This window comes from Aricia agestis, chromosome 6 (genome assembly GCF_905147365.1).
Source record: "Aricia agestis chromosome 6, ilAriAges1.1, whole genome shotgun sequence".
Classification (NCBI taxonomy): domain Eukaryota; kingdom Metazoa; phylum Arthropoda; class Insecta; order Lepidoptera; family Lycaenidae; genus Aricia; species Aricia agestis.
This window is the reverse complement of record NC_056411.1, coordinates 11397060-11684662: the sequence shown is the minus strand read 5'-3', so window position 1 is coordinate 11684662 and position 287603 is coordinate 11397060. Positions and strand designations below refer to the sequence as shown.

Below are 287603 nucleotides of genomic sequence, written 5' to 3'. Positions count from 1 at the left end.
TCAATTGTCGCTTGAGAACCGTACTTACTTTCTGGGATAAAAAGTATCCTATGTCCTTTCCCGGGACTTCAATTTCGATAAACTTTGATATGGAGATATCTATACCAAATTATTATTGTACTTACATAATTATTTTTGAGAAATAAAGTCGTTAACCGTAAATTGTATCAAAATCGGTTCAGCGGTTTGGGCCGTGAAGAGGTAACAGACAGACAGGCAGATACACTTTCACATTTATAATATTGGTTTGTATGGATTTTGTAGAAAACAATAGACAATCAGCTGCAATATTAATTGGCTCGCGCGACTCAGCTCCGTTATGAAAATATTGAAATTTTATCGAACTCCCAGCTATATTCAATTGTGGAATCGTGACTAAAATCGCCAACTCCGCTATTATCTACAAAGGGGAGTGTCAGTGTTTGTTGTTACTTGTTGTTATGTGTAAGTATTATAGTGTACTTACCCCGTTTTATTCTTAGAAACATAAATAAAACAAACTTTGTCGGACACTTTTTTACAAGCGTTTATTAATACTTCCGACTATAGATATAAAGTCAGAAGTATTAATAAACTAATATACTAGTATAAAAATAATAAATAACTGAACTTTTTTGGAAATGACTACTCAAAAAAAGTTAAAAAAAAAAACTAAAGAACACGCTTTTTTCATCTTTTCTAAAAATTATTCATATTTTTCAAATATATGGAAAATTGTGCTAAAAGATTCCGTTACAAGCTCAAAATATATAAGTATGTCAGAAAAGTTAAGGTATTAATTGTTGTCGAATATCAGGAGCCAATCGGCTTCTGAGTCCTAATATTGGACACAAGGTAGCAAGCAGCTGAAAAAGTTCGCTCAGCTTCCACGCTGGTTAGTACAATTGTCATTTAAAGTGAATTATAGGTACATTGAAGGTAAATTATTTAGTGGGCTGCCTGTAGGCAGTTCAACAACCCCGGCGCGCAGTGTTACACGTATAAATCATGTTTTTTTGTAATCCCGCCAGTCCCGCTGGATCCCGCTAAATTTTCGACCGGGATTAGTCCCGCAAAATGCATGCAGGATCCCGGTACCCCGGTATTGCATTCCCTAATCAGTACTGATTTAACCAATCGCCGCTACTAATGTATAAAGATAGGAACTAAGAGTGAGTAACGCTTTAGGCATCTTACTTAGTAAGTTACTAATATCACAGACCCTTAGCGGCTGTTTCACCACTTTCTGATAAAGTGCCGAATAGGCTATTCACAAATTTTTCGACAGATTCCCCATACTTGATCTGTCAAGTTAACTGGTGGATAGCCTATTCGTCACTTATCAGGAAGACGTGAAACAGGCCCTTAGTCTACGCTAAATGTTGTTGATATTTCCGACCATGTTATCCACTATCCAGGCACACATTATTACTAAATACCACGCAAATCCAGGTGAAATACAATAGTCAGTCCTTTTTTTTTTGTTTGTACATAGGGAAATGCTTTGCGCATCGCCCGCGCCGGCGGTTGGGGCATCGGCCGGGGTATGTGGGACTCTCCGAGGATCTACCCACTATAACCCCTGATGCTCCACTCCCCGCCTAGGCACAGTCACGGGCACGATTAAGCCACCGCAACTCTACCAGCGGTTGTCCGCGTCTCGTAGACTCATAATAATTATAATCAGTCTCACGTTTAATTGATGAAGATAAAACAATTTTAGGTATTTTCTTTGTTATTTGTATTTTTATTTACTTTTTTCCAATTCAATTTTATTCCCAAATTTACTGCTTAATATAAAGACAAGAAACTTAAGCATGACGAAAACTAACCGTGTATACAATAATATTAGCTCTCTATCTTTACGCTAACTGCATTTAAGAGCTCACCTGACTCTAAAAATCAAACATCGTCCTTCTCTCTTCACACTCACGCCCGTCTTTCATATGCCAGGTGAAAAAGGACGGCGCGGAATCATCGCCGAGTTAGTTTTACTTGAATAAAAGACGAACTATAATGATTATGAAAAAAGTGTTTTGAGCAAATTTAGGTTTTATCAATACCTTTTTAGATATTAAAAAATATTAAAGAAAAGACAGCAAACTTCGAAGATCCAAGCAAAAATGTGTCTAAAACAAGGTTTTTTGTAAAAAAGAAACTATCGAGCATTTTTTGAGTAATCGTGTTTTCGTCTTGAGCATTTAATCTTTATGAACTAAAGTTACTTGTGTCAAAAAATCAGTTTTCTAGACCTTACAGATTTTGAGATCTAGGTTAAACTATGTAGTCAAGTTAGGGTCATATGGGCTCTTAACCTCGCAAATTCACAAAAAATGTTTCATTATCCCAACGTTTTTAATAAACTGATACTACTTTGAATGGTTTAAAATAATTAAATTGTAATATAATTAAAGCTACTACTTTTCAATGCTAGTTTCGTTATTAAGTATTTAATTTATTGATAGAAAATATCGCAATCCAATTGTAGACCAGACAAAGCGAAACAAATTAAATTACCAATCTAGTACTAACAATAGACACGTTTATTTTCGAGTATGATACATTTTTCTTCTTATCTACAATATAAGAATAGAAATATCCTTGAGTGGATTTATTTTAGACGACTTTTACTACGTAGAAATCCAAGGTTGCATTATTTTGAAAATATAGCGCAAATAGCAACGAAACACGAAATATCTGCTCGTTAAAATAGTACGATACTTTTAAAATAAAGTTTACAAGCATTATTATCTGCAATGTAATATTTTATTCATATGAATTTCAAATGAAAATTGGTAGCGCTTCATGCTACATCAAATGTTTCCAACAATCGCCTTTCAAATAATATTGTTAGTAGTTTTTAGGGGTCCGTACCCAAAGGGTAAAAACGGGACCCTATTACTGAGACTTCGATGTCTGCCCGTCTATCTGTCTGTCTGTCTGTCTGACTGACTGTCTCCAGGCTGTAACTTAATAACCCCTATAGCTAGACTTCTGAAATTTTCGCAGATTGTGTAATTCTGTTGCCGCTATAACCACAAAATATACTTATAAAAAAAAAACAAAATAAAATTAATATTTAAGGGTCATCAACAAACGTTATTTTTTGACCTTTTTTGCTCGTAAGCAATAATGGCAACAGCTAGGCCAATTGAAATTTTCATAAATGCCTTAGTTATATGTCTACTTTGATAATTAATAATAATATTCAAATAAAATAAAAATTTAAGGGCATTCATACAAAAACACAATTTTTGGCCTATTTTTCGTCTATAACGGTACAGAACCCTTCGTGCGCGAGTCTGACTCGCACTTGGCCGATTTTTTATTTAAAATTTACCTTTGTTAGGTAAATTAAGAAAAAAAAGTGTTAGTGACATCGGCCGCGTGAAACAGTATTCATAGAGATCCCTAAGTTAAACCTCTTTTAGGTGTGGTGTGTTTTTTAGTGATTGCTGGCATTAAGAGCTCACCTGACTCTAAAAATCAAACATCGTCCTTCTCTCTTCGCACTCACGCTCGTCTTTCATATGCCAGGTGAAAAAGGACGGCGCGGAATCATCGCCGAGTTAGTTTTACTTGAATAAAAGACGAACTATAATGATTATGAAAAAAGTGTTTTGAGCAAATTTAGGTTTTATCAATACCTTTTTAGATATTAAAAAATATTAAAGAAAAGACAGCAAACTTCGAAGATCCAAGCATAAAATGTGTCTAAAACAAGGTTTTTGTAAAAAAGAAACTATCGAGCATTTTTTGAGTAATCGTGTTTTCGTCATGAGCATTTAATCTTTATGAACTGAAGTTACTTGTGTCAAAATATCAGTTTTCTAGACCTTACAGATTTTGAGATCTAGGTTAAAGTATGTAGTCAAGTTAGGGTCATATGGGCTCTTAAAGAGGAAGTGTACCTACATATTTTATATGTCGCTATTTGACTGAATGACTAGCGAATTCTTTAAATGATACCATTTTATGTACAGTCAAAGACTTGACGAATTTTCCAGTCATTCAATTAATTAATGATTGCAATCATTTCTCTAAGGTTGCAATAATAAATGAAAGCGCTACTCTTTCATTCAAATAGCAGATTCAACCAGATTGAGATGACTACGACACATACATAACTCTATCTGTCATTTGCTTTGTATACTACATTATATCGAATACATATGTCAGTAGAGACTAGAGAGGTATACCTGTTTACCTACCTTATAAATAAGTTTAACACCTGTCGAAGACACGTTTTAAGATACCACGTTTTACATTTTTAAATTCCTCAATAATGAAGCTTAGATTTTGTTATTTTGTGATGGCACTTTGTTCTTTTGATCCATTTACATGAATAATAAATCTTTCAAGGCACTCTCTTTAGAATGGCCGGCGACAAAGGCTGGTGTAATGTTGTTACAGGTATGCTTTTAATACAGTAAGGGCCAACGTACACCAGTCCCAGGATTAAAGTTAACCCTGGGCTAAATCTTGTATCTTTCGTTCCTCTTACGTAGGATTAACTTATATAACTCGGATTGGCGCAAGTGGGCCTAAAAGCTATCTTTTAGGCCCACTTGCGCCAATCCGAGTAAAAAGTTGCGGTTAGTCTATACTAACCGCAACTTTTTAGGTGTTAGTATGTAGTAAATAGTAATTTGCGTTAATAGCTTTATTTTCAATCGCAGTCGCCAAGCTTACTGATAAGTGCAATACTTTACCGTACTAAGTATATTTTATTGACTCTGGGATTTCCATCGTAAATTAGACATTATAATGATATTATTTATTTTAATTTTAAAACTACTTAATTAAGTAAGTATAGTGAACATTTATCGATATTATTTTGTCACTAAAAATGATACTTAACAATATTTTGCCCTCAATTTCTCCTCTTACATTGTTTATCTGCGTCATCAAAATTTTGTTTATTAAAACGTCCACTTAGCCGCGATAAAAACTATTATATTATGCAATATCTCGGGTCTCAAAATATAGCTGTACCAAATATCATCAAAATCGGTTAAGCGGTTTAATGACACCGGACACGAATAATAAACCACTAACATTAAGTTTTTAAGTTGAATAGAATAAAATCTTCAAGAAGAATTAAGTACTTACCTTATTCTTTTAGATTTGATCCTTATTAAGCTTACCCTTATTATTTTAAATGTGATTCTATTAGCTCAAGACCTATTGTACCTAGCACCTAACTATCAAAGGGCATCACTCTCATTGCCCTATTGTAGGGCTCCACCTTCTCATCAACCTGATGACGCTTTTGTTCCTCGAGACACCCTTTTTGCGTTACAGTGCAATCCTAATGTGAGTATGCTAGTAGCTGGTAGTACATTTTTTGCTGGTAGGAAGTTTAAATAGGAAAGGAAAGAAGTGGACACTGGACAGATGTAGGCCTCGCAAACTTTGAGATTGCTCGACAAATTTGGAAGGAGCGGTTCTATTTTTGGGTCCTATTAGGGTGGGTTGCACCAACTTACTTTAACTATAACGTTAACCATAACAAAATGTCAAATGAACTGTCAAATCCCTAGTAAAAGTCCATAATGGACGCCATATTTGACGATAACCTTAACCTTAACTATAACTACGACTCTGGTGCAACCCACCCTTAGTACTTAGTAGTTAAAGGAGTTGAAGCAGTGTGTTGGAAGTGCAGGGCTACTTATTGCTATTGTACCCCCATAAAAATTGATTCATTGGCAGTCGACCTACAAATTATTTGCTCCGGTTATATCATGTCAAAGTAATACTAATCTGCAACTCTCTATTTATGGACCTCTAGTTTAATCAAAGTCACTTCAAGTGCGAGTATTCAAATTTCCAAGAAATTTATTTCGAAAAAATACAGTTACGACGACCATCGTGCTTTGCAGGCCACAAAAAGAGCAAAAACTAAAAATTTATTTGAGAGTCATGTTTAAAATAGCAACAACGTTGGCGGCGTAAATAATATTTTTTAAAAGGAGCCCTAGAGATATAACGCGTCTTTTCAGTAGTACTATGTTGATTAAAAGCCTTTAAACAAACTTTTTGAGCGAAAACTTTTTGAAGCAATATTATAAATTCATATTTTAGACACATTCAAATAAAAGGGTAGCCGGAAGCGATTGAATGCTAAAGAAATTTCATTTTCGCAAAAATTACAACTACGGACAGCCTTTGTGGATGTTTGCGGAATGCCGGTTTGTGTTTTTAGACAAGAATTTAAACCTAAATTAATACCAAACGATTATATTTAATTAGATGACGCCCGCAACTCCGTTGCGCCAAATTTCGTTTAACGTGGGTGCACCGCATAATATTTTTCGGAATAAAAAGTATCCTATGTCCTTTCCACACCATATATTATGTATACCATATAGGTATATCCATACCAAATTTCATCAAAATCGGTTCAGTATTTAAGCGTGAAGAGGTAACAGGCAGACAGACAGACACACTTTCGCATTTATAATATAACTAGCTGTCCCGGTGAACTTCGCGTCACTTTAAAACCTTCCCTGGACTTCTACGAATATTTTAAGACTAAAATCAGCCCAATCCGTCCAGCCGTTTTCGAGTTTTAGCGCGACTAACACATTTGAAAATCCATTTTTATATATATAGATAGTAAGTATGGATTTTCGCCCGTATTTTGTAAATATTAAAACAATATTGTTTTAGTACACACGAGAAGGTTCGCTCTTCTCAGTGGTCCAGAAAATTGAACATTAATCTGATAAAAAGGTTCAAAAGTTTACGACCTCTGTGGCTCAGTTGGTGAGCTGTTGGTAGCTCAAGCCGGGTGTCGCGGGTTCGAATCCCGCCGACGGAACAAAAAGTTTTCAAAGTTCCTGGGTCATGGATGGGTATTATATATGTGTATCATATAATAAAAACCTTAAATATGTGTATAGTATAAAAGTATTAAATATATTTCCGTTGTCTGGTACCCGTAACACAAGTCCTTCAGGTACTTAGCACGGGGCCAGACTTACGGGGTGTGAAGCGTCCATAGACATTATTATTATTATTATTATTATTATTATTATATTTTAAGTTTATCATAATATTCTGCTTCGGTGTTCTTATGTTACAATTAAATTTTATGCAACTTCGTTACGAGACGATTCCCTTTATGCGCCGAAACCATACTTTTTTTTTGTGTGATCGAGTCTGCGGCTTACATACAAAATCGATCACACAAAAAGTGTGACGTTAAAATTCAAATCATAAAATCTATCTTTTTATGGGAATTAATTTAGTATTGGAAGAATAAGGGTTTATTAAAAGGTATTATTAAAGGTCCAAGAAATCCTTAATCACATTTATTGTTTAATAGTAATTCTTCCGTCGGTATGAATGTCTAATGGCGAATTTTTTCTTATGAAGGCTTCTAGAATTTTCTGCTCCCGGCCTATAAATTCGACATTTCGTTTGCCGTCTTTAAACATCTGCAACAAAGAAAGCAAATATTATAAAAATATTTATTATTTGTATCGTAGTTTGTATTAAGTAAGTAATAATAATATTATATTGTCATATATAAACACACCGGCAAAATTAGAGGAACATAACATTTTTAAATTTTTTTAAAATTGTTCACTGATTTTTATATATTTATTCATTTATTTATTTACTAATTGATTATTAAAAAATAAATTTTATATAAATTTAGGGCATAAAAACGTGAAAAATAGAAAAAATCAGCAAAAATCAAAAAATTAAGAAAAACTTTGAAATTTCAGTAGTAAGTTTTTAAGATAAATTCTCCATTTTTATTAAAGAAATGCCATGTTAAAAGCGTGTAATGCCTTCTATGGATCTGAAGAGGGCCTGGATACGCCATTCCATGTTTGCATTTTAATTGTCAATCATTTCTTGTGGGATATTCTCCTACTCCTCCACTAGCGCCAACTCGAGCTCCTGGACACATTTTGGAGCTGGAGTTTTAACTCGTACCGTTCACCCATTGATGTGCCACACGTCTTCAATCGGATCCACATCCGTAGACCGCGCTGGCCTCTCCACCTGGGCTACGCCAGCATCGTTTAGGTAATAATGCCCGATTTTCTTACTCTATGGACCCACATAAAATTTAAATTACTACCTAAAACTGTGTAAAAGGCACACCATGCAGTTCCAGGATGTCGGTGCTATAGCCCTGTAATGTCAAAGTACCATCATCTATAATCATCAGCTCCATGCGGGCTCCAAATCATATGCAACTCCAAACCATTACGAAGCCTGCATCATAGGCCACTGTTTCCGGTAAGTTTGATGGCCTGTAGCTTTCCTTATGATTTATCCACATTCTTTATCGCCTGTCAATACAATGTACACAGAATTTGCTCCCATCACTGTACAACACAAGATTTCACTCACTTGTCTAATTTTGATGTTCATGCGCAAATCTTAGCCTGGCTCTTCGGTGTCCTGTCTCAAGTTTTGGTGCCCTTGCTGGCACTTTTGTGTTTAATTTAACTTCTTTGAATCTTCTTCTTACTGTACAATCACTTACACGTTCATCTTGGACCTGTTCCGACAGGTTTCGTGTCTGCATAGCAGTTTGAGGTCGATTTCTTAAGTTTTGTTTCCTTACAAAATGGTCATCCTGAACCATTGTCACCCGATATCTACCTTGTTCTCGTCTCCGAACGTAATATCCAGTCTCTCTGAAGCGTTGAAAGTTACGATGAACCACGGAAGCCGACACACCTAAGGCCTGACTGACCGAACGGTAGGTGTGACCTTTCTCTATCGTGGTTACAGCTCTAGCTGTCGCAGACGCTGGGAAATCACAAATTTTGTATCTAAGCAATGTGTTCTTCCAAAAACCAAACAATCAAATGAGCTAAGCATACCTTGCACCCCGCTAAAACGCCATTCTTATCAGGAACACTTACAACGTCAATAATCGAAAAACACTTATTAGGGCATAATTGCTATAAAAACCTGTCAACTTGCCAGTTTTGTTCAATATTTTATTTCTTGAATGAGCTTAGAAGCTATAAAAAAGGCTTTCAGACAGCCCGACCCACTTGAGTTCAAGTTTTGGCCCTTTTTACCTATGTTCCGCTAATTTTGCCAGTGTATAATATACTAAATAAAATATTGGAGACCTGCAAGACAGGCTGCGTCTATACGTCTAGTGCAGAAACCAATTTTCCTTAGTTTTTATTATTCGTAGCACAAAACTGATTTAATAATTTTAAAAATAGTTCCTCAGTTTTGTGCCTATGTTTTAAATTACATTATTACTGCCCAATGTATCGTAGCCACTATGTACTGTCATAGTGAACTCCATAAGGGATACACAAACACGCCTCTTAAGAGGATACACCAGGGGCGAGAGAAATTTAAAATAGGTATTTGAAAATGTATTGCTGTCTCACCAATCTCAAGTCTCCCGCCGCAGAGCGCGATAGAGACAACACGACAAAAGTTTTAATAAAAGAACAGAAAATCTTCGATTCGTTGTCCGCTGATTCCTTCTCCAAAACTTAACCGATTTAAGTTTTTTTTTTATGAAATAAGGGGACAAACGAGCAAACGGGTCACCTGATGGAAAGCAACTTCCGTCGCCCATGGACACTTGCAGCATCAGAAGAGCTGCAGGTGCGTTGCCAGCCCTTTAAGAGGGAATAGGGTAATAGGGGAGGGTAGGGATAGGAAGGGAAGGGAATAGGGGAGGGTAGGGAAGGGAATAGGGAAGGGTAGGGAAGGGAATAGAGTAGGGGATTGGGCCTCCGGTAAACTCACTCACTCGGCGAAACACAGCGCAAGCGCTGTTTCACGCCGGTTTTCTGTGAGAACGTGGTATTTCTCCGGTCGAGCCGGCCCATTCGTGCCGAAGCATGGCTCTCCCCCGTATATTCATTAAGAATTAAAGCAAGGATTGAGCTGTGTTCATATGTTTTATTTTTTTTGTATATTCTAACCAGTTTTGTTTTCTGGGTGTTTGAACACAGAGGAAAATCTGGCCATTTTTTTGGGACAACGTTTGTATGGAAAAACGGCGGTGTGGACTCCTCTTAAGGCGACGCCTGCAGCGATATCGATTTTTCTTAACAATGACTAAAGCTAAGAAATTAAAGTTCATTGTCAGTATTCATCATGTCTTTATTTTTGACCCATAGCATAACACGATTGGTCAACTTTTATAACACAGAATAATTAATCAAAAAGACCTCTATATAAACAGGGATTCCAATTTTAACAACAGAGGAGAGTGATTTGAGCTTCGAAATTTTGTACATAGATTAGTTCAAGCATACACTATAATTTGCCCATAGCTAATATGAAATATATTTATGGTTTTTAAATTACGCGACAAAAACCATTTTGTCGCTTACGCCCTTTCCATTTCTTGCTTTGTTTTGAGGCCGGGCCGGCCTCTCATAGATAACAAGCGAACTAAAACATATCCAAAACGATTTTTTACTTAAACGCCGCGTCACCTTAAAGCATAACTTACCGTGAAACCATCTCCTCCATCAGCCAAATACGCTGGGGCAGTAACGGGGTAGTACTTGTCGGTCTCTAGCGGCGCGTTGTTGCTGCCCACTGTCACCGACGTCACACGACTGCCCTCCGCCTTGGCGAGGTCATATGACACCTTTATACCTGAAATGGCCATACTAAATGTAGGTTCTGGGAAGTGACTTAGGTCATATTAGGCAATGTGTAACAAAACTAAGTGAAAATATTTTAGGGTGTGTATGTGTCTCTTACAAAGAGTAACTTTTTTTACTTTTGTATCGGCAAACTCCTGATACTGAAGCGCTTGCCCATACAAATCACAAAAATAAGTTTACTCTTTCAGCGCTACTACTTTCACAGTGAACTCTATGTAAGGGACACATACACCCCCTAAAGTATTATCACTTTGTTTTGTTACACCTTGTATACTAAAAAACATACGACTATCACTTATCACTTTAATCAGAGAAATAATTGATTCATTTAGTTTAATAATAAATTTTCAACGAATTTAGTTGGGTTATAATATAATCCAGTAATCTGATAGATCAAGGCTAACAATAATATTTTAATAATATCATAATAATAATGTAATTACTACGGTAGTTACTACGCCATCAGCTTATTAAATGCCTATTACTTAATCAATTTCTTTAATTCTACATTATAAAGGAAAATATATTATGCTTTCATTGTAATTATACTATGACATAGAATATTTTTATAAGCGATTCTAGGCTCTAGCGGAAAATGTTTTCATAAAAGCCATACAAAAATAAATACGCGAACTAGAATCACTTACAATGTTATTATAACAACGAAAGTATATTCAAAGTAGACAAATATTATCTATACAATAAAAATCACTACATAGTATCAATAAGTAAAAAGCATTGTATCACTATTTGTATGTGCTTAAACTTTTTTAGATAAGTAGAGATTTAAGATAAGTAGAGGATTCTTATCCATACTAATATTATAAATGCGAAAGTATCTCTGTCTGTCTGTCTGTCTGTCTGTCTCGCTTTCACGCCAAAACTACTGAACCGATTGCAATGAAATTTTGTACACAGTTATTCTAGAGTCTGAGAAAGGACATAGGCTACATTTTGATGTGGGAAAATATCTTATTTCCATGAAAATATCGATGAAAATGAATTCGCATTGCGCGTGGCCAGCGCTCATCCCGGGGGTCCTGGGTTCGAGTCCCGCAGGCGGAACAAAAGGTTTTCAATGTTCCTGGGTCTTGGATGTGTATTAAAATAAAATTTCAAAAATCTTAAATATATTTTATGTATAATATTATAAAAAATCCAGAAATATATCGATGCAATGAACATTTTAGTTCTAAATACGATTCAACAGATGGCGTTTTATTTTTTACTTCATTGTAACATAGAACTAATCATACTTATTAGTTATTATGTTTTTGTTTATAGTTTTTAATACGTTAGAATATTATGTTTAATAATATTATCACTTGGTATAATAATAATCAATCTAAGATAGATTGATTAAGTATTATTATACCAAGTGATAATATTATTAAATATAATATTCTAACGTATTAAAAACTATAAACAAAAACATAATAACTAATAAGTATGATTAGTTCTATGTTATCTTATAGCACTCCTACTGCATTTCTAATATATGTGACAAGTTGACAACAGAAGGCGCTCTAAAATGAAGGAGTGTGTACCGTGTTGGCCTATATTCCATCCAGAAAATATATCAATGCAATCAACATTTAATTCTAATATATGAAAACAGATGACGTTTTATTTTTTACTTAAATATATTTTATGTAAGTATAATATTATAAAAAATCCAGAAATATATCGATGCAATGATAATTTTAGTTCTAATACGATTCAACAGATGGCGTTTTATTTTTTACTTCATTGTAACATAGAACTAATCATACTTATTAGTTACTAGCTGTTGCCCGCGACTTCGTCCGCGTGGACTTCAGTTTATAAAGCGCGATGTCAACAAAATTGGTGTCAAAAGCTTTTATAAAAAAAACCCTGGTACCCCTTAAATCAATACAGCTGTGTAGTATGTAACTATGCAGTAGCACAATAAGTATGTAATTTTTTTATATTTAACTTAATATTTTATGCCAAATTTTAAAGCTTATTTAGCCCCCCAATAACACAACTTTACCCATAAACTATTTATCATTGATAGGTTTAAGGTCACGTCACTGCACAGATAAAGTACTGAGTTATTTAATACCGTAGAATAGATATAACAATCGAAAAAAATCGAAACTTAAATGTAAGATGATACCACCTCTTATAGAAAGACTTTTGAGCAAGCGTCAGCGCGATGTAGAAGACGCACGGCGCCATCTATTATGAATTTTTGGAACTTACTTAATTTGAACAAATTTACGCATTTCCACCCCCTGACAACCCTTTTTTCCAGTAAAAAAGTAGCCTATGTCCTTTCTCAGGCTTTAGACAAAATTTCATTACAATCGGTTCGGTAGTTTTGGCGTTTGGCGTGAAAGCGAGACTGACAGACAGACAGACAGACAGAGATACTTTCGCATTTATAATATTAGTATAGATTATGTGCACACTGCACAGCTGTTTTTGGGTATTTTGATTAATTAAGGGCCGCGCTACACCGGAATGGCAGCGGCGAGGCGAGCACTTTCAGCGCTGCCATTCCGGTGTAGCGCGGCCCTAAGAGGGGTACCACTTACCAGGGTTTTAAAAAGTTTTTAAATTTGACACAAATTTTGTTGACACCGCACCCTATAAATTAAAGTCCACGCGGACGAAGTCGCAGGCAACAGCTAGTATTTTTATAAGAAGATACATAGCGTAATAGAGAAACACTAATAAATTTTAGAAATAACTTTTTTACTTGCGAAAACGCTAAATAGCAAATGTTTATCATTCAATGGACACATTCTGTAGTGAAAAGGCTATTAATTATTATTTAAGACGTACTTTATGGCGGCGCGGCGCAAGCAGTCGCTTCTACCATAAACTTCGAGGAGTTCCCTCGATTACTCATGGTTCCCATCATCAGGTCACCACTTTTGTGAAAATGGGACCAAATTGGAGTGAAACCTCATACAACAAAACAAAAATTTCGAAAATCGGTTCACAAACGGCGGAGTAATCGTTGAACATACACAAATAAATATATATATATATATATATATATATATATATATATATATATATATATATATATATATATATATATATATATATATATATATATATATATATATATATATATATATATATATATATATATATATATATATATATATATATATATATATATATATATCCACAGCCGAACATATAACCTCCTCCATTTTGGAAGTCGGTTAAAAATATAGAGACCATAACCAAACGGACATGGTCACCTGCATAACCAAAAATGTCAAACAAAGTAAGTATCAAAACGGTACCCTTGCAAAACAGTGGCGCTAACTTATAACAGCCATAGTCAACCTGCGGCCCGTGAAGTTAAACCATTTTGCCCATCGGCAAAATAGTGCAGTCGTCATGAACATCGTAAAATTATTCTACTTTTACCCGACGGCGAAACAAAAATTAGGGATAAAGCGCTAATTTTAAGAAATTATTTTTTTATCCTAAAAGAATGGTTGCAGCCTGTAACACCTAGACCAAAACATATTTGTGGTCCTTATAAAAAGGTTGAGTATCACTGTGCGCTAGTAAAACAAAAAAAATACCTGAAACTTGTAAAACGTATGGTCCTTTGAAAGGGTTGAGGCTCCAGGCGTCTGAGAATCCTCTCTCCAGCGCCTTTACGATGTCAGCACCCTTTAGCTCGAAAGCTTCGATCCGGTCGTTGTATGGAATCAGTTCGAATATCGTTCCCATGGTGATGTCTGGAAATGAGGTTTAATTTTTTAAATATTTTTTTGTGTTCTTTGCATAGATTTAAATCTATGGTTCTTACTTCTTAGGTCCTTCAGGCCAGGTAAATTAAATGGTCTGAAATCCAGCATGGGATTGGAAAACTGTACAAAGAAAGATTTAACACACGAGTAAGGGCCCTTCCACACGACGTATTTTATGCGCAGTGACGCCGCGCGTTTTTGATGTGCTCGTCTTCTGCGCGTTTTCATCGCGTTTTGGCAGATATAAAGTTTCAAATGTGTCCGCTTGCGTTTGTTTCGATACAAACGAGCGTAAAAAACGTCGTGTGTTAAATATTTCTTTATACAGTTTTCCAATCCAATGCTGGATTTCAGAGCATTTCATTTATAGATGGCGCACAACTTAAAATCGTTCGGAAGAATTGGAAAGGGGGTGAAAATGATTTTTTTTTAATGAAATAAGGGGGCAAACGAGCAAACGGGTCACCTGATGGAAAGCAACTTCCGTCGCCCATAGACACTCGCAGCATCAGAAGAGCTGCAGGTGCGTTGCCGGCCTTTCAAGAGGGAATAGGGTAATAGGGAAGGGTAGAGATGGGAAGGGAAGGGAAGGGAAGGGAATAGAGGAGGGTAGGAAAGGGAATGGGATTGGGCCTCTGGTAAACTCACTCACTCGGCGAAACACAGCGCAAGCGCTGTTTCACGCCGGTTTTCTGTGAGAACGTGGTATTTCTGCGGTCGAGCCGGCCCATTCGTGCCGAAGCATGGCTCTCCCACATATAAGGTCTTATGAGTGGAACAAGGACTGAGGTGAGTGAAGCGGGACGAAGGCAGTGGTGGTAGATCATTATAGATGTCGTATACATAATACCCCCATAAAATACAATCAGTTTTAAGTTCACTGAGTATTGCGCGTGGTCTATAACACCTACCTCCAACAGGCACTGATGATTTGATACTTCCTCTCTGTGTGAACGCTATGTAATTGTCGACAGATTTCAGACGGTTTGCCTGCAAAAACATTTTTTTCGGTATTTCAATAGTCATACCTACATATTACACAACTAACTATACAATAGTTTTGAAGGTAATCTTTAAGCGTAACAGTTACGCTCTCATAAATTTACATCGTGTCAATAATATTTGAATTAAAACAGTACTCAAATTCTACTATTATAATTTACTAGCTGTCCCAGCAAACGTTGTTTTGCCATATAAAGTATTTCGCCTATATTATTTTATTGAAGTGACTAATAATTAATATGAACCATGGCAACGTCCATCGCTATCCCGTCGCACAAACAATGGTCGCCGTCAGTCTCGAGTTCTAATTATTTACTATTATTTATTCAACAAGGTGTCAATATAAAAATTAGCCAGTAGCCGATTCTCAGACCTACTGAATATGCATATAAAATTTGATAAGGAATGAGTAAAGGCGTTTCGGAGGAGTACGGTAACTAACACTGTGATACGAGAATGTTATATATTACTAGCGACCCGCCCCGGCTTCGCACGGGTAAAAAATATATAGCCTATGTCACTAACTGAATAAAATGATTAAAATCGATTCAGTAGTTTTTAATCTTTACTAATATTATAAAGAGGTAAACTTTGTTTGTTTACTCATAGATCTTCTACTACTACTCGACTAAGAGCTTACGACCAAATCAGTCATGTAGCTTCAGCTGTGTTAAAACTCCGTTAGCTACTTCCCTGAACAACCCTTTCTGATAATCTGCGTGCTGGCAGGCCGTGGGCGGTGGGTGTGGGAGTGGTGGGGTGGGGAAAAATAACCCGCCTTGGTAGCAGCGCCCACTTCGAAACGGGCGTAAATCGCAATATTTTAATTTCGCCATAACTTCTAAACCAAACGTCCAATTTTAATCAATCAAAGACCAAATATTGTCTACATAAACTGTTCTTAGAGATGAAATAATTTATTTTGATAAGGATTATTAGCATGAGTAAATTAAATGCGTTTAAATGTAGTCCAAAAACATCAAGATTTTTAAATAAAAAAATGGTTGTTGTGCCTCACTTGACATAGACAGACAGACGTCCGTCTGTCCGTCTGTCTGGCCGCGGACAGACCGAAACTACAAGGGTTCCTTGCTGACTACGAAACCCTAAAAATGAAGGAATTAAAGGAAAAATCAGTTTCACCGTATTACTATCTTCAAGGGCCTTCTATCGCATTCAAGAATTTGCTATGCTAATATAGCACCATTAAAACAATTGCATTTGCTAATGAATAAACATCTTCTGAACACACGAATGAATAGGTAAAAACTATTGACACTAAACAGTTACTTAAGCACTAACTATTTTGTGTGAAAATAATATTTGCAATGTAAGTAAGAATTTAATTTGTGTTCATTCAATTAACATTCTCCTTGCAAATCAAGGAATTGCACTTCTATGGAATAATGAAGACGCTTTTGCATTTCGCTGACACAGTGATTCGCTTCAGTCATACTTTGAATAATTTTTAAAATACATTTTAAAATTCATTTTGATTAAGAAAAACTTTTTTTTTAAATACTACAGAGTAAAATTAGCTCTTATTCTGAGAAAAATGCTCTTCAAGCATCTTCGGTAGGATGCGGAAAGCTGAGGTAAAATGTCGTCAAAGAATTGCATGCTAAAATATTTAAATTTTAACTTCACATAATGTAACCTTAAGAGAATACACCAAGGGCGAAAGAAATTGAAAATAGGTATTTGAAAATGTATTGATGTCTCACTAATCTCAAGTCACCCACCGCAGAGCGCGATAGAGACAACACGATAAAAGTTCTAATAAAAGAACAGAAAATCTTCGATTCGTTGTTCGCTGATTCCTTCTCCAAAACTTAACCGATTTAAGTACTTTTTTCATTAATAATTAAAGCAAGGCTTAAGCTGTGTTCCTATGTTTTATTTTTTTTATATATTTTAGCCAGTTTTGTTTTCTGGGTGTTTGAACACAGAGGAAAATCTGGCCATTTTTTTGGGTTTTTGGACGATCTTATCTTTTTTAATAATAAAATTATAAAAAAAAAAAGAAAACATAGAAACATGCTAATAGTGGCCATAGATATTCAGGAAAAAAAACATAACTCTACCGACATTATCCAGGGATGAAACAGGGGACAACGTTTGTATGGAAAAACGGCGGTGTGGACTCCTCTTAATGGACTCCCATTACATTATATTAAATTATATTTTACATAATCTTATAGGGAATGGCGGGCCAAAATGGGTTGCCTTAAGATCAGAGTTTATGGTAAAACATGACAACAACAAAAGTTATAATGCTCTGTACCAGACTACCTCTACTATTACTACATTAGCATTAGGAATCTGAGGAGATTGAACAAGACAAGCAACATTTTTTTTTGGTTAGCCTATATTATCCCACTGCTGGGCAAAGGCCTCCCCCAGGGTCTTCCACTTGTCCAGCGCCACCGTTGGCCAGCCCGGCTGGTACGCCTCCAGCTCATCGCGCCATCTTTTCCTAGGCCGGCCACGGTTGCGTCTTCCATCTTCAGGTACCCACTCTGTCGATATCTTTGCCCAGCGGTCTTGACTCTTGAATCTTGATGCATACGGCTAACGTGGCCAGCCCAATCCCACTTTAGTTTAGCCGCCTTAACTCCTACGTCCGTGATTTTTGTTTGTGAGCGCAGTATTAATGTTACTTGGAAATAGTAGAATTTAAGTAAGTACAAAAAAAATACCCGTGGCACTCGGAGTCTGCCGCGAAGCTATTGCATAGCATTATCTTTATCAACTTATGCAATTTAAATTCGCATACGTCTAGTCGCTCGCACACAAATATCATGCCATGTTAGACGAATGTTAGGTGTTTTTCGTTACTGAATTGATTCGGTCGCCGCCCTCAAAACCCGCGATAGAAGCTTTGCAATAGCATCAAATATCAAACTGCTACTACTTACATTATTAGTCAAGTTACTATCAAACTACTACAAAGTACTTACATTATTAGCCAAGTTATCAACCAGTAGATCACCCAGAATACACTCGCCGCTCACGCAGTCGTCTAGCTGCATCAACACTTTGGTCTCCCCTATCACCTCAGACTCAGCATCATGCACCAGCTTCGCGTATGGAGCTAGCCTTTCCTTTATTTCTGGATCTAAAATCGACATGAGAAATTGATAAGTGACATTTGAAGAATCGAAAAGTTGCACAATAAATTAGGTACTATCAGAGATGTTGTTTCATAAGCAGCTGGATCCTAGATGGTAGCACGTAAAATTAGCTGTCAATTAAATAGTTATTATTATTCATTGTAAAATTAAAACCCAGCTGGCAGGTCACGAATTACCATAAAGTTAATATACCTTCCGTTAGCTATATTAATTATTAACTTTATGCGAATTACATTGAATTGACAATAAAGTGGGTCCGTCAACTACATGAATCAATTCCTTAGATGGTAAGTAAGTACATACATCCATACTTCCATACTAATATTAAATAAATGTGAAAGTGTGTCTGTCTGTCTGTCTGTTACCTCTTCACGCTCAAACCGCTGAACCGATTTTGCTGAAATTTGGCATGGAGATACTTTGAGTCTCGGGAAAGGACATAGGATACTTTTTATCCCGGAAAAATGTACGGTTTCCGCGCGATAAACGAATTTTGGCGCAACGGAGTTGCGGGCGTCGTCTAGTTGCATTATATTTTGTCTTGAACTGGCAGAGGAGCATAAAAAAGTTAAAATGTTGTATAGAGTTTCCATTGTATAAATATTTTTATTATGATTATTATGATTATGGAACATTTTATAAGTGTGCCTCAAATGTACTTATATCTGTTCACCTTTTTAACAAGGTGACCAAAAGATTGTACCTTCAGGGATAGACCTGTTCAGGAATATCGGTCCGCCATTCCACTTGATGTACTCCCCCCGAATGTCGAAGTAAACTGACAGGTTGCCCATGTATTTAGTGAAGGCTGAAGCTTGTACTATTAGAACCTAAAAATAGATTGTCTTACTACAATAGATTTAAACACCCGTTAAACAGTTGATTAGGAAAAAATTCAGTACAAAATGGTCTCAAAACAATTGTTCAACAGATGTTTAATCTTTTGTGGTAAGACCGAGAGTATTTAGTAGAATTACCACCGTACTAAGAGACGTTGAATTATGATTAACCTTCAATTTAATGAATTTAAGTAATTAATGTTCCACTCTGAGTGCGGCAGTTAGTTTTGTTAAATTTAGAAAAGGAATTCTCTATATCAGTTCCGCAATTTTTTTTATTTAATATTTATCACTGATACACCGAAAAATTGTTGTAATTTTGTCGTATGCCTATTATCTTTGCAAAGCTATGCCACTCTAAGTTCAAGATTAATTTAACAAAACCTCTTAAGAAACAAACTGAAATATGACAAGTTGCTCATCCTCCTTCTGTCAGAATCAGGTAGGTAAATAATAAATATGATTCCCTCAATCTATTTGTGGGTTTCCTTTTCGTTTTGTCCCCTTAAAACAACCATATAATATTATCGGGGTCAAAAATGGAATATTCCGCACAAATTCAGTTACCTCGTGTTTCCTATTTTTGTTCGGTTCGATAAACACCGGGTAAGGCCCCGCCACTTCCTCGCCGCTGGGGGCGGGACCGTCCCATAATAAAGAATGGGAATGTCCGCCCACGATGATGTCAACATGCTCACCGTACTCCCGCGCCAGCTCTCTATAAACAAGTTAATAATATAATTTTGTCTAGGTATAAAATAGGCGCCATTAATTACGGCCGATTGTCGATGAAGGATTCTCATTTATCAAACTTGTAAAATGTGACAACATCAGGGAGACAGAGCTCCGTCCAAGACGAATTTTGTTAGGATACGATGAAAATGATTTTAGTTTTTATCAATTTAAAACTAAGGACCCTGAGCCATGTAAGGCCAATCTAACGGGAAAGTGCTTGTTATTCGTTTATTAACTAAATAAATTAAGAAAACAAATGATCAAGTAATGCTCTGTTTCATAAGGTATCATATTATAAATCTCTTTTTAACCTAGCTTCAATAGCCATTCAATAAACTTAAGTTTTGCTAAGCTCCTCCAAATGGCCTTGCAAGAAACACAGCTCCAAACAAGGCCAATGTTATACATCAGTCGCTTAACTTGAAAATAGAGTTACAGTTATTTATGTATTTGCTTTTACTAAAACGACATCATAATTTCTTTCAATTAAGCAACACATTAAATGCTCAATATATTTATATTATCGAAAAAGACTATAACGAACATTGCTTGAACATCATCTTATAACTAAGAATATATAAATGGAAATTCTTTAAAAATAGTAGCAATGAGTATCACATTGACACCTTATAACTAATTGCCAATGCGTTTTATAATACAATCAAATTTTTTTTTTAATCTAAAATGGCCTTCTTATGGGCCCGTTCTTTCATAATAAGTAGAGATGTTTTAAAAAACAACATTATTTTAATTGTTACGGTACGCATTTATAACTAAAAATAACTGTTTATATGTTAATGATGTTTAGATGTTCCTTGTAAAGGTTACGTTCCCTAGCAAGGCCAACTGTCAAATTTTTGGTTGGGCCTTATAAGGAACCACCGGCCTTCCTAGGAACATTACCAATATTTTAACGTAAATCGAGGCAAAAGTAGATTTTCTTTTATTAGTACCATACATAATATATCCCTATACGATAATCCCCTGCAATAAAATTTGAGATAGATATAGGTTATGTAACTAAAAACTAAAGTTTTTCAGGGTGCGGAAATTACAATTGTAGCCTCGACAACCAAAGCCTACAAACAGTGAGATCTCACTGCCACAATTGCGGCGCGACCGACTCGCCGCCGCGTTTGTGGCCATAAGTTTGATGGATCTAAGTTTGTAGTAGAAGGAAAATATCTTTACATGACGATAACTGCGACTTTTTGATAGTTGGCCTTCAAAGGAACATGGCCTTACATGGCTCAGGGTCCTTAGATAGATATAAGGAGTCATAAGTTATGATTTAAACTATAAATTATGTTTAATAGAACCAAAGTAGGTAGGTTTTATTTAATAGATTTTTATTTAATGGTTTGAAATGTTTATTGATTATTATTATTAGCAATTATAAAACTCTACCAGTTTAAACTCTTCCATTATTAAAGAGCGAATATTTGCAGAGGAAAGAAAAAAACCCAAGGTCCAAAGCATAAAAACTCTTGACTTCTTATCGACAAGCACTGTTATGCCTGATAGCTATGTCCACACTGTGCACTTTCATCTTCAATTTTCGTCATAAACTTTCATATTGGCGCATTCAATAATTGAATGCGTCATGGAACGCAACGCCAATATTGTCATTTTTGAAGTTTTGGATACGGTCAGAGGGCATGCGTCGCGGGCATGCCTCACGTTCGCTGTTGACTGCGCTATAATGCATGCCCTTGACGAACAGAAAAAGGCACAGTGTGGACAAAGCTTATACATTATACAAAGTGTAACAAAACTAAGCCATAATACTTTAGGAGGATAATACTTTACGTGTTTCACTGTGAAAGTAGCTGTGCTGAAAGAGCAATTTTTTTTTATTTGTATGAGCAAGCTCCCGCGAGTCATGAATTGTTGTCATACAAAAGTAAAAAAATAAAGTTACTTTTTCAGGGCTACTATTTTCACAGCAAACTCGATATGGGGTTATATACACCCTAAAGTATTATCACTTAGTTTCTTACACGATGTATTTTAAATATTTCCATTGTTTAAGAGAGAATATTAATTTGAAGAACAGATGAGAAAAGAAAAACCAATGTCCAAAGACGCTTTGATAATTTGGCTGTAGCGATATCGCTAAGAAATTAAAGTTCATTGTCAGTATTCATCATGTTTTTGTCTTTGAATTACCCATAGCATAACACGATTAGTCAACTTTTATAACACAGAATAATCAATCAAAAAGACCTCAGTTAAAAAAGGGATTCCTATTTTGCCAACAGAGGAGAGTGATTTAAGCTTCCAAAATTAATACATATATTGGTTCAAGCATACATTTTAACTCCCATAGCTTATATGAAATTTATTTATGGTTTTTAAATTACGCGACAGAAACCATTTTGTCGTTTACGCCCTTTCCATTTTTTGCTGTTCCATTGCTTGTTTTCTATGAGGAGCCGGGCCGGCCTCTCGTAGAAAACAAGCAATCTAAAACATATCCAACACGGTTTTTTACTTTAACGCGGCGTCACCGCTCCTGATGTATCGACAAGCGCTATATTGCCTTATTACCCTATTAGCTAGCACCCTACGTACTTATCAACTTCGAGTCCACAATGCGACAGCACGACGATGATGTCGACTCCCTTCTCGTGCAGTATCTTGGCCTCGCGCCGCATCGCCGCGCGCGGGTCCGTGAACTCCACCTTGCCCGCAGACGACAGTATCTGGAAATTTCAACTCCAATAATGACGTAACTGGGAATTGTAACTGGAAGACGACGTCTATGAGTTAGATTAACGAGTAACGACGTATCTAAATTTTACTGTAAAAATGACGTAACTAAGGTTCTGTTAAAATACTTTTTCGATCGATCCATTTTTGTCTATAGTATATTATTCAGAGTGTAACAAAAATAAGTGATAATACTTAAGGGTGTGTACGTGTTTCTTGTAGAGAGTTCACTGTGAAAGTAGCAAGCGCTGAAAGACAAACTCTCTATAGGGAACACGTACACACCCTAAAGTATTATCACTAATTATTTTTGTTACACACTGTATAATATTATACATACTTACATTATTTATAAATTGTACCTAGTAAAGTTGTGCAGTATATCATAATATTATAGATCACATTTAAATTAAGAAAGTAAAGTATACCTATTAGCTAAAAACAAAATATGAATATTATTACAACTGATTTGTATGTTTCCATCTAATATTACCATTATATTATTTAATATTAATTAATTATACAGGGTGTAACAAAAATAAGTGATAATACTTTAGGATGTGTAGGTACATGTTCCTTGTAGAGAGTTCACTGTGAAAGTAGCAGCCCTGCTCTCTACAAGGAACACGTACACACCCTAAAGTATTATCACTTATTTTTGTTACACACTATATTATATTAATAATTCTGCATTAAATACGGACTTCTAAATAAACATAATTAGTTTAGCGTTAGAGATTATTTGACCTTTGGGCTTTAGTTAGAAAGTCAATAGAGGGATAAAAGATACCAATTTTCTCAAACGATACTTCGTCTGGGTCTTATCTGGACCTATTATATTATCAACAAGGTTATCAAAAGTGCCTCTTGATGTATCATTTCCGACATCTTTGTGAGAAAAAAGAATACTCTACTAGAGGAAACCAAAGATTATAATAATATGAATATTAGATTTAACACCGTATTACTACCGACACGTTTATAATAAATAATGATAATAAGCACTTGTTATAATAATAATGAGATTAGTATTAATAGAATTATGTAAAAGAAAATTTTATAAAAGAAAACTTTGATTATACTTGATAAAAAATTTCATTTTCTTTGTGTGGTTAAAACTTAAATTTTCTGGGATAATATTATACGGTTAAGTGTTTATTTATACAGATTTCTTAAGGCTACCTAGGTAGTAGGTATCCAATTTACCATTTTTCCAAACGGACTGGATCGAATATCGATTAAAAATGTAGTAACGGACAGTGACGGATTAAGATGCCCTAAGAAATCCATGCCTGTGTCTCCCCTATCCGTATGTCAACAAGAATCAAATCAAATAATTTTTATTCAAAGTTAATATTTTACTTTTTTTCTTCTGAACGTCGGAACTATGGTGCCTACCACCAATAAGGGCCCTTACACACGGCGCCTCCGCGGCCTTTAAGCACCGGGAACTAGTCCGGCGAGAAGAACCTCCACCATTCTAGCTGTATTCGGCCTTTGATCCTTTGCTCTTCTGGTTCCCCCTCAGATGTGATGCCCTCGGCAATTGCTTAATTTGATTAAGGGTTAATCCGTCACTGGTAACAGCTGGTACAGCACCCTGAACCTTTCGAATTCTCTTACCTTTGTGTCCGGAGTGATGAGACCTATTAACCCAATCTTCCGTCCCATTCTCTCGATGATCACGTGGTTCTTGTACAGGCCCTGTAGGACGGGTTCCTTCGAAGAGTCCATGTTAGCCGCGATGACGGGAGCCGTCAGCGCGGACAAGTACGGCGCCAGACCCTCCGGACCATCGTCGAACTCGTGGTTGCCTATTGCCTGGAAGAAATTAAACAAATTAGTCTCTTTAACGGGCGCAGTCCCAACAGTCCGACTCCATTTGCAAGGATCGAAAGCTTAACCGCAAAAACCTATTTATAATATTATGATCAGGAAGCCCGAGGGACAAGTAGCTGTCATTGTCCTGGGTTTTGGAATCAGTGAGGAATCAATCAGAAGAAATTTAAATTTTCTTCCGCATGCACAGGGGTCACATAGAATCATATTTATATTATGTAAAAGTGTTTTTCTGCTGTCTCTACTACTGAAAAGATAGAGCTTTTTTGTCACGGACAAAATAATATTATGATCAAGTTCTTTCGAAACTTTTTACTACTATAATCGTACATATTACAATCAGAGAAGTTGATTAATAGGCAGACGACTAACGTACGTAATTTGGTAGCGTTATGTCAAAGTCAGCCTACACCAGCGTTGCCGGATTTTTTTTGTGCCAAGTCGGGACTTTTGAACTTTTTGAGTGAAAAAGCGGGATTTTTCGGTCAAAAGCGGGACAAAGTAAAAAAAGATATATTATTATTTTTAACAAAAAATTAACGACTTCCAGGGTAAAAACAATAATAATTTATAATGAACCAAAAAGTGTTAAATAATTCTTACTCTTTAATGTGCCTAATGCATAACTCTCCTACAGCTCAACTATTTCTATGTACACAATCTTCATTGTTTTGAAGACGGTACCAGCTAAGAATGCTGAGTTCTATGACAAAATATTTTTAATATTTAAGACTGGTACCGACTTCAAAATAATGAAGATTGTGTACATAGAAATAGTTGAGCTTTAGGAGAGTTATGCATTAGGCACATTAAAGAGTAAGAATTATTTAACACTTTTTGGTTCATTATAAATTATTATTGTTTTTACCCTGGAAGTCGGTTTTAATATTTTGTTAAAAATAATAATTTCACTCTTTTTAGTCATAACTCATATTTAATAAGCTGGTTTTTTGTACAGACCAATGTGTTATGCTTAGTGACTTTGGATCCGACAGCTCGCTCTTAATCAAGCAATGATAAAATTAATGTTCATACGCCTGTCTTTAAAAGCTCTAAAGTACTGTTCAGTGAATTTATTTCTATCATTACACTCATGGAAACTCATCAGCTCAACATAATATAATATTATGCTCAAATATAACTATAATCGTCCTTATAAATTTTAAGGAGAATAACATACCTCATAGATCTTATGATTAAATTGCTAACTTGGTAACCTAAACACCAAGATCGAATAATTTACATTGAAATAACATTATAATTTTGTAAATCGTTCGACAAATTCGGGTTTCATTCATAAAGACGATTAAAAGTACCAATAATAAGGGTTATAATTAGATAATTCATGGTGTGGTGACTGGTGGTAGTGATAATGATGATGATGAATGTAACTTGCATAGTAGCATATGCTTTCAGTTCTTAAACCAACTCCGAAACCCCCAAACTTGTATTTATAAGGAATCCGGAGTTCTCTTAGCGCCTTTGGAACCATGGTATATCTTATTGCAAAATCTTGCTTTTTGGCAGCATATGCTTAGGATACTTCTTAAAAAATTGAAATCATTATATGTTTCCATATAAATTTTGAGGAGTTCCCTCGATTACTCATTGATGTATGGTGGAATGGTGGCGATGATGATGATGATTAATGAAATTTGCACAGTAGTATATGCTTTCAGTTCTTAAGACAACGCCGAAACCCCCAAACATGTATCTATAAGGAGTAAGGAGTTCTGTTCACCGCCTTCGAACCATGGTATATCTTGGTGCAAAATCTTACTTTTTGGTAACATATGCCAGGAATACTTCATATGAAATCAAAAAAATCATATGTTTCCATTTGAATTTTGAGGAGTTCCCTCGATTACTCATGGATCCCATCATCAGGTACCACTTTTCTGAACATGGTACCAAATTGAAGTAATACCCTATACAACAAAATAAAATTTTTGAAAATCAGTTCACAAACGGCGGAGTAATTGTTGAACATACATTAAAAAAAAAAAAAAAAAAAACATATCCACAGCCGAACGTATAACCTCCTCGTTTTTGGAAGTCGGTTAAAAATCAAAAGTTTTTTGAATTTTTATCTTTTTATTTGCGTTAAAATAACGTTTACGTGACAATAAATAGCTAAAGTAGCCAAAGAAAATGCACTCCTCTACCTCCCACACTCTAATCTCCATTACTCACCTTTCTTTCTCAGCACGCTGCACATACGTTCGGGCTTTCCCCGAAAAGCGGGACTGAGCCTGTCCCGCGCGGGACATTTAATTTTGATGGAAAAATCGGGACGTCCCGCCAAAGTCGGGACGTCTGGCAACGCTGGCCTACACTCTACAGCAATTCTGTGCTTCCTTATGGCTAATAAGAATAAAAGAAATCAATTAATAATGCTCTATTGGATAATGGATTTTAAATATTCAGAAGTGACCTCATCCCTGATTCCCTGCAGATTAAAATGAATGTTTCCCGTCTCACGAGGAACGGGAAGTTGGATTGTTAAATCATTATGATTCAATATTATTTAATTAATTGGTTTGTCAAGTTACGTGGTACTGGGTCAATAATTTTTACGGTGTTTAATTTATACTAGCTATTTGACCGAGCTTTGCTCGGTATTCGATAAAACACAATTAAAATGACATTTTCCAATAATGATTCCTAGCTAGATCGATTTATCGCCCCCGAAACCCCCTATATACTAAATTTCATGAAAATCGTTGGAGCCGATTCCGAGATTCCAAATATATATTTATATACAAGAATTGCTCATTTAAAGATATAAGATAGTGCGGGAGCCCTAGAACAATTTTTTTGTGATTACTAACAAGCAAATTTTTTGTGAGTAGCTACATTTTGATAAGACGAACAATATTTTTATTTTCGAAAAATCTCGAAAGTGGTAGCTAACAGAGATAGGAAGGATTTCATACTTTGACTTGATGGTCCTAAAATATGGATTGTTTTATTTGTAGGATAATGTTACTCTTAAATAAAATGACTATTAATCTATCAATATACAAAAAATCTGCTCGGTAGGGTTCCGTTATAGGGTTCTGTAATCAACAAAACTTGGTTGACTACTGAACCCTAAAACGGAACCCTAACAAACTGATTTTTTGTATATAGTTATATAATTTAAGAGTAATATTGTCCTACAAATAGAACAATCTTATCAAAGTCTTATCAAAATGTAGCTACTCACAAAAAATTAGCTTGTAAGTAATCAGAAAAAAATTTGTTCTAGGGCTCCCGTACCAATATTGTAATCCAGGGTTGATTACTTTTGTTTGGCGTGAATGTAAATAAATAAAACTATTCGTACTTTGCCCAGCGCGGCGTCTCTATTAAAGAACATAGTACTTAGTCATGTTGCATTCGCTAGTTTAAATAGAGATTTTTTAAGAGTCTATGCTGTCCATCTGCTGGGCAAAGGCTTACTCTTAGGCCAGTCTGGCTCGTTATATATATATAGCTCATTGTGCTGGAAATTATATCCTGTAACCGGCCGCCTAGAGTCTAGACGAGCAATTTTATTGTTAATATAATATTGCGTACTTAATAGTTAGTATTGACCGTCTACTGTCTAGGGTTGATATTGAACATCGCGATTCGCGCACCTTCAGTCTAATTGTCAAATAAACTGTTCAATCAAATTGAAGCACGTTAGCACGTTATTGACAATAAAATTGCTCGTCTAGGCGGCTGGATGTAAAAAGACTAGACTGAATGAAAAGTCATGTTTTTTACGAAAAATATTGTTGATGATAAAAAAGTATTTATTTTGGGGCAAATTTCCTCCACTAACAATACTTATAATCCATACTAATATTATAAATGCGAAAGTATCTCTGTCTGTCTGTCTGTCTGTCTGTCTCGCTTTCACGCCAAAACTACTGAACCGATTGCAATGAAATTTTGTACACAGTTATTCTAGAGTCTGAGAAAGGACATAGGCTACATTTTGATGTGGGAAAATATCTTAATTCCATGAAAATATCGATGAAAATTAATTCGCATTGCGCGTGGCCAGCGCTCATCACGGGGGTCCTGGGTTCGAGTCCCGCAGGCGGAACAAAAAGTTTTCAATGTTCCTGGGTCTTGGATGTGTATTAAAATAATATTTCAAAAATCTTAAATATATTTTATGTATAATATTATAAAAAATCCAGAAATATATCGATGCAATGAACATTTTAGTTCTAATACGACTCAACAGATGGCGTTTTATTTTTTACTTCATTGTAACATAGAACTAATCATACTTATAATTAGTTATTATGTTTTTGTTTATAGTTTTTAATACGTTAGAATAATATGTTTAATAATATTATCACTTGGTATAATAATAATCAATCTATCTTATCTTATAGAACTCATACTGCATTTCTAATATAATATATTAGAAATGCATGCATTATGAATGAATGAATGAATGAATATACTTTATTGCGCACATCACAGTTACAAACACACACATAAAATAAAGAACATATAAAATGAAGAGTTGACAACAGAAGGCGCTAAATAAAGGAGTTCGAGTGTACCGTGTTGGCCTGTATTCCATCCAGAAAATATATCAATGCAATCAACATTTTAATTCTAATATATGAAAACAGATGTCGTTTTATTTTTTACTTCATTATTGTAACAGAACTAATCATACCTACTTTATTATATATTGTTTTTATTCATAACTAGCTGTTGCCCGCGACTTCGTCCGCGTGGACTTTAGTTTATAGAGCGCGGTGTCAACAAAATTTGTGTTAAATTTAAAAACTTTTTAAAACTCTGGTAACTGGTACCCCTCTTAGGGCCGCGCTACACCGGAATGGCAGCGCTGAAAGTGCTCGCCTCGCCGCTGCCATTCCGGTGTAGCGCGGCCCTTAATTAATCAAAATACACAAAAACAGCTGTGCAGTGTGCACATAATCTATACTAATATACTAGCTGTTGCCCGCGACTTCGTCCGCGTGGACTTCAGTTTATAGCGCGCGATGTCAACAAAATTGGTGTCAAATGCTTTTATAAAAAAACCCTGGTACCCCTTAAATCAATACAGCTGTCCAGTGTGCACACAATAAGTATTTCATTTTTTTATATTAAACTTTATATTTTATGCCAAATTTTAAAGCTTATTTAGCCCCCCAATTACACAACTTTACCCATTAACTATTTATCATTGATAGGTTTAAGGTTACGTCACTGCACAGATAAAGTACTGAGTTATTTAATACCTACCGTAGAATAGATCAACAATCGAAAAAAATCGAAACTTAGATGGAAGATGATACCACCTCTTATATAAAGACTTTTGAGCAAGCGTCAGCGCGATGTAGAAGACGCACGGCTCCATCTATTATGAATTTTTGGAACTAACTTAATTTGAACAAATTTACGCATTTTCACCCCCTTACAACCCTTTTTTTCAGTAAAAAAGTAGCCTATGTCCTTTCTCAGGCTTTAGACTATCTGTATACAAAATTTCATTACTATCGGTTCGGTAGTTTTGGCGTTTGGCGTGAAAGCGAGACTGACAGACAGACAGACAGAGATACTTTCGCATTTATAATATTAGTATAGATTATGTGCACACTGCACAGCTGTTTTTGGGTATTTTGATTAATTAAGGGCCGCGCTACACCGGAATGGCAGCGGCGAGGCGAGCACTTTCAGCGCTGCCATTCCGGTGTAGCGCGGCCCTAAGAGGGGTACCAGTTACCAGGGTTTTAAAAAGTTTTTAAATTTAACACAAATTTTGTTGTCACCGCGCGCTATAAACTAAAGTCCACGCGGACGAAGTCGCGGGCAACAGCTAGTATAATATAATAATATAATATCTATGGACGCTTCACACCACGTCAGTCTGGCCCCGTGCTAAGTACCTAAAGGACTTGTGTTACAGGTACCAGACAACGGAAATATATTTAATACTTTTATACCATACATATATTTAAGATTTTTATTATATCATACACATATTTAATATACATCCAGACCCGGGAACATTGAAAACTTTTTTGTTCCGTCGGCGGGATTCGAACCCGCGACCCCCGGCTTGAGCTACCAACGCGCTCACCACTGAGCCACAGAGGTCGTCATATGTAATGGTCTTCATATGACGACCTACTTATGTAATGGTCTGCTAAACACTGAATCATTATGACCAGACCGTAACCAAAAATATCCTGTCAATAAAACGTTATGAGTGATGCAGAGCAATGAGAAGCAGATTTTGTAATTGCGTCATGAATGTTTCTGATTGTGCCCGTATATTATGTCCCAAAGGCCCCATGACACAGAGGAAACCTTTGTGTTTATTGATATACTTATTGATACATTTTTCAATATTAATGTTTTTCATATTATGGTCAAGCAGGAACTTACATGAGCATCATGCGGCAGTAGGTTCATAAACTCCTGGGTGACGTTCCACTTGAGCAGGGAGTACCAGTACGTCCCCTGAAAACTGTCGCCGGCGTTGAGCAGGATGAAGTTGGGCTTCTGCCGCGTGAGGCTCATGATCTCCGCGTACAGGCGCGGAAACCCGCCTAAGCAGGAGTTGTTGTTGAACCTACATGTCGGCGTCTCTACGGACGTCTCCTCGAATCTGCCGGATAATAAACAAAATACTCAAAATGTGCTCCTGGGGCTCCTCAAAGCCCCTGTGATATGTGAATCGTCGATTATAATATATGAATCGTATTTAATAATAAATCAGACACTCATGCAGGAGTCCCTTAACACTTTACAAAACAAAGCAACTCAATGATTTTTGGTTGGTTGGCAGAATCCATGATAAATGTCTACTTCTTGTCAAACTCTAGTAGTCGTGAAGTTTTTCTTTTATTTTTGGGTTCGTTAAAATTGTTGTATTTTAAAAGGATTCCGTCATCAAAAAATGTTGAGAACCGCTGAGCCCTAAGGCAGTCTCGTAGATATAGGAATTCTCATGATTTTATACATTTTATTTTGTTATTATTATTATTCATGAGTGAAAACAAACTATAACAATATTTTGGAGTGTTACCATCAGGTGATCCGACTGCTCGATCCTCAAAGAAATAAAAATATGATTTCAAATAATTAGTTTGCATTTCTGTGCCTGAATATTTAAATTACTTAGGTACATAATAAAATAATATCTAAGAGCTCTATATCTTGTAGGTAAATATTAAAAACTGTTGTCACAGTTATTTTGAGTATTTCATGCCCACCTAAACAAACAGGTTACGTTTATTATATCTTTTGAATAAATACCTAATTTTTTTTAATGTTGATGTTTTCCTTGTTTTTTTTTTTGTTTTTTTATAGAAAGGTGGTTCCGTCTTAAAAAATAACCAGTTCCAATATTTAATTACCTACTTCAGTAAGTAAGTACTTACATAATATTTTATATTAAATTCGTTTTAACCTTTTTAGGGTTCCGTAGCCAAATGGCAAAAAACGGAACCCTTATAGATTCGTCACGTCTGTCTGTCTGTCTGTTCGTCCGTATGTCACAGCCACTTTTCTCCGAAACTATAAGAGCTTAAACTATTGAAACTTGGTAAAGTACATGTAGCATGTGACCCGCATTAAGATTTTGATACAAAAATGGAAAAATTATTAAAAATTTTAGGAGTCCCCATAGGTATAACTGAAACAAAAAAAAATAGCTAACCTGCGTGTGGGGTATCTTTGGATAGGTCTTCAAAAATCATATTGAGGTTTCTAGTATCATTTTTTTCTAACCTTGCGAGAGAGTTTCCAAAGTAATAAAATGTGTGTCCCCCAGGCGCGGTCCGAAGGGGGGGGTCACAGGGGACATGACCCCCCCAAAATCTAAGGTTAAATTGAAAAATCTTAAAATCTTGCCAAATAATAAAAGTAAACTATTATAGCTATCCCCTAATCACCACTGCGTCCGACCTTAGACAGCTGTCAACCCAGAACCGTCCGAGGGCGCAGATAAAAAAAATATATAAGTGTAGTGACTAGAACTAGTGAGCCCCCCCAAAATTGCAGGCTGCGACCGCGCCTGGTGTCCCCCCCTCTAACTTGTAATGTAGGGGCATGATAAGTCTAAAACAAAATATATGATGTACATTACTATAAAAAATTGGTCAAGTGCGAGTCGGACTCGCGCACGAAGGGTTCCGTACCGTTAAAGAGCCGAAGTAGGTAAAAAATGTGTTTTTGTATGGGAGCCCCCTTAAATATGAAATAAAGTCACTCAAACTTACCAATAAGTGGTTATTAAGTATTAACTCTGTTTAGGTCTCATTTAATCTGCACTTAAACAAAATTTAGATTACGGTACTAAAGTTTTCCTTGTTAAATAATAAAGAATTACACAATACCTACCTAGGTACCATCGAAAAAATTGATTCATAGGCAACTGACAGGTCTACGTCATTTGGTCAAATTAAGTCAATGTAAGTCTTGATCTGTCGGCTGGGTTTGACGTAACGCGACCAAAATAAGTAGGTCCGCCATCTGCCTAGGAATCAACTTCTCTGATAGTACATCCTGATTCCTGATCACGGATGTGAGGCGACACATCAAAATATTAACACTTGATTAAGTTCTACGTGTCTTTACACTTAACGTCGGTTCTTAACGGGTGGTCCACGGACCACTGGTGGTCCCTGGAGGCATTCCAAGTGGTCCGCGAAGCCATCCTAATAATATATATATTATTGAGAATTCAGAAGTTAGTAAAGAGTATGGACTATGCAGTCACAAAAATCACATTTAATTAAAATCTGTAACTTTAAGATTTTTGCCTAATAAAAAAATGAGTGTAGAGAGTGATTAAAAACCCTTTGTTTATATAAACCAACCGGGTGGTCCCCGGCTAGACAAACATATTTTGGTAAAATGGTCCCTCATGAGTCATGACTAAAAGGTTAAGAACCACTGCTTTACAAGAAAATAATATCATTGTCACATCAAAATTATTTTTATTTATTAAATAATGTAGCCAAGACCGCTGTCAAAAAGTTATAGCCACATGTTGAGCCAAACTTCTGAATCGAAAGAATACCAAAACATTGCTTTCCATGTATGGGCCATGATGGATAACCACGATGATTGCGAAGCTATGTAAAGCATGTGAAAACGATATCAGACGAATATTCGGTGAGACATTCGTAGTCTTGTATATTGGTCCATCATAGGCCTATTCACATTTCACATTCAATACCATATTCAATAACAAAATAGTGCTTACCTCGCATGGAAATCGTTATAATGTATTATGTCCAATCGGTACAGTCCCTCGAAGGGTAGAGCTAAGGAAAACGCACAACCGACGAATGCACTGTGCAGTATATGTCGAAGAAAAGTTAACATTTTCACATGCTACGCGATCCGCGACTAAAGACACACTGACTGTCAGCGGTAGTCGTGTTATTGCTGCGATAAACTTCATCCGTAGTCAGTTGCTGATTACTACATAGTCGCTACGTGTATATACTACGTGTATAGTCGCGGACTGTTAAATTGTTATTACGTGTTATAATGGCAGATATTATGCTCACATAAACTTAATTTCAATTCATGCTGTATTTACGCACAGTTAATAAAAAAGTCCACCAAATTAATTTAAACATCAGCCGCGCTTGCTGATATTCATTTACGTTTAAATTAAGTACTTACATAATTCTAATGAAGTGCCAGCCGGCAGTCAACAGATAACTTGATATTATTTGATACTAGATAACGCCCGCAACTCCGTTGCGCCAAAATTCGTTTATCGCGCGGGAACCGTACATTATTCTGGGATGAAAAGTATCCTATGTCCTTTCCCGGGACTCAAAGTATCTCCATGCCAAATTTCAGCAAAATCGGTTTAGCGGTTTGGGCGTGAAGAGGTAACGGACGGACGGACGGACGGACGGACGGACGGACGGACGGACGGACAGACGGACAGACAGACAGACAGACAGACAGACGGAAGTATGGATTATAGGAAGTCATTTCCCCACCATTTCTTTTGTAATGATCATGATGATTGTGAAAGCAAATAAGGTCAGCCGGAAAACACTTAACCGAATATTCAATAGGTATTTTTAATGAGGAAAATCTATGGTTTAAAATCGAAATTTTTCGTAAAAACTTCGATCACTAATATACAAGATACATGACAGTCCGCGGCAAAAAACGACCTCACTAAAAGAGCACCAAACGCAACATTCTGGTGGACTTTCGATATGATATTAGTGATCGAAGCGTAAAAAGCATTTAATTTTCCAAATAAACCCACAGCAAAGAAAGTCCTACATAGTTTTCCGAAATTTTCAGCGTTCACGTCACAAGCTTAATGTTTTGCTTAGAACAATAATATTCTTTGTAGCTATTTCAGCGAATAGTAGACTTCGTGTGACGTCTCTGCTAATAGTTATGCTCTTGATAGAGTCGTTAAAATAATATAAGCGAGCAGACAGACTGAAAGGAAACTATAAATAAAGATACTATAATAGATCTATACGTGGGAGAGCCATGCTTCGGCACGAATGGGCCGGCTCGACCAGAGAGATGCCACGTTCTCACAGAAAACCGGCGTGAAACAGCGCTTGCTGTGTTTCGCCGAGTGAGTGAGTTTACCGGATGCCCAATCCCCTACCCTATTTCCTTCCCTACCCTCCCCTATTCCTTTCCCTTCCCATCGCTACCCTCCCCTATTACCCTATTCCCTCTTAAAAGGCCGGCAACGCACCTGCAGCTCTTCTGATGCTGCGAGTGTCCATGGGCGACGGAAGTTGCTTTCTATCAGGTGACCCGTTTGCTCGTTTGCCCCCTTATTTCATAAAAAAAAAGATACGGAAGAATAAAACTACAATAGGCTCTACTACACGTGTACTGAGTTATACTGAGTTTGGTACTACTAATATACAGGGTGTAACAAAAATAACAAAAATAAGTGATAATACTTTAGGATGTGTACGTGTACCTTGTAGAGAGTTCACTGTGAAAGTAGCAGCGCTGAAAGACAAAAAAAAAATTCACTTTTGTATGGGGAAACTCGTGACGCTCGGGCCCTTGCCCCTACAAAAGTGAAAAAAATTTTTCTCTCATCTCTGAAAGGTACCAATACCAACACTCAGCTCACCTTACGAACTTGATTCATAAGCGTCGCTTCCTTAATTTTAATCTTTTTTAATTGTGTGGAGTGGTGTTTTAAATTTTAAATGTAGGTACTTTGTGTAATGTCCGAATAATAATAATAATAATATCTATGGACGGTTCACACCACGTCAGTCTGGCCCCGTGCTAAGTACCTGAAGGAGTTGTGTTACGGGTACCAGACAACGGAAATATATTTAATACTTTTATACTATACATAATATATTTAAGATTTTTATTATATGATACACATATTTAATACACATCCATGACCCAGGAACTTTGAAAACTTTTTGTTCCGTCGGCGGGATTCGAACCCGCGACCCCTGCCTTGAGCTACCAACAGGCTGTTGGTAGCTCAAGCCGGGGGTCGCGCACAACTCCTTTAGGTACTTAGCACGGGGCCACACTGACGTGGTGTGAAGCGTCCCTAGGGTTGCCATCACCCAAATTTCCTTCGCCGGTCAGGCGCGACAAAATTCCCGGACATTTGGCCGAAATGTGGTTATTTCCCCGGACACCTCTTAAACAGTATTTACGAATAACGTCTTGCCAATTTTTGCTTTTCCAACAAGAATTTGTAAAAATCTGACTAACTCAAGTCCGTTCTAGAAACCGTGTGTATGCTTAGCGAGTTTTTATCTTTCGTTTATTGCTGCATGACTTAAAAGTTAAACTCACATCAAAAGTGTCTGGATTTCAACCGGACACTTTTCAAAAACCCAGCCGGACACACCCCGGACGCCCTTTAAACTAGGACAAATCCGGGGAAATCCGGACGGGCGGCAAGTGGCAACCCTACCGACAGCCCACCAACTGAGCCACAGAGGTCGTCTAATTACTGAATAAACGTTTATTTACTTATTTATTTAATCCTATATTTCCTACAATTACAAACCTACACAAGATATAAGCAGGCCAACCTTCATACACGCTATTATTTTCTTTATTTTTGATACAGTACACTGTAAGTTTCCCTCCGTAATTATTGTTACTTATCTTACGAATGAACATAAACACTTTTGAAGAGGTATAAATAATTGTTTATCTGTAAATTGTAATGTAAAGTACTCATGTTATAGCCCTTATTATCGCATTATATTATAATTTTTTTGGCCAATAAATATTTGTATTTGTATTTATTTTATTTGTCTTCTTATCTCAGAATTACAATGGCGTGGTGTCGCTTCAGTTCACGAGGTCACGATGTTTTTCTTTATTTTATTATTATTTAACCCTGACGAGTAATATAATTATTTTTTAACCCTAACAAATGTTAGTTGCGGCCTGCGACACCAAGACCAAAACGTGTTTGCGGCCCGTAGAAAAAAAGGTTGAATACCCCTGGCCTGTTATTGAATCAATATAGCTGCCTATCCACAAATTTGTTTACATTTAAGTAATTCAAAACGAAGTGAAACGGAGGATCAACCAATATTAATATAATATACTAGCTGTTGCCCGCGACTTCATCCGCGTTAACATAGTATAATAACAAAGATGGATAGTTTTCTCCTTTTTGTTTTTGTGGTTCCTTATACTAAGGGTAAAAACGGACCCTATTTAAGCAAACGTCAAACGCAAACGTCAATAAACTTTCATGTTTCTAACTCAAGAAATGACGGACTTTCATTGAAACTTTCTACCCCAATTTCACCCCCTTGGGGGTAGAATTACCAGAAACACTTAAATACGTATCCATTCATTATAATCAGTAGCACAAAAATAAAGTTTCATGTTTCTAACTCAAGAAATGACGGACTTTCATTCAAACTTTCAACTCCAATTTCACCCTCTTGGGGGTAGAATTTCTAAAAACGCTTAAATACCTATCCATTCATTTTTAATCAGCAGTCCAAAAATAAACTTTCATGTTTCTAACTTAAGAAATGACGGACTTTCATTTAAACTTTCAACCCCTATTTCACCCCCTTGGGGGTAGAATTTTCAGAAACGCTTAAACACGTATCCAATCATTTTTAATTAGTAACCCAAACATAAAATTTCATGTTTCTAACTCAAGAAATAACGGAGTTTCATTCAAACTTTCAACCCCAATTTCACCCCCTTGGGGGTAGAATTTCCAAAAACGCTTAAATACGTATCCATTCATTTTTAATCAGTAACCCAAAAATAAAGTTTCATGTTTCTAACTCAAGAAATGACGGACTTTCATTAAAACTTTCAACCCTTATTTCACCCCCTTCGTGGTAAAATTTTCAAAATTCCTTCCTTAGTGGGTGTCTACTTAATAAAACAACCCTACTCACCAAATTTCGTGGCTGTAACTTTTACAGTTTTTGCTCAGCGATGATGACTCAGTCAGTCAGTCAGTCAGTCAGGACATGTAATTTTATAAGTATAGACTAAAATACATTGATTGCGCGTATACTTGATTATTAATAAGTACACAGTCATTTATTTTAGCTTTCTTATCACCAACTATATAATATGGCTGCTGTTAAGCATTAGTGTTTCATTCCACATAAAATCGGATTTTGAGTTAATAATGCAGTTTTGTTCTTTATAACATAAGGTTTACGACAGTGAAATCCATTTTTTTGAAAACCAACTGTAGCATATTCTAGAGTACAAAAATGGTTAATGCTTATTCCTGTAAGTGAGGTTTTGTATATAGCATTTATGTACTATGTTTCTAAAATGATTTGCGCTTAAACCGCTGAACCGATTTTGATAAAATTTTGTATGCAGATACTTTGAATCAATTAAAATGACATTAGATACTTTTTTCCCGGAAAATGTACGGTTCCTGCGCAGTCAAAAAAAATGAATTTGGCTTATGATATTGATATAGAGTACATGTAGATATTACGTAAGGTTTTGGAGAAGGACATAAGATAATATGTTTTATCATGGAAAATGTTCGGTTTTCACGCAATAAACTTTATTAATTTGCGTTTAAACTGCTGAATCGATTTTGATTAAATTTAGTTAATGTAGAAATAATTAGTTTAGCACGTGCAGAGTTGGGCAAAAAGTAATTAGTAATTTAATGAGATTACAAATTAATCAGATTGATGAAGTAATTGTTGTGCGTCTGAAATTACCCGTAAGTTAATTAGTTAATAATATGTATAAAATGTATTCTAATTTTAGTTTGCAATAAGATTAATAATTTAATTAGACTAACGAGTATTTCAATAATTATGCCCAATGTCCAATGCTGGTAATTATAATAAATAAAAACCGGCCAAGTGCGAGTTGGACTCGCCCATGAAGGGTTCCGCAGCAGCAATAAGGTTAATTTCTATGAAATAAAAAGGTTTTTGATTTATTTTTATATTTCAGTTGATTTAATGAAAGGTAAATTAAGGTTTACCATTTATGACGTAAAAAAAACTACTTGCTAGATCTCATTCAAACCAATTTTCGTTGGTAGTTTTTATAGTAATGAACATCATATATTTTTTTTAGAATTATCATGCCCCTACTTTAGAAGTTAGAGGGGGGGGCCTACTTTAGAAGTTAGAGGGGGGGGGGGGGGGGGGGGCACACATTTTACCATATTGGAAGAGTCTCTCTCGCAAACTATTCAGGTTAAGAAATTATATTAGAAACCTCAATATGATTTTTGAAGACCTATCCATACATACCCCACACGAATACGTGGGAGAGCCATGCTTCGGCACGAATGGGCCGGCTCGACCGGATAAATACCACGTTCTCACAGAAAACCGGCGTGAAACAGCGCTTGCGCTGTGTTTCGCCGAGTGAGTGAGTTTACCGGAGGCCCAATCCCCTAAAACCTACCCTATTCCCTTCCCTACCCTCAACTATTCCCTTCCCTTCCCTTCCCTCCCCTATTGCCCTGTTCCCTCTTAAAAGGCCGGCAACGCACTTGCAGCTCTTCTGATGCTGCGAGTGTCCATGGGCGACGGAAGTTGCTTTCCATCAGGTGACCCGTTTGCTCGTTTGCCCCCTTATTTCATAAAAAAAAAAAAAAAAAAAAAAAAAAGAATAGGTTAGACAAAAAAAATAATTGTTTCAGTTGTACCTAGGGGAATCCCTAAAATTTTTGATAATTTTCAATTTTTGTATCAAAATCTTAATGCGGTTCACAGACTACATCTACTTACCAAGTTTCAATAGTATAGCTCTTATGGTTTCGGAGAAAAGTGGCTGTGACATACGGACGGACAGACAGACAGACAGACATGACGAATCTATAAGGGTTCCGTTTTTTGCCATTTGGCTACGGAACCCTAAAAACTCCCACACCGGTTTCGGTGGCGGTGGCCGGTTTCAATAAAACCAGGCCAGTTACGCAGGAGTAATATCATAGTGCCCAAGTGTGTGCGCAATACATAAGAGCTCTCTGCGGGAAGTGCGGGAAGGGAAGAAGAAGCGGGAACTCTCTGTCTTTTCCCGAGACATAACGTATATCTGCATACCAAATATCATCAAAATCCATTGTAGCGGTATAAGCAGAAATCATTTTATTTAACGCCTGGGAACCGTACATTTTCCGACATAAAAAGGATCCTATGGCCTTTTCCGGGACTCAAGTATCTCCATACCAAGTTTCATCAAAATTTGTTCAGCGGCTTAGGCGCAAAATAGGAAACTTTATAACGCGGTAACCGTACATTTTTCAAGACAATAATTATCTTATATCCTTTCACGAGAGTCAAATTTTCATCAAATTTTCGTCAAATTTTCACCAATTTTCGTCAAAATCGGTTCAGCGGTTTAGGCGCAAATCATTTTTGTTTATCATACGGGTACAGTGATCAGCTGTCTTCCGCTGAGATTGGTCGCTTGTCTAACGCTCTCTTGCGCGTACGTGCCGCGCGCCGTGCTGACGCAGCAGATACCGCGATGGCCCAGATACCGATAGTGAATCACGCAAACTTGTGTTGTTCAAGTAATGTAAACAATTGTTAAGGAGCAGTTACATTAGTTTATTATAATGGCTACCCACGAGCTAAAGATTGAAACAGCAAAAGAGAAATTCATATACAACCACTATCTAGAAGAGAAGGCGGCACGTGAAAAACTGCAACGCCTAGTAAAGGATCTCCAGGATCAAATAGAAAATCTTCAGGAACAACTGAAAAAAGTTCAAGAAGAAAAAGACACATCTCCAAGCCAACGTCGTGTCATCAAGGCTCCTCCTGTCGATGTTGATTATGAGACGGATGAAGAGGAGCTAGCTAAAGAAACTGAGTGGGTCCGACAAAAAAGCAGGAAGAAACGAAAGCTTAACGCTTCACTCTCCCCACTACAACAGCTAGAATCAGAGTCTAGTAAAGAGCCAAAACAAGAAAAAGTTAAGAAGGTGCCACAACCACCACCTATAATTATTGAAAATGTCAAGAGCTACCAAGAATTTTATGACTTACTCATGACGAGCATACCTAACATTACGTTTACTGCAAAAATGCTGAATGGCGAAAGCCTGAAAATAAATGCCATTAATGAAGACTCATATAGAGCTATTACTAAGTTGCTTCGGCAAAATGGGCTCTTATGGTACTCATATGAGAATAAGCAAGACAGACCAATACGAGTCGTTGCGAAAAACTTACATTCCTCTTGTTTGCCAGAGAGAATAGTAGAGGACCTAAAATCAAAAGGTTATAAGATCCAGGAAGCGGTTAATAAACTGAGCTGGAGAAATAAATCACCATTAAATATGTTCGTGCTTTCGTTTGAGAAGGACGAGGACATAAATAAAATATATAACATAAAATCAGTGCTAGGTTGCAGAGTGGATATCCAACCACTGAAGACCACAAAACTGATACCACAATGCAAGAGATGTCAGGCTTATGGCCACACACAAAAATACTGCTCGAAAGAACCCAGATGCGTAAAGTGCACGGGTAAACATTTAACTAAGGATTGCCAGAAACCAGCTGAGGCAAAACCAAAATGTGTTCACTGTGGCGAAGCTCATCCTGCCAACTACAGGGGCTGTGTTGTGGCTAAAGAGCTTCAAAACATGAAATCCAAAGCGATGAAGAAGAAGGGGCCGACAACTGGAACAACCTCTAATCGATCAGCAGGTAAAACTGAAACTTCAAAATTTAGTAAAAATAATAATAACAAAGTAGTTAAAAATATTACTTTTGCGCAAATGGCTAAAGCAAATAAGAATCATCAACCACAGCCTGAGGTTAGCGCAAATACGGATGAAAAAATAAACAAAATTCTCGATTTAATGACCTCATTTGATAACAGACTAAAAAAACTGGAAAGTAGCGCTAACGTAGCTACTCACCCGCAGAAATCAAAATGATTAACTCATTAAAGATTATGACTTGGAATGCAAATGGACTACAGAAACATCAAACTGAGTTGCAAGTGGTCCTAAACACAGAGAATATCGACGTGTGTCTTATATCTGAGACTCATTTCACAACAGAAACATATATTCAAATAAAGGGCTATAAAACATATCATGCCTTACACCCTGACAATACTGCCCGAGGTGGTAGTGCTGTCATCATAAAAGAAAATATTTGTCACTATGAAGTACACAAATATGAGCAACAAGAAATACAGGCAGTGGCTGTATGTGTGAAAACAAAATCATTTCCGGTTACTCTAGCCTCTATATACTCTCCACCGAGGTATTCTATAAAAAAAGATGTTTACAAGAACTTATTAGAAAAACTTGGCAATAGATTTATACTCGGTGGTGATTTCAATGCTAAAAACACATACTGGGGATCCAGACTTACTACTACAAAAGGAAAGGAGCTATTAAACGCTATAAACGAGATAAATTGCAAAGTTATATCAACAGGAAAGCCTACATACTGGCCTACAGATCCCAATAAAATTCCTGACTTAATTGATTTCTTCATATACAAAAATATATCATCCAATTTCCTACGAATCGAGGAAGGCTTTGATATGAGTTCGGATCACTCATCCATAATTCTGACGTTTAGTGAGAAAATCATAATGACAGAACGCCCTCTCACGCTTGTAAATAAAAACACGGACTGGGACAGCTTTAAGTTAGATCTAGAACATACCATAAACCTTAAGGTTCCCCTTAAAACTCCAGAACAATTGGATCTAGATGTAAGAGAATTTGTAAAAAATATACAAAATTGTGCGTGGAATAATACACCCATTACTAGCAGAAAAATAAAAGGAAATTGCTACCCAATAGAAATAAGGCAACTTATAGCAGAGAAAAGGAAAACGAGAAAGAAGTGGCAAGTGTCTAGATGCCCTACTATAAAAAAAGAGCTTAATAATCTCACAAAAAAACTCAGGCGGGAAATCACGAACTTCAACGAAAACAGCATAAACACATACCTCTCTCAACTAACTAACGATCGTTCAACAGAATACTCGTTATGGAAAGCAACAAAAGGACTTAAAAAGCCCATTGCCCAAATACCTCCCATCAAAACAGCAAATGGGAACTGGGCTATAAGCAGCGAACAGAAAGCAGCTACGTTTGCAGAACATCTAGAGGAAATCTTTCAACCAAATATAGAATTAGATCAACAACCTATCTTAGAAGAAAATTTAGAAGATTTATCGTCAGATGAGCCTAATATAAAACTTGTCACCCAAGGGAAGTTAAAAGTGAGATAAAAAAGCTAAGCCTGAAAAAAACTCCTGGATTCGATCTTATCACAGGAGAAGTTTTGCGAAACTTGCCACCAAAGGCAATAGTAAAACTAACTACGCACATAAATGCCGCATTAAGACTCAAATACGTACCTGATATGTGGAAAGTAGCAGAAGTCATAATGCTGCCAAAACCTGGGAAACCACCACACGAAACAAAATCCTATAGGCCAATCTCTCTATTACCTATTATGTCAAAACTATTCGAGAAGCTTCTTCTTAAACGCTTAAAACCTGTACTAGAAGAAAGAAAATTAATTCCAGACTATCAATTTGGCTTTAGAGAAAAACACTCTACGACTGACCAAGTTCACAGAATAACTGCAATAATAGAAAAAGCACTAGAGGAAAACAAAGTCTGCACGACAGTGTTTTTGGACGTCGCGCAGGCTTTTGATAAGGTTTGGCATGAGGGACTAATTAAAAAAATACGGAAACTGCTCCCAAAACAGTTTGCAGATATCTTAGAGTCTTACCTATTTCAAAGAATGTTTATGGTGAGACAAGATGAAGCATACTCAGAGCTGAAACATATAAAAGCTGGAGTACCTCAAGGAAGTGTCTTAGGCCCGGTCCTGTACCTACTTTACACTTCAGATATTCCAAAAATAGAAAACAGCACCATTGCGACCTTTGCAGATGACACAGCAATAATGGCTACAGGTGACACTCAAGCAGAAGCAGTGAAAAAAGTTCAGAAAGCTATTAACACCATATATGACTGGACAAAAAAGTGGCGAATAAAGCTAAATGAAACAAAATCAGTACATGTTGATTTTACGAATAAAAGACCAAACTATAACCCGGTATACATTAACAATACTGCTATACCGCACGAAAGCACCGCCAAATATCTCGGCATGACACTGGACTCCAAGCTTCGCTGGAAAGCTCATGTTAAAAAGAAGCGCGATGACTTGGAGCTTCGCTACAGGAAAATGCATTGGCTGATTGGGAAAGAGTCATCCCTATCCATTAGTAACAAAATACTCTTGTATAAACAAGTCCTTGGGCAATTTCAGAAAAACGTGTACAGGGTATAAAATTTCATTTTAATTTTTATGTCAATTTTTTCTTTTTTTCTATAATTTTTTTCTTTAATGTAATAGGAAATATAGTTTATTAAACAAAAAAACAAAAAAGAACGCGGAATTTAAGGCATTTTCCTGATAATATCAAAAATGACCGTAGAAAAAGTCACCCAACGGAGGTCACGTAATGCTACCTGCTTGTTGTTTTAAATTGTTTAAAAATTAACCATCTTATTTAGCACAAATACATTTTTGGTATCAAATACTATACAAGTTTTGCAATGTGTAAACAATAACAATAATCAAAGAAAAGTGATTAATAACAGTAAAACTTGGTCACATACCTGAACAAAGAAATTGAAACACCTGCACTTCAACAACATTTCCGCGCTTTTCACTAGTTAGTTTGCCAGTAAAAACAAAAAGACGTACCTATCGATGAAGAACATACGTTGTTTTGCCAGATCGTGCCGAATAATTTCTAGTATTAGAAGAATATTTGCAAAAACGAGCGGTCACAAAGCGGAATCTTCCGGAAGACTAAAATTTTCGTTTTAAATTCAAATTAATTTTTAAAAGAAATTACATATAAAAATATATAATTGATACTTTCAGCTGATACATTTGACTTTTGAGATTTCAAATTATGTATAGAAATCACTTCAAATACTGGATATTTTTTAAAATCAATCATTATCTCATCTTAGTTAGGAAGGGGACAGGTATATTTGATGGTTTTCAATACTTTAAAACCTTCGTATTTTTTTTTATTTAGTAAAGTAACAACAAGACGACAATTTATATATGTATTTAAACATATACTTTTTTCACTTAAATTAATATATTCTGTTAAAAGTTATTTATCTCAACAAAATAAATTAACAAAGTCGAGGGACAAGGCAAAATCAGGGGGTACACATTTTTTTGAAAATGCCCCCTTATGCCCGTATGGACTTATGGTATTCAGCTATGGGGATGTACCAAAAAGACTAATACCATGATGATACAAAGATTTCAAAACAAAGTACTTAGATGCATTGTAAATGCACCCTGGTACATTAGAAACGAAGACCTACACCGGGACCTTAACGTGGACATGGTCTCTACAGTTATAAAAAGATACGCCGAAGCTCACGAAAAGAGACTTCACCATCACGTGAATGTCGAGGCCATCCAGCTCCTCGACAACACGGACTTAGTTAGAAGACTGAAAAGGACAAAACCTCTTGAGTTAGTGTATTAGTGTTAAAATCAGTGTAAAAGACCTAAAGTGACTGTGATGAACACAAACAATAGTGTGTATTCTCCTTTATAGAGACTTTAAGAAAGTGTTGATGGACACAATCTTAGTTAACTCTACTTAGCAGATTAAGTCAATGTAAAATTACTTATTAGTCTTAGTTAGGCTAGATTGTAATAATTATGAAATACCTATACAGGTATTTTATGTATAAAAAAAAAAAAAATACGGGTACCGTACATTTTCCCGGATGTAAAGTATCCTATGTCCTTTCCCGACACATAACGTAGGTACCTACATACCAAATATCATTGAAATCCATGTAGCGGTATAAGCTGAAATAATTTTGATTGAATGCCTGGGAACCGTACATTTTTTCGGAATAAAAAGGATCCTATGTCCTTTTCAGGGACTCAAAGTATCTCCATACTAAATTTCGGAAAAATCGGTTCAGCGGTGTGGGCGTGACGAGGTAATTTTATATAATAGGACATTAATGTTATATGTAATAAGCCCTATAGCAATATAGCATTAACCATTTTATACTTTTTCTCTTAAAAACGAATGTAAAATTAATTTCTTTTTTCATAATCATAATCTACGCATTTCAACAAAAAAAATGATACCGCACAATAACATTTTTTTGCTTAAAATAAGCAGAAAATAAAGATTATTCCAAAAAAACTTAAAACGCCGATTACTCAAAACTAGTCCGATGTGGGATGACACACCAATGCTTAAACAGCATCCAATTTATTATAGCAATATCTTATTATAACAATAACAATATCATTCAATGACAAAGTAATTATAGCAACAAACAACCCCAATTTTCGTATGTATTTCATTAAGACATAATAATATTATAATTAAAAATAATAATTAATCGTCTTATCACAAAATGAATTTTCGTGTTTAAGACTATTTTACTGTTCGAATATGTCGAGAGTACAAAATTTATGCATAGAAATCTGAAATGTGGCGTTTATTACTTTACTTTTTTGAACGAAGTTCCTTATTGCGCGTTGTGAAAGGGGGCTACTGACGGAAAAAGTTGTAAAGACACTTTTTGACCGACACTTATTTTAGTACCTGTTAGTAGGGGCAGAGGGCGTTGATGTGGCGATGACGTCAACAACGAAATTTAAAATTCTACCATTCCTCTAAGGCGAGAAATTTGATTTTTTTAGCTGGGTGGGGTGGCGGTACTCTTCATTTTTTTTATGACTTCGTTCCATCCGGGTGTCCCTTGACACCTCTTAAGTTTTTTTGTTTTCTATAGTAGTAGCTTGGGGTTTCTACGATTCTCTCTTAACTCTTACCTTTTGATGATGTCATCCAAATCCCTTTGATACAGGCTACAACTTTTATGCGAGGAAGAGTCAGCCAGTTTAATGCTTTTCCACTGTTTCCAATACTTGTATCTGATAATATCGATATCGAGGTGCACATAAAAAGGCTTATAAAAATATAATATAAGTTTATTTCGTTAATTATTATTATTTACATTAAATATGACTATTTACAAGGAGGCCAATACAGTGATATCTCATTGTGTGTAGAATCCGGTACCCACTTAAGATATTCATCGAGTAAATCTGAAAAGAAAAACAGTTTAAATATTCGTAAAACAATGGCGAATTTATATTATTACTTAAAAAGTTTTCGAATGACTGTAGTCGAGTTTGGCTATTTTCTAGTTGCAGTAGAAATTGTATTTATATAACAGACATAACTACTCCTCTCATCGAAAGCCGTGTTATTATTATCGTGCTTAGCAAAATTATCAATTTAGGGCCAACGTTAAAACTCGCGCGGGCGCACGCTCGCGTGTGTATAATGAAAAATAGTATGAGCAGCGCAGGCGGAGCGACGGAGCGCGGACGCGGGGACGAACTGTCACACGCTCGACGGACGGGCGGGCGCACGCTTTTCGCAATCGACGTTGTTTCTGTTGACGTCTTTTTGCCAAATAATTAATTAGTAAATAATCCATGGTAATGTACTTAACACGACTGTACACGCTCGACATAAAAATTATACTAGCAGCCAATGATGAAAAACTCAAAGCAGATATTATGTTACTACCGCGCGCGTTGTGAAGATTCAAATACGGCCCAATTGGGCCGTCTGTTGTTTAGTCTGCATCGAGCGCGGTCACGAACGTGCTGCGTTTTGTCTTACCTAAATAAATTGAAAATGACGTCGTGCGTGTATCGAAAATGTACCAATTATGAAAACAAAACACATGGAATCTCTTACCACATGTCTTGATTGCAATAAATACCTCGATTATTTACATTTTCAATTATTTTTTCGAACAATCTGGAAAAAATCTAATTTTCGTCATAGCTCAGGCGAAGAAAGAGACAGCGATACGATTCGACGTTTAAAAATAGAACTGTCTCTTTTATGTAAATGGTTTTTCGTATCTTTTGTTTCACTTATCTGTCAAATTTGTCAATGTTTGCAATGAAGGAGGGGCACTTCGTACCCACCAATGTAGCACGTTGAGACATATACCAAATTAAAGGGCTTGAAAAGTTGAACATTTTATTGTATGACGAAAAATCTCTAAACCATGGGAGAAAAAAATCAATGAGGGTAGAAGGTAAGAAAAAATCACAAAAAAAACACCCTATATCATTGCATCAATTTATAGTGTTGCTGGTAAGAAATAATTTCTAGAAAGTAATCATATATGACAAACTTAAGGAAAGTGTTTATTTTAGTATATTCTTTCATATTTTAAAGAAATGTATGGGAAAACAATAAAACCTTAAAAATCTAACCTTTCCTGGATTTTACCGTATATTGTTACCTTGGAGAAATTGTTTATAATAAGCAATACTAGCGAATGGTGCAATAATACAGGGGGTTTTATTTTTTCCTAAGAAATAAAAAAAACATCCTTTATTATTGCACCATTCGCTAGTATTGCTAATTATAAAACATTCCTCCAAAGTGATTATATACGATAAAATCCAGGAAAGGTTAGAATTTAAAGGTTTTATTGTTTTCTCATACATTTCTTTAAAATATAAAAGAATATACTAAAATACAACACTTTTCTCAAGTTTGTCACTTACGATTATTTTCTAGAAATGATTCCTTACCAGCAACACTATAAATTGATGCAATAATACAGGATGTTTTTTTGTGATTTTTTCTTACCTTCTACCCTCGTTAACTTTTTTCTCCCATGGTTTAGAGGTTTTATGTCGTACAAGAAAATGTACAACTTTTCAAGCCCTTTCATTTGATATATGTCTCAACGTGCTACAGCTTGGGTACGGGTCCCATACAAAAATGCCCCTTCTTCTTTGAATTTGAAAATTGTTCGGAAGAGATTTAAGCCGGAAAATAGTATGGACGTAACATATCTGTATAAGTAGAATAATATCATTGCTAGCAGCGCTAAATGAGATGGGCGCACGCGACGGTCTTGCGACGCGTGCGCCCTCGCCCGCATCCGCCCGTGTTTTAGCGTTGGCCCTAATGTCAATACTAAATGGAATTTATCTATTTATCTCAAGCTATTCAATTTGCTCACATCGGGATTCGACACAAATTGAATAGCTTGATATTAAAATAGTGATACGAGTAATACGAGAATTAGGTTTTTGATGAGAGGAGTAGTGTCCGTCAAACCGGCAACGCACCTGCAGCTCTTCTGATGTTGCGAGTGTCCATTGGCGACGGTAGTCGCTTTCCATCAGGTGACCCGTTTGCTCGTTTGCCCCCTTATTTTATTTTAAAAAATATCCAGAAAACAACTTACACTTAGGTTTCTCCTGCCACACCTTCAGCAGCTGGTGTTTACTCCCGGCTCGCTGGGCTACCAGCGCCTTCAATAGCGACTCAGTTCTCAGCTGCAGGTTCGCCCAGCTCTTGACCATCGTGGACGGCGGGGACAACAGGGAGCTCGCGTACTTTTTCAGCTTCGGGAAAACTACGCCCTGTAGTAAGAACCTCGCGAACCATCTGCGAAATTATACGATTAAGGGCCTGTTTCACCACTTTATGATAAGTGCCAGATAGGCTATCCACAGTTTATGTGACAGATAGAGTACGGAATATCTGTCAGATAAGTTGTGGATAGCCTATCCGGCAATTATCAGGGAGTGGTGAAACAGGCCTTAAATAATATTTAAAACTTAGTCATTACTCATTAGTCATTACATAGCATAAAACAATGTAGCTTCCGCTGTCTGTCTCTACATATACGCTAAGATCTTTAAAAGTACGTAACGGATTTTGGTGCGATTTTTAGTAGATGAAATGATTCGAGAAGGTAATTTTAGATGTCATTTTGATGTTCACGCGGAAAAAGCCCGATTTAGCTTGTATTTAATATACAATATTTCAATAAATGTAATATTATAATATGAGATAACATATTTAAGTTTTTTTACAAAAGGGGATAAGTTCCATACATGCTACACAGTACTTTTTTGCTCGCATATATTACGGTTCAGTACTCCATAAACTATGAAGTAATTATTAATACCAACCTATATCTTTCAATCTTGTCAGGATAATCAATTTCCACCGTAGGTAGCTCCCAACAAGCCTTCCCAAATGTGCCCTTGAAGTGGCACTTGACTCGACCCGAGGATTCATCGTACCGAGGCTCAGGATCCGAAAGAGGATCGCCTATAAAGAGATACGAAAATTAAATTTCAATTATTGTGAAGAAAAATGTACTGAGACTTTTGGTAGATAAATATCTCTTGTCAACCAAACTATAAGAAATATTAATATTCTCAGGAGGCCTACAACGAAACCGTTTTCAGACTCAAACGATCGAATCGGAATGCCGCGCCCTACTCACAATATAATATGGACTTCCCACTTACTTAACATTATTATTGGTACTTAAACCTTTAGTAACAAGTCAACGAAAAAAACCATTGCTAGGCAGTACAGAAAATACTTTGTATAATATTCATTTTGAATAATAAAATATGAGAAAAAAGAAATTTTTTCAATTCAAACAAGACACAATTATAATATCAACAACATAGAGTAAACAAACTAGTGTAATATTATAGGGAGTGCCTCCGCTGCCGGCGCCGGCTACCAAAAATATCAGTAATGAGAACCGGCGGTATATATACTGCCGGGATATAAAACAACGGCTGCCGGCGCTGGGACTCAAAATGGAAACCGGTGAAAATACGTAAAACGCTAGGTTGTTCCAGTGCCGATAAACAAATTTTAAAAAGAAATAATTATAATCTCAAATATTCGACTTCTTAACCGACTTCCAAAGGTGGAGGTTATGTGTTCAGCTGTGGATATTTTAGTTTTTTGTGATGCATTATAATGCTTTACTACATTTTTTCAGCTACCAAAAAGTAAGATTTTGCACACATATACCCCGTGGTATACTTTCGAAAGCATAGAATTAGAACGTTAGAAAAGGCATTCCATACAATCGTCAGCGCGAAAATGTGTCACCCTCGAAATGAGTGAGCTCACTCATCTGAGAGCAGTGTGCCTTAGGACGCGGTGAGAGCCGGACGTATTTAATTCATTGATTACCGCGTTGTTTTTCGCTACATTTCGCTCCAGAATGCCGTCGTGTGCCTTCCGACAGTGCAGTAACAACACGAGGAATACAAATAAAGCCAAAGGTGTAATATTTTACACGTAATTACTAAGATTTTATTAATATTTAAATTATTGTCTTCCATTTTAAGAGAAAAATTAAAGCGAAGCGTAAAATGAGCGTAAGAGAAAGTAGTATATGCTATTACTGTAAGACAAAAAGGACGACAATAGTTTCTCGATTCGATTAAAGCGTAAAATGAGCGAAAGAGAAAGTAGTATATGCTACTACTGTAAGACAAAAAAGGACGACAATATTTTCTCGATACACATTTTGCATGCAAAAACATGCTACAGTTTTGACGGCATACGTCGTATCTAAGTATTTTGATATCGTTGTTCGAAAGTACTGAACAGAACTTCGGACTACATGTTAGACTTTAGAGAGTTTAATTATTGTTTAAAGAAGCTAAGGTACATAATATTATGATAATATTATGCTACTATGCAGATCACATTTATCATCATCATCATCACTACCATTAAAATATGCATCCTCACATTATGACCTTATTATTTGTACTTTTCATAGAACTTTAGCTCAAGACTGATGTTTTTGATCATTATTCTGTCATTTGACAAGCGATGTTTGCGAATAGGCGCCGGCAGCCTATTCGGCAAACATCGCGTGACTTCGGCAAACTTCGGAAAACGGCGCCGGCAGCCATTTCGGCTAATTGGTCACATCTAGGCACAAACAAATTGTGCCTAGATGTGACCAAAAAAGGGTCCAATTCGGCTTAAGCCATGTATGTCGACATTGTTACTTCAGTTCTGTCTACTCTGCCTAATATCTGAGTAGAGTAAGTTTATAGCACAATCACTCACCAAGGTTACACATCTGCGGCACATACACGGGCAGCCACTCCGGTTCTATAGCGGCCACATTCCTCATCACCATCTTGCGTCTGTCCTCCGCCCCGGTCTCGTATATCTCCTGGTAGACCACCCACTCGGGAATGGTCTTGCGGAGGATGGACTCCGAGTGTAAGTGCACCGGTTCCTCCAACTCGCCGCAGTGGTACGCGTACTTGTATTTGCGCTTGTCTTCGCCTGTGACATTAGGTAATTAAAGGTTAATGGTATAGTTCTTGCAATCTACGAGCGCGCGTAGCCTTTATTTGTAGTTGTAATTGTAAATAGACATTTTCGTGAGTGTGCATACCTAACGGAGCAGTCAGTAACGAGCGAGCCATGTACGCGTGTATAGATATGGTCACTCACACAACTAAGGGCGCCGCGCGCTCGTAGATTGCAAGATCTGTATTTATTAACCCTTTACAAATTTAAATATTAATACGTTGGACACGATAAACAACTTTTTTCCTAATTTCTGATAAAAAGGAAAGGCACTTTGATACGCTACACAATATTTTCTCCTTGTCTGATAATAATAATTAAGAAAAGTTCTTACTTTACAGACAAGAACAAAACAATGTGCAGCTTCTCAAATGTGTAACATACAAGTATCCAAAGATTGAACAATTTTCTAGTTTTGTTTAATCTTTGGATACTTGTAAGATTGGTGCTCGGTTAAAGAGCTATTCAAAATCAATTATCTACCTTCCTTGACCTCCTGCAAGCCTATCTTCCTGCCGACCTGGTCTCCCAAACCGCTCAACAGAAGCTGCCGTAACAGCCTCGCCTGTTTGTCGTCCGGCGGTTTCATCTGCGGATCTATCCGCGCATCTACACCCGATACGCTGAGGTTTATCTCGGAGGTAAGCTGTTTGCGGAGCTTCCGGATTTCCTTTATGGCCTGTAAATATCAATATTATGTTCTAATGTTGTTACAATAACATTATTTGCTTTTTTAGGTGCACTCAATTTGTGGGGCGACAGAGGCGAGCAGTATATTTAGTAGCATATAATCCGATGTCTACTAATAACTATAGCCCAGCAGCAGAGCCGCTACCTTATCACGTAAAAATAGCGATCAACAATCCACTAGCAATAATCGCGCGAGTGATTGCTGGGTGTCATGAATGTCACAAACAATGGTGTCATCATTCATGTATAGTGATTTGATTAGTGATCGATTGCAATTGTATTGTTTTGGCTGATACGTGATACGAAATTGCGATTTTGGAGCAATTATCGCGCAATAATTGCTATCGCATTGCTCTCGCAAGATACGTGATACAGGTGCCGGTCATCGGCCAGCTATCTCACTCGCACATACGTGGACGTCCGAGTGGAATGACAAATGTGAAAGAGAGATGGAGATATCTACCTTCTCTCTCAGGCCGTATTTGGCGCAGAACAGCTCCTCTTCGCCGTTCTGGTATGCGAACTCGGCGGCGCCCACCGCGCGTAACAACACGCCCGGGTCGCCCAACAGCAACGTGTTGCCGGTCGCCGGCCAGCTGTCGCACTTGCCTTTCATTACCTTGAAAACATACGAAATAAAAAAAAATGTAAAAAAATATTTTACTACCGCTTACCTTGTTTTGATATTTCTAATACATTATACAGCGGGTATTAGAAACATCAAAACCACCGGTAACCTTACCGGTGGTGCGAACACAACCAGTGGTTTTGATATTGCGTAGCTGCCTGACCCCGACAACCCGAGATTGTCGTGTTACATTGCAACGCATCGCGAATCGAAATCGGTAAAAGCGCTTCTTCATTAATTCATTTATGCACCCTCCCTTTTAATCTCCAATCCGTCGTTTTTCAAAACACCGCGTCCGACGACGCAATACAATATTATGATGTCAGATCACAGACATAGATCAAGATGGATACCGCATGTCGCTCTATTTGTATGAAAACGAGCGTGCCACTTTTTTCCTGCCTACTGTGACGTACCGATGATAAGAATCGTGTCCATTATCTAGGCCAACGTTTCTATTTGAATTTCTACAGCTCAATACGGCACTTTTAGGCATTTAGGCATTTTTAAATTCCGATTGACGTCCGATTCCGATACCAGACTAAAGAACAGACTCGAAAGACGAGCATTGCTCGTCGTTTGGGAACGCGATATGGCACGCGAAGTACATACACATGCGGTATCTATCTTGATCTATGTCTGCGTATCAGATGTATATTGTATTTAAAATGTGGGACTTTGGAGCGTTTCTCAACTAACGTAACCCAAGCAACGTAGCCTCACTCTGACAATAATACCAAACTGTTGTTGAATTGTCGAAATTATTAGACCATTACACGGAATCATTGTCATAGCAGATTAGAGCTTATTGTAATAAATAAATACAGATTTAAAAAACTTTTACCTCCTGTACAGTGAGCGCGGAGACTAACGCCACAGTATACGGCAGTAGGTCGAACTGATGACTGAGAGCCAACATCTTGCCGTATCGCGGGAGGAGGGGAAATGCTGAGACCGCCTTACCCAGTGCCGTCACTTTCAGGATCTAAAAATGTTTTAATATTCATAACATTATGATGGTAAATACATTTATTCGGTACTATTGATTATTGAGTTCAATACATTTAAAGAAGAAGCAAGATAGTATTCGTATTCTTGTAGAATTAAAGTTAGCTACAGGTTTTCACGGAGCCATCAGCTAACTATATGTCGCGTTTTTTTTTTTGCGGCAAAAAGTAAGTATTGTATAAGTATTTACATTAATTATTTCTTACCTCCTCATCATCAGTTCTTCGTTTATTATTTTCAACCTCCTCCAGTATTCCTAGTGTTTCCAGTCTCTTCTCAGCCAAGCGCAGTTTCAATCTGTCTGGCGGAGTTGGATAAGGAAAATTGACCACCTGCAAGTTAATGTTTATTTAAAAGCACTACAATATTATAATAATCTATAACACTTCATAGAACTTATAAAAATACATTATTGGCGTCTCGAATTTTACATGTAGCTATCTCGCTCGCACACTATCTCTCACCATGTCTATGCCCATGCACTTCATAGTGAGCACGAGGTGGTCTACGGGGCGGCGGTACTGGGTCAGGCGGATGGTTCGGTACTGTTTATCGTGGGTTAGCTATCTCGCTAGCACACTATATCTTACCATGTCCATGCCCATACACTTCATAGTGAGCACGAGGTGGTCTACCGGTTGGCCGCAGAGGTCGGGCGGGAGGTGCGGTACTGTTTATTGTGGGTTAGCTATCTCGCTCGCACACTATCTCTCACCTTGTCTATGCCCATACACTTCATAGTGAGCACGAGGTGGTCGACTGGTCGGCGGCAGAGGTCTGGCGGGTGGTGCGGGGGGTGGTCGTGCGCGAAAACCGCACTGCTGTAGAGGCGGTAGGCGTGGCCGGCGCCGACACGCCCCGCGCGCCCCGCCCGCTGCCCCGCGCTCGCCTGCGACGTCCATACGACGCGCCACGCGCTCGCGCCCGTCGTCTCGTCGTATACACTGAAAACGATTTTTAAGTTATGCTATTATACTATACCAAAATTGGGTTGTGCAACAAGGTTACAAAAGTAAGCTAAGGTGGCTACCTAGCTGCTAATATTATAATTTCAATTTTTCACTAATTCCTTTGACAAGTTTGAAATTAATATTATGTTTATTTTTCAGTTACGTACTTGCTTTACTTTTTTATTTATTATTTTTTTTATTTAACCGTTTATTGCACACAAAAAACATGTAACAAGTTATACTTATAAAGAAAGACGACACAACAGGTACAATCTCTAAAGAGATTTCTTCCAGCAGACCTAAGAAGAGAAATTTGATCAGAAAACATCAGATAGGGCGTGCACAGATAAAAACAAATGAAATATACAACTAAATTATTACTATGTTATACAGTATTATATAATGTACCATCGAGGAAGTTGATTCCTATGCAATTGACAGACCAACGTTATTTGGTCGAATATGTCAATTCAATATTAATTGTGATCTGTCAGTTGGGTTTGACGTAACGCAACCAAACTACTTAGGTCCCCGATTTGCATAGGAATCAACTTCTCTGATAGTACAACAAAAAAAATAACTAAATTAAAATAATAATAATAACATACTTAAACAAGGTTTCGGCCTTTGTCCGTCAAGTGACTTTCATAAAGTATCAGAAGAAAGAAATCATAAACATTTACGTAGCAAGTGGATGCTGCGTAAATATTTTAGTGGCCAAGTTTTGAGACTAAAAACAATAAACTATAATTAATAACCCACCGCATTTTCTTCTTCCCCGTATCAACCACGTATTTGATGGCCGGTATAGTGAGCGAGGTCTCAGCTACGTCGGTACTGACGACGCATAACCGCGCGCCGACGGGCGGCGGCTCGAACACGCGCGCCTGCTTCGATGAGCTCAGCATAGAGTATAGAGGCAACACCCATAGAGGCTGCCTACAGGACTTGATCTCTGGTGTCAGACCGTCGTCTTCTGCGTCTGAAATAAAAAAAATAGTTTTAGTAAACACTACAAATAATAAAACTAAGGAAGAGTAACTGTGTCAAAAATTTGATCCGCGAGTCTACAAAATATCCGAATACATGCATACTTTATTTATGCATGTATTCGGTACACAATTTTGTGTATTTATAGAAGTGACAATTATTGTCAACGGCTTTATTTCGTCAATTTCACACGCATTTAGGCACTATGGTAACTACCGAGTGTCTTTCAGTCAAACGTCCCAACGACAGTAAAAGTCGGCGCGGGAACGTTCTGTTTTTATTATTACTAGCTATTTCACCGAGCTTAGTTAACTAACTAAACTAACGAGGTAAGTTATTTACTTTTGTTTCAATTCACAGAATATTCAGAAACGAAGCCTATAGACATGTTTTACGTGGAAAATTAAGATGGCTTTGTTCAGAGTAGAACCTTCTAAAGAATAATTTGAGGGAGATACAATCGTTTTATAAATGGCACGGCTCTCGTGTCATACGCCACGCGTTAAAAAAATATATCACACGGCTGCCGTGTCATCCGCAATGAATCGGTTAACTAGTATGTGTGGAAACGGTCTCAAAAGAATGACGATTGGTATGATCGGTTTCTTACATGTATGATGTGTGTATATTATGTGAATTAGATTATTATTATTCACAAATTAGTTGTCTTTATATTCGTACCGGAGTCACTAAGATGTCCCTCGCTGTCGTCGTCGCTCACCAACTCCGCCTGGCCGTCGTCCTCCGGCATGTTGTAGTCATCGAGATTGATCTTAGGCAAGGTTCTCGTTTTCTGTCGGGCTTTTCTCCTAGCTTTCCGCATTCTTTTCATTTCTTTTTCGACCTATAAAATATAATAATTTTTATAATATTTTTTTTTATCTAAATAATGATTAACAGATAGAATAAGAAATAGCACGCTGCGCTCCAAAACTGGTGTAACAGACATAGGCATAAATGCTGCTCTGAAATGGGATTGGGTGGGACATATTAGCCGCATGCATCCTGACCGCTGGGCAAAGATCACCACAGACTGGGTACCTGATGATGGACGACGCCGCCGTGGCCGATCTCGAAAAAGGTGGCGCGATAAACTTGACACATACAAGCCAGGTTGGCCGACGGTCGCGTTGAAGCGGGATGAATGGAAGGACTTGGGGGAGGCCTTTGCCCAGCAGTGGGACAGCATAGGTTCTTAAAAAAATGATAATAAGTGTGAAAGTGTGTCTGTCAGCTGTCTATTTGCCTGTAGATGTAGTTCGAAATAATACTTTCGAGTCCCGCCCCCCGGGCATTTCCCGAAACAAAGGATTGTTCACAACTTATTTAGCATGTATAAGTTGCGAGCAATATAATATTTTCTATTTAGAGTCTTACCTCGTCATCATCAGACTCGATGTCGTCTGGCTCGGAGTCCAAAGCCGGGTCCACAAGCGCTGTATTCTTTTTGGTTATCAACTTGGAGTAGTCAACGTCTTTTCGATACGGAAATGCTGCTTTTAGTTTACGAATGAGATAGCTAATCTGAAAAGTAATCATGTCTTATTTTAAACATCTTTCAGATGTTATGTTACGACTTACGATGTTGTTTCCATGTTAAGCCTTCACCTTCTTCACCTTTTTTCATCTCTGGAACTCAAAGTATCTAAGAGCACCCACACGAAACTGCGAATTCGCTACAGATGGGTAATGGAAAAATTTCCGAAAGAAAAGAAAAGAAAAAAGAAAAATTTCCATTATATTTTTCCAATTTTTCAAATATTTTTCCAAGTTGAAATGTCAACCAAGATTAGAAAATAAAACAAGGTAACTGCAGGATAACATTTTATTTATTCTTTTTCTTGGAAACTTCTACGATTTGTTGCATAAGCCGGCACTTAGACGATCAATTGTATTGTGCAATATCACGCTTCAATTTTATTAAACAGTTTATTTGACAATTATTAGATTGAAGGTGCGCGATGTTCAATATCAACCCTAGACGTTCAATAATATACGTGATAAGGCGCAATAAAATTGCTCGTCTAGGCCGCTAAGATTATAGCGTTCATCACCGGTATTACTAATGTCGCGTAAGATTTTTTCTGAAATTAATAATTATACTTACTTACTTACTGCGGCGCAGCGACCCAAATTGAGTCTTGGCCTCTGACACAAGCACACGCCATTTATTTCGATCCTGTGCGACATCTTGCCATGATCCGGCTCGTAACGCCTTCAGGTCCTTTTCTACCTCATCCCTCCAGCAGTATCTGGGACGGCCTACCGGTCGTTTGCCAGTCATTTGCCCCACATACGCTTTTTTAGCCGCTCGGTCATCATTCATTCTTTCTACGTGACCGAGCCAGCGGATTCGGTGAGATTTGTATTCCCCGATAATATTGGGCGTTGCCACGAGTTCTTCAATCTCAAGGTTTTTCCGTGGCCTCCAACTGCCATCTTCATCCCTCGACGGTCCGAGAATCTTGCGCAGTATTTTTCTCTCAGCTACTAACAGCTTTGTTTCCTCCTTTTGAGTTAGGGTCCAAGTTTCACTGCCGTATAAGAGTATAGGTCGAATTACAGTTTTATATATTCGTATCTTCGTACCTCTACTTAGGATCTTGGACACTAAAATTCTATGGAGTGCCGCACTACACCGAAGAGCACTTTGGATTCGGATGTCGATCTCATCTACTCTAGAATTTGTGTCGGTTATAGTGCAACCTAGGTACTTAAACTTAGCTGTTCCTGTGTATGAGATGTTATCTACTACAAGATCTTCAGGTGGTCGTCGTTTATCTTTGTATCTCCGCATGTGCAAGTATTCAGTTTTGCCATGATTGATTTTAAGTCCGACTTTATTGGCTTCCTTCTCAAGGGTCCTTACTATATCCACGACATCAGACTTTTTCTGACTCATGAGAGCCAGATCATCTGCATAGCCTATTACTTGATGTTACTTTCCTTATTATGTATTCTAACGCAAGGTTAAATAACATTGGTGAGAGAGCATCCCCCTGTTTTAGTCCAGTCTCTATGTTAAATAAATTACCCACCACCCGGGGGACCCGGCGTCCCCCGGGTGGCGGATGGGGGGAAGGTCGGTAGCACAGCCTAGCTAGCTACACGGCTAAATCCGATGGATTCGCCGACCAACGTAGGATGTGGTCCTCCGGCATTTTGGGGGTTGTGCGGCGGGTTAACACCCCTCCCACGTAAAAAATCTATAAGTTACGGAATTAATAATTATAGAAAGTTTTTTTTACGCTAGTGTTTAGAAGAAGTCAAAAATAGCTTAAGGGGGCGACTAACCCTAATTTTCGTTTTAATAGTCGATTTTATAATTCTATTTTATACTTGAAAAGAAGCCCCGAATTGTTTCATTTTCTAAAATAAGATACTACAATATATTTCCGAGAATTCGATCTGAGCAAAAACACGATATCTTAAAATTTTCTCGATAGAAAAAAATCACAAAGATGCATCTAATTTTCAGGAATTCTTCATTTATTGCCATAACCGTGCATTGAACTAACTTAATATTTTAACACATTGTATAAAATTCTATCTTTGAAAGATCGACCTAGCGGATTTTTAAAATGTTGTATATTTATCGAGTTATTGAGAAAAACCATAGCCATATTGGTTTGAAGGTGCCTATTTTTGACCACATCTTCATTATTTTTCATTATTTTTTTCACGAAAATGATAAGAATGTTGCAAATGTAATTCTATACAAGTTTGATTCTTATACATTTTTACGGAAGTAATTGCAAAAAACAAGTCAAAGTAAAAATATAATTTCGCCTCTATGACCTGTATGTCGATTATCACCAAAAGAAAAAATTACAAAATCATTATCATTCTGCAATTTCCTCCAACTTTGATTCTTATGATTTTTTTCAGTAATGGGTTTGTACCAGGCACCGTTCTTTTACGTGGTATCCCTAACATGACCAATTATTTTTTTTGTCAGAGCAGGACAGTTACCTACAGAATTTTTATGAATAATTATACATACAAAACAATAATTATATATTATTATTATTAACTTTACTATAATATTATAAAGCGAGTAGTAGAGTAGTGCCTTCTTCATTATATGACTCTGGAAGTTCAAAATTTTTTTCGCGAGAATGAGCTACAATTTTGACAGATAACAGAAACTTTCAGTTTGACGATATCCGCACATTCTACTACAATAATTATTGTCCTTGCATGATTTACAAGAAATCATTTTAGGGTTCCGTAAATAAGTGGCCAGTACGAGTCGGACTCGCGCACGGAGGGTTCCGTACAGTTTATGAGCAAAATTAGGCAAAAAAATGTATTTTATATGGGATATTAATGTAATTAAATATTTAATTTTATTTTAATTTTATTATCAACTTAATAGTTGATAATAAAATTAAATGAGTACTTTAATAAGTACTGATACCATTAAGTATATTTTGTAAATATTTCAAGTGCCTACGTGTAGCCATTATTGATATAGAGCATTATACGTGGGGAGCCATGCTTCGGCACGAATGGGCCGGCTCGACCGGAGAAATACCACGTTCTCCCAGAAAACCGGCGTGAAACAGCGTTTGCGCTGTGTTTCGCCGAGTGAGTGAGTTTACCGGATGCCCAATCCCCTACCCTATTTCCCTTCCCTACCCTCCCCTATAATTCCCTTCCCTTCCCATCCCTACCCTCCCCTATTACCCTATTCCCTCTTAAAAGGTCGGCAACGCACCTGCAGCTCTTCTGATGCGGTCTAATCCATGAGCAGAAATATCCAGTTTTATCCAGTTGCTTGGATCCCGGACTCCTGGTACATTTACCATAGGCGTAGAAAAAATCATAAGGATCGTATTGTATCGATCGATCGCCTCACTGATTGGTTCACACTCGGTTTTGCCGGCCGGAAACACCGAGTGTGAACCAATCAGTGAGGCCCATTCACTGCAGGACTGCCGTGCAGTCTTGCCGTGAATGGGCCCTTTTAATAATCTATCATCTACAACTTTTTTTTTTTTTTAATAATAATATACTTAATAATATTTTATTTATTTTTTTCCTCACAAAAAGTCTTAACATAACATTTTTAATCAGCATAGTACATACATAGGTCTGTGAGGAGTTGGTGTTTGTGTTAGGCCAAAGCCTGTGGTACAAATCACCAGGTCCCCAACCTCGGACAATACAGTGAGACAAATCAATGTTTTTTGTTTCTTTCTTTGTTTCTTCAATTATTTGCGCTAAATTTGATTGCGATACAGGCGAAATTATACTTTGACTTGTTTTTTGCAGTTATTTCCGTAACTACTGATTTTACAATGAAAATTATAAGGACTAAAGTTGTAGAATATCAAATTTGTGATAGCTTTGGTCCTTACCATTTTCGTAAAAAATAAAAAATAAAGGAGATATGGCTAAAAAAAGATAATGTTTTTTTAAACAACACCTAAAGTCATTCAAGCCTTTGAATTTCAACTTAATATGAACCATATTTGATATTCCATTTCATTTTTACTATTTACTATTTCATTTAAGCTAATAATTTCAATAAAAAATATTTTTCCATTATTTTTCCAATTTTTCCGTTTTTCAGAAAAATAAATGGAAAAATTTCCGAGCTTTGAAATTTTTCGGAAAATTACTCATCACTAGAATTCGCATCGCATCACAAAAATACTAAAAATGACATTGCGGTGCGATTCGATACGAATTTGCAGTTTTGTGTGAGAGCCCTTAGATACTTTGAGTTCCAGAGATGGAAAAAGGTGAGATTGGGATCCCGAAAAAATGTACGGTGCTTGCGCGATAAACGAATATTGGCGCAACGAAGTAACGGACAGTCATTCAATAGATAAAAGCATTCTCTAAATTAGAATAACATAACAATAGTGTTGTAGACATTTTTTTATGATATTACTTGATATCACTTACTTCTTGCTGTCCAGTGACAAAAATAAGGATACCTCCATCGGGTAGACGAGTGTGTATCTTGACTGTCTTCTTGTATGCCTCCTTCAAATAGTCGCTGTATGTGTGCTTGTTGAAATGTATCGTTACAGGATACTGACGTGAATCTACCTGATTTTTTTTATATTTTAAGTACCTTTGATATTTTAAAAATGCGCATGCGATATTATACTATATTCATGTTACTTTTTTAGTCTGATTTTATATTTCAGACGAAAACGGCAATATGAATTAGCATAAACGTGAATGAGTGTATACCACAGACATACATCAAGATAGATACAGCATGTGTATGTACTTCGCGTGCCATGTCGCGTTCCCAAACGACAAACAATACTCGTCTTTCGAAAGTCTGTTCCATAGTCTGCTATCGGAATCGGACGTCAATCGAAATTATAAAATGCCTAAATGCCTAATTGTGCCGTATGGAGCTGTAGAACTTCGAATAGAAACGTTGGCCTAGATAATATACACGTTTCTTATCGTCGGTACGTCACAGTAGGTAGGAAAAAAGTGGCACGCTCATTTTCATACAAATGGAGGGTGCGGTATCTTGACATATGTCTGTGGTGTATACATACAAATATTGCGAATGCGCACGCAAGTTTGAGAGCATAAACGTACATACATAATATTATATATTCTAAAAAACAAATTAATAGGATGAGTATAATATTATTTTACTTATAACATACAAATAATATACCTTAACAACTGGAGGAGGAGTTTTAAACAGCCTCGTATTTTCTGTAAAGTCCTCAATTCTGAGTGTAGCCGACATCACAACTAGTCGCAAAGGGTTGCCCCTTTTCCGCCTCAGGGGTACTATTCTTGACAATAAGCCCAGAAGTATATCTGTATACACACTCCTTTCGTGTGCTTCATCAATGATGACCACTGAATACTTACTCAATAGAAAGTCAGTTTGGATTTCTTTTAGGAGAACACCTAAAATATTCATGCACACTTTTACTTACAATCTTTCGCAGGTTAAAAAAATATGTAACTCGGAAAAACTTTAGAGAAAATGGCCAAAGAATTGCTGTTAATTTCGGCAACTTGGAGCTGTAATTCATAAAAAGAAAACCACAGAAATAATCTATAGATAAATTCTATCCAATTCGAGAAAAAAGAAAAAAAAAAGAAAAGCAAATTGTGCCAAAAACACGATTCAAAACAACCTAAATCTCACGTTAGCGTTGCGGCGAGTAATATAATGTAAGATTTAGGTTGTTTTGAATCGTGTTTTTTGGCACAATTTGTTTTTTGTTTTCTTTTTTCTCGAATTGGATAGAATTTTATCTATATAGATTATTTCTGTCGTTTTCTTCAAAATTTCGGCAAAATTTCGTATACGGACTCTTAAGCATTTAAAATTTCTGAACTGCAAAAACCGTTTTTTATAAGTAGACTAGCTGTTGCCCGCGACTTCGTCCGCGTGGACTTCAGTTTATAGCGCGCGATGTCAACAAAATTGGTGTCAAAAGCTTTTATAAAAAAACCCTGGTACCCCTTAAATCAATACAGCTGTGCAGTGTGCACACAATAAGTATTTCATTTTTTTATATTAAACTTTATATTTTATGCCAAATTTTAAAGCTTATTTAGCCCTCCAATTACACAACTTTACCCATAAACTATTTATCATTGATAGATTTAAGGTTACGTCACTGCACAGATAAAGTACTGAGTTATTTAATACCGTAGAATAGATATAACAATCGAAAAAAATCGAAACTTAAAAAGATGATACCACGTCTTATAGAAAGACTCAAAAGCAAGCGTCAGCGCGATGTAGAAGACGCACGGCGCCATCTATTATGAATTGTTGGAACTAACTTAATTTGAACAAATTTACGCATTTTCACCCCCTCACAACCCTTTTTTCCAGTAAAAAAGTAGCCTATGTCCTTTCTCAGGCTTTAGACTATCTGTATACAAAATTTCATTACAATCGGTTCGGAAGTTTTGGCGTTTGGCGTGAAAGCGAGACTGACAGACAGACAGACAGACAGAGATACTTTTGGCGTTTGGCGTGAAAGCGAGACTGACAGACAGACAGACAGACAGAGATACTTTCGCATTTATAATATTAGTATAGATTATGTGCACACTGCATAGCTGTTTTTGGGTATTTTGATTAATTAAGGGCCGCGCTACACCGGAAGCACTTACCAGGGTTTTAAAAAGTTTTTAAATTTGACACAAATTTTGTTGACACCGCGCGCTATAAACTAAAGTCCACGCGGACGAAGTCGCGGGCAACAGCTAGTATTATACATAAAATATGTTTAAGATTTTTGAAATTTTATTTTAATACACATCCAAGACCCAGGAACATTGAAAACTTTTTGTTCCGCCTGCGGGACTCGAACCCAGGACCACCGGGATGAGCGCTGGCCACGCGCAATGCGAATTCATTTTCATCGAAATTTTCATGGAAATAAGATATTTTCCCACATCAAAATGTAGCCTATGTCCTTTCTCAGACTCTAGAATAACTGTATACAAAATTTCATTGCAATCGGTTCAGTAGTTTTGGCGTGAAAGCAAGACAGACAGACAGACAGAGATACTTTCGCATTTATAATATTAGTATGGATAGTATGGATTAGAAATGCAGTAGGAGTTCTACATAAGATAAGATAGATTGATTATTATTATACCAAGTGATAATATTATTAAACATAATATTCTAACGTATTAAAAACTATAAACAAAAACATACTAACTAATAAGTATGATTAGTTCTATGTTACAATAAAGTAAAAAATAAAACGCCATCTGTTGAATCGTATTAGAACTAAAATGTTCATTCCATCGATATATTTCTGGATTTTTTATAATATTATACATAAAATATGTTTAAGATTTTTGAAATTTTATTTTAATACACATCCAAGACCCAGGAACATTGAAAACTTTTTGTTCCGCCTGCGGGACTCGAACCCAGGACCCCCGGGATGAGCGCTGGCCACGCGCAATGCGAATTCATTTTCATCGAAATTTTCATGGAAATAAGATATTTTCCCACATCAAAATGTAGCCTATGTCCTTTCTCAGACTCTAGAATAACTGTATACAAAATTTCATTGCAATCGGTTCAGTAGTTTTGGCGTGAAAGCAAGACAGACAGACAGACAGACAGACAGACAGAGATACTTTCGCATTTATAATATTAGTATGGATAATTTTTGTCGACTTGCTTGTCTTGGGAAAGGACGCAGGCTAGTTATAACCACGAAAAATGTATGGTTTCCGTGAAATACGGTACACCAAATTTAAAATCAATTATTTCATGTATATTTATTTGAAAATTAAGTATTAAGGTATATTTTACTTTACCATCAGTCATGAATTTGATCTTCGTATCCTTTGTGACATTTCCTTCAAATCTCATCAGATATGACACTTCTTTACTAGACAGGCCCAGCTCGTAGCCAACACGCTGGGACATAGCTACAGTCGCCACTCTGCGAGGCTCCGTCACTGCTATCATTTTGTGTTCCGCATAGCCAGCTTCATATAGAAACTGTGGTATTTGAGTAGTTTTACCACTGCCTGAAATTTTTATTAAAATATAAGTGATGTTTAAGCATGTTTCTTCACTGCACTAAGTAAAAAAATATTTAGCTATCACATACACAATAAAGGTATTATTAGACGTAAATAATAAAAGTAGAATGATTGTTGAATTTCTGTGTTTGGTGGCCAGACTAAGCACAGTTACAGTTTAGCTATAGTTTTATTTTACCATTTTGTGTATACTGTGTACCCTTAACAAAACTACTTACCAGTTTCTCCGGCTACAATGAGAATTTCATTTTCATTAATCAACTCCATTATTCTCTGTTCCTCGCCCAAAATCGGTAATTTTAACCTTGCGACTTGAATTTTTGGGTCTCTTTTGACTTCTATGTGTATTGTGGGATGACTTAACAATGGTTTTTTTATTTCTACTACTTCAGTAACTTTTGCACTATTATTGCATACACTTGTTTCGATTTTCGCTGCTTTGGAATTGCTCAAGTCTTTTTCTGTTGATTCTGGTGGATCTGTTTGTGTGTTGTCCTCAATTTGCAAAACCTCATCTTTATTGACTCCATTGCTGATTTCTTCTACTTGAGAATCTTCATCGCTTTCAGAGTCTGATGTCTCTTCATCTGAGGATTCATCCAAATCCACAACATTTGGATCATATTTTCTCTTCTTGACATCCATTTTGTCCATCCTTAGTAGTCTCAGGCGCTTTTTGGCCCCTGCAGATGTAAATATAAAACATTATTTTTAGAAAGTTTAGAAACCTGGTATACATCTAAACTTTCATTATATGCATAATTTTCATTTTGTTTCTTAAATCTTTGATTTTTTCTATAAGCCACAGACATAGATCAGGATAGATACCGCATGTGTATGTACTTCGCGTGCCATATCGCGCTCCCAAACGACGAGCAATGTTCGTCTTTCGAAAGTCTGTTCTTTAGTCTGCTATCGGAATCGGAAGTCAATAGGAATTTTAAAAATGCCTAAATGCCTAAAAGTACCGTATTGAAATTCAAATAGAAACGTTGGCCTAGATAATGGGCACTTTTCTTATCATTGGTACGTCACAGTAGCTATAAAAAAGTGGCACGCTCGTTTTCATACAAATAGAGCGACATGCGGTATCTATCTTGACCTATGTCTGTGATATAAGCAGACAGTATACAGTTCGACAAGGTTTTATTTGAACTTGGCGAGAAAAGGAACTAAACGCTTCTATTATAGAAAAACGTCATTTTTGACATGTGTTTGACAGTTCTCCTTTACCAGCAGAAATAGAAATAGAAATCATTTATTTGCAGAAATAAGGTACAATATGATGTTATAGTTAGGTGTTAAAACTCTCTTATTTTGCCTTTGGGTGGCGTGCAAATTTTATACAGTCTTTCAATCTTATACTTTATCTAATACTTATACATAAACAGCTATGTCTTATAATTTATATACTTATCTTATTAAATTTTCTTATTATCCTTTTTTTAATAATTAATAATTATTATAAATAATTTCTACATGTCAATTTGTGTTTTTCTAACATAAACGATCTTAATTATTAGCAATTAGATCTTAATTATTAAGCAGCGCTCCCGTCAATGTCACCCACGTTCAAATAAAGCCTTGTCGAACTGTACAACAACATAGCTGCTGAGTAAACACACCTGCAATACTGCTAAACTTTTTTTGTTCTGTAACAACATTATTTTGTAATGGCTCCTCTTTCTTATATTCTGCCAACCTCCTTAGGCCCAGAGTCTGCATGGCTGATATTGTAGTCAACTGGTTTACTTCATCGGGACTTGCTTGCACTTCTGCTAAGGATTGCAGCAAAGCAGATCTCTGAAATATTTATTTAAGTACCAATTAAAACTGCAAACATTTATTTTAAGAGCCTAATATACTGAATAATAATAATTATTATTATATTTGCTGAATATTACGGGTACTTATAATTATTATAAGTACCCTTAATATTCAGCAAAGATCCCAAAAATAATTGAAATAAATTACAAGAAAGCTAGATGTCATAATAAGAACTTTTTATCTCAGTTCCAATAAAGGACCTAAGCTTTAATTATCTTAACTGAAAAAACAATAATAGGCTAATTGACCTACTTTTTTTCTTCATGATAATCGCTTTTTAATAATTCATTTTCACGTATATATGCGATCAAAGATTTTCACCAAATAAACGAATATTTTAATATTTTAAACAGTAGAAACCCATAAAAATTTTGATTGAAAAATATGCCTTTTAAATGGCGCCGAAAACACTGTCCGCCATAGTATGACGTCATATTTTTTTTATTTTATACGTCTCTCTTTATTGAACATTTTTTATGTGCAAAACGTACAAGTCTAAAAGTGAAAAAAATTAGAAAAGAATTAAATAAGAAATGAGAAATCATTTGTAATGTTAAAAACTTTTGGAAAAAGTTGACCATTTCATTTACCAACTACAATAAATGGAGATAATATATAAAACTGATGTTCCATTTGAATTATTCAAGAAAACATATTTTAAAAATATTTCTAGGCTTATTCTTATTATTTATGTACAAATAAACTTACATTTATCGAGCACGCTAAATAAAAGATATTAAATTATTAGTGTGATGACATCACATCCAAATCGGAAGTACAGCAATAGCATTTTTGTCAGTACAAATTAATGATAAAAATCGTATTTTCAAATCAACTTTATTTATCAATCATAAGCTTTTATTTGATGAGGGTGAAATACGGATTCCTAGGCCAAGTTCTACTAGAAATATGCATTTGTTCAAGGAAATTGAATATAGGTCAAGTAGCCTATTACATAATTACTTATTCAAATCTTTAAACATTATTTTACTTACATTTTCTTTTTTCTTCTTTTTGTCTACAATTTTTTGTAACTGCTTTCTTTGAGCCTTAGAAAGAAATCGGGTCTTCTCTTTCTTTTCGGAAATAACTTTAGTTGACCTTTTCTTTGATGGCAATGCCAATATATTGCTAGTGTCATTGTTTCCATATTCATTAGATTTGAATTCAAGTTTTATCTGTAAAAAAAATTATTGAAGGATTCTTCCATTATTATTACTTTACTTGCTGCTTACATTTTCTGCAAAACAAGATTGTTCTCATCCAGATAGTTTTTGAATAAGGTAGACTTTTTTTGGTTCATGTAAACTCAACATTCTAATAGGTACCTACTTACTATAACTGAAGTCAAGTTTATGACTTAAATATTTGATTAATACCAAATAAGGATAGCTATTAACTATTAAGGTTATTTCTTATTTTACTAATTTGTAACCTTTTAATTTAAATTAAAAGGAATTATGACTAAAAATAAAAACAGAAGAGTATAATAGTTTCAAAATTTTACCTCATTTGTTTCACGATTATCAACGTTCGTTTTAACAACTTGCCGAGCTTTAGCATTGTGCCGTCGTTTCCACATTTTATTCTTAAAACATTACACAATTGAAATAATAACGTATAATCGCAATTTTCATTAAATTTATAAAATAAAGGCATCAAAAATTACAACCACAACCAAACGCTGTCAAGTGCATGTGCTTTTATTATGACAGCTGACTGCTGAGTGCTGAGTGCTGAGGTGCTTGTGACATTGACATTTCAATTTTTTTTCTTATAATGGCACTTCGGCTATAACCATGGCCAGTGTCGAGTATAATATTATATAATATTATGGCGCCATGGGCCATGGCGGGAAAACAATATTCTTTTACAATTTTTCTGTATCGTCAGGTCAGTCAGGTCTAAAGTCTAGTATAAGTCTAAGTACCTATAAAGTCAATACAGTAAAGAAACGTGTTTTTTGTGTTCCCTCCAAAACTCCGTCGAAAGTTGCAATAAAAAGAGTCTACCACTTTATTGAATCAACCGACTTGAATCCTTGACTGTATTGACTTTTACTCAGACTTTGACTAAACTTTAAAAATTTGACCTGACAATATAAAGAAAGGACATGGTTATAAAGCCGAAGTACCTTAATAAGAAAAAATAAAAAGAGTCGAGACTACTCAAGACTTGACTTAAGAGTCTTGACTCTTGACCTTGAGTAGTCTTGCTTGAGTTTTGAGTTGACTGATGAGTGATGACTCATTTAGTCGTAAACTCGTAACTCGTAACCATTGTAGTCTAAAGTATTTGCTATTAGCTATATTAAAAAACAAACTAAATGTCAGTGTCACTGTCAAGTATCATAATCAAGACCGAAGTTTGGCAACTCACCAAGGAGCCATTATTAAAAAGAAGAAGAAGAAGAAGACTTGTCACATGTGTAATTTGTAGGTTATTAATTTCAAAACAAACAAAAAGAAGAAATAAGTTTTCCAAAACCTTTTTATTCAAGATTTCGTGCAACAATGTCAATATGTTGCTTTATGAAATATCTAGAAGGTTTATATATTTAAGTAAACAAGAGGAACCAAGTTTTTCTTGGCAAAACTCTGTGCTATGTATTGCGGTAAACAAACACTTATCATTTTTTGATTTTTCGTACAACATACAGTCGACGGAAAAGAACCTGGATTTGAAAGAAAATGTTGTAAGGTTGCCAAATGATAGCCCAGTGTCTACACAAGTTTTTCAGAATCATGTCCAGAAAGGAATGAAACATTTCGAGCTGACGGAAATGGTTACGAACCCATTGTTTTGGCCTCATAGCAAATATCTGAAAAACGAAATGGAAGGCATGAAATCTTTGAAGTGCTCCCCAGATAATTTCTTTAACAACTCCCAGTGTCTCGTTGCGGTACTCAACAACTTCGGCAATATTAATTTCTTATCAAAGAATAGGTGCACATACACAGTTAACCTAAACTTTACACAAATTATATTAGATACACAAGCACCATTTTCTCTTAAAGAAGCAAAGAATATTGAGAAAGTTAAGGAGTTCACATATAAAACAGCCACAGGTGCAATGTGCTGGGCTCCAAACTTAAATGAGGATAGATCCTGCTATTTTGTGACAGTGCAAAGTTCCGGTGACATATTGTTTTGGTCCCTCACCTGTGAGAATGTGATAAAAAGTAAATTTTGTGGCAAATTCCAAGTCATCTCAGTTGAGGATATAGAAGATATAACTTGGATACCTTTTAGTGATAAACAAATACTGCTAGCCTGTTCCGATCGAAGTGGACAGGTTATTTTGTATGAATTTTATGTCACTGAACATTTTAAATTTATAAAAGAGCATGTTATTTGGCAACATCAAGATAAAATGGCAGCGAGATGTGTACACTCTTTTAAATTTAAAGACAAACTAGTTATACTGTATATTAAAAACAGACATGTAGTAGTACAGTTTTTAGATAAAGAATTTAATGTTATTACCCAAAATATTTTGCCAGTCAATGATCATAAAATTGTTTCTCTTGTAAATTTAAATAATGAGTTTTATGTAGGCACAATGAATACCAAATTATATCAATTAAATATAAGCATTAGGTTTAACGATTTGAATGTTTCTTTGAATGCAATAGACATAAAGGAAAATTTGCAACATTATGAGCTTGCAGGTATGGGTCTATCACAAAATAAAGCCTTTTTTGGTTTAGTTGTTAAAGATCGAAGACTATATCACAGAAAGGAGAGCATAAAAATTGACTTGGTTTTCTTGTCTACTAGTAATGATTCGATATATTATCTTGATAAATTAACGAATAACCCATCACAGTCTTTGTCTAATTATTGGGATTGTATAGAACCTGTTAGATGTTTATTTTTCAAATATAAAAATATTCCAGAATATGATTATAACGGTTTACTGGTAGAAGGTGAAAGCAATGTATACAAACTGAAAGTATATTACTTTATATTATTGTTTTATATTAGTCTGAGGAGATCCAAAATTGCTTCTCTACCATGTTTACCTAACACCAATGTAGAGGAAATTCAAGAAAAAATTCTAGTCGCTCATGCTGTAAACTTATTGAATAAATTAAAATTTGAATTAGAAAATAGCCAGTTGAATACCGATAGCTTTAAATTAGAAAGTTTTGTTGGATTGAATAACTTTTTAGTATATTTTTGCACTAAGTATAAGAAATCTGTAACTGATTTTATAGATCAACAAACCTTAGATTTAGTCAGCCTGAAATTTGAGTATACTTGCCAAAGTTGTAATGGTGAGATGAAAGGATTTTCATGTCCTGAAAATTCTGCACATTTGAATATGTTTTGTTCGGTTACATTTACACCAATAGAGAGTGGTGATTATCTAGTATGTGAAGCTTGCGGGGTCACCGCCCGATCAGAACTCTATGATGAAATGCCATTATGTGTTTTTTGTGATAAAAGGTTTGTTCGTTTCGAAATGATAATATAAAATTTTATATACCTACTCTTGTTGTATTTTTATTTTTGTGTATTGACTAGCTGTCCCGGTGAACTTCGTGTCACTTTAAAACCTTCCCTGGACTTCTACGAATATTTTTAGACTAAAATCAGCCCAACCCATTCAGCCATTTTCGAGTTTTAGCGCGACTGACACATTAGAAAATCCATTTTTATATATAAGAAGAAGATATGAATATGGCAATACAATTTTCTTAAAATCATGTTTAGATAAAGCATGAGTGAGTCATGACTAAGTACCTATACTTAATATTTTCTTTTATTATTAGATTTTTTAAACATAAAATAAGGGAAAAAGAATAAAGAAATTAAAAGGGGTTTGGGTAATATTGGCGTCATTTTCAAATTTCGCGGCCACTCACCAAACCGGCATATTATGAAAGAACATATCAAGGGGAGTAAACTTTATTATGGAGGACACATAGCTAAACTATATCGGAGCCGAGATATTAGGCATTTTCAGTTCGTATTTTCAACTAAAAGTAAATTCAATCATGACATGAATACTCAGGAAAATAAAAAAAAAACGACATTATTTATTAGCTTAAAGCCTTCCTCGATATATGGGCTATCCAATACAAAAATAATTTTTCAAATCGAACAAGCAGTTCCTGAGATTAGCACTTTCAAACACACAAACTCTTCAGCTTCATAATATTAGTATACAGGGTATAACAAAACTAAGTGATAATACTTTAGGGTGTGTACTGTGTATGAGTCTCGTGTATAGAGTTAGTGTAAAAGTAGTAGCGCTGAAAGAGAACATTTTTTTTTTTCACTTTTTGTATACTCTTTACGCCAGGGCGCTTGCCCATGCAAATCACAAAAAAATGTATTTCAGCGTTGCTTCTTTCACAGTGAACTCTATAAAAGAGACACATAATATTATATAATCTATTAACACTTAGTTTTGTTACAGCCTGTAGATATAGATAAAGTACAATTCATTTCATCATTTATTTTTATTTTTAGTTATGACTTAACCGAAATACAACTACGCGCGTCATTTAGTGAGTTTTTAGGGTTCCGTACCCAAAGGGTAAAAACGGGACCCTATTACTGAGACTTCGATCTCTGTCCGTCTGTCCGTCTGTCTGTCTCCAGGCTGTAACTCAAGAACCGCTATAGCTAGATATCTGAAATCTTCACAGATTATGTATATCTGTTGCCGCTATAACAACAAATACTAAAAACAAAATAATAGTAATATTAAAGGGGGGGTCAAACAAACGTGATTTTTTGGCCCTTTTTTCTCTTTATCAATAATGGCAACAGGTAAGTTATTTTTTTATTTTTTATGAAATAAGGGGGCAAACGAGCAAACGGGTCACCTGATGGAAAGCAACTTCCGTCGCCCATGGACCCTCGCAGCATCAGAAGAGCTGCAGGTGCGTTGCCGGCCTTTTAAGAGGGATAGGGTAATAGGGGAGGGTAGGGAAGGAAATAGCATAGGGAATTGGGCCTCCGGTAAACTCACTCACTCGGTGAAACACAGCGCAAGCGCTGTTTCACGCCGGTTTTCTGTGAGAACGTGGTATTTCTCCGGTCGAGCCGGCCCATTCATGCCGAAGCATGGCTCTCCCACGTGTGTACTTGATTGTTTCTCAAAGTCCTTAGTTATATTGTGTATTCTTTAATATTTAATAATAATATTTAAATAAAATAAAAAATTATTTTGTATTAATAAAATAAATACAAAAAACACAATTTTTGGCCTAATTTTGCTCTATAATGGTACGGAATCCTTCGTGCGCGAGTCCGACTCACCGATTTACCGACCGATTATTTAACTATTTATTTTTCTTTTGTAAAAAAATAACTCATACGATATATGGCCAAAATGCGCTAAATAGTGGAAATAATCGACATTATATTAAGGGAATAATACCCTAGAGTCATTTTACCTACAACACATTAATACACAAGAACAATAATTATAATTGCCTTATATTGCATCCGGCCCTTTGAAAACCACTGTCTAGTGAAATATAGTCTCAAGTCTGGCTATATTTTAGTCGGGCGAGAGAACCCAGTGTGAAAATACCTATGTATGAAAAATTATTCATATATTTGACGCGGACGAAGTCGTGGGCGATAGCTAGTGAAAAATATATATCCAACAGATTAATATACCCTTTCTATACCTGTTTGTTAAGGATAGCTCCATAAAGTAACGTTAATTACTATTGATTTTGTGAAAATAAGGCGCAAAAATAAATATAAGTACTAAAATAATCGTAGCTCAGCTCCGATATTACTTAGAACAATTTTTATTACTAATATATGTTTCTCTAATGTAGTGCTACAAAATAGTATTGGTTTAATCCCTGGCCGCTGGAAAAAAAAATGACGCCACAGGTCCATACAAAGTTACCCAATGCCCTTTGAATGGAAGTTTAAAAAATGTTGATAATTCTTGAAAAATATTAATTTTCTTTTACAAACTATAACCATAATAATATAGATGCGTTTCCCCAACTACATCTCTAAGTCAAAAACTCAAAACTCAAAACCAAATCGATCCTGAAATACAATAAAGAAAAGTACTTTATAATTTAGTAAAAAAGTTTAATAATAAATTAAATTAAAATTAAGCAGCTACATAGTGGCGGTAAGCGACTCCGTCCCAGAAGCTGGATTTGAGAGTCTGTAACAAAAACAAAAATATAAAAGTAAGTAAGTAGGTACCTACGTCTATTTAAGAGGGAACGCGGGTGCAGAAGAATTATTTTATTAAGAAACGGATAAATACCACGGGCTCACAGAAAACCGGCGTGAAACAGCGTTTGAGCTGTGTTTCGCCGAGTGGGTGAGTTTGTTGAGTTTACCCAATCCCCTACCCTTTTCCCTTCCCTACCCTCTCCTGTTTCCTTCCCTACCCTCCCCTATTCCCTTTCCTACCCTTTTCCCTTCCCTACCCTATTACCCTATTCCCTCTTAAAAGGCCGGCAACGCACCTGCACCTCTTCTGATGCTGCTAGTGTCCATGGGCGACGGAAGTTGCTTTCCATCAGTTGACCCGTTTGCTCGTTTGCCCTCTTATTTCATAAAAAAAAAATTGTTTTAAGGTCGCGTCGGTGGATTGGCGGGGTCCGGGGCATTCATTTTTTGCGATTTTTGAAGGGTCATATTTTTATATATAGGTAATAGTAAATTAAAAAAAATCGAACGTAGAGGCATCTGGCATAGCTTTTACAGATTTTATACAATATTGTATAAAAATCATTTGTCTAGACCGGGGTACCCAAACTGTGCGCCGCGGCGCCTAGGCAAAAGGGGCGCTGTGACCTGTGAGCTGTGAGTCGACCCTCTAGAGCAGTGGTCCCCAACATTTTTTTTTCATGTTTTGATCTTGGTGTCGCGGGCCGCTACAAAAAATTTTAGACTTAAAAAATAACATTATTCAAAATTAACGATTTAAAAGTGGAAAAATTTAACGACTATCACGTAGACTTTACGTTATTTTGCCGGTGGGCATGAATTTTAAAATTGTTTAACATCACGCGGGCCACAAATAAAGTCCCAGCGGGCCGCGGGTTGGGGATAGCGGCTCTAGCCTATTTGATAGTTGAAGAGCTTCTTGCCTAACGCGTACAGGCGAAGGCAAATTAGGTCAATAATGCCACTTTATGTCGGCTGCACTAAGCACTTGCTCTTTTTGCTCATTTCAATTCTCAGTCCCTACCTATTTTACGGCTAGCACCTAATGCGCTAGGAAGCAAGCAGAAGAATGCGCTGAAGAAACAGCATTTGCCACTGTTGGATACAAAGTACAAAGTGTAGTTAACTTACCACAAGTAAGGTGTTGTCGGTGAATTTGCGATCGATGAAGAGTGATCTACCATCAGGGAATTTCTGCACCTGTTTCAAAACGTCTCCGTCGATTGTGAAGGTCGTTTTGGCCTGAAATTGTACAGTTATTGTAACAAAACGAAAATAGGTAAGTAATATTGTAGTTACATGGTAACAACAAAAATAATAGCGGGCAGATGAAACGTTCTTCGTGTCGCGACGATACTCGATGGCCATTTTCGTTATGAGTGTAGGTATATTGTGCTACCGTTAGAATATATTATAAGTAATCTGCAGATTCTCTGATGCCATCCGTTAAAGTGTGAAATTTTTAAATAAAAAAGCTTATATTTGCACTTTACCTAGTTAGTTTGCATTCTCTTTCTTCGTAAATTAAGCCCTAAAAACTTTAGCTCAAGCTTGTCAACCTATCATTAATGTTTTTGTTTTGGTTGTTTTTTTCGAGTTGATACGATTTGTTATATTTTATTAGTGCACCAGAGTAACATTTTACTTAAAATTTAATTACTTATTCATTCTTTTGTTTATGAAATAGGTCCAAAACATTATATAAAATAACTTGATGTTCCGCGCGGCTTCGCCCGCGTAATTTAGGAATGTCACGGAAACCGTAAATTTTTCCGCAAAAAAAGAAACCTATATCGGCTATATCCTTTCACGTGGTCGATTCTTCATGTGTGCCAAATAACATAATTTCTCCAGTAGTTTCATAAGGCAATAAGTAATTTTAAATAACTTCCTCCGTTTTTTCCACATTTTCTTCTATTTCTTCGCTCCTATTAGTCTTAGCGTAATAAAATATAACCTATAGCCTTCCTCCATAAATGGCCTACCTAACACTGAAATAATTTTTCAAATCGGACCAGTAGTTCCTGAGATTAGCGGGTTTAATTAAGCCCTTTCAAATAATTTCCCCATTTTTTTCACAATTTCCTCTATTTCTTCGCTCCTATTAGTATTAGCGTATAAAAAAATATAGCCTAGCATTCCTCGATTAATGGGCTATCTAGCACTGAAAGATTTTTTCAAATCGGTCCAGTAGTTACTGAGATTAGCGCGTTCAAACAAACAAACAAACTCTTCTGCTTTATTAATATTAGTATTAGTATAGATTATCTACAACTAAATAACATGTTTTATTCAAACAAGAATATGTTTTATGTAATTTAATGAGAATAAAAATAATTTTTAGCACTTTAACTGACTGACCCAGATAATCTGCAGAATACCTTGTTAATCTGCAGTCTAACTGGTTTACGCACATTAACGACAACATAATATGCACTGGGCAGGGTAGTGGGCAATCTCTTTACTTAGGTTCTCGATCGAACTCATTTTTAGGGTTCCGTAGCCAAAGGGTAAAAACGGGCCCTCGTGTATATTTCTCTATGGAATAACTTGAGTAGTGATATTATATAGATACTGACGGTAACATTTTCAGTGACATTTTCTTCGAACTCAACGCCGTTTTTGAATGTCAACTCCTTGGATTTTTTACAGTCGCTCGTGGTCAAGACGTAATCGTCCCCGTTCTTGTCCAGTTTTTGGGATGGGCAGGTGTCCAGGATAGCCTGAACTTTGACATCTCCGATGCCTGAAAGAAAGAGATAACAATCACTACATAGTATATATCATAGTGTATACCATACATAGTATATACCAAAACAAAAACAAACACAATCCAGAAAGTCCAAGAGTAGGTTAAGTTAGGTTAGAACTTAGACCACAACACAGAGGGAGCCGAGCGAGCGAAGCGAGCGTGCTGCGACCGTCTTACTTTCCCTCCATGGGCGAGTTCGACTCGCACTTGGCCGATTTTATTATATTTTACCACCTCATTGTTTAAATAACTGCTTAGAATGGAATTTCTAACTGACAAATTCCGATTCGTTACTGCCCACGCGTAACCGCTCATTCATTTAATTATTTTACTGTTCAATAATGTTTTCAATGATCCATTTCATTATTTTTTACAACTCATTTTTGTTTACTTTACTGCTTAGTTTTAACTGCTTAACTAGTTATTAAACGTGCCATTTTAGCAGAATCGGTTCAGCCGTTATCGAGTTATAGCGTTACTAAGTAACACAATTGGAAATCCATTTTTATATATACAATGTGTCCCGACACCGGTATCCGATCCTTTAATGTCATAATCTATGGCATATTTTATCGACAAATTGGCTCTCAAATTTTTCTCTCTCTCACGGTTGTAAAATGGCAGCCATTTTAGTTTTTCCCAGGCTTTCACACTAATCTGACCAGTACTTCTCATGTAAATATCCTATGAAGATAAAAAAGGTCTCATTTGATAGCTTAACTTGTGGACTACGCTTACACAGGCAATATGTTATAAATTTTGTGGAATTAAACATAAAAAAATCAAAGTTTAAGAAAAAAAATGTGTATTTTTTAATTAATGGCTTTTTGTGAAAAATCTAGCGCATTAAACTGGTTCTTTTTTGTTTTAAAAAGATAGAAGAGGTTTTCATCTTACATAAATTCTTTATTTGAATGCTATAGACGTGGGAGAGCCATGCTTCGGCACGAATGGGCCGGTTCGACCGGAGAAATACCACGTTCTCACAGAAAACCGGCGTGAAACAGCGCTTGCGCTGTGTTTCACCGAGTGAGTGAGTCACTCGGCCCAATCCCCTACCCTATTCTACCCTCCCCTATTCCCTTGCCTTCCCATCCCTACCCTCCCCTATTACCTTGTTCCCTCTTAAAAGGCCGGCAACGCACCTGCAGCTCCTCTGATGCTGCGAGTGTCCATGGGCGACGGAAGTTGCTTTCCATCAGGTGACCCGTTTGCTCGTTTGCCCCCTTATTTCATAAAAAAAAGATACCTTAGTATGCAACCGCCCGCGCCATAGACCACGCGCACCTAGGCCACAATTCTCAGGATGTGAGAAAAGTTCATCTTCGAATAAAATACCGAAATATGAGATTTTTACGAGCGTAACACAGTTTGTGTATTCTCAAAACTTCACATTCAAAATATTTCGTGCAAAGATCGCTCGAGTCGAACGAGTGGGACCAGTTATAGATGTCTGAATTCGTACACCACATGTGGCCGCTTGGGAGTTGAAGCGTTCGAGACCGGTTTCCTGCACGATATAATTTGTTGCTAATAGTTTGTGTATTCTCAAAACACTCGAAATATTTCGTGTAAAGATCGCTCGAGTCATACAACTTACAAGTGCTAGGGACCGGTAGATGTCCGAATTCGTACACAAATTCACCCTCCTATTAGTGGATATGTAGCAAAGTAGTTGTCAAATAAATAAATTACGAACAAATATTCGTGCTTGTTTCTTTCAAGTTTCACGATATAATTCCCTACTTATAAGTTAATGTGTTTAAAAGGAACTATTTATAATTTCGTTGAATTAGAGTAGCTTGTACTAAATGTGTATTCTGTGGAGTTGCTGAATTAGACTATTAAAATTTTATCAGAACTTTTGTTCTATTATGTAGTTTATATACGTTTTAGGATTTAAATATATGAGATGTTATTAATTATTATGATTAGTTTAAAAAAATATTGAGCAGTTATTTAATTTTATGGCGGTTGATTAATTATTGCGACTGTAAAACATGGACAGTAATAAAAAAATAATTGAGCAGTCCAATAACTGAATGAGAGATAAAAATGATGGAATGGGCGGTGCGATAACGACTTTACAGGAGGCCTACTTAACCACAGATACCGTAGAGGGGGGACGGGGTGGTTCGGGGGGCGCAGCCCCCCGCCAAAACAAAAACAAACACAATCCAGAAAGTCCAAGAGTAGGTTAGGTTAGAACTTAGACCGCAACACAGAGGGAGCCCAGCGAGCGTGCTGCGGCAGCAGCCAGTGACCGTTTTACTTTCGCTTTATAACGGTACGGAACCCTCCATGGGCGAGTTCGACTCGCACTTGGCCGATTTTATTATATTTTACCACCTCATTGTTTAAAAAACTGCTTAGAATAAGATTTCTTACTGACAAATTCCGATTCGTTACTGCCCACACGTAACCGCTCAATCATTAATTTTTACCGCTCATTTAATAATTATTTTACTGTTCAATAATGTTTTCAATGATCCATTTCATTATTTTTTACAACTCATTTTTGTTTATTTTACTGCTTAGTTTTAACTGCTAAACTAGTTACTCATTACACGTGCCATTTATAATTTTTAACTGACCAAAACTGCGATTTACAACTGCCCCTTTAAATAAGTGCCTTATAATATTAATATTTAATACAATAAATAAGTACATCTTCTTATCTTCATAAATTATTTAAAATTCTCGTGTCCTTACTCCTCCGAAACGGTTTTACTGATTATACTCCTATTAATCCTTCGATCGTGGATTCTTGGAAATCTATTGTTAATCTATTGTGTCTCGCTCACCGGTGAGCTTGTAATAAGATACGTATAATAATATAGTGTATTAATTATTCTACGTATAGTACGCGATAGTATACTAGGTAACTAAAAAGAGTGAAGTTATTATTTTTAACAAAAAATTAAAACCGACTTCCAAGGTAAAAACAATAATAACATCCTTATAATATGAACTAAAAAGTATTAAATAATTTTTCTTATCTAATAGTGCCTTTTTCCGTATTCGGCTAAAACTACTATTTCTGTACTCAATCTTCATCATTTTGAAGTCGGTACCAGATAAAGCTGAATCTTCAGTCTGCCAGAATATTTGAATATTCTGGCAGACTACATATATATAGAATAGATACTATTGGGTGGGAAAAAATATTTAATACTTTTTAGTTCATATTATAAGGATGTTATTATTGTTTTTACCTTGGAAGTCGGTTTTAATTTTTTGTTAAAAATAATAATTTCACTCCTTTTAGTTACCATCGCGTCATATCGTACTATATTAGCTTCATGACTATACTACAGAACTCTACGGCCGCCCGTGGCCGCTCGTGGCCGCTCCTGGCCGCTGGCGGCTGCAATTTCTCAAGCGATACTATGTATTACAATAATGAAGATAAAGTTTAAAATCATAATATGACACTGAAAGTGCTCGCCTCGCCGCTGCCATTCCGGTGTGGCGCGGCTCTTAATTTATGTGTCTAAACACACTAGGCTGTATTACGCCGGCGTAAATTCTGCCGCGTTTACGCTGCGTTTCAAACGCATACCAAATACGGACGGAACGCGATGGACGCAGGACGACACACTATGCCGAAATTCCGTCGAGCCGAGTCGAGCGTAAATTTCGGCAGCGATTCGGCGCTAATGTTTTATTTTATTTAGAAACTCCTCCTTTTTGGAAGTCGGTTAAAAATAGTTTTGTCACTAGTGGTTTATCGTAGTTTGGAAATAATTTCCATTAAAATATTATACAGCTGTACCTATATTCCAAAATAGAATATAGGTACAGCTTATTATATAATATTTTAAGGAATATTCCCACTACCTACCTACGCGCAATAAAGTGAATGATAAGAAAACGTTTGGAATCAGGTCGCCGAACCTTATCTAATATCTAAATCTCTATCAGAAAGCTATTAAGACCACTTTATTTACAATCAATTTTAATCTTGTTTTATTGGTATGTAACGCCGAATTTATATTTTTATGAGAGTAGGATACTTTATTTCTGCCGACCCATGTAAGTTTACGTAATCTCTAGGGCCTCTATGGACGTCGATATTGATCACTGCGTTTCTCAATTCCTGACCGGTCATGGAAATTTTAAGGCCAAACTTTAAACGGATTTAAACTAGTAGCATCACCAATGTGCGAGTGCTTGACCGAAGACAACATGTTTGAACAAACCGCTCATCATGTTCTCTGGGAGTGCAGTCTCTGGCAGGACGAAAGAACTATAATGCTAAACAGTAAACAACCCATTCTGTACATCTGGAGTCGCATACTACGGTGATGTCGTGGACAGCGCTAGGAACTTCCGTCCTTTTTGTCACAATTATTATTGGCAACAATCTAACACAATAAATTCATTTAGCTCTACCGTAGTAGTCACTATTATGATTAATGTTTATTCCCGTGGTGCTTCCCCTTCAGATCTTTGACTTTCGGTCACTGCAACTTTGTGCTGTCTCCCGCTTTATATGGGGATATGGAATTCTTCCTACTCCTCCTATTTTCTTCTGATTAATTTCGTTGTGAGTCCCAAGACAGCTGTAGCATGTCCCTCGGTCTCCCTGAGATCATATCAAAGGGTTTTCGTGGTTGGATACCGCTGTCGATCCTGGCGACACAGGAGATACAGTGGTGGAAATGTGTAGTGGCAGGCCTGTCCCACTCGCGCGCTTAGGTATCGAACTGTAAGTACCCCTTTAAAGGGGTAGATCACAAGGAACTCACAAGCGAGCGGTGACGCGCGCGCAAGATTTTTTCGTCGCATATATCTACGTACTGATTTAACCGCTGTGACAGAATCGTTATTAATCTGATAAATATGAACAATTGAAAAAAGTCAAAGATCTATTTCAATAAAGTAATGACTTTGAAATACAAAAAAAGATAAAAAAAATATTCATAGATCGTGTATATGTCGCAGTCCACTGATTCAAAAAGCTGTTCAATCAAACAGCTAGCCCTTTGACTGAACAACGCCATTCAATCACACGGCTATACGTCGTTTAGCCGACTTGTTGACTGCAACGTTCAACGGTTCAACACTACACCTAGACGACGCTTAGCTAACTTGTTAAATGGCAAATTAACTAAGGTGACCATTAGTTTAGTGTTATTATTACACAAATGTAATGATATCAAGAAGAATAAATTATTGTATTCTAACTCATTTTGAACAAAATTGCAATAAATACCTTGGTGATGCTTTTCATAATCCCGTAATTTCTCCTTGAATAATTTGTTTAAATTATGATTCACTCGTATGCGCTCCCATAATTTCTGTCACTTTAATAACACTTGTAATGTATAATTACGAAAAATATCTTAATACAATCACAAGATACCGGCTAGCTGACGCCATATTTTAAACAAAATGCACCTAGCGCCGCGGTGGTGAGCGCTGAACTAATTCAATCAAACGGCTGCTTTTGAATCAGCTGTAGTGTTGAACGTTTTGAGCGACTGAAATATTCAATTAAAAAGATAGACGTGTGATTCAATGAAGTTGTTTAGTTAAAGGGCTAGCTGTTTGATTGAACGGCTATTTAAACCAGTTGGCTGCGACATATACATAATATGTTGCCGCTATAACAACAAATACTAAAAACAAAATAAAATTAATATTTAAGGGGGGCTCCGATACAACAAACGTGATTTTATTTGGCCTTTTTTGCTCTATACCAATAATAGCAATAGGTACTAGGTACTTGAATTTTTCACACAATCCTTAGTTTTATGTGTACTTTAATATTTGATAATAATATTAATATTTAATAAAAAATTAAGAGGGGCTCCCATACAAAAAACAAAAATTTGGCCCAATTTTGCTCTATAATTGTACGGAACCCTTCGTGCGCGAGTCCGATTCGCACTTGGCCGATTATTTTTAATTGTGCCCATTACTCTGTAAAATTATTCTGTAATATTAACTAAAAACCCATACCCATTAGTTACTTATATTTTTAGTAGTATTTTTATAGAAAACTAGCTGTTGCCCGCGACTTCGTCCGCGTTAACATAGTAGACCACGTCCCAAGTATTATTGTACAAAAATATTCAATATACAGAATTGACCTTCCTTATAATATTTAGATGTTACGCGCGGCTTCACCCGCGTAATTTAGGAATTTCACGCAACCGTACATTTTTGCGCAAAAAAATAACCTTGCACCTGTGACGAAACAATATAAACATTATTAATTCCTTAAAAAATACGAATACAGTTGGTTATGATGAAATTTCCACAAAGGTAATCAAAGAATGTAAATATATAGTTGCCCCCATCTTAACTGAACTGATAAACAAGTCTTTCGTAGAAGGTTGTTTTCCAGACAAGTTAAAAGTTTCAATAATAAAACCAATATTCAAAAAAGGTGACAGAAAGCAATTAAGTAATTATAGGCCAATTGCGCTAGTTCCAATTCTATCAAAAATATTTGAAAAAGCAATGCATAAAAGACTAACTTCATTCATAAATAAATTTAATATCTTGAAACATGAACAATTTGGCTTTCAAAAGAACAAATCAACTCAACAAGCATGTTTCAACGTTACTAACCAAATTGTAAACTGCATTGATGAAAAGAACCACTGCATAACTGTTTTCATTGACATGACTAAAGCTTTTGATTTTGTTTCACATAAATTACTACTGAAGAAATTAAGCAAAATGGGAATAAGGGGACCAGCTTTAAATTGGATTAAGGCCTTCCTTGAAAATAGAACGCAATACACAATAATAGAAAACATTAACGGAGATAATGAATTAGTCAATACTGAATCTGCAGTCTTACTTAATGAATATGGAGTTCCACAAGGCTCTGTACTAGGTCCTCAGCTATTCTTGTTTTACATAAATGACATTCCCATTGAAATTAATAATCCAATAATCATGAATAATTATAAATTTACATTATTTGCTGATGACATATCTATAATATTTACATATAATAAATCGGACGTGAATAAAATCGAAAATGACATAAACTTGACACTTAGATATTTAATTGAATGGCTGACATGTAATAACCTTAAAATTAATGTTAATAAAACTAGGTATATACAATTTAGAACTTATAACAAAAAACCCGTTGACTTAAAATTAACACACAATAATGAAAAAATAGAGGAAGTTGAGGAAAACTTGTTTTTAGGCGTACAAATTGACAAACACTGTAATTGGCATGCACACATAGATAAAGTTTGTTCAAAACTGAACAAATTTGTTTTTGTCTTGCGCAGGTTAGCATGGACAGTTAGTATCCAAACCTCAATTACAGCCTATCACGGCTACGTGTCCTCAGTCCTGCGATATGGTCTAGTTGTCTGGGGAAACTCAACGCATATAGACAAAGCATTCATTGTGCAAAAGAAATGTATTCGTGCTATAGCTAAGATTCCACCGTATGAGTCATGTAAGCCTTTCTTTAAAAAATTCAACATATTGACTCTACCTAGCATGTACATTTTAGAAATATTTAAATTCGTTACACACAATAAGGACATTTTTACACAATTGATTGACACAAACCCAACTAAATATTTTAGAAATTCAAATAGATTAATTATAAATAAAAAACCAAAAACAACTCTTTTTCTAAATAATGCATATACAATGTGTGTAAAGATTTATAACAAAATACCAGATCACATAAAACACTTGTCTAAAAAACAGTCTATTAGAGAACTAAAAAGAATGCTAATAAATGAATCTTATTATGATGTAAAGGAATTCTTAAACAGTTGACATTAACTTATTTTATTTTATGACAATAGTTTTTAAATTAATTGACATTTTTACTTTATTTAATTTCTTGACATAAATTAGATTTCTCATTACTCTCATGACATGTTTAATTATTACTAAGTATGTAAAAATTGATTTGAATAGGTATTGTTAGCGTAAAATATATTTTGTATGATTATAATTACTTATATTATAACTTTATGATAATATGTTTAATTATTACTATTATTAATGATGATTGATAACTTATGTATAAAATTGATTTGAATATTTTTAGTGTAAAACATATTTTTGTACATGATTATAATTTAAATATATATTTGCATGCTATTTTATACATAGCTAAAAGTGTTAGATCTTAAGAAAATAATCATTACCACCTACTGTATTCACCACTTTTATGGCAAATAAACGAATTGAATTGAATTGAATTGAATTGAATTGAATAGCCTATGTCCCTTCACGTGGTCTATTCGTCATGTTTGCCAAATAATATAAAAATTGTTCCAGTAGTTCTTAAGATAATAAGCAATTTCATATAATTTTCCCCGTTTTTTCCACATTTTCCTCTATTTCTTCACTACTATTAGTCTTAGCGTGATAAAATATAGCCTATAGCCTTCTTCGATAAATGGGCTATCTAACACTGAAAGAATTTTTCAAATCGGACCAGTAGTTCCTGAGATTAGCGCGTTCAAATAAGACCTTTCAAATAATTTCTCCCCGTTTCTTCCACTATTTCCTCTATTTCTTCGCTCCTATTAGTCTTAGTGTAATAAAATAAAGCCTATAGCCTTTCCCGATAAATAAGCTATCTAACACTGAAAGAATTTTTCAAATCAAACCAGTAGTTCCTGAGATTAGCGCGTTCAAATAAGCCCTTTCAAATAATTTCCCTCGTTTTTTCCACTCTTTTCTCTATTTCTTAGCACCTATTAATATTAGCGTGATAAAATATAGCCTATAGCCTTCCTCAATAAATGGGCTATCTAGCACTGAAAGAATTTTCTAAATCAGACCAGTAGTTCCTGAGATTAGCGCGTTCAAATAAGCCCTTTCAAATAATTTACCCCGTTTTTTCCACATTTTCCTCTATTTCTTCGCTCCTATTAGTTATAGCGTGATAAAATATAGCCTATAGCCTTTCTCGATAAATGGGCTATGTAACACTGGAAGAATTTTTCAAATCGGACCAGTAGTTCCTGAGATTAGCGCGTTCAAACAAACAAACTCCGCTTTATAATATTAGTATAGATATATGTCTAACCTTAGTTTGACCTTCAATGACGTCATTACTGAAAACGATAACGATAAATTATTTGCTCTATAATGTAGGGCATCGAAACCCGGACCCAATTTTCAAAACCCGGGTTATCGGGTTTTTTAAACGAAAACCCGGGTAGCCGGGTTTTTCAGGTTTTTTCGGGTTTACATTATCAGTAAAATACTATTTAAATATCATTGTGTGCAGTCACATACTTTTAAGAAAGCGACTATTTACCTCTCCTATTATATATATTGGATCTTATCAAAGCTAGGGATTAAGATTTTCGGGCCATGATTAAGACGTATTACAACAAGCTTCACCTCCAAATTACATAATTACACTGTGTTATATATATTGGATCTTATCAAAGCTAGGGATTTAGATTTTCGGGCCAAGATTAAGTATTACAACAAGCTTCACCTCCAAATTACATAATTATACTATTAAATGTATTTGTATTTTATAAAAATATATAAAAATCTATCAAGAATTTTTGAAGACAGTAAATGGAAGAATAACCTTAAATATAAAACGTATGCCAACAAATCTTTATTAATTAATCTTTTACATTTTTATTGCTGATTGTCACGTTATTAATAATTATTTGGTCCTAATTGATGATATACCTGTAATTAAATTTTCGTGCCTTTTTTTACTTGAAATTGCCTTTTGTCTGCCTTGCTACGGTATGAAGCCGAATGTTCTTTGCAATTTAAGGTAACTTTTCTGTTATCCAACAAACTGGAAAATCTTACATTACTTACTGAAAAATCTTACATTACACTACACCTCAAAGCTTTTTGTAGTCATTACTTCTAATTACAATAGACAAAATTCATGTCAGATTACCATATAATTGATCAGAACAGACCATAATATGCGGAATATATATGGCAAATGCGGAATGTTGCTTTGCATAATATGGCAAATGCGGAATGTTTCTTTTAATGAATTTGGAAGATTAACCATGGTGGCATGCTGTTACAGACAAGAAATTGTCTCTGGCGCTGGAGCAGATAAAAACTCTGCTTGTTATATTTCATCTCGATTCACTAAAATCACGTGTTTTAATAATTCCGCGGTGAGTATGACATCCACGGCCGGCTAAAGAAAGCCACCATTCGTCCTATTATGTGTTACCAACATCAGTCTCTCAACCAATAAAAAGCAATCTGCCGCATTTGTCAGACCTCAATACAAAAATATGGATTCAAAATATACTTGATGGAAACTCCTCGGCATGGTTTTGTCAGTTTTTAAAGGCTGGTTGCCCTCCTGGAACTTTTTTACTGATTGCATTGTCTTAATATTGTCGCTTTTTGTTATGTTGTGAATAACAAATAATGACAAAAAGCATAACGACAAACAAAGGTTTTTGTTTACGTGTTTTGTTTACGTTGTAAGTTAGGCGACTGAAAATAATGACTTTAAATTGCAAAGAAGACTGGGTTTCATACCGCAGCAGGACACAATAAATATTTTTTTGTAAAAATACTGTATGCAGCCAAACATCAATCAGTATAAATTATTACTATTAATTTGACAATCAGCAATAAAAATATCTCATTCGAATAAAATTTTCAATGAAACGAAATAAAGATTTGTTGACTTATCATTGATTTTTTGTGACTGTAGATACCTGTGATTGCTTTATAAACGATAAAATTCGGAAAAGTGTTTTAATAATATGTTTTATTAAATATTAAAAAATAGGCTATCATTGTTCCATACACTGTCTTCAAAAATGCCTGACAGGTTTTTAGATATTCCAAAAATACAAATATCCCGAAGACTTCGTTGATGGGTGTATTTTATCACCAACGGTCCATACAAGTTTCATCGTTTTGTCACCTAGTGGCTGACTTGCCCATCATCAAAAGTCTACGGTACTTTCAGCAGACTTAAAAGTTAGAACCCTTTGAAGCTGTCCACACTTTATTTTGTAAGCCTTTGATCTAATAAACAAAACTGTAGTCAATCACTGAATGTTGATTGAAAACTATAAAATAAGTTTAAGAGGATTCCACACCGCCATTTTTTCCATACAAACGTTGTCCCCTGTTTCCTCCCTGGATAATGCTAGTAGAGTTATAATTTTTTTCCTGAATATCTACGGCCACTAATACAATGTCCCTATGTTTTCTTTTTTTTCATAATTTAATTATTAAATAAGATATGAACGTTCAAAAACCTAAAAAAATGGCCAGATTTTCCGCTGTGTTCAAACGTCCAGAAAACAGATTTGGCTAGATTATACAAAAAAAATCAAAACATAGGAACACAGCTCAAGCCTTTTTTTAATCTTTAATGAAAAAAGTACTTAAATCGGTTAAGTTTTGGAGAAGGAATCAGGGGACAACGAATCGTTGATTTTCTGGATTTTCTGCAGTTGTCTCTATCGCGTTCTGCGGTATAGGCTTGAGGTAAGGGAGACAGCTATAGATATTACACGTACTTTTTTTTTCATTTCTCTAGCCCCTGGTGTATCCTCTTAACAAGACTTGGCTTCTATGAAATTTGAAAACTTTTTCGAAGGATAGATTGTTCGAAGAGACTTGGCTTTTTTACATTGAATAGTTTTGGTAGGTTTTTTAAAATATGTATTATTAATTATTATTAGAAATATTTTTATGACAATTAGTCTTCATTGCTCCTAAAACGAAACTTTTCCTTAAAAATGTAATATTTTGTTTATTATGACCAATATAAATAATTAAACCTATACAATATGTTATAAAAATAAATAATTTATATGTTAGTTTGTTATAAATACCATTAAATCAGGTCTGGCCTTTAATATTTATCAAAAAAACGAAAAACCCGAAAAGCTCGAAAAACCCGGGTTCCATTTTTGAAACCCGGGTTTTTTCATGATCCCCAAAACCCGGGTTTTCCCGGGTTTTCGGGTTTCGGGAAAACCCGGTCTCGATGCCCTACTATAATGGAACGGATTACGTAACCCTTCGTGCGCGAGTCCAACTCGCACTTGGCCGATTTATTCCATCTCAATAACCTACGGTTGCTGTGAGATTCTTGTGCGTACGACATCAAAGGAGTCATTGAGTCGATTTGCGGACTGAGTACTTAAGGGCCTTCCCCTACGGAGATTCCGTAATTTAAAGTATTTAGAACCTTATAAACTCATAATTTGAAAGCTACAAAGTTATAATAAAAATACAGAAATAATCTTCAGTATATCAACATTCCTTTCCCCGTTATAAATTTTCTATTTTTGTTTATCAAACTCATGATATTAGCTTCCAAAGTAATACCAATTTATTAAATTGAAGCATACTTTCAGCATCTCCTTAGTATTTACAAATTACGTTTTAAATTTGAAACTAATTGAAACACACGCCAATAGATCGACAATTTCATGAACTACATTCTCCCCGTTTTAAATTATTGTTAGATCGATTTTGAACTACTTAAGATAAGTAAAAAAATAGGATTTTTGTGCGATCTCGGCAGCGCGTCAAATGTACGGTCAAGGCCGTTTGCTCGGGGGATGCCCTTAATACTTAAATACAAAATGTCTTAAGTAGGTACTTATAGGTAATAAGAATACAAGTACTAAGTAGGTGGCAGTGGCGGTGGCGAACAGGGCAACCCCGGGGGCCGGGGCCTCGATCTTGCAGGGGCCTCGCAAATCCAAGGTATTTTTTCGTAAAACACAGGGCACCGCAAAGACCGCCTTACATTTTTTTAACCCATTTTTATGAAAATCGATTTTTAAAAAATCGATTTTTTTAATTAGTCGAAAGTCGAAACCCTTACAATCGATAAAAAAATAAAGACCATCGAAAAAAAACAATCGATTGTTCGATTACTCGATTTTGATGTTACAACACTACTCTCCAACCGTCTTACGGTTTTTCGATCAGCATGAGAATCTGAAGCGAATTTCACAGTTTTTACCCAACGCCAAAAAGTGCTCAACGCCGCTAAAGAAGTTTTCACTTCAAAAATTCTAACCTCACGGCCTCTTGGGCCGGGCCCTTTTGGGTTGGGGCCCGTGGCATTTTGCCAGCCCTGCCACCCTATAGTTACGCCACAGATGCCAACCGGTCTAGTCAGATAAAAATGCAGGTTCCATACCTAGGCTGTCCAAGAACTCCTTGAAGTTCTCATCTGTTTTGTGCTTGAAGGTTATTCCGTACATTTTGAGTGTGACTTAGCCGGCTACTGATTCGAAAGTAAATAATTCGTTAGACTGTAGTCCTTATATTGGTGTGTCGTATGATAGAGATAATCGCGAACTTTGCACGTTTTATCACTTAATTATTGTACTATCAGAGAAGTTAATTCCTAGGCAGCTGGCGGACCTAAGTAATTTGGTCGCGTTACGTCAAACACAGCCGACAGATCACAATTAACATATTGAGTTGACAAGATCCGACCAAATGACGTAGATCCGTCGACTGCCTAGGGATCAATTTCCTCGATGGTAACCATAATATTGTACATTTACTATCTATTGCACCTTAAGGTGTGCCGAAATTAGGTATTATCGCTTTGTCACCGTTAATTTGAAAATAGATTGTATTAGCAAAAAGTATTAATGACATCATGCATGCAGCAAATCAAGCTTGCTTAATTATTTTTGAAGTAAAAACTTCTTTAGCGGCGTTGAGCACTTTTGTGGGATGGCCTTTTTTTGTTTTTTATTAAATAAGGGGGCAAACGAGCAAACGGGTCACCTGATGGTAAGCAACTACCGTCGCCCATGGATACTCGCAACATCAGAAGAGCTGCAGATGCGTTGCCGGCCTTTTAAGAGGGAATACGCTCTTTTCTTGAAGGTTTGCAGGTCGGTCGTATAGGTCCGGAAATACTGCTGGTGACAGTTCGATCCAGAGTTTTACAGTGCGCGGCAGGAAGTGGAAGACTGTCACTCATCAAGGTGATGAGGATGGTATGTTTTTCGCGTGGGACGATAGCGAAAAGTTGCAGGTGGTATGATTCCGAACAATTCCTCAGAGCACTCCCCGTGATACAACCGATAGAGGATGCAGAGTGAAGCTACATCTCGGCGTAATTCCAAGGGGTCCAAGCTGTTTGAAACACTATGGCAGTCAACAATTCGAGCGGCCCTTCGTTGGATACGATCCAACCTGGGTAAAAGCTGTAAAACTCGCGTCAGATTCTCGTGCTGATCGAAAAACCGTAAGACGGTTGGAGAGTAGTGTTGTAACATCGAAATCGATTAATCGAACAATCGATTGTTTTTTTTCGATTGTCAATATTTTTTAATCGATTGTAAGGGTTTCGATTAATTAAAAAAAACGATTTTTTAAAAATTGATTTTCATAAAAAATGGGTTAAAAATTTAATCGATTGTAAGGGTTTCGATTAATTAAAAAAATCGATTTTTAAAATTGATTTTTTGGGTTAAAAAAATAATGCACAACGTTAATAATCAAGTTTTCACTTCTGCCGGCACTCCCGGAGTGCAATCCGTCTTTTTTTTATTTTTTATTATGTAATTTGGGATTTTGGGGCCGTCTATTACCTGCCGTATTACACGCATGACGCATCAATATTATCATGATTCTAGTATCACGCGATTCACAAGTGTACTGTGATCAGTGATACTACGATTCGGTCTATTACACCATCAATATTACGAGGGCGGGATGAAAAGTAACTAGCCTATAGTATGTCAAGAAAGTCATGACAGGCGAGAATTTTTTTAAATGAAATAAAAAATATGAAAACTTTATTTAGGTATTCGAAATAAAAATGTGCAAGGTGACAATATTAAAAATGTAATAAGCGTTCTCTGTGAAAATACAAAGAAAAAAATACACCTTTTATGCGTGATTACGTTTAGAAAATTTTCCCGCCTGTCATTACTTTCTTGACGGACTATAATTACTTCTACACTTAAATTTCCGTGATAAAATTATTTTTTTTATTCGATATAGTATCTGTGAACCTCTATGCACTTACTCTATCTTAATTCTAAGACCTTCTATAAAATGATTTTTTTCGAGGGTGCGGGAGGAGGCTACGCTCTATTGTGTCCAAACCCTACGTCTCCTCCTCGTGTTTATTTATATTTGTCTAGTAAACTTTCCTTTCAATCTTATTTGTAACTAGCTGTCCCGGTGAACTTCGTGCCACTTTAAAACCTTCCCTGGACTTCTACGAATATTTTAAGACTAAAATTAGCTCAATCCGTTCAGCCGTTTTCGAGTTTTAGCTAACGCTAAAACTCGAACTTTCAATTGTGTTAGTAACCTAACACAATTGAATCCATTTTTATTTAAATAGATTACAGAATAACGATCACTGACCTTATTCCTCGAAATGTTTTTGTAATGGGCACAATTAAAAAAAATGACAATCCCAATTGTCCCTTCTATCTTTTTTAAATAATTTATTATTTTAATTATAAATTTAATTATAATTTTAATTTAATATTAATTTATAATTTTGATTTAATAAGTATACCGTATGGTTTAATATATTGTGTTTCGTATGGGCAAGCGCCCGAGCGCGCGTTACGAATTTCCCCATACAAAAAATAAAAAAGTTTTTTTTTTGTTTTTTTTTTCAAAATTCTCAAACCTGTAGCACGGCCACCAGTAGAAATGCGAAAGTATGGACAAACTGTGGAGATGAACTTAAGGTAGCGTTCCGATCTTTTTTCGTTCCCAAAAATTCAATTAAAATGCCACTTTATGACAGACTATAGTTCTAAAAATTCAAATAATATCCTACTCTATGACATATACTATAGTCTGTCATAAAGTGGCATTTTAATTGAATTTTTGTCGGTCGCGATTGGCCGCGGTAAAGATCGGAACGGCACCTTTAGTTTATGTCCACAGTTTGTCCATACTTTCGTATTTCTGCTAAGGCTACAGGTTTCTAAAAAACGTACTTTGATATGCAATCGCTTTGTAGGTCATATTTCGAATATCAATGTCAATTTATCGATCGCAAAGATATTAATAAATTGTTATCATTAAGCGTCTATAAAATTGTAAGTGGATAATTCCAAGGAAAATAAATTAGATAATATTGACTTTAGATTAAAATTTCTGGGAGGGGTAAAGGGGTTATACGGTCTTATTGTCTTTAAAACTTGGATAACCAAGCAGAGCAAATACAAAAAATCGGCCAAGTGCGAGTTGGACTCGCGTACGAAGGGTTCCGTACCATTATAGAGCAAAAATAGCCAAAACTTGTGTTTTTGTGTCGGAGCCACCTTAATTATATTTATTTAATTTTATTGTGAATTACTAAAGTATAAAAAGTCGCAGCCGACTGGTTTAAATAGCCGTTCAATCAAATTTTTCTAGCCCTTTGACTGAACAACGCCATTCAATCACACGACTTTACGTCGTTTGGTCGACTTGTTGACTACAACGTTCAACACTACAGCTAGACGACGCTTAGCCAACTGGTTTAATGGCAAATTAACCATTAGTTTAATATGTAATTTGGGAGAATAGGAAAACTTTTTGTATTTTATTGAAAGATTATTCTCGGATTAAGTTCAAGGGGTGACCAAAAGTTTAATGCAATAAGTAAAAATAAAGAATTCTGAGGCGTGCAGTTTTGTGACAGACAGTCACAGTTCTAACCTAACCTACTTTTGGACTTTCTGGATTTTGTTTGTTTTTGTTTTGGCGGGCTGCGCCCCCCGAGCCCCCCTTTTATTTGATGACGGTCGCCGGCTGCTGCCGCAGCACGCTCGCTGCGCTCGCTGGGCTCCCTCTGTGTTATGGTCTAAGTTCTAACCTAACCTAACCAACTTTTGGACTTTCTGGATTGTGTTTGTTTTTGTTTTTGCGGGGGGCTGTGCCGTGCTGAAAAAGCTGTATTCTAACTAATTTTGAACATATTTAGCACATACAATAATTATAGCTGATTTATTATTTATGGAATTGCAATAAATACCTTGGTGATGTATTTCATAATCCCGTTATTTCTTCTCGAATATTTGTTGAAATTTTGATTCACTCTTATGTACCTCCATAATTTTTGTCTCTTTAATAACAATTGTAACTTTTATTAACTACTTTCTTTCCGAAAAACGACCACAAACACCAAAAAACACCTGCTAGTTGACGCCATATTGTAAATAAAACGCACCTAGCGCCGCAGCGGTGCGCGCTGAACTACTTCAATTAGACGGCGGCTTTTGAATCAGCTGTAGTGTTGAACGTTTTGAGCGACTAAAATATTCAATCTAAAAGCTAGACGTGAGATTGAATGGCGTTGTTCAGTCAAAGGGCTAGCTGTTTGATTGAACGGCTATTTAAACCAGTCGGCTGCGACATATACATAAAACTTACTAATATATTTTGTGAACATTCCAGTGGCCTTTACCTGTTGCCAACATTGATATCGAGCAAAAAAATGGCAAAAAGCACCTACATATTTTGTTGTATGAGAATTGAACTTAAATATTGAATTTGTTTTGTTTTTAGTATTTAGGTAGTTGTTCTTACGAGGGTATACTAGAGCCGTATTTCCATACAAACGTTGTCCCCTGTTTCCTCCCTGGATAATGCCGGTCAGCGACCACATAAATGCCGGTAGAGTTATATTTTTTTTCCTGAATATCTATGGCCACTATAATTGGCATGTCCCTATGTTTTCTTTTTTAGGGTTCCGTACCCAAAGGGTGAAAACGAGACCCTATTACTAAGACTTCGATGTCTGTCCGTCTGTCTGTCCGTCCGTCCGTCCGGCAACAGGTAGGTACTTGAATTTTTCACAAAGTCCTTTATTATATGTGTAATTAAAATAAAGGGGGACTCCCATATAAAAACACAATTTTTGGCCTATTTTTCCTCTATAACGGTACATAACCCTACGTGCGCGAGTTCGACTCGCACTTGGCCGATTATTCAAAATTAATTTTTTAAAAAAGATATGAACGTTCAAAAACCCAAAAAAATGGCCAGAGTTTCCGCTGTGTTCAAAGTTTGAACTTTGAACTTCAAACATTCCGAAAACAAAGACGAACACCCAAAAAAGCCCAAGCTCCGGCACAAAAGTAAGATATCGCAGTTTTTTATATATTTTAAAGGTAAAAGAAATGTACTTACTTATATGTGTCATTACCGCAAAAAGTGGCTTAAGTAAAAAAAATTGCTATTTTATTATTTTCAGGCGTACCTAACAATTTTAGTTTAAATTACTTTTATGAAATGTTTTAAACAATCACTAAACATACAAAAACACTTAATTTTTCCTTTTGCATTTTCAGGAACCAATATTCATGAGTCATAAGCATAACTCATAAGCGTCATTGTATAGATATAATACCTATATATACGCTCATGACTCATGAATATTGGTTCCTGAAAATGCAAAAGGAAAAAGTAAGTGTTTTTGTATGTTTAGTGATTGTTTATATAGTCAAAAAAATATCCGTTTGATGCGAGACGTCCGTTTCGTACGATACCGACCTGTGGACGCTTACCGTGCGTCACAACTGCAAGCGTGATAAACTGTCGACGGCTGCCGCCGACACGTGCCGCCGATTGCCGTCGACTGCCGCCGACACGTGCCGTCGGTTGCTGTTGACTGCCGCCGACTCGTGCCACCGACACGTGCCGTTCGTCTGTAAGCGCTCGTGATATTTCCGGTGTCGATGTATGCTATTTACTGTAACTATAACTACTAGAGATCGCCTAATGGTCGAAATTCGACCTTAGTTTCAACGACATTAGGACTAGGTACTACCTATATTTTGTAAAAAATATTGACTTTATAATTTTTTTTCAATTCTTGTCTCTCTGTGACTTAGCTGATCTCAGACTGGCCGTGTAAGCATTGTCTAATAGTATCTTAGATTCAATAATCGGCCAAGTGCGAGTCGGACTCGCCCATGAAGGGTTCCGCAGCAGTAATAAGGTTTATTTTAATGAAATTAAAAGGTTTTTGATTTATTTTTATATTTCAGTTGATTTAATGAAAATTAATTTAAGGTTTACCATTTATGACGTATAAAAAAAAAAACTACTTGCTAGATCTCGTTCAAACCAATTTTCGTTGGTAGTTTTTATAGTAATGTACATCATATATTATTTTTAGACTTATCATGCCCCTACTTTAGAAGTTAGAGGGGGGGCGACACAAATTTTTCCACTTTGGAAGAGTCTCTCTCGCAAACTATTCAGGTTACAAAAACATTATAGATGAAACTTTAATATGATTTTTAAAGACCTATCCATAGAACGCATTGGTTAGATGAAAAAAAAATTTTTTTTATTGGTTTAAGGTTTACCATACCTATATGACGTATAAAAAAAACTACTTGCTAGATATCGTTCAAACCAATTTTCGTTGGTAGTTTTTATAGTGATGTACATCATATATTATTTTTAGACTTATCATGAACCCTACTTTAGAAGTTAGAGGGGGGAGACACACATTTTAGCACTTTGGAAGAGTCTCTTTCGCAAACTATTCAAGTTAGAAAAAAATGACATGAGAAACCTCAATATGATTTTTGAAGACCTATCCATAGATACCCCACACGTATAGGTTAGATGAAAATTTTTTTTTTGTTTCAGTTGTACCTATGGGGACTCCTAAAATTTTTAATATTTTTTTCATTTTTGTATCAAAATCTTAATGCGGTTTACAGACTACATCTACTTACCAATTTTCAATAGTATAGCTCTTATGGTTTCGGAGGAAAGTGGCTGTGACATACGGACGGACAGACAGACAGACAGACAGACTGACATGACGAATCTATAAGGGTTCCGTTTTTTGCCATTTGGCTACGGAACCCTAAAAACTATAATCCATTTTCAATTTGTCAACTTGTTGTCAAAAGACTGCAACCATAAATAAAAGAGTATAATTCGTATTCGGGCTTGTCACTCAAAAATCTGTAATTTCTCATGTGTGTGTGTTGTAGTGTGTGTAATGTTTTATTTGTTAAAAAAATTTATGATAAAAGCATAATTTCAAAATAATATTAATTCGATGCACTCCTTCACCATATAAACTATAACTGTGCAAAATTTCATGCACCTACGTTTCCCCATTTTTCGTAAAAAGGGTTAAAAAGTTTTTCGTTAGCGTATTAATATTATGATGATGTGCATACTGCATAATAGCGCCCTCTGTCCCGACTCCCGACCTTTGCGTAATATTTTCTATATAATATTAGATTGTTACAAAGGCGCTAGCGCTACACATCTTTTTGCTATTAGTTGTAACATATTTTTACACACATTAATTAATGTCTGAGTAAATAATATGTTATTATTTCTTAGATAATCGCACTGTATCTTTAGCTAGCTACAAGACAAAAATATATTATTTATTCTTTTTTTATTTTTTTTATTTAGAAAAAATGTGATGTGAAAGGCTAAAGTCTACACGACGATAAATTTAAGGTCACTCGCTCGGATAACGTCTAAGAAGGAAAAGAAATAAAACCTTGTCTCTACTATTTTTAGTTTTTTATTACAGAACTTAATTACTAGATCATTATAAAATTAACTATAATAATAATTATTGTTGTAAGCAGAAGTCAGGCAACGTTTGTCCTTGTTACCAACTTCCTTTAACTAAGAGGCACTATTAAATCAGACCTTAATTTCTTTTTTAAATTAATCTATCAGTTCATAAACTCTTACGCAGGTCCCATTCCAGCCATCAGCTGTTGTAGTCTGAAAAAAAAACATAATGCTAATTATTCTGATTTCAGCGACCTTGTACTCCAGGAAAAACAAACATTCGACCTGGGAAAAATTCGCACAGTCCTGAAAATTGGTAGTAACATTAAATACATTATTCCGAACACTTCAAAAGTAGCGTAGCATTTATTAGGGCATAAACTGCGTTAAGCGGGCACCCGCGCGGTTTCATACAAAAGTGACCCGTCGCGGGAAGCCGCGCGGCAAACCGTCGCGGGCAGGCGGGCCCAGCGCCCGCGCAACGGAGCCCGTCTCCCCGCGCGACGGTTCCCGTTGCGGGGGCAGGCGCGGGGCGCGCCGAAAGGAGCACGCGCGGGCTAGTTCAGTTAATGACGCTATGTGTTACGCCTACGGGCGGCACGCGCTTAGTAACATATTATGCTTTCAGTTCTTAAAACAACACCGAAACCCCCAAACATGTATCTTCAAGGAGGTTGGAGTTCTGTTCACCGCCTTCGGACTATGGTATAATAAATCTTGGTGCAAAATCTTACTTTTTGGTAAGATTTACTTGGAATACTTCATTATTTATCCAAAATCACTATAAGTTTCCTTTTGAAATACTTACTTCAGATTATGAATCGAAATCACAATATCAGCCAGATAAATATGCGGTTTTAGTAAAGATAGCGAGGAATTCCCTCAATTACTTATGGATCCCATCATGAAGTCACCTTTTTTATGAACATAGTACCAAATTCGCGTTAAACCCGATACAAAAGCGAAAAAATCTTGAAAATCGGTCCACAATCGGCGAAGTGATCGTTGAACATACAAAAAAATATATAAACAGACGAATATATAAACAGACGAACATATAACCTCCTCCTCCTTTATGGAAGTCGGTTAAAAAAATGCAAATAAATAATCGGCCAAGTGCGAGTCGGACTCGCGCACGAAGTGTTCAGTATCGCTACATAGCAAAAATATGCCAAAAATTGTGATTTTTGTATGGGAGCCCCCCTTAGTTTTTTATTTTATTATAATATTATTATTAATTAATTAAGTACACATATAATTAAGGTCTTGGTGAAAATTTCAAGTGCCTACCTGTTGCCATTATTGAGATAGAGCAAAAAAAGCCAAAAAATCACGTTTATTGTATGGGGCCCGCGCGGCGCAGTTGTGATATGAGTTATGACGTCACAGCGTAACCGGGCGCCTGCGTCGTACAGTTACAACGTTACAACTTATTTTGCTTATAAATCGGAAACTAATTAACGTATCCAAGTAATTCTTTCACTATATAATATTCTTTATTTTTGACAGAGAATGTGGACTGCTAATAATCAAAATTAGGTAACATTCTCCATTGACTAAACTTTACAACAAATTCCCCGCATAGCAACCTAGATTCAACGAAAGAGCTCACTGGTTGTCTTTTTTTTTGCTAGTCGTCGTTTTGCTAAGTAATAATATATTAAGTTCTCCATCGATACGACTGTACATGCACAATGTTAAAATTAAACTGGAGACACTGCGTAAGTCGGGTCTCCGCGACGGGTCCCGCGACGGGGACCGCTGCGTGTTCACGCGCGTGCTCAAGCGACGTGCGCCCGTCGCGGGTGCCCGCTTAACGCAGTTTATGCCCTTACAGCCTTATTAATAAACACAGACTAGAGCAAGAATAACTTTACTCCTAGGCTTAAGGTAAGAGTAATAAAATTCAGTATTAATAAACATGGAGTAAGGAAGGAGTAAACTAATCCGAATCTACTCTCGGAATAAAAGTTAGTCCTTCACACTACCTAGTTTAAGGAGAGATTAAGTATAGAACAAAGGTGTATTTTGACATTTGAAAAAAAAACATTGGAACAAAAAATAACACGACCCAACATTTTATAGGTACCAGATGTCTAACGCGAATGTTCGTAAAAACTTACTTTTTCATCTTCATCCCAATTACTGGAACAAATTCGTTTTGTTTATTCGCTCATTGTATTTCATAATTTATAATAATAAATATTGTCGTATTTAAAATATGATCAATGGAATATAAATATATAAATATGGAATATTTAATTATAAATTATCAAATTATTATAATAATATTTAATTATAAATTATCAAATAAATATAATAATATTTATTACTATTATAAATTATTAAATACAATGAGCGAACAAAAAAAAGTTTATCCCAATTACTGGGACAAATACGTTGTTTATTTGCTCATTGTATTCGATAATTTATATATTATTTTATTTGTTTTCAACACAGATTCGAAGTACAAAACTTCAAAGAAGTAACGTTGCAAACTTGCACAAAACAACAGTACTAACAAAACCAAAGAACAAAACAGTAAACACCTTAGCACCACATGCACGGCATGCACCACAAAACCCGCACATATTTTGAATTTCGAAATAATAACTGGCAAAGTATGTTGACTGTCAGTGTCATAAATGTCATTTCTGACGTTAGTTTATTCCCTCAGTGACACTATTTACTTTTAAATTCGAAGGGTTGCCATAATGCACTCTTTAATCCCGATGTAAGGAATGTATTGTTACTCCAAGCTTACTCCACGTTTATAAATAAGAATTTATTACCAGAGCTAAGTCGGCCTTACTCCTAGATTAACAACTCCGAGTGTAAGGTCGGATTATGATGGGTGTAGGCCATTTTTATCAATAAGACCGTTAAGGGTTCCATGCCCAAAGGGTAAAAACTACTACTAAGATTTCGATGTCTGTCCGCTTGTCTGTCTCCAGTAGCCCTAGCACGGTAACCAGTGGAAATGCGAAAGTATAGACAAACTGTGGAGAATGGAGATAATATTATGGTGGAGATAAACTACTACTAAGATTTCGATGTCTGTCCGCTTGTCTGTCTCCAGTAGCCCTAGCACGGTAACCAGTGGAAATGCGAAAGTATAGACAAACTGTGGAGAATGGAGATAATATTATGGTGGAGATAAACTTAAGGTGTCGTTCCAAACTTTTTCGTTTCGAAAAATTAAATTATAATGTCACTTTATGACAGACTATAGTCACAAACTGTGGAGATAAACTTAAAGTGCCTTTCCGATCTTTTTTCGTTCCGAAAAATTCAATTCAAATGCCACTTTATGACAGAATACAGTCCTAAAAATTCAAATAATATCTTACTTTATGACATATTACGAGGGCTGCTATTTATGTATCCGGAATTAAAAAAAGAAACAAACATATATCATTTAATATGGTTTTATTGCTTTTCAAAATATTCGCCGCGATGATCGACACTTTTTTGCATACGCTGGAACCAATTTTCATAGCACTTTTTCCATTCTGATTGAGGTATCTCCAAAACGTGCATTTTGAACGCATCAACAGTCTCTTCGCGGCTCGAAAAACGTTGACCACGTAATTTGTTCTTCGCGTATGGAAATGAAAAGAAATCGTTAGGTGCCAAATCAGGGCTGTACGGCGGATGACCAGTCAATTCGATCTTTTGACCCTCCAAAAACTGAGTTGTTTCAGCTGAGGTGTGACAGCTAGCATTGTCGTGATGTAATATGATTCTGCGTTGTCGGTTGTCCTTTCTTATTTCTTCAAAGACTTCTGGTAAACAAATGGTCGTATACCATTCAGAATTAACCGTTTTACGATTCTCTAATGGCACTGTAGCCACATGTCCATTAATTCCAAAAAAAACAGGCGACCATTTGCTTCAAAGTACTTTTTGCACGAGTAACTTTTGTTGGTTTCGGCTCATCTTGGAACACCCACACCGTTGACTGTTGTTTAGTTTCGGGGCCATATGCATAGATCCAAAATTCATCACCTGTGTAGATATTATAAACGGCTTTTGACGTACCACGGTTGTATTTTTTTATCATTTTTTTGCACCAATCGACACGAGCCCGTTTTTGATCGATTGTCAAGTTGTGCGGAATCCAACGCGAACATATTTTTTTTACAGCCAAATGTTCGTGTAATATCTTATGTATGCTCGTCATACTTATGCCTAAGGACGCCTCTATCTCGCGATATGTAACATGACGATCACGCATTATTAGTTCCCGCACAGCATCTATATTTTGTGGGACAACAGCTGTTTTTGGGCGACCTTCTTTATTTTCATCCGTGAGCATAGACCGCCCACGATTAAACTCACTGTACCAGTGATAAGCAGTGGTTTTTGATGGTGCTTCATCTCCAAAAGTTGCGGTGAGTTGAATAAAGCACTGTTGTTGATTTAGCCCACGCCGAAAATCGTAGTAAATCATTGCACGAAAATGTTCACGCGTTAAATCCATGGCAAATGAAGACACGCAATTTTCAAAATGACGCCACAATGGAAAAATAATTGACAGTCACATGAAACAAAATGTATTCTTCAACCAAAGAGTTCTATTTTCAAATGTTGTAATTACTTTTTAAATATTGTTCTTGTAAGTGGCCAGTTCCGGATACATAAATAGCAGCCCTCGTATATACTATAGTCTGTCATAAAGTGGCATTTTAATTGAATTTTTGTCGGTCGCGATTAGCCGCGGTAAAGATCGGAACGGCACCTTAAGTTTATGTCCACAATTCGACTATACTTTCGCATTTCTACTTTTCGCCGTGCTAGCACTACTGGATGTATCTCACGAACGGCGATAGCTAGAGTTTCGAATTTTTCACATAATATTAGGTATGTATTTTGGTTGCCGCTATAACAACAAATACTTAAAGCAAAATAAATAAAAAAATACTTAAGGGGGCACGTCTGGGCTCCCATATCTTTGCCCTTAAATGGTATCGAACCGTTCGTGCACGGTCCGACTCGCACTTGGCCGATTTATTTTACAGTTGGTATCATTTTGAGTGATATCGATTTACCCAGACACGCCAAAATATTTGTAGATCTGTATAATAAAATCTTTGTGGTAATTATGCAGTTAAACAAGCTAGTAGTAAGAATTACAAATGGTTTACTTACAACGGTTAATGTCGTAGGTGAAAATTTTCTAATGTGCGTAGATTTTCTGCCGCTTTTCTTCGTCTGCGTTTGTATTAGTTCCGTCCCTTTCCAAATCATCAATGACTGCACCTGAAATTAACCACAATGTACTTTAATAGAAGATAAATCATGAGCCATTGAAGCCTTTGCTTGGTGAAATTTGGCATTTCAATTCTGTTTCTACATTACAATATTGTTTTTGCTTCAGCTACCTGTGGGAATAGTTATACAATATTCGCGCATAGTGCATAGTTAAGTGAAAGAGACGAAGTGGTAACGGTAGTATAGTTTTCACAGAGCCAGTACTAGCTGCCAATAAGACTGGCAGCCAGTATTGGCTTGGTATATGCCGCGTGTGAACAGTTTTTCAAGCCAGGCCAAACTGTTCACACGCGGCATATACCAAGCCAATACTGGCTGCCAGTCTTATTGGCAGCCAGTACTGGCATCTGGCTCTGTGAAAACTATACTTAAGTCAAGGGACTAAATTTGCCGTCACTCAAGTCTCGACTATAGCCTTTAAAAATGTTAAATATGCATAACAAAATCACAAGTCATTAATCATAATAATATCATTTACAGACTAGTTAGGTTCTAATGGCATAATTGCTACATTATATGTACCATAGACTTAATATATACTGTCGTATAGGTTTATGATACGTACCGTACTTGACTTACTTGCATGCCTTGTAATTTTAAATGACAGGAAATTATTGATTAATGCCTTCAATTAAGTTAAGTATTCTAAGATCCGACCGTAAAATTCTGCATGAATCGTTTTTTTCGATCAAATATATTTTAAAATAATCTTTAAAACGTATAGAATGGATTAATGTTTTGTTGCCTTGTTAAAAGTAGCCGCAAGTACCTCTAATTGAGCAAAATGAAAGCCCGTAATACAAACTTGCGTGTATTCAATAGAAAAGTAAGAGAATTAAGAAGGAACACATAAAAATAAAAACGCCTGTTAAATAAAAATAGCAATCTTGCGAGTTCTCGACGTCCTCAAATAATGCCAGGAATAATAATTGTAGGCCTGAACATTTGTCATATACAAAAGTGATGGCAACCCCAGTTTGCGGCTATCGTGCAAATGACGACCTCTGTGGCTCAGTGGTGAGCGCGTCGGTAGCTCAAGCCGGAGGTCGCGGGTTCGAATCCCGCCGACGGAACAAAGAGTTTTCAAAGTTCCCGGGTCTGGATGTGTATTAAATATGTGTATGATATAATAAAAATCTTAAATATATGTATAGTATAAAAGTATTAAATATATTTCCGTTGTCTGGTACCTGTAACACAAGTCCTTTAGGTACTTAGCACGGGGCCAGACTGACGTGGTGTGAAGCGTCCATAGATATTATTATTATTATTATTAACCATGGATATTCATGTACAAAATGCATAAAACTTTAATTTGATATCAAAATTATTAAAAAAATCGATGCTTCAATTTTGATGAAGAACTACGTCTGTTTACGGGCTGGCAACCCTAGGTTGCGGCCGACTTAGGGCTGGCAACCATTTATACCTTATTTTCTCACGTCATTTTCTTTCAAATGATGTAAAATTTACTGAAAAAAAATATACATGCAAATTATGCATTTATCTCATGAACATTCAACTTAATTAGAGGTACTTGCTGCTACTTTTGACAAGGCAACCCAACACTAATCCATTCTATACGTTCTAAAGATTATTTTAAAATATATTTGATCGAAAAAAACGATGCCTGCAGGATTTTACGGTCGGATCCAATACTATAATGGTTTAAGCCATCTTAACTTTACCTGCTTAGCCTGCTTTGCTTATTTTATATCTACAGACTATTGCAGTTTCGATCCAGTCTAACAACATCTATATAGTATTTTTACAGGAATGCCCTTTATTACACCAGCAGGCTTAGCATACCTACCATAAAAAGGTTTATAATTTTTCATTTTTAGTAAAAGATGGCCCCGTGCACGGTGCGACTTGCGAGTTTCTTACACCGGTTCTTCTCGCCCGGATAGTTCCCGAACCGGTGGTAGGGACCAGTAGTACCGGACGACGTTCAGAGAATATTTAAAAAAAAAATCTTAAAAAATTAGGGAAAGGAAGTCTGTCAGCTTGTCCGCAAAAACTGACAGTGTTTTTATTCTTTTGAAATTTTACTGTCGCCATGCTAAGCCTTCAGAGGCGAGATTGCATCGAAACCTTATCAAAGGTGCATCAGTCATGGATTGAAAATAACATAATCGGAGTACATAATATAAGCTTACTTTAGTTCCATCCGGTCTCTCCTCAGAGAACTCCTCGCCGAGCGTGAAGGTCAGGATCATGTTCCGTACTGTGGTGGTCATGGCCAGATTGTAGGAGCCGTCGTCGTTCTTTGTCAGGACACACACCGGTGACACGGTCGTCGCCAACTTGCGGGACACCAGACCGACACCTGAAAGTGTTCAATCGATATTATACTCTTTTTTTATGAAATAAGGGGCGAACGAGCAAACGGGTCACCTGATGGAAAGCAACATCCATCGCCCATGGACACTCGCACCATCAGAAGAGCTGCAGGTGCGTTGCCGGCCTTTCAAGAGGGAATAGGGTGGGTAAGGAAGGGAATAGGGAAGGGTAGAGAAGGGATAGGGTAGGGGATTGGGCCTCCGGTAAACTCACTCACTCGGCGAAACACAGCGCAAGCGCTGTTTCACGCCGGTTTTCTGTGAGCCCGTGGTATTTCCCGGTCAATCCGGCCCATTCGTGCCGAAGCATGGCTCTACCACGTAACTCTTAAAAAACTAGCTAAAACCTGCTAAAACCGAGCTTTGTGAGAGCTCGCATCGTTTTTTCTGCTGGTAATAATTTAAGGCAGATATTTTGTTTACATTTTAATAGTAACCAAACCTTGACTGACCAGTGACCAACGATAACAAAAATTACCATGTTAAAGCACAAATCAACAGGCGTGATAGTTTTTCCGTAAAATGTACCACAAAATGCTTGTGGGATAATATACCTACCTACTAGGACTTGCTTCGCTCGCCCTGATAATGTGCAAAAGTGTTTTCAATCTGTCTGTCTGTCTCTCTGTCTAAAGAAAACACTGCCGCTACATCCAGGTATGGCAATACCTAAATAAATGTCGGCGTAAGAAAATTGCGGGCAACGTCTAGTATGTTCAATAATATTATTAAGAGCCCATATGACCCTAACTTGACTACATACTTTAACCTAGATCTCAAAATCTGTAAGGTCTAGAAAACTGATTTTTTGACACAAGTAACTTCAGTTCATAAAGATTAAATGCTCAAGACGAAAACACGATTACTCAAAAAATGCTCGATAGTTTCTTTTTTACAAAAAACCTTGTTTTAGACACATTTCTGCTTGGATCTTCGAAGTTTGCTGTCTTTTCTTTAATATTTTTTAATATCTAAAAAGGTATTGATAAAACCTAAATTTGCTCAAAACACTTTTTTCATAATCATTATAAGTAGTTCGTCTTTTATTCAAGTAAAACTAACTCGGCGATAATTCCGCGCCGTCCTTTTTCACCTGGCATATGAAAGACGGGCGTGAGTGTGAAGAGAGAAGGACGATGTTTGATTTTTAGAGTCAGGTGAGTTATTTGTTTTACTATTCAATGGGTAGCTATAGGATTGTGGCAAAAATATAATATGGCTAGGACTATTACAAAGGTAGAAATAAATAACTTAAAGATCTATTTTTATCAAATCCGTGCTGTGCCTCTATTTTTTTACAAACAAAAACGCTTACATACTAGAAAATATGAATAATTTAAGGGCATAACTTATATTATTTCGTAGAACATTAGTTAATCTATTATTATATACCATATTTTATTATATAATTAACGATTATAGTTACTTAGAGGCACAAATGTACTTGTACTGAGAATTTTCCCCATATCGCTGGATAAAAGAAATTTGAGCATTACTTTTCATCGACGAGTCGGACAGTCTCACCACCCCAATTTTTAACCGACTTCCAAAAAGGAGGAGATATTATGTTCGGCTGTGGAGTATTTTTTTTTTATTTTTTTTTTTATTTTTTTTTGTATGTTCAACAATTACTCCGCCGTTTGTGAACCGATTTTCAAAATTTTTGTTTTGTTGTATTAGGTTTCACTCCAATTTGGTACCATGTTCATAAAAATGGTGACCTGATGATGGGATCCAGGAGTAATCGAGGGAACTCCTCAAAGTTTATAAGGAAACATATGGTGATTTTGGTTTTATGAGAAGTATCCTAAGCATATGCTACCAAAACGTAAGATTTGGCACCAAGGTATACTATGGTTCCGAAGATACTAAGAGAACTCCAGATTCCTAATAGATACAAGTTTGGTGGTTTCGGCGTTGTTTTAAGAACTGAATGCATATGCTACTATGCAAATTACATTCATCATCATCATCATCATTACCACGTCAGGGTCACCATCACCAATGTCACCAAAATTGAACATAACAAATTCAATCTTAACTCCAGAGCGTAAGGCACACATTTAACATTCCTTCTGAGAAGTAAGCTGCTTCGATAATACACTAATTGCACTAGTATAAACTGAAAGGAAACTGAAAAACAATCTACATCGTAATAGGAATAAGAAACATAATCGCATTTATGAGTAAAAAAAATACTTCGTAATTGTATTTTATTTATATTTACACGATTTTGCACCTTATTACCATACATATACAGATTGAATTCCTAATGTAAGTTTAATGTTTATACAATTTTAATCTGTTAGTGTCTAAACACACTAGGCTGAATTCCGCCGGCGTAAATTCCGCCGCGTTTAAAACGCATACAAAATACGGACGGAACGCGATGTACGACATACTATGCCGAAATTCCGTCGCGAGCCGAACTTTCGTTAAGCCGAGTCGAGCGTAAAGTTCGGCAGCGATTAGTTTGGATGTATGTATGGATGTATGTATGTATGGATGTTTGTTACTCTTTCACGCAAAAACTACTGAACGGATTTTAATAAAACAATACAATAATATAGATTATAGCTTAAACATCAGAATAACACATAGGCTACAATTTTAACCGACATTCGAAATAGGGAGGTGTTATGTTCGTTTTTTTTATGTTCAAAGATTACGGGTCAATTTTTATTAGCGCAGAAGCGAAGTATCAAAACCGAACATAGCAAATCCAACCTTAACTCTAAAGCGTTAACGCACGTACGTCATTATAAAATAATAATAAATAAATTTTTAAATTCTCAGATGCAATGTGTGCGTAGGTACTGCGTTAACGCTTTGGAGTTAAGGTTGGATTTGCTATGACACATAGATTAAGAGCCGCGTCACACCGGAATGGCAGCGGCGAGGCGAGCACTTTCAGTGTCATATTATGATTTTAAACTTTATTTTCATTATTCTAATACATAGTAGGTATCGCTTGAGAAATCGCGGCCGCCAGCGGCCGCCAGCGGCCACGAGCGGCCACGGGCGGCCGTAGAGTTCTGTGGTATAGTACGCGATATGACGCGATGGTTTACTAAGTAACTAAAAAGAGTGAAATTATTATTTTTAACAAAAAAATTAAAACCGACTTCCAAGGTAAAAACAATAAAAAAAAATGTTTATTTCAGACTGGAGTCCATAAGTTGTTAGTAAATACAATAATAACATCCTTATAATATGAACTAAAAAGTATTAAATAATGTTTCCTATCTAATAGTGCCTTTTTCCGAATTCGGCTAAAACTCTACTATTTCTGTACTCAATCTTCATCATTTTGAAGTCCAAATATTCTGGCAGACTGAAGATTCAGCTATCTGGTACCGACTTCAAAATTATGAAGATTGAGTACAGAAATAGTAGAGTTTTAGCCGAATTCGGAAAAAGGCACTATTAGATAGGAAACATTATTTAATACTTTTTAGTGCATATTATAAGGATGTTATTATTGTATTTACTAACAACTTATGGACTCCAGTCTGAAATAAACATTTTTTTTATTGTTTTTACCTTGGAAGTCGGTTTTAATTTTTTTGTTAAAAATAATAATAATTTACTCCTTAGTGTGTGCTTCCACGCAGTCAAGACAGATTTGCATCGAACCGCTGCATATTCGTGCCAACAATACGAGTATAAGTATGCCATTAAAATGCTCTCGGGCAATTATTTTATAATATCGGTGATTTAATTTTTTAAATGTAATTAATAGTTTTAAAATTGTTGGTTGGTTCTAATGAATGTATTAAGTGATTAAGCTTCATTTATGGTACAGCTAAATTTATCTTAGATATAATACATTTTTTATAATTTCCTAAAAAGTGCGTTTTTTCTCACGTCGCTGTTCTCATATCGGTGTAATCGGTGGTCATTTTAACCACCGATATGATAATTTACACCGAAATTATAAGAAAAAACGAATCGGTGTCTTAAATCTAATCTCGGTGTTTGGAATCATGACCAACGCACAGTTTTGTCACATCGGTGGATTGTTTTATCATATCGGTTGATCTAGTGGCATTTCGTTAAGTATACAAAGAAATTACAAATGCGCATGATAGTAAAAACGAATGGATGTAACGATGTATGGGTCATTTAAAGTTTTTACTTTATTTTTATTTTCACATCTAGTTCATTTTAATAAAGACAACGATGATAAATTTTATTATTTTTTTATTCTATATACCAAAATCAAATAACTGGATTTCCCAAACCGCTTTTTTGCGCGGCAATGCTGAAAACTATATATATATATATATATATATATATATATATATATATATATATATATCGTTTTCATTTTTGATTTTAAAAGTAATTTGGGCCTATGTTTATTTTTTTAAAATAATTATTATTTTCCAAGAAAATAAACATAAATAGGCGATTTCCAATTTTGGTGGCTTGTCGCCGAACTATTTTACTCAATATCTAGACCGATTAACAGAAAACTTGATACTGGATTAGATTTTTATTTTTATGTAGTCATTTTATATAGTTATAATATTATATAAATTTTATTGTGCTAACTTCTGTAGTTGAGTTTTTATGACACAGTTTAGGTCTGTCGCGGAGAATTTTTAAATTTTGGTGGGATATACAAAACGTTGTTTCTAAAAAATACCATTGATCCCTTAAGCAAAAAAAAATACGCCATTTGCTTCATTCAGCCACACGCTAAGCCGTTTAGGAGGTGGCTGTGGGCTTGGTCGTACCAGTTTCCAGCCAGAAATGAAAGAAAACCGTTTTATCACAAAACCCCCGATTTTATGCAATTTTGGTGTACTTAAATTATCCTACTTGTGGCAATAATATCATGTTGTTATTTTAAATATCGGTAGAGATTTGGTCTGTTTATAGTTAAGTTAATGTGATGTAACTTTAGTGCACGTAGTTTCTTTTAATTATTATTTTTCTCGCAAATTCCAATTTTGGTGGGTAAGAGGGTGTGTAAAACATTATTTTTACAAAATACCATTGATTCTTGAAGCATAAAAATACGCCATTCACTTCATTCTGTCATAAGCTAACTCGTCTAGGTGGTGGTTGTTGTACCAGTTACCCGTGAACACCTAATCTCCAATTTTGGTGGAAACAAAAATGTCCACCAAAATTGCATAAAAAATGCAAGTTGTTGAAATCCACTCAAATATTGTAAAACATTTTAAAAATATTTTTATTTTATTTTAAGTACTCTATTCTTGATCAAAATAAATACATAAATATAATATTATAAAGATAATATTATCATATCGCTGGAATAGTATGTCATTTCGGTGGTTAAGCTTATCATATCGGTGCACAGAAATATAAATCGGTGCCGGTTTATCATATCGGTGGAAACCAGAATTCAAACTGAATTTTCTCCTTAGTCTTAAATTATACGTTAATGATATTAAATTTGGGAACATTTTGTATCCTAAAGAATACATACAACCTGAAAAGTATATAAAATATGTATAAATAAAAAAGTTCACCGATATGATAAAAAAATGGTCATTTGTTGAAATTCACCCAAGTATTAAATTTACGATACAGCTGGTTAATAAAGAAGTTTAAGAAGTTCTAAAGTTCCTATTAGGAGGCGGCGGAAGTCTTTATTTTGGGACTTTGGTCAAGCCAAAAAATACGGCTATAAAAATCGGTAAAAAACAACCGGTACGGTAATGAAATAAACGAAATATAATGTAGAGTCATGATGAATCAAGGCGAAGGCGCAGTAATCGAGAGCAACGACAGTTAAAGTTTGAACACTTTGTTACTTGGTAGAGCTTTAAGAGGATACACCAGGTGCGAGAGAAATTGAAAATAGGTATTTGAAAATGTATTCATGCTGTCTCACCAATCTCAAGTCTCCCACCGCAGAGCGCGGTAGAGACAACACGACAAAAGTTCTAATAAAAGAACAGAAAATCTTCGATTCGTTGTCCGCTGATTCCTTCTCCAAAACTTAACCGATTTAAGTACTTTTTTCATGAAAAATTAAAGCAAGGCTTGAGCTGTATTCCTATGTTTTTTTTTTTTTTTATATATTTTAGCCAGTTTTGTTTTCTGGGTGTTTGAACACAGAGGAAAATCTGGCCATTTTTTTTTGGGTTTTTGGATGTTCTTATCTTTTTTAATTATAAAATTATGAAAAAAACGAAAACATAGAGACATGCTAATTGTGGCCATAGATATTCAGGAAAAAAATCCTAACTCTACCGGCATTATCCAGGGAGGAAACAGGGGACAACGTTTGTATGGAAAAACGGCGGTGTGGACTCCTCTTAAGTATTTTTTTTTTTCAGAATATTATAAGGAAAGGTCGTGAATGTCGTCACTGATTTTGTGTGCAAGTGTGGCTTACGATGCTAGTACACATTGATGTAATTTGTCATGAGCATTTGAGCCCAGGGCGAAGATGAGAGTATTTATCTCCGACAAATGCACAGCAGCGTACTTATACGTGGGAGAGCCATGCTTCGGCACGAATGGGCCGGCTCGGCCGGAAGACCAGAGAAATACCACGTTCTCACAGAAAACCGGCGTGAAACAGCGCTTGCGCTGTGTTTCGCCGAGTGAGTGAGTTTACCGGAGGCCCAATTCCCTTCCCTTCCCATCCCTACCCTCCCCTATTACCCTATTCCCTCTTAAAATGCCGGCAACGCACCTGCAGCTCTTCTGCTGCTGCGAATGTCCATGGGCGACGGAAGTTGCTTTCCATCAGGTGACCCGTTTGCTCGTTTGCCCCCTTCTTTCATAAAAAAAAAGTAGCGGGCAAGATCTAGCCTTTTCTAATATTCGCAGACTTGTTTGTAGATAAGTAGGTATAATAAAAAGCAGAGACCTCGCTTGAAAAGTCTATGTGTGCGAATCTCGCGAATGACGTCTGGACTCTACAATCTTTATAACCCAAGAAGCAGCAACTGCCAGAGTTTCGTACATTTTATAAAGACTGAAACTTTACCTGTTTACAAAGTGTTTTAACACTAAGTTTTTTTTTTATGAAATAAGGGGGCAAACGAGCAAACGGGTTACCTGATGGAAAGCGACTTCCGTCGCCCATGGACACTCGCAACATCAGAAGAGCTACAGGTGCGTTGCCTTTTAAGAGGGAATAGGTGAGGGTAAGGAAGGCAATAGGGAAGGATAGGGAAGGGAATAGGGTAGGGGATTGGGCCTCCGGTAAACTCACTCACTCGGCGAAACACAGCGCAAGCGCTGTTTCACGCCGGGTTTCTGTGAGCCCGTGGTATTTCTCCTGTCGAGCCTGCCCATTCATGCCGAAGCATGGCTCTACCACGTTATAAGTGATAATATTTTAGAGTGTGTATATACTAGAGTTCACTTTGAAAGTAGCAGCGCTGCAGCGATGAAAAAGCTTTTTTTTGTGATTTTTATGGGCAAGCGCCCCCGGGTCATGAAAAGTTACTCTTTCAGCGCTGCTACTTTCACTGTGAACTCTATATAGGGAGCCCATATACACCCTAAGTATTATCACTTAGTTTTGTTACATGTAGAGGGAACGACCAGCAACTATGGAGTTTCGCGTCGCGGATACTAAATTAACAGATATACTAAAGTATAGTCTGTCAAGAACGTGAAGAAATTAAAAGTGGCAACATCGTAGTGTCATCCCTTTCAAATCAATCTAAGAAAAAAAAGATTACACTATGATGTTGCCACTTTTTAATTTCTTCACTTTCTTGACGGACTATATATCTGTTAATTTAATATCTAGTTCTGAAGGTCTACCTGACTTTCGATAAAGAATTAACCTCAATTTTTTATCTTTGTTTCTTCTGGACAACCGTAGGAATTTCGTCTTCCACTGCCGGATATTTTGTCTGGTTGTAGTCAGAATGTTGATACCATCAAAGGCATTTTTATTATTAAATAAGGGGGCAAACGAGCAAACGGGTCGCCTGATGGAAAGCAACTTCCGTCGCCCATGGACACTCGCAGCATCAGAAGAGCTGCATGTGCATTGCCGGCCTTATAAGAGGGAATAGGGTAATAGGGGAGGGTAGGGAAGGGAATAGGGTAGGGGATTGGGCCTCCGGTAAACTCACTCACTCGGCGAAACACAGCGCAAGCGCTATTTCACGCCGGTTTTCTGTGAGAACGTGGTATTTCTTTGGTCGAGCCGGCCCATTCGTGCCGAAGCATGGCTCTCCCACGTATAAAATTATACGTGGGACGTCCCACGTATAAAATATTAGCTAAGGCTTTTTTATAATCATAAACATTTTCGAAACGATTTTTTTTCATAGGTTCAAAGTTAGAAAGAAGATTTCCTTGGTCGGTTTACATTATTTCAATCCAGTGATCCAATCCAGCGCTGGATTGAATGCAAGCCGGCCATAAATAAGTTTTTGGTCCAAATTCGAAATAAGAAATTGGTCTCTCAGATACATTCATTATAGAATAATATCGAACATGATCATGGGAGTTCGTATAGGCACAGAATAGATAATAGTACTTACAAGGTATCGGTAGGTGCTAATTAATATGGCGCGAAACCAATAAAACTTATTCCAATGGCTTATATTACAATATGTGAAATAAGAAAACCTCATAAATAATACTCAAGGTTTTTAGGGTTCCGTAAAGAGATTTACTAAGACGGCATTGTCGGTCCGTCTGTCTGTCTCCAGGCTGTATCTCAAGAACCGCTATAGCTAGACTTCTGAAATTTTTACAGATAGTGTATATATCTGTTGCCTCTATAACAACAAATACTAAAACAAAATAATATTAAGATTTAGGGGGGCTCCCATACAACAAACGTGATTTTTTCGGCCTTTTTCGCTCTACATAGTGGTAAGAGGTAGGCACTAGAATTTTTCACACATTCTTTTGTTATATATTATGTGTAATTTAATTATTATTATTAATAATAAAATAAAAATTTAAGGGGGCTCCCATACCAAAACCACAATTTTTAGCCTATTTTGTGCTCTGTATTGCTACGGAACCCTTCGTGCGCGAGTTCGACTCGCACTTGGCCGATTTTTTACTTTTTAAGAGATACGAACGTAATAACTTATGATGAATGAAAGTAAACTATATATTTTGAATAATTTTGCGCTCTATAAAATATTTGGGCAAGTACTTCTCTATAAATTATTTTAAAATAATTACACGAACATTCTACACGTCTTTAAAACAATATTAATAACTCTACGTCCATCTGCTAACAATGTTTCCACTAAGTTTCCACTGTATATAATAGCTAAGTACTTTATAATTACTCCATATAAAGAGATAACATTATTGTACTCTACAACTTACACCATTGTGAGTTGTGACTGAGCAAAAAATTCCTTTGATGGATATTGTTTACGGAACAAGGGGCATTACAGACGACGAAAACGTTCTAATAATTTATCTTATAAGATTCTTGTATTATCATAATATTATCTATTCTGGTTTCAAAGATATTATCTTCGACATCTTTGATAAACTGCCTCTATATTGCCTTGCTAAATGTAGAGAAAACTAATAGATATAATAATTATTATAACTGTAAGATACTGCATGAATTACCTAGATTATAATGCTCAGCAATTAATTCAGATTTCACTCAATTTCATTGAATATTATCGTAAGTTTCACAGCTTCAAATCCCCAAAAACTCCAGGTAATTAAATAAAAAAAAACTTACCAATAAATTTCAAATACTCCTCGAAGTTTTCGGAACTTTTCAATTTATATTTTTTGCCGAGAAACTCATCCATTATTGGTTTGTGGTCGTAAATGTACGTGCGTAACGGAGCGCGTAGCTTCGGTTCAAGGCAGACCACTGTACTGTCTACTGACACAGTATCCACTGCCATCCACTACACTATTGCAATGGCATAATAGCTGGCCATGAGCTGGCCATTACACTGTTGCTAATGTTGGTAGTAGAACTAGAATACAGCTGATTTTATAATCCTGATATTTGACCCGGCAAAGAAAAATACATGTGACTGATTCTCGGGCCTACCCGATAAGCACAAAAAAGGTTATCAAAATAATTTGTCCAGCCGCTTCAGAAGAATGTAGCAAACGCGACCCGAGTATTTTATATAATACAATAATTTAAATCCTGAATCATCTAAATAAACTTGATATGTCTACAGGTACCGTACGCAAAAATAATTTTAAAGAGAAAATTCCCGATCAGTCACGAATTCTCAAAATTATGTCATTCGGTGATTCAAAACGTGACTGTTTTTTTTACACTATATTTTTTAAAGAGGATTATACTTACAAGGAAATGGCACCAGATAGCATTTATTACTCACTCGAATTATAGATCGATAACTTAGATTTCTCGATAAATATTTGACAAATTTTATTAGAAAATCAAAATACTGACTTTCATAATATTATTCTGGAAAGCACAACGAAGCATGTTCTTGGCAAATGGCATGATTGTGCATACTAGGATGAAAATGAGTATATTCTTCTAGTTCTAATACTTAATGTAATTAAAAAGTATTAAAAAGGAATAGTGTAATAAAAAACACAGATTACTAGTATATATTTGTAGAATAAAAAATAATTTAAAATTTTATGACATTGATTATTATAAAAAGTAATAAATTTAAATATTATCTCATTACATTATACATATTCCATTATAAATAAGTAATAATCTATGATTCCATTTCATTAAATTATTAAGAATTATACAAGGTGTAACAAAAATAAGTGATAATAGTTTAGGGTGTGTATGTGTTCCTTATAGAGAGTTTACTGTGAAAGTAGCAGCGCTGAAAGACCAAAAATTTTTTTCACTTTTGTATGGGGAAACTCGTGACGCTCGGGTCCTTGCCCATACAAAAGTGAAAAAAATTTTTCGTCTTTCAGCGCTGCTACTTTCACAGTGAACTCTCTACAAGGAACACGTACACACCCTAAAGTATTATCACTTATTTTTGTTACACACTGTATAAAAGCATTACATGAAATAAATTAAAAAAGAAGAATTAAAAAAATGTCAGCATATAAGAGCTATACCTACTATTGAAACTCGGTAAGTAGATGAAGTCTGTAAACCGCATTAAGATTTTGATACAAAAATGGAAAAATTATTTATAATTTTTAGTAGTGGTAGGTACAACTGAAACAAAAAATTTTTTTTTTTCACCTAACCTATGCGTGTGGGGTATCTATGGATAGGTCTTCAAAAATCATATTGAGGTTTCTAATATCATTTTTTTCTAACCTGAATAGTTTGTGAGAGAGACTTTTCCAAAGTGGTAAAATGTGTACCCCCCCCCCCCCCCCCCCCCCCCTCTAACTTCTAAAGTAGGGGCATGATAATTCTAAAAAAAATATATGATGTACGTTACTATAAAAACTACCAACGAAAATTGGTTTGAACGAGATCTAGCAAGTAGTTTTTTTATACGTCATAAATAGTAAACCTTAATTTAACTTTCATTAAATCAACTGAAATATAAAAATAAATCGAAAACCTTTTGATTTCATAGAAATAAATCTTATTGCTGCTGCGGAACCCTTCATGGGCGAGTCCAACTCGCACTTGGCCGGTTTTTAAAACTTTTGGTTCCGTGGGCGGAATTCGAACCCGCGACCCTTGGCTTGAGCTACCAACAGCCCAACAGCAACTGAGCCACAGAGGTCGTCATATTTTTTAATCCTAATAAATATAAATTACGAGCATTAAATGTGGCTATTGTAATTATTTGTATGGGGCCAAATTAAAATGCAATTTAAACTATCCAAACGGAAACTAACACAGGCCAAGCGTAGGTCAAGGTAAAGCTATTGAAACATCAACTAATGAATTTTTTCGGTAGTTCTTACAAAGAAATAAATTATAAATTGCCATATTCATGAATATTGTTCATCAATACTAAGTACCTGGATGACCGAGCTTTGCTTGGTATAGCAAACACTCATTGACTTCCTGTTACTTAACAACGCCATCTGCTGGAACAGCTTAAGCTGTTGTTGTGTCGTTAAAGCAATTAGTTGCTCACAAAATAGTATTATTATTCGCCAATAGATGTCCGGAAGAGTCATATTTTTCAGTTTATCGATTATCGATAAAACACGAATAAAAAGACATTTTCTAAACATGATTCCTAGCTAGATCGATTTATCGCCCCCGAAACCCCCTATATACTAAATTTCATGAAAATCGTTGGAGCCGATTCCGAGATTCCAATTATATATATACATATATACAAGAATTGCTCGTTTAAAGATATAAGATATAAATGCGATTCTTAAAGCGCAAATTTTCTTAGTGTGCTTACTATTTAGGCTGCTAATGAACAGATAGTTTTGTCTCAGAAAAATGAATTTTGGCACAACGAAGTTGCGGGCAACGTTGGGACTTGGGAAGTATAGATAGCACCATCGAAGAAATTGATTCCTAGGCAGTTGACGGACCTACGCCCTTTGGTCGGCTTATGTCAATTCGATGTTAGCTGTGGCCTGGGAGGATGGGTTTGACGTAACGCGACTAAATAACTAGGTACTAACGTCCTCTACCTACCTAAAATTCAACTCGTCTGACAGTACATACACAATATTAAAACTATATCTTAATATTAAAAAAAAATCATAACTGCATATTATGCCAACTCTCAGAATTTACACTTCAGAGTAGCTCGGAAAAGAAAAAAAAAACAACAAATTGTTTAACATTTATATATTAAAACCTACAAATAAGGATAGTAACAACAAAACAATTCTAATTCTAACTACAATTCCATTATTTGTTTCATCCACGGCTGGCGTTGCGTCTTCTCCATCTGTTTCATAAACTCTACCCCAAATTCCAAAAGCGTATAAACCTGTATCGAAATTCTTCAGTTTGTATTCATATATATTTATGGTGCTTGTATGTTTCTCCTCGAAGGTGTATTCTGAAATCTCCAGCGGCATGATGGCTGTGTCTAAAGAGACGGGGAAGTATGCCGAGTCGGTCGTTTCTACGGCCTCATCAATAATGGGTTTGGGCACTTCTGCGATTATCTCTAACTCTTCAAAAACAGATGTAGCGTTCTCTACATACTTTGGGAATCTGAAAAATAAAATCATTCAGTCTTAGCAAAGCTTTTATTATCCGATGTATCATTTTACTCTATGGCTTTTATGTGCTAAACTTTAAAGCATTAACCCTCAAAACAACTGCCTCTTTTGCCGTAAAAAAGTGGGGATCCAGTATATTCCTGCTTATATATTATTACATATGGTTTGCATGGAATAAAAATACTAATATTTTTGGAACGTTGAATACTTTTGTCGATCGTGGGCAACTCAATAACGCTAGAAAGTAATGAATGATCTATGAAACGAAGTGATTTTCATATCCATACACATAAATACGAATATAATACATAATATTGTATTATATTCGTAAATGCGACTGTCTCTCCGTCTCCCTCTTTACGTCAAAACTGCTGAACCGATTTTGCTGAAATTAGGTATGCAGATACTTTGAGTCCCGTCAAAGGACATAGGATACTTTTTATCCCGGAATAATGTACGGTTCCTGCGCGGTAAAAAAGTAAATCTTCTATTAGACTGGCCATAGACGGACCGCAAGTTGCAGGTGGGACTGACTCCTCGAGCAGTCCGTGTATTGCAGATATGAATTTAGTATGAAGGGGGTGGCAGACGTGCGAGTAAGTACGCGGACTTATGGCTTGACGATCTTAATCGCGTGTGTGTCAGCAAAGAGCCGCGAGCCGCGAGCCGCGAGCCTGAGGGCATGGTAATCCAGTGTGAGCCATTCTCGTGTGTCACCGACGCGAGCCAAGTTCGCGACCTTAAAACCCGCGTACTTTAAGTTCGTACGTCTATCCAGGGCTGTAGCTAGAGTCAAATTTGAGGTAGGGCAGCGTCGGTTACAGGTAGGGCGGAAGCAAAAAAAATCGGTCAAGTGCGAGTCGGATTCGTGCACAAAGGGTTTCGTACCGTTATAGATAAAAAATAGGCCAAAATTGTGTTTTTTGTAATTGAGCCCCCTTTAAATATAAATGTTATTTTAATTGTATTATTAATTAATTAAGTGATTTCGCAAAAATGTCCAGTGCCTACTGTTGCCATTAATATCACTATGCAGCAAAAAAGTCCAAAAAACACGAATCCTTAAATATTGATTTTATTTTGTTTTTAGTATTTGTTGTTTTGATTTATCTCTAGGTCAATGATGTATTCAATTCATTCAATAGTTATTCTTAGATAAGTACTTAAAAAAATTCTGTGACAAAGCATGAGCACTATATCTAAGAACTACATATTATTAAATCCTCAATTACGAAGAACAAGCGAACAATATGGTTAAACTTCTGGATGTAGTGATCCACGAGTAGCGATTGTATTTTGCCCTTTCACCTGTTTTGAGCAGTGAGGTTTTTCGTCGTCAATTTGCTCTTCAACCTTCCGTTTTTTTCCAAAGAAAGCCCGTATATCCATCGCGAAATCAAAGAATATTCAATTTAATATTATGTCAATACAAAAAAGAACTGTATTTATTTTTGAATAAAACACTCTTTACTTTACTTCACTTGAACCAAACAACCAACAATCATAAACAACCTTTCGGTAATGTAAAATGTTTATTAACTGGGATTCCCCGTATGAAAGATTGCCGATATTGCAATCTATGGTATTCACAGATACTATTATAATTAAATGGACGCATCGCTTCATGTAATCGTGATTCAAATGCCATCTATACACAGAACAAAGAATTATTATCGACGACTTCTGTGGCCCAATGGTTGGGCGTGTGGCAGTTTAATCCGGGGGTCGCGGGTTCGAATCCTGCCAACGGAACAAAAAGTTTTTAAAGGTATAATAAAAATCTTAACTATATAATGTATAGTTTATATAAGAATAAAGTATATTTCTGTCTAATACCTGTAATGCAAGTTCTTTAGGTCTTCCTTTTTAGGGTTCCGTACCCAAAGGGTAAAAACGGGACCCTATTACTGAGACTTCGATGTCTGTCCGTCTGTCCGTCTGTTTCCAGGCTGTAACTCAAGAACGGTAATAGCTAGAGAAATGAACTTTTCACAGATTATGTATTTCTGTTGCCGCTATAACAACAAATACTAAAAACAAAATAAATTAAATATTTAAGGAGGGCTCCCATACAACAAACGTGATTTTTCTAACATTTTTTGCTTAACTATCAATGATGACAACAGGTAGGCACTTGAAATTTTCACAAAGGCCTTAATAATATATGTAATTTAATAAATACCTAATAATGAAAGTAAAGAAAAAAAATTAAGGGTTAGGTAGGTAGGTAGGTCCCATACTATTTTTGCTCTATAACGGTACGTGCGCGGTATAACCCTTGGTGCGCGGGTCCGACTCGCACTTGACTGATTATTGGTATTTTTAAGGTAGGGCATTGTGATTTTAAGGTAGGGCATTGCCCCACTATGCCCCCCCCCCTAGCTACGGCCCTGCGTCTATCAGGCACTTGAAAACTGCAGATCGCTTCGACTGCAAGATGCGGTCCGTCTATGGCCGGCCTTACATCCTAACATACCTATGGCCACAGGACTGAATAGTGTCGTTGGTGCATGCGACCACCGAGCACAGCCTGGACCCGCCCGTGGCAACGCCGCTGAAACTCCTCACACCGCTGAAGGCAGCCGCTCTATATCTGTAATACTACATTGAACATTTAAAACGATATTGAAAAGCATAATATATTTTATTATTTAATAATAACCAAATATAGAACATCTTTCTTCTTTGATGTCGGTTAAAAATACCACGTATCGTGATTCGTGATAATATTTTTCACATTCATTTAGGAACTAGAATATAATATTGTAATCCTTCGCGGAACTATTTTTAGAATATTATGCAACATGGAGTTGCTAATAAATAGTCTCCAAGTCCCAAGTTCATGTTGGACTATATTATAATAAAGGTTATGCAAGATATTAGCATCATGTTAATATTAATTTAAACCATGGACTGTTTGAATGTAGAGTTCCGCTAAAATCAATCGTGTTAAGTGTTAACAAAGAAAAAGAGTCGGATTAAATTGATATTTTATTGTTATCTCATCAATCAAGTATCATCTGAAATATAAAAATTTAAATTAGTCATTTGATTTCGGAACTCAGATTTTCAGTTCATATCCCACTCTCTTTCTCGTTTAATGAGCAACAGTTGAAAATTTGTTGTAAAGAATTAAGTTGTGTTATACACATTGTGACGTTGGACACATTGTGACGTCCACTTTGAAAGACGACACTGATATCGAAAGGGAGCGAAGGGCGCTGTCGGTTAGGGCGAACATGGTTGTCAGGAGGTTTGCGAGATGCTCGTTAGAAGTAAAAATGACGTTGTTTAGAGCCTTTTGTACATCCTTCTACACTTGCAGTCTCTGGGCAGCATATACGCAAAGGGCCTACAGCGCCCTTCGCGTCCAATATAATAACGCGTTCAGGATGCTGGTGGGGCTCCCCCGCTGGTGCAGCGCTTCGGCGATGTTCGCGTGCGCACGAGTGGACTGTTTCTTTGCCACAATGCGCAGGCGAACGTCGTCACTGATGCGGCGCATGCGGGGGGGCTCCAACGGCATGCTGGCCGCGCCCTGATAACCCGTATATCAGTCACTGCTGTCGCATGCATGCAGAATACAGACCAAAATAATTATTATTTAAATATTATGTAAGTATGCTTATGTGACTTTTGTTTGTAATTTTTTGATCTTGTACGTATATGAGTCTGGGATACTTGAAATACTTAAATGAAAAAAAAAAAAAAAAAAAAAAAAAAAACTTATAAAGTATCATCGTAGAAATTGATTCTTGCAGTTGACGCACCTACGTCATTTGGTCCGATTATGTCAATTTACAAGAATAGATAACTATCATAAAGTTAATATACCTAGCGGAATAGAGAAACAAAAGCCTGAGCAAGCGAGATGTCACTATCAGTAACACTGCGTGGTAAAATGAGACACGTGTGATACATGACTGCAGCACTCTTTTTTTGAAGACCAGTCGGCACGTGCCGCACGTTGACTATTTAATCTCATAGAATTCATGTTCAATCATGCTTATGTAAGTGTATACGTACACATATTTTTCACACAGATGAAAACCAATTTCGGTTACGTTTGACAGCTCGAGATTGTTGCTCTATTCCGCTAGGTATATTAACTTTATGATAACTATCAGCTAGGAATAACGCGACCAAATTACGCAAGTCCGCCATCTGCCTATGAATCAACTTCTATGATAGTATTGTAGGTACATTTAACTTCTTATCTGGTTAATGCGAATATTTATTAAACATCTTTCGAGATTGCTAAATAATTTTATTTTGGTCAGTCTTATTTTACGATGCTTAATTACTTAATTAAATTTTTGTATGCAAATACAAAACTCTATGCATAAATATCTACATCACAGCTTTTTACATTAAATCAGCATCAAATAAAAACAGTAATTTTAATCTAAAATGTTGAATTTAAATTAATCTTAATTAGAAGTCTTACTATTTGTAATTTAAGTCTTACTACTTCTTATTAAAGTTTTAAATTGCCAATTTAAATTTCAGGCTAATCATCTAACAAAATCTTGTCCTAGTTAGACGAGTTGCCTGCCAATTTTTGTTTTATCAGCAAATTAAGTTTTGATTTTTCCTTCGTATATAACTTCTTCCAGTTCAATATAATTAGCAACATCGTCCTCTCTCTTTTCCCCGGGTCCTCCGTCTCTGTTGTACAATCGTCCCCAAACTCCGAATGCAACGATGTCGTTTTGCGGTTTACTCATTTTAAAGGAAAGATTTGTAAACCCGCCCTTCACTTCACTAATCGAATTCATCTTCTCCGTTCCAGTAAATGTAAAGTTCTTTGGGCTCAGTGGAAACTTATTGTTTCTCAGTGATACAGGATAATATTCGATGTCGCTGCAATGAAGACTGGTGTTATAATGGTCCCTGTACGTCGTCATTGATATTTCCAGCTCATCGATTTCATAATTTTCCTCATTGTGTTTAAACCTGCAATGTAAAGGAATATGTCATAGTTGTTAATAGATTGTAAATTCTGATATTCAAATGATTTATGATTGAATTAAAATACGCAGAATCACTCTTAGCAGTCATCTGTCATACCACTGTTTAAAGTACAAAATATAAGGTTAAAGGTCCAAACAATACTATGACAAGTAAAATTTAATCATTTAGTATTTATAAGCATGCATCATCTAAGAAATAATAGGCTTTAATGAATGGAAATTACTAGATTACCTGTATGGGCAACTTTTTTTGTCGTCAGTTTTGCAGGCAACGACCAAGCACGCGGCGACACCCAGAGGTCGTCGGGAATACGTCGTAGTACCGTCTTGTACAAATGCTCTATAATGATAGCCCTAAAAAATAGAATAAAATTATAAATAGAATTAAAGACAGTGGTGCATGAGGATAAGAATGGTGTAAAGAAAGAAACGACATAAAATTCGTAGGTAGTATAAAATGATTTTTATAAAAAAACATCCTTAGTGGTAAAATACTATTTGTAGAAATAAGGTTAGTGCTTGTTAATAGCGTTTTTAAATTTTAATAAAGAAGCAAAGCAATCATAATAGCAAGCATAAAAAAATAAAATACATAAGAGCTAAGCCAGTTATTGTTAAAAAAATATACAAGTTAGTTATTTTTAATTCTGAATATTGTACAAATAACACATATGGACATTGGACAGGCACTACTATTCAAATATTAGATACTTACCTTGTGAAAAATAATTGTAATACTAAAATAACTTTTTAATTTTCATGCAAATGGATATTAAACACATTCAAAGGCATGCGCATGCAGACTAAATGTGACTGGAAAATTGTATTTGTATTTTAATCAAATTAAATCTCGATTGTAGAAGAAAAATTAAAAAAATCCGTTGTAAGCTTGAAGAATTTAAAACTTATAGTAGTACCTACGCATTATTCCACTACATTGATCAAAATAATAGCTTCTTCGGCCCGCTTGCTGCAGTCCGAGTTAAAGTTAATTCTGTGTTAAAGTGCCTCTTCTGTTATAAATACGAGAAACGAGAGAAATGACTTATACCAGAGTTAACTTTAACATAGACTAGAGTTACACGGTCAGTTTGGCATCAGTTCAGTCCATCAGTCTCAGGCTGTCGCCAGAATGATGGCCGTGAAAGTATACATAATAAAAAATTATCTGTCCCTGAATCAAACGGTTACACGATCATTCTCCCGTCAGTCTGGATCAGACTGATGGACTGAATTGATGCGAGACTGATCGTGTAACCTATGTCTTTTGTTGCCTCAGTCCTTAGACTATAATATGATTTCTATTTTTCAGTTGCATCAGTTTGCCACTCACCGTGTCAGTGTTCCTTTTATTCAGGCGAACTTTAAAGTGGCAAGTGACATCTTTATCTGTCAGGGTTATTTCTTGGAAGCCTGGTGTCAACGTCCTGGTGATGTGAGACGGCAGCGAGGGGTCTGAAATGAGGACGAGGTCGTCCTGAGTGCTGGGGTCATCGTAGATCGGGCCCGGGTATGTACCGCTCACCTTGAATGAGGAAGTATAATGGGTAAAAAACCGGTTTTTAGGTTTTTATTTAGGTACCTTAAAATTGCGATATTTAGGGCCTGTAGGAATCTGTCAAAAAAGTTGTGGATATCCTATGCGGCACTTTATCAGGGAGTGGTGAAACAGGCCCTTAATGAAAAACTTTTGTCGAACAAAGAAGAATTAGAGCAATCAGTGATTTTAATGCTCGTAAGCTTCGATCACTAATATACACTGATCGAAGCTCGTAAGGGAATTAATGGTCAGTTCATAGAAGAAAATAATGTATATAGGTTCAACTGAAACATTAAATTCTGTACTTAGTGCTTTTATATTCGTGATTTCGTGCCTCGTTTAATTTCAGTGTAAACTGTGAATGAGTGTAGGAATGGTAGGTAATGTATTCATAACCCAATTTATTTACTTGGTGGCTCAGTAGGTTTTTGACCTGCAAGTCTAAAACGACAACATTAAGTTAGTCGTAGAGTACAATTAAATAACTATTTACTAATGATTTACACATTTAAGCAAAAACAGTCTATACTAATATTATAATTGGGAAGAGTTTGTTTGTTTGTTTGTTTGTTTGAACGCGCTAATCTCAGGAACTACTGGTCCGATTTGAAAAATTCTTTCAGTGTTAGATAGCCCATTTATCGGGAAAGGTTATAGGCTATATTTTATCACGCTAATAATAATAGGAGCGAAGAAATAGAGGAAAGTGTGGGAAAAACGGGGAAAAATTATTTCAAAGGGCTTATTTAAACGCGCTAATCTCAGGAACTACTAGTTTTATGATAAACGCGTTTTCCGCAACTCCAATCTCCATAATATTTGAAGGTCTTTTTTCGGGAAACGTATGTTTTCTCGTAGTAAATTTCCCTTTCCCTTTCACCAACGTCTGTTAATTTTAGTGGCTTGTTAAAATGGCACGTCTTCTCTTTCATTAGCATGAAAAACGAGAGAACGTGATACTAATTCGAGCATTAATTTTAACAGGCGTAGGTGAAATTGGCCCTAAATGTTTATAGAATTATTATCATTTAAAAATTCGAATCAGAAGTTGTTACCTTTCCTGGTACTTTCGGGACTTTAGCGACCAATAACCGCGTTGTTGGGACGCCTGGCATAGTGCTGACTAGTGCCCCAGCTTTGCCCGAGTATATCCCTGAACCTGAAATTATTATTGACAGTATATTGTTACTTTTCACGCTCAAACAGTATAATATTATATCTCTAGGCAAGTAGTGAAATTTCGAATAATCGGCCAACTGCGAGTCGTACAAAGGGTTCCGTACCGTTATAGAGCAAAAATAGGCCAAAATTGTGTTTTTTATGGGGCCCTTAAATCTTTATTTTATTTTAATATTATTATTAATTATTAAAGTACACATAATTATAACCTTAGCTTTGTGAAAATTTCAAGTGTCTACTTGTTGCCATTGTTGATTACGAGCAAAAAAGGCCAAAAAATCACGTTTGTTGTATGGAAGCCCCCCTTAAATATTAATTTTGTTTTATTTTTAGTATTTTTTGTTATAGCGGCAACAGAAATACACAATTTCAGAAGTCTAGCTATAGCGGTTTTTGAGATACAGCCTGGTGACAAACAGACGGACAGACATCGAAGTCTCAGTAATAGGGTCCCGTTTTTACCCTTTGGCTACGGAACCCTAAAAATGGATTCAGAGAGTTGTGAATTTTATTATCTGCTAATACAGTGACTCTACTGTTAGCGTCGAACTGTTATGTATGTTTAAAAACAGATTCGGTTAACCACTTGTCTTCAACAGCTGTAAACCAAAAAGCATCTCTCTTAAATCCTAATACATATAACATTAGGGGAGCTGTTAATATTGACTTTTACCTGCACTTCCAACACGGACGTTGTTAGCCCCAGCTCCTAGGAAGTTGACGTTCATAGAATAGGCGTACGCCTCTTGTATTTGCACAGCTGAAAACAAGACAATGTCTGTTATAAGGAAATCTTCGAGCAACGAAATTGTACTGGCTGCTCATTGGGATTGGTACATTTTGGTGGCAAAAACTATTCTATGACTCAAAATATTTCCTAATCGATTCAGTGATTTAAACGTGGAGAAGCTACTAACAGACAAACAGAGAAATAGACAGAAGAGTGCGAAAGTTAACAATAAGTATATTTTAAAATGTTAGTATAGATCATAAATGTCTTCGGAGAAAACCAATCATATTATTTTTAAAGTAATTAGTACATTTACAGTACAAGATGACGACTCCGTTGCGCCAAAATTTGTTAATCGTGCGGGAACCGTACATTTTTCCAGGACAAAAAGTATCCTATGCCCTTTCCCGGGAATTTCCATGAAAACTTCAGCAAAATCGGTTAAGCGGTTTGGACGTGTGAAGATGTAACAGATAGACATACAAACAGACAGGCAAACACTTTCCCGTTTATAATATTAATAAGTGAGTAAGCATGGATAAAAAATTACCAGTAAGATAAGGCATTTCCGAGAACCACATGGTAGGGAAGATGATGTCGGTCAGGTTATACTTGTCCACCAACTGTACCGCTGGCACCTGGAACATGAGGTCGAAGCAGACGAAGTGGCCAAACTTCACGCCGAAGTCCGTGCTGAATACACCCAGGTCGGGCTGCAGGGCTGGCATGCGAGTGTACTCCCCGAACAGGTTGATCTTGCGGTACCTGGGAAGGCGCCATGAGAGATATTGGTTCATATGCAGATGACGGATAGCTATGTAATTTGGTCGGGTTACGCTAACGTTATTTTAGTTCTTAGTTAGATCACGACGTACATTCAAGGGCTCCCACACAAAACTGCGAATTCGCATCGCATCGTAAAAATCTGCATCAAAACTCACACTAAAATGACTTTTTTTTATATAAAAAAAATGCGATGCGAGGCGATGCTAATTCGCAATTTTGTGTGGGAGCCCTGCATGAAACGTACAGCGTGATCGAGAATACAGTTTTGGAATTAGTTTCGTTAATGTTCGTTGCTCCGAAAGTCTACTTGTTGTGATAAAGAATAGAGCGTATTTGGCTACTCTGGTCAATATCAAGTGTGGATTGATTTTGTGTCTGAAGAACGTGTTTACAGCTATTAAGCTCATCTAAATTTTTGTACCTTTCTATAAAGTCTCCTGTTATTTTTGTACCTATTTATAACTGCTCTTATAAAGTACCTGTCAATAACAGCTCCTGTCCTGTCGAACACTACGTTGGTGTTGAACAAATATCTCTCAGGCTCGGGGCAGTACTCGCTGTTGTCGTGAGTGCAGTCGACCAGCTCTTCTATGTTTATCACCACGTATATTGCGTTCTGTCTGGCTGCTGAGGATATGGTTACCAACACCTGTAAATAAGGGTGTTTCGTGGTAAGTTTGGTATAAAACCTCCTTTGTAATAAAAATATTTATAATGTGTGTTTATACTGTTAGACCCAAGAAAAGGTGGCGCGACGAACTAGACGCTGTTGATAAAGAGTGACCAAACACAGCAAAGGATATAGACGTGTGGAAGGAAAGAGGGGAGGCCTTTGCCCAGCAGTGGGATACAAACGGCTAATTAGAATAGAATACTGTGTATGAACATTATATTGTATATATTTCGAATATATAAAATTCTCGTGTCACAGTTTTCGTGCGCGAACTCCTCCAAAACGGCGCTCTACCGATTTTAATATTTTGTATATGTTCATTCGTTAGGCCTCAGAATAGGTTTTTATCTACTTTTTATATTGATACAAGAAATAATTTATCAGCTGGTTAATATTATAATATTACGTCTCTATAACATGGATCGAAACATGATACTATGCTCTTTTAACCAAAAAAACTATTAAATGTCATTCATAATATTCAATATTCATATTATTCGTTTATTTGTAGTGTATAAGTAGAGAATTGTAAGTTCTATCTCTAGATAACCATAGATTTTATCTGAAAAAAGTAAAGTGTTTTGATGTGATTCTGAAGTTATTATGATTCGCTCACCTCATCATACAAATCTGGTCGAAGTGCGGGTACTGGATAATCCTTCAGTATCCCATGTATGGGAACAACGACGCTTCGCCCTCTAGATAGAGTTAGTTCAGGGAACACGATGATATCTGCATTCTGTAATTATAAAAAATATTGTTAAAAAAACAGCCGTAGTTGTTTACAAATACTCCGAATGATTTCTAACGTGACTGGAGCCCTGACCTTATTTCTAGAGAATTTAGATAGTGGAAAAATGCGTGTTAAGCTTTTAAAATCCTTTTCTCTTGAAAAGGATTTTAAATGTTAGCGTTTAGGTTAGTACCTAGAAAATAATACTCTTGTATTATTTTCTAGGTTTATGCTATATGCTTCGATGTAAAAACGAAAAATGGATTAAACAGGTAACAACCTGGATCCCGAGAGACGGTTTCAGGAGCCGAGGCCGTAAAGTACATAGATGGGAGGATGACCTAAAGCTAACCTTGGGCCCGCTTTGGCTAAGAACTGCATCCGATAGAAAGCAGAGGAAGGATCATTAGCGTTAGCACGGCGACCAGCGGAAATGCGAAAGTATGGACAAACTGTGGAAATGAACCTAAGGTGCCGTTCCGATCTTTTTTCGTTCCGAAAAATTCAATTAAAATGCCACTTTATGACACACTATAGTATATGTCATAATGTAGGATATTATTTGAATTTTTGGAACTATAGTCTGTCATAAAGTGGCTTTTTAATTGAATTATTCGGAACTAAAAAAGATCGGAACGGCACCTTAAGTTCATCTCCACAGTTTGTGACTATAGTCTGTCATAAAGTGGCATTTTAATTGAATTTTTCGGAACGAAAAAAGATCGGAACGGCACCTTAGGTTTATTTCCACAGTTTGTCCATACTTTCGCATTTCCGCTGGTCGCCGTGCTAGCACTAGGAGGAGGCCTTTGTCGTGAGACACGCCGACCGTCGCGATATGTTATAAATAGTTTTTAAATAATGTATAACCGAAACTTGTAGCTGGTCTTGAAATAAAGGCTTTATTTATTTATTTAACCTAAACGCTTACATTTTAAACAATATGATTTGTGTTTGAAAATGTAGCATAATAGCTTCCAAGCTCGCTCTACATTTCAAAATGTAGAGCGAGCTTCACAAGACTCTAGAGTCTAGACATTTAGCCACAGAATGCTCTACTCTTTTAGACAAGCTTCTAAATCCGAAAGTAACCGTGTCTGTCTGTCGCTTGCCTCTACAGTAGCTCTACAATGAGTTTAAAGCTATAGTTTTTATCGATACTCGATACCGACTACGTAAATTTTTAGTAAGTATGGAAAATTTTACAGCGCCTTTAGCGGTCACTTGCAGAACTAAAATGGTTATACTTAAAATTTACGTAGTCGGTATCGAGTATCGACAAATATAGCTTTATACTCATGGTAGAGCTACAGGCGTAAAAGTGTTAAGTATTGGTAAAGGACATATAATATTACAGACAAATGCAAAGTTATAACGCGATGAATAAAATCCTTCGTCAATAAAGTTGAGGGCATCTTTTACCTGGCCACTAGCGTCTTTTATGAGATTCGCATAGTTCTGAAGGTTCGCTGACACATCATTTGAGACTTGATACTCCACCACCGCGGCTACGTAGTGGTCGTCTGCCGGGGTCGATCTCTGGAAACAAAACGACAGAAAGATTTTAACCTTACTATCAAGATAAAATTATTTTGAAATACTTATTAGAATTATCTTATATCTTTAAACGACCAATTCTTGTATCTTTCTTCTATATATTAATACGTGAGAGAAAAACTTTGTAACCCTTTTCACGAAAAATGGGGAAACGTAGGTGCATGAAATTTCGCACAGTTATCTATATCTATACTATCTATACTAATATTATAAATGCGAAAGTATCTCTGTCTGTCTGTCTGTCTGTCTCGCTTTCACGGCAAAACTACTGAACCGATTGTAATGAAATTTTGTACACAGATAGTCTAAAGCCTGAGAAAGGACATAGGCTACTTTTTAACTGGAAAAAGGGGTTATAAGGGGGTGAAAATGCGTAAATTTGGTCAAATTAAGTTAGTTCCAAAAACTCAAAATAGATGGCGCCAAGAGTCCCCTAGATCGCGCTATCATCGCTTGCTCATGAGTATTTCTATAAGAGGTGGTACCCTGTTAAGATACGTTTTTCGATTCTTTCGATTGTTATAAATACACGTTATTAACTAATAAGTAATAACTCACCTAACCAAGTTAGATATCAAATTCAAAAACAACAGCGCCAAAACTACTGAACCGATTGTAATGAAATTTTGTACACAAGCCTGAGAAAGGACATAGGCTACTTCTTACTGGAAAAAGGGGTTGTAAGGGGGTGTTTATGCGTAAATTTGTTCAAATTAAGTTAGTTCCAAAAACTGGAACAGATGGCGCCAAGAGTCGCCTAGATCGCGCTATCGCTTGCTCATATGTATTTCTATAAGAGGTGGTACCATGTTGAGTTAATATTTGCGATTCTTTCGATTGTTATACATGTTATTAAATAACTTACCTACCAACATAGATATCAGAAACAGTCTGTCTACCAATAATAAATAGTTTATGGGCATTGGGCAAAGCTAAGGTTGTGTAATGCATTATGCAGCTAAGTTGTGTAACGCTATATAAGCTTTAAAATTTGGTATAAAAAAGTTTAATTAAGTAAAAAAAAAAACATATTATGTGCACACTACACGGCTGTTTTGGGTATTTTGATTTAAGGGGTACCAGGGTTTTAAAAAGCTTTTGACACCAATTTTGTTGACACCGCGCGCTATAAACTGAAGTCCACGCGGACGAAGTCGCGGGCAACAGCTAGTAGTTTATATGGTGAAGGAGTGCATCAAGCTAATATTATTTTAAAATTATGCTTTTATCTTATATATTTTTAACAAATAAAACGTTACACACACAACGACACCACTACTAGGAAAAATGACAGATTTTTGAGTGACAAGCCTATACACACGAATTATACTCTTTTATTTATGGTTGAAGTCTGTTGACAACAAGTTGACAAATTGAAAATGGATTATTGTTTTAAGCGGCCAGTCTGAGTTCAGGTGAGTCCCAGAGACAAGAATTGAAAAAAACTATGATGAAGTCAATATTTTTTACAAAATATAGGTAGTAGCACAGAATAGATAATAGTACACATAGACTTAATATATACTGTAGTACAAGTAGTAGTTGTCCTAATGTCGTTGCAAGTAAGGTCGAATTTCGACCATTGGGCGATCTCTAGTATATATAAATATATAATTGATATCTCGGAATCGGCTCCAACGATTTTCATGAAATTTAGTATATAGGGGGTTTCGGGGGCGATAAATCGATCTAGCTAGGAATAATTTTTAGAAAATGATATTTTATTCGTGTTTTATCGAATACCGAACAAAGCTCGGTCAAATAGCTAGTGTAATACTTAAGTAGTAAGTTCAAAGGTTTTAGCATAGAGAAAATATTATGTATAAGTAATGTATATAGCATATATTATGCATGTCTAGTCTCTGGTTTTAGTAATTCAAGGTGCATAAATTGGATATGTTATTGGCCGCTAGCGTCACCGGACACTGAAATTATAGTACTGTATCAAATTATCAATCATAGCATATCCTAGCAGCATGTATGTGTCAATTCATATTTAGTCCAGTTCATCTGATGCTGGCTACTGGATTCTGGCGCTGAATCTGTACGGTGTCAGTTATAAAACTGACACCGTACAGATTCAGCGCCAGAATAACTAGATAACTACTTAGTTTAATACTATACTTGTATTTGTTACTACAAAACGACAAAATAATTAAATCCAGTCCACTATCTTGTATTTCTCTCACGTGGGAGAGCCATGCTTCGGCACGAATGGGCCGGCTCGACTGGAGAAATACCACGTTCTCATAGAAAACCGGCGTGAAACAGCGCTTGCGCTGTGTTTCGCCGAGTGAGTGAGTTCACCGGAGGCCCAATCCCCTACCCCATTCCCTTCCCTATCCTCCCCTATTCCATTCCCTTCCCTTCCCTTCCCTACCCTCTCCTATTAACCCTATGCCCTCTTAAAAGGCCGGCAACGCACGCACTTGCAGCTCTTCTGATGCTGCGAGTGTCCATGGGCGACGGAAGTTGCTTTCCATCAGGTGACCCGTTTGCTCGTTTGCCCCCTTATTTCATAAAAAAAAAAAAAAAAAAAAATGCGTGCTACGGACTACGGTGACGACGTAAATCAACACAAAGAGTTAATACCTAGGTGGGTATTAACTCTTTGTGTCAAAATTTATTCGTACCTAGGTAGGTACGGATGAATTTTGCAACCTACCTTCTTCAAAAAATTTAATAATTAACGGCCGCACTCAGAGCCAGATGATTAAACTTAAATTAATGAAGAGTTTGTCAGATAATGTATGAGACTTATGTCAAAATCTTAATTGAATTACAATTAAGTAATTAATATTCGTCTCTGCTTAAGAGAACGGCAGTTAGTTTTAACTTTTAACAGATACCGTTCTAATAAACGCCTGTGCAAATTGTGTTCGTTTTGATGATATGCGAATTACGAACACAAATACTGTGCGTTTGGCACAAACGGGCAATATAGAAATTAGAATAACAATTTTACAACTTATAATCGTACGAGTATTACTCATACGTTGACAAACAACATAAACAATGCAATGGGATGGTTTAATGTACTTATGTATAAAGATAATAATTATAAACGGCGTTGATAAAGGAGTTATTATTGTCATGCAAAAAATTATAAGTAATTAAAATGTTTAATATAATTATAGTATAGTACTAATATTATCATAATACTTATATTATTTAATTTTTTTGTGAAATCTTCGGTTTAAGAAACAATTTAAGAAACAAAGGCCCATACAAAAGTTATTTTAGGATTTTGTGACTGGAAAAAATTGAATAACTTCGTTCCGAGTCATTTCGATGTAAACAAACATTTCAGTTCGCCCATTTATATTGTGTTATATTATTTGACTATGTCATTTAAATTCTAGGTCACACAGATTTGTTCACACTTGTTCAAAATTGAAAGGGAAAATAAATGAAATATCAACTTACTTGCGTGGAAGCGTGTAGGACGCACAGTAGGACGGATAGCGTGGTAAGACGCGACATCGCGCGCGGGGAAGTACAGTTATTCTGGCTGAGGCCACGAGACCACTGGCTTTTATGTTTGACGTGTGACGTCGCGTGCGAGACGACATTATCTGTTTATAATATTTGTTTTGGCTGTTTATCACACTATCACACAGCTGCTCAGTTATGATTTTCCTTGGGCACATCTATCGGCGTACCCAGGTTCTGGGCCTCGGGGGGGGGGGGGGGGGGCTAATCAGATTTTTCATAAGTATTTATAAAGAGTAAAAAATTAATAATTTTTAGTTGTAAAAATATTGTATTGCAAACAAATAACAAAAATTCGTTTTCTTAATTTTTAATTTTTATAGATAAAGTACTAGATAATGTACTTAGTAGGGACGTCAACATGATCCAGGGGGGGCAGCCGCAGCAGCTGCCCCCCCCTGCTTTTTGCTAGATGACGCCCGCAAGTCCGTTGCGCCAATATTAGTTTATGGTGCGGGAACCGTGCATTTTTCCGGGATAAAAAGTATCCTATGTCATTTCCCGAGACTCAAAGTATGTCTGTACCACATTTCAGCCAAATCGGTTCAGCGGTTTGGGCGTGAAGAGGTAAGACAGGCAGATACACTTTCGCATTTATAATATTAGTAAGTATAGATTTTTATTAAGTGCATAAAATATTCTACATATTATATGACGAGCTTTTGCCCGCGGCTTCGCTTGCGTTAAGAAGTATTATTTATTATATACAAACTTTCATCCCCTATTTAAACCCCTTGGGGTTGGAATTTATCAAAATCCTTTCTTAGCGGATGCCTACGTCATAACATCTACCTGCATGCCAAATTTCAGCCCGATCCGTCCAGTGGTTTGGGCTGTGCGTTGATAGATCACTATGTCAATCAGTCAGTCAGTCACCTTTGAGTTTTATCTATACTTATAAAATTACATGTCCTGACTGACTGACTGACTGACTGATTCATCATCGCTGAGCAAAAACTGTAAAAGTTACAGCCACAAAATTTGGTGAATAGGGTTGTTTTATTAAGTAGACACCCACTAAGGAAGGAATTTTGAAAATTTTACCCCGGAGGGGGTGAAATAAGGGTTGAAAGTTTTAATGAAAGTCCGTCATTTCTTGAGTTAGAAACATGAAACTTTATTTTTGGGTTACTGATTAAAAATGAATGGATACGTATTTAAGCGTTTTTGGAAATTCTACCCCTAAGGGGGTGAAATTGGGGTTGAAAGTTTGAATGAAACTCCGTTATTTCTTGAGTTAGAAACATGAAATTTTATGTTTGGGTTACTGATTAAAAATGTTTGGATACGTGTTTAAGCGTTTCTGAAAATTCTACCCCCAAGGGGTGAAATAGGGGTTGAAAGTTTAAATGAAAGTCCGTCATTTCTTAAGTTAGAAACATGAAAGTTTATTTTTGGACTGCTGATTAAAAATGAATGGATATATATTTAAGGGTTTTTAGAAATTCTACCCCCAAGGGGGTGAAATTGGAGTTGAAAGTTTAAATGAAAGTCCGTCATTTCTTGAGTTAGAAACATGAAACTTTATTTTTGTGCTACTGATTAAAAATGAATGGATACGTATTTAAGTGTTTCTGGTAATTCTACCCCCAAGGGGGTGAAATTGGGGTAGAAAGTTTGAATGAAAGTCCGTCATTTCTTGAGTTAGAAACATGAAAGTTTATTGATGTTTGCGTTTGACGTTTGCTTAAATAGGGTCCGTTTTTACCCTTTGTATAAGGAACCACAAAAACAAAAAGGAGAAAACTATCCATCTTTGTTATTATACTATGTTAACGCGGATGAAGTCGCGAGCAACAGCTAGTATAATATATAGACTTACTATCATATTGTGATCGTAAATACGACACTTAACATAATATTTCAAGAAAGAAGAGACATTACAATTTACATTGCATTTAGTAGACTAAAATCTAAATAACAATATTCGCCCATGACTATTAACAATGTCGGATATGCAAAATCGTCATTTTTGTTTTATTTCATAAAATATGTCCTTATAACCAAGGCTATCATGAGCTGAAAAGAAAAAATCTATATTATGCGTAGTTTCTGAAATAGCCACATTAAAAATGTTGTTTATTACTAAGATAGCCCGCTAACAATGTCGGATAGTCACTACCTACGTTATTAACGGAACGCCGAAGCGAGCAAGAGCGCACGATGTGCCACATCCGACTATGTTAACGGAGGGAATGGACGTCGCGCTGTCACTTAATTTTTAGCTACCGTAGTTATATTTTTTTACTTTTCGACGCCATTTTCAATGTCTACAAGATCAGCACAGCCAATTAAAACTTGGTACTCAACGAAATTAAGAAAAATATAGTAAACGGCAAAAATGCTGATGGTAATATTATGTCTAAAGCTAACGCTAGTGCGGAAAATGATACTTACTATTCTTTATAATCTTTTTAAATATTTTTAACAGTATAGCTTATGTTTTATTGCTTTAGATTTGATTATGAGATGAATTCTTAACTTCATCAACATTAATTTATCGTAGGTAACTTAAAATTGTAGGATGTACCACATCCAACGTTCTTTACCGGTTTTTCAAATGTGTAAAATGTCGGTGGTACCACATACGACATTTTTAATCGGTTTTATAAATGGTTAAATTGTCGGGAGTGCCACTTCTGGCATTATTATGTGGATTTAGAAATTGGTAAAATGTCGGTAGTACTAAATCATAATCATTTCATTTACTTTTCTTATTGATTAAATGGCGCTTGTAGTTTGTACCATATCTGTCGTTGCTTACCGACTTTTAAGAAATTTCAGAAGGCTTTAAAATTGGTAATTTTTGTGCGAAAATTAGGTTTTTGTTGGCACATGTCATACATAATGAATTAATATATTTTTTTATTTATTAATCGTATTTTTCATGGTTTTGCGATTTGGTGACTAGTAGCCGCAATAAAGCCAGACTTTCTTGGCATTTTGCTATTAAGCATTACTTTGTCGGTACCAGTCCCAAAAGCTTCAGATATTCTGACATTGACTGAACTCACGATAAAATTAGCTGGTACCGACTTCGAATAATGAAGACTGTAGTATGTACAGAAATAGTTGAGATTTAGACGAATTCTGAAAAAGGCACTATTATAGAGTAAGAGTTATTTAATACTTTTTAGTTCATATTATTATTGTTTTTACCTTGGAAGTCGGTTTTAATTTTTTGTTAAAAATAATAATTCACATCCGACATTGTTAATAGATATGGGCGATATGTCTTGTATTTTCTTTCCGCTTGATACAATTATCGCCCAGCCCTGGGTAATGGGTTACAACTTTACAAGTACAACTTACATAATTCACATCATATTAAAATGTGTTATGGCATAATGACTTGAGTTATGAATCATGCTTGGATGCGGGGACGTCCCTTATAGAGTTCGAGGTGACATAAGGGTATCTCTACAACTTTTTATAACCGTTATCTATAATTTACTATTTTATACGGTAGGTATATTTTCAAAAGCATTTTATCAGCGACGTGATAGCTATAATGATTATATTGTGAATGAAAATCCTTTTGATTTGGTTTTATCGGTTAATCCCGATGTTCGTTCCCCGATGTTTTCGCGATTTTCTCAACAAAAACCCGAAAAATACAAAAAAACACAGCGCCGATAAGGTTTGTGTGATTCGAATTAACGAAATTTGTGAACAAAGTGTTATTTTACAGGAGTTTTAAGATTGCTCAATTAAATTTTAATATATTTACGCAGAGATAACGACATCAATAAAGATAAATAATATTTAATATATTAAGTATATTATTACTTTGTGTTATCTTCCGATAAGGAACTAGGTTTCTTATCAAAATTAACATAACCTAATCCCCTATGTTCCAAAGATTTTTCTCAAAATCTCTAATATGAACCTTCAAAAATGTTTACTTATTTCATCGATAAGCTCTTTAAAATCCGAGCTTTTTTCCCATATAACTGTTATTAACATTACTTTAATTTAAAATCTAGGTATATCAAAATTGATGACTTAATGCATGATTAGCTCAGGTATTTTTGTTGCTGTGCAAGTGTTTTTTTAATCCAAATAAATGGCCGTCATAAAACATAGACCGTACGTAAGGATGTGAAATGGCAGAATTAATTATAATCATAATATTGCTAGTCAGTGAACCGCCAAAGCGATTTTATAGCTAACGAGACTTCATCAAAATTGACTCATTTTAAATGTTACCATAAACCTAGTTAGTAATAAAAAATCGGCTAAGTGCGAGTCGGACTCGCGCACTAAGGGTTCCATACCATTATAGAGCAAAATTAGGCCAAAAATTGTGTTTTTTGCCAAAAATTAAGGGGGGCTCTCATGCCCCCCTTAATTTATTATTTTATTTTAATATTATTATTTATTATTAAATATTAAAGCACACATATAACTAAGGATTTTGAGAAAAATTCAAGTACCTACCCACCTGTTGCCATTATTGATATAGAGCAAAAAAGGTACAAAAAATCACGTTTGTTGTATGGGAGCCCCCCTTAAATATTAATTTTATTTTGTTTTTAGTATTTGTTAATATAGCAGCAACAGATATACACAATCTGTGAAAATTTCAGAAAACTAGCTGTAGCGGTTCTTGAGTTACAGCCTGGAGACAGACGGACAGACATCGAAGTCTCAGTAATAGGGTCCCGTTTTTACCCTTTGGGTACGGAACCCTAAAAAAATATATTATAGTCTATGTGGCAGAGCTGCAGCCAAGATATTTTTTGTAACTATGTAACATAGAAAACTTTACAGCAAATAATGTAATTATCTTTACTCTAAATCTAGTGGTAAGTACTAAATGCATAGCGAACTTTGTGTCGTTGTATGAACATAATTGATATGAAATCATACAGTAGCTTGAAATTATATCTAAGTATTAGAAAATCAATATTTTTAATGATAAAATGCATTTTAAGCTTAAAAGTATGGTATGTATTTGGTGTAACAGCTTTAATATTAATTTTTGTTTTGGGCTTCTTACCGCCACTATGTAAGGCTAATCAGGGTAAATCCAGACCCAGGGTAAGTCCGGATAATTTAACTTATCAATAAATTAGTCGGTGTTTTTTTTTGCCTGGCGCTACAGGCATATACACCATATTGCACTGCAACCGCAAACTGTAATATCGTACCGTAACCGTAGTTTAATTTAGCGTTAACTTCAATCATCCGGACTTACCCTGTATCCGAACTTGCCCTGATTACTATGCATCACACCTTTGTCCGAGATCAGAGGGCATGCCAGTTTTCTCACTTATATCTCACCACTGAAAGTGTGGAAGAAACGGGAGAAATTATTTGAAAGGGCTTATTTGCACGTACTGGAGCAATTTTTATGTTATTTGGTACACATGAAGAATAGACCACGTGAAAAGACATAGGTTTCTTTTTTTGCGGATTAATGTACGGTTTCCGTGACATTCGTAAATTACGCGGGCGAAGCCGCGCGAAACATCTAGTAGCTTTATAATTATGTCCAACTTCGGTCCTGTAAAAAACCAAGTCTGCGTCATTACACCACAAGCCAACTAGTGAACGTACACCACGTTTCGTAGTTATTTGAATAACATGCTCGGAGTTACTTTTAAAGATCCACTTTGGTGGTCTCTGCAGATGTTGCGGGTTTCTGGCTTCGCTCCTTTTACTACCAAACGAGGTTTTCAAGTGTCTACAATTCTGACGGTTTACGGGTGGCTGCTGAATTTGACGATCAGTAAGAATCCATAATAATATTGTAAGTCATGTTGAATGTTTGTCTGCTCAAATACCTCTTCACGCTGTATAAATTCAGATGAAATTTTGCATAAAGGTAATTTGAGTTCCGTAAAAATGGATGAGAAAGGAGTTCCTATCCATTTTCGTTTAGCAATATTAAATTCGTGCAGTATACTCACCTGAATGTCTAATAATGTTATATTTTTCAGGTGTCCGCATATTATTTTTCTCTACCGTTCCTCGTCATAGTTTGTATTTAGCATCGTATGGGTCCAAAGTGTGCCTCATAATGATAATTCTGTCCACAACATTTCAGGCGGGATTTCGTTTGAATGCATTAAGACGATGCTTAAGCACATTGCAGGAGGTAATTATAAAAAAAAATGTATCAGCCGCTAGCTAACACCACTTGAATTTTTGGCAAACACTTGTAAATTATTTCTTAGTAACGAGTCGTTACTAAGAAATAATTTACAAGTGTTTACAAGTCTAACGACAAAGCATAGCGTATACTGTGTAGTTAGGTGATGCTGAGTAGTGGAGCGACTATTGGGTACTGCCGTGTGGTTAAGCCTTAACTCTACAATAATGTACTTTATTTGAACGCCTCCGTGGTCCAGTGGTTCAGAGCTCGGCTCTTGACTCGGAGGTCGTGGGTTCGATTCCCGCGTTGGAAACATGTTATTTCCAAGTTTGGTTAGGATAATGCAGGCTGATCACCTGATTGTCTGACAAGTAAGATGATCCATGCGTCGGATGGGCATGTAAAAAGTCGGTCCTGCGCCTGATCTCTCGCCAGTCGTGTCGGTCTGCCGTCCCACTGGGTTATGAGAGTAAAGGAATAGAGAGTGCTCTTGTGTACTGCGCACACACTTGGGCACTATAAAATTACTCCTGCGTAGCTGGCCTGGTTTCAACGAAACCGGCCACCGTCTCCGAAACCGGTGTGGGAGCTATTATTATTATTATTATTAATGTACTTTTGTAGAGTTAAAGCTTAGCCAAACGGCACAGTACCCAATAGCTCTCAAAACTCTACAATAAGGCACTATTGTAGAGTTAAGGCTCAACTCTACTGCGATTCGAGGTTCCAGTGCGATACATAATATAATTATAATGATTCCTATTGATTCCTACCGGGTAGTGATAGTTCGTAGGGGATATTTTAATACTGTAAGTTTATTAAATGTTTGCGATGAATTAAGAAGTGAGCACACTGAGACGGGCCGTGCCGGAACTCAGCGTGCCGGGGCTCATCGCAAAAATCCGCCTCTATACAATTTGTATGGAAGCCGAAATCCGCTGCGCCCCGACACAGTGTGCGATACGCGTATCCGCTTCCATACAAATTGTATGGAGGCGGATTTTTGCGATGAGCCCCGGCACGGCCCGTCTCAGTGTGCTCACTCCTTTAACGTGCGTGCCCTATTTAAAGTTTTGCTCGGTGTGACTTTAATAATATTATTAATATTTTCAGATACATTTAAAGGTTGGACAGTCGAATATAGATAAGAGAGATATCCGCAGTAGACTGCTGTTGTTATTCGTGTGGTTTACGCTCGTTACCTCAATTTATTTAAAATTCAGCACGGTTTACAAGATTGGTAAAGAATACTATTCGTCCCTTTTATAATTATTTATAAGCAATAGATTGTTTGCCTCTGACAATTATATAAATACTAGCTATCCCGGCAAACGTCGTTTTGCCATAAGTATAAAGACGTATTTTATTGAAGACTGAAGTGACTAAATAAGTATGTTACCATGGCAACGTCCATCGCTATCCCGTCGCACAAACAATGGTCGCCGTCAGTCTCGGTTTGTAATAATTTACTATTATTTATTCAACAAATAACTTAACAATATAAAAAGAAGATGTTGTCCGATTCTCCACCCTAGCCGATATGTTCGCTAAGATTCACTAGAATCGGTCGAGCCGTTTTAGAGGCATTCAACAACGTACACCGTGACACGAGAATTTTATATATTAGACAAATAAAAATAATAACGCAGTGAATGACTGCATAAGGTTTGTTTGTCACTAGAAAGGTTACATGAGAGACAGAGAAAGCGACGGATAAAGGAGTGAGCACACTGAGACGGGCCGTGCCGGGGCTCAGCGTGCCGGGGCTCATCGCAAAAATCCGCCTCCATACAATTTGTATGGAAGCGGATGCGCGTATCGCACACTGTGTCGAGGCGCAGCGGATTTCCGCTTCCATACAAATTGTATGGAGGCGGATTTTTGCGATGAGCCCCGGCACGCTGAGCCCCGGCACGGCCCGTCTCAGTGTGCTCACTCCTTAAGCAGTAGTGGAGGCCCAGGGTGCCTGATAAAAAGGGACGCTGCTAATATGCCCCTCTAGACGCTTAGCACCTATTATGAAATGTAAGATAAATTATAATTTTACTATAAAGATTTTAATAACGTGTTCAATCTTTCTCAGGCGTATTTCAAAATGCAATATATTTAGTGGAGCTTTGTTTAGCACACTTCATAAGCCTTGAACTCCACTGCGTCTTACAGAACTTTTATTCCAGACTTGTTGAGATTTACAAGTATATTATGACTGAGTTGAAAACTGAAAACAATGTAAACGGTAAATAACAAAATAATATAATGATAGTTTGTCTAAAAGACTTTCAATTATGTGTACTTCTAGTTGATAATAATTATCAACTAGAAGTACGTTTATAGTAAGAACAATTATTGTTAATAGAGAAAATCATTTTATCATGAGTTCGAAAGTCGAAAGACTTCAAACCTACAGTAAATTTTGGTTGAAGACTCTCTTTATAACCTTGACCACAAATTAATAATAACAATAATTATTAGGTATTAGTTATAACTGTTTCTACAAGCACAAAGCCTGCAGAATACTTTGACTTTAGTGCTAGGCCTTAGGGCCGCGCTACACCGGAATGGCAGCGGCGCGGCGAGCACTTTCAGAGTCATATGATTTTAAACTTTATCTTCATTAATGTCACGGCCGCCGGCGGCCACGAGCGTCCATGGGCGGCCGCGATTTATCAAGCGATACTATGTATTACAATAATGAAGATAAAGTTTAAAATCATATGACACTGAATGTGCTCGCCGCGCCGCTGCCATTCCGGTATAGCGCGGCCCTTAGGGTCAAATCAGACCGCAACGCAACGCGTAGACGCAATTCTAAAGTATAGATTTGACAGATTTGCAAGGCATCTCACGCAATCAAAATCTATCAATTCAGTACAAATTTAGAAATGCATCTATACGTTGCGTTGCTGTCTGAATTTACCCCTACACTTTTACCTACCGATTTGGTACGACGCGCGACGCGACGGTAAAAGATCAGAAATTATTTTTATAGATGACGCCTTGGAAATGACACCGGAGTGCAAAGTCCGCCTTATCTCAGTATCGTATCTGAAAATAGCAGACACATTTCGCTTGATTGATAAGATGTACAGTACTGTAATGCCGTCAATCGTCTGCCTCACAGTGTTTGAAATGATCAATAATACAAAGATTATATCATCAGTCAGTTCGGTAGATGGTATGTTACGCCTGCTGATATAAAATAGACATGTTATTAGGTACCATCGAGATTCGAGGAAATTGATTCCTAGGCAGTTGATACTTGATAGACCAACGTCCTTTGGTCAGATCATGTCAATTTAATGTAATAATTGTGATCTGTCGGCTGGGTTTTACGTAACGCGACCAAACGTAGGTCCGCCAACTGCCTAGGAATCAACTTCCTCGATAGTACATGGTTAGGTACCATCGAGGAAGTTGATTCCTATGCACAGATTTATTGACAGACCAACGTTATTTGGTCGAATATGTCAATTCAATGTTAATTGTGATCTGGCAGCTGGGTTTGACGTAACGCGACCAAACTACTTAGGTCCCCGATTTGTATAGGAATCAACTTCTCTGATAGTACATATTCGAAGAAATTTATTCATAGGCAGATGACGGACCTGCGTCATTTGGTCGGTTTATATCAATTCAATAGATAAACCGTGATCTGTTAGTTACGCAACCGAAATAAGTAAGCCCTCCATCTGCTATTCGCAATAAACTTCTCTGATAGTACCTACATTGTTTTGTTGGGTTATGTGAAGTCACTGTTAGGCCCAATTCACACCGGATCGGCAGCAGCCGGCAGCGGCGCGAAGAGCACTTTTAGTGTGAAATAATTTTAAACTTTATTAACATACTTATAACTACTAGTATCGCTTGAGAACTTCAAAAGTGCTCGAGGCGCCGCGGGCTGCCGCGTCGTCGCGAGGCGCCTCGAGGCGCCTCGAAGCGTCGCGAGGTGCCGCGAGCACTTTCCGCCGAAGGACGCGCGGTGCACAGTGGATCGAAAATCGAGTATCATAGACATAAGAACTTGAATTTCCAGATGTCATTTTTTTGGGCTGAAATATGGTCTCCTAGTGGCGGCTTCCCGCGACCGCGCGCGTCATCGCGAGGCGCCTCTAGGCGCCTCGAGGTGTCGCGAAGTGCCGCGAACACTTTCCGCCGAAGGACGCGCGGTGCACAGTGGATCGAAAATCGAGTATCATAGACATAAGAACTTGAATTTCCAGATGTCATTTTTTTGGGCTGAAATATGGTCTCCTAGTTGTTATTACATAATAAAATGTAAAAAGACGCAGCTACGTGTAATAATAAGGGAGTAATAATTTTTTAAAGAAATTTTAGTATGGAGCGGACATGAAAAATGAGCATAATATCTCTGGAATCGCATGGTTGGCCGTCAAAAAAGACATGTGGAAATTCAAGTTCCTATGTCTATAAAACTCGGTTTTCGATCCACTGTGCGGCGCTCTGAAGGTAGCGCGCGGCCGCCAGCGGCCACGAGCGTCCACAAGCGGCCGCCCGCGGCGACGCGAGCCGCCTCTGCCGGCCTCGCCGCGCCTCTTTGCGCCGCCGCCGGCCTCGCCGCGCCTCTTCGCGCCGCTGCCGGCCGCTGCCGATCCGGTGTGAATTGGCCCTAAGTCGTGATATCCTGTCAGCAGCTGCCAGCTGGGCTTGACATAATCCGACCTAATTACGGTCGGTACTTTTGCTACCGGGGTTTTATCTGATTAGGCTATTGCTTTATGTTTAATGTTGTGTTATGTTTAACGAGGCAGTTACTTTTTTTTCAGATGCTTTCTTTATAAGCTTAATAATCATAGGCACAGTCTGGAGCAACTTTTTTAATTTTAATATATTCCACAAGATTAATATGAAGGTAAGATTTTTAGTTTTGCGATTTTAGTACTAAGTATATAATAATTAACTATATTATATTATAGATAAAGCGTTGTTTGAGTATCCAGAGTACGTAAGGCGCGAACTCTTAATTTTTTTCAGGCGTTTCGTTTACGATATTTTATTTTTTAATTGAATAATTTGAAATTATTGCATTCTCATTTATTTTTAAAACAGGTAAATCAAATTATCAAAGACTTAAATGAAATAGAGTACTACGTACAAGATGAGCGATTAATCAGTGAACTGGAGTTGTTTAAGAAGATAGTCGCTCTAAACAGTTTGAAGTTTTCACCGCTCGGACTTTTCACGATCACACGAGAATTCGTCATTCAGGTAAAATAATTAGGTGGCCTCTCTTATTCTAGCCAAGACGTGGGAGAGCCATGCTTCGGCACGAATGGGCCGGCTCGACCGGAGAAATACCACGTTCTCACAAAAAAACGGCGTGAAACAGCGCTTGCCCTGTGTTTCGCCGAGTGAGTGAGTTTACCGGAGGCCCAATCCCCTATTCCCTACCCTACCCTATTCCCGTCCCTTACCATCCCTACCCTTCCCTATTCCCTCTTAAAAGGCCGGCAACGCACCTGCAGCTCTTCTGATGCTGCGAGTGTCCATGGGCGACGGAAGTTGCTTTCCATCAGGTGACCCGTTTGCTCGTTTGCCCCCTTATCTCATTAAAAAAAAACACATCGTTTAGTTTCGAAAAAATCGGTAAAGTAGAAATAGTAAATACGACAAAAAAAATAACCAACCAACTAACTCCGCTGGCTCAGCGACCCGAAGTGGATCCTGGCCTCCGAAATGGGCTTCCAGCATTGAGCCCTGTCCTGCGCTACCTCCTGCCAGTTACTGATTTGAAGGTCACGCGGGTCAGCCTCAACAGCATCTCTCCAGAGATACCTGGGGCATCCAACAGGACGACGTCCTGTTGGACGGTCCTTATATTATTATGCTCTTTTTACCCCGCTATCCTCTCCCATTCTTTCTACGTGGCCCAGCCAGGCGTCGGTGAGCCTTTGTTTCTCCGACTATATTCTGTTGGGCCACCAGTCCGGATTCGCCAATAACCGTCATATGTTTAGGCCCGGACCAGGATTTAAAAAAAATTGGTCCTAGCTGAATGCACTTACACTTTCGTTGCGCCGTTTCCATACGGTTCCTATTTGCCCCGTCTCACTGTATCAGATGAAGGTAGGATTTGAAGATAGAACTTCAAGTTCGCCCGGTTAGATATAAAACGCGAATTGCTAAAAATGCAAAATGCACTTTGCTATTGGAACTACCGACCTACAAAGATCTTGTGGCAATATGCCACAACGCTGATGTAATTTTGAGAAATAGCCCTCACTTAAAATTACATCGTTAAGCTGCATATTATTGAGCTTGCATGTCGACCATATGCAAGATTTAACATTATACAGGGTGTAACAAAAATAAGTGATAATACTTTAGGGTGTGTATGTGTTCCTTGTAGAGAGTTCACTGTGAAAGTAGCAGCGCTGAAAGACCAAATTTTTTTTTCACTTTTGTATGGGGAAACTCGTCACGCTCTGGCCCTTGCCCATACAAAAGTGAAAAAAAAAATTCGTCTTTCAGAGCTGCTACTTTCACAGTGAACTATCTACAAGGAACACGTACACGCCCTAAAGTATTATCACTTATTTTTGTTACACACTGTACATAGAATATGGATGACATAGACTGGGGTGGAGAGATTCACATAGACAGTGAGTGTAAAATAGCTTGATATAATCGCGAATGAAATTAGTGACTCTATCATGGTTTGAATTTTATTGGTGTAGTAACTATGGAATAAATGGATAAATATAGAGTTGGTAGAAATTCAATCACTGATCACTTTTTCCAGATCTTCAGCTGTGCCTTCACAATTCTGGTCATATTATACACGCTTGACGATGATGATTCCTAGAAAAGTCGAGTAGAAGAAGTTGAAGAGTAGACTAGTAGAGAGTAGTACATTGCGACAAGGCTTTATATGAACGTGGGCGGGAGCGCTGCTGGTAAAGGAGAACTGTCAAAAATGACGTTTTTGTATGATGGCAGCATTAGTTCCGTATTTCGCCACGTTCATTTAAAGCCTTGTCGAGCTGCATAAGAGTATTTACTATTTAATTATTATTTTTTTGTTTTGTAGTATTTTTTAGGTATAACGTACCTGAGGTACATTAAAGTAAAACAGAAAATGTAACTTATTAGGTCTAATAAGTTACAGTTTCTGCCACACATGAAAAAATGTTTAATTTTTGTACATCTTTATAAAAAAACACAGTTAATTCTTTATATTATGCCAAAAACTGAAAAAAGCTAATGGAAAATCTCATGGAAAATACATTAGAATTGTCGAGATTTATGAGCTGTGGCAGACGTTTATGTTAATGAAAAATTATTCATTACCGGACATTAAGAGGATACACCAGGGGCTAGAGAAATGAAAAAAAAGTACTTGTAATATCTATAGCTGTCTCCCTTACCTCAAGCCTATACCGCAGAACGCGATAGAGACAACTGCAGAAAATCCAGAAAATCAACGATTCGTTGTTCCCTGATTCCTTCTCCAAAACTTAACCGATTTAAGTAGTTTTTTCATTAAAGATTTAAAAAAGGATTGAGCTGTGTTCCTATGTTTTGCTTTTTTTTGTATAATCTAGCCAAATCTGTTTTCTGGACGTTTGAACACAGCGGAAAATCTGGCCATTTTTTTTTGGGTTTTTGAACGTTCATATCTTATTTAATAATTAAATTATGAAAAAAAAGAAAACATAGGGACATTGTATTAGTGGCCGTAGATATTCAGGAAAAAAATTATAACTCTACTAGCATTATCCAGGGAGGAAACAGGGGACAACGTTTGTATGGAAAAAAGGGCGGTGTGGACTCCTCTTAAAATTATTATGATAAGTTTGCGATAAATAAATTTAACGTACTTTGTATTAATCGTTAAAATCCGAATTAGATTATCGGATATAAAATTCATGGTCCTATATAGACACAGTGCAGTGTTAAACTTGTAACACGATTTGTGACAGTCAGACAGACAAAACATGACGTAGTTAGGTACATTTTATAGTAGATTAGAGTATTATGGTAGCTTAACTTATCTAAAACTTTTGTAAGCACGATGCCCAACTAAAATTAGCCTAAATCTATACATATAATAAAATCGTTAAAAAAGTCAATTCTGTATATTGAATATTTTTGAAAATAATACTTGGGACGTGAATCGTGATCTACTATGCAAACGCGGACGAAGTCGCGGGCAACAGCTAGTAAATAATATTATAGTAAGTGTGGACAAGTGCGCCTGTTTCCATACAAATTTCAAGGAGTCTCCTCGATTCCTCCAGGATCCCATCATCAGATCACCACTTTTGTGAACATGGTACCAAATTCGAGTTAAACCCTATACAACACAAAAAGAATTTTGAAAATCGGATCACAAACGGCTAAGTTATCGTTAAACATACAAAAAAAAAAAAGATACATACAGCCGAACATACCTTCTCCTTTTTGGAAGTCGGTAAAAACTGGACCCTATTACTGAGACTTCGATGTCTGTCCGTCTGTCTCCAGGCTGTAACTCAAGAACGGTAATAGCTAGAGAGTTGAAATTTTTACAGATTATGTATTTCTGTTGCCGCTATAACTACAAATACTAAAAACAAAAAAAAAAATATTTAAGGGGGGCTGCCATACAATAAACGTGAATTTTCAAACATTTTTTGCTCGGTATCAATGATGACAACAGGTAGGCACTTGAAATGTACACAATTTATTTAACTGTATTTATACTTTAATAATTACATAATAATAAAATTTAAAAAAAAAAATTAAGGGGGCTCCCATACAAAAAACACAATTTTTTGCTATTTTTGCTCTATAATGGCACGGAACCCTTCCTGCGCGAGTCCAACTCGCACTTGGCCAATTTTTAGATATCTATAAGGCTTTTTATAAGGAGTAATGTATTCTGCTTAGTGACTTTGGATCCAGGATACACCTTCATAATATTATGAAAACTCATTATCTGAATTCTGAGTTCACAAACGCTTACTAAACGTTACAAGTTTTAACACTAACGTGTACCTTAAGAGGATTCCACACCGCCCTTTTTTCCATACAAACGTTGTCCCCTGTTTCCTCCCTGGATAATGCTAGTAGAGTTATAATTTTTTTCCTGAATATCCACGGCCACTAATACAATGTTCCTATGTTTTCTTTTTTTTCATAATTTAATTATTAAATAAGATATGAACGTTCAAAAACCCAAAAAAATGGCCAGATTTTCCACTGTGTTCAAACGTCCAGAAAACAGATTTGGCTAGACTATACAAAAAAAGCAAAACATAGGAACACAGCTCAAGCCTTTTTTTAATCTTTAATGAAAAAAGTACTTAAATCGGTTAAGTTTTGGAGAAGGAATCAGGGGACAACGAATCGTTGATTTTCTGGATTTTCTGCAGTTGTCTCTATCGCGTTCTGCGGTATAGGCTTGAGGTAAGGGAGACAGCTATAGATATTACACGTACTTTTTTTTCATTTCTCTAGCCCCTGTTGTATCCTCTTAATAACAAACAATAATTAATCAAACAAATTCAATGGGATCCTCAAAGCTTTGGATGGTTTTAGAAAGTTTGGATAAAACTACGAATAATAAAAGCATAAAGGCTCAAAAATTGTTGTTTTCAGTTGAAATTATATTTAAATATACTTAATTAAGTATTTTTTAAACTGAAAACCACAATGATAATATGAATAGGGTATGAACCTATCGGTTACTAACATCTACCTATACCTACTATAATAGGAAGATATTAATTACTAAGGGGGCGTCTACAAATTACGTGAGGTGTTTTTTTTTTTAACCCCCCCCCCCCCCCTCCCCTCCTGGTGAGATTTCGTGAGATTTTATTCAATCCCCCCTCAACCCCAAAACTCACGTGAGATTTTTCATAATGTGGGTTTCTTATAAGTATAAACGTTTGGTTTGACAGTCAGTACTCAGTAGATTTTCTTTCGAACGAATTTGTGAATGATCTTAATCGTATAACGATACCGCTTACGATTACATCTTAAGCATACGTACAATCTGGATAAAATGGACCAAAATAGTATTATTTTGTTGAGAAAAAACGTGAGATTTTCCAAGACCCCCCCTCTCCCCAACGTGAGATGAGATGAGATTTGACTCGACCCCCTCCCCCCTCTGTTTAGAGGGGGGAGGGGGTCGTACCTTACGTAATTTGTGGACGCCCCCTAACCCATCTTTACGCACAATATTGTTACTCATAAAATATTAAGTTAAATAAAAATATGAATGCAAATTATAATAATTAATCCCACGTTAGCGTGTTCGAGTATAAAAAGCGGATTCAAAATGTACTGAAGCATTCGTAATCCGAACGTTTTGCGATGGAGTCGATTCCGAAGAATTCTGTACTGGAATTTCATCCGGACACTTTACAGTATATCAGGAAACAGTACGACCTGGATGAACGAAAAATCAACGAATCTATTGACATCTTGGAGGAGTGGATGAAGAAACAGGAGCATTTCGTGAAGAAAAGTTTTCGTAAGTTTTTAAGGCGCTTGTTCAATTTAAATAGGCTAGTAAAATTTATAAGAGACAGATAACACTCATTTGAAATTGATAATCTAAATTCTAAGTAAGTAAATAAAAGTTATAATCAAAAAACTTTTTGAAAAAAAAGCTTTTACTTAAATACTCTAAAAAGAAGTAAATAAATCTCCTTAATTATTTTAACCTCAATATAATATTATAGTTTATACAATTAACATGATAATAAAAGCTTGTCAAGATTTGTAAATAAACTAGTACCAATTTAACTGAGTCAACAGCTAATATTACATTTATTAGATAGTTATTTTAATAAATTTATTAAATACTGACAAATTCTCTCTCGCGACAAGCTTTTATTATCATGTAAATTGTATAATATATTGAGGTTATAACTTAATAGTAAAATTATTTAAGGAGAAATTTATTTTCTTCTTTTTAGAGTAATTAAATAAATTAAAAAATATATATATAATATTTTTTTTAGTTATCTCTGTCTAGAATTCGTGATGGCTGAACTGATTTGGCTAATTTTAGTCTTGAAATATTCGTGGTAGTCCAGGAAAGGTTTATATTAGGAGAACAGAAATACGACGTTTACGGGTCCATGTAAAGGGTTTACTAATATTATAAAATATTGTGAAAGTATATCTATCTATCGGTCTGTGTCTGTCTGCTCTTAACGATAAAAGCGCTGAAGCGATTTCAATGAAAATTTCTACGGAGACATTTTTGAGTCCTGAAGAAGGACAAAGTATTATATTATTATAAAATAAAAGATATAGGGCAGGGGTCACCAAATGGCGGACCGCGGTCCGCATCCGGACCCATTGTGTCTGGACCAAGCATGTTCGAAGATGAATTTCGTAATAAAAATAAATTTAGGTCTCAACTTACTGATCTCCAGGATTTAATGTCAATAGCTTGCACCAATTTCACTCCAAACAAGCAACAAATATTGTCACATTTCTCGTTGATAATATGTAAATAAGTACCTTTGTAATTTCCGTAATTACATTGTTTTTTTATGTGTGGACCGTGAGGGTCATTTCATTTCTTAAAATGGACCCCGAGCGAAACTAATTGGTCACCCCTGATATAGGGTATCCGTGCTATAAATTGTCGGTGAAATGAAGTTAAGGCCAAACCTAGTCTATACTATCTATATCTATACTCTATACTATAATATTATAAATGCGAAAGTATCTCTGTCTGTCTGTCTGTCTGTATGTCTGTCTCGCTTTCACGCCAAAACTACCGAACCGATTGTAATGAAATTTTGTATACAGATAGTCTAAAGCCTGAGAAAGGACATAGGCTACTTTTTAACTGAAAAAAAGGGTTGTAAGGGGGTGAAAATGCGTAAATTTGTTCAAATTAAGTTGGTTCCAAAAATTCATAATAGATGGCGCCGTGCGTCTCCTACGTGGTATCATCTTATATTCAGGTTTCGATTTTTTTCGATTGTTATATCTATTCTACGGTATTAAATAAATCAGTACTTTATCTATGCAGTGACGTAACCTTAAACCTATTAATGATAAATAGTTATGGGTAAAGTTGTGTAATTGGGGGGCTAAATAAGCTTTAAAATTTGGCATAAAATATGAAGTTTAATTAAAAAAATGAAATATTATGTGCACACTGCTCAGCTGTTTTGATTTAAGGGGTACCAGGGTTTTTTTATAAAAGCTTTTGACACCAATTTTGTTGACATCGCGCGCTATAAACTGAAGTCCACGCGGACGAAGTCACGGGCAACAGCTAGTACTTAATAAATCTTATGAAAACAATAAAAAGAACGTCATAATATCAAGGAAACCACTAACACTAACTTTTTCCTGTCTCATACTTTTCTAGCCCGTGAATATTTAGAACGTATGCTGGTTCATAATAAGGGGTCCGTGGAAAAATGCAAGAGGAAACTGGACAGGCTGTGCACGCTCCGGACTTTGCTGCCAGAGTTCTTCCAAAATATCAATGCGCGTGACATCAAACAGGATGTCAGGTAAGTGCGGTATTTCATACGTATATTTAAAGCTGATCGGCAAAAATTAAGACATTATATAGTTATTGTAAAATAAAATTAATATTTTCCTGATAAAAAAATTAATGGACGTATAGCGTATGGCGTCAGTTTTTAGGGTTCCGTACTCACGTAAAAACTTGATCCTATTACTAAGACTTCGATGTCTGTCCGTCTGTCCGTCTATCTGTATGTCTCCAGGCTGTAACTCGAGAAGGAGGTAATAGCTAGAGAGTTGACATTTTCACAGATTATGTATTTCTGTTGCCGCTATAACAACAAAATACTAAAAACAAAATAAATTAAATATTTATGGGGGCTCCCATACAACAAAAGTGATTTTTCAAACATGTTTTGCTCGGTATCAATTATGACAACAGATTGGCACTTGAAATGTTCACAAAGTACTCAGTTGTATTTATACTTTAATAATTAATAACAAAATTTAAATAAAATTAATAATTAAGGGGGGTCACATACAAAAATCACATTTTTTTACTATTTTTGCTCTATATTGGTACGGAACCCTTCGTGCGCGAGTCCAACTCGCACTTGGCCGATTTTTATAATTACGGCGACAGCGGTAACAAATAACATAATTTACATATTTGGGTCATTAATATTTAATTAATAATTATATAATGCGAAGTTCTTAATTACTATCTATTGAAGTTTGATTTACGCAGTAATTATGAGTAGTATTATATTAGTATATTTTAATAAACTGTGGTGTGGTAGTCGTTTTAGCTGGCTCTCCTTACCAAGGAGTACGTACTCACTTGGTAACTTTCTCTACTGGTAGTAGCTCAGTGTTATTCGCCGCGGGCAACACCTAATTAATTATTATTATTCAGTGCACCACGAAACTCTTTACTCTCTTCTTTTTCGGGATAAAATAGAGTGTAACTATTACTATGCCAAATTAAAGAAAAAAACCGTTTATTTATTTTTAGTGTTCATGTGACGAACATAAATACACACTTGCAAACTTCTGCCTGTAATATTTGGGTAAGGTTTGATATATTATATGTTAATTGCTCAAATATTTAACGACTTTTGACAGAGGAGAGCCCGGGCGCGCACTAGCGGCCAAGCCGCAGCTGCCAGGCCGCGGCGGCCATGGAGAGAGCTACCTCAGTATAAAACCGCCATAGACCACGCGCACCTGGCCGCAACGCGGTCAGCGGCAACACCATACGTTTTCGATGGCCGCTGCACCTAGCCGCCGCGGCCTGACCGCTAGTGCGCGCCCGGGCGGTTTATTACAGACACGGCACTTGTTGACGGCACGCGTCGACGGCAGTCGCTTGATTTCTTTTGACACTTGTCGACGGCTGTCGGTGACTGCTGTCGACGCGTGCCGTCGACAAGTGCCGCTCGACTGTAAGGGCACTTAAGATTACTTCAGATGCAGTTTTCCTTTTCAGCTACGACCATCTGCTGCCAAAGATGACGCCTGACTACTGCCGAGTCGAAGTGTTCAAGCTTCGAGACTCCAAATACAATTTACAAGACATAAAGCAGCATTTGAACCTTTTCGTTCTTGTAAGTAGCCTTCTAGAGCAGGGGTCACCAATCAGTTTTGCTCGGGGTCCATTTTAAGGAATAAAATGACCTTCGCAGTCCACACATTAAAAAAATTACTATGCAAAGTTTACAAATCAATGAAAAGTGTCAATTTCTGTAGCTAATTATCTCTCTGATGTTAGGAGTGAAATTGGTGTAAGCTATTGGAATTTAATCCGGAGATGTTCATCGAGACCGAAATTTATTTTAAAAAGTTATAATCTTTGAAAATGCTTGGTCTGCACACAATGGGTCGGCGGTCCGGATGCGGACTGCGGTCCGCCATTTGGTGACCCCTGTTCTAGAGGATTTGCGAATTGCGATACATTCTAAGTATGGAGTGTAGATGGAGGAGAACTATCTCTGTATGTAAAAAGTGTCCGCTGAATTAGGGTGGCGCTACCGTAGCAACAGGGTAAATTTTAAATCATTTAGCAGCTTTTATTTCAGCTTTTTAAGGTTATATTTTTCAAAATATATTGGTATTAACCCAGTAATTCTGTGACTCGGCTATTCAGCTAACTTCAAGTTATATTTTGTCAGCAACGGCTACATTCATTCCATAAATCCATACCCTTTGCTGCAGCTAGCGCCACTTTTGTAGGATTTTTCAACTGTTATTTACTGCATACAGCTGGACACTTTTTCAAATATCCCCATATAAGATAGTTCTCCTTCATCTACCCTCCATAATTCTAAGCTATTGCAAAGCTTTTATCGCGGGCTTCGGGCGCGGCAACGTTGTGCCGGTCGGTGCGACGTTGCTAGACTTCGGCACGGTGTTTGTGTGCATGCGACCAGACGTAAGCGTAAAAAGCGGCCAAGTGCGAGTTGGACTCGCCCATGAAGGGTTCCGCAGCAGTAATAAGGTTTATTTTAATGAAATTAAAAGGTTTTTGATTTATTTTTATATTATAGTTGATTTAATGAAAATTAATTTAAGGTTTACCATTTATGACGTATAAAAAAACTACTTGCTAGATATCGTTCAAACCAATTTTTGTTGGTAGTTTTTATAGTAATGTACGTCATATATTATTTTTAGACTTATCATGCACCTACTTTGGAAGTTAGAGGGGGGGGGGGGGGGGACACAATTTTTTTCCACTTTGGAAGAGTCTCTCTCGCAAACTATTCAGGTTACAAAAACATTATAGAAGAAACTTCAATATGATTTTTAAAGACCTATCCATAGATACCCCACACGCATAGCTTAGATGAAAAAAAAAATGTTTTTATTGGTTTAAGGTTTACCATTTATGACGTATAAAAAAAACTACTCGCTAGATATCGTTCAAACCAATTTTCTTTGGTAGTTTTTATAGTAATGTACATCATGTATTATTTTTAGACTTATCATGCCCCTACTTTAGAAGTTAGAAGGGGGGGGGGGGGCACACATTTTACCACTTTGGAAGAGTCTCTCTCGCAAACTATTCAGTTTAGAAAAAAATTACACGAGAAACCTCAATATGATTTTTGAAGATCTATCCATATATACCCCACACGTATAGGTTAGATGAAAAAAAATTTAACTAGACGGAAAAGGTTGTAACGACACTTTGAGATTTTATTTTTTTTAAGATTTATATACCATTTTGTAGGCATCATTAATATGTGCATTCATGCCGAATTACAGCATTGTAGGTCCTATCGTCTCTGAACAAAACCGCGGACAGACAGACAGATGAACAGACAGACCGAAACTATAAGGGTTCCTTGTTGACGGAACCCTAAAATTCATCACATCTTGTTGCCGCCTCATACTCAAATGTGACCTTCAATAGTTACACTTTATTTCTATTAAAAATCTTAGTTTGCGTGTCCACTCTAAGCCCTAAGTGGGCAAATATATAACATAAAGCAACAATTAACACTTACCTTGTAACAACCATTGTAATTAAATTCTATTTATGTTATGAGGAAAACCGTGATCTTTTTTCTAGCCATTTATCGGCTCGATCTGACCTTTTGAGTCAAAATGAATCTAGTAACAAAACACGTGCGCAAAACATGTGTTTTAACAAATTTGATTAGAATTTAATGCAAACTTAATTTATTTAACGCAACTTAACGCAAACTTAATTTATTTAAACGTTTGAATAAAGTTTGCGTAGTGTGCGTTAACTTTGTTGTAAACCGACTGTAGAGTTCTCTATTTAACCGACTTCCAAAAAACGAGAAGGTTATATATTCGGCTGTGGATATATATTTTTTTTGTATGTTCGACCACTACTCCGCCGTTTGTGAACCGATTTTCAAAATTTTTGTTTTGTTATATTAGGTTTCACTCCAGTTTTCACAAAAGTGGTGATCTGACTATGGGATCCATGAGTAATCGAGGAAACTCCTCAAAATTTATATGGAAACATATGGTGATTTTGGTTTTATGAGAAGCATCCTAAGCATAATATGCTACCAAAACGCAAGATTTTGTACCAAGGTATACTATGGTTCCGAAGAAGAGCCCCCGGCCAAAACAATAACAAACCCAATCCTGAAAGTCCAAAAGTAGGTTAGGTTAGGTTGGAACTTGCCAGTTCCAAAAGTTTCAAATATTCTGTCAGAGAACTAAAGATTCAGCTATCTGGTACCGACTTCAAAATGATGAAGATTGAGTACAGAAATAGTTGAAGTTTAGCCGAATTCGGAAAAAGGCACTATTAGATAGGAAAAATTATTTAATACTTTTTAGTTCATATTATAAGGATGTTATTATTGTTTTTACCTTGGAAGTCGGTTTTAATTTTTTGTTAAAAATAATAATTATTATAGACTATTTAGTGTAGACTTACTACCGGACCGGAATCGGAGCGTACGGAGCGAATTTGTTACTTCGTATTGATTTGTATGGTACTGCGTGCACTGGATCGGCATTTCTGAGTCTGATAACGGTATTTGTGCTGATGACGTCATCCGCAGTGAACGCTTCATTCGATCTTCGAACTTTTTAAGTTCTGACGTGTTTGCGATGTGTGATAGGCGATGACAGTTGCTTCACAAAACCCTAAATTACCGATGCTGAATCCGAATGCAGTGGACGCACCCCACCACCATCACACCACCATTTTGCAAATGACGACGCTCCGTCCGCGGCTCCGATTCCGATCCAGTGGACGTGCAGCTTTTCTTTGTAAACCAGCCTTGCTTTGTTTCATTTTCATTCAATTTATACGTTTTATTCGTTCTAAGGATCCATTTTATCGTTCTAGATCTCAGACTACCTACAAGTGTACGACTATTGCAATGGCGTAATTTACTTCGGAGACTGGAGGGATGCGAATCCAATAGAATATGCCATGTCCGTGAATTTCTCAGACTTTCGTAAAGCTTTAGACATTGCTTTTGTAAGTATACATCCGTTGTTCCGTACTATATGCGCGTAATGTCTGCTGTTACAATGATGTTTTATTAAAGATGGCGTATGCTCATACAAAGCGGTCCTCAGAATTTGTTCCTGTACGACATATAAATACCTACCTCTGGTATATCTATAAATTACAACAATGAATGCGACAGATAATACGTTACGAATGATATAGAAAAGGATTGCTATATATTTTGAGTTGTACATCGGCACGCATGCGCGATTATTCTGTCACACGATTATCTGTCCTTATCACGCTGCAGTTGTCGTCCGTATTTTCTATCCTTTTTTAGTTTAATTTTTTGCATTAAATAATTTGTCGATAATGTTGGAAAATATCCAAATAAAAATTAATTACTAGATGTTTTCATGTACTTACTTACTTGTGGTACGTAACTTTTTCATCCTTTTTTACCTTATAACTATAATTTTTGCATTTCCTAAAAACGCAGCTTGGCATTTTAAGTCAAAAACTATGAATCAGTCCCTTCTTTTGAATTAGTTGCATGTTGGCAGCGAGTGAGCGACGAGGTGTCATGTTAGAATATCATTGGTGACACAATGATATTCTAACGTGACACCTCGTCGCTCACTCGCTGCCAACATGCAACTAATTCAAAAGAAGGGACTTAGCTTCATTTGGCCGTATCAGACTGTACGCGCTAGTGCGATATCTAACTTTTTTTTATAATAGAATATCATAGGCTGGTTAGCATAGAAAAGTCTTTGGAATTACTGGAGCAATTTCGGTGAATTTTGTCACAGATATAATAATCGGCAACCCTTTAGTGGTTTAGAGCGTGGCCCTTAAGTGGAGGTCGTGGGTTCGATTCCCGCGTTGGAAACATGTATTATTTCCATGTTTGGTTAAGACAATGCAGGCTGATCACCTGATTGTCTGACAAGTAAGATATACCATGCGTCGGATTGCCATGTAAAAATCTATCCTGCGCCTGATCTATTGCCATTCGTGTCGGTCGTCCGTCGCCATCCCACTGGGTTATGAAAGTAAAGGAATAGAGAGTGATTTTGTGATTATTTTAACGTTATATGAAGTTCTGCGTGATGGAAGTCGCGGACATAATCTAGTATTTAAATCATTGTTTAGACTCTAGGCCTTAGAACTAAATAACTCCCCTTATCATATGCCTCTTTCCTAAGCATAATATTTAACTTAGCGAATGCATTTTAGGAAGGATACAGCATGAGGATACGAGCGATCCACCTGTTGACTGGATCCAAGGCGCTCGACGCATTTGTAGCACTGTTCAAACAGGTGGTCAGCCCCAAAATTGGCAGTAGAATAATGACGCATAAGAGTATGGAGACGGTATACCAACATATACCCAAAGATATACTGCCTGCTGAATACGGCGGAACGGCGAAGCCGATCATAGAGCTGCACGGTGAGTCTGCAATACAATATAATCCACAACACCATATAAAATATTTATCATGTTCCAAGAAATTGATTCATAGGCAGTTGATAGACCCACGTAATTTAGTCGGATTGTGCCAATTCAATATTAATCGTGATAAGACGGCTGGGTTTGAATTTACGCGACCAAATTATGTAGGTCCGCTATCTGCATGGGAATCAACTTCTCTGATAGTATTAATATTGCTTTCAGAGTAAGGTAAGAGTTACTAGTATTAGACCGAGAGAGAGAGGGAGCCAAAAGCTGTGGTCACATTGGTCTAGCATTTTTGAAAAAACGACCCTATATTCAATTGATTTTTAGTAGAGATGTTCCGATCATGACTTTGGCCGACTAGCCGACTAGCCGATTAGTCGGTTGCAAAGAAGCCGACTAATCGGCCGACTAGTCGGCCAAGCCGATCATGGTTTCGGATGTTTCCGCAAGGCTTCGCTTACTGCTGATTCACGGGTAAGTCGCATATGCCGCCTGCGAACGTGTCGGATCGTGTTTAGGTTATGTTAACGTCATGATACAGTTGATGGTTTGCAGGATATATTTTTACTGCAATCACTAATCATGTGTAACATAATAATTACCTATTTCGTTAGCCCATCAACTCCCAAGTGGCGCCCGGGTGCCGCATAACAATTGAAAATCTATTGTGTCTGCAATTCCCACGATCGAGGTATTAATACAAAATGCGTGTATTTTATTTGAATGAGAATAAGTTTTAAGCTATTGCATAGCTTTTATCGCGAGCTTTAAGCGCGGCAACCGAATCTAGTTAATTTCAAAATAATCAAGTTTTTTCTTAAATGTATTATCAATAACAGTAAAATAATAGGAAGCCGGATAGTCGGCGGTTTTTGCCGACTATTCGCCGACTACAAAAGTGGCCGGATAGTCGGCTTTACCGACTAGTCGGCACATCTCTAATTTTTAGTAAAGATTGGGAACAATATTAATTTTGGCCTCTAAAACTATTTCAATTGAAAAAATTAACCAGGCAAAAAATTTTCATTCCTTGTGTGAAAAAACTACCTAGCTTTTAACTTTTTTTAATTTATTTACTAAGTCAAACATAGATGTAAATATACAATTTTACTTAATATTTAAACATCATTTAAAACCAAAGAAAAGATGTACCATTTTACCATCACTTCCAAGTTCCATTCTTCTTATATTAGGGTTTTCAATGTACTATCAGAGAAGTTGATTCCTATGCAGATGGGGGACATAAGTAATTTGGTCGCGTTAAATCAAACCCATACGACCGATCACAGCTTACATTGAATTGACGTAAGCCGACCATATTATATGACGTAGGTCTGTCAACTGCCTAGGCATCAATTTCCTACATGGTACTATGTGCTCTTATTCTCTGGGGCTAATGGGCTATGCTACATATGAATTATTTTTTATAATATTATCTTTGTGTTTAATATGCTTGGAAATTAATATAATCCGTTCTAATCATACCTAATTAAATAGAGGATGTAAATAAAATAAAATTTATTTTATTGCGCAAATGACAATACATAAATTAAATAAATATTAAATTATGTAAATTCGGCACTTAAATGGTGTTTAATTGTTTATTTCAGAGAATATAATAAACGGTTTGGCCGACGAAGAGTTCATAAAGTATAGACAAAGCATCAACGAAGCTCGCACGGACGAGAATTATCGACCGAAGGATATTTTCAACGAGTACATGGGGATGCCCGGGACCTTTAGAAATTTGACTGTCGATTAAATATTTGGAGTTTGGACATAAAATTAGTTTGGTGTCTAAAAACTGTTTGGGAGTAGACAAGTGTTTCGCCCTAAAATAAATTGGGTTTCGGCAATGATATTCTATGTTACTAACGTAACTAGATTGGAAGTTTACGGTAGCAACGCGTCGCCACTTCGAAGATGCCTGCAGGCATATCTCCCATACATAATGACATAACGAATATATGACTTGACATTGTCTTTTGAACAAAAAAGTGGTTACGCATTTCTGAGAATCTTTTGTAAGACATTGCTACTCTAGTATTTTAGAAACTCATTGGGTTTCGGAAAACATTCAGCTTTAAAATTCTATACTTTTAAATGAGGATAAATTATTATTATTGGGATTACCATAGAGTTTGGTGATGTTTTGTGCACTGCTGCACTTAGAAATATTTAATGATAACTCAACTATAATAAAGAGTGGATTTTGTTTTGTGATATCAAAATATTCATTAAAATTGAGTAATTATTAAATATCTCCGAGAGCGGCAGTAGGTGTTGATGTTAGTTTTAAGAATGATTTTGTTTGCAATAACTGAATTTACATAAATTAAATATTAATGATTACTTTGTAAGTTGGAATTTCATTACCTACCCGACTTTATCATGTGGCTTACAAAAAATGTAGTACCTACTTATCAGTTCTGAATTACCATATATTTTATTTATTTCATAGCAAATCCACGTACTCAGAATAAGCAGGGTGTGTGTGTTCCTTAGATTTAGTTCACGATGAAAATAGCAGCGCCGATAAAGCATTTTTTTTTGTGGTTTGCTACTGCTCAAGCGTCATGAATTTTCCATACAAAAGTGAAAATAAAGTTCGCTCTGCGAATTTCACAGCGAACCCATGCACGCCAAAGTAAATTATCGCTTAGTTTTGTAACACCCTGAATATCAAATTATAGTTAGGACTTAGGTTAGGAAACGAAGCACCAAATGTGCTGCTCGCCAGTTCTGGTACTTAAACTTGGCTTGCCACGTTCCCGCGTGTCTAGATACAATTTTGTTTGGCAAGCTACGAATAATAAAAACTAAGGAAACGTAACTCCCATACCCTGATGCGGGGAATTCACTACCGGGCTGCCCGCGGGCCGCCCGGTCTGGCACAAGTCTGCCGCTTGCCCCTATTGAACACACACAGAACAGGCAAGTCAGTCGAATAGATAGAGGGGTGCAGCTCGGTCGTGGACTCATGGACTCAATCTTCTTTGTAACAAATGATAGATCAGCATCGGCATTGATTTGTTTGGATTTTTCAATAAGTTCGCTGTATTAGCGGCATTAGGTAGATCGGTGTTCATAATATAATCCTTGCTTTTAACTTTCTACAAAGAAGGATACGGTAGACAGGTAAATGGAAATAAACGAATGTCAAAATTGTTTTTGTCCCTCATTAGTCTCATTACTAAGTTTAGTGTTTGTATTTTTTACAATAATATTTTAAGTGCACTCCAGTAGTCCAGTCGCTCTCCAAGGCGCGAATGACGGCGGGCCGCCCGTCGCGACCATTCATGTACAGACTTGCCCGTGCCCGCGCGGGAAAAATGCGATCTCGCGGGCAGGCCGCGGGCACGGGCCAACGGGCATGTCTGTGCCCGTACCTAGGAATTGACGAGCAGACATGCGACAGACCTGCCCGTGACGGGCGGCCCGTAGCGGGCGGCCCGGTAGTCAATTCCCCGCTTTACCGTTTTAATGCTTTTGATTCAAAACAACTTGACGCTACCGCTTCACAGTCGCCTAGTAGGTTTGAACAAAGCAATTTGGTTCCTTTCGTACTGTCATGTAACGACATTCTATTAAGTATACCGCTCAAGGCCACCTAAATATTGCAAATGTAAAATGTGTACATAAGGTACCTGACACATTTTTGACAAGTATTGTAGAGCATGTTTTTTGACGGAGTTACTTTTCGTTTCTATTATTCGTTGATGGCAAAATTTGTCAGCTTTCAGGCAAAGAAAAACGGATCGAAATACGTTCATTTATTCCGCTAAGCCGCCACGATGCCACGGACAGACACACAGACAAACAGACACAATTCATACACCATTTTATAATCAACGTCCAACTCTGTTTAAACATAGTACCTGGATGACCGAGCTTTGCTCGGTATAGCAAACACTCATTGACTTCGTGTTACTTAACAACGCCATCTGCTGGAATAGCTTTAGCTGTTGTTGTGTCGTTAAAGTAATTAGTTGCTCACAAAATAGCATTATTATTCGCCAATAGATGTCAGAAAGAGTCATATTTTTCGGTTTATCGATTATCGATAAAACACGAAGACATTTTGTAAAATGATTCCTAGCTAGATCGATTTATCGCCCCCGAAACCCTCTATATACTAAATTTCATGAAAATCGTTGGAGCCGATTCCGAGATTCCAATTATAAATATACAAGAATTACTCATTTAAAGATATAAGATTTTACACTGAAAACCAAAACCATTAATATTATGTCAAAGTGACCGCGCTCCACGCTCGTTGAACTCTAACGTAGGTACTGAGAAGAACTTGTTGTTTTTTTTCAGGTTTTTTATTGCTTTGTATGAATTAATATTTTAAAATCTCGTGTATTATGTATTAAATTTATATAATAAACAGGTATTTTTGCAGTATAGCAGAGCAAGGAAAACCAAAAAGATGTAAACAATTTGTTGTATTCTTTTATTCTGAATCTCTAGTTCCTACATACAATAACTTTTACAATAAGATTTAAAAAGTATCTGTTTTCACCTTTACCGGAAAATAATATAATTAGATATTTCTTATTATAATAATTTGCTATAAGTATAATATCATGCTCAACTTTATACTAATCGATACAAGAACAGGTGCCTGCTCTGCCTACCTGCCTGCCCGCTGCCTCTAAAATGTCATTAACCGACTTCCAAAAAGGTTATATGTGCTGCTGTGGATTTTTTTTTTTTTGAGGCAGTGGTCATGCCTCAGGTCATGCACTACATTTTGGCGGGGGATCCATGGATTGTAAAAGACGCATTAGCCATATCGAAACAGAAGAACTTAGCAAGCAAATAATAGACGTAGTATGATTATCAGATTATGCCGCGCAAGATATTTGTGTGGGACGTCTTGCAAACCAGTTAAATCCATACAAATTTAGAAATGCATCTATGCGTCGCGTTCGGTCTGAATTGACCCTTAGTGTATAAACACACTAAGCCGAATTAACACGGCCGCAATTCGGCATGATTATTTACGCTTACAATGCGCTACGCATACAACATAACGCAACGTAATTTCGGCATGGTGTGTCATCAGCAATATAAAATACATTGCAGGCGTTATCATGCCGAACATCGACCGCGTTTTTTCGGCCTATTGTGTTTAGACACTTATGTGTGCGAAGGTTTAATCAACGTTCAAAGTCCTAAAGGTACCAGGTAGTCCCAAATACTCCTCATTAAACTTGGCCGCGAGCCGCCTGTCCTCGTTGGTGCGCGCCTTCTTCATATCTTCAAAATACTGCGTGAACTCCGCCGAACCCAGCTCCCTAAATAAGTCATCTGAAAGGAACACAAGAATTATTCTGTTAAGAGGATTCCACACCGCCATTTTTTCCATACAAACGTTGTCCCCTGTTTCCTCCCTGGATAATGCTAGTAGAGTTATAATTTTTTTCCTGAATATCTACGGCCACTAATACAATGTACCTATGTTTTCTTTTTTTTTCATAATTTAATTATTAAATAAGACTAGCTGTTGCCCGCGACTTCGTCCGCGTGGACTTCAGTTTATAGCGCGCGATGTCAACAAAATTGGTGTCAAAAGCTTTTATAAAAAAACCCTGGTACCCCTTAAATCAATACAGCTGTGCAGTGTGCAGTACTTCATTTTTGTATGTTAAACTTTATATATTATGCCAAATTTTAAAGCTTATTTAGCCCCCCAATTACACAACTTTACCCATAAACTATTTATCATTGATAGGTTTAGCCCCAATTTCACCAACGTCTGTTAGTGTTAACAGCTTGTTAAAATATCCTGTCTTCTCTTTCATTCATATGAAAAACGAAACAGCTAACGTGATACTAATTCGAGCATTAACTTTAACAGTCGTTGGTGAAATTGGTCTTAAGGTTACGTCACTGCCTGCACAGATAAAGTACTGAGTTATTTAATACCGTAGAATAGATATAACAATCGAAAAAAATCGAGACTTGTAAGATGATACCACCTCTTATAGAAAGACTTTTGAGCAAGCGTCAGCGCGATGTAGAAGACGCACGGCGCCATCTATTATGAATTTTTTGAACAAATTTACGACCCTTACAACCCTTTTTTCCAGTAAAAAAGTAGCCTATGTCCTTTCTCAGGCTTTAGACTATCAGTATACAAAATTTCATTACAATCGGTTCGGTAGTTTTGGCGTTTGGCGTGAAAGCGAGACTGACAGACAGACAGACAGACAGAGATACTTTCGCATTCATAATATTAGTACAGATTATGTGCACACTGCACAGCTGTTTTTGGTTATTTTGATTAATTAAGGGCCGCGCTACACCGGAATGGCAGCGGCGAGGCGAGCACTTTCAGCGCTGCCATTCCGGTGTAGCGCGGCCCTAAGAGGGGTACCACTTACCAGGGTTTTAAAAAGTTTTTAAATTTGACACACATTTTGTTGACACCGCGCGCTATAAACTAAAGTCCACGCGGACGAAGTCGCGGGCAACAGCTAGTTATGAATAAAAACAATAATATATAATAAAGTAGGTATGATTAGTTCTGTTATAATAATGAAGTAAAAAATAAAGCGCCATCTGTTTTCATATATTAGAATTAAAATGTAAAAATATTTTCTGGATGGAATATAGGCCAACACAACACACTCGAACTCCTTAGAAATGCAGTAGGATTTCTATAAGATAAGATAGATTGATTATTATTATAGCAAGTGATAATATTATTAAACATAATATTCTAACGTATTAAAAACTATAAACAAAAACATAATAACTAATAAGTATGATTAGTTCTATGTTACAACGAAGTAAAAAAAAGCGCCATCTGTTGAATCGTATTAGAACTAAAATGTTCATTGCATCGCGTCGATATATTTCTGGATTTTTTATAATATTATACATAAAATATATTTAAGATTTTTGAAATATTATTTTAATACACATCCAAGACCCAGGAACATTGAAAACTTTTTGTTCCGCCTGCGGGACTCGAACCCAGGACCCCCGGGATGAGCGCTGGCCACGCGCAATGCGAAGTAATTTTCATCGATATTTTCATGGAAATAAGATATTTTCCCACATCAAAATGTAGCCTATGTCCTTTCTCAGACTCTAGAATAACTGTGTACAAAATTTCATTGCAATCGGTTCAGTAGTTTTGGCGTGAAAGCGAGACAGACAGACAGACAGACAGACAGACAGACAGACAGACAGACAGACAGAGATACTTTCGCATTTATAATATTAGTATAGATATAAACGTTCAAAAACCCAAAAAAATGGCCAGATTTTCCACTGTGTTCAAACGTCCAGAAAACAGATTTGGATAGATTATACAAAAAAAGCAAAACGTAGGAACACAGCTCAAGCCTTTTTTTAATCTTTAATGAAAAAAGTACTTAAATCGGTTAAGTTTTGGAGAAGGAATCAGGGGACAAAGAATCGTTGATTTTCTGGATTTTCTGCAGTTGTCTCTATCGCGTTCTGCGGTATAGGCTTGAGGTAAGGGAGACAGCTATAGATATTACACGTACTTTTTTTTCATTTCTCTAGCCGCTGTGGTATCCTCTTCTGTTAAGAGGATTCCACACCGCCATTTTTTCCATACAAACGTTGTCCCCTGTTTCCTCCCTGGATAATGCTAGTAGAGTTATAATTTTTTTCCTGAATATCTACGGCCACTAATACAATGTACCTATGTTTTCTTTTTTTTCATAATTTAATTATTAAATAAGATATAAACGTTCAAAAACCCAAAAAAATGGCCAGATTTTCCACTGTGTTCAAACGTCCAGAAAACAGATTTGGATAGATTATACAAAAAAAGCAAAACGTAGGAACACAGCTCAAGCCTTTTTTTAATCTTTAATGAAAAAAGTACTTAAATCGGTTAAGTTTTGGAGAAGGAATCAGGGGACAAAGAATCGTTGATTTTCTGGATTTTCTGCAGTTGTCTCTATCGCGTTCTGCGGTATAGGCTTGAGGTAAGGGAGACAGCTATAGATATTACACGTACTTTTTTTTCATTTCTCTAGCCGCTGTGGTATCCTCTTCTGTTAAGAGGATTCCACACCGCCATTTTTTCCATACAAACGTTGTCCCCTGTTTCCTCCCTGGATAATGCTAGTAGAGTTATAATTTTTTTCCTGAATATCTACGGCCACTAATACAATGTACCTATGTTTTCTTTTTTTTTCATAATTTAATTATTAAATAAGATATAAACGTTCAAAAACCCAAAAAAATGGCCAGATTTTCCACTGTGTTCAAACGTCCAGAAAACAGATTTGGATAGATTATACAAAAAAAGCAAAACGTAGGAACACAGCTCAAGCCTTTTTTTAATCTTTAATGAAAAAAGTACTTAAATCGGTTAAGTTTTGGAGAAGGAATCAGGGGACAAAGAATCGTTGATTTTCTGGATTTTCTGCAGTTGTCTCTATCGCGTTCTGCGGTATAGGCTTGAGGTAAGGGAGACAGCTATAGATATTACACGTACTTTTTTTTCATTTCTCTAGCCGCTGTGGTATCCTCTTAAGCATTCGTGTACTATCCCACAAAAATTACGTATGGAGTTATGAATGCAGTTATGTTTTTACGTTAGATATGTAAAATTTTAGAACGTAACTGCATTCAAAATTCAACAAAAAATAATGTTTGTGGGTTAGGAGTTAGGACACAAATGCTATCCATTCATCATAGTGAATTAATTAATAATTTAAGGTAGAGGAAGTTTTTTGTGATTGTCATTTATGCAACAAAAACTAAAAATGATTATTATCTGAGGTCCGAGTTATCTAAATATCACGTCCTCTTTTAAGTAGTTTTAACTAGTTAATAGAATCATGCGTTACTTTGCGTAAATCCCTTAAGTATATTATTATTATTTTCAGCAATATTCCACGTAATAAAATTTATTTCGCGGAATGTTGCTAAAAATAGTAATTAATAAGTATACTAAATTTTTAGTTTTAATTAAGTAACTTTCCTCAATATAAATTATCGCTAATTGTATCTGTTTTAAAATACAATAGGTATCTTCTCTATTATAAACACGAAAACGGAAAAATTTAATTACACTGACTAATGTGTTACGCAGTCTACCGCTACCAGTCGTATTGAGTCAATGGAGTCAACAATAAGCCATTGCGGTGTACGTAATGGCAGCGGCGAGGCGAGCACTTTGAATGTCATATGATTTTAAACTTTATCTTCATTGTTGTTATACATAGGGCCTCTTTTACCATCGATAGACGAAATCTAACCAAAAAATCTGTTTCATCTAAGTCCATGAAATAATCAACACGTGATTTAAAGTCACGAGGTCTCGATGTTAGGTGCAAAGTATTATGGTCCAATTCATCTAATTGGTGATTAATTAAATCATATAAATCCATTTCTGATAAGAGATAAGCAAATTAAACCAACGAATACTATACTCAAAACTCACAATGAGAAATAAAATCTGTGATTGTATTTTAACCGTCAAGTAAACTCGCTAATTGACAGATGAAGTGTCAAGTAAGTTACTTGACAGTTTAATATTAGGTTAGTGTTACTCGAGGGTCGTGAAATTGACACATGTAGTTACTGGCGAGTAGTCTACTCGACACTTTACTTGAAGGTGGTGAAAGAGGCCCATAGTATCGCTTGAAAAATCTACGACCGCCCGTGGCCGCTCGTGACCGCAATTTCTCAAGCAAAGCTTAGAATCTTATGACACTGAAAGTGCTCGCCTCGCCGCTGCCATTCCGGTGTAGCACGGCCCTAAGCTTCAGCCTAAGGGTCAATTCAGACCGCACCGCAACGCGTAGATGCATTTCTTAATAATTTGTATTGAATTTACAGCCTTGCATGCCGTCGAAGTCTGTCAAATCCATGCTAATAAGTAATAATGCATATACCCGTCGCGTTACAGTCTGAATTGACCCTTACACTGCCTCATTTATTAAATCGTCATCCTTTTCACTCACCACGAAGTTCCGGTATACTCTTATCATTCCCACCGTACTCCGCAGGCAGAATGTCCTTCGGGAACACATCATAGATGGTCTCCAAGGACTTGTGATACTGTATTCTGCTCGCTATCTTAGTGCTGAACACTTGTTTCAGGAACATCACTAAGTAGTCCACACTTTTCGACTCCGATATTATGTGCAGACCCTTTATTCTGAAGCAGTACCCATCCTAGAATAAGTAAGTGTACTGGTACAATAATTTGTCAGTATAATTTTTTTTTTAAGAAGGCAGGTCGCTGTGGCCCTGATGTCACTGCGACCCATGAGGATCTATTGTGACTCCTTCGCACTAGACTATCATCCCCAACCCAATACTGCTCATAAATTGAACGATATGGTATAATTATTATAGAGGTAGATAATATTTTTGTCGTACGTAATATTATGTATTACCAGGGAAATTGATGTAAAGGCAGACGTCGGTCCTACGCTATTTGGTTGAGTTGACGTGACATATCGGCCAGGCTTGACATAACCCGACGAAATTATATAGGGTAAATGACTAGCAGGAGTATAAACTTAATTGAAAATAGGAGGATTCACTTAAATTAAGAAGGTTCTAAAAGCTATATCCGGCTGTGAAATCTGCATGTCCAAAAAAAATAAAAAAATACAAATATTCTTACGATGGATACGTCCATGATTTTTTTGAAGTTGATCAAGTTGGAGGCGTTGGCAAATTCCAAAATGTCGGACTCCCTGCAGTCCACCAGGTACCTGATACCCGTGATATAGTCGTGCGCCTGCACGTACTCGCATAGCTGAAACGTTCAAATGCTGACTACATTTGGCAGGGCCGGATTTATATGCCACTTTAATTTTACCGCCCTCTGTACGAACTCTGCCGCCATCCTAGGAGCCGCCGCCCGCCCTAGGAAGCCTTAGGACGCTGCCACCTATACACCGTGGCCTATACATAAATCCAGAGCTGATATTATTAGGTTTAGAGGTCTTGACTGAAGAATAAGTTCCAGACTTTTCTTCAACTTCCAGATTTTTCCAGATAATCACCTCAGAATACGAAATAAGGCTTGTCTTTGCTGTACTTTACGAGTAATATTAAAATATATTCAAAGCTGGCCTCTACAGCTGTTACGATAGTACCAAAAAATAAAAAATATATAAACTTCTTTTCAACTTAGAAGAACCCGGGCCATCTTTCGAAATAGCTATTTTACTTTACATTTTTACAAATATACATAAGTATTTAGTAACTAGATGACGCCCGCAACTCCGTTGCGCCAAAATTAGTTTATCGCGCGAGAACCGTACATTTTTCCGGGATAAAAAGTATCCTATGTCCTTTCCCGGGTCTCAAAGTATCTCCATGCCAAATTTCAGCAAAATCGTTTCAGCGGTTTGGGCGTGAAGAGGTAACAGACAGACAGACAGACAGACACACTTTCGCATTTATTATATTAATATGGATTGAAAGAATTGTTTGCTACTTACATAAATGAAGAATTTATAGTAATCCATGAGTCTCTCAGTCTCGAATTTGTTCCCGAAACACTTTACAATTATGACTCTACCATAGTCTGGGGTCATCTTAGGTAGCAGTGCGTTTGTGCTGCAAGAAAGATGCATAATATTATACGTGGGAGAGTCATGCTTCCGCACGAACAGGCCGGCTCGACCGGAGAAATACCACGTTCTCACAGAAAACCGGCGTGAAACAGCGCTTGCGCTGTGTTTCGCCGAGTGAGTGAGTTTACCGGAGGCCCAATCCCCTACCCTATTCCCTTCCCTACCCTCCCCTATTCCCTTCCCTTCCCATCCCTACCCTCCCCTATTACCCTATTCCCTCTTAAGAGGCCGGCAACGCACCTACAGCTCTTCTTATGCTGCGAGTGTCCATGGGCGACGGAAGTTGCTTTCCATCAGGTGCTCGTTTGCCCCCTTATTTCATAGAAAAATATATATAATGGATTATATTAGTAAATATTATTTCAAAAGAAAATTCTAAACTTCTTAATCGAATGCTTCTCTTTATTATTGTTGATTTATTCTATACCAATAAAGGGTGTAACAAAAGTAAGTAATAATACTTTAGGGTGTGTACGTGTTCCTCGTAGAACTTTGAAAGTTCACTTTGAAAGTAGCAGCGCAGAAAGACCAATTTTTAACCGACTTCCAAAAAACGAGGAGGATATAATATGTTCGGCTGTGGATATTTTTTTTTTGGATGTCGACCACTACTCCGCCGTTTGTGAACCGATTTTCAAAATTTTTGTTTTGTTATATTAGGTTTCACTCCAATTTTTTCTTCACTTTTGTATGTAATGGGGAAACTCGTGAAAAGTATAAGCGCCCTTACCTACTATTTAGGCGCTTGCCCATACGTACCACATAATATTATCACTTAGTTTTGTTACATTCTGTATAGATAAAATAATCTAAAAATTTGGGTAAGTGGGTTAAATTACAATTTATTTCATTACAATTATAAATAATTATTGATCAAGGAGTTTTTAATCACTGCTCCTTGTGCAATTACATTGTTGAATACTGTGCGTGTCTAGGACACATAAATATGTCAACTAATAAAAGACAACTGTAACTATTGGTGTTGTTTTTATAACTTTTATTGTATTTTGCCGCTTTAAGCGACTCCGAGCAAAACGCAAGCAATCAAAAGTTAACTATAATATTATCCTTTCTCTTGATCAACGCTATAGCTAAGCCACGTTTTTATGAGCCCATAATATGACCCTAACTCGACTACATACATTAACCTAGATCTCAAAATCTGTAAGGTCTAGAAAACTGATTTTTTGACACAAGTAACTTCAGTTCATAAAGATTAAATGCTCAAGACGAAAACACGATTACTCAAAAAGTACTCGATAGTTTCTTTTTTACAAAAAACCTTGTTTTAGACACATTTTTGCTTGGATCTTCGAAGTTTGCTGTTTTTTCTTTAATATTTTTTTAATATATAAAAAGGTATTGATAAAACCTAAATTTGCTCAAAACACTTTTTTCATAATCATTACAGTTCGTCTTTTATTCAAGTAAAACTAACTCGGCGATGATTCCGCGCCGTCCTTTTTCACCTGGCATATGAAAGACGGGCGTGAGTGTGAAGAGAGAAGGACGATGTTTGATTTTTAGAGTCAGGTGAGCTCTTAAGCCACTTTGTAATAGCAAACCGTTACAACTTACAAGCTCCTCCGAGACTCCTCCGACTCCGAGCAAAATGGCAGCAATTCAGCAGTAGTCTACTCTACAGTGTATGTTTCGAAACCGGGTTAGTTTCAAAGCATTTTCAGTGCAAACAAAAACAAACCTTCTTATTATTACTTACAACATTTTGTAGGCTTCATAGTTTTTGATGCTGAGGTTGCCGTAAAAATCTGGCAGTAGAGTTCTAAAGGTACACGCGCGGTCCAGCTTCCTCTTGCATGCTTCTAACGAGCCTTTGTTGTTGATGATGATTCTCTCCAGGTAGGTTCGCGCTGGAGAATATTTGTATTAATAAAATCTAGATATACTATATATAGTATATCTATGCACGTCGCTCTGGTCGCCCAGTTATGTATACATAACTGGGCGACCAGAGCGACGTGCATCTTTGATATCAAAATTTATTGTAAACGCTTTATATTATATTAACTATACATATTATATTATATACTTATTTGTTGTAATCTTAGATACATTGTTACATGATACATCGGATACGGGGCAAATAAATATCCTTGTTATAGCAAAATAAAAGACCAGCCTTAGTAGACAAGTGGCAAGCGATTATCGTAAACGCTAACAAAATATTATAATATTGCGATTTGACTTAAGTCATCGCTTCGCTAGCGAATACCACAGAGTACTATAATACTGGCGTAACGAATACTAATGTCAAATCCTATACGTTTTGTGGCGTTGGCTTTTACGATAATCGCTTGCCGCTTGTCTAGGCCCTCTGGGATCATCTGAATTCTGAATCGACAAAATAAATATTATTATACAACTTGGTCATGCATGTCGCATATCGCAACTCGCATACCAGCCGACTACCGCGTCCACAGTAATTTTGACTGAGTTGTATGAGTTTGACAGGGTCAATTCAGACCGTAACGCGACGCGTAGATGCATTTCTAAATTTGTATGGATTTGACAGACTTTAATTGCTTGAGACGTCATGCAAGTCTGTCAATTCAATACAATTTATGTAGAAAATAGAAATGCATCTACGCGTCGCGTTGTGGTCGGAACTTACCCTGATATTTCAAAGAATGTGTACTTACGGAACGTCTTGACAACAAAATGTTCTTGCTTCTTCAGCCATTCTTCAAGAATCTCTATAGCCTCGTTCATTCTCCCCGGTCCGTCCAGGTTATACTGTTTCCTGATAGCAGTCAGAGTATCAGGAATGTACTCTATGATGGGATTCTTTGGTAACACCTCCATTGCAAAAACGATGAAGATCGAAAAGAGATTTTACTTGAACGTGCTCGAAATCACATATTAAAATAAAATTTTAATTTCCTATTCAATATTATATAATGTTTAACCAGCTATTATAAAAATATTTATTTTCATACCTTCTTTCATTGCTGAAAATTAAAATTAATTGCGTTGTAACACCGCTTATGTGTTTTGTGATTTATTTTTCGTGTTTTTATATTATGCAAAAATTGCGCAAACTCACAAGTTTGTGAATTATCTTGGTAGTAAACATAATGTAGATTAAAAACATAATAACGGTCAGGTAAAATAACCTCTTTTTTTGAAGTCGGTTTAAAAAGAGGTAGTATATCTCTCTACCTCTTTCATTTGCATTACATCAAGTTATTAAAATTGAAAGCTGACATTCATAGTTGTATAATAATTAATAATAAACAAAAATAGGAAATTAATAACGTGGAAAGGAATGTTCGTATACTGAAGATTATTGGTGTATTTATTATAATTTTGTAATACTCTAAAAACGGTAAATTACGGCATCTCCGTAGGGGGAGCGCCTTAAGGTAGCACAACATACGTGGGAAAGTAATTATTCGGCACGAATGGGCCGGCTCAACCAGAGAAATACCACGTTCTCACAGAAAACTGGCGTGAAACAGTTTCGCCGAGTGAGTGAGTTTACCGGAGGCCAAATCCCCTACCCTATTCCTTTCCCTACCCTCCCATATTCCCTTCCCTTTCCATCCCTACCCGGGGAGGGTTACACTATTCCCCCTTAAAGAGCCGGCAGCGCACCTGCAGCTCTTCTGATTCTGCGAGTGTCCATGGGCGACGGAAGTTGCTTTCCATCAGGTGACCCCTTTGCTCGTTTGCCCCCTTATTTCATAAAAAAAAGAACAGCTACATGCGAGGTGTGGGTATTGATCCACTGTGCTTTAAATATCTCGCAAGGATAAAAACAGATTTTGTTGTGGTTTCATTGCCGAAAATTAAAATTAATTGCGTTGTATAAACACCGTTAATTATGTTTTGTGATTTATATTTTGTGTTTTTATTTGCACCAGCAAAAGTGCAAATAAAAACACAAAGCCTCTTGATTCGCAAATAGACTACAATGACGGAAATGTCGTATAAGCCCACTTGTTATATTTTATCATTTATGCTTCCAACGAAGTTCATACTTCAAGTTCCAGTAGCCCTAGCATGGCCACCAGTAGAAATGCGAAAGTATAGACTAGGGGTCACCAAATGGAGAACCGCGGTCCGCATCCGGACCGCCGACCCATTGTGTGCAGACCAAGCATGTTCGAAGATGATCTTCGTTCATTTTAGGACTTCAACATCTCTAGGATTTAATGTCAATAGGTTGCACCAATATTTCACTCCAAACTTCAGAGAGATTCATTCTCATCTCATCTCATAGATATCTAAATAAATACCTTTGTAATTTCCGAAAATAACTTTGATTAATAATTTCTTTTTAAAATGTGTGGACCGCGAAGGTCATTTCATGTCTTAAAACGGACCCCGAGCGAAACTAATTGGTGACCCGTATAGACTAACTGTGGAGATAAACTTAAGGTGCCGTTCCGATCTTTTTTCGTTCCGAAAAATTCAATTAAAATGCCACTTTATGATAGACAAGTAGATAGTCCTAAAAATTCAAATAATATCCAACTTTATGACATATACTAGTGTTTCATAAAGTGGCATTTTAATTGAATTTTTGTCGGTCGCGATTTGCCGCAGTAAAGATCGGAACGGCACCTTAAGTTTATGTCCGCAGCATGCTAGGGATACAGGAGAAAGGGATCGTTTCCGAAAAGCTGTAAGAAATTCGGCATTAGAGGTAAAATATCGGTAATACCAGACCCCAGTGGAGTTACCTACAAGTATAAGCAAATAACATGAGCTGACATAATATTATATTACATAATATTACTCGTATGTACCTACTTAAAAGGTCCAAAGGCGTGATGGACTTACAGTACATGAAGAGAAAATGTAAACTTGGTACGCGAAAAAATTATGTAAAAGCAACAAACAAAGGATATGGGCGAAAGGCCCATAACAGACGACCCTAATTATTGTAAAAAAAATCGGCCAAGTGCGATTTGGACCCGCGCACGATAGGTTCCGTACCATTATAGAGCAAAAATAGGAAAAAAATGTGTTTTTTCTATGTGAGCCCCCCTTGATTATTTATCTATATATATAAAAATCAATTGCTGTTCGTTAGTCTCGCTAAAACTCGAGAACGGCTGAACGGATTTATCTTATCTTGGTCTTGAATTATTCGTGGAGGTCTAGGGAAGGTTTAAAAGGTGAGAAAAATTCGAATAATTGCCGGGAAAATCCTCAAAACAGCATTTTTCTATTTCCCATACAAACGTTTTCTAAATAAAATGGAGAGTCAATTTGTAATTTATTACCGCTGCATAAAGTTCAAATTCGCGTGCGCGTTGGAGGACCTAATATCGCGTTCTGAAACTCAACTCATATTCATTATACAACCCGTGGCCCGCATTGGTCGGTACCGACACAAAAGCTACGTCTCGCATTTTTCAAATATTGTAATATCTTCAAAAATATTAATTTAAATCATACGCTGTAAAGGGTCATCTATACTAATATTATAATTGGGTAGAGTTTGTTTGTTTGTTTGTTTGTTTGAACGCGCTAATCGCAGAAACTACTGGTCCGATTTGAAAAATTCTTTTACTGTTGGATAGTCCATTTATCGAGGAAGGCTATAGGCTATATTTTATCACGCTAAGTATAAGAGGAGCGAAGAAATAGAGGAAAATGTGGAAAAAACGGGGGGAAATTATTTGAAAGGGCTTATTTGAACGCGCTAATTTCAGGAACTACTGGTCCGATTTGAAAAATTCTTTAAGTGTTAGATAGCCCATTTATTGAGAAAGGCCATAGGTTATATTTTATTATTCTATGACTAATAGGAGCGAAGAAATAGAGTAAAATGTGGAAAAAACGGGGGAAATTTTATGAAATTGCTTATTATCTTAAGATTCTTAAGAACTACTGGAGCAATTTTTATGCTATTTGCCAAACATGAAGAATAGAGCACGATAAGGGACATAGGCTATTTTTTTGCGGAAAAATGTACAGTTGCGTGAACTTCCTAAATTACGCAAACCAAGCCGCGCGGAACATCTATATATATAATAAAATCGTAGGAAAGTCAATGCTGTACATTGAATATTTTTGTACAATAAATAATACTTGGGACGTGATCTACTATACTAACGCGGACGAAGTCGCGGGCAACAGCTAGTTTTATATAAATTTTATAATTAATTATTGAAGTATTTGTAACTGAGTATTTTGGGTGCTGTTGTCATCATTGAATATTGATATCGAGCAAAAATTGTTAAAAAATCACGTATGTTGTATGTATAATTAATTAATTTTGTTTTTAGTATTTGTTGGTATAGTGGCAACAGAAATACATAATCTGTAAAAATTTCAACTCTCTAGCTATTACCGTTCTTGAGTTACAGCCTGGAGACAGACAGACGGACGGACGGACCGACACACGGACAGGCAACGAAGTCTTAGTAACAGGGTCCCGTTTTTAACCTTTGGGTACGGAACCCTAAAAATGAGCTCACACTACACACATCATTAGTACCCAGTTGTAACTGTATCCTTATGTGCGGAGTGCGGAATGTGATTGATGCTTGGCTCTGAGCTACAACGGTCTATGGTCATTATAATATGTTATAAAGCGCTCTACATGCCTTAATATTTTGAGTTGCTTGACGTGGGAGAGTGGGCGGCACGAATGGGCCGGCTCGACCGAAGAAATACCACGGGCTCACAGAAAACCGGCGTCAAACAGCGCTTGCGCTTTGTTTCGCCGAGTGAGTGAGTTTACCGGAGGCCCAATCCCCTACCCTTTTCCCTTCCCTACCCTTCCCTTTTACCCTTTGGGTACGGAACCCTAAAAATGAGCTCACACTACACACATCATTTGTACCCAGTTGTAACTGTATCCTTATGTGCGGAGTGCGGAATGTGATTGATGCTTGGCTCTGAGCTACAACGGTCTATGGTCATTATAATATGTTATAAAGCGCTCTACATGCCTTAATATTTTGAGTTGTTTGACGAGGGAGAGTGGGCGTGTGCTTATAAATCTATATAACATGAAAAAATGATTTTTCTATAAATATGAAATATATTTTGGTAACCCTATAATATTATGTAGCTTCTATAATATTGTATTGTCCAATTATATTTTCTCATAAACTTATAGACCATGTAGGAAATAATTATGAAATATATACAGTATTGCTTATTGCATTCATTATAATAAATTGTGTTATATTCAGGGCTTATTTTTGTTATTAATTAATTATTTTTACCCTATTCCCTTTTAAAAGGCCGGCAACGCACCTGCAGCTCTTCTGATGCTGCGAGTGCCCATGGGCGACGGAAGTTGGTTTTCATCAGGTGAGTTTATAAAGTTTTGAAATGTTATTAACGAATTTCAGACCAAATGAGTGAACGTCCAATATTTTGGGTGAGTAAAGGTTTTATCTATTTTGTTTTCAGTTTTGCATATTTATGAGAAATTCCCATAAAATATGCAAAACTCCCAGGCTTATTGTAAAGGGGCCAAAAAATAGAAAGATAAAAATATAAGGATAAGTCGTATAAAGATTTAAATACTATACCTAAACTGGGGTGAGAGACGACTTGCTTATAATTTTAACACAATATATCAATATAGCCTATTAGCTGCAGTCAGCACGTATCAAGAGTTTGCGAACGAGCTACAAAATAATATTGAATAGTTGAAAGTTCCCTTTTACTGAGTAAAAGCTCAGTTGATGGCTACTCATCACTCATCCAAGCTGTGTTGTAGTGAAATCACATTCTACAATTATTTTGTTACCGGTGAGGAAGATGTGATATAAAACTGAAAAGTTAGAAAATTGAACAGCGTAAAAAGTGAACTAAGAAAATCCCTAATAAAATAGTGGATGTGATTGTTTACGGATTTTTGCCAAAGACATGTTCACAAAAGTGTTTCAGTGCTTGATAATATGCGTGAGCTTTGTTTTCTGTAAGTATAATGACTCGTTAAGAAAAATACTGGTAGCTGTTGTCAAAAATCCAATTAGATAAATGGGCGGCAGCGACCTAGAATGGCGGCAGAGTTCGTACCTACCACAGACATAGATCTTGATCTATGTCTGTGGTGGGTGGTGTGGCTTTTCAATTGTTTACCGCCCCTATAACTGACCTTTGAAATTCAATACGTTAGTTTATTTCACAATCATATCCCACCAAAACCATTTATTGAAATTTTTTGCTAAGACGACCACACGAGGTTTCACCCTGTGCGGTAGCGAAACGGCAAAGCCATACATATTTCCTGGTATGTAGAATTTGTTTAAGTTAGGGTTAGAGTTAGGCCGTGTAGATTCAGAAGCTTGGCTCTACATGAGACCTCATATTTTCAGACCTTTTTCACAGGGTAAACCGTAAACCATAAGTGGTCGTCTCGGCAATATTTTACAAGAAATGTTTTGGTGGGATTTTTTATTTCTGTAAGATAAAAAATGGAGCAAAATTTGCCGCCCCTCTAAATCTGCCGCCCTAGGCTCCAGCCCACTTAGCCTATTGGTAAATCCGCCACTGTCTGTGGTACCTACATGGGGGCGGGCAAAATATAAACCTGCCCTGCTCCGCGGATGACACTTTGAGAATGCCCAGCTATAGTATCTGAGGAGCGCATTTGTATCACCATAAAATGCCATAAAGGTTTTTTCCGTCTCCCTAACATTTCAGGGCAATTTTTTTTCTTCTGCACATTTTTCTGTCGGCTTCATTTTGTAATTTTTTTTTCTCCTCACCTACTTAAAATATAACGCACGGTAACTGCCATTTTCCAGCCACCTGCCAGTACTACACGCGCGTGCTAAACGGCTCACCAGCGGTCATCCAGCAGTACCCCATCATCGCGCAGATGCTGCTGGACGCCTGGGACGACGGCCGCTACGAGCAGTACTGCGCCGGCGTCATACTGACATCGCGACACGTCATCTCCACCGCGCACTGCTTCGACTACAGAGAGGATCTGCGGAGGAAGTGAGTATGATTGTGACAACTGGACGCCTGGGACGACGGCCGTTACGAGCAGTACTGCACCGGCGTCATACTGACGAGTGACGTAGCGACACGTCATATCCACCGCGCACTGCTTCGACTGCAGAGAGGATCTACGGAGGAAGTGAATATGATTGTGACAGCTGGACGCCTGGGACGACGGCCGCTACGAGCAGTACTGCGCCGGCGTCATACTGACGTCGCGTCACGTCATATCCACCGCGCACTGCTTCGACTGCAGAGAGGATCTACGGAGAAAGTGAGTATGATTGTGACAACTGGACGCCTGGGACGACGGCCGCTACGAGCAGTACTGCGCCGGCGTCATACTGACGAGTGACGTAGCGACATGTCATATCCACCGCGCACTGCTTCGACTACAGAAGGGATCTGCGGAGGAAGTGAGTATGATTGTGACAGCTGGACGCCTGGGACGACGGCCGCTACAAGCAGTACTGCGCCGGCGTCATACTGACGTCGCGGCACGTCATATCCACCGCGCACTGCTTCGACTACAGAGAGGATCTGCGGAGAAAGTGAGTATGATTGTGACAGCTGGACGCCTGGGACGACGGCCGTTACGAGCAGTACTGCGCCGGCGTCATACTGACGTCGCGGCGCGTCATATCCACCGCGCACTGCTTCGACTACAGAGAGGATCTGCGGAGGAAGTGAATAGAAGAAGTAACCTCGAGTTGAGGAGGAATTGGTTGACGTTTAGTAACCACTTACCGCCATTTAAGTGACCTTGTGATCTCCATATTATGAACAATGAACACTGATTAAAATAATGAGGGTGTAATAAAACAAAGTTACCTATAATGCTTAATGGTGTATACTATAGAGCTGTAGGCATGTGTCCCTTATATTAACTGTAAAAGTAGCAGCGCTCAACAGTAACTTTTTTAATAATTATTAAATGAGAGAAACAGAAGTCTAAAGTAACTACTAAAACTAACTTTATATGTGGGAGAGCCATGCTTCGGCACGAATGGGCCGGCTCGACTGGAGAAATACCACGTTCTCACAGAAAACCGGCGTGAAACACAGCGCTTGCGCTGTGTTTCGCCGAGTGAGTGAGTTTACCGGAGGCCCAATCCCCTACCCTATTCCTTTCCCTACCCTCCCCTATTCCCTTCCCTTCGCTACCCTCCTATTACACCATTCCCTCTTAAAAGGCCGGCAACGCACCTGCAGCTCTTCTGATGCTGCGAGTGTCCACGGGCGACGGAAGTTGCTTTGCATCAGGTGACCCGATAGCTCGTTTGCCCCCTTATTTCATAAAAAAAAATCGTAACTATATTTTCAGTTTCACTCTACCGCAATATTGGAAGGTCAGAGTGGGGTCATCGTACCGAAGCCACGGCGGTGTTGTCCACAAAGTGAAGAAGATCATACAACACTACAGTTTCGACAAGTACTACTATATGAACGACATAGCTGTAGTGGTGGTCGCCAAGAAGATTACCTTCAGTCGATATGTGGGACAAGCGACTATCATCAAGGAGGGAACTGAGCTGCCAGAAAATTCTGTGTGCACCCTCATCGGTTGGGGTTCTACCTATGTAAGTCAAAGAAGACACCCTAATAAATAGTTAATATAAAGCTAAAATAAAGCTATTGGCAAAATGCTTTTTTAGGATCAATTCAGACCGCAAGGCGACGCGTAGATAATAATAATAATAATAATCTTTATTTAACTCAAACATTTTTACAAGATCCTATGAAGACTCTGACTCCCAAACTAGGCAATGCCTGTATCTTAGGAGTCAGTGGCTTCTCCCAATAATATTTTTGTTTAACAAACGGAAAATAGTTTTAATTTTAATTGAACAGTGCACTATATTTCTAAATGTATGAAATTGGTGTATAAATATGTTTAAAATGGATAAATTATAAAGTTATTAAATACTTTAAAACAAAGTTTAGTCGTTTAGGTCTTGTTTTAAAATTACGACTAACATAACGCACGCTGAGAACGAAAGTGACTCAACTCGAAATTGGCAATTTTTGGGAAAAGACGAAAAAATGTCTGTGGGACTAAGCATTTTCTGTTCATTTTACGATGACACTAAAACATGATTACGAAAGTTATAAATTTCTTTTGCATTATATTGTTTGACTTAATAGCTTTAGATATACAAAATATTTTATGCCAAATAATATTATTTTCCTATATAAAATAGCGCTTGAAAAAAAACTCGGAAAAATAGGTCATTTTAGTATTAGAAGTTTCTTTATGTCTACTGACCTTTTTAGGTAAAGGTCTGTTCATTTATAATATTGCTTAAGAAAAAAAGGTTATTTCTAAAAATCTGTCAGTTTCCCTCTTATCATTTTGTATATTTTCTCAAAAGAGCCGAATAAGACAGTGAAGTAGAGTTAAATGGCATTTATTAAATCACTTCTTAGACAAAATAGGAACCTGTAATCATCACACTAAACAAAATAATATCAAAATCGTATCAAAAATTGGTAGGAAACAAGGCTAAACAAATGACAACATTAACCAAACCATGCTTTCACTGGTTTCGATAGTAATTCCTAAATATAACATAGGTAACATCTATCACGATAATATTTCTGTAACAACAATAAAGTATTTATCGAATTCAACAATATGCCGTTATTAGCACTAACTTATCAGTCTAACATAGTACTTAGTACAGTTTTGTAATTACAATTCGGTTGTATTACCAAATCAAATAATTTTAATTAAACTCTGCTTAATACACTAACTCAGATAAACAAAACAATGAGTACCTACCTACTGTTTTCACTGGTTTAGATAAGTAATTCTTAAATTAATTGTATTATTAGCACTAACTTATCAGTTTAAACAGTCTTGTAGACATAGTCATCAAATCATTTTAATTAAACTCTGCTTAATACACTAATTCAGATTTTTCTTTTTGAGTATGACATAGTAATACCACTTTAAATTTTATATTTTAATATTACTCCTAATAATAAGCACTTAATACTCGTATGTATCCAGGTTATTTATTATTATTTTTAAGTTTAGTTACTCACAAAGTATTATAAAAACTGGCGTAAATAGTAGGTATTAAATTTTTCTGACTAAATCTTTGAGATCTTTTCTTTTATTTTCTTTTAACTCAACTGTATGCTCATATAGCTGTTCAAGTACAATTTCTTTGAAACCCATCATTTTTTTACGTTTATTCCTCATGTCAATTTGAGAAAAAATCTCATCGGAGTATGATGTTTTGTAATAAAAGTGAAACATCTCCGCCTTATCAAATTTAAGTACTTTAAGATCATTCCACAAAACTGTTTCTTTATGGAGGTTTTCCTTAAAGTTGTATCCCCACTGCTCCTGAAGTAGTTTGAGATTTAAGAAGAATTCATAATTAACTTCTTTGACTATGAAAGGTTGTCCAGACTTCCGAGCGCTTTTGATCAAGGTAGCAAATTGAACTGGTATGTATATAGGCCCTGCTTTTTCGTTCTTCTTGATTTCTTTTTCAATCAAACTATGCACATTATCTGCTTCATTTTGGGTGTGCCCTTTTATTAGATACTTATGGGTTATACTTTCGATGTTACCAAAATGAGCGACAGCGTATGAATATAAACTAGCTATAACTTTATTTTTGTTCTGGCCAGTGCAGTTGTCAGAATAAAAAGTTACTGTAACTTTTTATCTGCGTTTTTTGCGCTAAGAGTTCGTAAGTAATCAAAAATACATGAGCCTATTTCATTGGCTCCCCTTTGTCCCTGGGTCTCGTCCCAAAAATAACAGTAAACGTCTCTTTATCCTCTTCCGCATTTTTTAATTCTGTTATTGTGAAATCAAGACAGTTTATTTTTTAAGAATAGTAAAAATAACTTGGACTGGGACATAACATGACGGACTGTAAATCATAAATTGCGCAAATGTGGGTCTCGTCAATGTTTCGTCGGTTTGTCCGTTTTTCTTGGCGACAAAGCTCTTTTTCTTGGAGGTGTTTATCATAGTTCGGCTTGAGCAGTGTTTTGTTACTTTCGGGAGCAAGTTCGTACGCAACACACGTTTCACACCTGTCTTTTTTCGGCTGAAAAAAACTTATATTGAAGTCTTTGTTAAAAGTGTTCAAGTATAACCAATAGTCGCACTGTGGCAGACTTTTTTCTTTTTGATCATTGTTAAAATCAGTCCAGAGGTCCCTTATAGTTTTGCTGTCAGATATGTACTCCCTACTTGAAGTAGCTCTTAAATAGTGAGATCCTACCCTCGGTATGGACTCTATGTGTTTCCTGATGCTTTGGAGCAATTCAGGGTCTACCCTCTTTTTGTTGTCATGCTTTCCTCTACCCTCAGGCTCTACGATACCATGGCTATTGGTTTTACTCTTAACGGTTCTCAACTGTCTGTCCGTTATGTCCAAAGTGTTTATGAAAAACAATTTGCAAACTTGAAAATATTAAACAGACTTTCTTTTGAATAGCACAAAATATTTAAGAGTATACTTATAACTAAACAGACCTGTTTCAAAATGGGACCATCACTTAGACTAATTTCTTAATAAATAGGTGACCAAATTTGACATATGCCACTGGAATTGCTAATACACAAAACATAAAAGGGACCTAAATCTAAATCGGTCAGTTTATGAATATAAATTGTAACGTAACTTACCTCCAACATTGACAAATAAACAGACTCAAGGCGTAATCGGTCACTGCGGTACTAAACTTGTAACGTCCTGCTACGACAACTCACGGTGCAACACTGATTTCGTCACTTTGATTCGGGCGCGGGGGGCGAGAATGCTTGAGTGACAAAGAGACCGAAATATAGCTCTATCCTTTTCTTACCATAATTAGCCAGTTTTCTATTATAAGTATGATAGATTGTACTTTTTTAAGTCATTCTGTATATTTAACTCATTTAACCAAAATTTTGATATCGGTCACTTTCGTTCTCAGCGTGCGATAAATAACTAATACAAGTTACTAAAATCCTATTAATAAAAAGTTTAAGCTAACATTTTTTGTTACAAACTCCAAACTGTAGTAAGTACTTATTATAAACTTACTTGTATAAAATAAAATATATAAACTTGCGTGCAAAAAAATCGACCCACCTCTCTCCTTATGATTCAAACGGTAATAACTCAAGAAATATAATTAGTATTATATTTCTTGAGTTATTACCATTTGAATCATAAGGAGGGAGGTGGGTCGATTTTATCGACCCACCTCTCTCCTTATGATCAATATGGTGGTTCAATAAGGATTTAATTATTGCTATAGTTATTGTAATTGTAAATTGTTTACTAATTCTACAGCCTTAGAACAAAAACCGGTCAGTTTGACATAACATTTCAGTAGGCGATTAATGACATCTTTCTTGTAAAAACACTAACAAATTGATTTCAATAGCTCATAGTGCCACCTATTACCCTAATGATTTAGCTTTCATCAGAAAAGAGCACGACCCGCCATTGCTCCAATGAAAAATCAACATGAGAACGTGCGAAACTAAGCAGCGCTTGACTGTGTGCTGGGGCTAATTTTGGACCGTTAGCGAGTTTTTGTGAAGTCAAACAGCTGCCTGCAAGTCTTCGTCGTACAGTCTACTCAATTACTGTAACTCATCCGACTTCTCTTGGCCGTCGTTGCACTTGAACTGAAATGAGATGTCGATTCCGCAAGGACGTTGACACCTTAAAACGGTCATCACGTTCAAATGTAGCCCAATGTCTTCCTGAACATGGTCGCATGGTAAAGTTTAGAGTCTCTAGAATACATCGGTATACTCTTGTAACCGAAGTTCGACTTAAATTAAGACTTCTAGCCACAACTCGTTGTCTAAATTCAGCTCTTAGCAAAGCCCTTGCTTGAGAGGCTTTATTTGGAGTAATATCCATTTCGCCACAAAGAAATTACGTTTAAAATGAAGTTAAATGAACAAGAAATCAATAAAAATCGAGACAAAACAAAAACAATAAGATTTGACCGATTTTTCATACAACATAAAACCGTTCAATTAACGATTAAAAAACTGAGTGACGGGGGTGCTTAGTGATTTGTGTCGTTTGTAGTCAAGCATGTTGGAAATGAAAATGTAGAGTAAACGTACACATTTCCTATCATATTACTAATAAAAACTCGCATTATTAATAAAAAGAAGTAATAAATAACTATAACTTTTTAAGATATAGCGACTTGAATAGAAATGCGCGGGGTGGGTCGATTTTTTTGCACGCAAGTGTATTAAAATCGATATAATAAATATGTACACGCAACAATATACTATAAATAATTTATGATGTATTGTGATTTTGACAATCAGAGCAGGTATGTAGTTTCATTTATTCTAAACGTTTATCAACTATTGTCTTAGTCTTATGTTTCCTCATAGTTTAATGATAAGAGCCAAGATCTCAGAATTGATTTGCACTCATGAACTGGAAGGGGGTAGAACTTGAACTTTTTATTTATTTTATTATAGAGATAGGCGGAGAGGTAAGCGCGTTGTCGTCTTGCTAATGTTGTACGGAAATCCACTACGGGAAGTACATTAGGTATGCGACGTTTATTTGTGCATATTTCTGGATTATAAGAGGTGTGGACGTGCTGTTGGACTATAATGTTGTAAACAAATAATTGTCTGATTGTGAGCAGTTGACATTGCTTGTATAAAAGTGCAGTCGAAAACCTAAAGGGTTTAAAGGTCATTACTTTTAATAAAGACCTTTGGGCTCTTTCAAGTTGTATCAGATGTGTCTTACATGCTCCACCCCATACGCTCACACAGTATCCGATAACCGATTGACCTAGGGCGTAGTAAACAGTGCGGAGTAATTCGAACTCACCAACATAGCGCAATCTTTTAAAGGTCCAAATTAATTTTCGCGTGCGAGCTATTAAGAGCTCAATGTGAGGAAGCCAACTCAGTCTACTATCTAACTCGACACCAAGGTACTTAATTTTAGATTAAGGTGCAGCTTATACCGATGACGGATACAGCGGAGTAGTCCAGGCGTTATCCAGGGCTTAAGAGAATTTTTACGCCTGGGTACCTGGATCTCTTTAGAATTTGTTTTTATAGCCGAAAATAAAATTTCTACAAATTTGTTTGCAGCTGATTCAGCATCATGCATGTGCGCCATAAAAGTAAAATCAGACGGTTCAACACATTTAACTGCTTCACTAAAGTTATTTTTTCTATTAGAGAAGGACGCTGTGATTGGCGTTTATTATTAAGGGTTACATTAACTAAAATAGAATTATGGTCAGTAACGGTGGAATTCATAACAAAGACAGAGGTTGGTAATATAGTCTTAGCCATCACATGATCTAAACAATTGTTAAATCTTGTTGGATATGTATGGGCTGGCAAAAAACCTAGTTCGCTGATCATATTTAGGTATGAGTTACTGTTCCTATCAGTGTTACCGGGTTTTAAATCGATATTTATATCGCCTATTAAAACTATATTTGTTGTTTTTATAGATTTAACTGTATCTTCTAAAGCGTTAAGGAAGCAAGTAGATGGCCAATCCATACAAATTTAGAAATGCATCTACGCGTCGCGTTACGGTCTGAATTGATCCTAAACGTGCTTTTTGGCAACTGAAACTGAAATTGACTTTAAATAATATTATGTTGCCGCAACATCTTTGTGTCGAAATTAGTTAATTGCGAAGAATTTCCCGGAATAGGTACAAATTATTATCTTACGTCCTTTCCCAGGAAAATCGGTTTAGCGTGTAGAGACAAGAGACAATCAGAAACTTTAGAATTTATAATAAGTACTAGATGACTAGATAGAATAAACGGATCACATGATCCATAATAACATTAGTATCGCAGTGTCAAAGGGCCAGGCCGGCAGTAGCGAAGAGAGGTGGTCTGATGTGTCTGCACTCAGCATTGGAAGAGAGGTCGTTGATAATAACAATAATCTTCCAGAGAGACGGGCCGCAGCCTGACCAGCTCCAATACACGAACATGTTGTCCATCGACAACGAGCAGTGCAAGATGCTGTACAGCAGCATCGGCGCCGTCATCACCACCTCCATGCTGTGCGCCGGCCGCACAGATGTCGACGGCGTCGACGGCTGCTTCGGCGACTCCGGCGGACCCCTCATATACCGCGGCGTCGTCGTCGGCCTAGTGTCGTTTGGCTACGCGTGCGGATTCCGCATGTACCCCGGCGTATACACCAAGATCTCCCATTATACGGACTGGATCATTAAAACTATTACTACTAATAAATAAATTTATTGGTACATGGTTGTTTTTATACTAAAACTGGTGAAGGCGTTGAGTGTAATAAGACCGGTTAAAGATAAATTCGGTCGTTCGACTAGCAAGTGGCAGTGTCTGCAGCCGCCAAGCTATACTGTATGCTGCTCACATAAAGTGTGCGTGAATTTGAGATAGTGAGTAGATTTAAGAAAAATAACAAAAGAATTACGTATAAAATTGGAGTGTCTGTTTGTAATATTGAAATAACCGTTTTTTACTACATGCATATGAATATTTAGACGGTAAATACACCAAAATAACAATTTTTAAAATTTTTGTCTGTCTGTATGTCTGTCTGTTTGTTCCGGCTAATCTTTGAAATGACTGGAGCGATTTTGACGGGACTTTTTTTGGCAGATAGCTGATGTAGTAAGGAGTAACTTAGGCTACTTTTTTAACCGACTTCCAAAAAGGAGGAGGATATATTTTAATTTTTCATATTTCTTTGCGGATAACTCCGCCGTTTGTAGACCGTACTATGTAAAAATTATTTTGTTTTTATATAAGATGTAGTCCGAATTTAGTAACAATGTGATAACAAAAGTGATGATCTTATGATGCATTTCATGAGATATCAACGGGAACTTTTTCTAAAGGATTTCAAGCACATACTACCAAAAAGTATGGATTTGCACCGAAGTATAATATCCTGGTTCCGAAGGTGCTGTACAGAACTCTTGAATCATTTACCCTTTGGGGAGATAAGCCTAAAATGGGGAAAATCATCTTTATTATTATTATGTTGACGCGGACGAAGTCGCGGGCAACAACTAGTTTATTATAAGAACTAAAAAACACGTTACAGATTATTTGTAGTTCTATGCTCTTACTACAGGTGGAACTTATAATAAATAGCTAAGACATAATAATCATAATATTTTGCTGTTGAATAGCTAGTTCTGTAAAATTAAAACTAGCAACACGAGTTAAAATTGCATTATTTGCAGCATTGCATTGGCAAAACCATTATCTCAATGGGCAAAACCATGGCAAAACTGTGGTTGATTTCTGTAATGTCAATGTCATTGTGATTTGTCATTTGAGCAAAGATTCAAAAATCAAATGTCACGTCTTGTCAGTATTCAGTATCAGACATCAGTAGTACCAAACTAGTAATCTGTGAGTAGTACTTAGTAGTTTGTCAAATGTCATCTGTGCTTCGGCCAATATACTAGTAATCTGTGGCTTCGGCCTTCGTCACCAAAATTAAAACGTGAACAATTTCATTTGAAAATTATTGTTCCAACTTGTACATTGGGTATGGTATGAGACAGCTGTGTAAACAATTTCAGTAAAAGACACGTTATTGTTAGCTGCGGTGAAAATGCCTGAAATCGACAAGTTATCACTTGGTAAGACTATTCGATATTTCATATTATAACCTTATCGCTATGGAAAGGAAAGCTGAACCAATTCTTGTTTTGCAGCTGAAATATTTACGTCCGAGAAGAGAGGTAACGATGAAACCGGCGATGGCACGGAAGGTAACCCCTTCAAGACAATAATCCGCGCAATGCGCCACGCCGCAAAGGAACCGTTTCCGCCGATATACGTCGATTCAACCGAAGAAGGAAAAATATACACTGTTGCGGCTAAATCGCAGCTAAAAAAGATCCAGAAAATATGGGTCAGAGAGAACTACAAAGCCGCTGAGAAAGCTAAACTCGAAGATGAAAACTCTGAGAAACGTCACCAAAATTTGGAGGAGGCGAAAAAGATCGTTCTCTCCGAAGATCCCTCATTACCTAAAGCGACTCTAGTCAAAATATTTGAAGGTAATAAACTGTATTGATTTTTGGAAGGATACAATTACATCAGCAAGTCTAGTATTGCATCACCTCATCTGCAGTGTCTCTAGAATCAAGATGCATTCATGTTAATAAGCTGCATCATTGATAACAAATAAAAGAATATTGTTGGATATATTTTTAAAAAGTGCATAACAGATTAGCTTTATAAAATAGACGTAATTCTTTTGTTATTTTTTTAATTATGTGAAAGTGTGAATCATATGAAGCTCTTAAATTTTTTTAGCCTCTGAACACAGAGGACAGCGTATCCGTGTCCATGGATGGGTTCACCGGCTCAGACGTCAAGGGAAGGGCCTGGCGTTCATTACACTCCGAGATGGCTCTGGATACTTACAGTGTGTCTTGCACGGAGCCCTGTGTCAGACGTACAATGCCTTGGTGCTGTCAACAGAATCCTCAATTACAGTGTATGGTAAACTTGAAGCGGTGCCAGAAGGTAAAACGGTAAGCAGTATGTGAATATTTTTGTGAACTTTGTAATTAGAGGGATTTTAGTTTGCAAAAAGCATTTTTAAATTATTTTATTCACTCATAACTGGAGAGTATAAAAGGTATCTTCAAAACTAGAACTATAGTTTGTGCGTTTTATGATGATATGCGTGACACATTATAATTGACAATAGTAGGGAAGTTACCTAACAAAAATTAATCGATGATTTAAAAATATTGAATCACTTCGTAAAGGAATTGCAATCGAAATTATCTCTTTGGTACTGACATTTCAGTGGCACCGGCGATTTAAGATGGCCGCCCTTTTTTAATGATTTGATTTCGATTCAACAGAGTCAATCTCTATTGACATAAGTTCCGTTTCATGCATCTGACATTTTTCAAATGTTTTCATAACAATAATTTTATACTCCTATTTCACAGTTATTTATAATTTTATATTAATAAGTTAGCATTTAGCAACTTTTCATTTTTATTCATTTACAATTATAGGAAACATTTGTTTTTGTAGATGGAATATAATTTATTACACTTTGATTTTTTTTTTGTTTTCTTGTAAAAAAAAAACTGTAGCAAGGAATATGAAAACTGTCACCCATATCATCTTAAAACGCATAAACTATAGTTTGCCTAAGACATTATATTTTTATCTATAGATAAAAATATAATGTCTTATGGCGGCTCTCGACATAGGCGAACGCGTTGGCCAACGCGTCTGCAGACGCGTTGGCCCAATGTGTAGAACGGGCGTTCGCGCGTTGGCCAACGTCTAAATACCTACGGCCAACGCGCGAACGCCCGTTCTACACATTGGGCCAACGCGTCTGCAGACGCGTTGGCCAACGCGTTCGCCTATGTCGAGAGCCGCCATTAGGCATATGGGCCTTGTTTATACAAGCTGTATTATGCTTACAAGAATATGATTACAATTTTGGTTGCATTCAATCCCTGAATAACACAAATGAAGTAGGTAGATAAATAAAATAGAAAATTAAATTCAAACTCAAATTATTTCAATATTGCAGGCACCCGGTGGCCATGAGCTGACGGCAGATTACTGGGAACTGATTGGCTTGGCTCCCCCTGGTGGTGCTGATGCCATTCTCAATGAAGAAGCTTTGCCTGATGTGCAACTGGACAACAGGTTTGTGTGCATCAGGGAGATTGCACACTTTTTGTGTGATCGAGTCTGCGGCGCACATACAGTAGTACAAAAAGTGTGCCGTCTGCGATCTCCCAGAAATGATTTACTTATATATGTTATAGAACAGTTTATTCTACTGTTGTAATGTTTGTATGTGAATGTGAAGAGCATTACTTGTACCATTTAATTGTGTCTCACATACTATTTACAATAAGTTTGATTTATGGCTATGGTACCATCGAAGAAATGGATTCATACGCAGATGAGGGGCCTATGTCATTTGGTTGGGTTATGTCAATTTAGTGTTAGTTGTGATCTGTCAGCTAAATTTGACATACCACGACCAAATTACATAGGTCTGCCATCTGCCTATGAATCAACTTCTCTTGATAGTACAGTAGGGCCTCAGTAATCCGGACTCCCACTTGTTCGGTGATCGCTGTAATCCGGCCGGCCAAATTCGCGGGGCAGGCCGACGTGAGTGTAGACGTGCGGGCTGTCATGAGCCAATGTACATCGTCAGTCTTTTGTTTATCGCCTTTCGTTACGTAGTACAATGTCAATTTAGCGCGTTCGCTAAGATCATAGCGATGCCGCGCCGATTTAATATTCGACATTGAATTTTAAAAAAATATTCAAGAAACTATGGTTAAACATGTGTTTTATGAGCATTAAATGTTGCAAACTATAATCCGGACGCCTCGATAATCCGAAAAGGGTCGTGTTTTTGCCCTGCTGTACATCAAAATAAGCTTTGTAATCATTCTCTACTCTCCAGGCACATGATGATTCGCGGTGAGAACACAGCTAAGGTGCTGCGAGCACGCGCCGCGGTGACGCGCGCCTTCCGCGAACACTTCGACTCGCGTCATTACACCGAGGTGGTCGCGCCGACCCTCGTGCAAACGCAGTGTGAAGGTGGCAGTACTCTGTTCAAGCTGGACTACTTTGGGTAAGTAAGAGATCATAAAAACACGAATAATCCACTACTCAAGGTATTTTGAAAAATCTTCAGAAATACTTTCACTAAATACACACATTACACAGGGTTACTGTAAAATTAAATTGAATTACAGCCTATGAATAATAAAAACTAAGGAAGAGTAACTGTGTTAAAAATGTTGTCCGTGAGCTTACAAAATGTAACCCAAATACAATATGCATGTATTCGGTACACAATTTTGTGTATATTTAGAAGTGACAATTATTGTCAACGACTTTCTTTCGTAAATTTGAGTGATAGGCATCCATTAGATGGTAGGTTTTGCTGTCAGTTTTACCACAGTCATGACTGTGACTGATGGGTAACCTACTGTGTAAGAGTGTGACTGACAGTTGCATGAAGCTGATTGACGAAAATCTGGATACAGCTGATTGAAGAAAGTATGTCAGTTATGTTTCCTTATTTTTTATTATTCGTAGATGACAGCACTAATTTTTGTTCTATAATAATGCATTGTAGACTACTACTAATTGTAGTCTTGTTGACCTTGCTTATATTAGAGCATATAAATATAATAATTTGTAATGTTTTCATATTTATATTTTGTCACTATCAGCTGTTAAATAATAAATTATCGAGGAACAAGAACCTTTCCCTGACAATTTGTTAAAACATTTTAATAGTTAAGTTCAAATTCACACCCGCAGCCAGGAAGCGTACCTGACTCAGAGCTCTCAGCTATATCTTGAAACGTGTTTGGCGGCGCTGGGCGACGTGTACTGTATCGCGCAGTCCTATCGCGCCGAACAGTCCAGAACACGCAGACATCTTGCCGAGTGAGTAAGCGAATTCAGAAAATGGGCATGAAATCCAAAGTAAAAGATTATCAAAATACCAAGTTATCGAAATAACCTGCATTATTACAATACGCGCGATTGTGTCGCTAAAAAAAGTCGCCGTGTGCTAGGGCCCTAACGCCTATAGTACACCGAAGCTGCGAAACGCGAGACAACTGCGAAATGAACTGTAATAGAGCGAGATGCAATAAGGGTCCCCGCAGATATACAACTTTAAGTAGGTATGAAAAAAGTGACACGCTCGTGTTCATACAAATTGGAGCGACATTGCGCTTCTATCTTGATCTATTTCTGTGGTTTGTACGAAGTCGGCCAACTTGAAATTGTAAGTCTGCGGGGGGGGTATAACGCATTGTCGTGTGACGGATGAGACAGTTAAGGGCCGCGCTACACCGGAATGGCAGCGGCGAGGCGAGCACTTTCAGTGTCATAATATGATTTTAAACTTTATCTTCATTATTGTAATACATAGTATCGCTTGAGAAATCGGCCACGGGCGGCCGCCAGCGGCCACGAGCGGCAACGGGCGGCCGTAGATTTCTCAAGCGATACTATGTATTACAATAATGAAGATAAAGTTTAAAATCATATGACACTGAAAGTGCTCGCCTCGCCGCTGCCAATCCGGTGTAGGGTTCGCCGCTGTTTCGCAGTTTGCACCGTCGGTGGACTAGAGGCGTGAGTTAGGTAAATTGTGGAGGTATTCTTTGAAATAGAGATTTGAAATAGCGTCAATTTATAATCTTACTCACAGGTACAGCCACGTAGAGATAGAGAGTCCGTTCATAACGTTCGAGGATCTCCTGGAGAGGATGGAGGACATGGTGGTAGATGTGGTGGAAAGAGTGCTCGCGTCGTCGGCCGGGGACATCGTCCGAGAACTCAACCCCAACTTTAAGGTATGTTTTATGATCAGTAGGCCTACTACGAAACCGTTTTGAGAACTCAAACAATCGGAAGAGAATGCCGCGTCCTACTCTAACAACATCATTTCACGTTTGTTAGAGTAGGATGCGGCATTCTCGTACGATTGTTTGAGTCTCAAAACGGTTTCGTGGTATGGCCCCTGGACTTCTCTTATATATAAAATTCTCGTGTCACAATGTTAGGCCGCGTACTTCTCCGAAACGGCTTTACTGATTTTTACCAAATTTTATATGCATATTCAGTGGGTCTGAGAATCGGCTACTGGGTACTTATTATATTGATAAGTGCATTTGTTGAATAAATAATAGTAAATTGTTACAACTCAAGACTGACTGCGACCATTGTTTGTGCAACGGGACAGGACGTTACCATGGTAACATACTTATTTAGTCACTTCAATAAAATAATATTGGCGAAATACTTTATATGGTAAAACAACGTTTGCCAGGACAAACGTATATAATATAACTTATAAGCCTTGGTTTTAGTAAAAACGCAGAAAATTTGGACTTTAAATTCTGATGAAATCCTTCATGTGAACATGTGAAAACAAGTCGACGTTAATTTCGACATCGTTCAATTCAAATTCTGTTCTATCAAACCTGTGGAAACAATATGGCGTAAAACTAGTGCGTGAAAGAGACAAGTAGTGTTTGTCATGTAATCAAATTACTACCCTCTTCGATGACGGGATTTTACTAATAACAATTACATTGGTCGTTACTTATACTTTAATTAAATAATTATACACTTTCCTTGCACTTATTCCACTTTATTTTAATACATTTATTACAAAATTGTTAAATACACGACCGGTTTCGAAAAAATCATCATCAGGTGTACTGCAGGTAATTTTAAACTTTTAAAAAAGGAAAGTGTATAATTATTTAATTGAAGATGAATTTCCAACAAGAAGTGACAGTACATTCAATATCATAAATTGTACTTTATTTCAGGCGCCGAAGAAGCCGTTCAAACGCATGGACTACTCCGAGGCGATAGAGTATCTGCGCGAACACAACATCACTAAAGAAGATGGCAGTTTCTACGAGTTTGGAGAAGTATGTATTATTTCGTAAGCTGTTGAATTTTACTTAATATATTAATCTATACAGTGTGTAACAAAAATAAGTGATAATACTTTAGGGTGTGTACGTGTTCCTTGTAGAGAGTTCACTGTGAAAGTAGCAGCGCTGAAAGACGAAAAATTTTTTTCACTTTTGTATGGGCAAGCAAGGGCCCGAGCGTCACGAGTTTCCCCATACAAAAGTGAAAAAAATTTTTGGTCTTTCAGCGCTGCTTCTTTCACAGTGAACTCTCTACAAGGAACACCTACACACCCTAAAGTATTATCACTTTTTTTTTGTTACACCCTGTATATATAAAACTCAAATGTGACTGACTGACATGGTGATCTATCAACGCACAGCCCAAAGGGGTCAAAATAGGGGATGAATGTTTGTATATAATAATACTTGCCAACGTGAGCGAAGCCGCGGGCAAAAGCTCGTTACTTAATATATTGAAAATACAATATTAACATGTTTTGTTCACCATAGTACTTACTAGTTAGTCTATGAAATGAACTAAATATAATGATGTATAGGAAATTAAAATAGTGGTTTACAGCTATTTGTAATGTGTTTAATACAAGTGGCACGGATTTGTTCTGGAAATATAATAAACTATTCTAGTCTCGTTTTGGTCCAAACTTTACACTATTACTATTATTAAATAATTATAAATAACTATAATGTCTTAAATTTTGACGTGGGAGAGCCATGCTTCAGCACGAATGGGCCGGCTCGACCGTAGAATTACCACGGGCTCACAGAAAACCGGCGTGAAACAGCATTTGCGGTGTGTTTCGCCGAGTGAGTGAGTTTACCGGAGGCCTAATCTCCTACCCTTTTCCCTTCCCTACCCTCTCCTATTTCCTTTCCTACCCTCCCCTCTTCCATTCCCTACCCTCCCTTATTGCCCTATTCCCTCTTAAAAGGCCGGCAACGCACCTGCAGCTCTTCTGATGCTGCGAGTGTCCATGGGCGACGGTAGTTGTTTTCCATCAGGTGACCCGTTTGCTCGTTTGCCCCCTTATTACATAAAAAAATGACTTTGTACAGGACATACCGGAGATGCCGGAGCGCCAGATGGTGGACGCTATCGGCGAGCCGATAATGTTATGCCGGTTCCCCGCCGAGATCAAGTCGTTCTACATGCAGCGGTCCGCCCACGACCGCCGGCTGACGGACTCCGTCGACCTGTTGATGCCCAACGTGGGCGAGATCGTCGGCGGCTCCATGAGGACGTGGGATCACGATGAACTTCTGGAAGGTGAGTAGTATAGTATGTAGTGACACGAATTTTTTCATATTCCTTGCTACGGGTTTTTTTTACAAGTAAACAAAAAAAAAACAAAATGTAATAAATTATACTCCATCTACAAAAACAAATGTTTCCTATAATTGTAAATTAATAAAAATGAAAAGTTGCTAAATGCTAACTTATTAATATAAAATTATAAATATTGACTCTGAAATAGGAGTATAAAATTATTTTTTTTTTTTTTTATTCTGTTTAATTTATGTATAGGACCTGTTACGAAAACATTTCAAAAATGTCAGATGCATGAAACGGAACTTATGTCAATAGATATTGACTCTGTTGAATCGAAATCAAGTCGATAAAAAAGGGCGGCCATCTTAAATCGCCGGCACCACTGAAATGTCAGTACGAAATCGATAATTTCGATTGCAATTCCTTTACGAAGTGATTCGATATTTTTAAATTATCGATAAATTTTTGTTAGGTAGCTTCCCTACTATTGTCAATTATAATTTGTCACGCATATCATCATAAAACGCACAAACTATAAGGGCCTGTTTCAATACTTTCTGATAAAGTTCCGAATAGGCTACTTTGACCGATTCTCCATACTTGATCTGTCAAGTTAATTGGTGGATAGCCTATTCGTCACTTATCAGAAAGTAGTGAAACAGGCCCTGAGCATATTAATATGTATGAAAAGATATGAAACTTCGCACATTCGTCCGCATCGTACGCGCCGCATTTTGTGTACTATGTAATGCGTTCGACGCGTACAAAATATTTGCGATCAGCTTTATGTGATATGCGAAATGCTATATATGATATAATATTCAAGATTGGTGCTTTGTTGGTATTACATATTAGATTTATAATATTTTGAACAAAAAAGAAGCGTCAGTACATTTGTTATAACAGAAAAGTGACAAGGGCTTATTTTTGCTTTTTAACTAACTTCCAGTAAAGAGAAAGTTCCATTGTCTACACTGTAAAATATTTTTGTCACCTCCGGCCGGAAAACGTCAACTTTCTTCCCGCTGTGCTTACCGATGTTGCCGCTTTCCGCCTCTGTCGATAAGAAAAATATACGCACCATGGGCAGTAAATAAGAATGACTCAGATCACATGTAATCGTTGGCCGAGGCGAAGCCGATACATTTCTTATTTTCCTGCCCTAGGTACTATTTTTAATGTATTATAATTAAAAATAATGTACTATTTTTCAGGCTACAAGCGCGAGGGCATCGACCCTACCCCGTACTACTGGTACACCGATCAACGCAAGTTCGGCTCCGTCCCCCACGGCGGCTTCGGCCTCGGCCTCGAGCGGTTCCTGTGCTGGCTCCTCGACAGATACCACATCAGGGACGTGTGCCTCTACCCTCGCTTCCTCGACAGATGCGCGCCTTAGATGAACGCACGGGATCATGACGTCCACTGCGTCGAAATCGGGTTATACGCGATGGCAAACAAAATGTTACTTTTTTTGACGATGCATTACTTGGTCTCATAAAAATCATTGTGAAGTAACGAATGCTTATTCCGAACTGTAAATAATACTGATTTACATCTACAGGGTGTAACAAAATTAAGTGGTAATACTTTTGGGGTGAAGTGTAACAAAACATAGTGAAAATTCTTTAGGGTGTGTATTTGTCCCGTATATTAGAGTTCGCTGTGAAAGTAGCAGCACTAAGACTTGTATGGGAATTTGAATGGGCTTGCCCATACAAATTACAAAAAAAATGCTATTTCAGCGCTGCTACTTTCACAGTGAACTCTAATATACGGGACAAATACACACCCTAAAGAATTTTCACTATGTTTTGTTACATTTACAAGCAACATTATCACTGGATTCCAAAACATGTTTCAATTCAATTCAGCATTCGTTAAAATGCTTCGAATCTATATGAATATAAATTAGCATAACAATTATTTTTAAGTTGTTATTGATTTAAAATATAAATTGCTCTTGTCATCAACAAGATAAATGAATGTAACACAATATATATTTGTGTGGGTACTTGAATTTTAGTTTATAAAATAGATAAAGCTGGGTATATTTTAGTTTGAATATTAAAAATACTTGTTTCATATATCTTTTAAAGCATTTAAATGCATTTTTTTCACTGAATGGTCCCGACGTAAACGAATAACCGAATTGTAATAACTTCACGTTATTTATAAACATACTGTAATTAATTATACATCCTTTTATATTATGCTTATGCTTAGCTACTAGCCAGCGTGATATTTCACTAGCTGCTAAAATGACATGGGGGTTGATGCTACCTAGTGCTTGGTAAATAATAAAAAACATGATCATAATGTTTTTAACACATTTTAAATAAAATAAATTTAAAAATGTTTTTGTTTTTCAAAATATTTTACGTTGGCATAGTTGTCAACATCTCTTCCTCTAATCTCATGAAAATTGTTTTCGCCGGAGCTAAGTTTAATCTACGAAGCATTTAATTTATACATTTAAATGAATAAAGCATTGTTTTTATTTTATCTTGGCTTTTATTTATTCTCTAAATCAGTGGTTCTTAGTGTGTATAATGAAAATAGTATGGGCAGCGCAGGCGCGTGCGACGGAGTGCGGACGCGGGCGACGGACTCTCACACGCGCGGCGGGTACGGCGGGCGCACGCCTTTCTCAATCGACCGTTGTTTTGTTTCCGTTGACGTCTTTTTGCCAAATAATAAATTAGTAAATAATCCATGGTAATCTACTCGACAACTGCACACGATCGAGATAAAAATTATACTAGCAGCGCCAAATGAGATGGGCGCACGTGAAGGGTGCCCGCTCGCAGATTCGTCCCCGTTCGCCCGCGGCGGTCTTCCGACGCGTGCGCCCGCGCCCCCATCCACCTGTGTTTTAGCGTTGACCCCACGAAGCTAAATAGCTTCATGGTTGGCCCTAAGATATCTACTATTTTGAGCGAGGACTAGGGAACTGGGAAAGCAATCTCACGAGGTTGGGGCTTATGTTAATGTGAGATTTCGCGAGTATATGGGTCATAAAGACCCATATAATCGCGAGATCTCACATTGGTGGTCTTTATACACTTTTTAGCTCGTACAGGAGTACGACGTTCACAAAGAATTCTATTTAAACTGAGGGGCGTACATCGGAAGTGATATTGAACATATTTATTATTTTGTGCACGACAGTTCTAAAAGCGCCATCTAGTTCTTTGTATATACAGGGTGTAACAAAAACAAGTGATAATACCATAGATGGATATAGGTAGATGGCTTCTTAGCTCGCCAGCGCGTGGCTATTTTATGCTTGTGTGTAATTGCCGTAGTGTGCGTGTAGGGATGGGCGTATATCGATAAAAATATAAAATTAGACTGCAGCAGCTATCGACCAATAGTCGACCATAATTTTATGTTATAGATTTTTATCACGTTATAGATTCATACAACATCAAAAAAATTATGTTATCAATTCGACCTGTATGTTCAAAAGTATATGAAAATACTTTTATAAAAATAAAATATTTAAGTATATAATTACATAAATAGTTTAAAATATACATAATAATTATGTATACTCTATAAGCCACGAAGGCTTGTCCGGAGTGTAATCAATAAAATCAACAGTTTTTATAAAAAAACAACAGAAGAACAAAAATACTTTATTATATGTAGGTAAGTACTTAATTACTATTAAACAACAATTATCGAAGAAATAAAGACGTTAAAGCATTGGATACTGGTGACGGGACACATAATAATATAATGTGTCCACTGTCCCAACACCAGTGTCTCCTTCAGTCAATAAAATATGCCATACATCATAATTCATAACAAGCATGTAAGGATCGGACACCGGTGTTAGGACACATTGTATAATATTACACAGTACACACATATTAAAAATTTGAAATTAAATGAAAATGAAAAATATTCAAACATAAGGTTTTATTGAATATTATGTTCTCAGTCGCAGCTTATGAAGTAAATTTATAATATTAACTTCCATATAGGTTCTCAATTGTCTTCATCATCACATTGATCTCATCTCTAGGAGCATTTCTTTAAATCCACGTGTTTGAGGCATTCCTTGGCCGTTTTTATGGTTTATTATTTAGCGGAACCACAAAACCCAACAAGATATTGCATTTAACGTTCACTAAACACTTTTATAAGCACTTTTCAAACATAAAAATATATGCAGACCGATTCCTTTGTTAAGTTCTACTGGGTCAGACATAACATTACAGGCTTTTGACGTTTACACACCGATATGAGCTTTCTCTTTCACTCAACTTACTGCATCGTTAGTTAGAAAGAGTAACATTATCAACTGTCAAAATGTATAAGGCAATAGTATAATACCTCCATGGATAATACTTTAGGGTGTGTACGTGTTCCTTGTAGAGAGTTCACTGTGAAAGTAGCAGCGCTGAAAGACCAAAAATTTTTTTCACTTTTGTATGGGGAAACTCGTGACGCTCGGGCCCTTGCCCATACAAAAGTGAAAAAAAAATTTCGTCTTTCAGAGCTGCTACTTTCACAGTGAACACTCTACAAGGAACACGTACACACCCTAAAGTATTATCACTTATTTTTGTTACACACTGTATAAGACTTCAGTAGTAAATACCAAATTTTAAGTTGCCACTTGCCAGTGCCATCTAGTACAATTATATGAAAATATTTTAATAATACTCGTAAACCATTGATACTGTAATTGCCATCTATCGCATCATAGATGGCGCTTCTTATTATTAAATTTTAACAATTGTCACGTGACACCCAGCAGACTTCAAAAGCGCCATCTATCGCATCACATATAATACTAGTATTTTTTAAATTAATATGTTAGCGCCATCTAGTAAAATATTTGAAAATAATGGAATAATTGATTAATAATTCTACTCGCTAACAGATGGCGTGTACTTTTCCCTAATAGAGCAAGAGCCAGCGACAGCCAATCTTTCGTCATTTTATAAAAGCTGTAAGTTTTCCTTTATACGACCCATGAAGAGATAAAAACAAACGACTTAGACGCTTTAAGGTGGTCTGGCAGTGGGAAGCAACTGTCATAAATGTCTGGCAGTAGAAGAAAAGATTCTTGCAGTTATTCCGAAGAAAAAAAAAATATACTTCATCGAAGGCTTGGTAGACCTGAAGAACTGGAACTTCTTAAGTAACCGCGACCGAAACTCCTGGATTGTTGCTGGTCGTTCTTACTCTGCAGTAGGGGTCGACAGTCGTATACAAGGGAGTAGGGACACATACACACCCTAAAGCAGGGGTAACCAAATGGCAAACCGCCGACCCATCGTGTGCGTACCAAGCATTTTCGAAGATGAACTTCGTTAAAAATAAATTTCGGTCTCGACTTACTGATGAACATCTCCAGGATTTTGTCATTTAGTCAATACTTATTGATTACTAATTGATAATTATTAATTAGCTACAAAAATTGTGACTTTTCTCATTGATTATATAAATAAATACTTACCTTTGTAAATTCCGTAGGTACCTAGGTAATAGGCATGATGATTTTTTTTTCTTATCGGTAATTGAAGGACACTTAAAAAATAGAAACATCGTTGAAAAAATGACTCTGATAGCTTAAAAATTCACCAAGATATGACAATTCAAATATCCCATAAAAAAGACCTGCCCGAAACGCTCCATACAAAGTGCTACGAAAGACTGACGTCAGTCTTTGGTAGTTTGTACGCATCGGGCGACAACTTTGTTCGACAGGTATATTAAATATTGCGCTTATGAAAGTGGTTTCATAACAACAGTTACTTTAAATTGCATAAGTAATCGAATTGTATACAAATATAAGAAATTTAATTGAAAAAAAAATCGACTTGAATTTCCAACTTTAAAGGCGTATAACAAAAAAAATACAAATGCTGTCAAGCTGAAATTTTGGGAACACTTATTTTTTACCGTGATTTCTTTATTTTATTAACAAAATTAGCTAATCTTTGACCTTGTCATCATCTCTATTACCATTGTTTATTTTTTTATGTTTGGACCGCGAAGGTCATTTCATTTCTTAATGAGGACCACGAGCGAAACTAATAATTGGTGACCCCTGCCCTAATAAGTATTATCACTAGTTTTGTTACACTCCGTATAAATGCCGTAGTCATCTGGTTTCAATCTGCGATTCAATTGAATGACTAGCGCATTCATTGAATGACACGCATTCAATTGAATGACTAAAGGACAACTCATCAAGACGTTGACTGTGACATTTAACGTTTTGACTAAAGGTCATAATATTTATAGTAAAGTCGTTAAACGGGATGCTATAATTTTTTAAGTAGCCGTTAACGGGGTAGTAATAGATAAATCGACGCTGTCATATTATTTTAGTACAAATAAAGCACATTAAAGTTCAAGTGGAGCTGGGCAGGGCACGTCTTCCGTATGCACCCGGACAGGTGAGCGCATCTAGTTTCGGAGTGGTTACCGACCGGTCGGCGTAATAGAGGCCGACCCAAAAAAAGGTGGCGCGACGAACTGGATGCGTTCGACAAAGAGTGGCCAGTAACAGCACAAGATCGCGAATTGTAGAAGAAAAGAGGGGAGGCCTTTGCCCAGCAGTGGGACGCAGTGGGCCAATAAAAAAAAGTTAATTTAATCGACAAAATATCAACACAGTGCTATCAGCTGTGCAAGCTGTTTGACGCCATATTTGTTTTACTTAGTGACTACTAGCGCCGCAGCAGGTAAAAGGTGAAATACGTTCAAATACCTGACTTCATGTCCGCTATCTTTAAGGGGCTATGTTACAAATCGCTGACTAGTTGGACGTTGAGTTACGATCGTTTAATCGATGATCGGCCGAGGCATTCCATTGAATGGTGTCCACACTGTGCCTTTTTCTGTTCGTCAAGGGCATGCGTATAGCGCAATCTACAGCGAACGTGAGGCATGCCCGCGACGCATGCTCTCTGACAGTATCCAAAACTTTCGCTTTGTTATTAAAAATGACAGTTGGCGTTGCGTCGTTAACGCATTCAATTATTGCATGCGCCAAAACGAAAGATGAATGAAAGAAGATGACGAAAATTGAAGACGAAAGCGCATAGTGTGGACATAGCTATAGTCATTCAATGGAATCGCAGATTGAACCAGATGACTGCGACATTAGACATAACTATGTAAGTACTAAAACATAATATTGTACTTATATAACACCAGTAGTAACTACGCGGTATCATAAAAAGTATTGTTATCTTTGTCGCACCCGAGTTTATTTCAGTATCTCATTGAATAGTGTTTAGGTGGCAGTGATAAACGCACGAGTCAGAACAACATCATGATGAAAATAAAACTGTTGTTGTTTATCACCATTATTTACAAAGCACACGGCGGTAAGATTAACCTTAGTTTTGTTAAAACTAAAAAATAATACTGTAACTTGCTTTTACTACTTGTTATTAAGATTTTTTCGAATAGTTCTTATTATGTATGTAAGTTTAAGTAGGTATTGATAGTAGACTACCAACCAAAATATAGTAAAACGAATAAAAATAATACCTCTTATCGACGGAGAGGAGAGTAAGAATGGGAGGATTTAAAATTTTAATGCGACTTTTTCACATAGATAAAGCAAAAACTAGGTAAGTGCCGAACTTTAAGCTCTGAATTATACCTACGCAGGCAACTTTTTATCCTAAGAAAGTAGTGTTACAGCCAAGTCACGGGCTGAAGCTTCGTTTTCCGAAAAAGTTACCTATCTTATGACAGAGCTTATTAAAGTTTAGTTACTACTTAAAACTTTCATATTATATAACTAGCTGTTGCCCGCGACTTCGTCCGCGTCAACATAGTATAATAACAAAGATGGATAGTCCACTAACAAATATGAAAAAGTAAAATACAACCTCCTTCTTTTTGGAAGTCGGTTAAAAAGTAGCCTAAGTTACACCTTACTACATCAGCTATCTACCAAAAAAATTCCCGGTAAATAGCTCCAGCCGTTTCAGAGATTAGCCGGAACAAACAGACAGATGTCACGGTGCGGCGCCGTACCGTATCACGGTGGCAGCGTCGTGCCGTAACACGGTGCCGGCGCCGCGCCGTGTCTGATGGGGACGCAGCCTTACGTATAAAAATTGGGCAAAATAATGTTTAAGTACCAAAATTAACCAGATAGCTGGCCTGTCAGATTACAAGAGGCGCCGAATTAGCCAGGGGCCGGATAAGCTAGCTAGCTATAAGTCTACTGTATTATCTTAAAAAAATTGGTTTCAATTAGTTGATGAGTATGACTATTATTTTTAATTCTGTAATATTTATAGTGTATTACATGTCTATTAATAAAACAATAAATAATTTATGACACTTAACTGCTGTATTATGTAAACGGTAAGATACACACAATTGGATACAATAGTAATAATTGTAGATACAATTACTTTAAAGTGCAGTGTCTTATTTAATTTAAATATTAGTGGTAATGACAATAAGTGAGTTACTACAAATAATATAATCAATAGTGAATACACTAGTGCAGTATCAGTAAATATCTAGTAAAATAAGCTTTACTGCAACCATTATTCAAATAAATTACAATGAAGTATTAGAACAACATTATATTTTAAGCGCGGTTATTCGTAGCATGCCATCAGTGCCAATGGTATAATACCAATGTCCTAGTAGCGAGCCTTGAGGGACACCCAACCTTTCCATTAAATTCGGTATTTTTTCAGAAAACAAATGCGCAGCTCGTGAAATACCCAACGAGTCTGTCGTCTGTGTGTGCAACTCGACGTATTGCGATGACTTCGTTAGAGAACCACCAAAAAGAAACGCTTATGTAGCATACACATCTTCAAAGGTATATTTTATTGTATTTCGTGCTTCTCTATTTTTCATCTAATTAGTTTCTTTGCAAGCCCCGTGACAGCTTTAGCGTATCCCTCGGGATCCCTGAGAACATAATATAAGGTTTTCGCCGTTGGATATTAGTGTCGATCCTGGCGAAGCAAGAGAATAATATAATGATTATATTGGGTCAAGGGCTCATGACTAGACAAGACTGGTATTAACGCCCCCATGATTTTATCATTATTTTCAAATTAAATTGACCAGGAAATAAAGCAGACTGATCATCTGATGGTAACCGAATGCCGTCCCCCGTAAACAGCACCTGTAGGTGATGAAAATTACATTGTCAATGTCAGCATGTTTTCACGCTGTTTCTTTGTGAACATCGGCAAATCGGTCTGATTTTTATGAAGAACTAGAAATTGGTACAAGTTATGTTCTAAAATAAAATAATATGCAATTTGATTTTGTTTATTTCTAGAGCGGTCTACGCTTTGTCAAAACAGAAGGTCATTGGGGAAAGCAAGGTAGTAAGTTCCATTTGAGTTAATTTTATGGATTCGATACGCAAAATTCTTAGATGAGACGGTACAGTGAAGGAAAACATCGTGAGGAATCCCGCACATAGTTGGTCCCAGGCGTATTGACTAGTTCTTTCCTCTGGACTAGGCCGACTATATTGCGAGAATGTCGTATGTGCTTGGGCAACCATGCGGACATTTAAATCTTGTCCCAGGCACTACAATATTTGAGGAGTAGTTACTTCGCTCTGAAAATACTGTGTAAATCATCCACTATGGATGCAAAGGCCTAGTTTTAGATGAGACGAGTTCTGACGCTCCCAAAAAGATTTGCTTATCTTTTTGGGAGCGTTTGGAAGTTTTAATATGTTCTAATTAACCAGCCCCTTGAATTTCTAGAGGAAAAATGCTCTACTTCTCTCACTTTGGATCCAACAATAAAATATCAAAGAGTGGAGGGTTTCGGAGGAGCAGTGACGGACGCAGCCAGCATCAACTGGAAAAGCATGCCGGAGGAGCTACAGAAACACCTCATACGGCAAGTGATAAGTGATAAGTAAAATTGTAAACTAGTCTGAGGCTAGACAGAAACATAATTTACTAATATAGGTATACTAGGACTAGGAATATAAATAGGACTGAGTGGGTAGTTTATACCAATATCTTTGAATATACATTATTTGAACGTGTTTTATTTAGGATTAGAAATTGATATAGGTAGCTCAGCCATTACGTAAGTTCATCACCTGCCTATCAGTTTATAGGGTTCCGTACCCAAAGGGTAAAAACGGGACTCTATTACTAAGACTTCGATGTCTGTCTGTCCGGTTGTCTGTCCGTCTGTCCATCCGTCTGTCTGTCTGTCCGTCTGTCTGTCTTCAGGCTGTATCTCAAGAACCTATCTGTTATGTATATCTGTTGCCGATATAACAACAAATACTAAAAACAAAATAATATAAATATTTAAGGGGGCTCCCATACAACAAACGTAATTTTTTCGACGATATCAATTACGGTATTAGGCAGGCTTTTGAAATTTTCACAAAGTCTTTGATTATATGTGCTCTTTTTATTCGTAGGCTCTTTATTAATAAACGAGCTTTTGCCCGCGGCTTCGCTTGCGTTAAGAAGTATTATTATATACAAACTTTCATCCCCTATTTGAACTCCTTGGGGTTGGAATTTATCAAAATAATTTCTTAGCGGATGCCTACGTCATAACATCTACCTGCATGCCAAATTTCAGCCCGATCCGTCCAGTGGTTTGGGCTGTGCGTTGATAGATCAATATGTCAATCAGTCAGTCACCTTTAAGTTTTATATATATAGAAGACAAAAACACAATTTTTGGCCTATTTTGCTCTATAATGGTACGGAACCTTTCGTAAGCGAGTCCGACTCGCACTTGGCCGATTGGAAAACATTTATTTTTAAATATCTAAACTCGAAAGTCGTAAAAGGTGATATTGAGAAAATCGCATTATACGACACACAAAAAAAAATATGTTATTGTAGTTACATAGATATGTTTTTTGAGAAGTACGTTATAATATGGTCTTTTAGAATTTAACTTCAATTAAATAATTTCATAACTCTATTCCTGTTGTTTACCACGATAATGCATGATGTAATGAAAATGCCCAAGATGGTTTTTACTAAATATTATAGTATGTTTTCTATTGGGTTTTATAAAAGAATAATATAAAATGGATCAGTTTTTACTAAATAGAGACGTCTTCGATATTAAACAACATTGTTTATTGTATTTAAAAAAAATGAACAAATAAACATTGTGATTCTACTAATCTTATTAATCAGTCAAAATAAAAAAATAAAAAATATTTATTACATTTAAACATAGTCAAATGAGATCAAATATATAAACTTCTATTTAAAAAGCACCTTTTTTGTCTTAAAATTCGAGGTAAAGTTTAGTAAAAAGCTGGTACAAACACTTAACACTTTTGAAAAGGGACCTTATTGTCGGTGATTAAAAGTTTTGTGATATCGCATATATAAATATACATTTTTATTAACATTGAAGTTCTTATTTTTTAAATAACTTTAATTATTCTTTAGCACAGAATATATATTAGTAGTACCAACAGAATTCCCACTCGTGAAACCCGTTTAAAAAAATTACGACTCATGCTACGATACTATAAAGTTCAAATTCCGACCGCGCAGTGCTAGGTGCCTACAATTAGGCCCAATTCACACCGGATCGGCAGCGGCCGGCAGCGGCGCGAAGAGCGCGAAGAGCACTTTTAGTGTGAAATAATTTTAAACTTTATTTGCTCGCGGCTTCCCGCGACCGCGCGCGTCGTCGCGAGGCGCCTCGAGGCGCCTCGAGGCGTCGCGAGGTGCCGCGAGCACTTTCCGCCGACGGACGCGCGGTGCACAGTGGATCGAAAATCGAGTATCATAGACATAAGAACTTGAATTACCAGATGTCATTTTTTGGGCTGAAATATGGTCTCCTAGTTGTTATTACATCATAAAATGTAAAAAGACGCAGCTACGTGTAATAATAAGGGAGTTACAATTTTTTTATGAAAGTAAAGAACACGGATCATTTAACAAAAAAACAATAGAATATGTCAAGTACTTCCAGACATTTTAATTTAATTCAGTTGGAAGTTTTAAATTGTTACTGGGGACACTGGAAAAAGAGAGGGTTGATACATTATATATCACCACTAGCTGTTGCCCGCGACTTCGTCCACGTTAGCATAGTAGATCACATCCCAATTAAGTATTATTTATTAAACAAAAATATGCAATGTACAGAATTGACTTTCCTACGATTTTATTGTGGGTGGTTTCACAAAAATAGGGAAACTTCGTTTCCGCAGCACATTTCAGTTAAAATCAATACTAATTATTTAATACCACAATAATTGCTAAATAATACTTTACAATGTGTTTAATTTATCCCCCAAAGTATGTTAAAAATAACATTATATTATATATTTTAAATCTGTTTTATATGTCCCAAACGTCAGGCCCTAGGCGTGTCCGTTCTCCGAAATTTTGTGTTTAGGAATCCATATTTTAAAAAGTACTATGTTTATACTTATTTTTATTAATATCTTTTAAAATATTTAAGTACTCGCAGCTAATTATGTGAGTATTTTATAGTTAAAATAAACAATAATTATTTTTTCTCGAATGAGTTTAGTGTCCTCAACTTTATTCGTCAGGCCCTAGCCACTTACGAATTTTAAAATTTCGCGACATCATTACAATGTACGTTGAATATTATTGGTAAATTTTAGAGTATTACGTGAAGTTATTCTCTGACAACACTCGCTCTGCGGTAGTCACTTTATAAATCAGTGCAAAAATGAAAGTTAATGGCCACCACGTGGTAATTCCAGTCACTTGTTCAATCCCTAGATAAGTAATTTTGTTGTTTATTGATATTAAATTCTTATGAATTAATCTATATATATATATATATATATATATATATATATATATATATATATATATATATATATATATATATATATATATATATATATATATATATATATATATATATATATAAGTAATACGTCGGCATTGTTCGCAATATCATATTAGACTTCATAATGTTATTTGCAATAAAATTTTAAGTTCAATTTTATTCCAAATAATCAGTCCCTAGACCATCAGGCCCTAGCTTCTAAAGGCGCTCGGACAGACGTTTAGTATGAAAACATCAGTACTATAACGAAATACATATATTGTTTAAGCCTTCTCAACTGAAAAAATATAATAGACATAAGAAAAACAATTATTGAAAATATATCAAAGCTAAAACTCATCACCTATCATGTACATTGTACACTAACAGGGAATTTAATAACAAAATAAAAATGATGAAGACAAAATACCTTCAAAAGTTGCCCTATTTTTGTAAAAGCACCCGTATATAGATGTTCCGCGCGGCTTTGCTTGCGTAATTTAGGAATTTCACGAAACCGTACATTTTTCCGCAAAAATAGCCTTTGTCCCTTCACGTGGTTTATTCTTCATGTTTGCCAAATAACATAAAAAATGCTCCAGTAGTTCTTAAGATAATAAGCAATTTCAAATAATTTTCCTTTAAACTTCGATCACTAATATACAAGATACACAGTCCGCGGCAAAAAACGACCTCACTAAAAGAGCACCAAACGCAACATTCTGGTGGACTTTCGATTTAGTAGTGCTCGAACGCTCCGCTGGGAAACATGTCCCAGTGCTCGTTCAACAATTGTAAAAATCATACGTTTCATCAAATCAGACAGATTTTCGAGAGGTTTTGTATGGGACTGTGTATCTTGTATATTAGTGATCGAAGTTTAAAGGCGAAAAAAAAATAATTACGAAAATTGTATGGGTATAATATAATATATAAAACGAGTCCTTAAAAAGCAACAATACTTATATGTACTTACAAACATGGATATCAAAAACAAAATTAAACTAAAATTAACTACTGACTAAACTATTGTAATTATAATAAAACTAGAAGTCCCGCGCGACTTCGCCCGCGTAAATTAGGAATTTTACGGAAACCGTGCATTTTCCCATAAAAATAGCTACACCTCCTTCACGTGGTCTACTCTACAGGGTGTAACAAAAATAAGTGATAATACTTTAGGGTGTGTACGTGTTCCTTGTAGAGAGTTCACTGTGAAAGTAGCAGCGCTGAAAGACCAAAAAATTTTTTCACTTTTGTATGGGCAAGGGTCCGAGCGTCAGGAGTTTCCCCATACAAAAGTGAAAAAAAATTTTGGTCTTTTAGCGCTGCTACTTTCACAGTGAACTCTCTACAAGGAACACGTACACACCCTAAAGTATTATCACTTGTTTTTGTTACACCCTGTATATCTGTGCCAAATATTGCTATAAAAATTGCTCCAGTAGTTCGTGAGATAAACCCTTTCTAATATTTCCCCCATTTTTCCCACATTTTCCTAAGTTTCTTCGGTCGTATTAGTCTTAGTGTGATAATATATAGCCTTACTCGATAAATGAGCTATCTAACACTGAAATAAGTTTTAAAATCGGACCTGTAGTTCCTTAGATTAGCGCGTTTAAGCAAACATACTCTTTAGGTTTATAATATTAAGTATAGATTTTTTTGTTAGTTAAATTATCACTTGACAAACTCGAGGCTCGATCTAAAAGACTATGAAAAGTACCAATAACAGGGTCATAATAAGCTCATAATCATGGGACGATGCATCATGCATGGTATAATATGGTAGTGATGATGATGATGATGATGAATGTAATTTGTATAGTAGCATATGCTTTCCATTCTTAAAACAACGCCGAAACTCCCAAACTTGTATCTATAAAGAATCAGGAGTTCTCTCGGCACCTTCCGAACCACGGTATACCAGGTATAACTCGGTGCAAAATCTTACATGTTGGTAGCATATGCTTAGAATACTTCTCATGAAATCGAAGTCACCACATGTTTCCCTATAAATTTTGAGGAGTTCCCTCGATTACTTATGGATCCTTCATCAGATCAACACTTTTGTGAATATAATAAAAAATTACCTTATATGCCAAAAGAAAAATTTTGAAAATCGGTTAACAAACGGCGGAGTAATCGTTGAACATAAAAAAACGAACATAACACTTCCCCCATTTTGATAGTCGGTTAAAATTGTAGCCTATGTGTTATTCTGATGTATAAGCTATATTATTGTTTAGTTTCATTAAAATCCGTTCAGTAGTTTTTGCGTGAAAGTGTAACAAACATCCATACATCCACACATCCACACATCCATACATCCAAACAAACTTTCGCCTTTATAATATTAGTAGGATAGTAGGATGAAAATTGTTACATACACTAATAACTCAAACAATTTCAAATGAAACTTATAAATAAACAATAATAAATAATAATCAATTAAACCAACGCGCTTTACAAACATAGTGGATCTCCAATGCTATCATCGCCTTGTAATGACACAACTTCACTTTCTTCGTAATCATCTGATAAAAGAGGTCTTTCAAGCAACAGGTCGACTGTGTCTGGATGAAATTCTTGGTGTTTATTTTTAGACCACTTTGGACGAATGTGAGACAAATATGGATTAGAGCTTATTAAAAAGTTGTGCAACAAGTCTTCATTAGTTTCTGCTCGACTCGTCTTTCTAGTATATATCTCTCTAGTATTTCTAAATTCTTTATTCCTTGCCTCTAAAGCTTCTTCACTCAAATAGCCAATTGGAATAGTTTGAAAAAAAGTCGTATTGGCTATTTGAGTGAAAAAGGCTGCACGTAAATTTTCGTATTTTTTTTTGTAAACCTTATATACCACTAGAACTTTACTTGTTTCAAAAATGAACCAGAATGATATAGTAGTTTTTGCAAAAAATCTATTTATAGATTCTTTCCCATACAACATTTTCGTAATTATTTTTTTTTCACCTTAAATATACATTTTTATAAAAAACTTAATAAGGATTTATTGTTACTCCTCTTAAAATCTATCGGATGGTATTTTTTTCCACACCAAAATCTAACTTTTTTGCGAATGTCCACTATTTAGCGATTTCGGACCACTGTGCGACGCGAGCCGCCCCTGCCGGCCTCGCCGCGCCTCCTCGCGCCGCTGCCGGCCGCTGCCGATCCGGTGTGAATTGGCCCTTATATTTGCGCACATGTGCGCTCTCTTTCTATCGCGTAAGGGCCAATTCACACCGGATCGGCAGCGGCCGGCTGCGGCGCGGAGAAGCGCGGCGAGGCCGGCAGCGGCGAGAAGAGGCGCGGCGAGGCGCGGCGAGGCCGGCAGAGGCGGCTCGCGTCGCCGCGAGCGGTCGCTTGTAGACGTTCGCAGCCGCTTGTGGACGCTCGCGGCCGCCGTCGGCCGCGCGCTACCTTCAGAGCGCCGCACAGTGCATCGAAAATCGAGTTTCATAGACATAGGAACTTGAATTTCCAGTTGTCATTTTTTTGGGCTGAAATACGTTTTCCTAGTTGTTATTACATAATAAAATGTAAAAATAATAAAATGTGGAATAATATAAAAAATAATATCTCTGGAATCGCATGGTTGGCCGTTATATCCTCACACACTATTATAGTACTAATTATTACTCACATTTTGGCATATTTTGTATTACGGCACCATTTGTACTTCATTTTGGTTAATTAAAAACTGTCCATTGGTACTTTATTTTGGTTAATTAAAAACTTAATTCAAATAGAAAGAAGAAACAAATTATTATGGCGATATAATGTATCAACCCTCTCTTTTTCCAATGTCCCCAGTAACAATTTAAAACTTCCAACTGAATTAAATTAAATTGTCTGGAACAACTTGACATATTCTATTGTTTTTTTGTTAAATGATCCGTATTCTTTACTTTCATAAAAAAATTGTAACTCCTTTATTATTACACGTAGCTGCGTCTTTTTACATTTTATTATGTAATAACAACTAGGAGCCCATATTTCAGCCCAAAAAAATGACATCTGGAAATTCAAGTTCTTATGTCTATGATTCTCGATTTTCGATCCACTGTGCACCGGGCGTCCGTCGGCGGAAAGTGCTCGCGGTACCTCGCGACGCTTCGAGGCGCCTCGAGGCGCCTCGCGACGACGCGCGCGGTCGCGGGAAGCCGCGAGCACTTTCCGCCAACGGTCGCGCGGCGCCTCGAGAACTTTTGAAGTTTTCAAGCGATACTAGTAGTTATAAGTATGTAAATAAAGTTTAAAATTATTTCACACTAAAAGCGCTCTTCGCGCCGCTGCCGGCCGCTGCCGATCCTGTGTGAATTGGGCCTAAGAGGTACCCTTTATGACGAAATCGAGATTGTCACCTTTTAGAAAATAAAATAATCTTCTTTTAATTACTATAGCTACTAATAGCAAACTTTTTATAGTAATAATCAAATTTTAGTAACCCAACGTATATTTTATAATAGTTTTATATTCAATTATAGTGTAGGAGCTGGTCAGGAATTTTTTACAATTGAAACGTTGTAACTTGTGTTTATTTATGTGTAGTATGCGGTTCGTTTGTTACAAATAGGTTTATTTGCTATGTTTGTGTATTTTTTTAATCTTTTTTTGTGTTTTAAAGTCTTAAATTACTTTATTGAAATATTTCTTTGACTTTTTTCAATTGTTCATATTTATCAGATTAAGAACGATTCCGTCACAGCTGCGGTTAAATCAGTACGTAGATATATGCGACGAAAAAATCTTTCGCGCGCGTCACCGCTCACTTGTGAGTCCCTTGTGATCTGCCCCTTTAAAGCTTTAAAGGGGTACTTACAGTTTGATACAGCCCCGGATCTAGGGGGGGGGCAAGCCGGGGTCTGTGCCCCGGGCGGCAAATTCAGGGGGCGGCCAAATTCATACTTCACGGACCAATGGACAACTCATCATTGACCACGTAATAAAATATATTATAATAGCACAAGTACAGCAATTTCATGGCCATATCAACTTGACCGCGGTACCGATACCCTGCGATACCCGCGATACCCTGAGCGCGGACTGCGGAGTGAGACGTGCTGCACGAACATATTTTATTATTCGCGAGGCGCGTAGGCATAGTTCAAAATACGCGCCCGGCTCTCGCACGCTTTTAAACCCTACCCTGTTAATTATATTATAATATATCCTACATAATATTGATAGCTGAAATTATATGGATGATAAAGGTGAAAATAAACATAAGTAGGTAGGGGGGGCGGCATGGGCGTATATAAGGGGGGGGTCCTGGGGGTCCGGACCCCCCACTTTACTATCCATCTTACTTGTCCAATCGACAATATAATATTATGGTATTTAGGCTGCTGCAGAATCCTTCATGGGCGAGTCCAACTCGCACTTGGCCGCTTTTTTACGTTAGGGGACCGCCCCCCCCTTATCAAAGCTATATATACGCCCGTGGGGGGTGGCATTTTTTAGTTTTTGCCCCGCCTGAAAAAAATTGAAGATCCGGGGCTGGTTCGATACCTAAACGCGCGAGTGGGACAGGCTTGCCTTTAGTAACAAGACGTGTACCAAAAACATGTAATTTCTCATAGTTACCATAGAAGTATTCATAAATATTAAAAGGGGCCTTAATGTCGGTCGTTACATTTTTAGTAATAAAGTTAAAAGAAGATATAAAAGTACTATTAATTTCGTAGTTGGTACATTATTTTTTATTTTATTTAAATATTTATTTAATCATATTTTTTATTATTTACTTATATTTCTGAGATTTTATAAAAATAAAGGAACGACTTGGTACGACTTTGTCTAGATTTCATTACTTTTTAGGGTTCCGTAGTCAACCAGGAACCCTTATTAGAGATAAACAAGCTTCTCCATCGAGATTCGAGACTTCCAAGTTAGGTTAGGACAATGCAGGTTGATCACTTGATTGTCTGACGAGTAAGATTATCCATAACCATGGACCATGCGTCGGATGGGCATGTAAAAAGTCGGTCCTGCGCCTGATCTCTCGCCAGTTTTGTCGGTCTTTCGTCGCACTGGGTTATGCGAGTAAAGCAATAGAGATTACTTTTGTGTACTGCGCACGCACTTGGGCACTATAAAATTACTGCTGCGTAACTGGCCTGGTTTCAATGAAACCGGCCATCGTCATCGAAACTGGTGTGGGTTTTATTATTATTATCACACGCGTGCACATGCATTTCGTCTCATGTTCAGCAACGTATACGGTATGCAACTATTGCAGATCTGAGGGGCATCACCAAATCTCTAATACAGCTGAGACCAGCTGAGGGTTCTTCGTCAGATACTTCAGACCTTTGATTTTTTACATTAAATGAAGCGGCCCACCAAGTTGAATATTTTTTGTAAAGGTGGCATGTCGATCTCTAATAGTTTGTTTGGGCTCTTTTGTTTTCTAATCAGGGTCACCAGGTACTCCAGATCGATTATCCTAGTTTTTACGGTTGCGTACCCAAAGGGTAAAAACTGTCTCTCCGTCTGTCTATCTGTCTCCAGGCCGTATCTCAAGAACCGTCTAGCTATAGCTAGACTTCTGAAATTTTCACAGATTGTGTATTTTTGTTGCCGCTATAACAACAAAAATAGTAAAAATAAATAAATATTTAAAGGGGGCTCCCATACCAAAAACCTAAATTTTTTTTGGCCTTTTTTGCTCGATATCGATAATGGCAAGAGGTTGGCACTTGAAATTTTCACAAAATCCTCAATTATATGTTTACGTTAATTGTTAAATTAAATTTAAATTTCAAATTTAAGGGGGGCTTAAAATATTCAAATTCGAGTCCGACCCGCACTTGGCTAATTTTTATGGTTTTCCCTTTATGTGGCCATTAAACAATAAAATCTGTGCCAAATTTCAGCTCTGAGTTTATGGGAAGTACTAGTTCTATTTTGATGATCTAGAGTGGGGGAGTGATTGTCATAAATGAGAAACTTAGCTTTAGCTTAACTTTGGAACTTAATGACCTCTAGATGTTCTCAAATAGGGGCCTAAAATGCGGTGAAATGATTCCTGTAAATGATGGTACGGCAGTGTTTGCTTCGCGCTCTACAAGGCGGGGGCACTGCCGTGCCCTCAGATATTCTAATCAATATTATCGATTTTCAGCTTGGTGCAAATTACTAGTAGTATAACAATATAGATACCGTGCCGACAGAAAGCAGCAATCGACTCTCGACTGCAGCACCGACAATAAGGTCCCTTTTTTACTAAACTTTAAGATATAATATTTTAAGTTTTAACCTATAAAAATCGTTTTTAAAACCCGTGTCTTTGTCATATCAAAATTTAGAGTCTGTTTATAATTAATATGGAGCAAAAAAAGAAAAAAAAAAAGATTATTTTTCGACACTTTACTTTAAAGGCAATTATCTCGGAAACTAGAACCTTCCACAAGGTCCCTTTTTCCAGATAACGTCACAATTATTATCAGTCTAGACTGATGTTTGCAGTAAGACCACTTATTTGTACATAGTTTTCCTATATTGTGTTTTTTAGTTTATGTTGTACAAATAAAGAATTTTCTATTTTATTCTATGTAAGTACTGAAAGTAAACGTAGAAACAACATTTATTTTAACGCAAAAGAGCTCTACCGCCAAGTCGATGGCCAAGCTAAAGTAAGCTGAATCACAGGTTCAAGGAGTATGTTCAATTATCAATATTCACACACCCCGAACCTGTGATTGTCACCACTCATCAGCCGTCCGAAATAAGTCATCAAAGAATATGAAACGTAAAATCCTCTACAGATGAGTTTTTCATATAATATCATTGGCTACAGACGGAAAAACAGGAAGAGTTTTGTTTCAATATGAAATTGTAGACTGGCTACGCCCGGTTGTACGAACATTTACTTACATTCTACAAGCCGGGCTACGAACTTTGGGTTCTCGCTGCTTAACACAACTACTGATATTATAAAATTAATAATATTGTCTACTACCTATTATTATAATCTTATTTGTCTATTCCGCATTGTATAATATAAATACAACATTATAAATGCGAAAGTGTGTTTTCCGTCCCATATTTACGGAAACATAAAATATATACTTAGTTACATACAATACCTACTTCCTATGAATTTTGTCAATTTAGTAATGATCACCACCTGCTATCATTTAATGAACTCGATAATACTTTAATTACTTAATGTTAGATTATTTTAATTCCAACTGCAATTATTTAAGTGAGGTATAGAGTAATAAAAACTGGCATGTTAACATTTTAATACTATTTAGAAATAAAAACTAATGCAGTATAGGTAGTTCTATCTATATAATATATCTTTTATAGCTTTTATCAGGACTTTGCTCTATTATTACGTCAGGTTCTTGTTCTATTAGTATTAGGCCACGAGGCCAAATGCCAAAAAATAAAATACTTGTATCGTAAGGGTCAATTCAGACCGCAACGCGACGCATAGAATATTATATTATGCATTTCAAAATATGTACTGAATTAACAGATTTCATGAGCGTGAGATATCTTATTTATTTATTTAATATAGCAGCATATCATGCATTTAAAAAATTACAGTCAATAGAATACAAGAATTTTCAGTACTGATGCACACACCTAAATATAGTTTAGAAGCAACACAACATTCATTTTACAGAAATTTTGCAAATCTGTCAAATCCATACTTTAGAAAATATGCATTTTCTACGCGTCACGTTACGGTCTGAATTGACTACGCGTAGCCCATAGAGAAATATATGTCGCAGGGAAAAGAAGATATCAGGGATATCCCGAAATCCCTAGGGATATCACGAAATCGCGGTAGATACCGAATATTCTTGTTTCTTACGTCTTCTTACTAAACAAATCTAGTGATATGTCATTTCACTAAACTAAATCTAGTGAAATGTCAGAAAACCGGATACCGCCGGTAATATAAGATTTAGTTTAGTGAAATGACATATCACTAGATTTGTTTAGTAAGAAGACGTAAGAAACAAGAATATTCGGTATCTACCGCGATTTCGTGATATCCCTAGGGATTTCGGGATATCCCTGATATCTTCTTTTCCCTGCGACATATACACGCACACCGGGCGTAGCCGCAAGGGCGAGAGTTTATTTTTATTTTTAAGTAAGTATAGTTGCAACGGCCACTTAGTAAATTCAAACGTTTTCGTACTTACTGGAATTATTATATTTTTTTTAATGAAATAAGGGGGCAAACGAGCAAACGGGTCACCTGATGGGAAGCAACTTTCGTCGCCCATGGACACTCGCAGCATCAGTAGAGCTGCAGGTGCGTTGCCGGCCTTTTAAGAGGGAATAGGGTAATAGGGGAGGGTAGGGAAGGGAAGGGAATAGGGGAGGGTAGGGAAGGGAATAGGGTAGGGGGTTGGGCCTCCGGTAAACTCACTCACTCGGCGAAACACAGCGCAAGCGCTGTTTCACGCCGGTTTTCTGTGAGAACGTGGTATTTCTCCGGTCAAGCCGACCCATTCGTGCCGAAGCATGGCTCTCCCACGTTAACACACACACGATAATGCACACTGTTCATAAGTAACGTTCTTCACAGGTCATATTTCAGTAAATACGGCTTGGAATACAATATGATGCGAGTGCCCATCGGTGGTACGGACTTCTCAACGCACCCGTATGCTTACAACGAGCTACCTGAGAACGACACTCTTTTGACGAATTACACGTTAACTATTGAAGATCGTAAATATAAGGCAAGTAGAGAAAGTGATATAATACTAATATAATACTAGAAAGTTTATTGTTTATTATATTACCCGTGCCATTTACATTTCGGGTAGTTAAAGAAATAATTGTATTTTAAAAATGTACGTACGTATATGTACGTTAACATCAAAGTCCCCAGTCGATCTTCCAGAATGTCCTCTTATAATCCCATTTACATCCCTTTTTCCCACACAAACTATAGAAAAAATTCCTTCTTTATAAGATCTTGTAATAGCTTTAACGATTTGCAAACGTTTTGACTTTTTTTTTTAATGAAATAAAGGGGCAAACGAGCAAACGGGTCACCTGATGAAAAGCAACTTCCGTCGCCCATGGACACTCGCATCATCAGAAGAGCTGCAAGTGCGTTGCCGGCCTTTTAAGGGGGAACAGGGTAATAGGGGAGGGTAAGGAACCGTAGAGTTAAATATGACTTAGACATATTTAACTCTACGGTTACCGGCACAAAAATACTTATATCTAAGCATTGGTTTGAGGGTGTTCTTTGACTGTCGTTTGTAGTTTAATATTAATTACTGAAAGATCAGTAATTAATATTAAACGACATTTCGACGATGACGATTAGTTAAATATTTCAAAATTAATAATAATTATAAATGTCTGTACTTACCTTTTTATAAGCTATAATTTTTCTATAAGTGAGTTTATGTAAGTTTTTGTAAGCTTTCGTAATGAATTAGTTTCTAAATGTGAAAATGTGTAAATGGTGTCTAGATTTTATACAGCCTTCTATAAATTGAATAAACACTGTATGTTTCCAAATAAAAAAAATAAAAAATAAGTATTTTGAAGTCGTTTTTTTATTCTATTATTATTAACTTTTGACGTAGATTCCAATGATAAAAGCAGCGATGCAAGAAGCGACTTCCCCCATCCACCTGGTGGCTACCACCTGGTCGCCGCCGCTGTGGATGAAGACGGTGGACACTTACGGTGGATACAGTCAGCTCAAGAAGAAATATTATCAGACATACGCCGATTATCACCTTAAGTGAGTTTTGTTGTTGTCTTTTTAAAAAATGAGTTATTTTTATAAGTAAAAATCGGCCAAGTGCGAGTCAGACTCCCGCACGAAGGGTTCCGTACCGTTATAGAGCAAAAATAGACAAAAAAAATGTGTTTTTGTATGGGAGCCCCCCTTAAATATTTATTTTAGTTATTTCATTTTTAGTATTTGTTGCTATAGCCTCTACTCCTATCTACTGTATGCTATAGCGGTTCTTGAGATACAGCCCGGAGACAGACAGACGGACAGACGACAGACATTGAAGTCTCAGTAATTATAGGGTCCCGTTTTTACCCTTGGGTACGGAACCCTATAATAAATCATTATTTTACTTACTAAAAGAATCATAATTGCCAATTGGTTCTTAATCATATAACTAATAATAATGGATCCATAATAATATTATAAACGTAATATTATAAAATATGTGAATATGTGTCTGTCTGTCTGTTAGCTCTTCACGCCCAAATCACTGAACCAATTTTGCTAAAATTTGGTATGGAGATACTTTAAGCCCCGAGAAAGGACATAGGATACTTTTATCCCGGAAAAATGTACGGTTCATGCGCGATAAACGATTTTTTTTTTTTTTTTAAATAAGGGGGCAAACGAGCAAACGGGTCACCTGATGGTAAGCAACTACCGTCGCCCATGGACACTCGCAACATCAGAAGAGCTGCAGGTGCGTTGCCGGCCTTTTAAGAGGGTATACGCTCTTTTCTTGAAGGTTTGGCGCAACGGAGTTGCGGGCGTCATCTAGTTATGGAATAAAATAATTAGGTATGGTGCGTAAACCGTAATAGAGTGCGCACCTCAGTAATAGGGAGATCGCAGACGACAGACTTTTTGTGCGATCGAGTCTGCGGCGCCTATACCACAGTAAGTATAGCAATATTTATGTCATATTGCTATACTGTGCCCATACAGTCGGCATCAACGATATCAAAATACTGTCGGCATGGTCGCGCCGTGCCTATTGTATGGGCGCCGCAGACTCGATCGCACAAAAAGTCTGTCGTCTGCGATCTCCCATATGGTTGAGTAATGCCAAGTCCCTTTCACATTTCAGGTTTCTTCAACACTATAATAAATACGGAATACCAATATGGGGAATGACTACCACGAACGAGCCTATCAACGGGATGTTTTCGTTCGCAAAATTCAACTCAATGGGATGGACAGTGAAAAATATGGTAAGTCGCAGGTACTAAAATGATAATTCTCATTTCACAAGAACATTTTTAATCGACTTCCAAAAAGGAGGAGGTTATAATATTATATTCGGCTGTGATATTTTTTCTAAGTCACCACGTCTACTAGTAAGCACTTAAAGCTACAGAAAACTTTGGTTTCACTTTCCTGTGTTGTTCGACCACCTTTGTTGGTCTATGGAAGTGGCAGTCAGACAGACATAAAATAATCTGTACTCAACTTCACTACACTTATAGCATAATCGTCTTACTGTACTTTAATTGTCAGGTAACATAAATAAGGTAATTAATGTTAAACATACCAATTGGTGGCACTTTAAAGCCGGTATAAATAGTCAGTACATCTCAATCTCAAGACACAGGTTCAGGCTCTGCGATTGGTTGGCTGTCAAAATTTGGACCAATCACAGAGCCGAACCGCGTCTTGAGACCGGGTCGCATCTTAAGTACTGACTATTTATACTGGCCTAAGAGTTCCTACTACAGAAGATCCTATTATTTGGCAGTCTTATCTTCCAACAAAGGGCTAATGACTACTGTCTACTACTTACGATGGGAGAGTTTCCCTATATGAAGTAATAGGATACCTAACCTAACCTAATTATTATATTAATGCAATGCTTTCATACTAGAGGCAACACCAGGATAGACAGTAAACAAAAAGTTTTATTCGACGTTTCTGTCAATCTATACTAATATTATAAATGCGAAAGTATCTCTGTCTGTCTGTCTGTCTGTCTATCTCGCTTTCACGCCAAAACTACCGAACCGATTGTAATGAAATTTTGTACACAGATAGTCTAAAGCCTGAGAAAGGACATAGGCTACTTTTTAACTGGAACAAAGGGTTATAAGGCGGTGAAAATGCGTAAATTTGGTTAAATTAAGTTAGTTTCAAAAATTCATAATAGATGGCGCCGTGCCGTCTCCTACATCGCGCTGACGCTTACCCAAACGTCCTTCTATAAGAGGTGGTATCATCCTTCATTAGATCCCAATTATAAGAATGTACTCTATGATTAGATCTTCGATGTTTTCGATTGTTATTTCTATTACGTTATTTACGTTATTAAATAACTCAGTACTTTATCTATGCAGTTACGTAACCTTTAAACCTTATACCTATCAATGATAAATAGTTTATGGGTAAAGTTGTGTTATTGGGGGGCTAAGTGTACTTTAAAATTTGGCATACTTAAATAAAGTTTTATTTTACCAAAATGAAATTTTATGTGCACACTGCACAGCTGTTTTGATTTAAGGGGTACCTATACTCCACTTGGGCTAACTTGTCGCTAGCGGTCATCGACTCCCTGTTTGACAGGGCTTGTCATTTTCCATATACCTAAACCGCGATTGACAATGAAGTGTCAGATATTGTCAATCGTGGTTTTATAAGGAAAATGACAAGTTTTTGACAGGGAGTCAATAACCGCTAGCGACAAGTTAGCCCGAGTGGAGTATACCAGGGTTTATTATAAAAGCTTTTGACATTAATTTTGTTGACATCGCGCGCTATAAACTGAAGTCCACGCGGACGAAGTCGCGGGCAACAGCTAGTATTTCTAATATGACGTGTGCAACATATTGTCGGATTATTTATTGTATGTGCTAGTGGCGCCCTCTGCACCAACCTTTACGTAAAAAAATAAAAAAGGGGAACACCCTATTATCAAATAATAAAATTTCAGGGTCACTGGATCGTAGACAACCTAGGGCCGACTATACGTAACTCTACATTCAAAGACCTGAAAATTATCACTGGGGACGACCAAAGAATTACCGTTCCTTATTGGTTTAATATTGTAAGTTTAATTTTCTTTTTTGTTAAAAAATGTTGCAATTCAACCGAAATTTAGTCATATTTCAGCCGCATTTCAGTTCAGTTCAATTACAATTCAGTAAAATTTTCACAATTCAGTTGCAATAATTCTAATTCGTAAACAATAAATAACTAATAAGTAATGATTTGATTTCATTTCATTTCGAGTTGTTTAATTATAAGATATACTTTCAAAAATTTAAGTTAAGTTGTGACAACCACAAGATTGTCAATGAGCATTGATCACGCCTGATACCATTTCAGGCGAGCGAAACAGCAGGCAAGAGCTAGTAATAATATATATTTTTAAATTCCAGATGTTGAGAGAAACCCCAAATGCGCTGGATTACATTGACGGGATAGGTGTCCACTACTACACAGATCAGTTTGTACCGGCCGTTATATTTGAAACTGTGACTAAGACTTATCCAAATAAATTTATCATTGGAACAGAAGCTTGTGAAGGTATGACGGGCATTTTACAGTCAAGTTTATAATAGCATACCTACGTAAATAAAATTTTCTAGCATTCTCTCTCCTAAAAGGCCGGCAATTATACACTTCTATTGCGACTATCCATGTCGTTAGATTCAGAGCAATGTGCAATGTGCAATGTGCATTGTGCATACCTTATCAGTAAACGAGTAAAAAATTAAATTAAGAAATTTAAAAAAACCCCCGCCAAAACAACTTTAAAAAGTAATGAAATAACATTTACTGCCTTTAAGTTCAAATAATTCCTAACTTGTGTAAAGTAATATTTTAGTCCATAATTGTTGTCACGGTGTGTCGGGGGACCGCCAAGTAAACTACAACCTACAACCGCCAAGTCGCTGGTTACCTATCTCGATTCAGATCGCTGTGAATTGATCCTTAAACTTGTTATGTGAAATCAAACATCTACATTAGCGGTCCCCCGACACACCTTGACAACAATTATGGACTAAAATAATACTTTACACAAGTTAGGAATTATTTGAACTTAAAGGCAGTAAATGTTATTTCATTACTTTTTAAAGTTGTTTTGGCGGGTTTTTTTTTAAATTTCTCAATTTAATTTTATTTCATACTTTTTAAACTTGTGTTGGTTATAAGTGCAGAATAATTCCTATCAACAGAATCATATTCTCATGATTACCATCTATCAATGTCCTTTTCGATGAGGCCGTTAATATGAGCCCAAACATGAAACCTCCACTTTGGGTTCGTACGAAGCTCGGTTCCTATAGAATCCAGGTGATGCTGCAGCAGCAGCATGTAAATATTTACTGTTTATACTTTATCTACTTCTTACTGGTTGTCGCAATTAAAATGAGCCCAAACACGAAACCTCTGCTCTAAGTTGGCGAGGAATTGGATATCCTATTGATTACCAGGTGATGCAGCATCACCAGGTCAACTTTCCATCATTATGTGTATACGTATATTGTATATTCACAAATGTCACGAACTAGAATGAAATATAAAACCCATCAAACGACTACAAGTTGTTAACGGCCTTTCATGAACCAGATAAACCCTGATTGTCCAACACTGAGCAGGCTGATGATGATGAATTATAGCTAAGAACACTCTCGATCATATCAGCTTTCAAACAAAAAAAAACTAGATCAAAATCGGTCCACCCGTTTGGATGCTACGATGCCACGGACTGATACACACACAGACAAACAGACAGACAGACAGACAGACAGACAGACACGTCAAACTTATAACACCCCTCTTTTTTGTTGGGGGTTAAAAAAGAGAGCTAACTTCGTTTGTTGATCGGTTCAATTATGCAAGTGGCACAAGTTTCTTAGCAAACAGAATCATGTAGATCGTAGTTGACGTTGAATACTCTGATACTCTGAAACAGCCCTGAAGGATACCAGCGTCAACAGATGTTGACGCTGGTATCCTTCAGGGCTGTGTGCTATCGCCTACCTTATTCATACTGCATATCAATGACATGTTATATACAAATGGCATTAATTGCTCTGCAGGTGATATTACTGGTGTTGTGATGCCGTATATACCGCGAATATTTATCGGCTAAATGTTGTTTATAGCCGAAACGGGGTACACTTAACTTAGTCCGAATCAACCCCGCCAAGACACGTCATGTTTGCGCGTTCACCACAAAAAAGTCACCAAAGGTTGTATATTGTCCTCTTTTTGAAAACACGGGTTTAACAATCTCCCCCAGCATTTTAATACGTCTTGGCGTAAACATATCGAGCGAAGTCCAGTTCCGATGTCATCTAGAGGGTAAGGGCAAGTTAGCCTCGAAGACGGAAGAAGCTTGGTGTTCTTAACAGAGCGAGACAGTATTTTGATCCAATCCAATGCCTATAGCTCTACAAGGCGCAGGTTCGGCCTCACATGGAATACTGCTCTCATCTCTGGGCAGGGGCACCAAACTACTTCCACTGGATCGTATCCAACGAAGGGCTCGGATTGTTGACTGCCATAATGTTTCAAACAAGCGAGACCCCTTGGAATTACGCCGAGATATGGCTTCGCTCTGCATTTGCTATCGTTTGCATCACGGGGAGTGTTCTGAGGAATTGTTCGAAATCATACTTACAGCAACTTTTCGCCATCGTTCCACGCATAATATCACCTCAGCACCTTGATGAGCGGAAGACTTCCACAGCGCATTTTTCGCGTAACTTTCTGCTACGCACTGTAAAACTCTGAAACGAATTGTCGCCAGCAGTATTTTCAGACCAATACAACCTGCCAACCTCAAGAAGAGAGCGTATTCCCTCTTAAAAGATCGGCAACTAACCTGCAAGTCTTCTGAATTCTGATGTTGCGAGTATCCATGGGCGACGGTAGTTGCTTTTCATCAGGTGGTCCTATTGCTCGTTTGCCCCCTAATGTTATAAGAAAAGGACAGCTGTTACAATGAAATTTAACTTTTTTATCTCTTACTCGTAGATCATAGTGACCATTTTCATTGATCATGAATACCTAATTAATGATCAACAGTCAACACGACCTCAAAAAGAATGTAATTATTAATTCATCGCACTGCATCATTATTCATTATATAAGCTAACTATGTTATTATTATTAACTAGCTGTTGCCCGCGACTTCGTCCGCGTGGACTTTAGTTTTAAATAGCTGTTCTTCCCGTACATTTTTTTTTTTTTTTATGAAATAAGGGGGCAAACGAGCAAACGGGTCACCTGATGGAAAGCAACTTCCGTCGCCCATGGACACTCGCAGCATCAGAAGAGCTGCAAGTGCGTTGCCGGCCTTTTAAGAGGGAATAGGGTAATAGGGGAGGGTAGGGAAGGGAAGGGAAGGGAATAGTTGAGGGTAGGGAAGGGAACAGGGTAGGGGTTAGGGGATTGGGCCTCCGGTCAACTCACTCACTCGGCGAAACACAGCGCAAGCGCTGTTTCACGCCGGTTTTCTGTGAGAACGTGGTATTTATCCGGTCGAGCCGGCCCATTCGTGCCGAAGCATGGCTCTCCCACGTATGAATCACATCACATCGATTGAGTCGTCTACGCGCAAATCAGAAAAGTATATTGTGTGGGAACCACACATTTTTTCGGGACAAAAAACATTCCTTGTCCCAGATTCAAATTAGTATGTCCAATCTCCATGCCAAATTTCATCAAAATAGATTAAATAGTTTAGGCGAGAATCATAAAAGTTTATTGTGCGGGAACCGTATATTTTCCGGGATAAAAAGTATCCCTTGTCCTTTCCCGAGACTGAAAGTATTGCCATATTGCCATACCGAATTTCATCAAAATAGATTGAATAGTTTAGGCGATAATCATAAAAGTTTATTGTGCGGGAACCGTACATTTTCCGGGACAAAATTAGTAATCCTTGTCCTTTCCCGAGACTCAAAGTATCTCCATACCAAATTCCATCAAAATAGATTGAATAGTTTACGCGCAAATCATAAAATTATATTGCACAATATAATTTTATGATTTGCGCGTAAACTATTAATGTACAGTTACTGTGCAGTAATGTACAGTTACTGCACAGTAACTGTACATTTTTCCGGGACAAAATGTATCCTATGTTCTTTTTTGGGACTCAAAGTATCTTTATACCGAATTTCAGCAAAATGGGTCCAGCCGTTTACGCGTGATGTCGTGACCACGCGAAATATAACGTTCCGTGCAGCTTCGCCCGCGTAAATTAGATACTTCACAGACAAATTAGTCCACAAAAAATAGCCTATAATCCTTCACGTGGTCTACTTCTTATCTGTGCCAAATAACAGAAAAATTGCTCCAGTAGTTCGTGAGATAAGCCCTTTCAAATCATTTTCCCCGTTTTTTCCACATTTTTTTCTATTTCTTCGCTGCTATTAGTCTTAGTGTGATAAAATATAACCTATAGCCTTTCTCTAAAAATGGGCTATCTAACATTGAAAGAATTTTTCAAATCGGACCAGTAGTTCCTGAGATTAGCCCGTTTAAATAAGCCCTTTCAAATAATTTCCCTCATTTTTTCCACATTTTCCACTATTTCTTCGTTACCATTAGTCTTATCGTGATAAAATATAGCCTATAGCCTTTTTAGATAAATGGTCTATCTAACAGTAAAAGAGTTTTTCAAATCGGACCAGTAGCTCCTGAGATTAGCGCGTTCAAATATGCCATTTCAAATAATTTCTATCGTTTTTTCCACACTTTCCTCTATTTCTTCGCTCCTATTAGTCCTAGCACAATAAAATATAGCCTATAGCCTTCCTCGATAAATGCACTATTTAACACTGAAATAATTTTTCAAATCGGACCTGTAGTTCCTGAGATTAGCGCTTTCAAATATGCCCTTCCAAATAATTTCCCCCCGTTTTTTCCACATTTTCCTCTATTTCTTCGCTCCTATTAGTCTCAGCATGATAAAATATAGCCTATAGCCTTCCTCGATAAATGGGCTAGCTAACACTGAAATAATTTTTCAAATCGAACCAGTAGTTCCTGAGATTAGCGCGTTCAAACAAACAAACAAACTAACAAACTCTTCCGCTTTATAATATTAAGTATAGATAATATTAGTATCTAAGATTAAATACTTGCTCAGCCCCTTAATACGACAAGTTTTAATATTCTCATGCGTTCTTTTCAGGTTCATTCCCCTGGCAAAAGGAGAAAGTCATTTTGGGATCGTGGAAAAGGGCGCAACGTTACATTGATGACATTATACAGGTACTATCAAAGAAGTTGATTCCTATGCAAATCGGGGACCTAAGTAGTTTGGTTGCGCTACGTCAAACCCAGCTGACAGATCACAATTAACATTGAATATTCGACCAAATAACGTTGGTCTGTCAATTGCATAGGAATCAACTTCCTCGATGGTACATTCAGGAAGTTGATACGTAGGTAGATGGCGGGCCTACGTATTTTTACCGACTTCCAAAAAGGAGGAGGTTATACGTTCGGCTGTATCTATGTATCTTTTTTCTTTTTTTTTTTGTATGTTCAACGATAACTCAGCCGTTTGTGATCTGATTTTCAAAATTCTTTTTGTGTTGTATAGGGTTTAACTCGAATTTGGTACCATGTTCACAAAAGTGGTGATCTGATGATGGGATCCTGGAGGAATCGAGGGGACTCCTTGAAATTTGTATGGAAACATATAGTGATTTTTTTTTGAAGCATTCGAGGTAAATGCTACCAAAAAGTAAGATTTCGCACCAGGTTATACCCTGGATCCGAAGGTACCCAACAGAACTTTTGAATCCTTATAGATAGAGGTTCGGGGATTTCGGCGTTGTTTAAACAACTGAAAGCATAAGCCAACACATAAATTTATTTGATCATCATCATCAAAATCATAGTTATGCCATGGGTCATCACATTATGATTTATGACTCAATTATTGATGCTTTTCGTGATATTTTGCATCAAAGCAGATGTTTTTGATGATTATTTCGCTGTTTGTGGACCGATTTTCAAAATTATTGTGTTGTTGTATAGGATATAATCTTGATTTTGTATAATAATTACGAAAGTGGTGAGCTGATGATGGGATCTATGAGCAATCGAGGGAAATCCTTGAAATTTATCAAAAGACTCATAGTGGTTAAAATGTTGTTTCTAGTAACTTAAACATACGAGTATGTTACGAATAAGAGCAAGTTGATACGAACGTGTCTCTTGGTCCAAAGGCACTGAACAGAAGTCCTGAACCTTTAAAGATAAAAGTTTTTAAATTGCAGCATCGCTTAGATAACTGCAAGCATTTACCGCAATTTCGCTTACAGTAACATAATGTGAATAGTTAACATTCCCGAGTGAAACTTATTACGCATTAAGTAGTCTTATGTTGTAGGTAACTAAAAAGAGTGAAATTATTATTTTTAACAAAAAATTAAAACCGACTTCCAAGGTAAAAACAATAATAATATGAAGTATGAACTAAAAAGTATTAAATAACTATTACTCTATAATTGTGCCTTTTTCAGAATTCGTCTAAATCTCAACTATTTCTGTACATACTACAGTTTTCATTACTTTGAAGTCGGTACCAGGCCCAAAAGCTTCAGATATTCTGACATTGACTGAACTCACGATAAAATTAGCTGGTACCGACTGCAAATAATGAAGACTGTAGTATGTACAGAAATAGTTGAGATTTAGACGAATTCTGAAAAAGGCACTATTATAGAGTATTAGTTATTTAATACTTTTTAGTTCATACTTCATATTATTATTGTTTTTACCTTGGAAGTCGGTTTTAATTTTTTGTTACTCATCTGCCTAGGAATACATTTCGTGGAAAATCCAATATTGGTTTTGATGACCATTATAATAGACATATTATTTGATTAAGGACAGTTAAGAGAACAATATCTCGTTCATTGGCCCGTAATGATAATTTTTAACGTCAACAAATGAGTCATATTAAATCACAACTACACAACATGTAACGGTATTACACAAACTATGGAAATGATTCGAAGATTCAACATTTTTTTAGTAACCTGGACTATCTTGTATTCAGCAGAAATTGCCTTATTAGAAGTGGCAGTAATATCAAAACAATAAGCTACAAGCTACGCTACAAGTAACTAATAGCCAGTTCAATATTATACACTACAAATTACAATATTTTTGACATGCTTATATATTAGTTTGGGCTGTATGTATGTAACTGAATCTTTGAGCACGATTTTTACCTATCTCCAGTAGTCTAATTAATTCGAAACTTTGCATACGTATAAACAGCCAATGACAATGCAATAATTCGTTAAAATATTTTGAGAAAAAAATAAGTAATTCGAAAAAAAAACGTAAGTAAGTATTTTTTTATTAAACTAATATTATTATTTTCTTAACAGGATTTGAGCTACAACCTCATCGGATGGATAGACTGGAACCTCTGTCTGGACATGCGTGGGGGTCCGAACTGGGCGAACAATTTCGTCGACTCCCCCATCATCGTTAACGCCAAATCCCAGGAGTTCTACAAGCAGCCGATGTTCTACGCCATGGGTCACTTCTCCAAATTCATCCCCAGAGGTTCTGTGAGGATCGAAGTGGAGAAGAGCTTTACAATCTTCAGCCATCTAAATTATGTGGCGTTTTTGACGCCGAGGGATACAATAGTCGTTGTGGTACACAATAAGTAAGTTTATTTTAATAACGAGATTTTGCCCGCGGCTTCGCTCGCGTTAAGAAGTGTTATTATATACAAACTTTCATCCCCTATTTGAACCCCTTGGTGTTGGAATTTATCAAAATCCTTTCTTAGCGAATGCCTACGTTATACCATCTACCTGCATGCCAAATTTCAGGCCGATCCGTCCAGTGGTTTGGGCTGTGCGTTGATAGATCACTATGTCAATCAGTCAGTCAGTCACCATTGAGTTTTATATCCAGGGTGTAACAAAAATAAGTGATAATACTTCAGGATGTGTACGTGTTCCTTGTAGAGAGTTCACTGTGAAAGTAGCGGCGCTGAAAGACCAAAATTTTTTTTCACTTTTGTATGAGGAAACTCGTGACGCTCGGGCCCTTGCCCATACAAAAGTGAAAAAAAAATCGTTTTTCAGAACTGCTACTTTCACAGTGAACTCTCTACAAGGAAAACGTACACACCCTAAAGTATTATCACTTATTTTTGTTACACACTGTATATAGATTAAGTACTTAGGTTTGTTATATTATGTCACACCTCCAATCTCCATCTTACCTCGTTTCAGTGTGTATCACATACTTACTTAAAGTTATATATTATCAATTATGTCTTCGTTTTAAGGTTTTATTTTAATCCTTCGATCGTGGATTTTTGGAAATCTTATGTTATTCTATTTAATAATTAATTAGGTTTTTTTACTTGTTAAGTTACACCTCCATTCTCCAATCTTCATCTTACCTCGATTCAGTGTGAATTGTTTTATGTTATAAATCATACAAAGTTATATTTTATGTCTTCGTTTTAAGTTTTTATTTTAATCCTTCGATCGTGGATTCTTGAAAATCTATTGTTATTCTATTGTGTCTCGCTCACCGGTGAGCTTATGGGGCTTGATGGGTTAAATTCTGGTCCTTGGCAAGTTTGATGAAAACTAATATTAAACTGTTTCTTCTTACCAGGGGCAAGAAGCAAACGATATCGGTGAAATGTGGCAGCATGGAGGCGAGAGTAGATCTAGAAGAGGAAGCTGTAACAACCTTGGAGCTACCATACGAAAACAATGAGTTTGATTTCGGAAAATAGCTAATTGTAATTCAATAAGTTCATACAATTAAAGCGGTTTAAAGGAACCAAAAACAACTAGTCTTAAGTCTCTACTCTCAACTTATATCGGTTTTAATTAATTTTAATCTAATAAAGAAAACATTGAAACTCTAAAATTAATTTAAACAAACATCATCAATTATTTATGTCTCATTACTGAAGGACATTCAGGTCAGTGTACATTTTGTAATACTGGTATCTAAATAGATCGTTTTTTTTTTGTAATGTTTTTAGAAGGCAATAAATTGCACCATCAGAGTGGTTGATTCATAGGCAGATGGCGGACCCAGGTAATTTGGTCACGGTATGTCAAACCCTGCTGACAGATCACAATATTGAATTGACATAATACAACCAAATGACGTAGGTCCCCTATGAATCAATTTCTTCGGTAGGTACATAGGTTTTTTTTTCATATTGTAGAATGTAGATAATAATAATAAAATTATTCTGAGTTTTATTTTCTTTATTTTATGCACCGATAGCTGCTACAGCCTGTAGCAGCTGTCTGTGTGTGCATTGTGAGCTGAAAAAATATTCCCTCTGAATCCCTTTTCATCCAAAACAGTTTTTAATCCAAGATAGGTCGTCAATAAAACAAATTTCTTGGTTCTACACAGCGTAATTATTATTATCAGCCTACAGTGTCCCACTGTTGGGCAAAGGGCTCCCCTCTTTCTTTCCATAGTTCATGATTGTGTTGTTGTATCTTCACACAGTGTAAAATTAAAGAAAAATTAAATCGCGACATCATCAGTTTCAGGCAATGAGGTAGTTAAAGATCAATTTTTAAATGCTCCTAATTATAGCTTCCTTGTTTTGCTTCGAGCTAACCTCCGACCATTGAGCTATAAAACCATTAAACTCCATTTGCGGACTGTTATCATATAATTGCTATTTGCTTCAATGGTAAAAGAAAGGAAGTGTACACTTTAGATGTAATGCGTCATACCCAGTTGTATCAGAAGTGTACAGAGACCATGGACTTTGTAACACTTCTGATTATTGAATATTATCATCAAAGTATAACGTTATCTATAAAATTTTTGGACATTTCTTTATTTAATTTATAACATTATTGAAATCCTTAAAAAGGAAATCTTTTATTTTTTGGATACTTCCCGGAAGAATGGTATAATTAAGTTAGTGAAGGTTGTGTTCAAAATTATTATACTTGTGATCAAAACCTCCTGTTTCATCAACATAGTGATACGCATTTCATACCAATTGTATGAATTTATGAAGCTTTGTAACTCGTCCTGTTGTTTGAACGATAGTAGGTACATATTTAAATTCACATTGTGCAACTATAAGACGAATAAGAAAGTCAAGTAGGTTTAAATCCATGTTTTCAAGTCTCAATAAAATTATTTTACGAACATAATAAAAATAATTTGGATAACCCGATACAATATACTCCAACTCATCCAACAAAACATAAATTTATTGTCACTCTACACTCTATTTTTCTTTTTGAGTGAGTCACAATTTCCTGTATTTAGAAGCCCGTTTATGCTTAACAATAAAAAGTGTGTTGTTATAATATTACTATTTACCATAGTCTACACCAGTCGTCCTTTGAATATTTTAGATATTATGTCCATTTCTAGATTTTGCATACATTAATTATAATTACATTACTTTTAATATTAGGTTATAATATTATTGTACATAAAATTAAAGTCTTATTAGTTTATAAAAGCGCCCAAAAACTACTATTTACATCTATAACATTTAAAACTAGTAACGAGTAACGACTGTCCTTTTCTTCATCGGCGTTCTTTATCATCATCAGATCACTATCTAAAATAAAAAATTAACTTTCCAATCTTTAGAAAATATTTTGACTCATGCCTACCTCGTTTGATAACGTTTTCTCGCTACTATGATTCATAGGATATTAACAAAAACAAATACTTAAGCTACTGGTAAATTCAAAGAAATCATAACCACAGTAACTGGAACTGTCGCACAGGAAAACAATACATAATAATATAATATGTCTGTTTGTCATTGAATGTCTGAATGGCCGAGTGTCACTGACCTGTGGCTATGAATTATGAGATAGAGGGAGATAGAGAACATTATGATCTTCAAGCTTATAACTTATAAGTTATAACATGGATAAACTGAGTTTATATAATTACTCAACAAACATGATTAAAAAACTTAGCCTAATCTGGGAAATTATTATCTATAGTAGGTTTCGATGATGTTAAATAAACTGTTAATGTAAGTGATTCGCCTATTCTATAGGCAATGCCTATTGAATCAGTGAATATATTCTGCGCATAAAATATATTATTCTACACACAATGATAATTTTACTCTACAAGTAGATAATTTTGTTTATTCATGCGGTCAAAGATCACAGCTCATAATATTAATGCCGGTAATATCACAATTAGGTCAGTTTATTACTAACCGCGGTTTAGTGCAGACGTTAAAATGTTGTTGTTGCTAAGTTTCGGACTGTTGTTGATGAGCGGCAATGTTGTTCCGCACTCTTACCACCTGGGGAAGTGCCCTATCGTGGAACCCATGCCGGGGTTTAACATGAACCAGGTAAGTTAATTTAACACAATATTATATTGAAATAGGTACTACATAGATGACGCCCGCGACTCCGTTGCACCTAAATTGGTTTATCGCGCAGGAACCGTACATTTTTCCGGGATAAAAAGTATGCTATGTCCTTTCCCGGGACTCAAAGTATCTTCATACCAAAGATTTTGAGCAAAATCGGTTCAGCGCTTTGGGCGTGAAGAGGTAACAGACAGACAGTCCGACACGCATTATAATAATATTAAGTATGGCTTAAAGTTTTTTAATGCCCGATTATACTCTCTCATATTTTGTCTCAATGTTATTCTCCACTCTTTTCTTTGATTCTCATCAATTCTCATGATGAATCTTCATCGCCATTATCACCGTATTGTCAGATTATTATTATTACTTAAGTACCGCAGGTTGTGCTCATAAGCTACTTTTTTGTGCTTAGGAGGTACGAAAGGATTTTCTACAATAAATTGTTCTGTTTGCCTTCAGCGCCGGTTTTAGGATTCCTGCTTGTAATCCAATATAAATTCTAATAAATATATATAAGTAAATCTAAGAATTCTAATTCTACGGTCCATGCCTAACTTAGATACTATAATATTGCCGACGAATTATTTAAATGAAACAAATGCCTACTAAGTAATTTCCTTCGAAAACTGATTATATGTATAGAAAGCAATAATCAGAAGTTTTAGAACACTTGTGTTATATTTAGCCGGCTAGCCGCACATGATATGATAGTGACAAGGTAGAGTATGCGTAAGCTTTCTTTGATTCGTTGAATACTTATCTAGCAACTTACTAGTTACTACAAATAAAACGTTATGGACTATTAGACAATACCATACCATATGTAAAACTTTTTATCAGGTCCTTACATATGAAATTGGCGTTTTGTATGGGAGGAATATAAAGTCGTTTTTTTGTATAAGTAATATTATAATTAATTAATCAAAGTATACAAGTACCACTGTTATCGATATATTTTTGCCGTCTTAAAGATAGTTCGTGGATCCCTTTAGTAAAAAAAAAACGGAGGGACGAGAGTCAATAAATTCTTTGACTGCAGTTTGGACGGCCACATCAGAGTTAATTTTTTTTCCTTGTAGGAAGTTATCTAAATTCCGAAAAAAAATGGTAATCTGTTGGAGCAAGGTCCGGGGAGTACAGTGGATGTCGCAGACATTCCAATTGCAGCTCCTCCAGTTTTGCGGCCGTCTGTTGTGCAGTGTGTGGTCTAGCGTTGTCCTGAAGCTTGAAGCCTGAAGCAATGGCCTAGGGCGATTGACCAGCCTTGGTTGTTTAGCAGCTAGTTCTTCCATCATGGTTTGCAGTTGGTGACAATAGATATCTGCTGTAATCGTTTGGCTAGATTTTAGAAAGCTGTAGTGAACGAAACCGGCACTAGTCCACCAAACACTCACAAGTAACTTTTTCTGAGTCAATTTTCGCTTAGGGCAGAATTTAGCTGATTCTCCAGAGGACAGCTATTGCGACGAACGCTCCCGATTATCGTAGAGGATCCATTTTTCATCACAAGTAATGATCCGATTTAAAATCCTTTCATTAGCAGCAGTCAACGCGTGTTTTCTGGTTTGCTTCACTCAATTCATAAAGTACCCACCTTTCAAGTTTTTTTATCTTCCCAATTTGCTTCAAGTGGATTAAAGCAGTTTTATCACTTACACCGAAGCCTGCTGCTAACTCTGAAGTGGTTTGCGATGGATCCGCTTCCACAATAGCCTTTAATTCTTCACTATTCATTTTGGTCTCGGGTCGTCCACGGGGCTTGTTCTGAAGGTCAAAATTTCCAGAACGAAAACGTTGGAACCAAAACAGTACCGTGTTTACTTTTGCGATACCAGTGCCATACACATTGTTAATTCTTCGAGCTGTTTCTGCAGCAATCGTGCCACGGTAAAACTCATATTCATAAATAAAGCGATATTTCAATTTTTCCATTGTGCGATATGAACGACTCCAAAGAAAAAATACATAATCAAGAAAAAAACTAGTGAAAGACTGTTTTGGAAACTCAAATGTACCAATTATATGAATATATTTTGAACTTGGAATTCTTAGCCAAAGAGGAGATAATATTTGAGATCAAAGTGGCCTGTACAACCGAACGCCAATTTCGTATGTTAGGACCTAATATTTCCTTGAAGCTTAGGCATCGATGTCTCTGAATACGGCAGTAAAGGCAACTAATATAATATTAACCACACACAATATGTTACAACGCATTAAAGGAATCAAGATTGAAGACTCATTGAAAAGAACTTTTGAGGAACAATATATCGGCGTCCCACAGTATTATTTTTGTCGGCGAAGTGTAAAAGCAACATTAAGATAATTTTGAATAAATTGTATCAATTATACATTTAAGGTTCATTAACCTACGATTTCGAGAACAACTTGATCCAGTTTCTTCATTAGTAGCTTTTTGTGGTATCGTGGAATATTTGTGTAAAAACAAAACAGACTAAGCCCCAATTTCACCAACGACTGTTAAAGTTAACGCCGGAATTAGTATCACATTACCTCTTTCAATTTTCATATGAATGAAAGAGAAGACATTACATTTTAACAAGCTGTTAACACTAACAGACGTTGGTGAAATTGGGGCTCAGCATAATATTATGTAGGGCTAGTCTAATGAAGAATTTTTTTTTTTTTAATGAAATAAGGGGGCAAACGAGCAAACGGGTCACCTGATGGAAAGCAACTTCCGTCGCCCATGGACACTCGCAGCATCAGAAGAGCTGCAAGTGCGTTGCCGGCCTTTTAAGAGGGAATAGGGTAATAGGGGAGGGTAGGGAAGGGAAGGGAAGGGAATAGTTGAGGGTAGGGAAGGGAATAGGGTAGGGGTTAGGGGATTGGGCCTCCGGTAAACTCACTCACTCGGCGAAACACAGCGCAAGCGCTGTTTCACGCCGGTTTTCTGTGAGAACGTGGTATTTATCCGGTCGAGCCGGCCCATTCGTGCCGAAGCATGGCTCTCCCACGTATAAATTATTTCTTAGATGAACTGTAGATTATCTAAGGGATTACTGATTAGGGTTCCGTAATCCTATATAACATTATAGCATTACCTAAATATGATTAGACATATGTATATTTTTTCATTATTTGGCTATACATATTCTTGCAACTTTCATTTAATAACATTTGATTCTGTGTACTCATTAGGTACAACACAAAAGGCCGGCAACGCACCTGCAGCTCTTCTGATGTTGCGAGTGTCCATGGGCGATGGTAGTTGCTTACCATCAGGTGACCCGTTTGCTCGTTTGCCCCCTTATTTAATAAAAAAAAAAAAACTTACAACCGCTCTTCTCAAATCAGTCAGCTGTACAAATTATTTTATGAAGAGGTTCATAAACAATAAACAAGTTGTTTTCACAATTCGTGAATTATATTGTGTAAAGCTCACAGAAACCAACTTTTTTACTTCCTATTGAAATACTTCGATTCGTCAGGTACCTAACATATTATTACTTACTTAAAACTGCTCAACTCATAAACTTTGTTTCCCTTGTTTTTGTTGCTCTTGATAAAAAAATGTTTTCAAGAAATTCTTTAGATCTTTTTTAATAAAAAACGAATGTCATAGATAACGATCTAATTGCAACAAGTTTTGATGCTCCATTATCATAATGCGACCAAATTCGAGAGCCACTAGACTGCGCCGCTGTTTACTCATCGGACACGATTCTCGCTACCTGACATTCAAAGTTTTAATGGTTCATCTCAGGTGGCCGTTTTATGTTGTTGTGTCGTGTGGCATTGCTTTAAATTGCTCCAAAGCTGTTTTGCTGGTCAGTGTCAATTGAGTCGTGGGAAGATACAGTCGTAGAACATGTTGCACCTGGTAGGACTGGGTATACTTCTGGTGTGCGGTGGTGTCGCATCGCACACCTACCACCTGGGGGCATGTCCCGATATAGATCCAATGCCGGACTTCGATATGGAAAAGGTATTCTTTTGTTATTCTCGTCAAGGCAACTTTTTACGTTTCGGTTTTTTCTTATATTATCACTAAATTAGATCAAACACTGTTTTGCAGAGTTTGTATTTTCAACGTCATGATTTTGTTTTGAGTCCCTCAAAGGCATAATGGATACTGTAAAATTAAATTAACATCAAAAATAATATCTTGATTCGCGGGTTTCTTATTCTTAGTATGTTTCCTCTGGCTTTTATAACTAGAACGTATAAACTACCACAGTCAATTAAGTTTTATTTCTTGGGTCTTGGCATCTTTTGTTTTAATTCTGGCTGGTATCACAAGCTCTGGGACTTCACATTAGTTTCCTGTCCCGTGTCAATTGATAGAGTAATTGGTTTTATCATTTTTATGTCGTCTCATATTTCTCAAAGTTATATAAGTAGCCTTCGAGTGACAATGTAATATTGCTATAAAACTTTTTCTTTTACTCGTGCCCCAAATTGAAAATGCCTTCATATTATTTATTTGTTTAATGGTTTATTATTATCGTCAAACCAAAATATGGCATATTTGTTCAAATATTAGGTTTAACTTTTGTTTCCTGTGATCTTTTTCTTTTGGGTTTTGGTGTATAATTTGAGGTATATTTATCGAATGGGTACTTATATAACATTTGGGAAAAGTTACATAGTGTACTCGTACACCCAAGTTCAAACCATCGATCGAATTTTATTCTGCGTCCTCTTCTTTCTATTATCATTTATCACCCAGCTCCAGCGTACCATTGAATTAAGATTTAATATTTACCTATAAATGCAATAGTGTGTTTGTCTGTCTGTTATCTCTTAAACTCTTTACGTTTAAGCTATTACTTAAACCGATTTTAATCAAATTTGGTATAGTGATACTTTAAGCTCCGGGAAAGGGTACTTTGCGACCCGGAAGAATGTACGGTTCTCGTGCTATAAACGAATTTACACGCAACAGATTTGCGGGCATTAAAGTTGATTCATAGGCAGTTGACGGCCCTCCGTGGTTTGTTGGAGCTTGTCAATTCAATGTTAATTGTGATCTATCGGCTGGGTTTGACTTAACGCGACCAAATTACGTATGTCCGTTATCTGCCTAGGAATCAACTTCTCTTATAGTACATGTATACGTGGGAGAGCCTAGCGTCGGTACGAATGGGCTGGCTCGACCGGAGAAATATCACGTTCTCACAAAAAACCGGCGTGAAACAGCGCTTGCGCAGTGTTTCGCCAAGTGAGTGAGTTTACCGGAAGCCCAATTCCCTTCCCTATCCTCCCCTATAACCCTTCCCTTTCCATCCCTACCCTCCCCTATTACCCTATTCCCTCTTAAAAGGCCGGCAACGCACCTGCAGCTCTTCTGATGCTGCGAGTGTCTATGGGCGACGGAAGTTGCTTTCCATCAGGTGACCCGCTTGCTCGTTTAACATCTATAATAATTTATCTCAATTTCCTATTTCAGTTGTTGGGAGTGTGGTATGTGATTCAGAAAACGTCGACCGCCTCCCACTGTCTCACGTACAACTTCACGAAGACGGACGAGCCGGGACAGTACAAGCTGGAGCAGGTGTCTCAACACTTCCTCCTGGGACTGACACCTTTGGAACATGACTACAAGTAAGAGCTAATACCAGTCTTCTTATGTATCAGGGATGTTGATTCGTAGGCAGTTGACGGACCTATGTAATTTGGTCACTTTCTGTCAAACCCAGCCACCAGTATTGACAAAGCCCGACCAAATGACGTAGGTCCGTCAGCTGCCTATAAATCGATTTCGTCGATGGTACATATTATATTTTTATTTCGAATGGTAAAATATGGTCTCAATGACGAAGATATTGTGCGTATTTAAATTTTCAAAGTTCTGATACCAAATATAGCAAAAATTTGTGGTTGTTGCTTTTTTCCCCGGCTTCACGTATATCAAAATCTAATAGGATTTCTGTCATTACGTTTAGGTACTCTCATCTTGGCTAGATTTTTATTTCATGAATCATGTATGAATTCATAATTTTCAGTCTCGGCAATTTCCCTTGGCATTAGTTGATTAATTATTATTATTCTTTTGTTACGGTATAATGTAAAGTGCGTTGATGAGTACTTGTTTAAAGTCATACATAAAAATACTACAAACTCTTGATTCATTTTTAAATTTGCTGCATTTCAATTTGAAACCTAAAGTCCATTGTTTTGTATTTTCAAATATAATATCTCCTGTTTAAATGAACTACTTATCTAATAAGCACCATCATACATCGCTTATTTAGAACAAAATAATATCCACGGTATCAATTTTTTGGAACGAAGTTCCTTAAACTTAAACGCGCGTTCGGCGTAAAGGGGGCTAGACAGAATGATATTTGACCTCGACACTTTTTATAAGTACCTGCATAGAGGAATAAAGTACCTGCATGGTAGTGGCAGAGAGCGTTGATTGTTATTTTTCTGTGCGTCAACTAGATGGCGTTTTTCGAGAATAAACAGCGACGCGTTGTTAGTATTCCGTCAATATAGAAAGCGTTTTTTTAAATATTTTTTTAATGGAAGTATGTAAATGTACACAGTTATTTTTAACATAAGAAATAACTTCGTTCCATTCGGGTGTCCCTTGACACCTCTCAAGTTTTCATTGTTAAGTACTTTTTCTCACTTTTCTTAACTGTATGTTCTTTGTTTCCGTTTCCAGATACACTGGCGTACTCACTGTTCCGGACCCCTCTGTACCAGCTCGCATGAAAGTCAACTTCCCATTAAGTATGTATAATTATGACACAGAATTTTAATTTAATTTTACGGGCATTATTATTTTTAATGATGCCTTGATAGTGGTTAGTGACCCTGATCAAGAGACAGACTGAAATTAATTTTCTTAATTTATTGAAAACGTATGTGAAGTGTGAACCTAAGGACAATTGGACATCGTGGCTGCCATAAAACAGACATGATAATAATATGATGATCACTAAAATCATCTTGATTTGAAAGCTGAGGTCATCGAGAGATGAATTACTAACTATGAACATAGCCAGTTTATCATCCCCAGCAAGCTCATCACTAATAATTAGTCGAGGATTTCTAACGTTTCGAATTTGTTTTAAGTACATGCGGTATCTAGTATGGAAATATAGAGTTTTGTTAAACCTCTGGTTAAACATATATTTTTTTTATAAAATAAGGGGGCAAACGAGCAAACGGGTCACCTGATGGAAAGCAACTTCCGTCGCCCATGGACACTCGCAGCATCAGAAGAGCTGCAAGTGCGTTGCCGGCCTTTTAAGAGGGAATAGGGTAATAGGGGAGGGTAGGGAAGGGAAGGGAATAGTTGAGGGTAGGGAAGGGAATAGGGTAGGGGTAGGGGATTGGGCCTCCGGTAAACTCACTCACTCGGCGAAACACAGCGCAAGTTCACGCCGGTTTTCTGTGAGAACGTGGTATTTATCCGGTCGAGCCGGCCCATTCGTGCCGAAGCATGGCTCTCCCACGTATGAATATTTATATCACTGGTATCGAGAAACCGCATCACGCGGATATAATTTCAAGCAGACAATAATAATTTATACTTATAAATACAGACAATAATAATGTATAAGTTATAAAGGTAATACAAAGGACATAGGTAATTATTATTAAATAATTTGATTTGGTTAATAGCGCAACTCGCAAAGTCATGTTGAACTTATAGTACCTGCGAATGCAAAACAAATTGTTATACAAAATGTAAATGTCGTTTATAAAGTGCCTGGTATACGCACGAACTTAAAGTAAGCGGGTTTTAAGTTCTCGAACTTACTCGGCTCGCGTCGGTGACACACGAGAATCGCTCACGCTGGATGGCCGCGGGCCGCGGCTCTTTGCTGACAGTTGACACACACGCGAGATCGTCGAGCCATAAGTCCGCACTCCGCGTACTTACTCGCACGTCTGTCACCCCCTTAAGGGGGCGACTAACCCTAAAGTGTCGATTTTATAATTCATTTTTATACTTGAAAATAAGCCCCGAATTGTTTCATTTTCTAAAATTAGATACTAAATTATATTTCCGAGAATTCGATCTGAGCAAAAACACGATATCTTAAAATTTTCTCGATAGATAAAAATCACAAAGATGCAATCTAATTTTCACGAATTTTTCATTTATTGCCATAACCGTACATTGAATTAAGTTAATATTTTAACACATTGTATAAAATTCTATCATTGAGAGATCGACCTAGCGGATTTTAAAAATGTTGTATATTTATCGAGTTATTGAGAAAAAAATAATTTGGCGATGAATCCGCGTCGTTCTTTTTCACCTGGCATATGAAAGACGGGCGTGAGTGTGAAGAGAGAAGGACGATGTTTGATTTTTGGGGTTAGTCGCCCTCTTAAGTCACTAATAATCAGTAGCCGCATCAAAATAGGGGTCCATACAAATGGTAACCTACCTATTCGTGATCTTTTAAGTTGTCGACAGATACTGCATTCTAAATCTAGACTGATACAGTTCTCAATTAATATAATCCATCGCTGGAATCGAGTGGTGCTACTGTATTATTTACTTCATCCTTTTTAGGGTTCCGTAGTCAACAAGGAACCCTTATAGTTTCGGTCTGTGCCTCCGTCTGTCTGTCTGTCCGCGGTTTTGCTCATATCATCAGACACTATAAATCTACAAAGCCGTAATTCGGCATAAATGCACATACACCGCACGTGTGGGGTGTCGTTGGATAGGTTTTTTTAAAATATTAAGTGTATTGTTTTAAAGTGGTAACAATTATTAGAGTCCACCAGCTAAACGGTTGCTTCTGGAAATGACAAAAAATTCACGGGAGTAGGAAATCACAGTAAAACACGTTATAAATTATAAAAAACTGGCGGTACTATAGAACCCTATATTGCGCGTGGGCGGTTTTTTACGTTCTACCAGCTCTTAGAACCAAATATAATATTATGTTTCAGGCGTAGCCGGCTCAGCGAGTTACACAGTGATGTCGACAGACTACAACACATACGCCGCGGTGTTCACCTGCCAGAAGCTGGCCTTCGCGCACCGCCGGTCCGCCACCATCTTGTCCAGGTCGAAGGAGCTGGATAGGATGTACGTTGATAAGGTAAGTCTTATTCGCTTAATTGCCGATTTCAGTTTAGAGCGCGGTGGTTTCCGTTTCCGTGGGAATGCCGGGAAAACATGACATAGCCTATAATATTACGTTACCTCAAATTCCATGATCCATCTAATAAACAAAATTGTACAAAGCTTAGTAAAACCTTTGACCCTCTCCCCCCATTACCCCCTTTAAAATAAAAGTACCCAAAAATCGCTGTGCACATAATATTTAATTTTGTTTTTCTTTTCCCATTCAATAATTTAAACCCTTTTATTATGATATCAGGAGCATTCTAAATCTTCAGGTCAGTACCGGCGAAGAATCAATTTAATTCCATTTTTCCCCGGCGGTTAGACCTAGTTTTGTGTGCAAGGTGACATGATCGAGAGTGTTCTTATACCAATGGTTCCAGTGATTTAATAAATTTGATTTGACTTCTGATATTTATAAGAATTTTGTACCAGTTTTTTTATCTCTAAATTTCATTTCATTTCCTTGCAGATGCGTTCCAAATTGGCCTCATACGGCGTGGATCCCTACGACCTGTCCATCATCTCCCAGACGGACTGCCCCAAGCACGAGGACGGTAGCGGTGTGAACATCAATATTGAACCTGACACATTCAGCCCTCATAACATCGGTGAAGCGGTCAAGAAAACTGGCTCTGCTATTGGTACGTTTACTGGAGTATATACCGGAGATTCCCAAAACGAGTTCTGCGGAGCTATTAGCAGATAATAAACTATGGAGTTCCTCCAAAACCTTCTATATGAGGTTCCATAAAATAAAAGTTCCTCGTTCTGGGTATAACTTATAACTTTCATTTGAACATATTATGGGTTATGCCCCAAAGTGTCAATCCTTTAGATTTTTATAGCGAATCTTGAAAACGGTCCAACACACCCAAGTCCTAAGTCATGCAACAAGTTGGTTCAAATTATTTGCGTTCACTTGAACCATCAAAACGAAATCTACATTTGATAATAATTAGTACTTATTCAAAAGCAGAATTAAAATTTGATTTGCATTAACATAACGCTGTATCAAAATTTCCAGGTGACGGTGTGGAATACGTGATCGACGCTGGTAAGAAGGTGTACCACAAGGTGACGGACAGCAAGGAGGACCTCACCGAGCCCCCCTCCAACAACCCCAAGATACGAGGTGACGCTGAGTGGCTGCCTTAATTCCAACAGTAAACTATCCCATCGTTGGCAGTGATCCTATTATTGGCACCTTGGAAGTTATTGGGAATGATAATAATATGACTTTCTGTAGTATGATCTCTTAAAGTGCCAATAATGGGTGTTTTACCTTAGTATTAAAATTTAAATACACTCATCCTATATGTAATAAAATGTTTGAAATGCAAAGGTGTATTATTTTCAGTGACAAATCACGATAAAATTTTAGGAGTTTCATTCGAGGATTAAACAGACTAATAATTACTACCAGATATAAGAGAGTGTTGAAATTATGATTTAAGTTTGCAAGCATTACATAATATGATCCCAATCATCATAGTACTATTTCCTAATTATAGTATCCTACGAGACCATTAAAAGAGCTAGCTTATACCTATAGCTAGTATCTATGAATAAATTGAATGGAAATGGATATGTACACTGCACAGTTAACCCTTAATAATTAGGCGCCAAAAAAAAGTCACACAAGTAGTCGCATCGGGCAGTCGGGTCTCTACTGACCCCAAATAAAAAAATTAAAATTAATTTGAAGAAATAAATAAAACGAAGTATTAATTATGCGAATTGTTAGAATGCTTTATGATAATTAATCTTAATAAGCAAAAACCTTCATTTGCTTCTATACAACTAAAAAATCAATCAACTACTGCTCTGTCTCGAAATCTCATAAATATTACTATGGTTAAGATCGAGATTTAAAAAATCACTTTGATGACCAGATTTTTTTTGCAGCACCGTAGGAAGTAAGGTCCTGAGCTAATATTGACAAACATATTTTCCTCATTTGTATGATTTGTTACGCACTTCTGGTCATACCCCCTCATCATCATCATCATCACCATCCAGTGGTCAGGGATTATTTTAGACATCTCTAGGCTCTTAAATCTTGTCTACCGATTCATGTCCGTCACCAATCGGTGCATAGTTTTGAAGTTCGGAGGCTATAGGCATGCAAAATCTCTTTTGTCTTCAGAAACCTTCCAGCCGCCAGTGTATTTCACTATCTCGATCTATATTGAAATTTTACAGAGCAATTATATAAAATAAGGTTGTCAATAGAATGACATACTCATATATTTATAAATAATTCTAAATTATATCAAAAATAATCTAACAATTAAACATAATATTACAAAAATGGAAACTTGCCTTGTGACAAAAAAAAGTCACGTAAGTGGTCGCATGGGGTCAGCGCTCAAGAGAGTAGCGACACATGCACCATCGTTAGCTGACCGGCTACCACATATTAGGATACCTCAATAGGAGTTAGGAAACTAACAAAAGCGTCGTTGCATTCCTGGAACTCTAGCACTTTTTTTTTCAGTTTGAAAGTGATCTGACCCCAGGCGACCAATTAAGGGTTGTCAAAATTCAAGCATAGTAAAATATCTGGACGAAGACATCTTCTCAATTTCTCTTCTTGTGCCATCTGAACAACAATTCATATTATGTTTAGCTTAAAATATATTTGCTTGTGCTTTTAATCAAAATAGAGCATTGCATTTGTGCTCGGCTAAATATAAATATACTTATTTTTAAATCGAACCGCCACGGTTTTTTGGATCTGTTAAAAATACGGATCAAAATTTTGAATTGCTAATTTTACAAGTGTTTTGGTAATCAAGACTTTCATTTATCAATATGCATTAAAGTATTGTATTCAAATTACACTAATTCAAATGCAATGCACGTACTATTAGTAAATTGCTTATACTCTGATCGGTTAATTAATTAATTATGTGAAGTACATGTTATAGGAAGTAGTTTTATAAATTAAATTAAGAAATTTAAAAAAAACCCGCCAAACAACTTTAGAAGTAATAAAATAATAATTTACTGATTTTTAGTTTAAATAATTCCTCAGTGTAAAGTAATATATTAATCCATAATTATTGTTACGGTGTGTCGGGGGAACCGCCAAGTAAACTACGACAACAGCGACTTTTGCATTTTTTTGTATCGCCAAGTCGCTGGTTGTCTCGATTCGGTTTGCTGTGAACTGACCCTTAAACTATACGTCTTAATGTTATGTGAAATCAAACATCTACATTAGCCATCCCCTGTTTAATTTTATTTCAGGCTTTTTAAACTTGTGCAGGTTATAGTGCAGAATAACTCCTATCAACAGTATCATCATAATTACCACCTATAAAATATGTTCTTTTCGATGCGGCCGTTAATATTATGAGCCCAAACACGAAACCTCCACTTTGGGTTCATACGGAGCTCGGCTCCTATGAAATCCATATGGAATCCTATGGATCCTTTAATGATACCCGTTTCAGTTTATCCTTTAAAGCAGGAGGGAATAAAGGGAATAATCCAGTCCCTTATGACAAAGGGACTGGACTTCTTTATTGTACGTAAGTACCATCGAGGATATTGATTCCTAGGCAATTGATGGACCTACGTGATATTGTGGTCGGCTTATGTCAATTCAATGCAGTTAGCTGTGATCGGTCTGATCACGGACGTGTTTGACTTAACGCGACCAAATTACTTAGGTCCGCCATCTGTCTAGGAATAAATTACTTCTCTGACAGTACATGAAAAAACATATGCACCCGATACAATAATAACTATTATTAGTACTAAATAACTATGTACAGAAGACGAACTTATTGCTCATTGCTACCAAGCAATCTCTACCGGTAAATATTTGGAGATGAGATTGACAATAGGTATAAAACCAACTAAACTATTCTTAGCGTTTACGACCTATAGGTACTATAACGAAAACTAGGACAAGTTTTTATCTAAAAATCAATTGACTAACAACAAAACAAAGATGCATCAAAAATGACCTGGGAGTTGGGACATAATTAAATAATAATTGAACCGGCATAGCACGACGAACATCTAACGGCAAAGAGTTCCAAAGAATGGGCAGCAAAAGATATAATAAGGAAAGGAAGGAAAGTTTAGAGGAATATAAGGGAGTGCAGTGCAAAGGGGCCTCGAGATTTTAGTGTCTAAACACACTAGGCCGAAAATATATCCGAAATATCCGAATAAATACAGCCGAAAATATATGTCGATGTTTGGCATGATCACGCCAGCAATGCGCTACGCATACAATATAACGCGACGTAATTTCGGCATGGTGTGTCATCAGTAATTTAAAATACTTACATTGCAGGCGTAATCTTCGACCGTATTTTTTCAGCCTAGTGTGTTTAGACACTAAGATTGCTATACCTAATTATCAAGAACGAGAACAAGCATAATAATATCTATTATTATCACCCGAAGTACGGCGGGTGTGTGTAACACCAACTTCTTAAGTGGTAGATTTTTAGAGTAAAGCAAAGGCTATTAAGGAAAACATAAAAAAGGACATAAAACCATAAAAAGTTTTGACCAGTAAAGAATAGCCATTGCATAGCTCATGCATTGAAAGTTTAGAAGAATTAGAAATTATACGAATGAAGATCCAATTCATATAAAATTGTGAACATAATAGAACTTACTCGTACACAAAAACCCGTTCCATCAAACAAATAATAATGGAAAACAAAAGATTCGTACACCCAAAATGTAGTAAACACATACTAATTAAAGCATAAAATTACCACAAGTTAACCTTAAGAGGATATACCAAGGGCGAGAGAATTTGAAAATAGGTATTTGAAAATGTATTGCTGTCTCACCAATCTCAAGTCTCCCACCACAGAGCGCGATAAAGACAACACGACAAAAGTTCTAATAAAAGAACAGAAAATCTTCGATTCGTTGTCCGCTGATTCCTTCTCCAAAACTTAACCGATTTAAGTACTTTTTGCATTAAAAATTAAAGCAAGGCTCGAGCTGTGTTCCTATGTTTTATTTTTTTTGTATATTTTAGCCAGTTTTGTTTTCTGGGTGTTTGAACACAGAGGAAAATCTGGCCATTTTTTAGGTTTTTGGACGTTCTTATCTTTTTTTAAATAATAAAATAATGAAAAAAAATAAAACATAGGGACATGCTAATAGTGGCTATAGATAATCAGGAAAAAAATCATAACTCTACCGGCATTATCCAGGGAGGAAACAGGGGACAACGTTTGTATGGAAAAACGGCGGTGTGGACTCCTCTTAAGACTCCTCTTGATATGTTTAAATGCAATTAGAACTAACGTATACGTAATTCAAATCATTGATTTTGTTGCTGTTATAAAAAGGCCGATTGCTTTCGGATGTGCCTAGTATAAGCTCGGTTCTTCGTAAAGACCGTTAGCTGTTGTGCTAATTTAGAATCTAGTACAGGTAATTACTAATTATTATATAACAATAATTGATATTGCATTCGTAGGTAATGAATCGAGAGAACTAAATAAAAAAAAAGCTTCAAAACACAGAAATCCTAAAATCTCTCACCCCCTTTTGCAATATAAACAAATTATTGCTAGATTTTTAGTTATCCCATAAAATATAATATTCTAAGGGCTTGTTTCATCACTTACTGATAAAGTGCCGTATAGGCTATCCACAACTTTTTTGACAGATTCTTCATACTTTATGTCAATAATTAGTGATGAAACAGGCCCTAAAACTATTTATTTTATCTTCCAGATTTATTTCACCATGACTCCTAAGCCCCAAGAGTTCTCAACGTCGAAACCTCAGGAGCCCGATGCTTCGGGGGAAAGAGTAGTTATTTCCGGTATAGCCGGCCTCTACCCCAGTTGCTACGATGTGAAAGAGTTATCGGAAGTTTTATATAATAAGGTACGTGGCTTGTGAGCTTATCAATATGACGACCTCTGTGGCTCAGTGGTGAGCGCGTTGGTAGCTCAAGCCGGGGGTCGCGGGTTCGAATCCCGCCGACGGAACAAAAAGTTTTCAATGTTCCCGGGTCTGGATGTGTATTAAATATGTGTATGATATAATAAAAATCTTAAATATATGTATAGTATAAAAGTATTAAATATATTTCCGTTGTCTGGTACCCGTAACACAAGTCCTTTAGGTACTTAGCACGAGGCCAGACTGACGTGGTGTGAAGCGTCCATAGATATTATTATTATTATTATCAATACAAGACCGATCCAAGACAATATGAATGGTATCACTCTCAAGGGTGGATACAGGCTTCATGACTTAATTGGTCATACTTTCCAAATCTTGTGTTGGTACCAGACAATTCTGGTACCTATAACACAAGATTGGTCATACTCACGAATCACCATGGTCTGGTACCAGTTACACAGGACCTTGAGGTACTGAGCAGTGATCACTGCGCGGAGCCAGACAGACGTGTGACGGATTATAATATTATAATTTATAAATTATTATATTTTTAACACAATGACGTCGCGAGTACTACATAATATACTTTACGAGTAATCACATAATATGGATTTAGTCGCCGAGTATTTTTCGTACGTACGGCTGCTTTTTTCGAAAATTCATCAAAAAACAACTTCAACACACTGTGAGTGTTCTGCGTAGATCAAAACACAATAAATGCTATTAATAATTATTATTGATGAATCTTTGGGTGTCGACAACTTCAACGAAACGTCGGGAAGAAAAGTGCTACGCGATCTATCGCTTATAATCTATCTATCGCTAATCACTTCTAAGTGATTTAATTTAATATGTATTAATTATTCAATTCTAATTTATATATTATGTAAATAATTTAAAACTTTTTTTGCATTTATTTTCAATATTTTTAACATTGATTAAATCCGCAATCCGAATATCATATGCAAAACCGTTCGTCCATAAGTGTACTTTCTGTTAACAAAAATTCGTAGAGCAGCTAGTCAATCTAAAAAATATAGTTTCCGAGGTAGTTTCTTCTGATTACTATTTACATTTTTCACGGTGAACTTTATTCTCAATTTCTCACAGACCTTTACGAACCATAAATTGATTTTTGTTTAATGTTAAAAGAACTATATCGTCTGCCATATTTAATTTCCAGAAAATATTATTTATAGATCACAGATAGCGATTATGCCCTTAATGCCTATATTCATTGAAAATTTGGAACTATGAAATTATTTTGAGGATAGTTTCAACTTCCGAGGTTTTCTTTCATTTATACATTTCAGGTTAACCCTATCAAGAAGACCAACCGCTGGCAATACAACCACCCCGAGGTTGCGCAGTTCAACGGAAATGTGCCGGATCTTTCGTATTTCGATGCGCAATTCTTCAAAGTGCACTATCGCCTCTGCAACAGCATGGACGCCATGGCTCGCAAAATTCTCGAACAATCTTACCAGGCTATATACGATGCGGGTACAGTTTTACACTAAATCTAACTTAAAGTCAAGAGTTAATCGTTGAGGGCTATCCATAAAATCTACCTGCCTGTCTATTTATCTATGTATCTATAGGTATATTAGATAGTATGTCTTTTAGGGCCTGTTACACCACTTCCTGATAAAGTGCTGGATATATCCACAACTTATTTGACAGATTCTCCATACTCTATATTTTGTCAAGTTAAGTGGTGGTTAGCCTATCCGGCATTTATGTATTAGGAAGTGGTGAAACAGTCACTTAGGGCCTGTTTCACCACTTTCTGATAAAGTGCCGAATAGGCTATTCGCAACTTATTTGACAGATTCTCCATACTTGATCTGTCAAGTTTATTGGTGGTAGGGAATGCAAATCTCGCGAGATTGGGGCTAAAGAGAGATCCCGCGAGTTTTTTTTTTTTTTTTATTTATTTATTTAAATCAGGCTACGTAGGCCCATACAATATATACCTTAATGACTAACATACATAAAAATTATATAAACTTAACAACTACACATTATCACGAATTAACGGCGACGTGACGCGCGCTTCATTCCGGAGTCTCCCCCGGAACCTTCGGTAAACCACATCAGTCGGCCAGAATTCCTCCGCTTCAAAGGTCGGGAGAAGATGCGTCGGTACTCTCACCACAAAGGAATTGAAGTTGACCTTGTGGCGAGACTGCAGACGCTCGACCCTCAAGTGGAGGGATGTCTTCTTACTGATGTAGTCCACGACGTCTTCAACCTCCATGGACCAGTGCAGGCGGGATATGTACAGGGGCGTCGCGGGGACCTCGCTCCGCAGACGCAGCTCAGGTACATATGGCGCGGTGCCGCGATGGTTGCGGGCGGCGGGCTTCTTCTTCCTTCTCTCCACCAGTATGAAGCCCTCCTCATCGCACCTCCTGCTCTCGTCCTTGTTAAGTCCAGAAGACTTAGCCTTGCGGCTCTTCGTAGCCTTGCGGCTCTCATTTTCCCCATTTTTATGCGCCCGCGGGGGAGGCGCGGGGCGACCAGCAACAGTCGCGTAGTTTTGCTGAGTCGCCTGTGGACTCGGCGTCGGCGCAACCGGGAGGGGAGCGCGGGCGGGGGCGGCAGTTTATGAATACAATAATAATAATAAAATCCTTTATTGAAGAATTCCACAAAAAAAACTTAATCTAATTACCCGCCAAACCAAATTGCGGTTTGTCGGCGGGCTTCACGCTCTTTACTTTCTATAACTAATATGTTTAATTCTAATATTGTAAATAAAATTAGATGACCTTAAAGCAGCCAAGTAAGTACCCTGAGAATACAGTCCAACAAACAATAATTATTATTGACATATTTATTTGATAAAGTACACTGTACTGAACAAGTTTTACATTATAAATTAACATTTATGAAAGCCCCTTATATTATGTACCTACTTATATAATGTGTAAGTAACTAATATGATAATGAGCTAAAATAGCTAAGTAAGTATCCTGAGAATACGAGTACAGCCCAAAAACAATAATTATTGTCATTTGATATTTTAAAGTGCACTCAGTACCTACTGAACAAGTTTTACATTATAAATTAACATTTATGAAGGCCCCCTATATTATGTACTTATGTAATGTGTAACTAATATTATAATGAGATAACATAGCTGAGTAAGTACCCTGAGAATACAGCCCAATAAATAATAGTAATTGACACATTTGATATTTTATAAGTGCACTGTACTGAACAGGTATTACATTATAAATCAACATTTATGTTTAGTTTTGTCAGCTTATACTCACAATAGGCTTGATGACTATTTTTTTTTCTTATTGGTAATTGAATGACCCTTAAAAAATAGAAACATCGCTGAAAGAATGACTCCGATAGCTTAAAAATTCACCAAGATATGACAATTCAAACATCTCATAAAATAGACCTGCCCGAAACGCTCCATACAAAGTGCTACGAAAGACTGGCGTCACTCTTTCGTAGTTTGTATGCATCGGGAGAGAATTTTGTTCGATAGGTATATTAAATATTGCGTTTATGAAAGTGGTTTTATAACAAAAGTTGCTTTTAATTGCATAAGTTATCGAATGGTATACAAATATTAAGAAATATAATTGAAAACAAAATCGACTTGATTATCCAACTTTGAAGGCGCATAACAAAAAAAATACAAATGCTATCGAGCTGAAATTTTGGGAACACTTATTTTTTACCGTGATTTCTTAATTTTATTAACAAAATTCGCTAATCTTTGACCTTGTCATCATCCCTATTATTATATTTATTTATTATATTTAGTATTGAGTTTTGAATACTTAATAAAACAATTCGCTATACCTAACAGCAAAACCAACGTCCAGCAAAACCAATACCGCGAGATCTCTCCAATTTCGAGATCTCGCGAGATTAGCAGTTTGGTGTTTTTTTTTTGCAAATAATCACAATTATATTTGAATAAAAAGGGCATTCCACGCCGGCTTCCACGATAAAACGTTGGGTGTACGTTATACACCCAATGTTTGTCGTTTTATCGTGGAAGCCGGCATCCACGATAACGTGACGTCTAGAATTATAAAAGCGCACTATCAAACACAAATCTTTTAGTAATAAAATACTAAATAGTTCTTTTATAACTAACAAAACAACGAGAAGTCAAAATTCAGGACCTAGTTGAGAATTACAGTGCACAGCTGCAGCTACTGTTGCTTAGGCCAGGCTCCTCTTTGTTTTGACTCCGTGATCGCATCTCCGTCCGTGTCAGTCCGCGCTTCAAACAAGACGTTTTTATACTCAAGTGCAATCTCGTCAAACTCGCGAGATCTCGCCTTTTTTTCGTCCGAGATCAATCTCGCTAAAAAAGGCCAAGATCTCGCGAGAACAGGATTGCATTCCCTAATTGGTGGATAGCCTATTCGTCACTTATCAGGAAGTAGTGAAACAGGCCATTAGTCTCTTAAAATCTATCCCATGGTCCATGGATAATGTGACTTGTGAGCAATAAAGTATCTATCTATAATCTATCTATCTAGTTTTGTCTCGAACAAATGTATATAGTTTCTGAACAATAAAAGATTTTAAGTGCAACGAAGCTTCCTTCAAGTTTCCTGTTGTAAAGTTGTGTATAATTTTGTTCATATGTAATATTATTTTCAGGTGTTAGTCCTGAACATCTGTCGGGAAAGAAAGTTGGCGTTTACATCGGAACATGTTTCTCGGAAACTGAAAAAGCTTGTTTCTATGTCGCAAGTTCTAGAACCGGATTCGGTATAGCCGGGTAAGACTGAATACTTTATATGCGTACTCTCTTCTACTACATATAAAAAAATATATTAAAATTGGCTTACAAAGATTAGGATGGGTTGCACCAGAGGCGTTGTTATAGTTAAGGTTAAGGTTATTGTCAAATATAGCGTCCATTATTGACTAAATAAATAAAAAATTAGACACCCCACGAGTGCCCACGACTCATTAAAAACTCAATACAAAAAGCCGCTACTTAATCTTTAAATGTATAATATTTTCTAGATGTAACAAGAGTATGTTTGCCAACCGTATCTCGTACTGGCTCAATGCGAAAGGTCCATCCATGTCGGTGGACGAAGCTTGCTGCAGTTCCACGGCTGCCCTGGAGTTGGCCTACAACGCCATTGCTCGTGGAGATTGCGAAGCAGCTATCGTTGGTGGTGGTAATTTATGTCTGCATCCACAGTCATCGGTGCACTATGGAAGGTACGCAACAGTTACGAACATTTTTTAAACATCCCATAACTCGATCAGTCTTCGCTTCCGTGGTCTACACTTCTACAGTACAGTACACTACAGTACAGTACTAGTAGTACAGAGCGCGGCTCTTGACTCGGAGGTCGTGGGTTCGATTCCCGCGTTGGAAACATGTTATTTCCAAGTTTGGTTAGGACAATGCAGGCTGATCACCTGATTGTCTGACAAGTAAGATGATCCATGCGTCGGATGGGCATGTAAAAAGTCGGTCCTGCGACTGATCTCTCGCCGGTCGTGTCGGTCTTCCGTTCCACTGGGTTATGAGAGTAAAGGAATATAGAGTGCTCTTGTGTACTGCGCACACACTTGGGCACTATAAAATTACTCCTGCGTAGCTGGCCTGGTTTCATGAAACCGGCCACCGTCACCGAAACCGGTGTGGGAGCTATTATTATTATTAGTCATCGAGCTAAAAAAGAAACGGAACAATAAATATATTTTTTTATTACAGAATCATGAAATTGAGTATGGACGGTAAGACCAGATCTTTTGACATGGATGCGGCTGGCTGTGCCAAGTCAGAAGCTATTAATGTTCTATTTCTGCAAAAAGCTAAAGATGCACTAAGGTATGTAGAAATTGCTGTAAAAATACTTTTTATGATCTTGTTAAAGATACCATAGTAAATAATCTTTCACTTCAAGGATCTATGCTGATGTGGTCCATGTAAAATCTGAATTCTCTTCCCTTATTGAGACTGAAACTGGGCCAAAGTATGGATTTTACCGCGATCCTAAAGATACGACAAGATTCCTTAATAATTTCTACGAAGAAGCAAAAATTTCTCCTCAGGCCGTCGAGTATGTAGAAGCTTTTGGTTCAGGTAACGTTAGACTAATATTATCTTTTAATAAACTCGATAATTGCTTAACACTTTAAATGTACTCAAAAAGTCTACACAATAGGCCAAAAATAAAAAAATTAAGAGTTTTTTTATATGTTTCTTTCATATACTTTTTATTTCTATTAGCTGTACCGGAAGCTGATAAATCAGAGTTGGAGGCAATCGACGCAGTATTTTGTAAAGACAGAAAAAAACCTTTGTTGGTTGGAAGTGTTATGTCTAATATTGGGTACGGAGAAGCGGCTTCTGGAATAACTGCAATTACTAAGGTCAGATTATGAAACAAAGTAGCATTTATAATTACATATTATTAATAATTTGAAGCGGGAAAAAAAACGTAATTTTTTAAAATATTTACAGGTAGTGCTCGGTTACTACTATGGCAAACTGGCGGGAAATCTGAATTGTGAGACACCTCGAAAGGATGTGTCAGCAATAAGAGACGGACGAATTCAAATTGTTACTGAACACACAAAGATTGACCGTACTTATGCTGCTGTTAATTGTTTGTCCATTACTGGAATCAATGGCCACGTTTTGCTACATGGTCACTACAAACCGAAGGTAAGATTTAAGAACAAGTATTGATTTTTTTCTAATGTTACCCATTTTACATATTATGTAACTGGAAGAATAATTAATACAGTATAATAGCAGCGCAATAACACAATACAAGATACATTATGAAAACTCAATTTTTAGGATCTTAACCGATACAAAGCATCTATACCACGCATTGTCCTCTTGTCGGGAAGACAAGAAAGTTCCGTGAGGAAAATCATCAATGACTTGAAATCGCGACCCATCGACCCAGAGGAACATGCTTTACTTCATAACATTCACGAGACAAGAATTTCCGGACATTTAGGCAGAGGATTCGTAATACTAGGTGAATATTAAATTTAAATTTAGAACTCTTACCTAAGAATATTTTAATAACTTCAATAATAATAAGTTAAATATATTTTTTTACTTTAGATACAAATGAAAACAATGAAACTGTGAGTTTGTGCGAAGTTAGTGACTACTGCGATCAAGGCAAACGCCCGTTGTGGTTTGTGTATAGCGGAATGGGTTCTCAATGGGTAGGAATGGGCAAGGCACTTATGCGCATACCTATTTTTGCTGCTGCTATTGAAAAGTAAGTATATAGAACATCATACGCATAAAAAGTAATATTTAAAAAGTATACCCTAAAGCCCAGTAATTCCAAGGAAAGCAAAAAAATTATGCCTGTTGTTATAATTGTAGATGTCACCGTGTGCTTCATCCTAGAGGCGTTAATATCATTGATATCATAACTTCGGATGATAAGAACATTTTCGACAACATATTGCACTCATTTGTTGGTATTACCGCCATACAAATTGGACTAACTGATGTCTTGAGAGCAATGGATATACATCCGGACAACATCATAGGTATGTCGATACAAATGTGCTGCGTGTTTTTTAATATTATTCAATTTAACAAACTTATTTTCATCAGGTCACAGTTTGGGTGAAATCGGATGCTCCTATGCCGATGGCTGTTTTACGGCTGAAGAAACAATTCTGTGTTCTTACAGCCGAGGCTTAGTCTCCATTGAAACACCTTTTATTCATGGATCAATGGCAGCTGTTGGGATAGGATATAAAGAGGTTTTAAACACTTTCTAACGTTTATTATTTCGTGTCCGTTATAAAAAACTCTAAATGATTTGACTGCTACAAAATTACTTTTCAGATTGTAAATCTCCTTCCTCCAGAAATAGAGGTTGCTTGTCACAACTCTTCTCAGTCCTGTACAATTTCCGGGCCAGCAGAGATAATGAGTGTATTTGTCAAAAGTTTAACTGACAAAAAAATATTTGCCAAAGAAGTACCGTGCTCAAATATCGCATACCATTCCCGATATATTGCTGATGCTGGTAATTATGTATTTTGTTTTCATTTATAAAATAAGTTAATATTTTAAAGTAAAAAAATGTTGCTTTATTATAAAATCTTAGAAAAACATGTTTTTTTAGAAAATAATTGTTTTATTTTTACAATTTCTTTAGGACCTGCTCTATACGATTATATGAGTGAACTTATCAAAAATCCAAAACTTCGAAGTCCACGTTGGCTTTCGACATCAGTGCCACAAGAAAAGTGGAATGAACCAGCAGCTAAATATTGTTCAGCTGAATATCACACTAACAATTTACTGGTAAATATAGTCTCACGATATTTTATAATTGCAAAATAGTATTTAGCCTTCATCCTTTATAATATAATATAATGAATTCTGTTTGCTCTGCAGAACTCTGTGCTATTCGAAGAAACGTCGCAGCTAATACCACCTGATGCAGTGTTAATCGAAATTGCCCCTCACAGTCTTCTGCAAGCTATCCTAAAACGATCCTTACCAGAGTCTTGCCGACTTTTGCCATTAACTCGACGTGGACATCCAGACAATGTACAAATGGTACTTGAGATGGTGGGAAAGTAAGCACAAATAAAATCTAATTTTAGTTGAATTTAAGTAGAGTTACATATTAAATTGTAATTATAAGGATAATTGTAAATATCTATACGAATTATTACTAACATAGGCATTTACAACATATTTACTAAACCTAAGGTGTAAATGATGCCTACTATTACTTTGGTATCACTACTTTGATAATTACTATTAATACTACCACTGAGATTTTGATTTGCTCGGCTTTCTGTTATAGACTTTCAATGGAGGGATTTTTGCCGAAAGTAAAAGCATTGTATCCAAAAATAGAGTTTCCAGTTTCAACGTCGACCCCTATGTTATCGCATTTGGTTGAATGGGCACATCAAGAAAAATGGTAAAGTGACTTTTTTTATAATTCACAGTTTTTTTTAGTAACCCTTGGAAAACTGATGATCAATTATTATTTAACCTAAAATCAACCTTCGTATTTCTACCACATAATCACTTTTCAAACAAAAATAATGTGGATCAAAATCAGCTCACCAAACAGACACCCAAAGCTGACAAACTTATAACACCTCCCTCTATTTGAACTGAGGAATTTATTTTTTGATAATTAGTCAATAATTTTTTATAAAACATGTATGCTTTATCTTTAGGACCTTAGCCCTTTACGCTGCTGCAAACAGAAGAACAGCTGCTGGCTCAAAATACATTATATCAACACACGACGACGAAAACAGTTACTTAAAGGGGCATGTCATTGGAGGTAAATATAATAATTACATCAAAACAATATAATTCACACATAATAATTTATACTTAGAATTATATTATATGCGTGAATTACCTGTCAGGAAATAAACATATAATATTTCTAGACTCGCAGTTCATTCATAAGAATATCAATTCTTTAATATAATCCCATTCATTATCTCACTTTAATTTTTTGTGAAATAATTGTTTTAATATTTTTTATTATAGCTTTTCTGTTTGGCATGTCTTCTATTTTTAATGTTATTTATAATTTCAGGAAAAAATAGATATCCGTTTGCTGCAGCTCTAGTGGCCGTATGGGATACGTTTGCCATGAGTTTAGATTTAAAGCTAAAATCACTGTCGGTACAATTCTCAGACATACATTTCTACTCGCAACCTGTGCTACATGATCAGCGTCAGTTACGAATCAATGTAACACTACATCGAGGAAGTGGGAGATTTGAGGTATATATTACAGTAACTCTCGTTTCTACTTATAATTCAATCAATCTTATCAGCCTATATTCGTCCACTGGTGGACATAGGCCTCTGTCAATGAACGATACTGGAACGCCAATGAACTTTATACTTATTGATACTAAAATATTACATTTTCACCGAAGAAAGTACAGTAATAATAATTAGTAAGGTGACATAAAATATAATTATATTTTTATTTCATTTTTGTATATATATCGAAAACCCTTCTAATAATTATTATTACTTACTTCAAAATAATGCATCTCTAAAATATTCGTCTTACAGTAAAAATTTTTTTTCGTTTTATGTTTAAGAACTTTAGACGATTTGTGTTTCTCACCTTTCTAAGATTGTGCCTTATTTTGCAAAATGAAATGAAGTTTTCCTTTTTAAGGTCATGAACCAAAACTCCATGGTGATCCAAGGAATTATCTCTAGTGATAACATTATCTCTAGAGATACTGTGCCGACACTTAATTCTAAAATGAGTGTTAAAGCCAAGGATGTATATCAACTTCTATATGCCAGAGATTATCAATACAAGTATGTAAAATATATTAATATTCTTGATTGTATCACTCACCATAACGCTCGTATATTCTAATATAATATAAAATTGTATTGGCTGCAACTAGTTTTTAAGAGTAGAAAATACAATAGCAGTATAGAATTTTTAAAATCACAATCTAATTACAGAAACATCAATTCAGATTGATAAAAGCAAATACTATTTTAATAATTAGTTGAAATTTTTTAGCTATGATTTCCAAAGCATACACGGTATCAATGAAGCTTTAACAGAGGCTCAAATAGAATGGAAAGAAAACTGGGTGACATTCCTAGATGGTATTTTCCAACTGAATATTTTAAAGCGGAACCACGACACAGTCTCTAAATTAAACTTTATAAGAAAGTTGGTAATTGACGTGGAAAAACATAGCAAAATTGAACCGGTAAAGAAGAATGAATTACTGTTAATGAATGCAAATGTATTAGAAGTATACGACACCACCATGTAAGTTTCAAAGTTCAATTATCATTACTTTTAACATAATGCCTGTGCATATTATGAGCAATGGGCATTTGTTCGGCTGATCTAAACGTCTGTTTATTCTGATTCCAGTTCTTAGCCCTTAATCTTGCTGCTGATATTTTGGTGTAAACATTCGTTTTCAAGAAAAGAATGCTCTTGCTTTAGTTCTAGCTCTTTGTTCGTCTGGTTTAAATGCTGATTTAAAATTATACAACGAGGTAAAGTACTGTCATTACAGATAATAACGCAAATTTATTTTCTATTATTTTTCAGTTGCGGAGGAGTAGTTCTAGAGAGTGTGAAGTTTGTTGATTTACCTGTTGTCAATGATACAAATGTTGTTCTTAGCAAGCTAACTCGCGCACCATTTTTCCCTACGCAAGTTTCAAGTGTAAGATTTTAAAATTATTACTATACCTTTTTCACTTCCTCATCAAATTTCGATATCATATTTTTGGAATCTTTATTATTGTGCTGTATTATCATTTTCAGAGCTTATTTGCACGTGTAAAGTAATATATTTAAAGGTTCTACACAAAAGTCGTTCAAACAATTTCATTTATGTCTAGTCTCTGTTTGTACTAATTTTCAAATATTACAATTTACAGGAAAAATCAGCACTTAGTTTATTCCTACAAATTGTAGCTGATAACGTTATGAAAAGAGAAATTAACGTTTTTGAAATTCCTAACAAATATAAGGATTATTCTGAGTTCAATAACATTATTGAAGATGTTATAAATATAATACCCAATATAAAAGCAAATTATTTAAAAAGGGATATAGTTAACATCTTAGATAATAATCACAGGGAATTTCTATCAACTGTTGACTTAATATTAGTTTCCAATTTGATGGATGATATAGAGGTAAGATAAGTTTATTTGTAAATAATACTGATGAGTTACAATATCGACTTTAAAATAATGTTTTCATTATTATTTTACAGCTAATTCAGGCTCTATACGGTGCATTACCGCAAAACACTTTCTTCGTCAATAAACAAACCGAACATTTGTCAAGTCGTCAACGCTCTGAACTATATTTTGTAGTGAGCGAACTCAACGTAGGTGATGCAATATTGTATTTGGCTATTTGGAGACCTACTTCACCGGATCCCCTAAGATCGTTAGTTATACGTTCATCGCAAGATCTTCCTGAAACGGTAAATGATCAGTAAGCTAATACTCTAAATTTTAGATGGAATTCTTTACTAAAAACATTAATATATTTTGTTTTAGAAAACTTTGGGAGGAGAATACTATTTACCCTTAGGCAATGTAGTGAGCTCAGAAAATGAAGGCATGCTTACAGCAACTTCTCCAGGAGATCTTAATTCTCTAGTTTGGGTGAAAGCTACACAAAACGAAATAGAATCTGATGTTGATATTAAGGTAATTTTTAAAGTATCTATGGTATTTTAGTCGGTATGATATTTTTTATAATTAAATCGGTCATTTTCTTCTTTTAGGTTTGTTATGTCGGAGTGAACTCCGCCTTTACAAAGAAATTTTCGGAACCCAATTATTTGAACAAAGAAAGTGTTCAAACGAATAATGTATCCGATTTTAGTGGAATAACAAACAGGTAACCAGAAATATAAAATTGTTTAATAGACGATAAGCATCATAATGATTGAATTAGGATTATCATTATTATTGACAGCCAGCGTCCCACCGCTGGACAAAGACTCCCCTTTCCTTCCACAGTTCACGATTTTGTGATATCTTTGGCAACTCATTTCGTCAAACGCTCATCGTCAACAAACGCATATAGTTCGTCCCGCCATCGTTTTTTGGTCGGTTTCTGCGCTGACCTGTCGGTAGCCACTGAGAAACTTGTGCCCACCTGTCCGGGTGTATACGGGAGACGTGCCCTGCCCAGCTTCACTTTATAAGCTTGCTGCCTTTCTGTCCCCGTCAATGACCTTTGTTTGGAAACCCAGAGTGCTATTTCGGACGCGGTTAATCCTTTTTACAACAATGCTTCTATAGCTCGTTGACAGGCCCAGATCCGGGTTTTTTGTCAATCTGTCAATACCAGGACTGTTTACCGTAGGTTAGAATAGGCCAGATACATGCCCACGAGCTTGCTTTTTAGACAAAAAGTGAGCACGTGGGTGTGTGGTGTCCTAAGATCTTGCATTGACCTTATGGCAATGCATTCCATCTTAAAGCTCCAGTAAGTTTCATAAATAAGCTTTCTTGATAGTTGATACTTTGATCTACTTCCTTATCTATAAATTAATATAATATAATACAAATATTACAGCGGCACACGGGTGATGGGTGTCGTGCAAAGCGATACTATCTCTTCACGATTAAGATCCCATTCAGACTTGCTCTGGCCGGTTCCTGATCATTGGAGTTTAGAAGAGGCGGCCACGGTACCACTGGCATACTCTATGGCTTTCTACATGCTCGTGAGTACCTTATGATTGGATTTTTTGTTCAAATTGATTATCAGTATTACCATGGATAAATTTATAATTTCTTTATGGTATTACAGATTTTAGCAAGCTAAATTAAAATTTGTATGAATAAATGAAATGAATATTATATTCTTAATAATTCTTATATTTTCAGTTTGTTAAGCCTTGCTTGGTAGTTGGTGCTCCCATTCTCATCCACGGAGGAGCCGGGGCTCTAGGACAAGCACTCATAAGTATAGCACTGGCACATGGCTGTGAAGTATTTACGACCGTCAGTAATAATGCCAAAAAACAATTCTTACGTAAATTATTCCCGAAAGTTAAAAGTAAGTTAAATTTATACCTAGATATATTATTATCCTGTATTAATAAAATAAATAAATACTGTAAAATGAACTAATTGTAGTATTTGCCACATGTGGCACTCGGGGATTGCACATGGATCATCAACATAGTTAACTGCCAACATAGATAGTCCTGGTTTTAGTAATAGTTATTAGTTAGTAATTGTTTTAAAATTTGTCTTAGTTTTAGTAATAGTGTTACGTGCTAGGGTTCGAAGGATTTTGGAGAAAAAGACATGCTGACTCTCTTGAAGACTTTATTCACTAAGTCTAGGTCACACAAGCACACACTAGGTCCAAACACTAATCACTAGGTCCAATCACTAAGCACTATCACTGTCCTAGGTCGTAGCCAAGGCGAAGGTTTCACTGGTTCACTCACTATTGATCACTTGTTCTCACTCCGAAATCGCCTTGATGATCGCTCGAACCGAACTGAACTGCCGCGCCGTCTACCTGCAGCTTTTTATATGGCGAGACGAATTCCAGAAAGTTCCCGATACACGTAAACAAGTAAACAAGTGTCGGAACTTTCTAGGAGGCTCAAACATGTACCACAATAAACATAAACAACTAAACACGTAAACACGTAAACAAAATAAACCGGTAAACACGTAAACAAGACACTTCTAGAAAGTTCTAGCACAATCTATTCGAGTATGTACTAGCGCACCTAACGCCATCTAGTTTTGAGTAGGGGATTTATGTTGCCTGTGTTCCCTCGGTAAGTTTTGCTGGTTTGTCGCTAGATGGCACTACGTGTCCGTATACCATGTACCGTAACACTACTCCCCTCTTAGAGATGCTCGTCCCGAGCATCATTTTCCTTTACGGTTACGGTTACTGCCATGGTAACGCGCCAGACGGTCTATGTGTACCACTTTGAAGGTCCCTCTTGGTTGTTTTTGAATTCTGTAAGTCACATCATTCAATCGGGTAACCACTTTGTATGGGCCGTCCCACTTGGTCTGCAACTTTGGAGAATTCCCTTTCCGGCGAGATGGGTTATGCAGCCACACCAGTGTCCCTTCTTCCAAGCCGCTTGTATTCGATTTCCGGTCGTATCTGGTCTTCATGTTCTCATTCGACTGTAACCCATTTTCCCGAACCATGGCGTGTATATAGCGCATCTTTTCAATTAAATCGCAGACATAATCTGGTACGGTCTTTGGTTCTTCCGGTGATCCTCCTGTCAAAAGGTCTACTGGTACTCGTAGATCTCTACCGTAATTGACATACGCCGGGGTAGCTTTTATGCTCTCATGCTCGGCGGTACGGTACGACAGAAGGAAGAGTGGTATGTACTCTTCCCAATCCTTTTGTTCGTCATCTACCAATTTCGCCAAATGCCTCTCAAGGGTCTGGTTAAATCTCTCAACCATTCCATCAGACTGTGGATGGTACGCTGTGGTCCTCGTCTTATGCATTCCCAAAATTCTGCACACTTCCTGGAAAACCTGCGATTCGAAATTCCTGCCCTGATCAGAATGGATTTCCAGAGGCACACCAAACCGAGATATCACTTCTTCGACTAACTTAGAAGCGACTGTTGTAGCTTCTTGGTTTGGTATGGCGAACACTTCGGGCCATTTGGTGAAGTTATCCATGACAACCATAAAATACTTGTTCCTCGATTCCGTCGCGGGAAATGGCCCAGCTACGTCAACTGCAATTCGTTCCCACGGTGCGCCAACGTTATACAACCGCAGGTTCCCACGGCTCCTGGTCTGTGGTCCCTTCACTGCAGCTCAAGTAGTACATTTGCGGCACCACTCCTGCACATCATCTCGGCAATGCAACCAGTAGAATCGTTCTTGCACTTTTGTTAACGTCCTCTTGACTCCTAGATGACCTCCTGATACGCCATCATGCATTTCACGGAGAACATCCGGTACTCTTGTTCTTGGGACAACTATCTGAAGATGGAACTCTCTGCCGTGAGTCTTCTCCCATTTCCGGTAGAGTATTCCGTTTTGAAGTATCAGACTGTCCCATTGCGCCCAGTACGCCTTAGTGACAGCGCCAGTGGGTACAACCTCACTCCAGATTGGCTTTACGTCACCCCGTTTCTTCCATGTGATGATGTGCCGAAGGTGGTCATCTCTTTCTTGAGCTTCCCTCATAGCATCAATCTCCCATGGACCCAGAGGACTTGCTTTCATTAACTTTAGTGTCACTTCATTAGATTCCTGCTTAACACAATGTTTGCAGTCTTCTGAACACGGCCTTCGTGAGAGTGCGTCGGCATTCCCATGCGACTTTCCGCTGCGGTGTTCGGTCCTGAAGTCGTACTCCTGGAGCTGTTCAATCCATCGTGCTACTTGACCTTCTGGGTTCTTGAATTGCAGTAGCCACTTCAAGGCTGCGTGATCAGTTCGCAGTAAAAACTGTCTGCCATTGAGATACTTGCTGAAATGTTGTAGCGTCTTTACGACAGCCAAGAGTTCTCTTCTTGTCACACAGTAGTTTCTCTCTGGCTTAGATAAAGATTTGCTGAAATATGCAATTACAACTTCTCTTCCGCCCTGTTTTTGAGATAACACCCCTCCAATGGTTGTGTTACTTGCATCCGTGTCGACTATAAACTGACCTTCAGGTTGTGGGTACCCCAGGATTGGTGTTTCACAGAGATGTTTCTTCAGTTTCTGAAAAGAATCTTCAGATGTCTCGTCCCAAATAAACTGTCGTTTTTCCTCTGTCAGCCGATGTAATGGCTTGGCTATCTCTGAGAATCCCTTAACAAAACGCCTGTAGTAGGAGCATAGGCCGAGAAATGCCCGTACTTCGGTTTTGTTCTTAGTTAGTTCTTAGGGGTTGGCCAATTTTGAACTGCTTCCAGTTTCTCCGGGTCCGTCTGGATTCCATCACTGGAGATAACATGGCCGAGATAATTGACCTTACTCCTGAATAAACGACACTCTTTCGGGTTCAACTTTAATTTGGCTCCCTCTATTTTGGCGAAAACTCGTTCTAAGTTTCGCAAATGGTCCTCAAAGTCACGGCCAACAATGATGACGTCATATAAGTAGACTAAGCAAGCCTCTCCAACTAAGCCTGCCAGTACACACTCCATGAGTCGCTCAAATGTGGCAGGTGCGTTGCACAATCCAAAGGGCATGACGTTAAACTGCCATAAACCTTTACCGGTGGAGAACGCTGTCTTCTCCTTGTCTTTTGGATGAATTTCTACCTGCCAGTATCCCGATTTTAGTCCCAGGGTCGAGAACCATTTCATGCCACTCAAGGTATCCAGAGTGTCGTCGATTCGAGGTAACGGATAACTGTCCTTCTTAGTGACATCATTGAGACGCCTGTAGTCCACACAAAATCTTGTGCTGCCATATTTCTTCTTTACCAATACAACAGGTGAGCACCACGGACTTGCAGACGGTTCAATAATCTTATGCCGTCTCATGTCCTCCAAAAGGTCTTCAACTTCTTTCTCCTTTGCGATGGGTATCCGTCTTGCTCGTTGGCGAATTGGGTTCTCGCTTCCGGTATCTATCCTGTGCTGAACCATCGACGTTCTTCCAAGGTCGCTTTCCTGACTGGAGAAGATATTCGCGTGGCGTTGTAAAAACTTCTTGGCTTTCATGCTCTGCGAATAAGTCAGATTACTCTTGCAGTCATCGAGTGGCTCAAACAGATCTCGCGATCACCAAGATTCAAAACTCTGACCACAGCGTTACTGCTTCCACTAACAAGGGTTCTCGCCGTCATTAGTTTTTGCGCTGATGTCTTGGTAGGTGTGTCTTCGATCAACACGCATCTGTTTGACTTCTTCTTTCCAGCTGGCGGTAGTTTCACCAGCACTTTAGCTTCCGCTCGTCCAGGTATAATGACTTCCTTTACACATGCGACTTTCCCGCAGGCGCCTCCAAGGATGAAAATTTCTTCTTCACCACACTTGAAAACTCCGTCAGCGACATTAATTCTGCAGTTATGCTTCTTCATGAAATCCAAACCCAAGATGCAATCATCCATAATCTCAGCCACGATAACGTCATGAGGGTACGAGGATCCCCCTACATTAATCGTAACTGACATTTCTCCCAGGACGGGTATTGGCTGACCGGAGGCAGTAATTAAAGTAAGGAGAGCCGACAGTTAATTCTCCTCTTGTGTCTTCTTGCGGCTTTTACCAGATTTGGGTTCACTATCGTTCTAGAGGCTCCTGTGTCTAGAGTCATTTTGCAATCCGTCCTGTTAATAGTCCCCTGAATCACAAGACAATTCCCGCTGCATGCTTGGGAGATAACAGTTATCGGGGCTTCCTCCGCGTCAGCCAGTACTCGCCCTTTAGTCCTGGCTTTTATTCGATCCCGGGCAGGGGACGAAGCCCCATGCTTCTTCAGCTCCTCCATTTGTTCCTCGAGCCTTTTCATTCTTGCCATCTGGGTCTCCCTCTGCGGGCAATTGAGCTGAATATGGCCCCTCTCGCCGCACTTGTAGCACATGGCTCCAGAACTTCTCGTCGTAGGAGCCTTAATCTCCTTCTGTGGGCAGTTGAGCTGAAGATGGCCCCTCTCGCCGCACTTGTAGCACATGGCTCCAGAACTTCTCTTCGTAGGAGCCTTAACCTCCTTGACTTCTTCAGAGACCTCGCGGATCTTATAGGTCTGCCGTATGTCACGCCGAACAGCCTCGACCTCCAAAGCATGCGCCAGTGCTTCCTTAAGCGAGGTGTGGTGACGTAGCCTCACTGCAGCTCTGACCTCCGGGTCCTTGATCCCGTCGACAAATGCTTGCACAATATTCGTGTCGACCATCTTGGAATCGGCTCCTGGGTTTTCCTTCTTGACCAGTTTTCCAATTTCCAACGCCCATTGCTGTAGTCCCTCTCCTGAGCGTTGGACTCTGTCACGGAGTTGGGCACGAAACACGTGCCCCAGGTGTCGCTCCCCATATCTGGATTCAAGTGCCTCCATCAGGTCTTTAAACCCATTTCCTGTATGCGCTTCTAGGACCGACAAAGCTTGCCCTCTGAGTGCAACAGTGAGAGCGGTCAGGCATTGTTCATCATTCCATCCGTTGGCAGAAGCAACAGTCTGGAATTGCTGACGATAAGCATTCCATGAAGTAGTGCCGTCGTATGGTGGCACTTTTACTCTTGGTCCATGTGCCACTCCAGAATTTCCACTACACTTCGCGACTCCTGTAGTTTCCAGGCGCACTACTTTCTTCTGTAGTTCGGTGATGTTGGTTTTCACATTTTCCATATCCAATCCTAGCCCGGTAACTCGTTCGTCGATTACGTCGACATCTTTACGAAGCGTAGTCACCGTGTCACTGACATCCTTTATAGCCAGAAGCGCTTTCTCTTGGAGGTCCTTTTGTTGCTCTTGTGACTCTTGCAAAGCGCCGAACCTGCGGTCTTGTGATTCCATAATTGTCTGAATTTCAGCTCGTTAAGAATATTGCAAAGCGCCGAGCTTGCGGTCTTGTGACTCCTGCAATGCGCCGAGCTTGCGGTCTTGTGACTCTTGCAAAGCCTGAATTAATCCAATTAGGCTTTCTAATTGAAGAGCCACTTGAGGGGCCCCAGAAGCTACGGCCGAGTCAAGGTGGGTAGAGCCAGTGGCCGGGGCTTGAGTAGGCGGGCCCCGATGGGCGGGGCCAGTGGGCGTGGCCTGAGTGGGCGTGGCTACGCCCAAAGTGGGCGGAGCCTGAGGGGCGTGGCCAGTGGGCGGAGCCAGTGGGCGTGGCTTCACCCAAAGTGGACGGAGCCTGGTGGGCGTGGTCAGTGGGCGGAGTCAGGTGTGCGGGGCCAGTGAGTGGGGCCTGTCCCTCAGTGGGCGGAGCTTGGTCCCCAGTGGGTGTGGCCTCCGCAACTCCTCTCTCGGAGTCAATGGCAGCAGCTCGCTGCGCCCTTGTCCTGACACTCCCCTTGAAGTCCTCTCTCGGAGTCGATGGTCTCGGAGTCCAACTCCAAATCGCACTTCCGACACAACTAGCGTCGGAAGTGCGATTTGGAGATGTCCAAATCGCACCTCCGACACTAGTTGTTACGTGCTAGTGTTCGAAGGATTTTGGAGAGAAAGACATGCTGACTCTCTTGAAGACTTTATTCACTAAGTCTAGGTCACACAAGCACACACTAGGTCGTAGCCAAGTCGAAGGTTTCACTGGTTCACTCACTATTGATCACTTGTTGTCACTCCGAAATCGCCTTGATGATCGCTCGAACCGAACTGAACTGCCGCGCCGTCTACCTGCAGCTTTTTATATGGCGAGACGAATTCCAGAAAGTTCCCGATACACGTAAACAAGTGTCGGAACTTTCTAGGAGGCACGAGCATGTACCACAATAAACATAAACAACTAAACACGAGCATGTACCACAATAAACATAAACAACTAAACACGTAAACACGTAAACAAAATAAACCGGTAAACAAGTAAACAAGACACTTCTAGAAAGTTCAAGCACAGTCTATTGGAGTATGTACTAGCGCACCTAACGCCATCTAGTTTTGAGTAGGGGATTTATGTTGCCTGTGTTCCCTCGGTAAGTTTTGCTGGTTTGTCGCTAGATGGCACTACGTGTCCCTATACCATGTACCGTAACAATAGTAATACCTTTAGCACTAGTATTAGTTTAGTTTGCGCACCTACACCATTTTTATTTCATTCCGATTTTCAATCGAATCTACAAAAGTTTGACTGGTAGAGATTGCTTAGTAGCAATAAGTTCGCCTTTTGTACATCAATTAGTACTATTAGTAATATTTATTATTGTATATCTTTCGTATTATGTACTGTATTTTGGTATGCAATAAAGAGTTATATTAATATTATGGACATGGACATTTTTTATTAATTACTTATGCACACAATGATGCAGGTCGGAATTTCTTGATTTGGTCGCCGCTCTCAAAGCCCGCGATAAAAGTGATGCAATAGCTAATTTTTTTCAGATGAACACATTGGAAATTCGCGTGATGTTACTTTTTGTGACATGGTTCTTAATGAAACAAAAGGTAAAGGATGTCAGACGGTAGTAGCCTGCACTAAAGGGTACCTCAAAAACGTAAGTAAAAAGTCGGTTAAAAACTAGGCCTTCGCATCCATCGTGGATGATTACACTATTTTCAGAGAAAAGTTACCACTTTTTAAATACTGTAGTGCCCGGGACACCGGACAGTATTTTATCATTTCATTTCATCCTTTATTTTATCCCCTTGGGAGTAGAATTGATCAAAATTTCTTAGTGTATGCCTACGTCATAACATCTACCATACCAAATTTCAGCTCGATCCGGCCAGTAGTTTGGGTTGTGCGTTGATAGATCTGTATGGGTGGGTTGCACCAGAAGCGTGGTTATAATTACAGCTATGGTCAAAGTTATGGTTTAACTTTAACTTTAACCTTAACTTTCACCACAGAATTTGACAGATGACAGCTGGTCCGACAAGGCTTTAAATGAGCGTGGGTGGGGGCGCTGCTGGTAAAGGAGAACTGTCAAAAATGGCGTTTTTGTATGATGACAGCGTTAGTTCCTTTTATCGCCACGTTCATTTAAAGCCTTGTCGAGCTCAAGGTTATCGTTAAATATTGCGTCCGTTATTGGCTTTAACCAAAGATTTGACATTTTGCATTGTAGTTAAAGTTATAGTTAAAGTTACAGTTATAGTTAAAGTAAGTTGGTGCCATAAAGTTAATATACCTAGCGGAATAGAGCAACAATCTCGAGCTGTCAAACGAAACCAAAATTGGTTTTCATCTGTGTGGAAAATATGTGTACGTATACACTTACACAAGCATGATTGAACATGAATTCTATGAGATTAAATTGTCAACGTGCGGCACGTGCCGACTGGACGTCAAAAAAAGAGTGCTGCTGTCATGTATCACACGTCTCTTTTTACCACGCAGTGTTACTGATAGTGACATCTCTCTTGCTCAGGCCTTTGTTTCTCTATTCCGCTAGGTATATTAACTTTATGGTTGGTGCAACCCACCCTATTGTCAGTCAGTAATTCAGTCACTTTTGAGTTTTATATACTTACTAGCTGTCCCGGTGAACTTCGTGTCACTTTAAAACCTTCCCTGGACTACTACGAATATTTTAAGACTAAAATTAGCCCAACCCGTTCAGCCGTTTTAGAGTTTTAGCGTTACCAACATAATTGAAAATCCATTTTTATATATTTGACTTTTAAGTATTATCACAAATCTTTTGTATGGGAGTATAGAAAAGTGTTGTTTTTAGACTTTTTCAGTAAATTTAATTTTTTTTTTTAGAATTTTTCTCTCCGTAAGAACCATCCTCGTACTTCAAGGAATATTTAAAAAAAGAATTAGCGAAATCGGTCTAACCGTTCTCGAGTTTTGCGCTAAGCATTCAGCGACTCATTTTTATATTATAGATTAAGATTTTCACATCTTTCTTTTCCAGGTATGTTCAAAATGCTGTGCATGCACCGGGTTTCTGATTGATGTTGCACAAATTCAAAATCGTGAAGATTTTAAGTTTGGCTTGCACAGCTTGACCTTTGAAAGACAATACGTGACAATAGATTTTACATCTGTATTTAAACCAGAATTTGCTGAAGATCTAAAGGTAAGGCCTTAAGTTAGGTACGTTTTTTGTAGCTTATAATTTATTGTCTATTATTGGGTGTAACAAAAATAATAATAATGTTATACCATGTATGTCTAGTCTCTGGTTATACTTTAGGGTGTGTACGAGTCTCCTGTATACTATAGTCTATACTATAATAAAGACTATAGAGACCCCCCCCCCCCCCCCCCCGTGTAAGGTTTATTTTCGTTACGGAATTTTTTGATTCGGGCGCCGCGCTCAAAGCCCGTGATAAAAACTAAAAACTCTTTCAGCACTGCTGCTTTTACAGTGAACTCTATAAAGTCCAAAGTATAATCACTTTGTTCATTACATCATGTATGTACTCATTACTCTGAATATTAATTATTACAATAGTTTAGCCGCCGTCAAACTAGAAACCACTGGCCGAAAATTCAAATGGAGCAGGGTGTCAAGCAGGGTGACCTTATTTCTCCTCCGACCTGTGTCGGTGTGGGTGACCTTTAGGCCGATAAAGCTTTGCTTCACCGATGTCATTGTTCTGTTCGCTACGTCATCTCAAAACCTACATTCTATGCTACAAGACCTGATTTGTGTGGTGACTTTACAGACCCTACGGACAATGATGATCAAAGGCATACAAGACGGCTACGTCAGGCCGTTGTCTCGCGTCATATTCGGTGCCCACGATGTGTCGCGAGCTTTCCACATGCAGGCGACTAGACTCAATAGAGGCCGAGTTCTATTGGACTTGCAGCATCTCAATCTGAATATTTTACCCAGGTATATATTATGTTATATTGATAATAATACCTATAATATGTAATAATTTATGATGATCGATCACGTAACAGCTTATATTATAATGTAAACTTTTTTATCACCTTTTTTTTTTGTTTTTAGCATGACTATAATAATTAATGCTTTAATTAATTATTATGATTTATGTTTTCAGATTAACGTGCTCACCATCGTCGTGGCAGGTCCTGTTATCAGATGACGAAATGCTGGCTTTGAAAATAGCAGAAAGGCTGTTAAAACAGGGTGCTAAAAAGATTGTTCTTCTTTTAAAGGATCCATCAAAAAGTGTCATAATCCAATCAAGGTACAATCATTTTTATCTTACAGTTATTTGTTTCTCTAGAACTCTAGAGTCTAGTCCAATAGGAACCCTTATAATTTCGTCCTGCTAGTCTATCTAATTAATAATATACTTTATATTATATGTAGAACATAATATTTATGAATGACTGTTATATCTTATGAGATACATTTGTTAACCTACTTCTTTTCCGTGTATAGACGTGTTGTGTTTTATTCAGATTTTGGAGTAAAGATTGTGTAGAAGTGAAAATTATAAACGATAACATCTGGAAGGAGTCGAGCTGGTTGACTTGCATCCAGCAATGCAAGGGCAGTCCAGTTGAGACCGTGTTCCTGATCACTTCGGACGAGGAAGCCGGAAATATTGACGGGATTGTTGAAAACTTATGTACAATCGTGCAAAAATCGTGTCCGTTCTTAAAGTGAGTGTACTTAATTATAATATTATAACTAGCTGATCCGGCAAACGTATTGCCATATTGTGAGTGCAACAATATCATGTTTGAGTTAAGAGGTGTCCACACCGCCGTTTTTCCATACAAACGTTGTCCCCTGTTTCCTCCCTGGATAATGTCGGTAGTGTTATGATTTTTTTCCTGAATATCTATGGCCACTATTAGCATGTCCCTATGTTTTTTTTTTCATAATTTTATTATTAAAAAAGATAACAACGTCCAAAAACCCAAAAAATGGCCAGATTTTCCTCTATGTTCAAACACCCAGAAAACAAAACTGGCTAAAATATACAAAAAAAATAAAACATAGGAACACAGCTTAAGCCTTGCTTTAATTCTTAATGAAAAAAAGTACTTAAATCGGTTAAGTTTTGAAGAAGGAATCAGCGGACAACGAATCGAAGATTTTCTGTTCTTTTATTAGAACTTTTGTCGTGTTGTCTCTATCGCGCTCTGCGGTGGGAGACTTGAGATTGGTGAGACAGCAATTTTCAAATACCTATTTTCAATTTCTCTCGTTATAATTTTCAGATATTTTACACTAGTAAGCGCTGGTGCATTCCAAAATAAGACGGTCCCTAAATTCGTCCCGCTACAAGATAAGACGATCAATGTTACACTACCCACGGTCAATACAGTAAGTGCTACCAACTTTACAAAATTAACTTTATTATTGACTAAAATTTATTAATTAATAGTGTATGGCTGGTCTCTGTTAATAGGTATTATTATATTTGCCTTCCCGCAAAACTCGAACTCTAAAGTAACTAAAAAGATGGTTTCAACATGGATAGAGTTAGAGACTTAGAGTCAAGAAACTCAATCATTATAAAAAATCTAACGAGACTGTTTAAATTATAATTTATTTAGGAACATACGAAAGTGTACGTATGCACTACCCTTACCTTACTCTTACCTACCTATATCCCGAAAAGTTTCCCATAAGGACGATAAGTCTCGGAATTAGAAGTCCTGAAAAACATATTCTAGTATAATATTGTACTCAAGTCTATTTATAAAGTAGATAGCTAACATCCCTACGTGCTGTTCATCGATATTTTCTAAGCTGATATAAATTGTTTTAGATGTACAAAGAGGAGTACATAAGAGATAACACATTGTCCATCAACAACGCTGTCGACGTGCTTGAGAGCGCAGTCGTCCAGGCAGCTCACTCCAACGAGAAAAACATTCTGGTGCATTTCCCGGCTACAGCGAAAAAATCTATGCTCCAGCAGTTAATGAATATTGCAGGTTATTTTGATTTTTTTTCCTAACAAATACCTATCCGGATAAACTGATGCTAAAAATTTCAACTATCTGGCATTATTCAAACCAAAGTTACGAGGGTTCAAAAATACGACGAAACGTTTCGAGAAAAGGTAGGTAGTGCCCTTGCGCGCTTCGCTTGGATCATCTTGGCGGGGGCACTCCTGTGCCTCCAGATACCATGGAAATTGGAATAGGTATGGATTTTGAACTTCGTTCGACAAAAGATTAAATTTTTATAAGAAACTCTTGGGAAATTACACGTTAAAAAACTGTTATCTACTTAAAATTGGTATGATTAGGAATAAGGGTCCATTCAGACCGCAACGCGACGAGGCAAGGCGAGGCGCAGCGTAGCATAAAGTATGATGGATTTGACAGATTTCAATTGCGTGAGACGTCTTGCGAATCTATCAAATCCATACTAATTTAGAAAAGCATCTACGCGTCGCGTTGCGGTCTGAATCAACCCTAGTAATATACTAGGTAAATTTGGTTCTAGGCCTCACTGATATACATAAATAATAAAAACATACATTTTTTAGGAATAAATGAAGAAACTTTTCTCCGAAGTGAAAATCAGGACAAAACTTTAAGGGAAATGGACGTGGATCAGACCAGGCTGTCAGCGCTCCAGAGATACATGAGTGACGTTTATGATATCACGTGGAAGGTCGAAGATATTGAAGTACTTACCATAAAAATGTAAGTATCGATATACAGGATCTCACAAAAAGGCCGTGTATGAGTCCCATGTATAGAGTTTACTGTACAAGTAGCAGCGTTTTAAGAGCTTTGTGTTTAGTATATTTTTCTTAGTCTATGGTATGGACTATGGGCAAGCGCCCCAGTTTGTGGGATGGGTAAAAACTGTGAAACTCGCGTCAGATTCTCGTGCTGATCGAAAAACCGTAAGACGGTTGGAGAGTAGTGTTGTAACATCGAAATCGATTCTTTTTTTTCGATTGTCGATATTTTTTAATCGATTGTAAGGGTTTCAATTACTTAATTAAAAAAATCAATTTTTTAAAAATCGATTTTCATAAAAAATGGGTTAAAAATTTATCGATTGTAAGGGTTTCGATTAATTTAAAAAATCGATTTAAAAAAAATCGATTTTCATAAAAAATGGGTTAAAAAAATTTGTAAGGGTTTCGATTAATTAAAAAATCGATTTTCATAAAAAATGGGTTAAAAATTTAATCAATTGGAAGGGTTTCGACTTTCGATTCATTAAAAAAATCGATTTTTAAAAAATCGATTTTCATAAAAATGGGTTAAAAAAAAATGCACAACGTTAATAATCAAGTTTTTACTTCTGCCGGCACTCCCGGAGTGCAACCCGTCTTTTTTTATTTGTAAAGTGTGCTAATATTAAAAAATTTGCGTTTTTTTATTAACATGAAGTAACGATATCTATTATATTTTGTTTAATTAAATCTACTCTGATGGTTTTACCGAAACAAAATATTATAGCGATAACAAGATTTTTTATTTCTTCTAGGATATCAGAGTTACAAAAGGAAATCGTTCGATCCGATTTTGAAGAAAGCAACGGCTTGGGTTCCTACTTCTCCAGCGCTGTGGCCGATGAGCTGCTGTCCACCACTGAGATGATATTCTTACCCACTTTGACCACGTGTTCATCCATGGTACGTTGCACTTTTTATTATTATTACAGTTTCTTGTTCTATTCGTACAAAGCAAAAATTACGATTTTTTAATTTTAATTTTTGTGCTTGATAATAAGCCACGAATTGTTTCATTTTTTAATAAACAGAAAAAGTAATACTTTTCAAATTAATCTACTCTGCATATTAGGTTTAAATTAATATATATTTTTAGATTATAGTAAATTATTATATATTTTTAGAAGAAAAGTCGAAAAATAACTAAATAAAAGACCACAGAGTCATATTTTAGATAATTAAACCGTTTTTCTTGCTCAACTTAATTTTAGAAAAATTGAAACAAAATTTTCATTTTGTTAAAAACGCTATCTAGCGACGAGAAACTGAGTTGTATAAGTTTTATTTTAGCGCTATCTATTGTTCAATTGCGATATAAAATCGCATTTAAATTGTGCTGTCGGATAGTTATTCAACAATAGATGGAGCTAATAAAAATGTATAAACACATAGTTTCTCATCGCTAGATGGCGTTTTGAACAAAATAAAAAAATTCAAGGCTCGCCATTCGTATCATTCAGTCATCTCTATTTATCCGTAGATGGCGCCTAGAAAAAAAAATATTTTTATTAATTTATATACAAATCTTTCCAGGAGGAAAAACCGAATATTTCTAGGTGAACCCTAGAAATATCAATCCAAACTGTAAAAATATGACAGGGCTAATAAAAAGAATTGACTGTTTGTCCATCTGTCTGTATCCAGGTTGTTTCATAACCGCATTAGCTAGACAGCTAGCTAAATTATCTAGTCTCTGGCAAATTCATGACGCTGGAGCACTTGTCCTGGATACAAATCACAAAAAATGGCTCTTTCAGCTCTGCTACTTTCAGTTTTCACAGTGAACTCTAATATAAGCAGTAGGGACTAGGGACAAACACACCACCCTACGATCGTGGAAAAACGAGACACAATAGCTTATCTATTGTTATCGCGGCCGGATGTGGCCGCTTGGGCATAGTAAAAGGAGGGGAAGTAAGTTATCTTCATACAAAGGCACCGCGCGCGGCTTGTAGGTATGTGTGCGCCATACTATCAATGAGTCGCCACGTACGGCACACAACAAAATCTCGGCGGTACCAGCCTCTAAAACTCGCCGCCTTTGAAGATAACTTTCTTTCCCTCCTTTTACTATGGCTTGGGGCTTGATGAATGTATTATCACTTAGTTTTGTTACACCCTGTGGCCTGTACATTGTGTAAACTTGCCATTTGTTATTCTCTTTCAGCGCGACGACGAGTTTGATGCGACTGAGACGTACCTGTGCATAGTTCCTGGAGTGGAAGGGCAGCACTCTCGTTTTCGAGACATGTGCGAACGTTTGAAGCTCCCGGCGCTGGTGCTGCAGCCAGGTCTGACCAACCCTCAAGAATCCGTCGCTGAACTCGCCAGCCGGTACGCACAGACTGTGCTGAAGAAAACCGAACTAAAGGACAAATTCTATTTGCTCGGCTACGAGAGCGGAGTCCTCGTGGCTTTGGAAATGGCAGCTATTTTAGAACAGAATGGTAAGATTTGTTTGTTATGAAAAAATCATGTAGTGTATGTACCATCGAGGAAATTGATTCTTAGGCAGTTGATCTGTAGGCTGGGTTTGATATATTTTGGACGCAATATGTCAATAAATCTAAGTAGGTCCGTCATCTGCCTATGAATCAGCTCCTCTGATAGGGTAAATCAACGATATCAAAATACTAATTACCAGTACCAAGGACAGTACTAGTCATTGGACAGAGCATAAAACACAATATTTATTAAGGTTGCTTTAAAAACTGTCTGTTTTTAAAGTAATAGAACGCCTGCGGCCTGATTTTTAAGGAAAACAGGTAGTTTTTAAAGCAACCTTAATAAATATAGTGTTTTTGTGCTCTGTCCAATGACTAGTCATGTTCACCCTTGTACATACAGTACTGCAACAGCAAAAATCTATTTCGAGTTCCTATCTTTGTATAAAAAAAATTGTTAATTAAGTACATATTAATACTTATGCAAATAAATAATAATTTCTAACTAAATACTAGTTGTTATACAGCAGTGTGATTTGGGGAATTCAAATATTAATGCTAATTTAAATTCACTGGTTAATCTATGTTAAATTAATTTTCAGGATTGACCGGAACAGTATTCTGTATTGGCGGATCTCCAACCGAAATCTTGGCTAACTTCAAGCAGCACTTAAGCGAGTACAAGACAAAAGAAGAATTGCAGGTCGCTGTTCTGAAGCACATGTACACGATGATGACCAATGAAAGCACTGCGCCATTAGACAATATCGTGACCAAGAACTTGAGTTGGAGTGAAAAAGTTAATGCTTGCTTGCACACACTTCTCGGTAAAATTCCTCATCCAATACAATTCGCTAAGGAATTGATTGAAGCGGCATACGCAAGATTGGCTGTTATGCTACAACACACTCCTAAGCCAAAACTACTGAGATCTCAAGTGATTTCTGTGCGCCCGAGATATCTCACCAGTGTCGATTCATCTTTGCAAGATTATGCCAGCAAGAAGGTGATCTCATATCAACTTGAAGCACCATTGTCCTGCGCTCCTCAGGATTTGATGTGTGCAGCCATCATAAACCGACACTTGGACGATGACATTTTGGAAAATTTCAACAGCAGGAGTCATTGTGAAACTTACCTGTTGAACGCCAATACCTTCATGACAACAGAACATGACATAGAGTAAAGTTTGTTTTTCTGTCTATACTATAAGGGCGACCGCACATTTGAGACACAACAGTTTTTAGACAGACTATTGCATAACAAAAAGTACTAGACGCGCACATTTGAAACATAACGTTTCATAGACAAAGTTGTCTAATGCGTACAAGAACTGCACGGCGACAAGTCTGACTAACGACTGTCGGCTTCCCTTTGAAGTGTATGCGAGCGCGCACATCAACGACATAACTGTCTAGCGGTGTACCTAGTCTGATCCAAGCGTTCCCTACTGATGAATATACAATTTTATGTGTTGCGTCGCCGTAGACAAAACAGTTTCGTCTTGGTATGCGCCGTGTGGTAGACACAACTGTTTCTCTTTAGTCTTAAAGTCTGACTCGTCTATGTGAAACAAAGATTGTCTAAAAACTGTCGTGTCTCTAATGTGCGCTATCTCTAAGACTGATTATAATACCATCAAAGAAATTGATTCATAGGCAGATGGCGGACCTACGTCAATTGGACAAGTTACGTCAATGTTAATCGTGATTTGTCAACTGGGTTTGTCAACGCGATGTAGGTCCATCACATTGACATAAGAAACTATAGTCCACTTACGAATTAACTTCTCTGATAGTACAAATTATTATTGGTGGTTTTCATTCTTAAAATTGAATTGCATTGTGACTTTGTGAGTAAAATAATGTATTGTATTAATTTATAAAATGATTTTAAGATTGTGTAACCTTATTTTTTAATTTTTCCTTTATGATAAAAATACATTTTATAAATAGTTGGCAAAGGTTAATACTTAATACTAAATAGAATAATAATAAAGATTACAACTAACATAACATATTTATATTAACATCACTAACATTACATTTAATAAACTGACATTTATTGAAATTAACCTCTTTGATGCATGTAGTAATCAATAACTGTTGAAAATGCTGCAAAACCCGCAGCACCAAACACTCCAGCCTTAAGACCTCCTGAAAAAATTAAAACCTGGTCACTAATGAGTACACAACAATGCTCTTATGTATTGTTGCGGTACATGGTATACGTGGTGCCATCTAGCGACAAACCAGCGAAACTTACCGAGGGAGCACAGGCAACATAAATCCCCTACTCAATACTAGATGGCATGAGGTGCGCAAGTACATACTCGAACCTTCTAGAAAAGTCCAACATTTTGTTTACGTGTTTACCGGTTTATTTTGTTTACTTTTATTGTGGTACATGCTCGAGCCTCCTAGAAAGTTCCCACGGTTGTTTACTTGTTTACGCGAATCGGGAACTTTCTAGAATTCGTCTCGCCATATAAAAAGCCGCAGGCAGGCCCGGCAGTTCAGTTCGTTTCGAGCTATCATCAAGGCGATTTCGGAGTGACAACAAGTGATTAATAGTGACTGAACCAGTGAAACCTGCGACTTGGCTACGACCTAGGACAGTGATAGTGCTCAGTGATTGGACCTAGTGATTAGTGTTTGGACTTAGTGCTAAGTGTTGTGACCTAGTGTGTGCTTGTGTGACCTGGACTTAGTGAATAAAGTCTTCAAGAGAGTCAGCAGGTCTTTCTCCCCACTGACCACGCCCCTCAAGCCCCGCCCACTTTGGCCGTGGCCACGCCCACTGGCTCCGCCCACCAGGCCACGCCCACTCAGGCCACGCCCACTGACCCCGCCCACCAGGCCCCGCCCGTATCTCCTACAGCCCCTCAAGTGGCCCTTCATTTAGAAAGTTTAATTGAATTAATGGAGCTGCAAAGGGCTGAAATCAGAGCGATTCGAGAATCACAAGAGCAACAAAAAGACCTCCAAGAAAAAGCGCTTGGAGCTATAAAGGATGTCAGTGATACGGTGGTTAAGCTTCGAAAAGATGTCGACGTAATGGACGAACGAGTTACGGGGTTAGGAGTGGATATGGAAAATGTGAAAACCGGCCTCACAGAACTACAGAAGTGGAAAGTGCGCGTGGAAACCACAGGAATCGCGACGTCTAGTGGAACTTCCGTAGTGGTACAAGGACCAAGAGTTAAAGTGCCACCATACGACGGTACTACTTCTTGGAACGCTTATCGTCAGCAATTCCAGAAGGTTGCTTCTGTCAACGGATGGACTGACGAACAATGCCTGACCGCTCTCACTGTCGCGCTCAGAGGGCAAGCCTTGTCGGTCCTGGAAGCACATACAGGAAATGGGTTCAAAGATCTAATGGAGGCCCTTGAATCCAGATACGGGGAGCGACACCTGGAGCACGTGTTCCGTTATCAACTTCGTGACAGAGTCCAACCCTCGGAAGAGGGACTAAAACAATGGGCGTTGGAAATTGGAAAACTGGTCAAGAAGGCAAACCCAGGAGCCGATTCCAAGATGGTCGACACGAATATTGTGCAAGCATTTGTCGACGGAATCAAGGACCCGGAGGTCAGAGCTGCAGTGAGGCTACGTCACCACACCTCGCTTAAGGAAGCATTGGCGCATGCTCTGGAGGTCGAGGCAGTTCGGCGTGACATACGGCAGACCTATAAGATCCGCGAGGTCTCTGAAGAAGTCAAGGAGGTTAAGGCTCCTATAAAGAAAAGTTTTGGAGCCATGTGCTACAAGTGCGGCGAGAGGGGCCATCTTCAGCTCAACTGCCCACAGAAGGAGATTAAGGCTCCTACGAAGAGAAGTTCTGGAGTCATGTGCTACAAGTGCGGCGAGAGGGGCCATATTCAGCTCAACTGCCCGCAGAAGGAGACCCAGATGGCAAGAATGAAAAGGCTCGAGGAACAAATGGAGGAGCTGAAGAAGCAAGGGGCTTCGTCCCCTGCCCGGGATCGGGGAAAAGCCAGGACTAAAGGGCGAGTACTGGCTGAAGCAGAGGAAGCCCCGATAACTGTTATCTCCCAAGCATGCAGTGGGAATAGTCTTGGGATTCAGGGGACTATTAACGGGACGGATTGCAAAATGACTCTAGATACAGGAGCCTCTAGAACGATAGTGAACCCAAATCTGGTAAAAGCCGCAAGAAGACACAAGAGGAGAATTAACTGTCGGCTCCTTACTGCCTCCGGTCAGCCAATACCCATCCTGGGAGAAATGTCAGTTACAATGAATGTGGGGGAGTCCTCATACCCTCATGACGTTATCGTGGCTGAGATTATGGATGATTGCATCTTGGGTTTCGATTTCATGAAGAAGCACAACTGCAGAATTAATGTCGCTGACGGAGTTCTCAAGTGTGGTGAAGAAGAAATTTTCATCCTTGGAGGCGCCTGCGGGAAAGTTGAATGTGTAAAGAAAGTCATAATACCTGGACGTGCGGAAGCTCGGGTGCTGGTGAAACTGCCGCCAAGTGGAAAGAAAAAGACAAACAGATGCGTGTTGATCGAAGACACACCGACCAAGACATCAGCGCAAAAACTGATGACGGCGAGAACCCTCGTTAGTGGAAGCAGTAACGCTGTGGTCAGGGTTTTGAATCTTGGTGATCGCGAGATCTGCTTGAACAAAGGTGACGTCATTGGAAAGTGCGAAGAAGTTGTCTGGATGAGAAAGTGTAGTTCGAACACAGGCTCAGACTCAGTAAACACCAGCAACTATGGAATAGTGACTGAGCTACTCGATGACTGCAAGAGTAATCTGACTTATTCGCAGAGCATGAAAGCTAAGAAGTTTTTACAACGTCACGCGAATATCTTCTCCAGTCAGGAAGGCGACCTTGGAAGAACGTCAATGGTTCAGCACAGGATAGATACCGGAAGCGAGAACCCAATTCGTCAACGAGCAAGACGGATACCCATTGCAAAGGAAAAAGAAGTTGAAGGCCTTTTGGAGGACATAAGAAGGAATAAGATTATTGAACCATCTGCAAGTCCGTGGTGCTCACTTGTTGTGTTAGTGAAGAAGAAAGATGGCAGCACAAGATTTTGTGTGGACTACAGGCGTCTCAATGATGTCACTAAGAAGGACAGCTATCCATTACCTCGAATCGACGACACTCTGGATACCTTGAGTGGCATGAAATGGTTCTCGACCCTGGACCTGAAATCTGGATACTGGCAGGTGGAAATTCATCCAAAAAACAAGGAGAAGACAGCGTTCTCCACCGGTAAAGGTTTATGGCAGTTTAACGTCATGCCCTTTGGATTGTGCAATGCACCTGCCACATTTGAGCGACTCATGGAGTGTGTACTGGCAGGCTTAGTTGGAGAGGCTTGCTTAGTCTACTTGGACGACGTCATCATTGTTGGCCGTGACTTCGAGGACCATTTGCGAAACTTAGAACGAGTTTTCGCCAAAATAGAGGGGGCCAAGTTAAAGTTGAATCCGAAAAAGTGTCGTTTATTCAGGAGTAAGGTTAATTATCTCGGCTATGTTATCTCCAGTGATGGAATCCAGACGGACCCGGAAAAACTGGAAGCAGTTCAAAATTGGCCAACCCCTAAGAACAAAACCGAAGTGCGGGCATTTCTCGGCCTATGCTCCTACTACAGGCGTTTTGATAAGGGATTCTCAGAGATAGCCAAGCCATTACATTGGCTGACAGAGGATAAACGACAGTTTATTTGGGACGAGACATCTGAAGATTCTTTTCAGAAACTGAAGAAACATCTTTGTGAAACGCCAATTCTGGGGTATCCACAACCTGATGGTCAGTTTATTGTCGACACGGACGCAAGCAACACGGCCATTGGTGGGGTGTTATCTCAAAAACAGGGTGAAGGAGAAGTTGTAATTGCATATTTCAGCAAATCATTATCTAAGCCAGAAAGAAACTACTGTGTGACAAGAAGAGAACTCTTGGCTGTTGTAAAGACGCTACAACATTTCAGCAAATATCTCATCGGCAGACAGTTTTTACTGCGAACTGATCACGCAGCCTTGAAGTGGCTACTACAATTCAAGAACCCAGAAGGCCAAGTAGCTCGATGGATTGAACAACTTCAGGAGTATAACTTCAAGACGGAACACCGCAGCGGAAAGGCGCATGGGAATGCCGACGCACTTTCACGAAGGCCGTGTTCGGAAGACTGCAAACATTGTGTTAAGCAGGAATCTAATGAAGTAACATTAAAGTTAACGAAAACAAGTCCTTTGGGCCCATGGGAGAATGATGCTATGAGGGAGGCTCAAGAAACAGATGACGACCTTCGGCAAATCATCACATGGAAGAAACGGGGTGATGAAAAACCAATCTGGAGTGAGGTTGCACCCACTGGCGCTGTCACTAAGGCGTACTGGGCGCAATGGGACAGTCTGATACTTCAAAACGGAATACTCTACCGGAAATGGGAGAAGACCAACAGCAGAGAGTTCCATCTTCAGATAGTTGTCCCAAGAACGAGAGTACCAGATGTTCTCCGTGAAATGCACGATGGCGTATCAGGAGGTCATCTAGGTGTCAAGAGGACGTTAACAAATGTTCGAGAACGATTCTACTGGTTGCATTGTCGAGACGACGTACAGGATTGGTGCCGCAAATGCACTACTTGCGCTGCAGTGAAGGGACCACAGACAAGGAGCCGTGGGAGCCTGCGCTTGTATAACGTTGGCGCACCGTGGGAACGAATCGCAGTTGACGTAGCTGGGCCATTTCCTGTAACGGAATCAGGAAACAAGTATTTTATGGTTGTCATGGATTACTTCACCAAATGGCCCGAAGTGTTCGCCATACCAAACCAGGAAGCTACAACAGTTGCTTCTAAGCTAGTCGAAGAAGTGATATCTCGCTTTGGTGTGCCTCTAGAAATCCATTCCGATCAGGGCAGGAATTTCGAATCGCAGGTCTTCCAGGAAGTGTGCAGAATTTTGGGAATGCATAAAACGAGGACCACCGCGTACCATCCACAGTCTGATGGAATGGTTGAGAGATTTAACCAGACCCTTGAGAGGCATTTGGCGAAATTGGTAGATGACAAACAAAAGGACTGGGACAAGTATATACCGCTCTTCCTTCTGTCGTACCGTACCGCCGAGCATGAGAGCATAAAAGCTACCCCGGCGTATGTCAATTACGGTAGAGAACTGCGAGTACCAGTAGACCTCTCGACAGGAGGGTCACCGGAGGAACCGAAGACCGTACAAGACTATGTCTACGATTTAAGGGAAAAGATGCGCTATGTACACGCCATGGTTCGGGAAAATGGGTTACAGTCAAGTGAGAAAATGAAGACCAGATACGACCGGAACTCGAACACGAGCGACTTCGAAGAAGGGTCACTGGTGTGGCTGCATAACCCAACTCGCCGAAAAGGCAAATCTCCAAAGTTGCAGACCAAGTGGGACGGCCCATACAAAGCGGTTACCCGATTGAATGATGTGACTTACAGGATTCAAAAGCAACCAAGAGGGACATTCAAAGTGGTACACATAGACCGTCTGGCGCGTTACCATGGCAGTAACAATGATGCTCGGGACGAGCATCTCTAAGAGGGGAGTAGTGTTGCGGTACATGGTATACGGACACGTGGTGCCATCTAGCGACAAACCAGCGAAACTTACCGAGGGAGCACAGGCAACATAAATCCCCTACTCAATACTAGATGGCATGAGGTGCGCAAGTACATACTCGAACCTTCTAGAAAAGTCCAACATTTTGTTTACGTGTTTACCGGTTTATTTTGTTTACTTTTATTGTGGTACATGCTCGAGCCTCCTAGAAAGTTCCCACGGTTGTTTACTTGTTTACGTGAATCGGGAACTTTCTGGAATTCGTCTCGCCATATAAAAAGCCACAGGCAGGCCCGGCAGTTCAGTTCGTTTCGAGCTATCATCAAGGCGATTTCGGAGTGACAACAAGTGATTGATAGTGGGTGAACCAGTGAAACCTGCGACTTGGCTACGACCTAGGACAGTGATAGTGCTCAGTGATTGGACCTAGTGATTAGTGTTTGGACTTAGTGCTAAGTGCTGTGACCTAGTGTGTGCTTGTGTGACCTGGACTTAGTGAATAAAGTCTTCAAGAGAGTCAGCAGGTCTTTCTCTCCAATTCCTTCGAACCCTAGCACGTAACAGTATGTTCACAACATCACTTTTGTATGTTGAGACCATAAAGTTAATATACCTAGCGGAATAGAGAAACAAAGGCCTGAGCAAGAGAGATGTCACTATCAGTAACACTGTGTGGTAAAAATAGATGTGTGATACATGACAGCAGCACTCTTCTTTTGACGTCCAGTCGGCACGTGCCGCACGTTAACAATTTAATCTCATAGAATTCATGTTCAATCATGCTTGTGTAAGTGTATACGTACACATATTTTTCATACAGATGAAAACCAATTTTGGTTACGTTTGACAGCTCGAGATTGTTGCTCTATTCCGCTAGGTATATTAACTTTATGGTTGAGACCTAACATAATAATGAAACCGGTGTAAAGTGGCTTCACTATAATAGCTAAAGCAGTTTTGAAATGTTAAGATTTCATGATACACTGTACATAAAAAATTCGCCTTGCAACTGCTGGGCAATCTAGAATCCTGCATAATTTGAACTATAAGATAATTCATACCTCTTAATCCTATTAAACCACCAGTCATGCCTCCTGCGTATGTGCCATTTTTCCAATCAGACTTCCCCCTGGCACTCTCAATGCAACACTCGATTCCAGAAAACACAGCTCCGAGAATAGCGAAGTTCTTGGCATAACTCAACATGGAGCCTTTCATTTCCCTCAAAATTTCCCTTGCAGTCTGAGTTTGTGGAGCGGTTGTGTCGGTCACATTTGGCATCAGTGATGAGGTGAACAAGCCTACTGCCAGACCTAATCCATAGCCTGGAATTTAAAAAATAATAATTAATTAATGAACATTGAAAAGCCTAACGATTAGGTACTTTTAAGGATCATGAATATTACTTACCAATTATGCAGCTGGTTACTGATTTGAAAGGACAGCTTTCTATCGTTGACTCTATCATCTTCTCTTCATTTGTTTTTATTATAACTGGACCCAGAAATCTTGGAATGATTATGTTCTCACGGTATCTATAGGTATTTCCAACTAAATATTTTGTGAGTGAGTCGAAATCATTTGTCTGTAGAAATTTTGTCAAAGATGGATCCGTTGGAGGTTTCGTATACTCTGCCATTTTATTTGGTAAACCTCACTTCTTATATTTAATAATTCTCTTATTGATATTAATTAGAAATTAAATTGTGTCCAATACCTTTTCAAAAACATAACCAAACACAACCCAACTAAAATTTCTTCTTCTTCTTCTTTTAATAATGGCCGACTCGGTGAGTTGCCAATGTCAGAGTGGCTCGAAAGACTTTGCTCTATGTAGTGAAGGTCTGGTGAAGTAACAAGAGTACGGTTACTAACAAAATTACATATTTAACTAAAAGAAGGACGACCACTGCCCATACATAGGTTGACCTGTCAAACTCTTTTTTTATTTTATTGTGTTTATAAAACTGATAAATACAGACACCTTATGCACGCAATTTAACATGTGCATAGTATGATTTAAATTGGCAGTCAGGAAAAAAAGTTATTTACAAAAATAAT

The 287603-nt window shown here is 37.1% G+C and overlaps 15 protein-coding genes across 18 annotated transcripts; 8 read left to right on the top strand and 7 right to left on the bottom strand.

The window, feature by feature from the left end:
- Positions 1-7283: 7283 nt before the first annotated feature.
- On the bottom strand, positions 7284-34004 carry LOC121727603 (apyrase-like). Its single transcript, XM_042115516.1, has 11 exons — positions 33832-34004; positions 31005-31227; positions 24399-24596; positions 22638-22768; positions 19896-20046; positions 19193-19319; positions 18316-18473; positions 15265-15343; positions 14183-14341; positions 10448-10596; positions 7284-7424 (listed from the first exon to the last, which is right to left on the bottom strand). The coding sequence occupies exons 1-11, from the start codon at positions 33951-33953 to the stop codon at positions 7299-7301; spliced, it is 1623 nt and encodes a 540-aa protein (XP_041971450.1). The 5' UTR covers positions 33954-34004; the 3' UTR covers positions 7284-7298.
- Positions 34005-47099: 13095 nt separating this feature from the next.
- On the bottom strand, positions 47100-69645 carry LOC121727602 (probable ATP-dependent RNA helicase kurz). The gene is made up of 19 exons (XM_042115515.1): positions 69436-69645; positions 68924-69106; positions 67727-67904; positions 66320-66784; positions 65871-66086; positions 63232-63473; positions 62490-62636; positions 57951-58097; positions 57255-57417; positions 56346-56565; positions 55349-55577; positions 54840-54965; positions 54470-54610; positions 53461-53616; positions 52791-52986; positions 52056-52280; positions 50129-50270; positions 49396-49598; positions 47100-47212 (listed from the first exon to the last, which is right to left on the bottom strand). The coding sequence occupies exons 1-19, from the start codon at positions 69508-69510 to the stop codon at positions 47133-47135; spliced, it is 3534 nt and encodes a 1177-aa protein (XP_041971449.1). The 5' UTR covers positions 69511-69645; the 3' UTR covers positions 47100-47132.
- Positions 69646-70304: 659 nt separating this feature from the next.
- Positions 70305-72424, top strand: LOC121727950. The gene has a single exon (XM_042116032.1). The coding sequence runs from the start codon at positions 70450-70452 to the stop codon at positions 72406-72408; it is 1959 nt and encodes a 652-aa protein (XP_041971966.1). The 5' UTR covers positions 70305-70449; the 3' UTR covers positions 72409-72424.
- Positions 72425-75027: 2603 nt separating this feature from the next.
- Positions 75028-91075, bottom strand: LOC121728170 (fatty acid-binding protein 2-like). Its single transcript, XM_042116294.1, has 4 exons — positions 90986-91075; positions 77678-77844; positions 76230-76340; positions 75028-75084 (listed from the first exon to the last, which is right to left on the bottom strand). The coding sequence occupies exons 1-4, from the start codon at positions 91047-91049 to the stop codon at positions 75028-75030; spliced, it is 399 nt and encodes a 132-aa protein (XP_041972228.1). The 5' UTR covers positions 91050-91075.
- Positions 91076-98390: 7315 nt separating this feature from the next.
- LOC121727951 (fatty acid-binding protein, muscle-like) lies at positions 98391-116079 on the bottom strand. Its single transcript, XM_042116033.1, has 4 exons — positions 115621-116079; positions 105762-105931; positions 103480-103590; positions 98391-98541 (listed from the first exon to the last, which is right to left on the bottom strand). The coding sequence occupies exons 1-4, from the start codon at positions 115790-115792 to the stop codon at positions 98482-98484; spliced, it is 513 nt and encodes a 170-aa protein (XP_041971967.1). The 5' UTR covers positions 115793-116079; the 3' UTR covers positions 98391-98481.
- A 2535-nt stretch (positions 116080-118614) lies between these two features.
- On the bottom strand, positions 118615-134736 carry LOC121727904 (vanin-like protein 1). Of its 2 annotated transcripts, none has more exons than XM_042115950.1 (10): positions 134610-134736; positions 131049-131165; positions 129510-129632; positions 128700-128869; positions 127985-128199; positions 127378-127464; positions 126581-126684; positions 125319-125510; positions 121489-121613; positions 118615-119004 (listed from the first exon to the last, which is right to left on the bottom strand). In XM_042115950.1, exons 1-10 carry the CDS (start codon positions 134664-134666, stop codon positions 118626-118628), a joined length of 1569 nt encoding a protein of 522 aa, XP_041971884.1. In that variant the 5' UTR covers positions 134667-134736; the 3' UTR covers positions 118615-118625. The 2 variants fall into 2 exon arrangements, with proteins under 2 accessions (XP_041971884.1, XP_041971885.1); XM_042115951.1 differs by lacking the exons at positions 118615-119004; positions 121489-121613 and adding exons at positions 123290-123968; positions 124218-124339.
- Positions 134737-140222: 5486 nt separating this feature from the next.
- LOC121727978 lies at positions 140223-147641 on the top strand. The gene is made up of 8 exons (XM_042116063.1): positions 140223-140409; positions 140621-140778; positions 141889-142015; positions 142859-143011; positions 143765-143950; positions 145560-145645; positions 145843-146001; positions 147536-147641. The coding sequence occupies exons 1-8, from the start codon at positions 140265-140267 to the stop codon at positions 147596-147598; spliced, it is 1077 nt and encodes a 358-aa protein (XP_041971997.1). The 5' UTR covers positions 140223-140264; the 3' UTR covers positions 147599-147641.
- Positions 147642-151032: 3391 nt separating this feature from the next.
- Positions 151033-161409, top strand: LOC121727780 (alpha-tocopherol transfer protein-like). Its single transcript, XM_042115772.1, has 6 exons — positions 151033-151258; positions 153125-153272; positions 154718-154835; positions 158069-158203; positions 159416-159629; positions 161249-161409. Exons 1-6 carry the CDS (start codon positions 151099-151101, stop codon positions 161398-161400), a joined length of 927 nt encoding a protein of 308 aa, XP_041971706.1. The 5' UTR covers positions 151033-151098; the 3' UTR covers positions 161401-161409.
- Positions 161410-164515: 3106 nt separating this feature from the next.
- Positions 164516-174061, bottom strand: LOC121728169 (alpha-tocopherol transfer protein-like). Its single transcript, XM_042116293.1, has 7 exons — positions 173899-174061; positions 172959-173109; positions 171104-171221; positions 170278-170412; positions 169607-169820; positions 164787-164957; positions 164516-164591 (listed from the first exon to the last, which is right to left on the bottom strand). The coding sequence occupies exons 1-6, from the start codon at positions 174059-174061 to the stop codon at positions 164803-164805; spliced, it is 936 nt and encodes a 311-aa protein (XP_041972227.1). The 3' UTR covers positions 164516-164591; positions 164787-164802.
- A 4866-nt stretch (positions 174062-178927) lies between these two features.
- LOC121728327 (trypsin, alkaline A-like) lies at positions 178928-188440 on the top strand. The gene is made up of 4 exons (XM_042116485.1): positions 178928-179150; positions 179983-180178; positions 181506-181761; positions 188120-188440. Exons 1-4 carry the CDS (start codon positions 179099-179101, stop codon positions 188426-188428), a joined length of 813 nt encoding a protein of 270 aa, XP_041972419.1. The 5' UTR covers positions 178928-179098; the 3' UTR covers positions 188429-188440.
- A 1175-nt stretch (positions 188441-189615) lies between these two features.
- LOC121727940 (asparagine--tRNA ligase, cytoplasmic) lies at positions 189616-198534 on the top strand. The gene is made up of 10 exons (XM_042116003.1): positions 189616-189810; positions 189886-190233; positions 190493-190713; positions 191745-191863; positions 192642-192815; positions 193514-193642; positions 194418-194562; positions 195547-195651; positions 196714-196924; positions 198142-198534. The coding sequence occupies exons 1-10, from the start codon at positions 189783-189785 to the stop codon at positions 198324-198326; spliced, it is 1665 nt and encodes a 554-aa protein (XP_041971937.1). The 5' UTR covers positions 189616-189782; the 3' UTR covers positions 198327-198534.
- A 5636-nt stretch (positions 198535-204170) lies between these two features.
- Positions 204171-232550, top strand: LOC121728378 (lysosomal acid glucosylceramidase). Of its 2 annotated transcripts, none has more exons than XM_042116550.1 (12): positions 204171-204285; positions 205627-205754; positions 206226-206271; positions 206665-206803; positions 219278-219434; positions 220299-220459; positions 221544-221667; positions 223377-223490; positions 223825-223972; positions 228600-228679; positions 230818-231104; positions 232076-232550. In XM_042116550.1, exons 1-12 carry the CDS (start codon positions 204231-204233, stop codon positions 232197-232199), a joined length of 1563 nt encoding a protein of 520 aa, XP_041972484.1. In that variant the 5' UTR covers positions 204171-204230; the 3' UTR covers positions 232200-232550. The 2 variants fall into 2 exon arrangements, with proteins under 2 accessions (XP_041972484.1, XP_041972483.1); XM_042116549.1 differs by having other exon boundaries at positions 206226-206274.
- Positions 232551-234628: 2078 nt separating this feature from the next.
- LOC121728382 (apolipoprotein D-like) lies at positions 234629-245223 on the top strand. Of its 2 annotated transcripts, none has more exons than XM_042116557.1 (6): positions 234629-234785; positions 240223-240377; positions 241447-241514; positions 243702-243853; positions 244352-244523; positions 244907-245223. In XM_042116557.1, the coding sequence occupies exons 1-6, from the start codon at positions 234669-234671 to the stop codon at positions 245035-245037; spliced, it is 795 nt and encodes a 264-aa protein (XP_041972491.1). In that variant the 5' UTR covers positions 234629-234668; the 3' UTR covers positions 245038-245223. The 2 variants fall into 2 exon arrangements, with proteins under 2 accessions (XP_041972491.1, XP_041972492.1); XM_042116558.1 differs by lacking the exon at positions 234629-234785 and adding an exon at positions 238589-238758.
- A 4394-nt stretch (positions 245224-249617) lies between these two features.
- LOC121728167 (fatty acid synthase-like) lies at positions 249618-285990 on the top strand. Its single transcript, XM_042116290.1, has 40 exons — positions 249618-249762; positions 251097-251286; positions 254428-254548; positions 254800-255003; positions 255506-255622; positions 255699-255877; positions 256025-256167; positions 256259-256462; positions 256601-256787; positions 256877-257039; positions 257150-257319; positions 257387-257538; positions 257624-257807; positions 257940-258088; positions 258182-258366; positions 258600-258719; positions 258985-259094; positions 259359-259549; positions 259959-260107; positions 260322-260579; positions 260871-260988; positions 261206-261466; positions 261547-261762; positions 261839-261991; positions 262069-262184; positions 262869-263019; positions 263183-263354; positions 270290-270402; positions 271771-271935; positions 272528-272700; positions 272873-273022; positions 273240-273443; positions 274008-274113; positions 274562-274730; positions 275291-275450; positions 276250-276397; positions 277662-277941; positions 278541-279129; positions 283749-283754; positions 285980-285990. The coding sequence occupies exons 1-38, from the start codon at positions 249619-249621 to the stop codon at positions 279122-279124; spliced, it is 6759 nt and encodes a 2252-aa protein (XP_041972224.1). The 5' UTR covers position 249618; the 3' UTR covers positions 279125-279129; positions 283749-283754; positions 285980-285990.
- Positions 279985-287265, bottom strand: LOC121728383 (mitochondrial import inner membrane translocase subunit Tim22). Its single transcript, XM_042116559.1, has 3 exons — positions 286953-287265; positions 286604-286867; positions 279985-280094 (listed from the first exon to the last, which is right to left on the bottom strand). The coding sequence occupies exons 1-3, from the start codon at positions 287179-287181 to the stop codon at positions 280009-280011; spliced, it is 579 nt and encodes a 192-aa protein (XP_041972493.1). The 5' UTR covers positions 287182-287265; the 3' UTR covers positions 279985-280008.
- Between the last annotated feature and the right edge of the window lie 338 nt (positions 287266-287603).

What these genes read in the sequence shown, in the direction of transcription:
- LOC121727603 (XM_042115516.1), bottom strand. Translation starts at nt 33,953, where the DNA reads ATGTTAACTTTTCTTCGACATATACTGCACAGTGCATTCGTCGGTTGT. An exon ending in TATAACGATTTCCATGCGAG is followed by an intron (nt 31,228 to 33,831) that starts GTAAGCACTATT and finishes ATTATCCGGCAG; the next exon opens with ATTCGAGGAGACGTCCGTAG. An exon ending in ATCATCAGTGCCTGTTGGAG is followed by an intron (nt 14,342 to 15,264) that starts GTAGGTGTTATA and finishes CCTCATTTCCAG; the next exon opens with ACATCACCATGGGAACGATA.
- LOC121727602 (XM_042115515.1), bottom strand. Translation starts at nt 69,510, where the DNA reads ATGTGGAAACGACGGCACAATGCTAAAGCTCGGCAAGTTGTTAAAACG. An exon ending in AAAGTTTAGCAGTATTGCAG is followed by an intron (nt 66,785 to 67,726) that starts GTGTGTTTACTC and finishes TTACATCTGCAG; the next exon opens with GGGCCAAAAAGCGCCTGAGA. An exon ending in CTCCTCCTCCAGTTGTTAAG is followed by an intron (nt 62,637 to 63,231) that starts GTATATTATTTG and finishes AAAAAAAATCAG; the next exon opens with GTAGATTCACGTCAGTATCC.
- LOC121727950 (XM_042116032.1), top strand. Translation starts at nt 70,450, where the DNA reads ATGTTGCTTTATGAAATATCTAGAAGGTTTATATATTTAAGTAAACAA.
- LOC121728170 (XM_042116294.1), bottom strand. Translation starts at nt 91,049, where the DNA reads ATGTACGGAATAACCTTCAAGCACAAAACAGATGAGAACTTCAAGGAG. An exon ending in GGAGTTCTTGGACAGCCTAG is followed by an intron (nt 77,845 to 90,985) that starts GTATGGAACCTG and finishes TCTTTCTTTCAG; the next exon opens with GCATCGGAGATGTCAAAGTT. An exon ending in ATGTCACTGAAAATGTTACC is followed by an intron (nt 76,341 to 77,677) that starts GTCAGTATCTAT and finishes GTACAATTTCAG; the next exon opens with GCCAAAACGACCTTCACAAT.
- LOC121727951 (XM_042116033.1), bottom strand. Translation starts at nt 115,792, where the DNA reads ATGGCAGTGGATACTGTGTCAGTAGACAGTACAGTGGTCTGCCTTGAA. An exon ending in GGAGTATTTGAAATTTATTG is followed by an intron (nt 105,932 to 115,620) that starts GTAAGTTTTTTT and finishes GAACACTTTCAG; the next exon opens with GTGTCGGTCTGGTGTCCCGC. An exon ending in CACCTACGACATTAACCGTT is followed by an intron (nt 98,542 to 103,479) that starts GTAAGTAAACCA and finishes TTTTTTTTTCAG; the next exon opens with ACTACAACAGCTGATGGCTG.
- LOC121727904 (XM_042115950.1), bottom strand. Translation starts at nt 134,666, where the DNA reads ATGTCGCGTCTTACCACGCTATCCGTCCTACTGTGCGTCCTACACGCT. An exon ending in GGAAATGCCTTATCTTACTG is followed by an intron (nt 127,465 to 127,984) that starts GTAATTTTTTAT and finishes TCTTGTTTTCAG; the next exon opens with CTGTGCAAATACAAGAGGCG. An exon ending in TCCCGAAAGTACCAGGAAAG is followed by an intron (nt 125,511 to 126,580) that starts GTAACAACTTCT and finishes TCCTCATTCAAG; the next exon opens with GTGAGCGGTACATACCCGGG.
- LOC121727978 (XM_042116063.1), top strand. Translation starts at nt 140,265, where the DNA reads ATGCTCGGAGTTACTTTTAAAGATCCACTTTGGTGGTCTCTGCAGATG. An exon ending in ATCAGTCAGTTCGGTAGATG is followed by an intron (nt 143,951 to 145,559) that starts GTATGTTACGCC and finishes CTTTTTTTTCAG; the next exon opens with ATGCTTTCTTTATAAGCTTA. An exon ending in CACGAGAATTCGTCATTCAG is followed by an intron (nt 146,002 to 147,535) that starts GTAAAATAATTA and finishes CACTTTTTCCAG; the next exon opens with ATCTTCAGCTGTGCCTTCAC.
- LOC121727780 (XM_042115772.1), top strand. Translation starts at nt 151,099, where the DNA reads ATGGAGTCGATTCCGAAGAATTCTGTACTGGAATTTCATCCGGACACT. An exon ending in GACATCAAACAGGATGTCAG is followed by an intron (nt 153,273 to 154,717) that starts GTAAGTGCGGTA and finishes TTTCCTTTTCAG; the next exon opens with CTACGACCATCTGCTGCCAA. An exon ending in AAGCTTTAGACATTGCTTTT is followed by an intron (nt 158,204 to 159,415) that starts GTAAGTATACAT and finishes AATGCATTTTAG; the next exon opens with GAAGGATACAGCATGAGGAT.
- LOC121728169 (XM_042116293.1), bottom strand. Translation starts at nt 174,061, where the DNA reads ATGGAGGTGTTACCAAAGAATCCCATCATAGAGTACATTCCTGATACT. An exon ending in TTTTGTTGTCAAGACGTTCC is followed by an intron (nt 173,110 to 173,898) that starts GTAAGTACACAT and finishes AATATTCTCCAG; the next exon opens with CGCGAACCTACCTGGAGAGA. An exon ending in AAATCATGGACGTATCCATC is followed by an intron (nt 169,821 to 170,277) that starts GTAAGAATATTT and finishes TACTTATTCTAG; the next exon opens with GATGGGTACTGCTTCAGAAT.
- LOC121728327 (XM_042116485.1), top strand. Translation starts at nt 179,099, where the DNA reads ATGTTCACAAAAGTGTTTCAGTGCTTGATAATATGCGTGAGCTTTGTT. An exon ending in AGAGAGGATCTGCGGAGGAA is followed by an intron (nt 180,179 to 181,505) that starts GTGAGTATGATT and finishes CTATATTTTCAG; the next exon opens with TTTCACTCTACCGCAATATT. An exon ending in TCGGTTGGGGTTCTACCTAT is followed by an intron (nt 181,762 to 188,119) that starts GTAAGTCAAAGA and finishes ATAATCTTCCAG; the next exon opens with AGAGACGGGCCGCAGCCTGA.
- LOC121727940 (XM_042116003.1), top strand. Translation starts at nt 189,783, where the DNA reads ATGCCTGAAATCGACAAGTTATCACTTG. An exon ending in TCTAGTCAAAATATTTGAAG is followed by an intron (nt 190,234 to 190,492) that starts GTAATAAACTGT and finishes AAATTTTTTTAG; the next exon opens with CCTCTGAACACAGAGGACAG. An exon ending in TTCAAGCTGGACTACTTTGG is followed by an intron (nt 192,816 to 193,513) that starts GTAAGTAAGAGA and finishes TCACACCCGCAG; the next exon opens with CCAGGAAGCGTACCTGACTC.
- LOC121728378 (XM_042116549.1), top strand. Translation starts at nt 204,231, where the DNA reads ATGATGAAAATAAAACTGTTGTTGTTTATCACCATTATTTACAAAGCA. An exon ending in CTACAGAAACACCTCATACG is followed by an intron (nt 206,804 to 219,277) that starts GCAAGTGATAAG and finishes CGTTCTTCACAG; the next exon opens with GTCATATTTCAGTAAATACG. An exon ending in TTGAAGATCGTAAATATAAG is followed by an intron (nt 219,435 to 220,298) that starts GCAAGTAGAGAA and finishes CTTTTGACGTAG; the next exon opens with ATTCCAATGATAAAAGCAGC.
- LOC121728382 (XM_042116557.1), top strand. Translation starts at nt 234,669, where the DNA reads ATGTTGTTGTTGCTAAGTTTCGGACTGTTGTTGATGAGCGGCAATGTT. An exon ending in CCTTTGGAACATGACTACAA is followed by an intron (nt 240,378 to 241,446) that starts GTAAGAGCTAAT and finishes TTCCGTTTCCAG; the next exon opens with ATACACTGGCGTACTCACTG. An exon ending in ATAGGATGTACGTTGATAAG is followed by an intron (nt 243,854 to 244,351) that starts GTAAGTCTTATT and finishes ATTTCCTTGCAG; the next exon opens with ATGCGTTCCAAATTGGCCTC.
- LOC121728167 (XM_042116290.1), top strand. Translation starts at nt 249,619, where the DNA reads ATGACTCCTAAGCCCCAAGAGTTCTCAACGTCGAAACCTCAGGAGCCC. An exon ending in CCAGGCTATATACGATGCGG is followed by an intron (nt 251,287 to 254,427) that starts GTACAGTTTTAC and finishes TATTATTTTCAG; the next exon opens with GTGTTAGTCCTGAACATCTG. An exon ending in ATTATTCCCGAAAGTTAAAA is followed by an intron (nt 263,355 to 270,289) that starts GTAAGTTAAATT and finishes AATTTTTTTCAG; the next exon opens with ATGAACACATTGGAAATTCG.
- LOC121728383 (XM_042116559.1), bottom strand. Translation starts at nt 287,181, where the DNA reads ATGGCAGAGTATACGAAACCTCCAACGGATCCATCTTTGACAAAATTT. An exon ending in AGTAACCAGCTGCATAATTG is followed by an intron (nt 286,868 to 286,952) that starts GTAAGTAATATT and finishes TTTAAATTCCAG; the next exon opens with GCTATGGATTAGGTCTGGCA. An exon ending in TGGTTTAATAGGATTAAGAG is followed by an intron (nt 280,095 to 286,603) that starts GTATGAATTATC and finishes TAATTTTTTCAG; the next exon opens with GAGGTCTTAAGGCTGGAGTG.